Source organism: Pagrus pagrus (assembly GCF_965226575.1).
Source record: "Pagrus pagrus genome assembly, chromosome: 17".
NCBI classification, from domain to species: Eukaryota; Metazoa; Chordata; class Actinopteri; order Spariformes; family Sparidae; genus Pagrus; species Pagrus pagrus.
This window is the reverse complement of record NC_140201.1, coordinates 10,880,195-11,099,990: the sequence shown is the minus strand read 5'-3', so window position 1 is coordinate 11,099,990 and position 219,796 is coordinate 10,880,195. Positions and strand designations below refer to the sequence as shown.

The 219,796-nt window shown below is 40.2% G+C and overlaps 17 protein-coding genes across 31 annotated transcripts; 8 read left to right on the top strand and 9 right to left on the bottom strand.

Moving 5' to 3' along the window:
- Positions 1 to 389: 389 nt before the first annotated feature.
- Positions 390 to 9,934, top strand: slc39a4 (solute carrier family 39 member 4; the record flags this gene model as incomplete). Its single annotated transcript, XM_084378545.1, has 13 exons — positions 390 to 436; positions 595 to 802; positions 3,938 to 4,303; positions 5,146 to 5,359; positions 5,617 to 5,843; positions 6,013 to 6,190; positions 6,407 to 6,579; positions 6,756 to 6,941; positions 7,246 to 7,344; positions 7,686 to 7,740; positions 7,839 to 7,991; positions 8,108 to 8,295; positions 9,003 to 9,934. 13 exons carry the CDS (start codon positions 390 to 392, stop codon positions 9,129 to 9,131), a joined length of 2,223 nt encoding a protein of 740 aa, XP_084234671.1. The 3' UTR covers positions 9,132 to 9,934.
- Positions 9,935 to 14,718: 4,784 nt separating this feature from the next.
- Positions 14,719 to 26,143, bottom strand: recql4 (RecQ helicase-like 4). Its single transcript, XM_084379233.1, has 28 exons — positions 25,679 to 26,143; positions 25,444 to 25,477; positions 25,255 to 25,352; positions 24,973 to 25,119; positions 24,665 to 24,819; positions 23,311 to 24,454; positions 23,147 to 23,229; positions 22,950 to 23,049; positions 22,512 to 22,692; positions 22,064 to 22,174; positions 21,377 to 21,544; positions 21,188 to 21,280; positions 20,961 to 21,097; positions 20,541 to 20,624; positions 20,126 to 20,314; positions 19,841 to 20,023; positions 19,518 to 19,713; positions 19,174 to 19,367; positions 18,905 to 18,988; positions 18,281 to 18,418; positions 18,083 to 18,187; positions 17,639 to 17,888; positions 17,316 to 17,445; positions 16,973 to 17,133; positions 16,537 to 16,714; positions 16,208 to 16,361; positions 16,004 to 16,112; positions 14,719 to 15,017 (listed from the first exon to the last, which is right to left on the bottom strand). The coding sequence occupies exons 1-28, from the start codon at positions 25,760 to 25,762 to the stop codon at positions 14,896 to 14,898; spliced, it is 4,812 nt and encodes a 1,603-aa protein (XP_084235359.1). The 5' UTR covers positions 25,763 to 26,143; the 3' UTR covers positions 14,719 to 14,895.
- A 1,477-nt stretch (positions 26,144 to 27,620) lies between these two features.
- Positions 27,621 to 36,102, bottom strand: cndp2 (carnosine dipeptidase 2). Its single transcript, XM_084378656.1, has 12 exons — positions 35,891 to 36,102; positions 34,417 to 34,494; positions 33,689 to 33,832; positions 33,399 to 33,561; positions 31,856 to 31,944; positions 30,474 to 30,674; positions 30,269 to 30,353; positions 29,967 to 30,127; positions 29,695 to 29,859; positions 28,886 to 29,027; positions 28,198 to 28,345; positions 27,621 to 27,834 (listed from the first exon to the last, which is right to left on the bottom strand). Exons 2-12 carry the CDS (start codon positions 34,474 to 34,476, stop codon positions 27,768 to 27,770), a joined length of 1,425 nt encoding a protein of 474 aa, XP_084234782.1. The 5' UTR covers positions 34,477 to 34,494; positions 35,891 to 36,102; the 3' UTR covers positions 27,621 to 27,767.
- Positions 36,103 to 37,391: 1,289 nt separating this feature from the next.
- LOC311272558 (zona pellucida sperm-binding protein 4-like) lies at positions 37,392 to 41,425 on the bottom strand. The gene is made up of 12 exons (XM_084379069.1): positions 41,253 to 41,425; positions 40,197 to 40,508; positions 39,990 to 40,114; positions 39,723 to 39,879; positions 39,520 to 39,642; positions 39,254 to 39,426; positions 38,602 to 38,699; positions 38,316 to 38,464; positions 38,041 to 38,218; positions 37,828 to 37,963; positions 37,531 to 37,605; positions 37,392 to 37,459 (listed from the first exon to the last, which is right to left on the bottom strand). The coding sequence occupies exons 1-12, from the start codon at positions 41,389 to 41,391 to the stop codon at positions 37,451 to 37,453; spliced, it is 1,674 nt and encodes a 557-aa protein (XP_084235195.1). The 5' UTR covers positions 41,392 to 41,425; the 3' UTR covers positions 37,392 to 37,450.
- A 1,032-nt stretch (positions 41,426 to 42,457) lies between these two features.
- dus3l (dihydrouridine synthase 3-like) lies at positions 42,458 to 48,486 on the bottom strand. Of its 3 annotated transcripts, none has more exons than XM_084378937.1 (16): positions 48,402 to 48,486; positions 47,826 to 47,934; positions 46,452 to 46,722; positions 46,013 to 46,364; positions 45,666 to 45,745; positions 45,467 to 45,562; positions 45,197 to 45,238; positions 44,908 to 45,060; positions 44,646 to 44,762; positions 44,239 to 44,304; positions 43,939 to 44,049; positions 43,638 to 43,734; positions 43,425 to 43,500; positions 43,092 to 43,280; positions 42,857 to 42,985; positions 42,458 to 42,746 (listed from the first exon to the last, which is right to left on the bottom strand). In XM_084378937.1, the coding sequence occupies exons 1-16, from the start codon at positions 48,406 to 48,408 to the stop codon at positions 42,674 to 42,676; spliced, it is 1,968 nt and encodes a 655-aa protein (XP_084235063.1). In that variant the 5' UTR covers positions 48,409 to 48,486; the 3' UTR covers positions 42,458 to 42,673. The 3 variants fall into 3 exon arrangements, with proteins under 3 accessions (XP_084235063.1, XP_084235064.1, XP_084235065.1); XM_084378938.1 differs by having other exon boundaries at positions 48,347 to 48,472; XM_084378939.1 differs by lacking the exon at positions 48,402 to 48,486 and adding an exon at positions 48,164 to 48,331.
- A 750-nt stretch (positions 48,487 to 49,236) lies between these two features.
- On the bottom strand, positions 49,237 to 51,077 carry mterf1 (mitochondrial transcription termination factor 1). Its single transcript, XM_084378924.1, has 2 exons — positions 50,990 to 51,077; positions 49,237 to 50,664 (listed from the first exon to the last, which is right to left on the bottom strand). The coding sequence occupies exon 2, from the start codon at positions 50,611 to 50,613 to the stop codon at positions 49,450 to 49,452; it is 1,164 nt and encodes a 387-aa protein (XP_084235050.1). The 5' UTR covers positions 50,614 to 50,664; positions 50,990 to 51,077; the 3' UTR covers positions 49,237 to 49,449.
- A 4,649-nt stretch (positions 51,078 to 55,726) lies between these two features.
- Positions 55,727 to 122,198, top strand: akap9 (A kinase (PRKA) anchor protein 9). 5 transcript variants are annotated; one of them, XM_084378834.1, is made up of 55 exons: positions 55,727 to 55,935; positions 65,772 to 66,044; positions 70,068 to 70,112; positions 70,851 to 70,928; positions 72,204 to 72,353; positions 72,834 to 72,989; positions 73,085 to 73,282; positions 73,380 to 76,277; positions 77,536 to 77,616; positions 80,126 to 80,273; positions 80,468 to 80,538; positions 80,625 to 80,745; positions 80,897 to 80,994; positions 81,193 to 81,298; positions 81,982 to 82,216; positions 83,698 to 83,752; positions 84,681 to 85,010; positions 85,531 to 85,800; positions 88,751 to 88,884; positions 89,097 to 89,299; positions 91,300 to 91,532; positions 96,702 to 96,864; positions 99,812 to 99,906; positions 100,342 to 100,459; positions 101,390 to 101,428; positions 102,308 to 102,540; positions 103,641 to 103,760; positions 107,813 to 107,989; positions 108,493 to 108,597; positions 109,818 to 109,970; positions 110,521 to 110,607; positions 111,018 to 112,016; positions 112,408 to 112,545; positions 112,656 to 112,700; positions 112,788 to 112,928; positions 113,244 to 113,288; positions 113,519 to 114,355; positions 115,224 to 115,281; positions 115,709 to 115,830; positions 116,052 to 116,240; positions 116,343 to 116,498; positions 116,982 to 117,087; positions 117,210 to 117,405; positions 117,799 to 117,949; positions 118,070 to 118,408; positions 118,504 to 118,803; positions 118,895 to 119,103; positions 119,222 to 119,327; positions 119,513 to 119,707; positions 119,830 to 120,030; positions 120,123 to 120,355; positions 120,445 to 120,539; positions 120,621 to 120,768; positions 120,896 to 121,026; positions 121,663 to 122,198. In XM_084378834.1, exons 1-55 carry the CDS (start codon positions 55,888 to 55,890, stop codon positions 121,704 to 121,706), a joined length of 12,405 nt encoding a protein of 4,134 aa, XP_084234960.1. In that variant the 5' UTR covers positions 55,727 to 55,887; the 3' UTR covers positions 121,707 to 122,198. The 5 variants fall into 5 exon arrangements, with proteins under 5 accessions (XP_084234960.1, XP_084234959.1, XP_084234962.1 ...); XM_084378833.1 differs by having other exon boundaries at positions 118,892 to 119,103; XM_084378836.1 differs by lacking the exon at positions 70,851 to 70,928 and having other exon boundaries at positions 118,892 to 119,103.
- A 289-nt stretch (positions 122,199 to 122,487) lies between these two features.
- Positions 122,488 to 126,967, bottom strand: cyp51 (cytochrome P450, family 51). The gene is made up of 10 exons (XM_084378838.1): positions 126,649 to 126,967; positions 126,460 to 126,558; positions 125,806 to 125,982; positions 125,585 to 125,711; positions 125,296 to 125,470; positions 125,081 to 125,200; positions 124,464 to 124,659; positions 124,215 to 124,310; positions 123,934 to 124,102; positions 122,488 to 123,733 (listed from the first exon to the last, which is right to left on the bottom strand). The coding sequence occupies exons 1-10, from the start codon at positions 126,808 to 126,810 to the stop codon at positions 123,555 to 123,557; spliced, it is 1,500 nt and encodes a 499-aa protein (XP_084234964.1). The 5' UTR covers positions 126,811 to 126,967; the 3' UTR covers positions 122,488 to 123,554.
- Positions 126,968 to 127,119: 152 nt separating this feature from the next.
- Positions 127,120 to 133,883, top strand: LOC311273182 (uncharacterized protein). 3 transcript variants are annotated; one of them, XR_014624649.1, is made up of 2 exons: positions 127,120 to 127,449; positions 133,793 to 133,883. XR_014624649.1 is itself a non-coding variant. In XM_084380102.1 (2 exons), exons 1-2 carry the CDS (start codon positions 127,445 to 127,447, stop codon positions 132,099 to 132,101), a joined length of 1,431 nt encoding a protein of 476 aa, XP_084236228.1. In that variant the 5' UTR covers positions 127,120 to 127,444; the 3' UTR covers positions 132,102 to 132,141. The 3 variants fall into 3 exon arrangements, 1 of the variants encoding a protein (XP_084236228.1); XR_014624650.1 differs by having other exon boundaries at positions 127,120 to 127,442; positions 133,793 to 133,874; XM_084380102.1 differs by lacking the exon at positions 133,793 to 133,883 and adding an exon at positions 130,676 to 132,141.
- On the bottom strand, positions 132,508 to 139,490 carry krit1 (KRIT1 ankyrin repeat containing). The gene is made up of 17 exons (XM_084380099.1): positions 139,263 to 139,490; positions 137,666 to 137,846; positions 137,409 to 137,565; positions 137,205 to 137,297; positions 136,994 to 137,123; positions 136,673 to 136,916; positions 136,441 to 136,556; positions 135,870 to 136,013; positions 135,621 to 135,777; positions 135,214 to 135,321; positions 134,304 to 134,460; positions 134,036 to 134,187; positions 133,757 to 133,923; positions 133,531 to 133,618; positions 133,227 to 133,433; positions 133,007 to 133,123; positions 132,508 to 132,841 (listed from the first exon to the last, which is right to left on the bottom strand). Exons 2-17 carry the CDS (start codon positions 137,765 to 137,767, stop codon positions 132,752 to 132,754), a joined length of 2,229 nt encoding a protein of 742 aa, XP_084236225.1. The 5' UTR covers positions 137,768 to 137,846; positions 139,263 to 139,490; the 3' UTR covers positions 132,508 to 132,751.
- A 1,834-nt stretch (positions 139,491 to 141,324) lies between these two features.
- rpz2 (rapunzel 2) lies at positions 141,325 to 144,174 on the bottom strand. Its single transcript, XM_084380110.1, has 2 exons — positions 144,067 to 144,174; positions 141,325 to 142,368 (listed from the first exon to the last, which is right to left on the bottom strand). Exon 2 carries the CDS (start codon positions 142,313 to 142,315, stop codon positions 141,629 to 141,631), a length of 687 nt encoding a protein of 228 aa, XP_084236236.1. The 5' UTR covers positions 142,316 to 142,368; positions 144,067 to 144,174; the 3' UTR covers positions 141,325 to 141,628.
- Positions 141,753 to 151,319, top strand: LOC311273183 (1-phosphatidylinositol phosphodiesterase). 7 transcript variants are annotated; one of them, XM_084380104.1, is made up of 6 exons: positions 144,191 to 144,279; positions 145,551 to 145,574; positions 148,265 to 148,305; positions 149,210 to 149,281; positions 150,045 to 150,615; positions 150,749 to 151,319. In XM_084380104.1, exons 4-6 carry the CDS (start codon positions 149,235 to 149,237, stop codon positions 151,115 to 151,117), a joined length of 987 nt encoding a protein of 328 aa, XP_084236230.1. In that variant the 5' UTR covers positions 144,191 to 144,279; positions 145,551 to 145,574; positions 148,265 to 148,305; positions 149,210 to 149,234; the 3' UTR covers positions 151,118 to 151,319. The 7 variants fall into 7 exon arrangements, with proteins under 7 accessions (XP_084236234.1, XP_084236233.1, XP_084236230.1 ...); XM_084380106.1 differs by having other exon boundaries at positions 148,265 to 148,350; XM_084380108.1 differs by lacking the exons at positions 144,191 to 144,279; positions 145,551 to 145,574 and adding an exon at positions 141,753 to 141,781 and having other exon boundaries at positions 148,265 to 148,350.
- Positions 151,320 to 155,363: 4,044 nt separating this feature from the next.
- On the top strand, positions 155,364 to 158,385 carry mrpl9 (mitochondrial ribosomal protein L9). Its single transcript, XM_084379733.1, has 7 exons — positions 155,364 to 155,638; positions 156,590 to 156,749; positions 156,880 to 157,004; positions 157,098 to 157,151; positions 157,293 to 157,394; positions 157,512 to 157,595; positions 157,892 to 158,385. Exons 1-7 carry the CDS (start codon positions 155,558 to 155,560, stop codon positions 158,273 to 158,275), a joined length of 990 nt encoding a protein of 329 aa, XP_084235859.1. The 5' UTR covers positions 155,364 to 155,557; the 3' UTR covers positions 158,276 to 158,385.
- Positions 158,386 to 158,657: 272 nt separating this feature from the next.
- Positions 158,658 to 163,887, bottom strand: prcc (proline rich mitotic checkpoint control factor). Its single transcript, XM_084379732.1, has 7 exons — positions 163,093 to 163,887; positions 162,949 to 162,993; positions 162,088 to 162,576; positions 161,658 to 161,750; positions 161,359 to 161,505; positions 161,195 to 161,260; positions 158,658 to 160,321 (listed from the first exon to the last, which is right to left on the bottom strand). Exons 1-7 carry the CDS (start codon positions 163,402 to 163,404, stop codon positions 160,235 to 160,237), a joined length of 1,239 nt encoding a protein of 412 aa, XP_084235858.1. The 5' UTR covers positions 163,405 to 163,887; the 3' UTR covers positions 158,658 to 160,234.
- Positions 163,888 to 165,980: 2,093 nt separating this feature from the next.
- Positions 165,981 to 170,046, top strand: LOC311272880 (hepatoma-derived growth factor-like). The gene is made up of 6 exons (XM_084379616.1): positions 165,981 to 166,445; positions 168,619 to 168,695; positions 169,085 to 169,223; positions 169,358 to 169,516; positions 169,604 to 169,792; positions 169,921 to 170,046. Exons 1-6 carry the CDS (start codon positions 166,359 to 166,361, stop codon positions 169,939 to 169,941), a joined length of 672 nt encoding a protein of 223 aa, XP_084235742.1. The 5' UTR covers positions 165,981 to 166,358; the 3' UTR covers positions 169,942 to 170,046.
- A 2,894-nt stretch (positions 170,047 to 172,940) lies between these two features.
- Positions 172,941 to 177,226, top strand: mrpl24 (mitochondrial ribosomal protein L24). Its single transcript, XM_084379297.1, has 6 exons — positions 172,941 to 173,041; positions 173,298 to 173,484; positions 174,837 to 174,932; positions 175,332 to 175,435; positions 175,608 to 175,738; positions 176,770 to 177,226. The coding sequence occupies exons 2-6, from the start codon at positions 173,302 to 173,304 to the stop codon at positions 176,904 to 176,906; spliced, it is 651 nt and encodes a 216-aa protein (XP_084235423.1). The 5' UTR covers positions 172,941 to 173,041; positions 173,298 to 173,301; the 3' UTR covers positions 176,907 to 177,226.
- A 7,832-nt stretch (positions 177,227 to 185,058) lies between these two features.
- Positions 185,059 to 204,785, top strand: LOC311273381 (brevican core protein-like). Its single transcript, XM_084380407.1, has 14 exons — positions 185,059 to 185,238; positions 192,773 to 192,852; positions 193,022 to 193,399; positions 193,803 to 193,977; positions 194,166 to 194,293; positions 194,431 to 194,724; positions 194,969 to 195,817; positions 196,407 to 198,083; positions 202,123 to 202,230; positions 202,365 to 202,523; positions 202,609 to 202,691; positions 203,506 to 203,650; positions 203,785 to 203,967; positions 204,046 to 204,785. Exons 1-14 carry the CDS (start codon positions 185,219 to 185,221, stop codon positions 204,165 to 204,167), a joined length of 4,401 nt encoding a protein of 1,466 aa, XP_084236533.1. The 5' UTR covers positions 185,059 to 185,218; the 3' UTR covers positions 204,168 to 204,785.
- The last annotated feature ends 15,011 nt before the right edge of the window (positions 204,786 to 219,796 follow it).

Here is a 219,796-nt window from a genome sequence, read left to right as displayed (position 1 = left end):
CAATTTCGAAGGCTTTGAACTGCACTGTGACTTTTATTTTCTAGTTTTGTCTCTTTTAAACCTTTTCTATTTTAACTTCATATTTCTTAACTTGTTTTAATATTTTGTTTCTTGATGTCTTCGTTCTTGTTTTGTTGTCCGGTCTTGTTTTTAATTTTTATGCCCCTGTAAAGCACTTTGAGTTACCTTGTATCTCAATTGTGCTATAAACTTGCCTCGTTTTGCCTTGAGCTGAGCTGTTTTCCTGTTTTTATGGATTCTTGCAGAGCTGTCTTGCAAAACTTTGCAAAACAGGTTGATTTTAAAGTCTGGTCTTATTGCCAACATGAAGGTGTGTTTTACAGGCCTTCTCTGCTCTGCACAGGTGTGAACAGAGGACAGCACGAGTCATGTCTCAGCCAATCATAATCCAGAGTCCATATCCAGTAAAACTGCAGTGGGTTAAATAGATGACATCGGTGAGCTGAGCCCTGAACACCTCAATGTGTCTGTAGAAATACCTTCAGACTGCGTCTGCCTCTATCTGCTGCTTTACGCTGTCTAAGTCAGTTTAAATTAATCCATCCTGAGTGTTAAAACACTTTTTAAATAAAGTTTGAAGATGTTTTGCTCCGCGCTGCTGGTTCTCGCCAGTTTGGGTTCGCTCGGTCTTGTTTCGGGGTCTCCCGCCGTGGAGGAAGCGTACAGGGCGGTGATCAGCGTCGTGTCTCCGGGCCAGCAGCATCTGACCGGGGAGTCGCTTCACTCCCTCTTTAATATACTGGAGAACCGTGTGCAGTGCGGCGAAGTGCCGTGTGGAAAGGTGAGTTTTATTGGGCTTTAGCAGCCAGGTAGAGAGCCGGGTGGCTGACTGCAGGTGCGATGGAGAGGTCGAGGTCCAAAAGTTATCAGCCGGCTGCAGCCTCACTGATTAACTGGGATTTTTTTTTATTAATTAAAAAAAAAATGAAGGTTTAAATGTTTTCTCGGACTGGTTTAAAACCCAAATCTGGATTTATTTAATTACACATTTTTGTTATAAGTTGTTTCTGATTTTCTCGGCGCACCTCTCTGAGGTCACTGTCTCTGAAATGTTACAGGCTACAGTGGATTATAATCTTGTTACAGCCTGTTGAATTTAACCAAAAAGTCTAACCACTGAAGACAACAAACTAAAGTACAAGTCAAACTGTGGGATCACGTGATATACAGATTTTTTTCTTTTTCTTTTATATCTTTCAATAGATTAAAACACTAAGATACAGACACCAAATGTTGTGTTATTTACATGTGAAATAGTTTTGGCACCAAAAGAAGAATTATTAAATGATTGAGACTTTAATTTATTCGATGTCCCCATAGTCTCACATTAAAGGAGGAGAATACCATTTTCCACCAAATACTCTTTAAAGGTGCAAAAGATAATTCTGGAGAAAGATGTTTGATCATTGCGTCTCATTCCCAGTTGGCTTTGGGTCGATAGTTCGGGCCAGACACCATTCAAAGCATTTGACGACTGGGAGTGAGACTTAATAGTTAACTATTTTGAAATTTGCTCCTTTAAGTTTTAAATTATTGTAGATCTGTAACGGTGCAGTCAGGCTCTAAATATTTCTTTTAAATTTAAAATGTGTTGTTCTTTGTAGCCCTGCAGTCCACACAGTGATCATATTGAACAGGTTTAAACTGTGATCTGTCAGCTGATATTCCCGAACAAGGGTTCAATCTATATGTTTCTTATTAGAGGCGAGCACTGAAACAGGAACCTGTACCTGTTCAAATCTTCAGCTTCCTTTTTTCCCCCTCAATGACTCCCAATTTCTTTCGGCCTATTTTTATTTAACTTTTTCCACAACCTGTAAGCATGAAAGATCATTCATAAATAGAGAGTAGTCCTCTCAGCGTCAGTCCTCAGGATCGAGCTCTCCAGAACACAGACGCAATAATGGTAACTTATTCTGCAAAGATTTTTTGATAAGTCTCCATAGTTAAGTAAGTCTATGAAAGCATGAGGGACCTGCATACACTGTAAACTGTATTGTCAGGCTGTCAGTAACTTTATCAGGGAAGATGTTTAACAAAAGGAAACTTCGCAGCTTAAAGACATAAAAATAGAGTGCGACTGTGCACAAATGAATTGATCTGAATAGGAGAATTAGTCCTATTTAGTGTTTCTTTTTATAATTGGAGGTGTTTGTTGTTTCCCTTAATGACTGACCAAAGTGACTTCCAGGTAGATCCTCTTTATCAGTCTGAATGAGAGTGAAGTCCCTGAACCGCCCACATGTCAGCAGTAATCTGCACGAAAGGACGGTGTGGGGTGATAAGCATCGACAAAGGCAGTGAATATAACAGACAAAAAGTAAAATACAGCTTTCCTGCAGATAATAACACTTTTAATCTAACTAATAAAAGACTGATATCAAATGAAGCAGTGAAAGCGTAGAGACAGATACTCACTTAACGTGACTCACCTGTAGTTAGAGGAGTTATAAACAGGTAAAATAATAAACATCTGACCTGCAGTGAAAGTCTATGTCATGCCAAATGTCAGTGAGTTCGTACACTCTGTTCTTGAGAGTTCCCTGAGCTGGCAGTTTAAAGGGTCAGTTCACCATAAATGTATTCCCATTTCTGTAGACTGGCATTTAGCCGTGCAGTGGTTTGGTTTTATGTGCTCTTAATGTGAGATATCGGGCCACATCAGCATTATGGTTGCCCTTAAAACGCTGGTTATGAATTCACCTGCTTGTTATCATATTGGCCTACATTACAGCCTTGACTATCATCGGCTGTAGTAAAAACTTAGTAATCAATAACTAGCTCTTTAAGCAGATGTCTAGGAAAAATATTGGCAAGCGGACATTCAAGTGTGCATCGACTAGATAATTTATTGAACAAATGACATTTAGAATATTATCTAGCTATTGTTAAAAGCCTGTTCTGGTCAGGGCACACCTCACATACCTTCAGTGTGTTCAACAGTGCACCTTCTGTTGACGATTTCTAACCATTGCTATACAACAATCGAACTGACTTTTAACGCTGCATCTTTTTTATACTTTTACGCAGACTGCCTTTTAAGTTCTGGATTTTTTGTTGCTTTTGGTGGCTGCTGCTGCTGCCTCGTGACAAAAAGAGACATACTGGCTCGTCTCCATTGAGCACAAACATGTATTTGCTTTCCCATCTCATTCAATTCAGCGTCAACTTTTTCTGTCTTTGACATTTTGCTAGGCTGCTGCTAGTAACAGTACTAGCTACGATCGCTCAGGTGTGGAGCTCTTCTGCTGTAAAAAGCTATTTCGACCAACATAGATTTGAAATAAAACTGTATAGTGAACGCAAAGATGGCGCCCATTCAGTCCGATCAAAAAATATGAATCAAAAGAGGCAGAATAGACAGTTCGCTGCAATACTGTGAGTGGCCACTGGGGGAAAATTGTGCGCAAGGCTGAGCAGGTACATTATACATTCATGAACATCGCAGCTAGACACCTTCATTGGTAACAAAATCAGGACACATTCTGGGACACGTAGTCTCTGGACACTGTACTTTTGTAACACAAACCAGATTTATATTTCGTAAGTTATGCAACTTTGCAAGCCACAGAAATGAGGCGCTGACGCATGAGCTTTAAGGAAACCCAGCTCCTCTTTCCTCCTGTCAGAGTTTCTGGGTCAGGATCGATTGTTGACGACATTTTATGGTGCTCTCCTACGTCCCATTTGCATTGTAACCTGGTTTGCCTCCTTTTCGTTATCTGAATAAGGTGTATACAGTAAGAGGCAATAAAAGCAGCTGATAGCCTTGATTAATACTCTACAGGTTGCTTTGAATGCATGTGCATATTTCCTTTTTTTAAATAAATGTAACCTTGTGTTGGGGTGAATTGAAGTTAGAACCAAAACAAACACATGATTTTTCTGTATGTATGTTTGCCCTCTGTTTTTGTAGTGTGACCTAACACACGCCGTCCACCAGCTGTTCAGCAACCACTCCCCACACGGAGAGGATGAAACTGGAAGAGGGGAGATAAACGTAACCATCAGCGTGTCTCAGTTCCCTGCTCTCGCTGCCGGATCTGTCCTGTACCTCACATCTCCTGAACTGGTCTGCAACGCGTCAAAGCACGGGAGATGGGGAGAGGAGACCGAGCATTTCCTACATGACATCACACACGGGGAACACCATGAACACCACGAACACCGGCGTGAAAAGAGCGAGCCGCACCAGGACCACAATCACGACCACATAGATGTTCATGGATTAAAGGTGCTGCTTCGGGAGCTCCATGATCACTATGAGCCTTTAAACAGTGAGGTAAGCACAAGCCTAAAGTGGAGGCTCACAAGATGACCAACAAGAGAAAAACTTTTCACAAATCTTTGCTTTTCTCCTGTTTTATCTAAACTATCTGAGAAGGAAACACTTCTCTTTGTCCTTGTCATAGGTCTGTGATGAGGATTCGCCTGAAGCCGTTAAATTCGGATAAATTCATCCTTTCTCAGACAATGAAAATGTAAAATTAGGACTTTAAATGAGCCAGGCTAAAACTAAAGGTTCTCCTCAATCAAATGATGTATGGCATTTGATGCTGAATGCTTGACAGGAGAAACAAAATAAATACAGGAGAGTCAGGGGCCAAAAGGTTGAAAACAACAGCAGTAGATTATGAAACAGCGCTAAAAATCGACTTTTTAGTAACCAGGGCGCCAGTTTATGATCGTATTTGCTTCCTGACATAGATAACTCATTAATTGGGTTAATGGTGGTGTTTTTATCACTCAACATTTTCTTATCAAACTCGGGCGATGCCAGCAGTATACCTACTAGGCTTTGCCCTGAACTCAGCCACGCAACTGTAGCAACGATGATGAAAGGCTATCATGGCTATCACAAGCTATTATTTTCCTTATCGAACTTGCAAATGATGTCAGAAAATAGCGATAAAATGTCCATGATGGTTTGTACAAAGCCCCCAACAATCAAAGTATTTTAAATATATTCAATTTAAAATCATATGAAGACTTTAAAGTCCTCAAAATTTAGAAACTGGAACCGTGGACTGTTTGATGAATGGTCTTCTGTTGAATGGACTGATCATATCAGCTCCAAGTTGAATAAAACTCACCCATACCCTCTCTCTGTCCTTCCTCTATCAGCATGGTAACCAGAGCTGTCTAACAGCAATTGACATCATGACAGAGGTCAACGCATCGTCACCAGACCAGAGACTGGAAGTGGGTGCCGTTTTGGGTCGCGTCTTGTATCACGCCTTACTAGGTCGCTGCCTCATCAGCCGGTCTCTACCTGAGGAGAGCTTCTTCCTGGACTACATCATGGACCGTCTGGGGTCGGAGAACTTCACTGTCGCGGGTAAATGTCCTGCAGAAAAACATGGACACAGATAACACATGCATAACACGCATAGATAAAGCTGCAGAGAGAGTAAGCACTCACAAGAGTGTGTAAGCTTAGGTTTAAACCACTCCGAAGCTAAAACCTTTTTTTATATCTGTTATGTCGATTAACAAAGCTCATTTTCTCAAACCAGGTGAATTTTTCTCATTATATAATAAAGAACGTATAAAAACAAGTAAGCTCAAGCGTAGGTTGATTTTCATGTTCTGTAGATCTGGAGGCTTTCATGAGGAGTCTGAAACTCGGACCTAACCCAGAGGACGATCACGATCACGATCACGATCACGATCACGGACACGATCACGATCACGATCACGGACACGAACACGATCACCATGAAGATGAACACGCTGTACAAGATCACAGTGGTTTAAGACAGAGGAAGAGGAGTAGCCATGAACATCACGAGGTGCATGGAGGAAACACCACCTGGGATCAGGTATGATACACATGTTTAACTGTTTAAATTACAGTATAATACAGTATAATTACAGTAGTTGTTAAGATTAAAAAAAAACAGAAAATGTGACAGGTGTTAATAAGCACATTTCCTTGAGTGCTGGGTCGAATCCATATTCATGTTAAAATGTTTCACTTTCTTCTCCCAGTCCTGTTTCTCAGCTGAGGATCTGGTCCTGATCTACAACCTGCCAGACAACAGGTCCTCTGGTCTGGGTCGGTCCGACGTGGCTCGGCTCAGCCCTGCGCTCGTCCAGCAGATCCTGAGCGGAGCCTGTGCTGACGTCACTAAACCACCGACAACAGATCATCTCAGCACGGTGGAGAGTAAGTGTGTGTTCTGAAAGACTGACAGAGACCTCTCCTCCATCGGTTACTGGCAAAATTAAGAACAAACTTTACATCACATATTCCTTGTGTATATTTTGTCTCAACGGTAGAGCCCAAGTTTCTCTTCATACCTGGATGCAGCGGTTGTTTTTGAGTCTAATATTCAACATGTCGATGACTGATCACCACCAAACCTTTCCTGTTATCTCATAGGATACATCTATGCAACCGTTGCCAATGTGGTGATAACTCTGACGTCCATGTTCGGCATCGTGCTGCTGCTGTGCACTTCCTGTACCGGCGTGTTCCAGTTCTGTATCCAGTTCTGCATCAGCATGGCTGTCGGTTCACTGACTGGAGATGCATTACTGCACCTGCTGCCCATGGTGAGGGATTATGTTCAGCATAAGTCTGTTATTCACTTAAATTGTAGCTCTGGTTTGAGGAGATTGTGGCTATTCGGTGTTATTCATGACCACTCGGCCACCAGGACTGTGACAATCATCTTCATTTTCATGCTGCATGTACTCATTTTGTCTTTCTTCGTGCGGTCTGTGTCCAGTTTCTAGGTTTACATGTGCACGGGCCCGAAAGCGACCACAACCATTCACACGGGGAAGAAGTTCCAGACTACCTCTACAAGATGTTGGTGTTGCTTGCCGGGATCTACTACTTCTACCTGATGGAAACAATCTTCTCTCTGATCACGTATAAAGATAATCATCACCATCATCAACATCATCACGGGGTAAGGGAAACAATACAGTACCAATACAGATACAACTGAACACACCATTCTTGAGTTTTCATTAAAGAAATGAAAGACATGTAAAATAGACATGTAATGCAGAAGCTTCCATCTGATTTGTTTTCTTACACTGCATCTTGTATTTATCAAATTGTGCTGCAGTGTTCGACATGTTGTCTAATATCGCCAATATCTCGCCCTGTTCTTTACTTCCTCAGATCCTCCTTTGTTTTCTCTGAAGATCTTTCCTTTTGCCACAACCTTCAGGCTAAAAAGTAATTATTTTCTTTCTCTCTCTTTTCAGGAGGATTCAGAGCCTCACCACTGTGACCACGGGAGGGTTTTGGAGTTGTATCAACAAGAAATGAGACAAAAAGACAAGTCAGCATCAAAAGTGGACCTGGTGAGTGACATACTCACGATACTTCATACAGAGCAAATGCTGCGGCTTTACGTAAAGGGGATCTAATCCACGTGCACAGACCAGACATTTTGACTGTCGCTTGAGCACAAATAATCAAAATATTTTAGACCTGTCCAACCAAACGTGTTTGGAGTCAGGTTTCTACATCCTGGAATCCATTTAATCTCTTTGAACAAAGTGTCTACTGTTAAAACCACTTCCTCTAATGGTTTCATGGCCGCCTCAGTGTGTGTGAGAGAGTCTAAGATTAATTGTCAATAAGAGAAGTTGTTCGTGAATGTTTTGATCACAGTTCTGTTTTATGAACATGTACATTTCAGGTCGGTAATGGTGACAATGAGAAATCTGTCTCAGAGCCAAAAGAGCGCACCAGAGGTGAGTGTGTCCGACAGAAAAGCAACCATCCCATCATCAAATTGTGCTAATTATCGTAGCTCCTCCACCACTAACCACCACTGTGTCTGCCTCTACAGAACAGCGTCTGCTGCCTTACATGATAACTATCGGGGACGGGATCCACAACTTTGCAGACGGCTTAGCGATGGGCGCTGCGTTCTCCCTGTCGTGGAAGTCTGGTCTGGCCACATCGGTCGCTGTACTCTGCCATGAACTACCTCACGAACTGGGTAAAGAACACACACACACACACACACACACACACACACACACACAATGGCAGGCGGCGTCTGTTTGGATCATGTTTGACTCTTAATATCATCCTGTCGCTCTTGTTTCTCTCCAGGCGATTTTGCCATTTTGCTCCACAGCGGTGTGTCAATCCGCAAGGCGTTGCTTTTAAACGTCGGCAGCGCCATGACCTCGTTCGTCGGCCTGTACATCGCTCTGTCTGTAGCCACGGACGTCGCTACCAGACAGTGGATAGCTGCCATTACTGCAGGACTCTTCCTGTATGTAGGACTGGCTGATATGGTGAGTACTTACTGCTGTGTATTAGGAGAATATCGGATAAGTGGTTTTCTCGTAAATGTCCCTCTTTAATCTCAGAGTATATCTGAGGAGTTTTTTTTTCATACATTAACGACTTTAATCTCTTGATCTTCTTTCTGGGACTATTAGCCCACTCTGTTAACTAAAATGCCCCTAATATGCCGTCAACACAAGCTGCCATCAAAACAGGATCAAATATTAGCTGATCAGATGTGCATGTTTAACCTTTAGAGTGAAAATAGACAATTTTTCAACGTTATCCCCTCCTAGTGTTTCCCTGTGGTATTACTGTTGGCGCCACATGGCTACAGCTAGCAGCCGGATGACTATACAAAGCAAAAAACAACACTAAGAATCACAATTTGACCAAGAAACTCGATCTCAGTGCTATGAGAAGGCAGAGTAGAAAAGCCGGTTTTGAACCGTCTCAACTCACGGTGGTAAGAGGAAACATATATAAGCTGGGGATCAGACTGTGACACAACACCGGCGCTCTCCATTGTCCATTCACTCTTGTTTTACCTCGGTTTCTATCACTCTCCCTCCTGTACCTCCTCCATCAGCAGTTTTGGTCGGGACAACCCTCATTGTCACGTACACTGAATAGTTATTTTTCATGAGGCCATTTCACGGTGCAGTCAGTTGTCTATTGCCAGTTTAACCTCCATCTCTCCTCTTCCTCCCTCTAGCTCCCCACCATGATCCACATCAGCAACAAGAAACCCTGGCTGATGTTTGTGCTGCAGAATATCGGCCTTCTGACCGGCTGGGGCATCCTGCTGCTGCTGTCACTTTATGAAGAAAGAATCAGCTTTTAAAAGCGAAGACACCAGTCCAGTCATACATGATAATTTTTTCTCTGCCACTTAAATGCCCTAAACTCCAGAAGATGTGATTATTTGACCGTGTTTTAAATATGTCCCCCCTGTGAACACAGTAGTATGTAAAATATTAACACTAACAATACTAATATTATGCCACAAACTACAAGCTGGTGAGCAGAAGACGACACTTTTCTGGCAGTCTAAACAAAAACTGAGTATTGAGTAGTAGTTTATAAAAAGATAGGATTTTTTAAAGGTTGGATTGTGTGTAGATGGGAGAACCTAATAAAATGAAATCTCAGTCTGCATATCAGCGTTTTTAAGACAAAAAAATTAATCAATGATGTTCAGGTTAAAAAATAACGACTAATTTAACTTTTTACACACGCTGAGATTTGTCTCCACCCTTTTACGACCCATTATGTAGCCATTCACACACACACACACACGCACGAATCTGCACACATCATCCTCGCTCAGCACTTTGACCTGACGCACTATCAGTGACGGACTGTTCAAGTTCACCGTGACCGCTTCTACTGGTAGTAAAAGTGTCAAAGTGTAGAAGTGATTTTCTTCCTCTTGTTGTTTTTCAGCACTGTGTGTGTCTTTGTGTGTGAAAAGTGTGATTTTGTTCCCCTCGCGATCCGCTTTGATCTACATGTATGACATGTATTACATGTATGACAAAAACAGAGTTGTTTTTTGTGTCTGTCGATGAGTAGCAGACACACATATATTTGTTAAAGAAAAGGTGATACAGTTTGAGTTAACAGTATTTGCTGCACCAATTATGATAAAACTAAATGTATAAAAATGTCTGAATATATGTTAGTATATACACTATTGCATATTTGTTTTGTCTTTTGCCTTGTTTTGAAAATTAAAACTCTTTCAAAACTCTATCTACTCATTTCTGTTTTATTTCTTTCATAGCGACTACAAGGAACTTTCATTTTTCTTGATTCTGGCGATTCTGGCCTTATTGAGACTGTTTCACAACCAGTTTAAAGATCCATGTAGCAGCGAGGGTTGCTAAGTTATTCTAGAAAAACTTGTTATATTTGTGGAAAAAATCTCTTCAGCAATCAATAAATAAAATGCTCTGACAAATAAAGGAAACAATCCAGTAACTGGCTGCTTCAGGTCTCTAACAAGCCCATCTAATCAACTTATTCAGCCCATATGAAAAGATCGGACAGGGTTGCTGTCTGTGTAGCTACATACCTGCCTGCACACACACCACCCATGTAAGGCTAGGAAGATATATTGCTAAAGCTATTGGTGAGCTAGTGGCACAAGAGGCCAAAATTTCCCAGTACACACTAACAACCTAGCTTGACAGCGGTGAGTATTAACAAAACGTAGTCTTTTTGGACTGAGGTATGTTTGTAAAGGCTATTTTGCTTGTGTTTTAAGACATTTAACAGAGTTGCTTTTTTATATATCTAATAATAAAGCTAAGAGAGCTTGTTGAACATCTCCCAGCTGGCCAGCGACAGGGCAGTCTCCAGTCACACACTGCAAGTTGTTTTGGAGCAGTGGCTCTGGAGGGAGGAGGCGGGACACAGGGTCATCAGAAGTCTCGCCCAGGTCTAGATGATACGGAGCCCCTCTGGTGACATTGGTGAAAAAAATATTGATTAATAAAGCGTGGCCACGCGATATTAAGGTGTGGGAACGAGATAATTAAGTCGTGGCCACGTGATATTAAGGCGTGGGGACGAGATAATTAAATCGTGGCCACGCGATATTTAGGCGTGGGAGCGAGATTAACGTCAATACAAACTCCACATGTGGCGGCGGGATGGTTGTGAATTTCGGAGTGATGCTGTATATGAAGTGTATGCTACGGAGTTCGTCTCCTGTCTGCGTGTGAGCCTATTTTTCTTGAGCAGCCGAATTAAGTGTCTTTTGCTATGAATGACTCCATGCCTAACTGCAAGAGCCTGAAGTATATCATTGTAATTCATAACATAAAACGAAATGTATTCAAACCCGTCCATGTTTGCATGCAGCTAAAGGAACAATGGATATGATGATGAGTTAATGGTCACTCTTATTTATCTAATTCCCACGCATTAATAACGCATGGCCACTGTCTTGTTCATCTTTTAAAATGATGAGGCTTTTGTCTTTCATATGAGCTAACACTCAAAACCTTTATTTACATCCTCATACACGTTCTGAATCACCCCAACAGGAAGTGCCTCTGTATGTTGTTCGCAATCACCAGCCCCCTCTATTGGTCACCACTGGTAATGACACATTGATATCAACACAGCCACGACTTATTTATCTCGTTCCCACGCCTTAATAACGTGTGGCCACCACTTAATATTGCGTGACCACTACTTATTTATCTCGTTCACACGCCTTAATATCGCGTGGCCACGCTTTATTAAGCAATAATATTTTTTTCACCAATGTCACCAGAGGGGCTCTGTAATACGACCACTTTACCACTTTGTTTGCACAGATTGCATTTAAAGGGGCACTGTGTAGTTTTTGGAGAATAAATTCAAACTCAGAATATTGATATTTACAGTATTAATGAGGTAATAATACCATATTTCCATAAATGAATAAACAAACTGTTCTCAGAGGAAAATAAGGTCCCCAGAATGCTGTTTGAAGAAAGGTGGCAGGGTCCGCCAAATATAAACAAAGTAAAACAGCTTTAAATTGTGTTGACCTTTAAGGTCAGTTTGTTTATTCAGTTTATTCAATTATGAAAACAAAAAGAATTTGTTTATTTAGCTTGTTTAGGTCTTTCTCTTCTGATTAAAATTCCTTCCCCAAAACTACGTAGTGCACCTTTAATACAAACCAGAGAGCAATCACATCTGTTGTGTACTTTGTGACCTCTGCATGAATAAAGTGGAAACTCGACTTCCTCTTTATCTCTCTCGTCTAATCTCCTCATTTTACAGGTTATGTGAAGGTCTTCATTAGGGACAGGGTCCGCTGACAACTCATTGCACTTAGGGGAAGACATGACAAGTACATACTGTATACAGGATGCTGTCTGCGTGGCCACAAGCATGACCAGTGTCTTTCCCTCAGACAAAATGACCAATTTAATGACAGCGTTTAGGTTGTGTGCTGATCCTTTAAGCATATGTTGTTAAAAGAAAAATGCAGATTACAGCATGTACAGTAGATGCTGATGGAGGAAAAGTGGATTTCCCTGAAGTCAGCTTTCCCACACATGATAAGTAACTCTAAAACTGAACCTTGGAGCTTCTTGTACATTCTATAGCAAAATACTGTAAATTTTTTACAGAAGCATCAGTACGCAAGGACAGAAAGGGAAGACAGATAGACAAGAGAAAGACTTGGATGGGTAACTTAACAACTTTATAAAGGAGGTTTATCAGACAGTCGTGTGGTTCAGTGACTGGCCCGAAAGAAGTCCTCACTCTTAGATAAAGTCAGATTCACTGATGTAAGGTGTATTTGAATACCTGTTATCAAGGAGATGTTAGTCTGAAATGTAAAGTACCAGCGTGTAGGGAGGAGAACAACACATTGTGACTGTGGTTATATATGAGAGATCCTATATGAGGTTTAGATGTCTGCAACTGGAATGAGGGTGCTTCAATTAGACCTTGTTGTACTGCAGTTTAACGTCTGCAGTCAGTCCACAGCTTCGGTCCTGAAACATCTAGTTATTGGAAAAGGTGATATCGTACAGACATTCATGGTACCCGCAGGATGAACCCTACTGATGATCCTCTAACGCCACCGACAGCTCAAAGTTTAGTTTGTCCAAGGTCCTGAGGTCTGTAACAGTTTGTCCAACATAATGTAGGTGCTAACTACAACCAGAACACATTACATAATAACAATGTTATGTGTTGAAAACTTTCCCTCTCACTGAAGTTACATAGTGCAGAAACAGGTGATGGGGGGCAGAGTGGCTGAGACAGAAACACTATTCACCCTATTACAAGACACTGTACCATCAACATGATTCTGAAGCTGTCATTTTAAAGGTAAAAAAAGTTACATAATGTTGCTTTAAAGCACGCAAACATTTTCTAGTAGACACTAAGAGTAAAATGAATGAATGAGCAAAAAACAAGACCTTTAAAGAATTCTCAATACTTCTAAAGAAAATCTGCCGTTTCAGTCAGAAAAGCACAGAAGTAAATAATAAAATTAACAATGGCAGGATTTCATTGAGCTGCTTCAGTTTCAGGGTCTTGATACCGTACATGTTGACTCACTGTTACACTAAGATTAAACATCCCTCAGGAGTGGTTTTTGTTGACTTTTACCCAACCCCTTCCAGAAAAGGTCTACCAGACTATTCTAATGGAGCAGTTTGAAGTTAAATCTTGTTTGAGGTCAACTCGTCTGTAACATTCACAAGAGCACACTGCTATGAATATCACATCCACTGAGATTAATGGATGATGGAAAGATGACGACAGTTTGTTTTAAGAGAAAGACTGCTCAGGTTCATTAGGCGTTGGTCATTCTTCACTTTTTATGACATGTCGTCAGAGCCACAGCAGATATGTAAAAGCCAGAGTCCACTGTTAAAGGACACCTATTATGCTTTTTAGTTTTCCCCCCCTTTACTTCAGTGTTAAATGTCCTTTTTTGCATGTTAAAGGTCTTGAAAGTTAAAAAGGTTCAAATCTGTACCGACAGAAGCTACTCTCTCCCACAGAAAACACTGCTCCTCAAACGCCTCGTCAGTAGCCCCACTTTCAATTCCATGACTTTGTGACATCACACTACGTCACAGAGTCTAGCATTTGCATAATTTAATGGCGAGCGCTGAATTTGGCAATTAAGAATTCATTTAGCACAACTGCTCTGTTGTTAGTGGTGCTGGCTCAGACATGTGTGAGCCGACCAATCAGAGCAGACCGGGAGGGTCTTAAAGAGACAGGAGCTAAAACAGAGCATTTCAGACAGAGGGCGAATACAGAGCTGCAGCACTGGGCAGTCTGAGAAAACTGATTTTGAGCATTTAAGCATGTAAACCTATTCCAAAACTTTTTCTTAAACTCAGAACATTTACCTGAGCCTCATCTTCCCAGGATGCAAACCTGGAAAAACGGTGACTGTTCTGAAACTACATGCCACAGTCACATTAGCAGTAAGATATATGTGTGCAGTCGCAGAACTGAGCTTGAATTACCCGTAGTAAAAAGGATTAGCTTACTTATTTCACCGTAGCTTTGTACAGCACTGCAATACAAATAAAGCCTGTTTTATAAATGTTAATAATCCACACAGGTCACGTTAACCTGCTGAGGTTGAGTAAATACTAAGGTGAGAAATTGAGGAAAATCCCACGTGACTTCAGTGACTAATCATTACACAGATTTTCATGTCACAAGAGCTTCCCGTCAATATTTGCATTTTTCCCTTTTCTATTTCTACTTCCTCATACCAGCTCGTTTCTGGGTCACGACTTTTATATGCTTTTGAGTGCATGATCTAACAAAACCCACTGAAAACAAGATAAGATACTTGGGACAGAACAGAGATCAAAAGATAAGATACCTTCTGAGGGGATACTCTTGAGATGTTGGAAATAAATGTCACAGGACAACAAAGCTAGAAAAATAGATTTTATTAATTACAACTTCACTACGCACACGTATAAATCTTTACATTGTAGAAAACATACAACAGACTAAATAATTCAACATGATGGAATAAAAATTATACGAAAGCAAAAAAATCCATCAAAACTGTTCCACAGGAGTTTAAGAGCATGTGTACATTCGGACGGTCACTTGAAGCGAATGATTTCCTGGGTCGCCAGTCTGATGAGCTGGTTGAAGTCAAACTGGATGTACTTCCTCCAGTAGCGTCTGTCCCTGCCGTAGGTTTGAGCCGGATAACAAGGACTCCCTGAAACAGAGATTTGATTTCAACTTTGGAGGATGGAAGTCCTGAAATGAAGCACATATGTTGACCCACAGCTGATAACTGAACTTTACACCAGGCTTAGATTATTAAAAACTTGTCTGGGTAAAGTCCTGGACTTCTTGCCATTGTTGTCCCTCTTGTTTGGACTGTCAATTCTTCATCAAGACACAAACAGTTAAGGAAATGTTTTCTAGTCTGAGACATGTTAAGAGCAAGAATACAGAAGATTTTAGACTTTAGATTTACTGGACAGCTGTACTTGCTTGGGTCAAGGGCTTGTGAAGATGTGACCACACCTTAAGATAACATTACTTCCAAGAAAACAATGTCATAACCAAATGAAAAGAGGAGAGCTGGGACAGCTTGAACCAAATCTAAAAGAGAAGCTGATTTTTTTTGTGTTTGACAGAAAATAAAATAGCCTCTATGGGAGAGACTCTAAATGTTTTATGTATGTAAACAGAGAAAAAAATGATGATAAAAATGGTTAGTTTTTGTTAGTCCAGCTTCAGTATGTATTCATTGATCCTCTAACACCCTCTAGAGGTTGAAAGAGTCCTGTTGGTCTTTTCACTGGATAACCTGCTGTCTGGTTTTGTAGCCGAGGCACTGAATTGTTAAATCTGCATGTTTTCGTCATCTGTAAGGTCAAGTTAAACCTTCATGTTAAATGCAAAGTAAAAACTCATTTTGTGAGAGAAAATACAACTAAAAAATATTTACTAAGTTCATAAAATGATTGGGGAGTGCAATAGATTCAAAACTGATAATGACTTTAGGTACATTTAACTGATTTTAATTATGTACTTTTACTGACATTTCTGACGCAGGACTTTTACTTATAGTGAAGTATTCTAACAGCATGATATCAGTATTTTTACTCAAGTAAAGAATCTGAATACTTCCTTCAACACTGTTGTATATTTTTGTAGGAAAATCATCAGATTTATGTGTGTGTGTGCTCTCACCTATGCCGTGTAAAATCCGAGCGACAGCTCTCCCAGAGAATTTCTCATCACTCCGGTTGGAGAGAAAACTCCTGATATCGGCTCTGATCTGATTCTCCCAGTCCAACAACTACAAACATGAAAAAACAACAAATTAACAACAAAATTCACACCATTTAAAACACAAATCCAGCTGAAACTCCTGGTAACGGTCCTGTGTTTTACATTATATTTGTCGAGCTCCTCAACGTTCACTGGTGCGAGTGTGTGGCTTCGGTCCCGCCTCTTGTCGAAGTACTCAGAAAGAAGGCTTTTCAGGTGGAGGCTGCGACTCTCATCCAAATCGTCAACGCAGGATGACAAATGGAGAAATGCAACACTGCAACACAGGACACAAGGTGATGCAGACGTGCATACAGAAGAAACGAACACGAAAAGAGAGCAATTTACTTTTAAACATTATTAAAAAAAATCATTATTAAGGCTGTGAAAAACATGTTTCCAGGGTTTAATGATACATAGGGTAAAAAAATTCAGCTTTACTGTATCTGTACCTTTTGAAGGCCTTGAAGCAGGCGGTCAGCTGGTAGAGCTGCGTCCTCTCTTGGTTCTGCACTCGATTATGAAGGAACTGACACACTCTGTCCATCTCCACATCACTGAGGTCGCCATAGGAACGGAAGTAAAAGGATATGGAGGAGAATTCAACGTGGATGCCGCTACGTCCGCCAGCTGAAACACAAATATTTATGGTTGTCTTCATTCTTGTTAATGGGATTTGAATTCTGCAAAAAAAAATCTAACCCAGAAGACGACAAATGTTAAAGACTTCTGAAGCAACATCAAGTAAAAAAAGAGAAAACAGCTCAGAAAAAGTACAGTTATCTACAACTTATAAACTATGACAAACCAAAACCTTTATTAGCAAGAGATGCCAGCTAAAGAGTCAGAGCTGCTCCGAGTTTTGTGTATTTGTTAAACTTTTATTACCAGAGCTCCACTGCAGCTGTCTGAGTCCTCTCTTCACCATAGGGAGCTGCCATCCCATTGTGTCCGCAACCTCAACAACATCAAACTCCACTTGATCACATGACTCCACTCGCTCGCCTGCCATCCGCCGTCTGGCCAACACCACCGCAACCGGAGGGCAACTGTGCAAAGTAAAGTAAGATAAATCTGATGGGATTTAAACAGTTTCTTTGTCATTTCAAATATGTAACAAAAACATTGTTGTTCTAAATCTTTCTATAAACAAAGACATATTCGTGCACACATAGTGCAGTCTGGCACATTTACAAAGATCTATTCTAAAAGAATAAGAGACATTTCATACATTTTAGTGATTTTCTGGAGCTGTCTTGGTCCATCATAGCAGCTGATTTTACACACAGACAGCGTAGGGTGGATGAGTTCAACAAAGCGTTGAGGATGCAGCTCCAGATAGCAGAGCAGTGTTTCCACTCCTGAAACACACACAAAAGCAAAGAAAGCACATTTTCAACAGGTTTCAGACACATAAACATGTTGCGTTCTTAATTCCTGAGAAAGGTGCCTGTTATGTATCCCTGTTCTCCCACTTATATCATCTGTCAATACTTCTATTTTTAGTTTTACTGATTTATTCATGTACATGCCCTGGTGTGCGTATCCACTTACCTTCCTCTGTGATGTCCAGAGCCTCCACAGTTTCTTGGATGGGAATCGCTCTCTCATGCGTGTGACACACTCGCTCCCTGGGCCAATAACTACCCTCCTCTTCCTGATCCTTCAGCCAATCCATCTGCTTCTTGGAACCATCAGCTTCTTCGTCTTGAATTGTCTGCTCGCCTTTCACCCCCCTCTCCTTTTCTCCTTCATCTCTGTGTTCTTGGGGCGGTAGCTCGGCTGCATCGGGATGTGACGCCTCCTTGCAGTGAAAACAATATCAAATGACTTATTAATTCTGTCAAAAACCCTTTCGTTTACAGATAACTTCATAAAAATGTATCTTTGCTAAAATAAACTAAAACTAAGCAACAACATTTTATTGTATAAACTTCAATTTACTTGGTTCCTTCAGAAGATATTAAAGATATGAAGACTTTTTCCCCTTTTAAATACCTGTACAGTCGATGGCACCACTGTGTCCTGCTGACTGGGAGGGTTCAGGCTGCTCTCTTCTTCAAACACATCCATAATTTCCAGCAGCTCAGAGTCTTCAATGTCCTGCACACACAGACAGACGGTCTTTATTTAGTGGAAAGTTTTATGAGTGTCTTTAGTACCAGTTGACACATACAAACACACAGGTAGAGTTACCTTTACAAGTTCCTGTTGTTTCTGGTGTATCTGTTTACATTTGCACGGAGGGAAAACTTTTTGCACCAGTTTCTTCACTGTGTAGTAGTCCACTGTGTCCGCATAGATATGACGACGGAGCTCATGGAGGTCTCCACCCTACACACAGACACAGATGTGTTTATACTTTTATTTTATTTATTATATAATTTATATATAATTATTATTATACGGTGGTGAAGGTGAGAGCACAAAGAAAGGACCACCAGAGAGCCTCACAGAAAGAAAGAAAAAAATGATATAATGCACTGTAAAGAACATATTTTAAATTTAAAAAAAAGACATAATATAATATAATGATTAAAAAAAAAAAGCAATGGGTACATTCATATAGAGCCGTGCAAAAGCACGACTTCTAGAATAATGAAAAGTCTAAGTAAAAGGAAAAAATAAACCTACAAATTTAAACACCCTTATGGGCGGACCTTTCAATAAAAATAAGTCTTTAAAAGTGATTTAAAGAAGGTCCTCAGGCAGGTCATTCCACAGCCGAGGAGCCCTGACAACAAACGCTCGGTCTACAATCCATCACTGAAACTGCAACTAAATCTAGGCTTTAGTCTAGCCAGATAGTTAAAGTCTTACCTCAGGGTCCAGAAAGAGGTGACAGTGTGCAGGATCTCCATCTCTTCCTGCTCTCCCAATCTCCTGAACGTAGCTCTCAAAGCTCTGGAAGAACATTTACCAATAAAGGAATACGTAAAAGAAGAGACTTGGACCCTAGTTCTACACAGTAGTTTGGTTTTAGTTTTAATATCTGAGTTTAAGATCAAATGCAATCTATCTGACCAAGTATCTGTTGCGTTTTGAGTAGAAAACAATACCATATTCAGATTAACGATATCACCACCCACCTTGGGCATGTTGTAGTGGATGATACCACGGACATCGGATTTATCGAGGCCCATGCCAAAGGCCACAGTGGCCACCACGATTCTGAGCTCGCCGCACATGAAGTTGTTCTGAACCCGACGGCGCTCTGATGCAGACAAGCCTGCGTGGTACGACTCCGCCTGCCATTTCAGTGGTTTACGGATCTTCTTCCTTGCTAAATGGTAGAAGAGCAGACAGAGACATTGAGTCAGAGACATTGAGTCAGAGAGAGAGATGGTCGTAACACACACGTTTCATCTGTTCACTTGAATGAAAAATAAACAAGCTTTTAATCAATCAAAAATATGAATCATTTCACCCTTACCCAGATCTTTCTTCTTCTGTCCTACAGGGTTGATTTCTGTCCTGCTGCTGATTTGTTTGTTTTCTTTGACCAGCACCCCCTGTAGGCAGGTCCTGAGCAGCGCCGCCACGCGAACCGTCTCCTCTCTTCTGGTGCAGTAGACGATGACAGAGTCCAGACAACCGAAACGGTCACCTTTTAACAGCGATACTAAAGCCTGGTAAGAAAGCGAAAAGTAGGAAAATTGCAATTTTTTTCAAGACAGACACATACATACAACTTTTCTCCAGCAATTAGAAACATTTAGACTGAGCATGATTTAAATATAGTCTCATGCGGATCACCTGATCCTTTTCTCTATCCATGGACACAGACAGATACAGGTTAGGAGGCACTGCTGCAGATCGGACCGCGATGCCATCTTGATCAGTGATGTCCAGATGTCGTGCGATGTCCAGAGCAGTGGACAGTGTTGCTGTAGCCGTGAGTCCCAGCAAGCACTGCACTCCCAAACGCTCCCTTAGTACCTACAAACACATCACATATTTATCTATACTAGTCAAGAACAGTAAGGTCAACTAACAGTAAATGAAACCCTGCCCCCATACACACACACATCATTAACCCACCTTACAGAGTCTCAGGTAGCAGGGTCTAAAGTTGTGTGACCACTCTGAGACACAGTGAGCTTCGTCTATACAGGCGAAGGCCACAGGAGGGAGCTCCTGAGCAGATGGTAGACACCCAGTGCCTGAACCACCTCCACCAACCAGAGCCTCTGGAGAGAGGAGCAACACACACACCTCGCCTGATTTCACCTGGAGAAACAGAGGACCGAGAGTACTCAAAATAGTGTCAAACATATAATAGCTTCAGGTCAGGTTTCAAGATTTCTCCCCTGCATTATGGTATCAGAATACCTATATACAGTTTACAGTAAAAAGGGAATAATGCATGATTTTTTACATTAAATCTATAGATGAATGAGATGTCAAAAGGTTTGGTTTCTGAAGTCTTTCTGAAGACTCCTATTGCATCCGTTACCTTTTCTATCGCAGCTTCTCTCTGTTTCTTAGTCATGTTGGAGTGAATACAGGCTGCCTTCAGATTGGCTGGCAGGCCAGACAGCTACACAAACAAGAGGAATTCACAAGAAAATGTGTTAACTGGATCAGTGGTCAAAATGAAAGGGTTCATTTGCTCTTGACTTTTAAATACGCAAAGCAAAATGTTGGCTGGTTTCTTTATGTGCAGTCTTTTGTGTGTGTGTTCAGTTTACAGTGTTTACTGTTTACAGTGTCAACATATTACTCATATGTGGGTTAACAAAATAAAATGTGTTGAATGAGAAAAACAGGTCAGCTCAGCACGAGTTGCAATAACAGCTCTCATCTTATAAAAATTACTAAATAAAAGTGGAATGAGTTCGAAAACTCTATAAATATACTAAAATGAGGTGATTACCTGATCATCCATTAGTGAGACTAAAGGTGAAATGACCAATGTGATGCATTTTGATCTCTGTGCGTACAGGTAGGCCGGGAGCTGGTAGCACAAAGATTTACCCATTCCTGTGGACAACACTACGAGGGTAGAGAGACCTAGACAAAAAGTAAGGGACAAACATGAATACAGAGACTTTAAGTGTATAAATGTGTGTATGTTTGGTGTGTGTACTGTACTGCACATACCTGACAGGATCCTCATGATGGCCTCCTCCTGTCCTGGTCTAAATGACTGATAGCCGAGGTCTCTCAGAGCTGCATACACCCCAGCAGGTGTTTCTAAACAGACACACAAACAGAAGGCTTTAACAAATGCATGGATCTTACTTTTTTTTTTATTTGCCCTGTTTATTTATTTATACAATACGTGTTTACCCTGGACTTTCCCATCATCTGTGAGTTCATAAAGTGGTTCCACTGGAGGTGGAGCAGCAGGACGCTCATAGTCAGGACGAATCACATTCAGCAACGCCTCATCTGTAGGGTTCACGTCCGACCCCTTTTCTTGGCACTGCTGCTCCTCGTTGATACTGGGAGATGCCACTGGAACACACAAACATCAGGATTTACACATGACGGGTGTGTAATGAGTTATACATTCTCTACAACATTAGCGCTGACATAAACAGATAACTTGTGTTGATATAGTGTTTAAACTGGCCATTTTAAGACACTTAACAACCTTCTTTTAAAAAAAAACAGATGTAATTCTACAACATTGTTTGTGTAAATATTGGCTGGTTGGTTTTAAGGTGATCAGGATTGAGGGGGATCTATTGGCAGAAACAAAATATATTAATAAAATATATATATTACATTACATCACAATGAGCCTTTTATATCTACAGAGGGAGTGGGTCGTCTTCAACGCCGCCATGTTGCAGGCCATGTGTAGATAACACTAAATTCGACATACTGGAGTAAGTGGCATTAAATTTAAACACAAACGAATCTAAAAATCTACTGAAGAAACACATTCAGAACTGCCCAGTCACAAAAAAAACTTGTTTGTTGAGGTGGAAAGCAGCATCCTCTAAACAGACATTAAGTTCAAAAGTTTACCCAGAGGCTGAGGTCGCAGCGTCCCGGTTGCCCTGGCAACCTCCTCCAGCGTGGGCAGCTCAAACGGCTCCTCTTCCGCAGGTGGGTCGTCGGCAACGGGAGGGGGAGGGGCTGCAAAAACACAGAGTTCAGAGGTATTTGTTGTTCATCAATACAAACAATTCTAAGTTTATGTTTAGTATATATATCTTAAACACCCCCTCCTCAGCAGAATATAAGATAAAGTGTGATCCTGGTGTGTTCAGGCAAACAGGCTTTCACTTCAAAACAATCACAGGAATTTAGCATATGACACCATAAAAAAGATGACACACACTGAAAGGAAGAATAACTGGCGGGGAAACTTAAAAGTGAACAAGTTGTTTGATGTCTTACCGACACAGATTCATGTTTGTTTCATTAGTTTTTTATCAAAACAAATTTGTGAAGATGCATCGCTGTATATTACCTCGTCCCTTGCAGTCCATGGCCCAGTGTCCGGTCCCTCCGCACTTGTAGCAGGTGTCACCCTGACGACTGAGCCCTCCTCTGAATCCACCCCCTCTGAATCCACCCCTCCCTCCTCGACCAAAAAATCCGGCTCCTCCACCAAAACGTTCGCCTTTCAGCTGGAACTTCTGCATGTACAACTTAAAACACACACACACCGTAGATTTGTGACAACAGGGATACAGTTTGTATTATGATGGTCTAACAGTCATGTGAAATTGGGACAAAAGCAAACAAATACATACATTCATCACAAGGATGTTGTCAACAGGTTTTTCATGTTTAGTCTTATTTAATTTAGTAATAAACAAAGCTGATTAATGAGATATTTCACACAACAAAAAAGTCTAAGACTTGTGATTCTGAATGCTCAGATGCAAACTCACACAAAACTCACCTGTTTGCGTAGACCAGCACCTCTGAGTGCGTATCCTTTCACATGAGATTTCTTCTTCAGATTTATCTTCACAAAGTTACCCTCTGCGCCTTTCAGGTTTCTGTATGAAAAAAATAAGTTATTTTTGGACATAGACTACAGACAGAGATGGTTCAACATCATTTTACAGTCCAGGGACGTGTATGTTGTTACTTTACTTTGCTTTGACGGGCTGAGAGTAAAGCATCCTCTTTGCTGCAAATTCCTCTTCTAAATCTCCAAACAAGTTCTCCCGAGGAGCCTGAATGGGAAAAATACTGTATAAAACTCATTTGCACAAAAATAAAACACACTATGCCGAGATGAAAACAAATTCACTCACCTTGTTTGGTGCCTTGGTTTCTTTCTCCTCTCCTGCCTCTCCATCTTCATCTCCCTTTTTCTTGGCTCTCCTTTTCTTTCCTCCTTCTTGAGCTTGGCTGGAGTTTACATCCGAGCTCTCCTCTTTCTTTTTGGCGTTCCTACGCCTTTTCTTCGCTCCTCCCTCCTCTACTGTCTCTCCCTCCATGTTCTCTCCCTCTCTCTCCCTTTTCTTCCCTCTCTTCTTTGTACCTTTGGATTTGTGACTAGTTTCATTGTTGTCTTCTGGCGTTAGAGGTGGTGTCAGTCCTCTTTCCATCTCCTCACCACCCTTCTTGTTCACTTTTTCTTGCCCTCCTCCTCTGCTTTTTCCAGTGTGTTGCAGAGCAGGTTTTGGTGCACTATCGTTGACTATTTTGTGAGTAGAAATGCTCTTAAAGCCTTCATCACTTCCCAAGTCTAGTGGATTTTGTCTTTCTGCTTCTGCCTCCATTTCTTCTTTTCCTACTTTTTCATCTCCTTGTATTTTTCCTTGTATTCTTCCTTCTGTTTCTCTTCCACTTTCTCTCTCTCCACTTTTCTTCAGATCTATCTCCTGGTTGCCTGCTCCAGGCACCACCTCAGCCTCCATCTCTCCAAACACCTGACATCTCTCGAGCCACTTCTTGTCAATAGAACTCAGTCTGCCGGCAAGAGAGGGCCTTCCTCCGGTGCCTCTACCTCCCATCCCTCCTCTGAAACCTCCAGACACATGTGGGCTTCCTTTTAAGCAAATTGAAGTTCCAACATCTTCATAACCAAAATCCTTATGTGGAGTTTCTAAAGTGTCAGTAGTTTCTTTTTTGTCTCTTGAAGCTCCTATACTCTCATTTAATTTTTCTGTGGTTTCTATTTGTCCTCTTGAAGTTTGGACTCTATGTGGAGAAGATAATGACGACAACAGAAAAGAAGATCTGGCTGGAGAGGGAGCTAGATAAGAGGAATTTGGATTTTGTGAACTAATAACTTTACTACTCTTACTACTAATGTGACAAATACTATTACTGGCAGCATTTGCCAGTTCTTCACAAGACTCTTTGACAGGTTCAAATGGTTCAAACTGATCTTCAGGCTCCACTGGCTGGACTGTCGGTGAAGCCAGGGACCCCAGGCAAGGCCTTACTCTTCTGTGAACAGGAACACAGAAAACATTAAAAGGCCATTACTGAACAATCTGTGTTCAAATGCAAAGACAATGCAATATTTATATAAGCTTCTTCGTTTTCTAGTTTGTTTTATCACAGTGGAGGTTGCTCAAAATATTATATGTATATGTAAATATATTATCATATGTAAATATGCAGCCAATCCAAAAATAACTCTTTTTATCTACTTACCTTGGTGTAAAAGGGCTGGATTCAGGGTCAGCAGAAGTGGTTTTGGCAGCAGCAGCAGCAAAGGGGCTGTTTGTCTGACCGGTTTGTCCATCTTTCAGGGAGTTCAGAGGCACCCGACCAGGAAGGACTGATTTCTTCAGTGAGACAGGTCTCTCCTGGAATGACAAAAGGAAATCACAGCAACAGAACCAACACAAAACAAATCATCCCTAGTGAGAGCAGTGTGTCACCTTATCCGCGCTCAACAGGGAAGCATACGTTTTTCTCTCTTACTGTAATGTGGTGTGGTCGGTCCAAGTGTGCCTCACCTTAGAGAGTGTAGACAGGTTGTTTTTAAGCTTTAGGCCATAGTACTGAGCAGACGCCTTAAGACTGTCTCTGTCCTGAGGTGTCAGTTTGGGAGAGGATACAGGCAGCGCACTGCGGTTCAGATGGGCACCCCAACAGTCTGTCTCCTGAGTAGATCAAGGACAGGCAGAGAAAGACATACAGTAAACAAGGTACTGGATTATCATTCAGATATGCGGGAGAATAACTTTATGCACAGTCATAAACACAGTTATTTTGAGTAACTTCTGGGCTGTGTTGACCTCAGTTGTAGATCTGGACTGCTCAACATGTCTGCTGGCTGCATCACTGCTGCTATTCTCTTTGGCTTGTTTCAAACCTCTGTATTCCTTATACAGCTCTGGAATAAAGACACACAATGCAATATGTTTATGTCACTAAAACAGAAACACTTCTACTTATATCGTTTGCGAGTTAATTATTGTACTCACTCCTGGTGTCTTCTGGAGCTTCATCAATGTCCTCCTAGGAATTAAAGAGCATCGCACTAATCAGCTATTATGAATGAAGGAAACAAACTGACAACAACATTGTTTCTAACAGTTTGAAACAGAGCCACAACAACAAAAAGCCACCCAACGTGCATACAACATGTCTTGTTATTGTAAATCAAAGCACTGAGTTGTTATGTAGCTGCTGGCTAACTCTCGCTAGCCTTTAAATTACCTTGTTTGGTTTCCTCTGGTGCTCTTTGACGAAACCCTGCTCCCAGTTTTTCAGCAGCAGTTTCACCTCGTTGTAGCGATCCATGGTAATGTTAACTGCAGGCTCGACACTCCTTATCTCACCGATAATTAACTTTAATTTAACTTTACTGCATTCATATTGTAGCTAGAGCTTCACGTCTGACAGGCGACAGCTAGCTCACATTACAGCAACATGATAGATAGCTAGCTAGCTAACGTTGTAAACACACCGTTATTGCTAGCATTTTATCAGAATTTGGCAGCGGAAGTCGTATGATTTAAAGTCACCGTGAGTCCCCTTTTTCTTGCTTCTTCTTCTCTATTAAACGATATCAACTCAAGCAGACGAAAAAGCAAGAGAAGACTGTTTTAAAGGGCTTTCTTCCGCCGTGCGTTTGTGTTGTTTATGATTTTCCCGCGCCGGAAAATGACAGCTTGTGTTGCCAGGTTTCTTCCTGTATCCTCCAGGCAGTCTCCCACAACATACCTTTCTGTTTATACACGGACTTAATTCAAGAGGTGAGAAACTTTAAGAAGGATGAGAACATAAAGGCGATAGAGATTAAAACAATAGTTGTGAAACTCTCGGATTTATATCGATCCGTTGAGGTTTAAAGGAGGATTGAGCCATGAGAATATCAGGCACCCCTTCCTCTCGGCTACAGACTCTTCTTAAAGGGACAGTACCACTTACTCCCCACTCAGAGCTCCCGCTGCTTGAGTGTAATGAAACTGCTTGAGGGCTGAATGACAACATTGACAACATCAGGTCACAGTTTGACACCACATTAATGTCATGTGATATAAAAGACTTTTCACTACTAATCTAATGTATACTGGAAATCTTATACGTTCATATTTAAACATAGTACATATTTACACTGTGCAATATCCTTGTGCAATTCATTCTTGAATCCTTTGCAATCAGGCAATTTTTATTTATTCTATTTTAAGTTCACTGCCACAAACTATGTGTGTATTACAAATATGGGTGCAGTTATCATGTGTAATTGCCATCCTTGGTCATATCTAAGTAAAAGGCAAATAGTGTATCTTATATCATTTTATCATATATACTGATATACAGTGCAGTGGTGGAAAGTTACTTAGTACATTTACTAAAGTACTTTTTAGGTAGCTGTACTTTACTTGATTGTCTCCATTTGATGCCACTTCAGTGTCTACTCCACTACCTTTTAGAGGGAAATAGCTTTCTGACAGCTTGCAGTAACTCTACAGATCAAATTTTGACATAAAAACACATTTAATAAGCTTCTAAATTGTCTTGTTGATCATTAAACTAATGTTCAGTCAAAAAATACTATATACATGTATGAAGCATAACTTTATTATTATATTCTTTCTTCATTCCCATTTATTATATCTTAACCCCTCAGACTGATCTTGTGACCCATGGAGGGTCACAAGACCTTCTGTCCTTCTGGTTGGAAACCACTGGACTAAACTGCAGACTAGTAGTTAAAATGATCTCCACCTCAAGCAACTACCACAAGAAAATGCTGTTTTTACATTGATACATCGCTATAAACAATCTTATTATGTCATTTATAATAATAAATGAGTGAAAGGGGACGTTTTACTGCAGAAACAGGACTTTCAGTACTTTACGGACATTTTGCTAATGATAATTTTGTACTTGAGTCAGATTATGAATTTAAGATTTTTCATATAAAAGGATCTGAGTATTCCTGAGGTTATTGTTCTGCTACTTACGTGTCAAAATAATAAAAATCAACCATTAAATCTCAATCACCATATTCAGTTTTCACACCCTGCAGTTCAAATTAATTTTTCAGCCAACAATATTTTTATAAATCCAGTGATAATATTGTAAATAGATAACTGATGCAGTTTCCTGTAAACAACTTCAAAACATATTAATTAAACAAGAAAACACATGGTAACAAAGAAAAACACCTTTATTATTATGAGGCAGTGTGTATAAAACTGTTAACCGTGGAAAGTAAATCATACAGCTGTGGCTCAGAGAGTGAGAAGACATATCATGTTATTACATATTTTCCATTTTTTCATGATGAGGAATCACTTCATTCCAGCTGGGAAACCTCGTGGAAGTATGCACCGAGCATCTTGATCCCCTGAATGTAGTTGGACCTGCAAATAGAAAGATGAAACAGTGATGAGCTTCTTCAAATCGTAGAATAGTCAATGGTTCAATGTGTAGATTATTGATAAAGAACTCCAGTGGTTGCATCTCATTTTCAAAATGACAGTTGGGAAGAAAAACTTAATCTGTTCAACGTAATTTAAAACAAAATGTGGAGTTGACAGACAGCGATTAAAAGCCCTGAAACAATCTTTCCGTTGGCTTAAATAATATTATTTCACTCTCTCGGTATCACATCTGAACTTGTTTGTATTGATGCTAATTTAACTATAATAGTTCCTATAAGAAACTTCCCAAGCCCCCTCTTTTTTCAATCCCAGTGATTCAGATAGAAAAGTTAAAAAAAGTACCTGTTGAGCTTCTCATTCTGGGAGTGGGCTCCATCATCAGAGGATCCTACGGGGAGCAGCATGACGTTACGTCCTGTGGCCTCCTGGAAGGTCAGGGTGACGGGGATGCTTCCACCCTCACGAGTCAGGTCAGGCTCCACACCGAAGACTGAGGCACAGCAAGGAGGAGGAGAAAATGTGAAGAACAGTTGAAATGATAGAATAAAACTGCATTATTAAGAACTTCAACAACAAAAATAGTTTCATCCTTATCCATTAGATCGCTCTTAAACCAACAACCCTTTGTGGTATTTAGATCTAAGTTTTATTTGTGTTTTAAAGGTTGGAGACAGGCTTTTATTACAACTGTTCTTTCACTGCAACAGAAACAAATGGAAACTATTTTCTACCTTTGACGTCAGTAGCTTGTCTTTCCAGAAACACTGGATAGATACTTTTGTCTTTCAAACACATTATTTATGCTCTGAGCACCTCCTCAAAATTACTTCAGCCTCCAATGTAGAATTGTAGAAGCCTCTGCAGCAACTACATACAAAACTTTATGCATGTTTATAAAACTGAACTCTACAGGCTTGATCACAATTGTTTTGTTGTCCAACAAATGGTAATAGTAGTGAAAAAATATATATACATCATTGACTAATCATATACATTATACTATAAGTCTTGCATCACTCAGCCTCTGTACCTGTCTTCATGGCCTTCCGACCAGCCATGTAGTGCGGGTGGTTGAAGTCAGACACCCAGGCCTTGGCTCCGTGGCCCATGCTCACATTCAGTTTGTTGGGGCTTCCCAGTTCAGCAAACTTCTTCTGCAGGTAATCCAAAACCTTGACAAATGACAGAGAAAAATATGAGTAAAAACAAAGCACATTTGTAACAAGTTTGTGAGAATCTTTTGACGTCTAAAAGGAGACAATTTATCTGTTATTAAACAGGCTGAAAATGTTTGAATGTCATTCAAAACAAAACATTTCTTTTTCACTCCAATTCATTGTTAGTCATGAAACATTCTTCTGAAAACACCTGCACAAACTTGCACTTAAGCAACGCTTTTACCGGCCTTTTAATATTTCTATAACATACCTGCATTTAAATCTGTTAATGCACATTATTCAACGTGCATCCCAACTTTTTATACATGACCATTCATCGTTTTGTGCTGTGGTAAGCATTTGGCAAACTCACAAGGGCCATAAACAATTGTTCTGATTATTGACAGGATTATGACATCATTCAGTGATTTATCGTCAAGACAAATTGGTCAAACATTGAACAAATTCAGAATCTGTAACTTTGTCTTACTTGATACATTTTTGTTGTAGAAGCAAATATTCCTTCCAAAAAAGTGTGACTGAATGAGTCATCTTTGTGACATGCAACCACTCATGCAAAGTCATCAAGTTTCAAATTTCACTGGCATAGAATTAATTTTACACCCCAGATGACAGAAGTCGGTGTTAGATAAAATCAGTGTGAAGATATTTCACGGTCTACCTGCTTCTCCACAGCTTTGGGGTCCATGTCAGGGACGAGGCGGATGGAGAACTTGCCAATGACCTTGCGGGGGATCACAGTCTTGGCTCCAGTTTCTGCAAAAGCTCCCTCAATCCCATGAAGAGAAAGAGATGGGTATCTCCAGCGGTGCATTAGGATTTGTTCCTACAGGAAGACAAGAACAGTACAGTTTAAATAATGATGGATTGCTATGCAGTAATCCAGAGATTTCCATTTTAGAGTGACGGAAACAACAGAAATCAGTTCCCTGCCTTGGTGTCATGCAGCAGCTGTCCAACTCCGACATCTTTGCAGTATTCATCCAGGTCAAATTCAATATTCTCATACAGCTTGCTCTCCTCATCCGTCAGAGGGGCCACATCATCGTACATGCCAGGAACCAAAATCCTCCCCCTTTTGTCTACCAGGGAGCCTGTTTAGGAGGAGACAGTCCAGATAAAAACTCTCCTAAAATGTAAGCGCAGGTCAAAGAAATTCAACTTTTACCACCAGGGATTTCCTCTAAGACAAAGTAGTTTTATGAGATTATAGTTTAGTTTTCAGCTTCACTTGCCCATAAGTGCAATCAGGTCGGTCATGGCTTCATGGACAGAGCCGCCAAACACTCCTGAGTGTAGGTCTTTGCAGCCACACTCCACCTTTAAATTAAAAAATAAACCATGTTAATCAGACATCCATCAAGACATGCCGAGTACATCCATGTCATACTGAAACACTCAAAGTCTATAAATATAATCAGTACTACAACCAGTCCTCACCTCCATGAAGAAGTAGCAGATTCCTCTCAGTCCGTAGGTGATGCAGGGTTTGGTCTTGCCCAGCCAATAGTTGTCAGAGATGCAGACATAGTCCACGTCTTTTAAGAAAGTGTCTTTACGAGAAAACACCAGTTCATCCAGGCCCTCTGACCCAGACTCCTCCATGCCCTCGAAGCAGAATTTGATGTTGATGGGAAGCTCCTGCACCGTGGAGAGAGATAAGGAAAAAATACAACTTTGTTGAGACTTGTTGAGACCAAATTCATTATCACAAGGCCTCCCTGTGCACAAGTTTAAATATCAGTGAGATGAAAGGCCTACTGAGCATATTTTCAACCGTTTGTCAGCTACTGTTTTAGGGAATATAGTTAATTCAAAACAAGAAGCAGATGACGTGTCTTGGTTTAATCATTAAGTGCTGGATAAGACATGCAACATGATGACATGACCTTTGTCCACTGATCCTGCCGACTGCTCCAAAGTGATCAACAAGCCAGTACTAAATCAGCTCTGTACTTTAACACAGAGATAATTCATCTCTCAGAATGATGCAGAATCATCTTGGAAAATCACTCCTTGAAATCCACTGAACGATATCTACATATTCTATATTAGTTTTTGTTTATTATCTGTTTATTTATTATTGTGTGTTATGAATTCACACCACATATTGCAGGTATAAAAATATCCACATACTTTAAAGACATTTTTACCCAAAAAGTGTACTCTGGTCAGGGTGGAGGGAGCTACAGCAACAGTAATCATTGCCTCCAACACGTCACAATTAAGGCTACAGTCTTTGAAGAAGGCCGCTGGACACCAATTCAAGTTTTTCTTCATTCAATGCGAGACTGTAAACTAATCAGACTTCACATGTTTTTACACAGGGACTGAACTGCTGGTTCCCGACACACAATACCAAATACAATCCAAAGCAAAGAGTAATTTACTTATCACTACTGTTCTGACAGAAGAACAACCGTCCCTGCTTTGAACATAATATAGCTCAGTCATTGCACTTGCATGCTGTATAAAATAACCACCATCTCTAACTCCACAACCTGAACTCTGGTGCAGGTTTGAAAATGAAAGTATGTGAGCAACTACTAATGTTATCATTCCTTTCACCTCCTGAAATAAAACACCACACCGCTGTAGATTTCCACTTTGCCATTCAAACAACATTCCAGCCAGTAAATTTTAATCGGTGTTGATGTTTCCCATCACTGCTAAACCACACCCAACTTGCCAAGTCTATAAATAAGCAGCCTGGGCTCATTTTTTTTTTTTTTTTTTAGGTCTTCACACCTAAACCACACCATGTAGCTTCTAGTACTTTACTCTACTTTAAGTTAGAGACAAAACTTTGGTGGGAGCGCTACCTGCTGGATCTTCTGGTAGGCCTCAATGCAGTTGAACCAGGCCAACACGGGACCCTTGTCATCAGTGGAGCCTCTTCCAAAGAGTTTACCTGCAAAAAGGAAACAAGTGTTTTAGTTTAAAGCCCTCAGGTTTGATTTCATTGTAGCATCTTAAGGTTATTCCCAAAAAAATGAGACATATGTTTTTGTCAGTTGGAGACAATGGTGGCTTGAGGATTCGATTGTGAAAGATGCTTTAGTTTCTTTTTCTACTTTTGGACTTTTCTCTGTTGTTATGAAATATAGACACAGCACTTTGGTCTTGGTTTTTATGAATTCATGGTGCCTTTTAAATCCATGTGGGCTTGGCAGAGTTATATCCTTAATAATAAAACTCTTAATTTCATTCACTGACTTTGAGTGACTAGCTAGTTTTACATGTAAAATTAAGGAACCCTTCCAGTTAGACAGCTCTGTGGTGTCTGTCAGCACATCAAGTCAAACTCTGGATAATAAAACATGAAGTGAGCAAGAACAGAGCTGAGCAGACAGGAATGAGACAGGAGGAAGTGATTGTGGTACTTTTCTGTCAGCTGACCATCACCAGAATCTACACGAGACTATGTGGGTATCAGTATTAGTCACACAAATCAATTCAATAAGCACAAAAGTAAAAGGGGAAAGGGAAAAATCTTATATATGACAGTGAAAAACCGAAGTAATTAAGAATAAACCCCAGATAAATGTGCCTTACTAACACAGGATGTAGGATCCCAAATCTTATCTTCAATGCTTTATCTTTCAAGTACAACAGCAGATGGGGAAGCTGACCAGGGTAATTAGTGCTGGCACACAGCAGCACATTTAGGAAAGCTGTCAAAATAAGTCTATCCAAAAACACATTCATCATCAATTACTAAAAAAAGCACTTCACTGGAGCCCTCAGTAAAGCAGAACATATTACTGATTCTTGTTAAATACAACAGTGCATGTCCAAGTTGACCTGTGAGGTTTGCTGATAACGCATGATTAAGACTCGACCTTAAAACATGAGTTGATTGGGTTGGACTTTGAAATATGTAGCAAAGTGTGATATGATCACAAACTGATAAAAGCTCAAAGAGCATTTAAACAAGACGTCACATGTGAGTAATGATGATGAAATCAACTTCTCTGCTCACCAAAGTAGGAGTTTGAGACCTTTAAATAAATGATTCTGATACTAAATTTCTAGTTTCATTATAAAAATTAGCTACATGTTTCCTGAACTGTCCTCTTTGTTTCTGCATCAGGATTTATTGGTCATTTATTCCTGTAAATGACCTGTGATACTATTATTTTGCCAAGCCAAAAAGGGAATTTTTGTAATTATTACATCGGAGTCTGGGAACAGAAACCTTAAAGTAAATCCCATCAAATTTAATTTTACGTGCCAAAGCAGTATTCCCGTCTACTTCATTAACAGCCAGTAAAGCTGTTTTGTTTTGAGCTGGCAAATTTCCCACATCAAATCGCCTCAGGGTGACTTTGTATCAAACAGAAACCAAAGCAGTTCTGCTCTCACCATCTTTCTCCACCAGAGTGAAAGGCTCTGTGTCCCAGCCATCACCTATGGCCGCTGGCTGGACATCAAGATGGCCGTAGATGCACACGGTCTTCTTGCCTGGGTCTGACCCTAAACGACCCAGGATGATAGGTGGCAGGGGGATCTCTTCTCCAGAGGGAAGCTGCATGCACAAAAAAACAAACAAACAACCAAACGGGGCAAATATTGTTGAATAAGAAAGCAAGAATAGATTAACCAAAATAGTGGTTGAGTAGGGAAGGCAATGAAAAACCAATGACCGTTCTGACCTTCTGTTTGCCGATGTCCACCATCTCCACGGTTCCCCCCAGCCTCTCAATGTCCTTGGCTGCCATCTCCATCATCTTCTTGATCTCGCCACGCTTCTCTGGCCAAGCAGACACACTCTGGACCTCCACCCATTCTGCGAGGCGCTAAGAAACAAGAAAAATTCAGACAGATTTTAATTTCACCCAAGAAAACATGATAGGTGTTTTATCAACGTGTAATTTTTTGAAAAGTGGACAACTTTGTTAAAGCAATTAAAGCAACATTATGTAGACGTTGGCTCCCCCCCCAGTTTCTGAGTGCAACACCACTGTCATAAATACAAATCCAAGGTCGGTTACAATTTGTCAGACGTAATGTAGGTGTCAACTACAAACAAAACTCGTTACATCATAACAATGTTACGTGTTGAATGACTTTGAAGCTGATATTTGAAGGTAGAAAAGTTACATAATGTCGCTTCAAATCTTTTAACGTGGAGTCTGAGTGACTTTGTCTTAGCTCATTATATCTCTATGAAGTTTTACAACAACTACAGTTAATATGTCACTAAAACTTGGTCAACATTCATCACATTTGGCACACACTATTACTCAGAGTGAATGAGTTGCAAGATTAACACTGATGATTTGATCAAGTGAAGACAGACATTTCGACAATGATTAACTGACCACAATAGCAGGACACTTACAATGAATGTATGTCAAAACTTCACCCAGAATGAGCTCACCTTCACGTACAGATCCTGGTTTTCGTCCACATACTTAAAAAGCGATGTGAGATGAGCCATCTTTGCCAGCAACAGGAGCTGAGGGTTGAACAGGCAGAATGGAGTGAGAGCCTACCTCATGTCGTTTGCTATCTTATGGGAGGACAAAAGCCACGCCCTCCTCATTCCTGCTGACTGCTGCTGTATTTGCAGCTCTCCTCTGTCACGCATGCAGTGCCAGAAGAGCATATTTAAAACCAGGAAGTTGAATCTGTGATAGTTTTGTATAATCACAGCTGACTATGACAACATGAATTTGTCAGGAAAAAAAAGTAAAAGGTTACATCATAAAATGCTGAAGGAAAAAATATTGATGTCTCTAATTTACTTACAAAAAGCTTTCAAACTCATCAGTACAAATATCTTATTGCATTATGTTATCTATGAAACACTGAGTACCTGGTGCTCTTTTGCATGTAGCTCTTATCTTGTTCCTTTGTAATCGGCTCAACGTGCCCATTTTGAATATGATTGCGATTATTTCCTATTTGCATGCTATCTATCCAAAAGGTAGAAAATAAAGTGTTCTTTTTATTCTATTCTAAATTAAGTCTGACTGCCTGAAAAAGGTGAAGGGCTGTTGCACAAATCTCAGTCAGACATGAGCAACACTTAGATAATATAAGCTCCGGACTGAACTGTCCATACCATCAGAAAAGACACTATATTTACATGAATATATACAACTGAGACAAAAAAAAATGCAATTGTGCAGCAGTAAATTATCAACACTGTTTTGTGAACAAAAGATTGCAGCAATACAGTTCTCTTTAACTGAACATCTGTATTTTTCTACTTCATCTTAAGCCATTTTTGCAATCGTTTGTATACATACACAAACATCCCAAAGAACAAAAAACACACTTTTTATTTCACACTTATTTTGGCAATGCACACGTATTATTGTTTCTTTGTTGTTGTTGTTTCTTTCATTTGCTTTGGCAATGAAAAGATTTGTTTCCCATGCCAATATATTTCTGTGAAATTGAACATTTGATAAATCACTATCCTATATTGTACTGGAAACTGCACTAGAGCCTCGCAAATGACAAAGAGGACCAATCCCCAAATCGTGGACATAACCGAAAGTTTAATTTTAACTATGGCTGAGTCATACTTTCATTTTACAACATCACAGGTTAGCCACAACTCTGAACTTTCATCGTAATGCTAAACTGAAACCAGTTTTTCCTGTACATCATCAAATAATAGCTTTAAACAGGCCTGGAGTCAAACAGATATCTAGCTAGTTAGCTGTGATGGTAAAACAGTGCAATTAGCTTGCCTGCTAACTAACTAGCTTAAATATCTCCAAAAGTAGCTTACATCAACTTAATGCTATGCTAAAGGAGAGCTAGCATTTTCCTGACACATATATTGCTTTGCTCATAAAGAGACATTAAAACTAGCTACGTTTTCAGTTAAAAGTACTCACTTCGTGTTTATAGCCGCACAGCTGACGTCCACATGTGACTCCTCTCACCTGACAAACACTTCCTGTGTTTCCTAATGTCGCTGACAAGTGTTTTAAGGAGTTGTAGCCGTTCGTGTCAGGAAGCAACGCCAGCAGAGAGACTTCAGCACCGCCGGTGAGCACAAAGTAGCAGTTCTGACTGTGGTCACGGCGCAATGGATTGTGGGTAAGCGGCAGATGCTTCGTCATGTTCATCCATATGGTCCAGAGACAGTGTGCAGAGGAGAGCGACCCTCTCTGACAAAGACACCTATATTTACAAATAAGAAGTGCTCTGTTGTAAGCTAACAGATAATGTTACTGGAATATTTTTTGTTGTTGTTGATACTGCTTCTGTAAACAGCTTTATCGTTTAATTTATGATGTTTTATGTTTGTTTTTATATTGGCTGTGAACTGTATAACTTTGACCTTTAAAACACTTTGCAACCAAAAATTCTCAATAAACCTCACCATGATATCTTTTGAAGCAAATGATTGGTTGTTATTGTTTGGCAGTTTTTTTGCTACTTTAATCAAACTATATTATATATAAAGTACCTTTCTTACAGGTTAGTGCAAGTCTAAGTGCTTTAAAGATGGTTGTTAAACTAATAAGACAGCACAAATAACTATGAATAAATCACTTTTGTATCAAGTGTAAACAGTAAAACAATGAGACACAAGTAAACGCAAAGCCAAGAAAATAGATAAAAACAGATTAATGCTCTCATGCTACAGTGTAAAAAAATAAGATCAGAATATGGCAATCATGTGTACACATGATTTTTTAAAATATTCTTAAAGGGTACTGTTACTTAGAGTATCCTTGTTTCTCTATCCTTTCAGTTAAGTCTGGTTGAACCATTTTACAGAGTTTTGTTCTCCATCTGTAAAATGACTTGTATTGCAAACCCTTCACATAAAATGCCATTTGTAAAGAAGTGCTTCTACAAACAAAGCATGAAAGAACTATTCACAAATATGATGTAGTCCTCTTCACTGTCTGAATGTACCAAATCAAGCGTCTGTGGTAATGCCAAACATTTAAAACAGTGTAGAAAGATGCATTACATTTTAAACCATAAGGCAACAGATAGAGGTAAAAGCCTGTGAATGGTTTCTGCAGACACATTTCAGAGAAAGAAACCAGTTTAATCATATTACATCTCATCTTCCAAGCCCAAACAGCGTCACAGTCGACTTCCTTGAATTGCAAACTTTCCAGATCATATCAAAAAGCTTCAGTTTAGTATGTGGGGGCCTCTTTGCACCATTTCCTCATGAATGCCTTCTTGGTTGCCCAAAAGAGAACTGTCCTCATTTTGTACATTTGTGTCATGTTACATGAATATAATGCAACATGTCATGGTGCAACACATTTTCACTTTATAAATGCCTCAGACTGACTGGTTAATATCCCCTGCTGAATTTCCACCAGTCTTTATGCCTTGCATCTACATTTTCAGAAACCACAAGTATACTGTATTATAAAAATGTTTTATTTTTCCGTAAATCATCTTCTGAAGTCTTCAGCTGCAAGTCATGGTGCCTAGAAGCAAAGAAAAATGTGATTAGACTTTAAAAAAAGTAGGAAGACATTTGCAAGGTTTAGAGACTCACCTTTCCATCAAAGCAACGTTCTGCACATGTTTTTTCTTCTGGCTTACAAAATTCTGCAGAGCACATGAAGTAGATCTACAAGGGAAAGAAACAGTTACCATGTGAGGAATAAAAATTAAGTGAAGGATTTATGAGCAAAAGCTTCATACTTCTAGGCAAGCTGTAGTACAGAGTGCCTTATTTGTGTAAAAGGATCTCTTAACAAGTCACATCGTCGCTGGTCAATGTTCATTTTCATCTGCACCCATTTTATGCAGTCTAGCTTTGACCATTTAGTCCCATAATGCCAATACTCACTTCTTCATTAAGGTACTGGTTTGTCTTTTGATCCATAAACTGGAAGGCCTTGATCACAAAGCGCCTCTGGTGGCGATTTTTGGGTGAGCCAGTCACTTGAAGGATGGACACATTTGGATCATAAGGGTTGGCACACCTGCACAGACAAACATAAGTTGAGTGGACACAGAGTGTTTGAATGCACATGAATGAAGTCAAGATAGTCACGCTTACCCTTCATAAACAAGCACCAGAGCATTCTTTGCTGAACGAGGGTAAGCAATACAGTAGTTGACGAGAATTACAGCATTTGGTTTTGGAGACTTCAGGCGAAGCTCAAGATACACTGGGTTGCCAAGGAGCATTTTCAAGGGGAGAGAGGTAGTAGCGAAGTAGCTTGAATACGTCTTATCTGTTGGGATAAGACAGAAGAGAAGCAAACTGTAAAACTGATGGCATTTTACAATTTGAGAGCAACTGTTCATTGTACTTTTTGCATAAAAGCCAACCTTTAGCCAGTCTCAGTTGAATACTATATAAGCCATTAGATATGACTGATGATGGCAAGGTGGAAGCTGGTGTCTTGACCATGTATCCAACACTGGCCAGCGACTGCTGAGCACTGCCCGATTTGCTGTAGCGGCATTCAACCATGAACCTACAAAAGACATGGGTTAATGACGTTTTGCTCTTTTAGAGAGTTATCTGTACATAAACAGAAGCAGATTACCAATCCTCTACACAACTATAGCATTGTACCTACAGAGTTAAAGGTGTGCTGTATTACCCACTAACCTCAGTGGATTACTTCTTGTAATTATGCCATACTTTAGGTTGAGAGCTTGGACAACAGACTGCACTTCAGCCAGGTAGACTTTTGTGTCGTCAACATCCTGCCGAGAAAAGCCAAACCTCTCAGCCTTTTGCTTCATGTTTCCAAGTCACACAGCATGTAGGATGTACTCAGGTGCAGTTGGGACATGTTTAAAGTGTATTCTTAAAAATCTCGTTTTCCAAGAGCACTCTACAGAATTTAACATTGTATCAGAACAACAAGTTAGTTTTCTTGGTTTGTGATTTCTGATCAATACTCTAATGGGGATATAATGACTAAAGGCAAGTATTAGCACAGGTAGTTCATAAAATTACACCACTTTACTGTTACGCAGCCTTTAAAACCAGGGAACACTTGTCATATCACAATATCCAAAAAGACTTCTATTACACAAAAATATATAGTATATATTGACCAGCCCCAAGCAGTAGCAATCAATAGCAAGTCAATCAAGTCCAAAAGTGTCATGCTTAAGATTTGGACCTGAACAAGGTGCAGCAACTGAACTCTACAACCTGACATCACTTAAGTCCAAGTATCAGTTTTACTTCATGTACTGGAGTAAACAGTACATGAAGATAAAGTGCATTGTTAAAGTCAAGGACAACTTACATAAGAACGAGCTCCACATTCTGAAACTTTGAATTTGAAGATGGCAACCTTGTCATTAACAATGACTGGTTTACAGTTTGGACTTCCAGGAATAACGAGCTTGTTGGGGTCCACATTGAGGTTTGCGGTGTCGGAGCGAATGGCGAAAACAAAGTGTTGATCCCCAGTGCACTCTAAAGTGAGGAGGGTTACCAGAGATACGTTTTCCATTAGAGAAGTTCAAATGAAAGATGTAAATACCACATCTCACTTGACAGAAACCTTACCATCCAGTGGATAGTAGCAGACATATGTTGAAGGATCCACACAGCATCCCATCTTCTCACAGTCTGAGGAAGATATTCCTGACTGACCACAGGCCACCCGCTCCCCCGTGACTACAGCACAATCTGAAATTACAATTTTAGATTAGAAAAAGAAAAAAACCTGAAAGATTCCAACCAATTTGCTGCAGACAGTTTGCACTCACTTTGTGCCTTTGACGGCGTTTGTGTTGGGGAACATTTTGCTTTGTGTTGGCCACTGGAGCGAAGGGAGGGTCCAGTCCTGGCCTCACAGGATGTGGTAGCAACTTTTGTCTGACCCAACTCATCGACATACAACAACTGTAGGCTGTAGCGGTTAGCCTGTCGTGATTTACAAAGAAAACTTTTAAGACATGAATTGAACCAAAGTAAAACAAAAGTGTTGACAAATTGACGATTTCATCCTAAGTTTTAAGTTAAATTACACTTACTTTACAGTTTGCTTCATGTTTCACATTGCAGCCAGTGAAGGGTACAGTCAGTGTGTTCTCGAACGAGTTCACGTCATAGTCACAGAAGGCTGGAGCATCCATGACAGACACAACCTCCTTTGAGCCTGGAGAGGGAAAATGGTAAAATTGACTTTATGTATTCATAACAAAACAAAAACAAAAAAATAAAATGAGAACAATACATACCCAAAACTTTAACTTCATCTAAAGGACCTTTCGGCAGGGTAATCTGGAAGCTATCATCACTGCAAACCACATCCAGCTCAGTAGAACCTTTACTGGTGCTGCTGGTCCAGCTCCTTGGAGGGGCATCTACAAATTCCACCTGGTATCCACCGTCATTACTACTGGGCCAGTCCTCTGGATCAGAGTCTTCGAACTCCACTTGGAATCCATTGTCAGAAGAGGGGTCGTCATCAGTGGTAGCAGCACCTTCAACTTCAGGAAATGCATACGCAGGAATTATGTCTTCACTGGCGTCGAACTCACTGCGGTCATCTGAGGGCAGAGTGGTCATTGTCACAACAGCAGTCAGCAATTTTCTTAGACAAAATTATGTGAGCAGCATTCTCAATAATCATATTAGGAAAAAGCCTGAAAACCTTCCACATTACAACTAAAGATAGCTCAAACATGCACATGTCTGGTTATGAAGAAGTCATTTTAAAAACCAAGCTACAAATGTTGTAAACATCACTCATTTTAGAAGGTAAAAATGTGTACACTAAAAGCACACTATGTAGTTTTGGGGAATCATTTTTAATCAAGAGAAAGATTATTCTCATGCCTAAATTTCATACCGTGTCACTTTTTATATGGAGACCTTATTTTCCTTTAACAGCTTGGTTATTCAATTATGGAAAAATACATGTTCATCAGTTTGTATTACTACCTCATGATTAAAAAAATAAAAATTCTGAGTTTGAATTTCTTCTTCAAAACTAAGACTGCATCTGGTCTGTGAAGTGAAAATGACCAATTTTCCCAAGTTTAAACAATTCAAGTTCCAAAAAGGCAGTAAAAACTACATTGAAGAATAATGGCGAACATCAACTGTAAAAAGTAAATTACTTATAAAGTCAGCAAACCCATTAAATAAGTAAAACATTAGCCACCACTAGCTAGCTATACTGGTCATACCAGACCATGTGGCTAACATTAAAGGCTGTAGGCTAGCAGCTAAACCTCCTTTTACAACACACACTCAGCTTGTGACTGCTATGTCATTGCTACTAGCATTACCTGTGGCTGTAAGTGTTTGTGGTTCATTCCACTGCCCGTAGAAAAGTTCAGGGTTGTCGATTGTCTCCCATTCCTGCCCTGAAACCAGCAGCAGGGTCACAGTCAGAACCAGCAGCAACTCAACCCTGACCCCAGCCATGGATGCAAGAAACTCCCTCCTGTCACTGCTGAGGACTCAGACTATAAGTGGTGGTTTGAGTTAATTGATTGCACCTGGTAGAAGCTAATTGGCTAATTGGCTACTCAATTAAAGTCGCAGGTGTGTGCAAGAAAAAACGCCTGTCTGCTGTAAAGGAAAGGCCTGGAAAAGAAAAGAAACCTTATTGATCATTTAATTCACAAACATTTCATTATGTAAGGCTATGAGATTTACTGTCTTGGATACATTTTGTGGGATAAAATGCGACCACATAAAATCAGTGATTGTCCAATTTTGAGGTACTTTTACTTTACCTGAGTATTTCCATTTTCTCTACTTTATACTTCCACTCCATTACATTTTGGAGGAAATTATTGTACTTTATACTCCTCTACATTCATTTGATAACTTTAGTTACTTGCATTGCAGTCAAACACTGCATCAGAGCCAAAGCAGCACTTTTTAAAAGCATGTTTTCATCAGCAATCAGATAAGACACATTTAGTCCAATAATTAGGGAAAAAAATGCCGAATATCAGGTCAAACAATCAGTCGTCTGTAAATATTTGCATAATTTACTTGTATTTTTGATACTTAAGTACATTTAATATCCAACATTTTCCTAAAGGTGCTGTACTACATCTGTAGGTGTCTTTTAATAATCGGTCACCGTTATGTACTGTATGTAAATGTCCTTAAAACAAAACATTAAATAGATTTAATGCAATACCATCTACTCTCCATCTCCAAAAGTAGCATCAACAGTAATCAGTGTAAAAACATTACAACCTTCATACAGTCTGTACCACACAGATGTTGTATTACATTACATTTTATACTTGTGCCTAATACAGATGTCTGTGTGTATGCGTGGGGTGTTAACATTTCAATCATTTACACTGACTCAATTTCCACACAAACAAATTTAACTCAGCTTTCTTTTCCCACCCAATTCCTCAAAACAACTTTGTAATGTCAGTTTTTAAATTTATTCCATAATGATAAGTCACAAGTCAAACATTTCTCTTTAATCAGTAAACTGATGCAAAAGAAACAGACATTTGTTAGTGTGGCAAAAGAATTTATTGCATATATTTCAAGTACATAAACACCCATATTATACTGCTGCACCAACGGTCAAATAATCAGACTATTTAATAGTCTTTGTCACTTATAACGCAATAGATTTTCTTTTACATCTTATTCTCTAGAGTCGAGAAAAAACACAAACAAAAAAAAAATGTTTGTTTGGATGTTTGTTTTTTATTCATCAAAGAGACTGTCACTTGTAGGCATTGGCTTTATGTTTGGGCAAAAAGTTGAAATTCTTCGGTACAGGTCCAAGCAGCATTTCACTGAAGAGGGGACAAAGCAAGAGGTTATAAGAACTAAGTAAATCAATTTTAACAGTTCATTTTAGTGTTGCTTGATTTTGAATGAAAAGAAAAGGCAGTTGTCTCCTCACCTTATCCTGACCCAGTCCCCAACATTTTGACTGGCCATCAGTGACTCCAGGTAGTTTCTGCCCATGTAGTACGGAGGTCGCTCGTTGATCTTCTGAGGCACTCGCTCCAACAGGCCCACTGGAATATACCTTAGAGACAGAGATGGACGGAAAGTGAAATACTACCTTATTTTGGGCCTGATTCACTCATATGTACGTATACTTTCCAACCAAAAGAGCGCATGTAATTGCCTACCTGCACATGAAGGACAGCCACTCCAGCATGAAGGTGCGGGTCTTCTCCACACCTCGAGTGTCGGAGCCCCAGTGCTCCAGACCAAAGTTGGAGAAGTCCCTGAGAATGTCCAGTCGCTCACTGGACGAGATGTCCCAGTGTCTGCTCTCCTTTATTTCAGTGAACATCCAGGGCTTAATGAGAGCTCCTCTGAGGAGAGCCAACCACAACAGGCGTCAAACATGCAACACTGATTTAACTTTAATTTAAATTAAGTTCACTCCATAAATTATTGGACTAGATGGTGAATAATTCCTGTGGTTGGATTTCTATGTGGAATTCAGTGGCACTAACCTTGCAATCATAATACCAGAAACTCCAGTCTCTCTGGCTTTCATGGCATCTTCATAGGACAGGATGTCTCCATTACCTGGAACAATAAACACAGGTCACCTTAGTTCATCCAATCACAAGCTATACATTTTTTTTCTACAATGTGCACATGATTTTACAGAATATTTAGTATTTGCAGCTACTTGCAGCTGCAATCTTTAATAATTCATGTACCAAAAAGGGGGACAGGACTGGCCAGTTTGGAGCAGGTGGAGATGTAGTCCCAGTCAGCTGACTTAGTGTAGCGCTGCTCTCTGGAACGGCCATGCAGCTGCAAGAAAACAACAGCATCAGTGGTGTGTCATCACACTTTAATGCTGACACCCCACATCTCATTTATTTATCAATGACAGAGAAAAAACAGATCATGTGCCACAAATAAAATAAGGGCAGAAGCCTTTTCAAACTGCTCAACCCCATCTCTCTTTTTATCTCCTTCCACATGTATTAATGTTTCCTCTATGACGAGACTCACTGTGATCATTGAGACGCCCCAATTCTTCATCTCCGGGATGAGTTTGTGCGCTATGTTGCTCTTCTCCTGAACACCTGTGCGGATCTTGACTGTCAGCGGGACGTCAAGGACCTACAGGCAGAAAAAGTCATGTTGTCTTTCGGCCTTTAATAGTCACTGTACATGTAATCCAAGCCAAGAAAAATACTGTTCTCACAGTGCAGTTATATTTTCAATTTGTTTTAAATCAACACTTATCTCGTATTTCCAGATAAAAACAAGCAATAATATAAGAGTTCCTTCATTGTAAAAACAACTTACATAGTTCATTCCTTTGATTATCTGTTCGAACTTTCTGGTGCGTGTCATCAAGCCGCAGCCTCCACCCTGATGAGGGAAAGTAAACAAACACCATCTGTCAGAGAGTGTCATACTGTTTAATATTTCCTGCCAAATACCAGTGTCTGACCTTCACACACTCGAATATAAAACAAAAAGTCTGTCTGATTGTAAAGCTCTCCATGGTACCATTTTATTTTATCAACACTGGCCTCCAGTTATTTACCTGCTTGCTCATCCCTTTTGCTTTAAGAGCATAGAAAGGTTGGGAAACACTTATTCTGAGGAAAGATTGCAGGTGTTTAAAGGTGCTACAAAATTACATTGCAGGAAGAGAGGGATGTAAAGACGTGAAAACCACAGTGGAACTTTCCTTGGTGTCTGTTTACCTTCTGGTAGACGAGGTCAATGGGGCATCCAGAGTTGATGTCCACAAAGTCCACATCAGTGTTGTTGTTGATGAGCTCTGCAACCCTCGTCATGGTGTCGGGGAAGCAGCCCTCCACCTGGAGACACAATCTGGACTTTAGAACTGAGGCCTTCATCGAAAACTTCACAGAAGAATAAGCATTGTCCAAATCCACAACAACAGTAGCCATTCAACTGCTTCAAGAAGCTCTGAAGAGTCTCAATAATCTATGATGACATCACCTGGACGCCAAAGACATCTTCACTTTCGTGCCGCTTCAGGAGGGCCCACTCTGACTGCTGCCCCTGCAGCAGGTTTGTGCACATGGCCATCTCCCCACAGGTGATGTCTGCTCCAAAGCGCTTGCACACACGACGGAAAGGCAGATTTCCACACTGAGGAGAGGGAATTATTTAGTCAAGTCATGGCCTTATTTATGGGCTACATTTGATAAGACTAGGTATACTGGTACTGACTTTTTGAAATAAACTCCTGTCTAAAATGTAAACAAATCTGATGTGTATCACTCACAGTTGTTAGAGGAGCAAGGTAGAGCTTGTCTTGAAAGTCCACCTTGAAACAGAGACAAAGACAATTAACAAGTAGACATTAACCCACAAAACTAGTGCAGAGATTGAATTTGTGCAAATATCATCTCAAATATTCATCAGTATCAGTTGATGATAATTAATCTCATCTTATTTAGCAAGAAAATGGATGACAAGATATTCATTGTGTTTGGACACCAAACTACCTTAAGAAAATATAATTTTGGAGTAAAGCTGGTTGGCAGAGACGTACCTGTTTCTTTTCACATGGCCGCAACTTAATGACATCTTCATCAGTCAGAGGACCAATAGTCTTCACTGGAGGCTGTTTCTCTGGGCTGGCCTGTGGCTGGTCACAAACAGCAAACACGTAAGAATATTTTTAAACCACCAAGAAATTCACTACACTATGTATACATATAGGAAGTTGTGCACTAAGTAGAAGTTTGTACCTGTTTTTTTGCTTCAGTCGATGCATTCTGCTGCTCAGCTCCTGTTGGATCTGCACAGACTCCAGCTGCACAAGCATCACCTGATGAGTCAAAATACTGAATCAGAACACTGAATTCTAATGTACTCAAAAGTAGCATTTTTTTCAAAGATACTTTTATTGAATACATCTAAAAATACAAAATATAATTGGAAACTAAACATTAAGCTAACTGACTAACTAAGTAGCTCTTAATTCAAGGATGAAGGATTCACACAGGTTGTCATATCAACTCCACTGATAAAGAATAGCATGCAACTAAAACTATTTGGTGAGCTGATTAAATTAAAGCTCCAGTAAGTGCCTTACCATTCCTTTGCGGCTCTTTTTTGTCCTTGTTGTTTGAAAGTGTTTTGAGGTACTCTGCTGACTTCTTGAAGGGCACTGAACGCTTCCTCAGACTGTTCTGGAGGTCTTTACTCAGGCTGTTCTTCACCGTGCTCCTGCCCTCGTATGTCTTGATTAGTTCTGCGTTCTCCATGGTTTTCAAGTCAGGTGTAGTGTGCGCCTTGGCGTAGCGGCAGGTGACACCGAAAGCACATTTTCCAAAAGTGTCATAGAGGTAGCAGCTTTCCCCGATGTCAGCGGGCTTAGTGGCCAAGTACTCAGCGATATCATGGTGAAAGTGGCATTTATCTCCAAAGGTGCACTCCCTGTTTTCCTGCAAGAGGGGGGAAAAGCTATGACATAGCAAATATAAAGCCCTGTATGTAGCATTTGTTAAAGGTCAGTAAGTACATATTCATACCTTAACGACTGATAGACAAAGTCGTTTCTCATCATAGGTGGTAGGCTTGACGTGTGGCCTCGACTTATTCTGTCCCCGTAGTCGTTTGCCGTCTTGTTTTCCAGCTTTATTTCTCTCCTCAGGCTCCAATTTGAGCTTTTTAGCATCAGGTTCCTCAACGGACGCCTCCTTTGTCTCCTCAACTTTGTCATTTTTATTGGCATTTTCTCCCTTTAGGCTCTGCCACTCAGAGTCTACAAAGCCATGAAATTTTTCTTTGGTTGTTAGGAATCTGCAAATACAAGAAGAACAAGCATTGTAATCATTCTGTTAGTCTGGTGGAGTAACAAACTGACTTACAGAATAATACTTGTAGACAGTGTGTGATGGCCTTGTCATTAAATTGTGTGTTGTTTTTTGACTGAATTTATGTGGTATTCTTTATATGTATTTTTAAAGCATCATAGTCTGGGAAAAGTTATTTGTCACAACAGGGAAGAGGAAGTATTAATCCACATGACATATTTGTCACATTTGCTCACTCAGAGCATATTGGAGCCGATACTCAACATTTCTCCGATTATCAGTGTTTTTTGGGTCTGATTTCCGATAAAACAAATTAATTTTAAAATGCTCTGCTTGGCGCAGCATCCTTTTTCTTTCTTAATGTCCCACCCTCAACACTATCTGCTTGATCACACATCACAACTAATAACCTATCAACACTGAATAATCTGAATATGCAAAGTAACTAGTAACTAAAGTTATTAAATAAATGTAGTCAAGTGGAAGTAGAAAATAGCAGAAAATGGAAATACTTCAGTAAAATACCTCAAAATTGTACTTTTATTCTAACTTTTGATGCTAAGATTTTTATTTTTTACTGCAGACGTGTATCGGTTCCAAATATCATTCATTGCTCTCCTTGATTACAAATAAAATGTATTAAAAAACAACAACAAGAGGCCATAGGCAATAAGGCAGTCATTGCAAATCTGGAACAAGAGCTTAGTATGTAAGCCAAGAGCATTCAAAGCCTTTTCGCTGACCATGTACTTCTGTTGGAGGCATCAGACAACGCAGCATGCAGTGTGAAATGGTTATGGGGGAGGGCAGGCAGAAAAAAGGCATTACTCAGTGAAAGACGCAACTTAAGAACAAGAGGTAGTGATATGGAGAAGGTAAAAGGAAAATAGTCTGAAGATCCTAATCAGGATGAGCCTGGTGAAAAATAAACTATAAAGTTGCTCTATATACTACAAGTGTTGGTGGAGTTTTGACCTCTTCAGACAAGACAGTACATACAAGCACTTTGGACAACACTTGTCTATATTTGCACTGATGTTTTCCTCCAGTTTCAGCTCTCATGTCTTACACAGGAAGTTGAATACTTACTCTGGTTTGAGAGCAGCTTGACCCTTTACAGCAACATCTGTCCTCTTTGCCACAGTTTCCCCTGCTGCCTTCTCCATCACACCTTCACAGGCTCCCTCCACTCCTTTTTCTGAAACACGTCGATATATTAGCCATTGACTTTAAAGTTAGCTAGCAGGAGAGACTGATTATTTCCTGATCCTGAGGTAAGATTAAGAAATACTTTGTACGTTACTGTAAATTAAACTGTCGTGACCTCATTAGTTAACGTCAGCTGTGACCAAGTTAGCTACCAAATACAACTTCTGAATAAGTTGTCTGTCTGATTAAACTGTAATCAAATTAACCGACTTACTTACCTATTATTATTGATAATATATCAAGGTTGTATATAGGTTGCAAAGTAAAAACTAGCTTACTGTAGCATGCTCTGCTAACAGTGCAATTAAGTTAGTATATCTAACGTTAAACGTCCTGACTAGCTAACAGCTAAAGACTAGCTAACGCATTTAACGCTAAATTAAAGCAATTATAAATCTCACCAAAAGTTCAAACGAAACAGAATGAGTTGACTTTAATTACACTTCTGTCTCAGACCTGACATGCACAGCAACAAATCCTACAGCGTGAGGAAGTGGTTGTGCAGCAGTTTCATGAGGTCCGTGTTGTGTACGGGTCAACGAACAATGGTTCCGGTTCTCGTCTTCGCCATTGATGTAAAGATCTTCACATTTAACTATTAAATTCAGCCATTGAACCACCTCAGGTCGGTAATCAGATTACTCCTGATAATTGAATATGCATAATATGTTTCAGTTTTAAAATGGCACCAAAAATCTTTCTATTATATTTCTTAAAAAAGACAGAAAACATAGGTAATTACATGCTATTTGATTTGATTTTTGACAAGGAAAAAAAATATATAAATAACGTTCATGTCAATAAATAACATATTAGAGCTGAAATGGTAAGTCAATTAATTGATTAGTCAATCCACAAAAAAAAAAGCAACTATCTTGATAATTGATTAAATGAATCATTGTTGCAAAAATGCCCAAAAATGTCCTATACCCAGGTTCTCAATTGTAAGTATATGCTGCTGTTTCCTTACGTGAAAGCAGATTGAATATCTTTTGTATGGATCAACTTATATCATTTATTCAGGGTCAAAACCGATACTGGTTATTTGCGATCATAATTAAATATCAATAAAAGGTATTTGGAACAGATATATATTTACAGTAAAAAATAAAAATCTTGTAAAAATGTAAAATAACCAGTGATGGATTGTAACCAACTACAATTTACTGAAGTACTGTTGTATGTACAATTTTGAGCTACTTTACTTATTTAAACACATTGTTGTGGGCGGGACATTGAGTGAGACCACAGACTGGCGACTACAGACATAAAAATGATGCTGCAACAGAACCACAGCATAAATTCCTTTATTAGCAATTGGACAAAACGTGTCAGTTGTAGGGCAACCAGATGCTGTATATTGAAATGTTACAAAAGAGACATCAGATGTCAGACATCATAAGCCAGTTACTACACGAACAACATAAACATGATTATCCTGAAGCCAGGTTCAAGTACAAGGAGCATCTAACATTATGTGACATCATACTACAGACAGATACGTTCATTTATCTGTTGAGGCAGCAAGTCTTTCCAGCTTTGCATCGAACCGCTTCCGGCTCGTGTCCAGCACATTGATGCCATTCTTCTTAAAGTCGTATCCCACTTTCTTCAGCTCCTCTAGTCGACCTGTAATGTTCTGCGTGCTGTAGTCTAAAACCTTTGGCTTCTCCACTATCTGCTTCATTGTTATTCCTCCTTTCAAGAGACAGTCCAATTTCACGCTCAGGGTGTCCAGCCCAATGTACAAAACCATTGGATAGCACAGGATCAGTTTTTTTATGTCAGCTTGCTGACAGCCAAGTGAAACCATCTTCTGCTTGAGGCTGTTGAAATTCTTCTTCAGATATTCACTGGAAAGGTCCAGAATTTCTGCGCCAGGGCCTTGAAGAAGAGCAAGCAGCTCTGAATCACTTAATTTAAGAGAATCTCTCAGGATATCAATGTTTGTCTTGACTCTCTTAATGCTTTGGATAAGAATGTAAAGGTTTCTGGATATGACCATTTTAACAAACTCATCTGGATTCTTTCCACCAAGTTCAGCACAGGTGTCCTCCAGAAACTCCACCATCTGCCTGTTGAGCGCCACACTGTTGGAGAATGTCCGCGGTGCTGTCGTCAGCAGCCGATGGAGCTCTTTCGTGTTCATTCCCAGTGAGGTCAGAAAGGCTATGTTCTTCTCCAAGTTCCCATTATCACTGGAGCGGAAGAAAGACTCAGGTGAGCGGTCCAAGATAGTCACGATTTCTGCATCAGTCATGAAGATGTTTCTCCACAGCTCCCAGCGCTGCTCCAAGTGTCCAATAGAGCGGGTGATAGCGCGGGGATAACGAGATATGATGCCGGCGATTACCTTGCGGTTGGCACCTTTGCTTTGCAGAAACTGAGCAACAGCTTGCTCATTGGTGCAGGCTTTACGAAGCACTCCTGGCTGACGCTGGCGTGCCTTCATCACGTCAACTCCCATGAGATTCAGGTTCTCCAGCAGAGATTCATTCTCTGGGTTCACTGGTGGTGGTAGGGGCTCACTGCTTTTAGTATCAGAACTCAGAAGCCTCCTGGAAAGGCAGGTTGATGTTAACTGAACTGGAAAGGACCCAAAGCTGCGCTGCAAAATCACAGAGCGATGGAGGCTGAGGAGAGCCCTCAGTCCATGTACTGCTGCCATTTTTAATGAGGGGAGGGCCTCACTGCAACATCACTGCTGGTGTCAGTGGACCTAAAAGAGGAAAAATAAACATGGCATGTTAATTGTTATCCAATTGATGATTGGATTGGATGAGCTTGTTCATTCAGATAAGGAAAAAAGTTTGTATTATGAACTTATTAATACTGTAAATAGTTCAGAGTTTTAATTTCTTCTCCAAAAATACATAGTGCTCCTTTAATTACACACAGCACCACTGATGACGTGAACTCTCACGGTCGGTTGCAGAGAAGTTCTCCTGCCCTCACTTCTTCACCTCACAATATTAATTTGACCCAAATGAAAATGTTGTTTTCAGCTTGTACTACATCTCGTAAAGATTAATAACAACACATACCATATACGTTAGGTTTCTTTCAGTTGACAACTCATATGTCGGTGAGGTTCGCATTTTTGTCAACGGTCCGCCTGAATTAGAGCGGAAATGTCAGACTTGGTAAACTCTCGCGAGATTTGTCATACGAGAAAACGCTGATAATAACAATACTGCTAACTAGCGCCATCTAGCGTTTCGGAGTTGAAATGGAGTATCTGACTACTTTCAACCACTAGATGGAAGCAGAGGGCTTTGATTTAGGGAGTTCAGCTTTCAACTCATCATAGACATACTCTTTTAATAATGTTTGAAAGCCATACATTAATTACATTATCAGAAGCAATTACAAAAACGGGGGTCATTAGCTTTTTATCAACATTTGTTGTGGTTATTTTCTTCTCATTTTACTCACTTTACTCACTAGGCTATATTTTATCCCCTCAATTATAAATACACATGGTCAAGGCCTTTTCACACTGCCTGGATCTGATGGAGATATACTAAATTATTTTATTATATTCCAATTCAATTTTATAATATTTGCCAAAACAACACTACTAAAGATCCATCATCATGATAATCACCATTAATCGTTTATGTCTCTATATGGAGTTTGAACTTAGACCATTAATTCACAGAAACATAGGCTATAGATGTCCCTTACATAACCCTCAGAGTGCAATGGGATTTATCCATTTATGTCCATTTATGGTTGTATTATGATACCCGAAAAGCCTATAATCATAAATATACTAAACTATAGAGTGTATACACTGTATAGTTTAGTATATTTATGATTGGGCTGTCGGTTACAGGCATTAATACTTAATTCATGTCAGACATAGAGCTGACAGCACTTATGCCCATGCTGCACAAGAGAGCATTTGCCATGTGGCATGACTCACAGCTTAGCACTGAAAAACCTACTGACCCATTGTGCCTCTTTTCTGATGAGTCCCACCACTCATGAATATTTTAGTACAGGACAGTGATATCTTCATTATGCAAATGAGCTTTCACCCACGCTGCTCTAAGTGAGTGTGATGTTTTGGTAGAAACAGCTTCTTCCATGATACAGTCTCAGTTTTTTTTTTTGTCTCAGTCATCAACAGGACACAGTTTATTTTTCATCAGCATACACAGTTCCTCTCGTATCACACTTGTCCAGGGCACTTTTGCCTGATTTTGCATAATTATGTGATGGGGAGCGACTCTTATGTTCTTATGTTTCTGCCTTCTTCAATCACTTTTGGAGTCAGACCAATGATGAGAGAAGAAAAGAAGGAGACACAAGACAGATGCTGAAACTGCTCTTTGCCTAAAAAGGAATACAGAAATAAATAGATTTTAAAATGAACAAATTAAAAAAATAAAATGGTAAATTAAATGGGAAAGTGAATAAATAGTTGAATTGATAAAATGGTTAATAAATACGGATGTCACATTTTGTAAATTAATGAATGCTATACTAATTTTGATGCATTTCTTGGCATATTAATTTAATTATTGAGACATTTATTGATTAATTCATTCATTCATTTATGATTTTGGCAGATTCAGTCCTCAATGAGCCATATTTTACGATGGCTAGTTTATTATATATACTTAGCAAAAAATATAGTGGAGTTCGTTAGGTCATTAGTCGGCAGTATTGTATGGTTCCCAGAAATGTTTCATGAATTTATGTATTAGTTCATGAATATGTCTACTGTTGTGTTTTAATATTAAAGGGAATTCTTTCCTGACCCATTTGTTGTGGTCCACTTGGTAACGTCGCTTGGGTAACTGCTGACACAGTACTCCTTCAGTGAATCAATAATTTAGAAACTAGCGAAACTTTCAGACGCTCAGTGGTTCCTGTAGACGCTGTTGCACAGACAGCCAGTGCCCACAGGTGGGATCAAATTGGTAAGAATGTCCAAAAGAAGATGGGTGGAATTCAAAATCTGCCAGACGATAAGCTGCTCAGCTCCCGTCAGTCGAAGGCAAAGAGCTTCCTCTGCTGCTGCTGCTGCTGCTGCTGCTGGTATGTTTGACAGGTTTCTAAGAAGAAGGAGAAACTCTCACACTTTAATAACAAATGTGGTCCAGTTCATTTTTTTATGAATAGTAATGAAATTATAGGCGATGGTATGTGGCCTATAAGAGTACTTTAATTTAGAGGTGTTTTTAGATTATCCAATGTTTAGTTCCATCAAGGTTTGTATCTTTAGTTTAGGACAAGAATTGTGCTGTTTCTGTGAATTTGGAGGGGTTTTTTTTACTCGAGGCTGAGTTTACATTCAAGAAATACACATACATTTCACTCTGAGATCAGAGTATTTCATCTCTCCAGAACAATAATCCTGGCAATATAGGAAATGTATCGAAAGTATTCTTCTTTTTTGGTCAACATTAGAAAATGACAAAAGTTAAAGATGCCCTGTGGAGGGGATTTTGTTGTTGCTGTTGCTGTTGTTGCTGTTGTTGCTGTTGTTGTTGCTGTTGTTGTTGTTGTTGTTGTTGTTGTTGTTGTTGTTGTTGTTGCCATGCCTGAGTGTAGGCATTTTTTAATGCATGACACAAATAAAACAAGGATCCAATAAGATCATCGATCAGCAACACTACTAATGGTAAACTAACCTCCACAGCATGTAATCTAGAAATTTTTCTTTGGTGGTAAAACATGGCCTTCTTCTGCAGGGTGTTTTTACGTTGGGGGAATTCAGAATTAATAACTTATTAATGACTTAACCTTTATTTGTATAGTTATTAATGCATTTGTGTGATTTTGTGCTTTACACAAAACAAACACTGTAAACAAAAACACAGGAATCAAACAAAGGAGGCATAAAATGGTGAAAATCAGCTGCATTTCTTAAATCATGACTGTGGTCCAGATAGTTCCAGACCAATCTTCTATTTGTTCAGCGATTTATCTGGGAGAACGTATGAATGAATGAATGAAGTGAGCCAAAAGGACAATTTAGTCTGATTATTAGGATAGGCTGCTGTATTCTGTAAGCTATATCCTTAAAATGTCTGCAGGACAGATACAGATTTCAAGAAGTGACAACGCGCTGTTAGCGCTAGTGATACAAAAAACTATTTTTATTGGACTAAAGATCAACTCCACATGGAGTCTGTAAGTTAAATATTGGCCACCCTGTCCTTTATCATCTCCATCTGTCCTAGAAACTGATGCCAGTCTCTCATGTTACCTGCTGTCCCATTCAGACAAGAAAGCACAAATGCTTGTCTGAAATGTGCCCAGAATAGCCTCATCAAGTCCCATGCTGTAAAATGTTTGGTGATGGCTGAGGCCTTTATTAGAAAAGAAAAACACAGCTTTGAAATGAAAATATTTGGTGTTTAAAAAAGAAACCTCTCAACTGGGACGGCTCTGGCAACCTCTCCTCCTGTTACCATAGAAACTGAGCAGACGTTCTGAGCAGGATTCAGACTGCATAATGCAGCACAATTTATGACATTATGAGGACCCACAGATATGTTGGTTTTATTATTAATGATTGCAGTGCATTAAGACGTCAAAGGGTTTTGCCATGTCTGTACTGCTGCTTTAAATGTATTCAAAAGACGAAGCAAATACAACAAAATAAGAGAGCTATGTGGTTTATTTTGGCAGGTTTTAGCAGTAAACAACTTTTCATTTATCGGGCTCCTGTGGTGGAGTGCTTAGCTTCTAAAGTAATTTACTTAAAAAAAACATTTTTCAGTTACATGTATGCTACTTCCATTTGATGCTGCTATATTTCTCCAGTGAGGAATACTGTATTCCTTGCTATATTTATTTGCAGTAACCAATTTACTCAAATACCATTCTTAAGTGCAAATCTTGAGGTACTTGTACTTTACTTGAGTATTTCCATTTGCTGCTGTTTTATACTTCGACTCTACTTAATTTTGGAGGCAAATATTGTGCTTTTTACTCACTACATTTATGTGATTTACTTGAATTACTAGTATACTACAGATTACATTCTGCATAAGAGCCAAAATAGCGCATTTTGGATTAATTTATTTTATAAATAAGCCACACCTAATCCAGTGATCAGAAAAATGCTGAATATGGGATTGATAATTAGCCAGGCAGGTAATTAATTTACTTCTACTTAAGTACATTTATTATCAGATTTTAAGACTTTGACTCAAGTACTGTTTGTATAGGTGACTTTCCCTTTTACCAAACTAATATTTTAACATGAAATATTTACTTTTATTCAAATATGTCCTGAAAATGAATTGTACACAAGTTTATTTATGCTGCATTCACAAGTCACTTTACAAAATTAGATTTTTCATACAAAACATGATGATCTTAATTGAATATGCGGGATTGTTATAGATTAATCCACTTTATAGTATATAAAGTGATTAAAATTAGCTGCACCATAACTGTTATTATAATACAGCTTACACTATCACTGATGCCTTAATAGTATTCCAGTTATTTTGTAAATTTGAAAATATGGCATAATGCGTACTTTTACTTTTTACTTCAATGACATTTTGTTTCTAATACGCATATATTTCTGCTTACGTAAGAATTTTAATGTATCTTTTTTACATGTAATGAAGTAAAAATAACGTATTACCTCTTTTAGCACTCATCAAATAATTTGGAAATAGTGTAACGGCGACATTTCTGACGCTACGCGAAGGCAACACTAGTGGAATGTGAGTGGGCGTGGCTATGAAGGCACCTACACAACGTCATCACAGTTGGGTCTCATGTTTACGTGGAAAACATGGCGGCGGACTACCAACAAGGAGACAGCACCTAGTTACGCGAGTGGAAGTGTTTGGCAGCGAGCTGGAAGCCAGACGAGAAAGATTCAACCGTTAGTTTTTTGGATTTTCCTAGCTGATATTTCGCATGAAGCAGTTTCCATCTTGTTTCAGCCACAGGGACCGCGGTGATGGAAGACGAGGAGAGGCAAAAGAAGCTGGAGGCCGGCAAAGCAAAGGTAGGATTCTCAGTTTTTGCTGTTAGCATGACTCACTAACACTCCTGCCAATGCTGTAAAGTAGTAACTTAATGTTGTCGACAACTTGTTTTCTCACGGCTGGGTCTGTCAGCTGTTTTAAGGTCCCCCCCCTCCCCTTTGTATCCCCCTCTCAGCTGTCAATCCCAGCAAACATGCGCCCCGCTCTGACAGCCGGGGGTTGGCTCGCCGGGGTGTTAGCATAGCTCCTGCTAGCTGACAGACTCCTTTGTCATGCTGCATTACATCTCACGTTACTCCAGTGTTTCATTTTATTTCCAAGAAACTGGTGTGTAGGAGTGTGTACGCAATGCTAATTTAATGGCCCCCTAAGTCAAGCCGTCCTATAACGTTATCAAAGGCTTATAAACGCCACCTGAAGTAAGGCTGACAGGCTGGTGTAACAGGATTTACAGGACATATCCCCACTAGCTAGAGCAAGCACTGCCCCACATGCCATACTTTTGCTACATTAGGTTCATCAACAAACAGCATCAACATTTAGGTCAGGACAACCCCCCACCCACCCAGTTATTGATGTAAATGTTGCTACAAAGAGTCCCTGGACTTCATTTAAACGTGTAAGCCTGAATGATCCAAGTCGTTTTTATGAATTTTGTCTCAGATTCATGTGACAAATTAGAATGAAATGAATGGTGAACTTCTCTGTCTGAGCTATGCTTTCCTGTTTCTTTAAGCTCTGACGGGTGAGGTATTCTGTAACTTTGCAGCAGATCTGCTACTGATATGTGTTTACTCAAAACATGAGAGGTGGGAATTTCAGAGTAACTCACGATACATTGCCCACGATAATGATGATTTCCTTAAAAGGCAAAGTGGAGGAGTTGTGTATTTATTCGCTGCATTGTGGCATCAGTGTCAGAGTTTGACATGAACCAAGATTAAACCATGTCCATGTCCATGTTTGCCATCATTCCAATGAAAAATAGCCATGAACTGCCAGAAAGCAAAACAGTTCATGTTTAAAGGAAGGATACAACTGTGGCTGGCTAGATTCTTTTTAATCTGTGTAAATTAAGATTACAGAAGTTAACACCACATGGAGTAGTGACTCTGGTGAGGTATATTGTCAGGGGAATCTGACTGGAGCACCTGGATGTTTTAGTAAAATACTATTCGGTGCCATATCCATCTGTCCATCTTCTTCCACTTATTAGGGGTTGGGTTGTGGTGGCAGTAGGCTTAGCAGGGTGTTCTAGACGTCCCTCTCCCCAGCAACACTTTCCAGCTCCTCCTGGAGGATCCCAATGCGTTCCCAGGCCCGATGAGATATTCAAACCATCCAGCGAGTTCTGGGTCTGCTCCCAGTTGCTTGTGCTCGGAAAACCACTAAAGGGAGGTACTCAGGAGGCATCCTAATCAGACACCCAAACAACCTCAGCTGGCTTTTTTCCATGAGAAGGAGTAGCTTCTCTACTCCCAGCTCCCTCCGGATGCCAGAGCTCCTCACCTTATCTCTAAGGCTGAGCCCAGCCAACCTGTAGAGGAAAATAATTTTGGCAGCCTGCATCGGCAATGTCATTCTTTCAGTCACTACCTACAGCTCATGAACATAGGTGAGGGATGGAATGTGGATTGACTGGTATATTGCCCCATCGATTTTTTTGTCCTACCCCTGACAAACATCTTGGTTGTGAATTTTGTTAATAACATGCCTGCAAGGAGATCCTGCCATCATATTATCCATTGAAGAGAGCAACAGAGAGAGGTATAGATACAATGAAATGTTGGCCTTCAGTGCAACAATTCATTGGCTGTAGAGTTAATCTTGATAGCTCGTTCTCAGAAAAAGGTCTCTCACTATATAACTGTTAATCACTCTCAAAATTGCAGTTTTTGTCCAGCTGTGATTCTCCATAAAGAGTTGGTATTGAAAATATGAATGAATGAACACTTTCCATACTGACTTTGCGGAGAAACGTCTATCACAGTGTTTGGGTGTGTCCTTTGGTCGCTCCAGGTTTCCTACTAGAGGTGGTGCTCTGGCTTTTAGGTCAGCCTAGCGGGAGAGACCATGAGAAAGACCATCTCCAGGGTTTTGGCCTTGGCATTTTGGTTTATAAAAGGCCCCTCTGTACTGCAGGAGGATCTGACTCCTGTTTTTTACGCAGCACCATGTCACCATGCCCTCACATGCAAGGGAGAAACTTCACAAGATTTCACTGAATAGCACATTGATAATGGTTAGCAGGGATATCCAGGAGGACATTGTTATTTGTTCTAATAGCCTCACAGACTCAGACTGAATCATGTAAGCTCAGATTGAGTTCAAGCTGATATATGTCGGAGCCAATCAGGAAGCTATGGAGTGTTTAGATTAAGTCATTAACCCGCTGCCTCTTAAAATTTCAAAACCGTTGGACATTTTTCTTATAAACTAGTTGATTCATATATAAAATGAATAATGTGTCTGTGTGGTTTAACTCTCGCCTCAAAATTTTACCAGAAATCTTTTTAGTTTTGAAGAAATTGTCAGGAGAGCTGATGTGATTTTTTAAAAAGCAGGGTCCATGTTGATGTCTGAGTTAAGCGAGACCTGTCAGTCATCTATTGTGCAGCCTGCTTGAAATGATGTCTGTCCTGTGCAAGAGCCCATTGAGTCACACCAGACAATGAGCAAAGCGTAAATTGTGCGCTGGTGTTGCCGGCTATTGTTCCCAAGGCCATTTGCTGCACATGTATTGTTGCTGTCTGTGGCAAAATGGACCATATCGACAAGTGCATTAAAATTATTATGGAGTTACTCGTGCAAGAGTTTGGCTCAGTTCTCCAGTTACATGGTAGAAGAAGAGGAGTTCATGTTTTGAGGCTGTTGTTGAAAAGAAAAAAACACTGCTGGGATGAGATCAAGGTGGTGAAAAGAAACTCACAGACTCAGACATGGAGCCTTTTACAATCACTGGGGGAGAGTCTGTGACAAGAACATTGACTTTACTTTCTGTCTACCAGTCTCTTTTACCTCTGTCAGATCCATATGGTCTAAACTCAGACTCTGCAGATGCGTTAATGACGCCTCTGTAAGGTCACCTCATAGTGCCACAAACAGGATGAAACTGTAAATTGTCGGTGTAGTCCAGTGCAGTTACATTTTATCAACTGAATCATCGAGCTGAGATGTTTTATCTGAATTGTTGTCACCAATGAAGTTTGAGACGTTGGCTTCTTTTACTTTGTTTCTCCTGTCAAAGCGGTTTCCCTTTATTTTCTGCATGTTTATCTTTTTGTCTGAAGATCAGTCCTGCTCTGTCCGTTAATTACAGTGTGTTGAACAGCTCTGATCTTTCATGAAACTTTGAGGGAATGATATGTGCCAGCCCATTTCCTGTGTCAGCATACTGAGAATCATTCTGTGCAGTGGGAGGACACTGCAGTGTTTTTTAATATGACCCAAGGGATGTACACATCCTTCATGGAGGATGACATGCTTATCTGTCTCTCTGATGTGCCTACTGGTCACCGATTCAGTGTAACTTAGTAACTTTCCCAGCTTCTCCCACTGTCACGGGTTGATTAACAAGTAATGTGATTTCTCATACTCGTGCAAATCCTGGTCTCATTGTGCAAAATGAAGCTTCACGGCAATAAATATCTGATGCACAATGTCATAGATTTGTAATTCTGTACCTGTATTTCTGGTTTTAGCTGTATTTTGCTTTTGCCAACTAATTGTGATCCTACAAAGATGAAAATGAAGGCACTATTTTGGGTTATTTAGTTCATTATTCAAGTGACTTGGTGTTTACTCTACCTGTTCTTCCAACTTCTAATGTAGCCTAGTCTGATTTTACGTGAATCCCTAGTAGAGATATAGTCAGCCCAAATTGTAGAGATCATTTAGTCAAACTCTGTATAACGCAGGGAATCTTAAACGTGCATCCACAGAAAATTGAAAGTAGATTTTCAGGTTCAGATAGCCTAAAGGTCAGTGTCACTGTCAGGCAGCATTGGGGGTTTTGAGGGCAGCAAAGGTACAAGTTGATCTACTTAGCTTGAGCCTGAATGGTTAATCCTTTAGCTGACTAATCATGGATGGGTCCTGCACAGCTCTGTGTGATGAATAGAGGTTGACCACCATGGCTCATTCACTTTATTAATTGGCTTAGTTAACACAGGTGAGTTTTACTTTAATGCTGCAGTCTTTTTCATGTCTACATGTTTGAAAACATAACATTGAGTACGTTTGAAGCTCTTGAAATGTCTGTAGTGCGTGTAAAGGGATTGCTAGGTGATTAATTGAATGTGATGGTCTAACAGCTGTCCAGTTTAAATTAGCTACAACCTGGATGATGACTGAACCGAACTCTCCTAGAAGTTTCTAGCTCTTGTTTCGACAGAAGGCAGCCCTTCCCTCTACTTTTTATTACAAAATATTTACACATACTACATATGTTGACAAAAACTTGTTTTTTCCCTTGAGGCGACTGCCTAACAGGCTGTGTCTTGCAGAAAAGTGCCAGAGGCAGGAAAATATAAACTTAATGCAGAGCTTCTGTTGCACGCTACTACCGTTAACTCATATTTAGATACAGTACCATGCAAATGGCTGTTGTTTACTGGCTGGGTTTACTGTCAATATGAGACACAAGGTTTTTCAGACAGGATTCAGAATCCATACGCCCAAAATAGCTCATTCATCACAGCTTTCTTATCTGGGATTGTTTGTGTACTCTTTACTTAAGCTGTTTTTGTCATCCTCTTTCATTTTTATGTTAATCTTGTTGTACCAAATGACATCTTTAAATTGTTGCGTCACAATTGTCTCCCTTAACATGCTACTTTTGGTGTGTAAGGAATTTAGAGATGCCGACACATTAAAAATCAGAGAGGAATGGGGTGAGGATGCCATGCACTTCAGATGACCAAATTCCAGCAAGTAGTTAATGTTACCGAGTCTGAGATTGGATGAGTTACTATAAAAAAATGTAATGCCCATGCCATGTTGTTGTATTTAAAAAGACAAGTTTTCAGTCAGTCCACCAAATCGTCTAAAGACGCAGACGATACGAGTGTTTTCCTTTGTCCTGTAGCTTTGGTGTAATGTATTGGTTTTGTGTATTTAGCTTTTAAAGGTCAGGTGGGTTTTTTTCTCATTCGATTAGCAGCCATTTCCAAAAACATTTCTCTGCTGTTTGCTGTCCAGTGTGGGGAGGGAGGCTGTGGCAGCTGTCATTAGGAGGAGGATGCTGCACGAGCACCTAATTCTTCTTTGTTGAGCTTTTAATGACACTTGACTTGATCATGGCTTTGACGTGTGGAGGCAAATGCACTGTCATCGCTGGCGTTATGCACATACTGAGAATCAGAATAAATCACTTGGTGTTGTCAAAAATATCAAAATATAGATACATATTGATTCGGAATATTTGAAACTGATTAAATACAATTTTTTCGTGGTATTGAATTGCGTTGTTTTTGCTCTCTTCTCTGACAGCGAGACATAGAGAGGCAGAGGAAGCTTCAGTTGCTGTTGCTTTGTTTTCAGGTCTATTAGCTGTTGTTGATTGTGAACTTGAATGTGTGTGTAAAGCACAGGATTGTTGCCCTCTAGTAGCTGAGTGTTGACACAAACAACGTTGCTGGCAGTCTCATTGACACATGACATCTGAGGCTGTGAGCTTCCCCCTCTGCACTGCTATATTTCAGTACTGCTTCAGTATTTTTAGCAGCGTGTCTCACAGCATTAAACAAACTACAGAAAACTTTGCTACGTGTTCAATGACACATTTTGCACATAAATCGTGTATAATGGGCATCACAAGAAATGCACATTTTCAGTATTTTTATAAAGCACTTTGAACAGACTCGTGCACTCAGCGTGCTTTTTCCTGAGGCACAAAAGTGATCATCTGAGAAGATAAGTGACTTTGCAGACGTCATCAGTTCACAAATGCTGCAGATGAACTGGTCAGATATGTTCCACAAGGCTGTCATATGTTTCCTGTTGTTTCCTGATGTATTGATTTCTGAACTTATATGTGCAAACTTTGCTGTGATGAGAATTTACAGTGGTGACTTCTAGTTAAAGCCTAGTGTAAGAGTGGATACCATGGATAAAATATTATTCATGGTAATTTTGAATTATGAATGAGATACTGATATATTTCTGTTTGATAAAATTTCTGGAAAATCAATTGATAAGACTGGTCATGGATGAAATAACCAGAGGGTGAAGTATGTTTTTGGCTAAATCGTGAAATTAAATGCCTGTCTGACAAAACAAATGATTTCAACACTTGAAGTAAATCGTGCTAATTGATTCCAGCTTTGCGCACAATGGTAAATTGTTTGAGAAGGAAGACTGACACGGCCAAAATCAAAAATGAATAAATAAATGGCTCAATAAATAAATTAATATACCATTAAATGCACCAAGAATTACATTAAAAATAAATTTAGGCATGAATTAATTTATAAAATGTGTATAAGATTAGTATTTGTTTTAATTTGCTTCAGTATTTATTTACCTTTGTCTTACATTTCTCATTTATTCACTTGAATTTTTGTATTTATTTCTGTATTCTTTTCCCATTGCATTTAGCAAAAATACATAAATAATTACTAAAAACAACAAATGAATGCATACAATGGTAAAAAATAAAATTAAGTATAAATTAAAGAAATAGGGGGGATAATACAAAGTCCAAAATCCAGAAGCAAATTCAGACAGAAATAGCAGTTTGCATCACAGCTTATTAATTAATTACTACATTTATTTTTAGTATTATTTTGGCAGTTTCACTCCTCCATATGATACCCAGACCTATTGAAGGGTTAGCCACATCAGTTTAAACATTATTACAAAATCTTTTATTGAAGACAAATTTACATCATCTCATGAAATATATGGTGTTATCATCCAACCATACTACAACGTGTTTCCACAAGTTACATTAGTAAAAGACCTAAAACAAACACAAATATATCCATCATCTGGATTATCAGAAGCTTGTCTTTTTTTGTTGCTCTGTCTTTTCCAGTAACACTAGTTTATAATCTCACCAGCGGTAAAAAAAAAAAATCTGCAGTTTCCTTGATGTTGCTTGTGTTGATGCTGTTAGACATCCACTATGAGATATGGATAAAAAAAAAAAAAGCCTGTGTTTGAATGTGCCTGTGTAAATGTTTTCAGACAGCAGATGGTGATACACCTACGTAGTTGCTGTTTTCCCAGATGGTGATACAGCTACACAGGCTCCAGTGCTCCATATGTTCAGCCAATACTCTGCGCTGCCCAGCCAAATAGGGCAGCCTGTATGATAAGCAGCTCATCGAAAAGCGCGGGATTCCCGAGACTTGTCCAAAAGTCAGGGTGATTCCTGCTGGCAGGTTTGCTGCGTATCGCACACGACTGCTGGTGTGTTTTTCTGATTGAGTCTGAATTAAAGGATAGCCTTGCTGTTGTGTTTTCAGAGCCTCGCTGTCATTGTATCACCCGGTTCTCTGTCCTGTAAGGCTGGCATTCATTCATATCTCAGTCTATGTACTCTGGTATTCAATGGATAAAGCTCTTCTAGAAACACAGATAGAGCGGTATATATTTGGATGAGGGGTGTGTGTGGAGATGCAGAGGCACAGATCAGAAGCCCTTTGAGCTTTCAAGCTGGGTGTTGTAGGTGGAGAACGTGAGCACGACGCCCACTCTCAGCTCGGTCGTGTCGGCCTCTAACCTTTTGTACAGCATCACCAAACCAGACCCGTCAAAGTGCTTACTTTTATGTGGATGCTGCTGCTACAGGCGTGGATCATTTTTTGAGCAACGATGCCACATATTTGCTGGTTCTAGCTCCAGGATTTCATGCATTTCTTTGTGATGTATTAAAGTAAACTGAATGTCTTTTGGACCGTTGGTCAGATAAAATGATTGAAAGATGTCACCGTGGACTGTCTGAAATTTTAACAGGCACTTGAAACTGTTTTCTGACATCTTCTAGACAAACAAATATCTGATTAATGGTGAAAAATAATTGGTGCATTAAGCAAAATTAAAAATAATAATTTTGCATCTGTACAGCAAAGTATAAAACAGACATTTTTATATTTTATTCATAAAGAGCTCCTCAGTTGAAGCACAAAAGTTCAATTTTGGACCCTGGAAATAATAGTTTGACACAACTTTCTATATCATGATGTAGATCAATATGTCAATGTAAAAATAAAGGACATGTGTGTGATACACTGGAAATGATAGATAACCAGGTAACCTGATAATTTCTTAGCAAACATGAACTGTTTGACCTCCAAAGAAGCACAAAACAAAACCCATTACTAAACCAGTATCAACTGCTCCAAACCTGTATGTTAATCTGCATTTAGACTCATGATCTCTGTCATCGGGTACATGGGCATTTCCAGGACAGGTAAGCAGGCACTGGCACGGTATCCTTAGCAACAGTCTGTCTGTGTCTATGACGATCCATGTAACAGCTGTGTTGGGACACCTGTAGCCCTGCTGTCCGCCCTGGTCAGCTGCCTCTGTCGTCCTTTTGCTGTCACCTGTCTCTCTCATACATAATGAATACCAGTAGTGCCGACTGTCCAGGGTTTGTCATTACTATCATCGCTTCCCTGATGATGATTAATGTGCTTTTGTTTATGGTATAAAATTGGTTTGTGTGTTTTAAAAAGAGAGAGGTGAAATGATTACTCAGGAATTAGATCTGTTTAGCGTACATACGAGTGTGACTTCATCTCAGAATTAGAAATATGTGTGTCAGTTGGAGGTGTTTGTTTTATTGAATTAAAAAGAGGCCTGAGTCACAGCATTATAGAAATGATGGAAATTATGAACACAAGATAAAAATATACTTTTACGTTCAGGGCATAGAATTGGTTAATCAATGGCAGAAAAGTAGCTAGTTATTTTATAGTAATTGTTTTGATAGTTAATCTACTTCTATTTTCATTATTGATTGTGGTATTTTCACAGTTCATCTATAAAAGGTAAAAAAAATGCTCAATCACAATTTCAGATCGCTTATTTTGTCAATACCAACCATCTAAAAACCAAAGAATCTTTATTTACAATCATAAATGATAAAAGAGGAGCAGCAGATTCTCACAACAATGAAGCCAGATCCAGCAAACGTTGACATTTTTTTGCTTGAAAAATGAATAGTTGCCAACTAAGACTAAAAGACTTTCTTCATTACTAATTATTTAATCAACTAATCATTTCCCCTTTTATCCCAAATATACAACAGACATGAACACAAACACACTTCATATCATAATCAGATATGATGTGGATGTCGTTTTTTGTACGAACAAAAAGCTATTTCTGTCATGAATCCCAGCAAAGATACGGAAGATGACACAAATGTTATTGGGTGTTCAGACAGATCGTTGACATAGTTTGAAAATGTAATCCCTTTAGTTGGGATTAGCACCTGGCACAGCAAGAAGCATGTGTCAGGTCATATGGACACAGGGAGGGGAGGACTCACTCGGAGCGAGGAAGACATCTTTTTGGGGCACACAATGTTTCGCTTGAGTTTCACCAAACTGTGGGGACTCAGAGTAGGTTCAATTTTTCTTTTCTTTGTTGGAAATCTAGACTTTGTGATAGGCAGTCTAATACATTTGTGAATTAGGCCAAAGAAGGTGGTTCCTGCCCTTAAGTCTGAGCATTAGGGTCAGATAAACAAAGATCTAAATGGAAGCTACGAGCAGAAATGTGGACTAACACTTTAAAAGATGTTTGTCGAAGTGTATCTTAATGCTTTTTTTTAACTTCCAGAAAAGGCAGAAAGTGTAAATTGTTATTTTTAACACTTCCTGTTTTCCTCTTTCCCCTCCAGTTGGCTGAGTACCGCCAGAGAAAAGCTCACGCGGACTCCCAGAAGAAACAGAAGAAGAAGAAGAAAAAGAAGTCACCGGAAGAGTCGGAGGGGGATTCACAGGGAAGGGTGGAGGTCGAGCCGGATCAGTCTGTGGGAGGAGAGGAGGGCTCAGGTGGAGGACAAGATGGATCACAAGAAGGAAATAAAAACCCACCCACCACGGAGTTTACCTTTGCCAGGACTATGCGGAGCGGAGAGACTGTCAAGCATGACCAGACCTACACCATAGAGGTAGACACTTAAACTTACTCATGACTCTAACTGTATTTCCTCATGCAGCACACCATTTTTTAAATTCCCTTTATTACATAAGAAAGTGTGCAAACTCTATACTTGATTGATTTGCCTGTTATTTTCTGTGTAAATCATTCAATTTATAGCAGAAAGTGCTAATTTCATTAAGCCTAAATTGATGTATTCAAATAGCTTTTAGTCCAAAACTCAGAGATAGACATTTTACTTACAAAAACTAAATATTTGCTTACAAAACACAGCAATTACTTAACATGTAAGAAGTTGAAATCAATATATTTTTGGTGTTGTTGTTCAAAAAGTTACTTAAAATGAATAATCACTCATTGAAATATCAATTTATTTTCAGATGATGTTTTCAACTCTAAAATAATAACGTGTACACTTATAATAGAAATCTAATTTATTTTAATAATGAGGACCACTTTGCAGAAGTTTATCTACTTCATTTTAGAGCAGATTATAATTGATTTTATTTAGTTGATATGGACAAATTGTCTGAAATTGAACAAAACCATTAGCTTACTCCAACATATCAGAGCAATGATGATTTGCCTGAGATTTGTCGGTTTATGTGAAGACATCTGCTGCATCCTGTGGAGTTTTAAAATAAATAGGTGTCATTCAAGAAGGATTTCTGGGCGTTGCCTTGTTTAAACTGAGATTAGATTCAGTCTCCAATAAAATTTCAGAGGTGGTTTGAACATGCCCATTGGTTTTATTACACGCACTACAAGGAGATTTAACTGGTTATGAAACATTCTCAATTCAGTCCTGATGCCTCTACATTAGCAAACAAGGCCATCACTGAGAAGATTTGCTATTTCTAGATAATTATTCATAAAGTCTGTCACCAGGTGGGATTCCCCGTGAAATAATAACTTGCAGAACATTTTTTTGTGTTTGATTGCTGAGGATGAATTGAGGAATTGGACTGCCTGAAAGGAAAGAAGCTGCTCTGTAGTTTGGCAGTACATCAGCGGATACTTCTGTATTTCTAGACGGCAGCAGAACAACTGGCCTATAATGTAACAGGCCTTTATGCGAGCCTTGCTCACAAGTTATAGTTTCCTGTCTTTTAATAATTATGAAGGCATAACGTTACTAGACAATGTTGACAACTTAAGCTTCAGCTAAACAAAATTACTGTTACCGAGCAACAGCATCCGTTAGCTGTAAGCTACATGTAGGCTAACCTTGCTATATGAATGCAACTAAAACAAAGTTAGCTTTGTTTCACCATTGTCATATTACAGTTATTAATCTCATGTAACCACAGATAGATACATTATCTGATCACCATGTATCCTGTAAACAGCTGTGTTGAAAAAGAAAAATAGTACATTGTAAATACGCTACGTCTTACCATCACTCATCAAGATCTTTGATATTATAGGCAGCAGTGGTGCTGATGCCACTTTTGTCCACAGAGGCCACTAGGAAATTTAGTTTTTGTAGCTGCTTTATGTTTAAGTGAAGTTCAAGCAAAAACAAGTACGTGACATTAACTAGAATAAAAAACACAAATAATCACTGGTTTGAAAGACATTTTGTAACAATAAGAAAATGTCACATAGTACGTCACTTTATTTTATGGAATTAATTATTCACTTCTGACTTCACAAACTTCTAATGCAAATGTTTGACATTTTCATTTTGTTCAGGTTCACTGTCTTTAATGCTTTGAAGGGGCTTTCAGCACAAACATTTTTTCAGTGATTCAGAAGTCACACTTTTGCACTATGCATATAATGTCTATTCATGAATCTCTCAGTAATTATAGGCATTCAGGATTATTATTAACTGATGCCTTTTAAGACATCATCATTCCTCAGAAAAGCCTTACATCCAACTTCGATGCTGTTGTCTAGTGCTGCTGCATCTTCATTCATTCATCATTTATTTTTTGTATCATTGACATGTATGTATAAGAGCCTACAGTATAGGAGTTGTATTCTTAGTTTCTGAACTACAGAGCTTTTATCAGGAATCTTTCAGAAATGTACCAGGAAATTATCGACTATGAATATTAGACCAAAAAGGACATTACCAAAAATCAAATTACTCAGCCTCTTCCTTCTTGTAGAAAATAATGTGACTTTGACTTTGTATTCTATGAGTAAAATTTTGATTTTTCAAAATGCCTTTAATACCTGAATCTTAACACAGTTTGCTTCAGACTTTATACTGTGAAATTGGGAGATATCACTGGAAAACATGAATAGAAGATAAGAATAATGTTAAGTATTTGCTTTAAATGATAAGCCAGCACTGTCCTGCGTTACAAGACTCCAGCAGGGCTTACATAGGGTTTTATGTGCTGGTGCAGTGTGGCTTTGATAGTCATTTTAATGTAGCAGAGAATACACTCAGCTGTTTTAGCTGGGAATAAATTCGAAAAATGCAAATACTTCTGAAAGGTTTTGTTTTAGCTGGGGACTCTGTTGAACTTCCACCGCCTAGTCTTCCTTTGCATAATACATCACTGGCAGATACCTTCATCTAGAATGCCATTTGAAACGGCAGCAGCACAGGGATGATAAAATTCAATGTTGATGCATTCTGCAAATTCATTTCATATTCACAAATACTACTGCAGCACTTGCAAGTGCTGCCTCTTGCCATTAAAAAATGGCTGGTCAACATTGTTTTTGCTCATAAAAACCTTTGAAAGGATAACTGATGTTTGATCACTTTGAAAAGTTAGGGCCTCAGCATTCATTTGTCTCAGTAATGATTCTGATAAATAAATATTCAGCCAGTCGCACGATTCTGCAGAAAATCACCCAATCTAAATCAGTTTGAAAAACATGCAGAGACCTGAGGGCTCTTCGTTCCTCATTCAAGCCCTGACGTTCGCTTTTTTTTTCACCGCTGTGCAGCCAATCTCTCCCTGAACCCACTGTACATGCCCACAAAAACTACCAGTTGCCACGGAAACAGACAATTGCCTTTTAAACAGGTTGAGATGCGTCAGTCTGCGTGACCAATTCCTGTGGCCTTGCACTAGTTCTTTGAGCAGACCTTAAGGTTGATTGAATGTGCGAGTGTTTGGTTGCAAGGCGAGTATTTTTTTTTTTTCTATTTTACCTTGGGAGCGACCCACAGCCTCTCTGTTACAAAAGGCTGTGGGACAAGCTGTAATTTTCTGCTGCATGGATGAGAGCTGTTCTGTATCACTAATAAATTAAACTTGAGAATGTTGAGGGACTAAGCCATACAGCAGGGTATGTTTGAATTATCTATGTAGATCAATTATGTAACAGTTTAAAGATAAATAGTTTATTCTCCCCTATGGTTTTCACAACATTTTCTCTTCTTGGTCTTCTGGTCACAGGGTTTGTTTCTTTTCAGACGTGCTGCTTTAGTGATGCTGCTTTCTGCGCTGTGGAAACACAAGAGCGTCAACATTTTCCACTCTTCAGTCTTTCAAAGGCTTCTGATAGAGATTGTAATTGCGAATACAAGTCTGATGACTCATTGATGCCTCCTATAGAGTCAGCAGTCACAAGTAAACTTTTCATGAAGCGCTCTTATCAATGAGGTTGCAATAAAATGCTCACATATCACACATCACATGGTGAATTATTCGTCTTTTTACCTGTTGCTTTGAACAGTTTGAGGTGATGTTTGAGTTCTGCGGTCAATCAAAGCAGCAGGTTAGACCAATATTTGAATGCTGGGTCCCTGCTGAAATGGGACATAAGGCAGGCATTGTTTCAAATTGTTGTCACTGAACATTTTAGTATATCTTAAATTGGAGAGAAGATTGAAATACACTTCTGGGACTATAATGACGATAGTCTTTGCAACGTTGGGACACATTTACTGCAACTGCACTCATTTAACTATTTACACGACTTAGATTATGTTAAATTGTGATCTCATGTTTACTTTTGATAAATGTGATGATGTGACTTTTATCACACACTTAACTTACTTAATTTGTCCCGTTTTATGATCGCAGCATTGATGAATTTCTTTTAATCTTCTTTATTGCAGCCGGAGAGTGAAGTGTCCACTACTGCTGAAGATTGTTCCTCTGAGGTGAGATGAGCTTTCTCAAAATATGTGACATGAACTTCCTTTTCCTTTTAATTGTATTGTAACTCTTTTCCTTCTCCCACAAAGCCAAGATGCAACTTGCACATTGAAGCCTCTCTGAGGCTGCTGGTGTGGTTATTTCATTGGGGATTCATGGTCACACCTGTTTGTGATAATTGTTTTTAGAAAGATTTTGTTTGTGGCTAATTAAGTTACCTGTGCAAGTCTAATTTATGAAAGTTTTTCTTAATTTCCAGTAGCTTGTTAGCCAGGTTGAGTGCATACTGTTACCGTTTTAATTGGAAATAGTGGAGCAGAAGGAAGCACATCAATTTAGTCAGCCAGTAATAGCAATATCCCATGCTGGTAAAATCTGTCTTTAGTGGATTAATCAGGAAAAGTAAAAAATACCTTGCCAAAATTAGTAGTAGTAGTTGTAGTAGTAGTCGTAGTAGTAGGCGTAGTTGTAGTAATCGTGGTAGTATGAATGTTTTGCCTGTTACAAAGACAGTATCTATATTCTTACAGCTTTTCTTGCTGATTTTCTGCTGTTATGTTGCCTAATATTAAAATAAATTAATTATATCTTAATTTAATGGACAGAAATCAGTAAGGATCATTTAAATGTGATTTTTTTTCCAACTACAAATCTACCCGATGATGACTTAATGAAATTAACACAGGCTTTTCCATCACGATTCACAAATCTTAATGTTCACTGACAGCACTGTGAATTGACAGGTAAATGGGTGCCATGATGATGATGATGATGATGAGATGACAGAAAACCTAATGATGTCTTCGAAGGATTTTATTTGGGTACAGTAATCCGATCAAGCAGCTCTTTTAGCTCTGCTTCTGGCTGCTGGACGTAACTCTGTACTTGCTTATACTTTAGTCCTCTGCAAGATTTCCTGTAACCCACTAACCAAGCCTGTTTCATGCTGTACTTACTTGACTATATACCTACATACTTGTTAGTGATGTGGGGGAAAGACAAAAAACTTTTAACATTATCAATGACAATTTTGAAAGCACAAATGGCTGTGGAGTTTAGTAATGAACAGGGCTTTTTGACATTTTAGAGGTGTGAAGTTTCTTTGAAAGCTGCTGAGGGAGGATGAGGACGGGAGAGGACAGTGAAGAGCTTGGGGGAGAGAGGGGACAGGATGTGTTGCACAAAGAGCTGCTCACTTCAGACTCACTGAGATGAGATTCGAACAAAGGAGACAGAAACCAGGGAGGTGCTGATCAGTAAAGTTGTGATGAACATGGAGAACACAACCAGCAATGTTTAAAGGGACATGTCGACCGCAGTACGAATTAGAGTGAGAGGTTATGAAAGATGTTGGTATAATCTATCAGTGCTACCATAACTTAACATCTTTCAAAGTTTAACTTGAAAAGCTCATGAAACAATTTTTATCCTTTTGCGTGGGATGAAACCTAGTAATTATTTCCCAAATGATCAGCTTTCAACAGCATCGAAAATGTCAGCCTCTTTTTGAAAGAGAAGGTTTAATAACAGACATGATATGAAAGCGTTTCTGTCCCCTCTCTTATTTTCATGATTTTTGCAGATTGAGTTAGGTCAGACACTTTTTTTTTTAGGGTTCTAATAGTAGTAAAAGTGAATTGAAGTATATTTGAACAAAGTTTGACCTGTACTGAGGTTACGGCAATTATTCTGTTTTTACGACAAATGTTGGTATTATTTTTAGAACCGATATTATTTGCCGATATTGGCCTGTCCCAAAAATCGGTATCCATCGACCTGAATCGTGGCCAATGTGCGCCGATATGAAAACTTTTTTTTTAAAGATAATGCAATAAAAGATCCTTGGTTAACTCCCACTAGAACTAACACAGACAGACTTTGTCTTAAACTGCTTTGAGTTATTGGCTGCAGCGATCCAGCAAAGGAACAACGGAGTTTCCATTTGATAACATCAACGTATTTACTTTGCATTCCTACTTGTGGCTCTTGGCTCTTGTAACTAACCGCTGTCGCTCTTGAGTGCTAAACTCAACCTGGAAACCTCATCTTGATGGAAACCCTGTTAATGCTAAATAAGCGCTTATTTTCCTGCTCAGGAGGAGGTGGAGCCCCTGCAACAGATGACAAAGGGAGGTACGATACAGGACATGGAGGATGCACTAGCTGCTAAGACCCAGGCTGTGGAGGAGCTGAGTCGAGAGCTCGAAGACATCAGGGCTGCTTTCGGCACAGAGGGAGTACAGCAGGTAAATGTTTTATTACTTTATTATAGGTCGTACTGTTGAATTGAGAAAATACACAGGGTGGATTACCACAATATTTCCACCACTTTACAATATTTAAAAACTGATTTGATTAATTTTAGGTTTTATTTCCTTCTTCCTTGTTGTTAATGTGAATGAGCAAAAGCGATCAGATTTTCACTTGTAATTTTTGACATATTCACACATGATTGCATCTTCCATTTTATTTTAAATGACTCATGGGTACAATACCACCTGTGTTCAAGCGTTGCCATCCATTTCAAATAATTTTGTATCCTGTAAATGATGAGTAGAAATGACTGTTAACACTCATCTAACTACTTTGAGAAGAAGATTTCAGATTGGTGAGGCTGGGAACTTATTTATTCCCCCTCCTTCTTCATAACAAGCTCAGTTCTTACACTTATGTTACTTTCATTGCTTTTTTAAAGCTCTTTCATCCTCGCTTTTTTTTCTCTATAGCTGCAGGATTTTGAGGCTGCTCTGAAGCAGCGAGATGGCATCATCACCCAGCTCACAGCTAACCTTCAGCAGGCTCGCAAAGAAAAAGATGAAATCATGAAAGAATTCTTGGCACTGACAGAGCAAAGCCAAAAACTGCAAATTCAGTTCCAGCAGGTAGGAACTGAAAGTTTCTGAGTCTAAACTACTGTCATATTGGCTATCCTACTCTGCTCATTAGAAATTAATTTGTGTTGTGGAAAAATGTGCAGCTTCAGGCTGGCGAGACGCTGAGGAACACAAGCCACAGCAGCACTGCAGCTGATCTTCTGCAGGCCAGGCAGCAGCTCATGCAGTACCAACAGCAGCTGGAGGAGATAAACATCGAGGTGAAAAAGCACCAGGAGAGGAGCAGCGAGCAGCTTGAGCAAATCAGCCATCTCCAGCACAAGCTCAGTGAGACAGAGATGGTAAGAAGATGCCTTGTGCGATCCTGCAGATATCTATTCTGTTGAATTTATGTTGTCTGTGTTGCCTCTGCGTCTCTAATAATTTGTGTCTTTGTAGTCAGGGAGAAGGTCAGAAGAATCACTCACTCAAAGGATAAACGAAAAGGAACGGCTAATTGCTGAAAAAGAAAAAGTTATTTCTAGTCAGGAGCAATCGCTGACAAAGTTAAGAACGTCGGAGGAGTCTTTTGCACAAACACTGACAGAGAAAAATCTGTTCATTTCAGAGCAAACTGCAATAATCACAGAACATGAGCTGTCACTGAGCATGCTCAGAGAGGAACTTGTCCATGTGGGACGGACTAGAGATGAGAATATTATTCACCAGTCAGATGAGAAAGACCTGATCATAGCAGAGCAAGAGAGAGTCATTTCAGAAAAGGACGGCTCTCTTACGCAGCTCGAGGATGAGCTGGAGTCTGCTGAAAAACACCAGCGCGACCTCCAGCAGCAAATGGCTGACAAAGAATCAGAGCTTGAAAAATGCGTGGATGAGTTGGAAAGCAGCAAGTCTGACTTAGAAAGCTGTAAGAGCGAAATAGAGAGTTGTAAATTAGAACTTGAGAAAGGGCGCATGGAGTTAGAAAACTGTAAGGGAGAACTTGAAGCCTCCAGACAGAAGGAGCGAATGTCATCCAATGAAATCATGCAGCTCATGGGCACAGTGGAGGACCTGCAGAAGCGTTATCACCAGGGCAGCCTGTCTGAGAGTGACACCGTCCAAAAAATGCAGGATGAGTCTGTGAGAAAACTTGAGCTTCTCAGGGCAGAGCTGGATGAGATGTATGGCCAACAAATAGTTCAGATGAAGCAGGAGCTTAATTTGCAGCATGCAGCGAGAGTGGAACAAATGACCGAGCAACATCGCATTGAGCTCGAGCTTCTAAAAGCACAACAACTGTCTCAAAGCTCTGCTGTTAGTACTGAGGTGGACACTCTCAATGCAAAGGTTAGGGAGCTTCAAGGGACATTACAGCAATCCCAAACAATGCACGATAAAACCAGGCATGAGCTTAGCCAAGTCGCCCAAGAGAAGTTTAACCTGCAGGCCAAGGTTGATGATCTTCTCCAAGATCTTCGTTCTGCTAAAGAAAAGGTGGAGCAGGTCTCCCACAGCCTCATCTCTCAGGAAAGCCATAAAGGTGAACTGCAGCGCCTCCAGGAGACCATTGATAATCTGAAAAGCGAGCTGGCTGCTGCTCAGGAAGCGGCAGAAGAGGCAGAAGTGAAACACGATTCAGAAATCACCAACTACAAGATCAAGTTGGAGATGCTGGAGAGGGAGAAAGACGCTGTGCTTGACCGCATGGCGGAGTCGCAGGAAGCAGAGCTGGAACGACTGAGGACTCAGCTTCTGTTTAGCCACGAAGAAGAGCTCACCAATCTTCGGGAAGAGTTGCAAAGGGAGAGCTACCTGAACACAGAAAACCTTCTCAATGAAGCCGCCGTGAAGCACGAGAGAGCTTTGGATGAGCTGCGCATTGGTTATGAGGAAAAAATGCATTTGTTACAAAGAGAGAAATCAAGTTTTGCCGCAGAGCGAGACGAGCTTTTGCACCAAATTCTTGGACTAAAAGAGGACCTAAAGCTTGCCTTGCACAGCTCCAAAGCAGACAAGCTCGTCCAGCAGCTTCAAGAGCTTCAGGTAGAGATCGAGGAACTAAGAAAGGGAGGAGAAGAACGAGTCCGAATGGAAAACAAAATTCAGACATTAGTAAAAAAGACAGAGGTGCTTGAAAACCAGTCAAAGGAGAAGGATACATGTTGGGAGAACAAATGGAAAGAGCAGGAATTGGAAAAGGAGAATTTGATAGGGTCTAATAACACTTTGAAAGAAGAGTTGGACTCAAAATCTATACAAATTGAGACACTCACAGCAGAGAGCAATCAAAAAGAGCAGCAAGTAGTTGAGCTCAGAGAGGATATTGAAAAGCAGAGAAATATTTTTTCCTTTGCTGAAAAGAATTTTGAGGTAAATTATCAGGAGCTGAAGGCGGAGTATACGTGTCTGATTGAGGCAAAGACGCAGTTAGAAGAGAGGACACTGAAGGATACACTTGAGTTTGAGGCAAAAATTGCCAGCCTTCAGTCACAGATTCGGGAGCTGGAGGATGGCAGCAGAGATATCAGTATGGAGAACACGAATACAGACGGGGCGAAAAAAGCTGTGATAGAAAAAGATACTACTGAGCTAATGGAGAAACTAAATGTTACATTGAGTGAGAAAGAAAGCCTGGCTGGGAGGCTTTCTGAAGTTACAGAGCAACTGATGTTCACAGAGAGCAAAGTGGGACAGCTGGAAGAAGAGCTGGTGAAAGTGAGACAAGAAAACGCGAAGGTCATCGCCCGAAATGAAAGCCTTGGGAAAGAACTGGAAAAGAAGCAAGAGATTAGGAGAGAGCAGGCGAGGGGGCAGCATGCCCAGAGAAAGCTCCAGCAAGAGGAGCAAGCTGTAGAGCCAGTTTATTCTTCTGAGGATCATCACCTTCAGATTCAATCTTTGCAAGAGGAGATAAAGGCTCTTCAGTCCCTCTTACAGGCAGCTGAATCAGAGAGAGATAGCATCCGGGAGAGCCTGGAGCTCCAGAGGCTTTCACAGACTCCGTCTCCAGCAGCAGCAGCAGCAGCAACAGCAGCAGCACGGTCCTCAGGGGAGGGACCTGTTGAAGGACGATCCTCCCCGCAGAAGTCCACAGCCTCAGGGTCAAGCAGACGCAAGAGACGGCAGAGGTCGAAGCAGGAGCGCAAACTTGGCACCACTCTTTCAGACTGCAGAGAGGAACGACACAGGGAGGAGGAAGAGGTGGAGGAAGGTAGAGCTACAAGTGCTGCAGAGCCGGAGATGCAGCCTCAGACAGAGAGCCGGGTTATGTCATGTTCACAAGAGAGGGCCGGTAAGGAGGACTCCACAGACGGCTACCAGGGAGACGGAGGCAGAGACTACATCAACAAACCGGTAAGCATTCACATGCATCTGCTGCACCACTGTCCAGTAAAACGAACCTTGCTGCCTTTTTCTCTGCTGGCATCTTAAGTGTGTTTAAATGACATGTTTGATTGTGAGAATAAAGGGCTTATAAGAGAAGAGAAGTGAGTGCAGTCGATATTAAATGCTTCAAACATTTGTAATTAATTCTGTGATTATTGATGTTGTTACTAGCTTCATTAAATACCCGTGGATTCATTCACAGCCAGATGAAGCTCTAGCCATTAACAGAATATTTTTTCATCGTTATCATTTCAGCCCTGGCATGTTTTCTTTTTTGTGAGTGACGGTCTTGAGTTAGTGTCTGCATTGTTGCTCCCAAAGGTAGCATTGAGCAGCACAGTCTGTGCTTTCACAGTCTGTGAAAAGATATGTTTGTGCAGACCGTTCAGTGACATTACAGTAATTGGAGTTATTGTGGGAAGAATAATGCAAGATTGGAAATGCACACGCAGCAGTGAAAATTGTCAAGGCTCCATTAATATTCTGTTCTTTTCTACTTTTAAGGGAGCATTGTGCAGGATTAATAACCTGCTTTCACTTGATGCTGCTTGTCCTCAGACTGAATTTCACGTTAAACAACAGTCACCCACAGCCTTCTGACAGCTTTGAATCATTGCCGTTGTGTAGAAACGTGTACATTCTAGTTTCTTTCCATCCTGCAGGGAGTGAAGGGTTTGAGGTGAGAAGCCATTTTACCCCAGTCACTTCTGTGTCTGTGTCACTTCAAGCTGTGTCTCAATTACACCAGGCAAAAGACGATATACAGTGTCCGTCTGCCATTTCATATCTGTGTTTCATTTGGTTTTTGTCACCTCCTGGGCTGGAACGCTACATATGGTCCGGAATGACATCACCAAAATCCACAAATGTCTGAAAAGAAGCTGTTGCTCCTTTTAGTATTTGTGCAGTCAACAACAGAACTTAAAACAGGTGTTTTTCTAATGAGGTTCTGTGTGCAGTCAAACTAACTTCTCATAAAGCTGCTACAAGAGCTTAATAAACTCTACACTGGGGAAAGAAAATCAAAAGAAGATGATGTTCAGGGTTGTTTTCTTGTAAATTATACTGGATCATTTGAACGATAAGATGATTCTGTTCCCTCTCAGGAAGTGATGGTGCATCTTGTCTGTCTGTCCATCACTGTCATATGTGTCTGCATTTGTACTGGGGTAATATGTTAGACTTTTCTTTTAAAAAAGTATTTCTCTTCTGCTTGCTTATTCAGGTGAGCAGACATGGGACGGGCCAGAACACGAAGCCTGTCGTGTGTGAGGGAGCAGAGGAAGAAGGAGAGACCTCTGAGCATGTAAATGTCACTTAAGCTCACATTCTGCCTTATGCTTTTCAGTGTTGAGATGCTTCATACATCATACAGAGTGGTGTAGAGGTCCATCAGCAGGTGCTCATACAGCTGAAATAATATTAAATATCTCTTAATTGTCTGTGAGATTTGCTCACAAACAAACACACGAACATGCTGTGAAATGCTCATTTCAGCTTAATGAGCACCACCTGTTCATTATTAGATGTGTGCTCATCAGATGTGATCATTTGAATTTTAAAAGCCCTCAAATTGCCACACAGGGCTGCCTGTTCCGCTCTGTTTCACTGACAGAAATGTTACTCGAGGATAGGTGGAGCTGAAAGTCCTGCAGCAACAAATCAATAGACAAGAGCAAAACAAATTTAGCAGAGTCATTGCTGGTATTACAGGACTCAGAACAATTAGATAATATCACAGCTGCCAACTGAGAGCTATCAGAGCAGAGCCGCGCTGTGACAGAAGAGGGAATAGGAAAACAAAGTGGTCGATGATGTTAGACTGTCTGGTGCAGCGGGGGATGATCCTTGACAGTACCCTGAGGCAGCTGTCGGAGGGAGAGGAAAAAAACTAGTGAACTGTTTAAGTTGCCGTACCAAAATGTGCTAATTAATAACAACTCAGTAATTTTGTATTAAAGGCGCACTATGCAACTTTTTCAGAAACAATTTTGGTTATTAGTCCAGTATTATTGAACTGTAGGACTTCTGGACTGGCAATTTGTGTTTTTTTGTTCTCACCCCGCCATAACTTGAAATACAATCATATTTGGTCTATTGCTTTCAGATGTAGACATACGGCTTTGAAGTACATCTGAAATCCATAACCTCTTGCAAACTGCCATTCCTTGTATCAAGCTCCGTCTGTGTTTCTTTATAGGTCCATAAAAAATATGCATTGTACACCTTTTTAAGTTTATTTTATACATTGTAAAAGTTCTTTCAGATTAGGGCATTATCATTCATTACAAGTCAAACAAGCTTGCTAACAAACAAGCTAATTATTTGTTTCACAATCTTTTAAGTGCAATAACACCTTCATTAATTGTCATAGATGACTCAATATGCAGATGTACTTTTTCTATCAAATCAATTTTATTTTTCCAAATTAGTTGAGTGATCTTTCCACATACCCTCTCGGCAACTACAAAAATGGCACCATCTGGGGTACGAGTACCTCTGGTTTGGAGTCACTGGTTTGTGTGACTTCTATTGCAGGTTTAAGGGAAGTATATTTATATAGCACCATTCAGACACAAGGCAATTCAAAGAGCTTTATAGAGACTAAGAAATGCATGAAATCTAAGACACTAAGAAAATGTTGAAATTGCGGTCAAAAGATAATAAACAAAAAACAACAAAAATAAAGAGTTACAGATACAAAAGCATTTAAAAGACAATCAAAACAAAATCAAGCAAATAAAGAGTAAACAATTTTAATAAATTAAAGCAGGTAGTCTGGAAGCTTGTTCCCAAGGTGGGGAACATAAAAACTAAAAGTTGCTTCACTTCTCTGGGATATGATCCTGGGAACATTGAGCAAACCTGTCCCAAATGACCTGAAGGGTCTGGATGCCTCGTAACGTACAAGCAGATCAGAGATGTATTTATGCCGGAGAACATTCAGTTTAAAGAGGAAAGAAAGAAGTTCAGGTATATTAACATTTCTGAATGCCACAGATTCTCTTTAAACACGCGATGCCACTTAAAATCTATTCAGTTGGTCCTTGGAAGAAGTCCAATAAATGTAGCTGAGTTTTATAGTAATTTCCTCTGTAGAAGAGGTTATGTTACTGTAAACTTGTTTAATTGTCATAAAACAAGTAATTCTGTTTTTGTTGTTGATGCGTGAGTCAGTGGCACATCATTACACAGCTGCCATCTGTTTGTTCAGCGCTGGCCGTCTCTCCTCCGCATGTTTAAGCAGGAACATCTGAGTGGTCTAAGGTTTGAAAGGACTCTGCTCAGCACGTGGAGATTGTATCATAACAAAGCGTTTTAAATGCAGCCTAATTAAAATGTAGAGTGCACTTTAAAAACGTTTGACATCAAAGGTAACGGAATTGCAATTTCATAATTGTATAGCCTTAACAAATTTGGGCTAATGCATAATGCATTGTAAGAGAAAGGGGTCTCACTGTTTGCCTTTTGTTCTCCGTTACAGAAGTGATAATAGCAGACCTCTCATCCTGAACACAGATGGCTTGTGCTGCTGCTCTGTCGTTAAAATAGGATTGGTGGATTTATGTTATTTAATCATTTATCTCCTCTGATTAGCAGATGTGTGTAGCCTGCTGCATAATTTAATTTATGATAAATTACAAGTGATATGAATCCATGTCGTGTTTTATTTATCCAGCGCCATTTAGTGTCATCTTCTTGAAGACTTAGGGATATTAAGACAAACACTTGCTACATGAAATCTAATTATGCATGTGAAAAATGTGCTTTATTTCAGTCGTGTTAATAAAGAAGATATTTCTTCTTTTTTCCAGGGTGAGTGCAGGCTACAGATGGAGGCCCAGCGCATCAGCCTGTCTCAGATTCACGCTGCCCAGCTTGAGGTACTGCAGGAGGAGACGGACGCCCGCACACACTCTCTGGAGCTGAAGCTGAAGAGCCTGAAAGATCACGGTGACCAGGGTGAGCAGACCTTCAGTCAGTTGCACTTGCGTGCCCCCAGAGAGGCTTTTGATTTATCATTCATGATGGATCCACACTGAACAGGATATGGCCTTGTTGTGTCTAGCCTTGTTTTTGTACTTTTTGGTTGCTGTGTGTTTGTCAGAGGCTGTGTCAGTCATTAATTGAACGTTTCTTGCTTACTTTTTTTTCAGACGAGCCAAAAATCTTCAATTACCACAACATGTTACAGGCTGTGTCAAAAGAATGCAGTGAGATCATTCAGGTAATTCATGAAAACAAACAGTTTTCTGTATGAATTTGCCAAGTGTATAAAGGATTTAACCTTGTTTTTGTCTGTTCTGTGTTCAGTGTTTTCAAAAGATGTTTGGTGAAGAGTTTTTGGAAAGCGTTGACGCGGACAGCCGGCCGCCTTCTTTGGCAGACAGACATGAAACTAGGGAATCTACTGCCATTGTACTGGAAGCCAGAGGTAATTTGTCTGTTTAAGTAATGTAATTACAGTTTAAAACAAGCCTGTTGTAAATGTATTTTATACTGACAAAGTGCTTTAAAATATTCCATTATTCACACCTACAGTAGCACACATATACACATATTCAAATATGCTCTCTCTTATGTAGAGCTCTACAGAAATCTTCAGCAGGTGAGGGTGACGATTGAGCAGGAACATCATCGACTGTCACAGCTTCAGGCTCTGCTGAGAGCCGATGGGAACAAGGTAAAAACTTGGGACATGTGTCAACATGAGCTGTCTCTCAGATTCACACTAAAGGCAAATCATCAGGTTTGAGTGCATGTTGTTGTATAGAATGAAACACAAAATATACACGAACCATGACGTCCGTACTGTGAAAGTTTGGGACGAGTGCACCGTTAGACTCCTAGAAACACACTAACAAATCTGTTGGTCTTCTAGGTGATGGAACTGCAGAGGTCATATGATGAACTTAAGAGCAGCAGTGAGAAGGAGATCTCTGACCTGCGTGTGCAAGTTACCAGCTTGAGCACCTCTTCAAGCGAAGGTAAGTGTGGATTCTCCTCTCGAATGAAAAAAGAAAAACAAACAGGTCAAGCACTGATGCCAGGGCACTGAGCCAAAACACAGAGGTGTGTAATAAGATGACAGTTTTCTGTAGTATTCTTTTTCTTCTGTGTATTCTGCAGGTGCCACCCCACAGTGTTTTAGAGGTTTTGCTCACTATTGAGCTTGAATGATAACTGTCATGTCACATATGTGCCACTCACTTTGTACTTTGTACTAGCATCTTTACATCTGTTGTCTAGAACAAACAGAAATCCAACAGTAACACACTCTGCTTTGATTTTTTTTTGGATCAACTGAGCTAACAAGCTAATCATCATGGCTAAATGTAATATTGTGAACAGATGGTTGAAATTTTGCACATCCACATATGAATGTAGTGTCAAATGTATACCTGTTCACTGCAAACACATACTTAACTGTTGCACATATTTAAAAAAAGGTGCACAAATTATTTTTTTTGTTGTGTCCTCTGTTGTTTTGTGTTATTTGTTTCTTTCACCGCTCTCTGTTCACTTAGTTCTTACTTGATCCTGTTATTTGTTACTGCAGCGAATCATTTTTCCCAGAAGGAGCATTAAACTTTCATGTCATTGATTGTAATCTTAAATGCTATCCAGTCGAGCATATTCAATTTCACATTTCACCTCTCTCATCGGTTAGATGTGAAGGAGCGGGCTGGTGCACCATCTACCTGCCATACAGAGGAATTACAGAGGCTGAAGGCAGAAGAGCAGGAGAAGCAGCTCCGGCTGGAGGAGAGTCACAGACAGGAGGTGGAGCATCTCCGAGCTCACTACCAGCAGCAGGCAGCAGAGACTGAGGAGCGATACCTCACTGAGCTCCTCATGCTGCAGCAGCGACTGGAGGAGGTCACAGGAACTCAGACACACTTCAGGTGATGACCACAAATTCTTTAAGGATTATCTACTCAACCCCATGCAGATAGAAATGTAAATGAAGTTTTGGAGTACATCACAGCAAAACAGTGTTGCAGCATTCTCCAAAAAAAGAAATTAGGTGGATGGGGACCAAAAGGAAGCATACAATGGCTTCATTGAGGTTCTCCTGCGTAATCAAAGTCTGGGGAAGCCCCGAGATCACAAATCGATTTGAAAAGACATTATTTACATCCTCAACGGACAAGAGAATACATGCATTGACTTGAGATGCTTTGAGCTAAGCAGCTAAAGTAAAAATTGTAGCTTAAAAAACGCCTCCACTGTTCAGCTGACATATCTCCTTCAAATACAATACTATTGATTGGTTGATACAGTGCATACTGTGTAAGAAGAACCTACATGATCTTCCATCAGATAACTTTCCCGTAGAAGCTGGTCTGCACATCCTGTGTAGCACGTGAAGCTGCCTGACCCAGTTCAGTTGACTAATGAAATATTCACTAGGTTGTGTGAAGCGTTGTTCATGCCTTTTGTTAGCCCACTAACCTATAAAAGTACATTTCCAGCCATCCAGATGGCTTCCTGAGGGAAGTGATCGTCTGAGCAGTGAAGCGCAACATAGAAAACAAGATGAATGTGAACTTTTTACGCATGTTCCACTCATAAAGCTGTATTATATGATGTTTATGAAGAACTACAAGTTTGCACTGAAATGGAAAAAAGTTGAGAGAGTGTTCCTGTGTCATGTGTTTCACCCTTGGCTCAGCACACAAGCATATAGTGTCATAACAGAATTACACTGAATAAATGTGAGCCTGTATGGGAGTGTATCTATTCTGATCTATTTGGAGACCTCTATATCTATGACCTACTGCTGTTTGTATGATAATAATAAACGTACTTCCAAAAACAAACCATATTTCTCTGGGGGAAATCTTCCTCATGGCTAAAAAGAAGCTCAGTGGCTCTATTTTAAGAAAGCTGAGCAGCTGCTGCCCTCCACAGTTTCATATAGTAAATCTTTTTTAAAAGTATATTTTTTGGCCTTTATGGCTTTATTGATAGGACAGCAGAGGTGACGGGAAATGGGATGGGGGGGACGACATGCAGCAAAGAGTCACAGCTTGGACTCGAACCCTGGGCCGCTGCAGCGAGGACAAAGCCTCTCTACATGGGACGCCTACTTTACCAACTGAGCTAACAGAGTTTCAGCTTCTCTAATGGAGGCTTTTCTCTCTCATATATGATAGTAAACTCAATATCTTTGGGTTTTGGAGTGCTGGTTGAAAAAAAAAAAGGATTTTGAATATGATATCTTAGAAATTGGAGTGAGAAGGTAGATAATTTTAAATGTGTGTGTGTGTGTGTGTGTGTGTGTATATATATATATATATAAAAACTGCATCAAACTCTTAACTTGTTCGAGGTTGACGATCTATTCATTCTGACCTCACATTTTCTCTTTCTGCCCGTCCAGTGTTACACAGTCCAGCTCTGAGATGACGGAGGAGCACAGAGAGGAAATACTAAAGGTTTGGCTGCTACGTTTTTGCCCTCATCTAAATCTTCCATGTCACATGCATCACATCTTACTACGAGCTGAAACGTGTACATGCATTAAGATGCTATGACAGTGCGGGTGGGTGGGAGGGGGCAGTTGCAGCCTTTAGGCTAAAACGTGCCCTAAATCTTCATCCCCAGCTTTGCTCCAGAAGCAGCATCATGAACGGTCCTGTATCTGAACGATTAAAAGGCTTGGACGTTACATAAGCTGCAGTTTTGCTCATAAACCGAGCGGACGTACTCTAGTCATGGCGGCTGCATGAAAGGAGGATTCTGTCTTGCGTGAATGAGCTGCCCTCTATTTAAACCATCTCTCGCTCACATCACTCCAACTTCCACCGTGTCTTAGTTCGCCTCTCCCTTCCAATCTCAAAGTTGCCACAGCTCGTGTGTTTACCCTCCTCATTCAGAGATCTGAGAGGAAGATAGGAGAGTTGAAGATTGACAGGAGCACAGGAGGAGCGAGAACAGGAGAGAAACTGAAACGAATTTGGGCATGATACACTTCAAGACATTGTAGGTTTGGCTTGGAAATGTTAAGCTTGAGGCGAGTGTTGCCGAAGAAGCTGAACGACTGTGAAACAGACAGGGATTCATTACAAGACAAGAGTGGTAGTGTGTGAAACTGTAGCTGTAATGTAATGTACCCCTGTATCGTGTTATCATCCCGGGAGGGTGAATAGGACAAAACAGTGTATTTAATCGGGTTTAAAGGGCGGGTGGCGTGAAGCAAAGAGGACTTGTTCATTTCAGGAACAGTCTTGAGGAACTTTCAATTTCCATAACTTCATATTTTATTATGCTCTTCATTTTAACAACCTACAACTGCTGTTATCTTGTAGTTTTATATTTGTAACTTCCTTTCTTCCTCTATTTTGCTTTCTTCACTCTTCTCAGGACCTAGGTGAAGAGAACCTTGAGGGAGGTGTGGAGTTGAGCTTGCCTGCCAGGTCTGCAGGCTTGACGGCGCAGCTGCAGGCGCTGAGGAAAGCTCTCTACCACAAGTATGTCCAAGAAGTAGCAGCTCTCCAAGAGCAGCATAACAGGGAGCTGAGGAGACTAAGGGAAGAAAGGGAACCGGAGCGTAAGGAAGATAGAAGAGAGGAGGAGCAGGATCTGAACGGTATTAACGGGGCTGGAAGCTCAATCAGGAGCCTCAGGGGAGCTGGGCAGGTCGTGCCGGAAGAGAGACAAGACTGGGAGAGAGTGGAGGAGGAAGTTGCCAAGGTAGGTGATCATATATTTTCTGTTCTCATACAACCCGTCTGTCCAGTCAGATTCAAATAAATTTGCAACAGAAGGCAATTGCATTCAGTCTGATATTGGATGAATTAATAATCGGATGAATTAGTGATCAAATATGCTGGTTCAAGCTTAAAAATTATGAATATTTGCTTGTTATCTTAGTCTTGTGTGGTAGTAAACTAAAAATGTTTACATTAAAATGAGTTGCAGTCTGCATGTTGGACAAACCAAGACATTTAAAGATGTCATCTGAGCTCCGGGGAAGTGCAGTTTCACTTTAGTCTAAAGTTTTATGGCCTAAACGATTAGTCGTAAGGAGAAAGTAATCAGCAGAATAATTTATAATTAAAATGGATACAGTACATTGAAACCTGTTTGAATATGAGAACACAAATAGAAGAGAAGAACCACAGTCTTATTCTGTAAAATTGCTAAAAATATTGTAACAGCACTCTATCAAACACAGTATTAAGACGCATCATCTTTGGATATTTTCTGACAGGCCATAGTTCAGATGTCCGTGGAGTTTGCACAGCAGACTGAGCTGGCTAGAATCAACAAGCGAGCCTGCCAGAGGTGCACCTCCATGCAGACCCAGTCAGACGAAGAGGAGCTGGAGGAGAGGGAGAACAATGAGCAGACTAGAGCTTCACCCAGCTCGGGCGCCTGGCTGGAGGAGGTTGAGAAGGAGAGACTGGAGAGGGAGCTGGAGGAGAGGAACGCTGAGATCAGAAAGTTAAAAAAAGAGCTGCAGAAATCAGGACCTAAACAGGTTGGTATCATTATCTGTGTTGATTCACTCTCCACACTTCAATTCATCTGAGGGAGTTCATAACTGCTGCGTCATTAATTTTCAGATGCACTGTGTCGCAGTGCAGGTGTTGCATCGATTACTCCAGCCTTGATTATTCATCCTTGTGCTAATATTAATAGTGTTTGTAACTGCTAACAGTGATTTCGTTTCAATACTACAATTAATACTGTGGGTGAAGCAGATTTATCTTGTTGTGTTTGTGGAGGATCCAAATGTTAAACTTTGCAGCAACATGTTTGTGAAATTGGCAGCAACATTTATACACTATGTGTAGAGTGGGATGTTGTGATATTTTTTCTGTTGTGATGAATGTTTGGTATTCAGCACATTTCCCACTGAGATTTTGTGGATAGGCTTACAGCTCTTCTAGCCTCCTATCATATAATATTAATTAACCAATGTTTAACCAAAAAGCCAAACCATTAATTTGGTTTTTCAAGTACAGTACCTGCATGTCTTTTTATGCCCAAAGTAGCACAGAAACATGTGGAACGATATGTGCAGACACAAATCCTTACTCTCCTCTAAACTGAGGGATAGAGTGATTGATTGAAGTTAAGAACAACAAAATGAAAGGCAGAAAACCTAAACAGCTAATTCAACGACAAATACGACAATTCTCAAATAACAACAGTTTACATGTTCGTGAAGAAGTAGGAAGAAGTATACACTTGTGAAATCCTACTTGCCTAGGTTACAGCATCCTAATTATTTTTTTTTTTTACTCTTATACACAGTAAATTTGTGATTTTAGTCTAATATTACTCACGTAAGGGACTAACATTCATTGAAACAGCTCTTTTGATAATCACACACAACTGCTACAAATCTCAGAGGAAAAATCATTTGTCAGTATCTCTCACAACAGTTTCAAAGATTTCACAAGAAGCGTATTTGTTTATCCACTACTGACAAAATGTACTTTCTTGATTGTGCATACTCTCTTGTCTGTCTACTTTGCATACACTGACTGATGTTGATTTGAGATTATTTCTTTAAATCGCTCCTCCTCGCCTTGAAGAGCTAGTCCCAGTGCCTGCTAGGCTTTCACTTACCATTTATTGCATGATTAGGCTTTAACCGTGTGATCGCAGTGGCTGTCAGGTTCAGTTTTCTTTGTGAGATGAGTTGCGCCGACACAGTGATTCAAAGGATAAGCTAGTTTGAAAAAGTTATTTAGCTTTTGTAATTGGCTCTGATGAGGTTTAATGTTGAGAGCTCAGTTTTGATAATGAGAAAAATGTCTCTGTACCTTTTCTTACAATGCTTAATGCAGATGTTTAGATGCATTATGTTATTTTCTCTTAAATTCTCCTGAGTTATCTACAGTAATGTCTGCAAAAACTACTGTTGCTCCAACAGAAATCACCATGGTGAACATACTTTAGTCATGCACATCACACGCACTCAGTGTTCATCATGTGCACACGAAGTCCATGTGTCATGTGATGCTTGGTTGTATTTTATTGATCATGTGAGGCAGGAAAGGGTGAAAGTAAGTTGTAGGAGCGATGGTTTAAAATAATGAGACTGTGTAATAATGAGACTCAGCAACGCTAATTGTTATTTAATTTGAAGAACATTTAGGTTTCAAACAGAAATCTTTTGTGTTTCCATCACACATTAACACTAGGTCTTCAAATAAAAAAAACATTTACTACACAAAGCAGCACAATATTTTCATTTTCATTCAAGGAAATAAATGGGTTTGAACAACATCAAATATATAGTTATATTAATAACTTAAAATGAAAATATTTTGACAAATGTTAAGAATTATGCAGTCAGGCTAAGTTCATGTGACACCTTTATTTTGTGTCAGATGTGCTCATAATTTTTAGTTTTGTGTCTGTACCCTTTCATAGTGAGCTATTATTACTAATACTCCCAAACCCCCAAGGCCCAAAATAAGGATAAAGCTCTGGATTTTAACGTCCGACATTGAAGGTTTCAGTTCTTAAGTTTAAAAAACAAGCTAAGCGATGGGATAACAAACTATTATTAAAAGAAAATTAATGTTTGTAATCGCTATTTTAAGACAAGTTAGCGCTCTCTGTTTGTGTGCAGTTTAATGTTAAATTGTTTAACATTTTAACCAATATTATAGCGCTATAAAGAGTTGTTGTTTTTAAACATGTCACAGACTCAGACTTAATTTAAACTTTAATACCACATTCATTCATCTTAAAATCTGTTGAAATATGTAGAAAAATATATTATTATAGATGAGATTGTATATTTATATGTATTTATAACATGTATAATATGTTACGTACTATTATTATTATTATTATATATATTAAATACATGCAAATGTATGTACATTGTAATGGCAAAAAGATATTTCAGTGAAATGTAGTTATCGCAAAATAAAGTAGAACACAGTTACCAGAAGTGTGAACATTTCTGTCTCAAAACAGACATTTGATTAGTCTGATCTGTGTGTGTGAAGCACTTTATGTTGTCTGTTACTCAGGAAACTGTCTGAAGAAGTGATTGTTTGACTGAGATCAGTGTTAATCTCGCTCATCTGTATTCTCTGCACAGTGCAGTCTGTCTGAGAGTGAAGTGAAATGCTTGTATTTCTGCTGGTCACCCAGTAGGTGGGGCTATCACCCCAGGCAGTGTTGTGCCTCAGGTGCACCTGTTGCCATAGCAGCACAAAGATACTAGTGTTTCTCTCGGCTCCAAGAGAGTTAGAAGTGCGTCTTTGTGTTTGTGTGTGTGCTCGTACAAGGGCAGTGTGTGTATGTGCGCCTCGCTGCACTTATTTGAATACACTTTTACTGATGGTCGCAAACACAGCCACGCTGTCGCTTGCTGTCCAGAGTTTTTAGGAGTCTGTTTATCCGGCTGCAACTTTGCAATGACGGGGCTGCTGTCTGTCTTTTCTCTCCTGCCCGTACAGGCCTTAAAGAAGAGAGGAGACACTCAAGAAGAAGCTGAGGAAGAGGAAGATCCCGGGGGGACGAGAATAAAGCTCGCTGGTGGAGGCAAATCGTCATCGCAGGATGATGGAGAGTTCTCCGAGGACGCTGAAAGGTAGCGAGAGAAACTGTATTCATGGTCCCCAATAATAATGAAGTTTGTGCAAAGATGCTCCACAAAGTAGAACTTTCTTAAACTCTCTAGCTTTTTATTCAGTTGATTCTTCATGATTAGCTGTTGTGTTTGTTTGTGTTAGAGCTGAATCCAAAGTAGACTCAATTTTAGTAATCAGCTTGTTAATAACATAATCATTTTGCTGCTTTCAGGAACATTCTTCGTCAGGCCAACGAGAAACTCAGTCAGGTTCTGGTGGAGGTCCTGAAGACTACAGCAGCAGCAGAGGAAACGATGGGCCTCCACATGCAGAGTCTGTCTGCTTCCAGTGGAGAGCAGCAGGCTACAACACCCCACTCCACTACACAGAGAGCTACCTGGCAGAGTGTTAACACACAGCCCGCCAGACCTGAAGGCAAGTAACATCAGGTCTAAATAATAAGTAATGCAGTTGTCTGTGTTTGGGCAACATGTGGGCAACAGCACACCCACCCAAATATGTTGGTTCAGATGTTGATAGTTACCTGGAGGAGAAAATAAATCTCTGTTTCACCATTGTAGCTGCACTTCCCAAATACAGTTTGTTGCATTTATAGAGCTTAGAATCAGTTTGTATTTATTACGTCTTGATAACCAAAACATTTGGCGTAAATCTGTTTTAAAACACATTTGTTGGAGTTTTGATATCTGTTTTTAATTGACAACTTGAGCCACAACACAACAGAAAGTGTTGATGCCACATCCAGAGTGCAGCTGGCAGCCATGACTGCAAGTTAAGCTAACTCCCTCTGCTGCTAATACAGTGCACCATGACTACATGATGCTGTTGCATGAACAAAGAGTTCATCCTCCTTTTTTTCTTCATCCAGCATTGAGTTGTGTCTCTATGATTCGAAAAATGTGAACAGTTGTTGTAGACAAATTCAGCTTGATCACATGCAAATAGCAGCATTGTCAGTAAGTCCTGTTCTGTAATTCAGATGTCAGCAAACTGGATCAAAGTTACCTGCCCCTTGAATGGTTCATTATAACTTAAGGTGGTGACTCCATGGGAGCTAAAAACAACAAAGTCTCATCTTAACATGCTAATCCTAATACTTAGTACCTCATTACAAAACCGTAGCTGCTCATATCAACCACTAAACAACAGTGTAACTAACTGACAGATAATGGATCAATAGCCCAATCTGTCTTTAGGCTGTTTATATCTTTTTTTCTATTTCTTTTAAAAAGATGAATCCAAAAATGTGTGACCACAATGATATTTAGTATTTTGCTGGTTTCATTAGGGGTCTTAATGATGTCTGTTCTTAGTTTCAGCACCTTCCTCTACATACTTTAAAGTATTATCACAGTAATACATCTAGAAATAGAAAATTGACCGTCACCCTGTGGGGCAAATTACATAAATCGTACAGTAACTCAACAACGGATTTCATATTACACGTGACGTCTCTTTGTATGTCTGTTCTCGTGCCAAGCTGCAAGTAGATCATCATTGCTGGTATAATCACATTCTTGCATGCAAATGATGGTTTCTGTTAGTGAAATTGTGTGCGAGACAGTTTGTTTGTGCAGCCGTGGCAACTCTTCTCTAATCTAATCATGTGTCTTAATGTAAATAACTTTCAAATGACATTCAGCAGCGACATGTCATGAAAACACACTAATAGTGCCTAATACAAAGGTGCAAATGTAGCCCACTTTTAGTATCAACACTTTTTTTGCCTGTATAATATAATCTGATATGCCATTTTTGGTTTGATCAGTTTTTTCTGTCCTGACAAAATAGGACATCAGATTATGAATAAAATGGGTCCATATGATTTATTGTGTCTGACCATAAACAATGATGCTATAGTGAATTCAAATCCCTTAATATTCTGGTGAAAAGATTACTATCTTGACCTGGCTTTAACATTGTTCCTACATTAAAACATTTTCATGATAAGAAATCTACACAGTGTAAAGTTTGATCCATACTGCCACCTGCTGCCGTCATAAAATATTTCATTGGATGATGCAGTTTTCGTGATGTCATAAAACTAGCTTAAAGGCACAGTTGAGTCAGCGTTGTTTACTCATTTGACCTGGAAGATGTGTGCGCCTACCCCCTTATTATAGTTATATATTTAGCGCTGCTTTGCATCCTGTCATGAATATAAACAACACGACTAGCATTATTTAGCGGTTGTTCTTGTCCTACACTAACCCTCACAGCAATTTATTTTGTTGTGCAAGCTTCAAATGGTTTGTGAAGCTGATTATTTACTGTCCTTGCAATATTTTACATGATTATGCTGATTACTCTCTCACAGTATCTTGGTTTTGAGTGAACTTTAAATCTGTTGACAGTGTAATGTGCATCAGGTTTATGTGTGATGTTTCTAATCTCTGTTCTTCGTATCACACCAGGTCACTCTGCAGAGAGTTTCCAGGGCAGCGAGACCAGCGCAGACGATGTGAGTTTGTGGTCTGGAGAGGCGGAGGCTGACGAGGGTCTGGAAGTGTCCCAGGAGATGATGGAAAGCCTGCTGCTGGGAGCGGGGACACAGCTGGAGAACGAGGAATATCTGATGGGCATCAGCAAACGACTCCAAACTGCTCTGGAGAAGATGTTGATGGCCATCAGCGACACCACCAACCAGGTACAGACCAGTGGTACTAATGCACCATTGTCCACATGTGTCTTACTGAATGTGGCGCTTCTGCTCGCAAAGAAACTCTTCTTGTTTAATTGTATGAGGAAAACTATATTTTGTTTTCTCAAAACTAGTTGCAATTCTTTCTTTCTCTTTCTCTTAAGTACTCTGCCATATAAATGCAAACCGATAGTCATGCTGTACAATTTTATTTAAACCTGACATGAGTTAGCCTTGTACCAGACCTCCTAATCGACACCCACATCTGAGATGTGTACAGTGACTCAGACTGACAGTACAAATAAAGTTATGTTTAATACGATTGAAATAGAAAATGAAAATATGAAGTAAAAAAATGACTGAGCAATTATCAGGCTACACATAAAGTGCAAAAGTAGTTACTTTTATGTAACGTATATATATATGTATTCTTTAACTTTTGCTTAATGCTTAAAGTTACACTATGCAAGTTTTTTACAAGACCATAAACAAAAATGAGACAGAGGTCTTGGTACATGAAAAAGAAGTTTGCACAAGCTAACATGAGCTTTAGATGTTCTTTAAAGCCATATCGTTACGTTTGTATTTGTTAGCTCCAGAGCAAAACAGGCTTGTATTTTGAGCCATGGTGGGGTGAGAAGAAAAACACCATTGCCCACCTAGAAGTCCGACAGTAAGAGACTAAAAAACTATAAAGAAAAATTGTGCCAAACTACCTCTTGGCTGGGAGCAGTTGTCAGGTACCCAGCGGTATTAATCCCCTCATTAAACTCTCTGCAACAAAGCAAACTTGCATATTTCCCAATATGTTAAGCTCATTTTATTAAAGTCATCTTAAGTCAGAAAAGTTTCCTGATTTACGAAGATTAGGATAATATAATCAAAGACTAAATGACTGAACCAGCCAGAATCTGACCAAACATTTGTTGCCAACTTTCTATGCTTTTTTTTTTAATGTGGATCTCTAGTTTGTAGTCCTTGCCAAGGGGAACGTGCTCTTTCAGGTTGAAATATCAGAAGAATCCTTCATGAACAGTCCTGCATGTGTTCGTGCCTAAAAATCAACAGATGAACAGAAAGCTCTAGTGACACATTTAGGCTTTGTCAAAACATTTAAATACCCACACTCGACACTGTTAACCCCCTCTGTGGGTTTCTACGCCTGTTCATGGAAGCATAATGGGGATGAGACTGCAGAATGTGGCCAGCAACAAAGTTGGCCTGTCTAGAATTCACACACAAAAGAGCTGCCTCATTCCCAGTGGTTGCCCACAGATACGAGCTGTATTTACACTGAGCTTTTGTCTGGTCGATCAGCCAATCGTAGTCTCAGTTGGACACAACAACTCCACCCCTCCCTCGGGCTGTCCGTGTAGCTGTGTCCAGTGTCAGCCCACAGAGACGGGGCCAGTTTAACTAGGCCAGTGAATGTGTTACTGTAACTGACTGCACGGCACATCTTCCCGTTGGCTGAAATTCATGCGTTACTCACGCTGAGATGAGTTTTATCTTGGAGATCTAAAAATAGCTTGAAAGAAATTTCAGGCCGAGCATCACTGTTGTTTAGCATCCATCCACACCACAGAGTGCACGATGGCTGAATGTAAAGTGTTGAATCATTTATGTGTTTGTGGGTTTTAAAGCTTACGTTCGTCAAATTTAAGTGTCATTATGATGGTAAAGAAAAGAACTGAAATGATAATCAATCAGTGGTCTAAAAAATGATTGTGAGGGGCGAAAATGCCATAAAATTCACCAGTTTCATCTTGATAAACGAATTAAATATTTGTTGGTTTTCTTTGTCTTCTGTTATAGTAGGTTGTAGACTATTTGTTGGCCAAAACAAGTAACTACATCCTCCATTAAAACATTTTACACTTTTTTCTGGCATTTGATAGACCAAATAAATAATGAATTAGTCAATGAAATACTAAAAAATTGAATATATAAATAATAGTAAGCACTGTTGCAACAGTGGCAAGTTTACAGACATTAGTCAGTTAAAACTGATTTTAACTTATCGTTATTTTCAACAGCATTTTGAACTTTTATATTTTTAGCTTTTCCAAAAAATGAAAGGATGTTTTGCTGCCTTTTTATGTTTACCAGAAGTCTACCAACATCTTTAAGGCAAAACATTTGCATGCATGTTACTCAAAGCTCGAGTTGATGTTGACCATCAATCAAAATACAAGAAATAAACACTGAATCTGAGAAGAAAATGACCTAATGCTACTTAAACTATCTTGCTGCATGGACAGATAATCTAACTTGCAGCAAGATAATTAAACCTGACATGAAATAAGTCGATTCAGTCTTGTAATAAGAAGGCTCTGATTATTGTCCAAAGGTTCAAAATAAGTGGAAAATGCTGTTTTAGATTAAATTAAATGAGACCCACTCTATTTGTTTTACAAGCAGATTACTTGTTACACAGTTTACATCTCATCCAAGTACACACATTTAACAGCACAATAAACGTGTAATCAACAAACCCTCTAATGGTTTGTTCAATGATTTTCCTGCGCCTATTGATCTGATCTACATTAATCTTGTCTGTGCGCGGTGCTGGATCACCATGTCTTGCCTGTGAATCGGTCGTCGTGAACGGAGATTGATGTAACGAGCCGGTCAGGAATGTTAAGTGTCTTTGTTGTGCTGCTGCTGTAAATAATTTGCCCGTGGAAGGTGTTTGCTCACTCATTGCTCACTCCCATTATGAGCCGGTGAGACGTGGAAATTGTTCGTGTGCAGTCAGTATGACAGTAGGTGGGACCAAGAGGCGGCACGTCAGGATGCCTTAATTGTTTTTTTCTGCTGTTACATAGGGAGGGAAGCCAGTTTGACAACTTTTTGCTGGAAGGGCGGGTGTTGTCTGTGGGTTATTTGTGCGTGTGGTGATCTATTTGCAAGCCTACCTGTCCCAGTGGCTCTAAAGATCGGAGCCACACCTGCTCTCCTCCCACTTTTGCTGAACAGTATCCTGCTGTGAGCGATCAGTGTAGGAAGTGGAAGAAGATCCATGCCTCTGCCCTGGAAGTCTGGGATTTAATCTTATTTTTGCGTAGACAGAGCTAAAGTGAGCGTATCAGTGACAGTAGCCTGCGTAGGGTGAGTAGACCTCATCTGACAGGAGAGAGCACCGGCTACAGTGAGTAACATTGTGGTGCGATCATGGGAGCATGCGTGGAGAGGGAATGACAGCAGTCCAAGAAGGAAGTAAAAAGGAAAGAGCGAAACATCTAAGCGCTGTCATTTAACCCTCGCCTGTCTGCCGCTTGGACTAAACAATTAAAAGGGGCCCCTGGGAGGCTTCCCTGCGGGTCGGGGTTGCTACGGCCGCGTAGTATTGTTAATGAATCTCCAGAGAGAGAGAGGGAAAGAGAGAGAGCAGAGAGAGAGAGAGAGAGAGGAGAGCAAGCCCGAAGCTGACGTGGGGGTGTGAGCTTCACTGAGCGGCATGATATGGTTTTCCTGTGAGCAAAGCAGGTCAGAGAGAACAGAGAGAGACTGGGTTGATCTTCAGAGAGGACAAGAAGAGAAGAAATGCTTGCCTCTGTGTTTACATACCTCCTGTGGACATGTTCAGGAATGCTGGACCAAGCTGTGACTTCAACCTGCTGCCGAGGATGACACTTTTTTGGCGCGACTTTGACAGATGATTTTCTCTCACAATACTTACCTGGACTTGTTCTACCTCACTGGGCAGAATGTGATTGAGATGACGTGAATGTCACCCTCCTCAGATCTTGTTTACTCTTCTTCTGTGTGCGGCAAACGCATAGAAACTGTTGCTTGGAGCCATCCACAACACTGCTTCATCCCCCACTGGACTTGACTCTCATTTCCACGGCTCAGCCTGACGGATCATGGCAAATGGAGACCTGGTTTGATGCGTCAAGAAAAGCACCTCCTACATAACAAGTTCTCCCTTCATCATGGATTCCTACCGCTCGTACTGGAACTCCAGCATGCAGAGCACGGCCTGGGTGGAGGGGGCAGACCAGGATGTGTACGAGGTTGAATCTCGGGTACCCCTTCCCCGACCTTTCCCAATTTGCGGCACCTTGACCGAGAAAAACGCTGTGGTGGTGCAGACACAAATATCGCATATCAATCACAGGACTAATGGTCACCTTCTTAAGGTTATCTCCAAAATCTCCCTGCCCACTCCTCCATATACAGTAAGTTTACACCTGGTTGACTCACTGTGTCTGACAGTCTTTAAATTATACAGAATGATTGGGTCTGTACATTGCCTGGAGAGAACTGTGCTGATTAATATTGTATAAGGACATTTTCACAGCCTGTTTTTAAGTAGTTCAGGTCTGTACATGCAGATGTACTCCAAGTCAAACTTCATTCCATGTTCAACCACAGGCGGTCTACAGTATCTGCGCTTTTTTTTTTGAAACAGTAGGTGAAAGATTATACGATTGGCAGAGTCACGTTACCACTTCCTGACTCCCATCATTTTACAATAAGACCTTTGCTCAGGGAGATATGGAAATATGTGGGAAGTAACTGTGAGGTGATTGTGAGCGTGCTGAACGGTTAATGCATAATGATTATTTCATACTTGTTCCACAAAGATATAATGCCTTCTGTCACCTGACCAGGAATGCAGATGTGATATTATTAAAATTATCCGTCTGCACGTAACCTCATTTTATTATTGATTTGTGTACAAGTTTCCCTTTTAATATAATTCCAATGCACTTAGGTTGAAGTCTGTCTTTTGCATATTATGCACAGAGATTATGAACTGTGCTGTCAAACCGTCTTCAATAGGAGTACAGTCATAAAAGTGACAACTGAAGCCTTTTGTAAGTATGTAGAAAATATCTTAAAAGATCTGCAGCTGGAAAGCCAAGCGATAAATCAATTAGTGTTATTACATATTTTAAGTAAATCATGCAGGTATTAAACAAATAAACCTCCTATATTCACCAGACAAAATGGGCTGTAAGACTTGTTTGCAATCAATATTTAGTCATTAAAAAGGATATAATCAGATGGACATTGAAAGCAGTGAACTGTGGTCCACTGTGATGAATAACACAAGACTAAACTTTATATATGCAGAAAACAAGATCTTTGATTTTGTGAAATTGTCTCTTCCTTCTGAACTCTTCTGCCTGTCTGTTACGACCTCTTTCCTCTTTCCCCCCTCAGCTTGAACATGCCCGGATGACCCAGACTGAGCTGATGCGGGAGTCCTTCCGGCACAACCAGGAGATGAACGAGCTGCTGCAGAAGCAGGAGGAGCTGCAGGAGAGGTTGTCGGAGGAGGCCCGGGCACGCGAGCAGCTGGCTCTGGAGCTCCACCGGGCTGAGGGTGAGTTCTTCTGGATAGCCTGTTTTTTTAACACGAAAAAACTGTTTGTATTGATTGAATTTGAGGAATCAGGACACGTGCCTTGGTATGATTCAAATGTAGGTTAGTTTGTACTTTAATTATGGTGTGACAATGTGTGTCTGTATGTCAGAGTGATTACAGAAAACACAGAGCATACGGCACTGAAGTGAAAATACATGTGTGCATGTGTCTGGGGGGAGGGGGGTGTTACAGGGAGTGATGGGATCAGCTGTTAGAAAGGGAGAGTTAAGGAGAGTGAGGCCATCTGTGGTGAGAAATCGACAAATGGTAATTCCTGTTTGTCAGCCTGTCTCTGCTTTGTGTTGACAGCTAAATTATGAGTATTTGAGTATCTGGAGTTAAAGGTACTTGTAAGAGAACTAATTAAAATCTATTAAACTCAATTCATCAGTGAGCAGTTTTTGACAACAGTTTCAGTGCTGTGTCAGATCTTGTTGTGGATGCAGTTTACTCTTTGTCCCAGCCATGTCAGAGACAGCTGGTCCTCGAGGGTCAACTGTTGCAACCACATCCTCTCTCACACACCAAACTCAGTCGACTGAGCTGATTCTAGGTCACAAATTGGCAAATGTACAGTACAGTCTTGTCTTTGTGTCTGGCTTTGTGTACGCACTGAGCAATGGTGAGTTTATAGCTTTTTCTAATCTTTTATTATCTTTTACTTCGATAGTATCCTGTTATATTGTTTGTTTTTCGTATTCCTGTGCTGAGGAATAGCAAATATTTGCTGTCATAAAATGCTTTATAGTTTTAAAGGACAAATATCAAAGAGGGAGATCATGTGGCAAGCTGAAGAAAGTAAAAATAGCAATACTGTAGAGAACAGGGCTGCAATTAACAATTAATTTTATTATTGATTAATCTGCTGATTTGTTTCCTTGATTAATCATTCACTTTGTAAAAACATTGTGACAAAAAGGGCATGCACAGCTTCTCAGAGCCCACAATGAAGTTTTTAATTAGCTTGTTTTTGCCAAAACAGTCCGAATGAAAAATATATTTTTTTTGTAAAGGAAGGCAATTTAAATTTCAGCTTTCAGAGATTAGTACGTGAATTCCATCAACACAGTGTTTTCATGAAGACTACACAACTACTCCCCAGCGCATAACACATCCGAACTCTCAAAATTAGTTTTTGGACCCAGCCTTTTATTCTATCTGCACCGCAGGAGCTGTGAACAAGCGTAGATGTTAGAACTAATTTGGTTCTAACTTCAAAGAGCAGTCAACACAAACAACAACTTTTCATGAAAAGGATTGCAGAAAACACAGATTTAACGGTGGTTGGCAAGTAGATTCATGGTGCATTATCACCACATCCTAGACAGAAGAGTGGAGCAGTACAGCAGTGACCTTAGTTTGTTGTTGTATGTCGCCCAAAAGTTAAGTTGCCATCACTTCAGGGAGTTCCTATTGCAATGCAAATACCGTCAGGGAAAAAAAAGCCCTCAAAGGTGTTTAGTCCGAAAACGCCTTCACTACTGCCGGACCTTGTTTTTAATGTTCAATACCTATTTACTATTTTATCTTAGTTTTTGTTCTTTTCTAATCTATTTATTGTATTTTATAGCACTGAGTGCAGAAGCTGCATGCTTAAATTCATTGCACTTAAACAATGACAATAAAGATATTTTTTAATTCTAATCAAATCCTCACATTTTAGAAGGTAACACTAGAGGTTTTTAGTTTGAAAAGTGACCGAAACAATTAGTCACTTATTATAATACTTGCAAATTAGTTTTCTTTCGAACGACTTACTGGTTAATAGACTGATTGTTGCAGTCCTAAAAGCAAATACTCGTAGCTGTCAGCCCAGTCATTTGATGTAAATGAGTCACAGAACAGCTGTGTCTTTGTGGCATGCTTTCTTCATTAACTTTAAGGAGTGTTTAATTCCTGCTAATACAATGTCTCGTGTACATTTTCTTGTTCAAAAGCCACAGAAGTGACAGACAGATAATTCTCTTCCCATTGTGTAAATGATGCATGCAGGTAAAAGCTCAGGGTGCGGCCTTTTCAAACTGGTTTTGAATGAACACAGTAGACTGGCTGAACCTGGAGGACAGATCTTTTTCACTGATTGATGTATTACATGTCAATGAAAACATTAAACAGGATGAAAAGTCTGCCTTTGTTCCTTTCCAAGAGAGCTCTGTGTAGTTAGTGGGCAGTGTTTTTCTAGCCAGTGATCATGTGCAACTGATAACTGTGTGTCGTGTTGGATCCCTCCTTAGGCAAAGTGTACACACAGCTTAGGTTACTGCTTAGGCGTCTATAATAATAGTTATCTCCTGACAGGACAGGTGACATTTACCTTCTGCCTCTCTTATGTAACAAACATGAGCTACAAACAAGAACCAGGTCACAAGATGTATCAATTTAATAAAAATCAGCTACAATACCATCGAATTAATGGTTTCTCACCAGTCTGTTGGTGTTTGCATTCCTCCTCTCCTGTAACTACGAACTTAATACCCTCCGTGTGCTTCATGCTTGCTGACCTGTGATGGAGCTGTACAGTAATGATGGAGCATTTCATTGTGTTTACAGCTCAGTTCTTGTACTTCATGTCAAGCAAAATGGGTCAGACATGCTCACTGGTGTCCGCTTCTGCATTTGTATGCGTCTTTGTGTGCCCCTCCGTGTATCTATATATGTTGTGTTCGCTTTCGTGTTGTCGGTAACCTTGGATATTGTATCCCGCCGTTAAATGCTCGCTCATCTGTAAGGCTGCCGCGTGTTTGCATGTGACTGAAGCTCGAATCAAAGCTCAAATTAATTCAATTTTAATTCTTCTGTTGACTGATTGCAAGAACAGGAGGGTAAGAAAAACACAAACACTAAGAGAAAATGTGTATTTCGGTGCTCTTGATAATTGTCCTTGTTTTGCTTTGTCCACATTCAGGTTTGATTGACGGCTACACGGGTGAACGGGCTGCGCTGGAGGAGCAGTTGCGTCAGAAGGATGAGCTCCAGCTGAGCCTCGAGCAAGAGCTGCAGGTGAGGCATTCCAGCTGCAGAGAGGAGGGAAAATAATGACCTGCGACTTAATGACTTAATGTTTTAAGGCCGATTCCTGACTTTTGCCTCTGGTGCAGTTCAGTAGGGACTCATGTGTAAGTTACCTGAGGTAAAAACCTAAAAAATATGAGAAATTAGTCAGTTTTGATTCTCAAAAGTGTCATATTCATATATATATATATATATATATATATATATATATATATATATATATATACATCCAGCCTATAGCGCTTAACAGATAAGTCTGGTAATATTCTGTGTTTTTCTCATTGTCAACAAATCACATTTAAAGATCAAACCCAACAATAAGTATCGTCTATCAAAGTCAAAATAAGGAACATTTAGAAAATCACCTTTTCTTTTAAGTGACAATGTACTATATTTGTTACTGAGTGCCGTGTCTTCATGCAGGTGACAGGTAGCCGGCTGCACGAGTTGGAGCAGGAGAGGCTTCAGATGCAGGAGGAGCGGGAGCTGCTGTCACGGCAACAAGACGCCATGAAGGAAAACGCCGGGCCACGCGAACTTCGTACGTATCCCAGAATTCCCTCACCAGAGAAGGAAATGAATATACATAGGTTTTTAAAAGCCTCCTTACAGGAAGTTATCGTCCTTACTGTTAAAAGGAACATTTTAGGAAATTGATTTACTCTGCATTTACCGAGTATTAAGTCATCTTTTATCAAGTTTGTTTGGCATGGTTGTGTTTGAAGGCCACTCACCTAAACTAAAACATAAATTGCTCCTGGAATTACACAGCACAGGTAGATTTGGTGTGAATTATTAACCCAGAGTATGTCATACAGCAGTTGTTACATTGATATTATACAACATCTAGATCTGCCTTATACTGGTTTCTGCGAAAGGGTTACAGCTCTAATTCAAAGGTGCAGAGACCTCATATTGATTTCTTTTGTAGTTCTTGTGTTCCTGTGTTTGTGTCTGTGTTTTGAAAATGACATAAAAAAATGTATGAGCCATCATTCGGCTGCAGGAATTCAGACCAAGGGCTAAAAAAGTCAATAAAATTTTTATTTTTAGAATGTTTTTGAGTGGAACAACAATGGGGCAACTCTTTATCTACATTTCTTAAATATTTGTTACCAGTACTTGTGCCACAAGTGTTAGACTTAAAGGTATTTGCCAAGGAGTGCTCCAGAAACATTATTACTATATCTGCTAATGTTGCATTATAACCCCTGTATTATCAAAAAGGTATCCCATGAATACATTCTCTGATAAAATGGTGAGTATTTTCTATCGAAGGGTACAAACCAAACGGAAACCTTTTCCTTTCACAGCATCCTTTCTGCAGCCTTAACTTACTTCTGTGAAACCGTCAGAAAAGCACTGCAGTTCTATTTCTTCACCCTTTTCTCTTCTTTTTCCAAGAGTTTTCCTGTTCACAACAAAAAAACAAGAGCATGTTACATTCCTGTGCTTTCTTATTCTCCTGTAGGCCTAGTTGAAGCTGCAATGGTTGCAGCACCTGAAGCAGGTGTGTCCACTTTGAGCATGGCTCAGTCATATCTACTGTATGTTCTAATAATTGTTTACTGTAGCTGAGTGACAGTGTATCTCTCTAACCCCAGTCCAGCAACTCACCAACTAAGCTTGGAGCTTGCTTGCACAAACTCACTCAGTTCAATCACTAACCTTTTGCTTCAGCTTTTCATTTTTGACTGATTTTTCTGTCCTGGTTCGTCATTTTTTAATGTCTTGGAGTCAGTGTTTAGCATGGTGAAATGAAAGTTATCTTCAGACACTTACATGTTATCATTATTTCCTGATTGTCAATCATCTACACTCTGAATCGAAGCATCTTTTTTTTAATTATTCTTGCTACGTTGCTTGCAGCATTTTTTTGAGTGAGCGAGATGATTGGCTGTTCAGGAACTCCCTCTCTCCCTTGCCTGTAAATGCTTATTGGGCATGGATATTGCACTGTCTGGGCTGTCCACATGTTTGTTCTGTCATTTTGCACTCTCTCACCTTGTTACTTTTGCACTAATTCTGCGGGGATTGATCCTGGGTGAACCGGTGTGGGTTGTTCACTGGTGGCAGTGGAAGGGCAAAGAGGCATCATGATGGGGAATCGTGTTCGGTAACGGGGCTCTGTGTTGGGGAGTCGACTGAGATGTCGGAAGAGTCTGAAGTTAGTCAGTTGAAGCTGTGAACGTGTCCACAACATATAACATTTCAACGCAAAATTCGCATCCAATCCGATCACACGGCTCACAGACTTCAGACTCTTCAGCTTCATCTCTGCATCTTGTTTGTCCCTGAAATCAAACCTGAACCAATAATTAACTTAACCACTTTTAGTTGACAGGAAGTGATTCCTAACCTCTCCTCCTCCCTCCGCTGTATTCTTTAGACCTGCTGGAGGAGACGGAGAAGCTGATGAAAGAGAAGGTGGAGGTGCAGCGTCAGGCGGAGAAGGAGAACGCTGACCTACTGAAGCAGGTGAAGCTGCTGGAGGCCGAGCTGGAGGAGCAGGTCAACAGGGTGATCGAGCTGGAGCACGCTCAGAGGACGGAGAGCGGAGACCTCCAACAGCAGGTCCAAGCTCTGGAGAAACAGCTGGAGAAGAACAGGAGGTTCCTCGATGTAAGTGACGAAGAAAATGACTTCTAACGTTGTCTAGCATGTTGTATAGATTGTATAATCCAAACAGAAATATCAAAATATTGGGCAGCCTTAAATCCTTAATGAAATTGCTGATCTTCCATTCAGATGAAATGATGAGTTGATCTTTTCATCAAGTGGTCGGGTCATTTCTAGGCCAAAATGCCAAAAATGATGTGATCACAGCTCTTCAATACGAATATTCAAGTTAAGATTATCCTCCAGATAGAGAAAGTAATTAGAGACTTATAAATATAAGTAAAAGTAGAAAGTATAAAAGAGCGCATATGTAAATGTGAACAGAACAATATCATATGATTAAGTGAGAAACTTGCTGCTTTTTAATTGAATATCTTTGGGTTTCAGAATGTTCATCAAACATAGGAAACTTTATTTACGTTTTCAATATTTTACAGACCAAACTATTGATGCAGATAATGGATTATGAGTTAGTTGCAGGCCTGGTGTTCAATATTTTTGTCCTGTATAAAAGCTCATGTAATGATTTCATAATTTGTGGGCGCCGGTGGTTCTACGTCGTATTTGGCTCGTGTTCTAATGAGTTGTGTTCCCATCGCCATAATTGGGCCACTTGGCCGGGAGGTGGCATGCAACCAGATCTACTAGTTGCGGTTTGAGGGCAGATTCCCTCCACTCTGCTCTGTTGATGTGCTCATGTCATATCCACATCCTGATTAACATTTGTCAGCATGTAATTAAATTATTTTGCAGATGGTTTCTATTTTGACAGTCAATCATGCAACATGTCTGTTTAGTTTATGATTTTTTTACCAAGGCATTGAAAACTCCATAACTGAATTAATGTGATCCTGTAAATATTTTTTCAGATCATTTAGGTCTGACATTTTAATGGAAGAAAATAATTGTTCTTACATAAGTGGAGACTGTCAGCTTTTCTTGTAAACAAATGGACTCATTGTGCAGCATTCAAGGACAATTGAATTTAAGATGTCTTTTCCCTTAAGACAAGCCTGTCAGAAAATGAAATCTCATTTGATATTTTTATATTGCTGTATTCATGTGTCTGTCTCTCTTCGTCCTGTCTTTATCTTGGCCTCCAGGAACAAGCTGTGGACCGAGAACACGAGAGAGATTTCTTCCAGCAGGAGATCCAGAAACTGGAGCAACAGCTGAAGTTCCCACAGAAGCCGCAGACTGGCTCTGAGCAAAGAAACCAAGAGGTAACAGGAGAAAACTCAGCCCTCTGCCAGAAGACCTGGCGTTCATTGAGATGTTTATTTTCTGAACATAACACTGCTGTGGTTACAAACACTGAGCTGAGAGTCGCACAGCAGAACAATAGAGCTTGGTAGAGTTACTTGTGTTGCCTGGAAAATGATACCAAATAGTGGGAGTGTTACGCAGAAAGAGAGTGGGATTAATGTTTGTCCTTTTGACCCTCTGGAAGTTTTATTTGCATGATCACCAAACACACAATACAGTGGGAGTGAGGTCTCCACAAGATTGACTAATATTAAGCTCTTGTGCAGCATCATGATTGGTTTGAGTTGCTCAGAGAAAGGTGTCGATTGTAGTGACGAACCCGCAGAGAATTATCGCCCTCTGAGCTCTACAGCGTGTTTTAGTAATTCAGCTGATTGTTTTGCTTTCACAGCCCACAACTTTACAGTCCTGATTCACTCTAACTGCTCTCATCTGCTTTGCTTCTAGCCGAACAGCAAAATGAGAAAGTTAGCAACTAGCTGATGGATGTAGTGGAGCGTTTTAAGAACTAATGAGCTAAATATTCCCATTTGTTAATGTTATTTATGTAATTTATTATGTTATCACAGATCCAGGTTTTGTTTACACCTTGTCCTACTGCCCCCAACTGCTGCTATGATATTTGTGTTACAGACACGACACGTCTGAGAGAACATAATCTTTATTGTTTATTGTTGTTTAAAGCTCATAGGATCCTGATACGGTTGCTTGTCTTCCCTGTAGTTTTTGATTTCAGCAGCTATTGAAAGCCACTTTGATCCTCTCCTGAATTAATGACTGAATTTTGATGGTCACATTTGCCCAGTTTAATCTCATTATATGCAGAAAATATTCATCTTTCACGGTAATAGTGAAAAGTCTTAACCTGCCTTTTAAAGTGTCACCAAATAGCAGTATCAGTCTGTTCATTATTTCACCGTAAATGTTGTGGAAACACTTCATATTACATTATACTTATTAATCCACACAGGTTCTACTAGTGAATACGTTATGAACACTGAATGCTTGTAGTTTTGCGTTCTGTTACAAAAACGTACTTCCTATCAATGAGCAGTAATCAGGAGGTTGCTGAGGGAAACTCTTAGTTATTGGTGTTGTAGTTTTAGAATATGGTCATGCAGAATAAGACATTAGAAAGTGATTGATAATGACTAATAAATGCTGCTAATAAGCAGATAGTTATCGGTTCATATGTGTGCCCTCATATGATTTTGTTATTTGCTGTCTGTGGTGTTTTTACCATTTGCATTCTCAAGGATTTCATCAACAACTGTCATTTTTCATCTAATCACCATCCAGCCTCCAGTTCACTCCCGGCAAGGAGAAATGTAATTGTGATCAACACTGTTTTCTTCCTATGCAGCACATTTGAAACGCTAATTGTGTCCTCAAGCCAGTCGATTGAATCGATTGCAAAACAGAAAGTAATTTGCTTTGTAATAAAGTTTTTGTTTATAATAAAGACACCGAACAGTTAAAATAACTGGTTTATGGGCCCTCAGTGCATTTCACTTGCCCAAGCTGAAACCTCATTTGACAAGATAAGTCACTTATAGTCTGGGGAGATGAATTTAATGCTCAGTGGTATCATAATGTCCTCTTACTGTCTCTGTAACTGAAGTATCCTCAGTTGGCCTATGCTGACCAGAGCGGCATAGAGATCAGATTAACCAGTTTGTTGAATAACATAAATTTTGATCGATTGGATTCATGCTACATCCTTCCTGTTACATCATTATTTCCCCAGCCATATTACTTTCACTTTGATGCAGTACTGTTGAAAAACAAAAAGCTGAAGCATAATATTGATTACCTCATGATAGGGTAGCATAATAATCATTAAATATACTCTGTGTGCTTCTGCCTCCATCATCACTGCTCTGCCTGGTGGATAGATAAACCTTCACAACTGGTTTCCACACATGGCGCATAGGGGCGTTACGATTCGGCCGCGTGTTCACTACGTCGTTGCGGGGGATCTCATTCCAGTCACGGACTCTTCCAGGTCCAAGCATGGACCCAACACGGACTGATTAGGGCCCCGTCACGAAGGAACAGGAAGTTTTAAGAGGCTGTATACTGTAGTTTGCTTCAAGTTTATATCATGTAGTTTACACATCATTCTCCCTGAGCCTTACCCCCAAAGATAACCTACTATTTTCATGATTTCCAGAGACTCCTGACACATTTCTATCACTAAGTGCTTTTTCTTCCCCCCTCTTGCCCTTCAACTCTCCATCCTCTGGTCCTTTATGCCTCCGCCTTCTCTCTCCTGTGGCTATTACAGGTGGATGGAGTAACCTTTAAGGTATTGCTTCTAGCTACATGTAGAATCAAGTCTTCCCCAGAGAGCGTTTTAGTGCATTTTAGTAATCCCGCCCAACCCTGTAGCGATAAATGGCCTGTCAGTCTCTCTCATCCTATCTCCTGTTTGATCCCTCTCTGCTGTATGTCTTCGTATGGAAGCGACTCGACTTCAAACGTTGTCCCTTTTCACTCTGCTCCTTCCGCTTGTCTCCTCCTTTAATGTCCCAGTGGAAGATCAACAGCAAAATCTGTGAGAGGAAAACTTTATGACATTTTCCTCCCACACGAGGATCATCTTTCAATCCAATTACACCAAACGTACTTTTTGCATACTTTGAAAGGCTTTTGTTATTTTTCTTTGAGGCAGTGCAGAGTACAGTCCTACACCAGGATGAATCTGTGTAAGTAAAAAGTATGTTAACCTTATAGCATTGTTTATTTGCCACATAAGCAACATATGGGAGGCAAACAAAGCATGTGTCTAGAACTAAGAGATCTGATTTAAAAGAAAACTACAGTTGAGTATCTTAGTTCCCATAGAGATCTTCCTAAACACTAATTTCTGTCATTTAAGCAGAAGTTTTAACTTAACGCAACAGTTGACCAACAGATGGTTGGTTTTTTTTATATAATGCAACATTTTGATACTTCAGTGCAAATTATGTCAATATGTAATTTAAGTGTGTGCATTAACATAATAATAATAATAATAATAATAATAATAACTAGCATAGCACTCAGTGGAGCGCATACCTCCACCAAGGTCAAACAGTCCCCTTATATTCAATCAAGCCTAATCCAATATTAAATAAAACCAATTTAAATCTGCTAGATTTTGATTTTGCATCAAATTGTACTCAGTTACAGACATCAGCCACCTAAATGTTTTAGATTTAGGTGGCTAGATGCCTAGATTTTTTTTTCAGCAAGATCCATGTCGTATTCTCTGAGAAATTAATGAAAATGTTGAATATCTTGCAATGTTAAAGAAAGTGAGAAAAAAATGGGGTCTATCCTGGGACGAGACCCATCCCCTATACAAGTTTTGAGGAAATCCGTTCAGTAGTAAGAAGTAATAAATTAAACCGACTTCCTGACAACAAATATAAATAGACCATTCAGTGTTGAGGCACTCATGGAGTGAGTCCATCCTAGTCTCTAGTCACATAAATATTTAATGAAGGGCTGCTTGTGAGGGGGTGTATTTCATCTGCCTGACACTTTGTTATGAATATAAACTCAGTTTTCTGTGACATTAAAAGTCAGCCAGTCTTTCATGAATCAACATCATGTTCTTGTTTAATCAGGCAGAAGGAGCATTTGACCATCAAGATATAAAATGTATTGCCCGTTCTGAGATAATCCCAAACAAACCTCCCTCCTGTGACCTCCTCTTCCTCCCCTTCATTGATCTGCTGATGTTTTCCCGTCTCACAGATGGATCAGTCACCTGCCAGCGGTCCTCCTGGTTAATGTACTGCTCTGTGGTTTGTGTCGCCCTGAATGAAATCTCTCTCTCCCCTCTGTCCCTGCACCTCTTCTCACTCTCGGCCCCCTCCTTTCTCAGGTGGATCAGCTGACCTCCCAGCTAGCTGTACATGTACCAGCTATGCTGTAGCGAGTGGTGACTGGTAGCGAATCTCATTAAACGATCCCCCCTCTTTCTCTCTCCCGCTCTTCTCTCTCTCTCACTCACTACCAGGTGGAGCAGCTGACCTCCCAGCTGAAGGAGAAGGCGGATTGGTGCAGTGAGCTGCTGCTCAGCTCAGAGCAGCTGCGTCGTGAGTTGGGAGAGCGCGACGAAGAGATTGACAAGCTGGAGAGCCGCATCCGCGAGCTGGAGCAGGCCCTGCTGGCCAGCGCTGAGTCCCTGGAGAAGGTTAGGAAGGGGAGGAGGAGGAGGGGGGGTGAAGGATGTCAGAGACGGCGAGCGAGAAAAAGCAGTTTAGAACAATAGCTGTGGAGCATGGCTGAGGGTGTGTGTGAGGGGAAGCAGATGAGGTGACAGATAGAGGAGGAACTGGAGGAGGGTTGGGATGCACGGAGAGGGAGAACAATGTGTGGGTAGGTCTACTTCAGCAGCCTCAGCAATCTGCTGTTAGTGATGATACTGAGCTATGGTTAGCAACAGTCAAAATTGCCCCCCAGTGTTCGTGGAGGGCTGTGGTGAGTGAACAAAAAGAGCAGTGGAGGAAACGCTTACAGTTCCAGTTGCAGGCGATTCATCATGATTAATCCAGACAATGTTCTTTTGTAGCTTGCATGAAAAATCTGTTTGATCACAAGAGTTTACCCCGTCACGCCTTTCGTGCGCATGTTGTAAATAATTGCTGTGCGAAATAGTTTCTTTCATGTGTGTGTGTGTTGTTGTGTTTGTCGCAGGTTGAACAAAAGAAGCAGCATGCATCCATCACAGAGGCACGACACTCCACACTGGAGTCTCAGTTACAGACAGAGAGAGAAGCTCTGGAGAGGAAAGAGAAAGAGGTACCGTGCTGCTCGCTCTAAGTTGTCTTTTTTTTAATGTGACAAAGATCAACTGGGAATGAAATGTTGTCTGATGTGGTTTGGAGTCAGTGTGCAGGCGCTGTGTCAGTGTTTGTCACTGTGCCTCAGTCCTGCGAGGGAAAACAATGACAACCCTGATTCCAAAAAAAGTCGGGGTGCTGTGTAAAACGCAAATAAATACGGAATGCAATCATTTACTACCAAGCTTGTTTTTACCAAAGGTTTATGAAGTTATCATGTGTTTCACAAAGTGGTGAACCTCACTCCATCCTTGCCTGTTAACGACTACCAATAAGTCTATTAGGTCCACACATGGATAATTCTCAAAACAAAACTTTTCCTCTCTGTTCTGACCTTTCGTTTCAGTGTTTACATCTGGGCGGACAGAAACAGAGATTTTTGAAAACGATGACGCAGACACACACATTTATCGTTGTTTGGGGCATCATTGTCAAATGTGAACCTGGAGTATATGTTGTGATATTGTAGTATTTGAGTTTGTGCGGTGACGGAGTGGATGTTTTATCGTTTAACGCTATATTTAGAAAGATACAAATGGACGTTGATAATTCAGTGATGGAATAGAGACACAACAGCTGCTTACAATGTTTTGAGATGATCCTGTGGAGACCAGTCATGTTTCCCTGCCTCGTTCATAGTATTTTCAGTAACTAAGCAACAGACCAGAGTTTACAATCAGCTTCCTGCATGCGCGTGCCCAGTGTGCGTGAATGGCCATGAGATGATTGTTTTCAGGAGAAAATGGAGCTAAAACGCTCGTCTGGATGGAGAGTTGTTTTTTGTAAACCCAGTTTACAAAAGTACCCCGTGTGCCTTTAGAGCTAGGCCTAGGCCTTAGTCTGGTCTTGTTTGAAATGTGTTGCTGGCATCAAATGCTGAATAAGCATATATTTACAAAAATCCATGAAGAGGGTGATACAAATTGATAAATAAATTGTCTTCGTACTGTTTTTAATTGAGTATATGTCAAAAAGAAATTGGAGATCTGTTTTGTTTGGGTTGTAGTACTGTAGTATCATTTGATTTCACAAAAATTGCAGTGACAGAATTTAATTTTTTGCCTAAAGTAAAACAGTGTCAGAGGTGTTAGATTTCCAGTCGTATCAGTGTGGTGCATATTCTACACAGTCTTGTGGTGTCTCCTCTGAAGTTTCTGTCGTGTTTACTCGTCACATCAGATCTGTAACCTTGAAGAGCAGCTGGAGCAGTTCAGAGAGGAGCTGGAGAACAAGAGCGAGGAGGTGCAGCAGCTCCAAATGCAGCTGGAGATCCAGAAGAAGGAGATCAGCAGCCAGCAGGAATACCTAGACACAAGGGACAGCATGCTCGAGGTAAACTGCCATGCCATCGCTTTTTTTTTTTAGACAGAAGCTGGTATTTTTACACTTATATTCTCAGTAATTGTACGATAAATCTTTGTTTTCTACTTACAAACTGTTAAGAGTGCTGTAAAGAACTGTAAAGAGAAAAACAGAAATCGCTGGTTGCCGATGACTTTAAAACTGGTAATTGATGTGATACGTGTGTCTTTGCTAGATAAGTTTGTACTTTAACTGCTAAAATACAACAAAAGGAGTAGTCACAAAACCAAGAACTGCTCCCATCAGTTGCAAAAAGTGTTCATACACTCATATCACTATTATTTATATTTCTGCTAAAACACTGCTGCTGCTCTTTTTTTTGAAGATATTTTCTCTTTGTTGCTAATTTTAGTTTGCACATTTTTAGGTTTTTTTTACCATCATTCTGCCACTGCCGGCACATTTCCTCTTTGACTCAATCAGTGTACTTTCAGCGGTCCGCCACATGGCTGACTCTGAGTGGACTTCCGCGTTACCTGTTTATTAATAGCCATCACATTATAATCTCTGACTCTTGAAGGTGATGGAGAAGAAGGACAGGGAAATAGCACTTCTTAATGAACAGATCACTAAGCTCCAACACATGGAAACAGCCTCTGATAACAAGGTAACGCAATATGCGTATACGAAATAGAACAAAAGTCTATTTCGAATACGCATAGCTACGTGGTAGTGTATCACTGTGTGTGTTTTCTGGTTTCAATCACACTTTTATTTTCATTGGCTCCATATTTTTGTTTTTGTTGGGTTGTTTTTGCTTGTTTTGTCTCGGTAAGTAATTTCACAGCAACATCGTCTTTTGTGAGGTGATCATTTGCTCATTTGAGGTGGCTCGTTAAACCTCTGAGTCTCTAAAGAGTTTTTACAATCATCAAACATTTTAAACAGAAAAACTTGTCTTGAGTCCAAAGAATCTTTCTAAGCACAACAGGGACTCAGATGTTTATACGAATAGTAGGATAGCTTCTCAAATATGATAGGTGTATGGTTTAATAATGTCTTTATGTTTCTTTATAGGAAATTGACAACAGGGATGAGCTGATTAAAGACCTGGAGTCCCAGGTGGAGTGTCTACGGAGCGAGCAAGATCGCCTGAAGAGGAATAACGAGGAGGAGCTTGACCAACTGAATGCAGTCATAGACAAGCTTCAGCAGGAACTGAGCAATATCGAGCAGAAGCAGCTGACAGAGGAAGACGAGGACACCAAGGCTGAGCAGAGCCAAGAGGAATATGACGAAATGAAGCAGAGAATGGACCAGGCTACCAAAGAGATCGACATGCTCAAAACAGAGCACAGTAAGCTGCTGGAGACGTATCTCCGCTTGAAAGAGAGCGCAGAAGCTTTAGCTGAGACAGAAAACGTGGAGAGCTCGGAGGCAGTACTTGAAGAAGCTCTCAGAGAGAAAACTGCAGGCCTGGTGGTCATGCAAGCCCAGGTACAAGCTTTAGAGCAGAGTGCAACATCCAGAGTGGAAGAGCTGGACCTCCGCATCCGGGAGCTCGAGGATGTGGTCGATGAAAAGGACTCTGAGTTAAGACGCTGTCGCCTTCTTCTTGAGCAAACACAAAGCAATGCAGAGGGTCTCCAACAGAAGGTCTCTGATCTGGAGAAAAACCTGACAGAGAAAGTAGCTGCGGTGCTCGTCAGCCAGGCCACACTGGAGGCCTTCCAGCAACAGCAGTCACAAGGATCCAAAGAAAACCAGCGGGAGCAGCAAAGGCCTGCTGAGCCACACGTGTATGACTTTGGCGACTTTGGTATTCCCAAAATGGACTTCAGTGGGATTGGTCAAGCGAGACAAGCTCCCACAGGGAAGGTAGTCCATCTGACCCAGAGGCTTCGGGAGCTGGAGGTGGGACTCAGCGGGATGCAGAAAGACCAGGAGCTTCAGAAGCAGCTGCTGTCCAGTTCTGAGGAGGAGGTGATGGAGTACGAGCGGAGGCTGTCTGTGCTCATGGATCTGCTCAGTCAGATGAAGGCCAGGACACATCAGAAGACATTGCCAGCTGTGGGGGTAAGAGATTGGCCAATAAGTGAAGGAGTAGTCGAGAACAAAATTTGTCATATTTGATGTTGTTTGAATTTGATTATGGATAACACAAACAATAACACATTTTAATTAGTGAGCTTTAAAGATGCTGGTAGGTGGATTTTGTTACCTTCAGACAGAACCTCTGTTCCTTCATGTTCACTGTACAGACATGAGAATGGTATTGATCTTCTCATTTTACAAAAACATCAAACTATTCCTGTTAAGAGTGAAAAGAGACCTCCTATTCAGTTACATTAGTGTATTATTTAGCAGAATATATAATAATGACTCGATGCCTCGATAAAAGGTGGTGAACAATTGCTTAATACAAATGGTTGATAAAGTATTGCATCGTTTGACTGTTTTTTATCAGGTGTCCTCTGCTGACAACAAGCCGGCTGTGTCAGACGTTCTTCAGGAGTTGCAGGAGGTCAGAGAGGAGGCCTCGGCCACCAAAGAGCAGCTGGACAGCTACAAGGAGAGCTGCAGCAGACTCCAGGAGGAGCTCCAAGTATGTGGCTGCCTCTGTGTTACTTACTTTCTTACTTAGAAGTATGTTACACTCTTCTAATGAAAGTATTTCTAATGTCTGGTGAGACTGACACGTGCTCTTCTTTCTAGGAAAAAACGGTTTCAATACAGAAACTACAGGACCAACTTCAAAACGTAGGAACCAGAGTTTGATCATACACAGTTTACATTTTCTATACAATGCATTTTTTCTTGTCTAAAATTGTAACTTTGTCACATTAGATGTCATCTGGAGGCAGTGAGCAGACGAAGGTGTCCGAGCTTCAAGATGAATTAATGGAGGTTCGAAATGAAGCAGCTGCCACCAAAGAGGAGCTGAACAGCTGCAGGGAGAGCTTGGAGAAGCTACAAGAGCTACTGCAGGTACAGACATTAAAAAGCTTTACAAGCACATTCTGTCTTGTGTGCTGAGTCCAGTGAAATTCATCTGTAGAAACCTCAGTCCTCACTTCTTCATGTTTTCTACCTTTTTCTGTCATAAATTTGTCATTTAACAGTTCAGTTAGATTTGAGCTCATGTAATTGATATTTAAGGAATAGTTGAACATTTTGGGAAATACACTTATTAGATATTTGCCACAATTTGACGTTTTTACAATTCTTTCATCTAACTCTTTGCCAGAAAGTAAAAAAAAGTATATTTACAACATTTTTACACATGCAATTATGTTTTTGAAGGAGCGGGAGATGACAATTGCTCACCTTAAAGCTGAGCTTTTTGAGGTAAGTCATTTTTGCTTGAATTTAAATCTCATGTACCGTGTTATCAGTGTATTTGTATTACGATTTGGCTTGGGCCGGTGGTGATACCTGATCCATTTTAGGTAGAGTTTGAAGCATTTTGGGTACTAGTACTGGTCACGGAAAAACCCTAGTTTTTATAAAATGTCATATTCTTTTATGATACCCATCTGTACATACAGTATTTGACCACCTGCTCATTCATCCTCAAGGTGAAAAAAGAAGAAGAGAGAGCCAACATGGCGGAGCTTCTCCAGGAGGTCAGGAGCGAAGCGGCTTCCACCAAAGACGAACTCGACAGCTTCAGGCAGCATAATGAGAAACTTCAGGAGGACCTCCAAGTCCGTGAAGTCTCCATTTCTAAACTCAAAGGGGAGCTCCAGGAGGTGAGACAGTATGTGGACACCACCAAAGAAGAACTCAACAGCTACAGGCAGCACAATGAGAAGCTGCAGGAGGAACTTCGTGTCCGTGAGCTCTCCATTTCTAAGCTCAAAGAGGAGCTCCAGGAGGTTAGAACAGCCTTGATGAAGCCAGCTGATTCTAGTCCTCCCTCTCCGTCTCCCTCCCCGTCTCCCTCTCCGTCTCCTCAGCTTCTCTCCTCCGCTTCCTCCTCCTCCACCCAGCCTAAAAGGAAAGGAGGGAAACAGCCGCCTGGCAAGGGAAGCAGTGCCAAAGATAAAACATCTCTCTCTAGGAAAAACTCTGCTCCTTCTAGCCAGTCCTCCAACAAATCTCACAGTGCTCGACTGAACAGCAGCTCCGAGCAGCAACACACGGCTGTGACGCACTCGTTCACGCAGACCGAACCCCTCCAAATGTCTGACCTCGCCCCAGAGAGCAAGTCTCCTACGAAAGACGAGGTGGAGGAGGTGATCGGGGAGTTCCAGGATAAGATTGTACAGATGCAGGAGCTCCATGCAGCAGAGATCCTGGACATGGAGGCTCGGCATATTTCGGAGAGCGAGAGCCTTCGCAGGGACACGCAGGCTCTGGAGGACGAGTGTAAGGCTCTCAAGGCTGTCATTGACAAGCTGCGCTCTACAGAGGTGAGGCCAGGAAACAATAACTGTATCCCAAATCCATCCGACATACTAACTGTCTTAGTGTTCTGTTTTAGCAGTTAGTATCCAAAAATGTCAACATATGATTTTATACTAACAGGAACTGATAAAATAAACGGGATGCTCAATCAAACTGCGACCATGTAAAGCTTCTGCTAGTTAAACTCCGGAAAAGATACACCAAACAAATGTTTGCCAAAGATTTAATAGTTACTCATTTGTTTCTTCCAAGATGTTCTAGAGCTGTTTGACTAGCAACCTTAATTTTCCTTTCCTTTGTGCGTTGCATTGCGGGAGAATAGCGTGCATCCGCAGCACACTCGAACATCATTTAGTCGACATGCTTTCTACTTTGAAAATACTTTATTTTGTCTCTACATACAGAATATGTGATGAATATGTTTGTTCTGCATTACTTTAAGCTTGAGAGTAGAAGGAAGATGTTTTATTGTAAATGCCATGACTGTAGTTACATCCCACGTTTGTGATTCATCCAGTGAGTCAGTTTTGTTTTGAGAGACGTTGCAAAACATTACTCTCAATCTTCTGCTGTGATCTATATTTAATCTTAAAAATGTCATATTTACAAAAACAAGACGACAACAATGCAAAGATATTCAATAAGCAACGGTAGACAATTGAGGAAAGTATAAAATTCACACATTTGAGAAGCTAAAACCAGGAGATACCAATTTATTGTAATTAATTCTGTCAAACGACTAATCGTTTAGTTGTTTTAGCTCTCAGCATATGAATGAAATGTACAGTAGCTCAGTGATTTAAAGAGTTTCATACTGATTGATACAGTAAATCTCTGATCTGACCGATCTGAATCATGTTTAATCTTTCCTAGGCCCCTTCATCACGACAAGACCGTCCAACATCGCAGTTCAAAGATGGCTACACAAGTGGTAAGATACAGCACAATCACACAATACAGTGTGTTGTTTTCTCCAGCAGTATTCATGTGTTTTCAGGTTTTGCTAGAATAAACAATTTACAGAAATAACCCGAGTGCTATAAACAACACAGTCCTGAGAGAGGAGTCTGCTCAGCTATTCTTATTTCTCCCTGAGTGTGTCTCTGCCATTACTTTATACAACAGAGCTCAGGTTTTTGTTTTATTGCTCTACACATAATAACTCTTTACAACGCTTGAAATAGTTTTTGATGCCAGCTAGTGTAATTTAACACATTTCTATTCCGAATGGTAATAATTGTTACAGCAACCGAGACCCACATGCATACGGGCACTTCGGTTTTGTATCAAGACAAAGTTAAAAAATCAAACCTATCCTTGAGGTACACCTCAATACATTTGTATTTGTCCTCTTGCAGACAGCAGCTCAGACTACAGCCAGCGGACTGGATTTGACCTCCCTAGCCTGCAGCAGGAGTTCAGGACGACTCCAGAGGGCGCCAGGAGAGAGACTGATGATCCACTGCCTGACCGCATCAAGGTACAACCTCCACTTATTATAAACATTGTCCTACAACTCAACAGTATTGGATAACACAGAATTATTTGTAGTGAAGAAAAAGTTGAAATGCACAATAACACAGTATTTCCTGGTCTTAAAGGCTGCATTAAAACATGTTAAGACACAATGTTTTTAAGTTATTGACTGTTCGAGCTGAGTGAGGTGACCATAATCTTTCTGTGTGGTGTTTGCGTGTTCAGACGTTGCTGCGTGAGGTGCACCAGGAGGGCATGCAGGTGCTCTCTCTGTCCGAGCTCCCTATCTCTGAAGGCGAGCCAAGCAGCCAGTTCAACATCCCAGGGTGGGTGAAGGAAAGAGACGCCCTACTGGCAACTGTGGAGTCTCTCAAAGGCCTGATCACCCAGATGCAGACACACAGAGAAACACAGGTAGAGGGGAAGAGAAGTCTCCACAAAACACTTTTGTCCGATGGAGAAGTCTTTACCTGTAAGTGTGCTTGTGTCCTAATCTGTGTCTGTGATTTGCTGCAGACGGACTGGCGTGCCGAGCTGCTGGATGCAGTGCGGCAGGTGTTCATGAGGGAGCGTAGTGTGCTGAAGAGCGCCCTCTACAGCCAGTTGGATCTGCTGGACACCAGTGATGCCGTCATCCACCTCAATCAGCTGGAGCAAAGACTGTCTGAACAGGTCAGAAATAACAACTGATATTTTACATGTACAGTTGCTAATATATATTGTTTATTCTGAAAATATGATCATTATTTATTATGATTGTTACAATCCAGCACAGGCACAAACAGACACTACAGCATTTATTAGGGAGAAAAACAACAAAAAAAGTAAAAGTAAGCTTTAGGTAAAATATTCCAATGTCTCCCTTCACTTGAAGCTTTTTCTTCTTCATATATATTTTCACTGCAGCAGTTTGCACCACACATAAACATGAGCAGGTGAAAAGTGTGATCTACGTGATCTTTATTATTTCATGTTTTTAAGTCCTGTTACTAACACTATTCAGTAATTGATGACGACATAATTTCAATGTCTGGCTTTTGCAAAAAAAATGACAAAAAACTGTACATTGCTGGACAGAAACAACCTTCTCTTGTCTTTCCTCTCCTTTGATTATCATGTCAGTAACCAGATGTTGTGTTTGTGATCCTGATGCAGGACGCTCAGCACAGACAGGCGATGGGTTCGCTCTGCACTGCAGACAGGACCAGTCTCATCTCTGAGATTCATCAGCTCCGAGGTCAACTGGAGCAAATTCATCAAGGTGAACCAGTTAAAAAAAAAATCCCTTGAAACTTGCTCTCTCTCTGCTGGTGATGTTCTCCATCATTTCATATTTTCCTGTTAGTGTAATGTGTTCATTATTATTATTATGCTGTCTCTTAGGTCGCCAGCCTGCTGTTTTATTGGGCGCTGAATGTAGCATGAAGGAGCAAAGGGAAGGAGGAGGAACTGACGGAGCAGCAGAGGCTGACAGACTGCTGGTGGAGGAGCTGAAGGTTGAACTGTCTCAGACTAAACTGGAGCTGGAGACGACGCTCAAGGCTCAACACAAACACCTCAAAGAGCTGGACACACTCAGGTTAGACATGTCTCCAGCACACCTAGATACATTTAAGTGATGACTAGAGCAAAATTAAATGCTTAATTAAGACGTGTGTTCTATAACAGGTATTTCAGAGTTCAAAGAAAGTTTTAATTGCTTTAACTAATGTTAAGAATACTGTGTGCCTTTTAGGTTTCACAGAAACCTTTTTTCCACTTACGTTTACAGTTATAACTATACAGTAGATACAAAATAGGAGGAGATGAAAAGAAGGTCTGAATTAATCCTTCAAAACTTTGATTTTTATTGTGGTGTTCTGCTTGAAACTGTAACTTCATAAGAAATTGTTTTATATTGGCTCAGCCATGTTAAATACAATGCAAAGGTGACAAATGAAACTGTTTTGTGTTTTCCTTTAAAAATCAACAGGGTGGAGGTATCGCAGAAGGCTGCTGCGGTGGACACACTGAATGACCAGCTGACGGAGGAGAGAAAGAGAAGCAGAGATCTTCAGTGGGCCGTGGAGAAGGAGAGGTGTCGAACGGGGAGAAACGAGGAGAGTAAACGAGAAGAACTGGAGGTAAGAGCCTTTAGACGGGTGACTCCTCCTGGACTCACTTTTACCATCTCAACTTTCCCCTTCTTACATCATACTGTTTAAGTCATTCTGAAAACAAGCGTATTCCCATCTTCCTCCAAGGACCTGCACCTCAGTCTGGAGGAACATAAGAGCCGTGTGGCCAAGCTGACCCTGACCCTGGACCAGGAGCGCCAGGCCTCCTCTAAGCTCTCCCAGCAGGCCGAACAGGAGCACCTGAGCCTCCAGAGAAGCCTCCAGGAACTCCAGGTCCAGCTGGAGACAGAGCGAGCAAAGGCCCTGGAGATGAGCACCGCACTGGGGAGGGAGAGGGAGCTGCGGACCGCTGTCTCCTCAGACGGCGGTCCCTCCAATGAGATCGAGAAGGATGGTAGGAGGCCAGAGGAGGAAGGGAGTCTGCTGGAGAGACTGCAGAGGGAGCTGGATGAGAAACATGCACAGGTAGGGGCTTTCGTGCTAGGCTGCAACAGAGTGACCTTCAGGAAAACACTTGTCAATCAGTAAAAGTCTGTATTTGTCTTAATTTTCCTTTTCAGGTGGTGCATCTCCTCAGCCAGGTGGAGGCCCAGAAGCTCGAGGTGGTACGAAAAGAGGAGGAGCTGACTTTGGGGAGTCAGAGGTCAAGGCGGGACCAGGAGGCACTGCTGGAAGCTCGGGCCCAGCTGGAGAGGCTGGAAGCGCAAATGTCTGAGGCCCAGGAGGAGCTGGAGAGAGAGACTGAGAGGAGGAAGAGTTTAGAGGAAGAGAAGGAGAGACTAGAGGAGAGGTTGAACCAGTTTAGAGAGCAGAGAGGAGGGAGGGAGGGGAGCGGACCTCTGCAGGCTGATGGGGACACTGTGAGTATCAACTACCGTCACGCATGCTTAAGAAATCATGCTTTTATTTTGACAGTATAGTATTAAAGCTGTGTTGTTATATAAACAGCAGGCTGTCTGGCAGAACGAGTCCACCGACCGCACCAAAGACTGGGTGTTCCAGCAGAAGAGCTCCAGCATGTCTCCCCAACTGGAGGTCTCTCCAACGGGCCGCACAGGTGGACCACACCACGGTCCTTGGCGCACAGTCGACAAGATCCTGGGCAAACTCCATCTTGTTTCCTCAAAGGTTCGCAGTATGGCAAGCAAGACTACTGGCAGGTAATTACAACAGTTATAATCCATCTTTTATATTAACACGTGCATAAATGAATGCATAAATGTATCCTGATATGCAGGATTTAACTGACTGTTTGTCATTTGTACGTGTTGTGTACAGGCTGACAGCAGAGGTCGACAGCGAAGAGTTATCCTGGGTACAGTCCAATGTTGATGAGGTCATCACTATGCTGCAGCAGTCGCCAGGTCTACCCTCTGTCCCTGAGGTCAGAAACTGTCAGGTTTAACTTCTCTAAATATTACTAGATTTTGGATAACAGGAGCAAAATATGGAGGACCGAATGAATTGAGAAACTTGCTGATGAGCTCAAATAATCTGTGATCTGTAATCTGTGAGCTCCTAATATGAACCACACATGGTCGTGACTGCTGTTGACTATGTTTCCCGCAGAGTGTTTCCCTGCTGGCAGGAGGCTCCTCGAACTCCGCCAACACCCTGACTGAGCGGCTGTTGAGGCAGAACGCTGAGCTGACTGGTTTTGTCAGCCGTCTGACCGAGGAGAAGAATGATCTGAGGAACCACACGCTCCGCTTGGAGGACGAGTTGCGACGCTACCGGCAGGCTGGACTGGGGTCGGGCGACAGTGTGAGTACATGACAGGAAATCAGTCAGTCTTATTGTGTTACAGAGGTGTGGCTGCAAAATCTATATGATAAGATCCTAAAAATGCTGTTGACTAAATTCTGTTGTTTTATATCCTCCTGCAGTTGAGCAGGAGAGGAGTGTCGAAGGCAGATTCGTCAGGTATGCTGCTTTCCCAGGAGAGGGAGGCCTGGTCAAGAGAGAAAGTCCGCCTGGAGAAAGCTTTACATCTGGCCCAGGCTCAGGTGGCCCGACTCAGGGGGGAGATCAGGACCGACACTCTGCGGGAGATAACTGGACCTGAGGCTGACAATGCTGCACTGAAGGTCAGCTAAAAACAGCAAATAAGTCACCTTTAATTCACTTCGACAACAACTACTGTTAAGAAAAGCTCATCAATTTATTCTTCTTTCTCCAGAGGATATACGGGAAGTACTTGAGGTCAGAAAGCTTCCGCAAAGCGCTGATCTACCAGAAGAAGTATCTGCTGTTACTGCTGGGCGGCTTCCAGGAGTGTGAGGAGGCCACACTGATGCTCCTCTCCAGGATGGGCGGCCGACCATCGCCATCCAGCCTGGAGTCCCTCAGCCAGCGCCGACGGGGGCTTATGCGCTTCCGCTCTGCCGTCCGTGTCTCTATCGCCCTCTCCAGGTAAACGATGCTTACTTCCTGCAAATGTCATGTCAACAGAGAATATAACTTTTATTGGACAAACTAAAACCTATACATCCTCTGTTCAGAATGCGTTTCCTAGTCAAAAGATGGCACAAGGCGACGGGGATGAGCTCCACGACCTCCTCCAGCGTCCACAAGAACGGAGCAAGACAGACGTTAGGTAACCAAAACAATGTATTGTGTTTTTTTGGCCTCTACATTTAGAAGTTTTGCTCAATAAATCTTTATTCATCTTTCACAGGCACAGAAGCAAGAGACTCACCTTATCTTCACCCAGGCAGCGTGGAGATGTACAGAGAAAGAGGAGGTGGAGGAGGAGGAGTCTCCAGCAGCAGGGGGCGGAGTGGACGTGAATCGCCCAGATCGGCTGTCTCCTCCACACACCACAGGTGCAACATAAATTAGAGCTGCAACTTACAATTATTATAGTTATTATGAAAAGATAAAATGAAAGGATATTGATTGTGTCAGTTGTGTGACTGAAAGCTGGATGTCTGTTGTGTCTGTGTTGCGCAGGTTTCACATGGCTGGAGACCACGGAGCTCTCACCTGTTCCCACCTGCAGAACTACGACCCCGACCGAGCGCTCACTGACTACATCTCCAGACTGGAGGCGCTGCAGAGGAGGCTTGGGAGTGTGACATCAGGTAATGTGTTGGGTACCTGATGTAGAGTACTATATACAAGCCTTTACAGTAGATTTTTTTGGCAGTCAGTAGACAATAAATCCGCATGTGAATGTTTTATACTAACAGGGAGTTGATGCAATACTGCCATCTTACATCAGCTGTGACTTTTAAAAGTCTCCGACAAATAACATTTTTGTAAATAGTTGACTTTTATTTTGTGATTAGTTGACTAATCGTTGCGGCTCTAATCAGCTAAATAGTTTTAATTGGTATACATGAATATCACTTTCAACTATCAACTGTGCAACAGACCATTTTGAATATACATCACTTAGTTACTTTTCCACTTCGAACACACGACATACAAACTTTCAAGTGGTTCATGTAATCAAAACTGTGTTTGAAGACACCAAATGTTTTCCATAAATGTTGACTGTTCTTCAATAACATGCCATGGAAAGAAATAAAACCTTGAATATCAACACAAATTACCCTGAAATTTGAAAACTGATACATGTAAAATTTCAAAAACTTAAATCAGGATGTGGTTTGCTTCCTTATCAGTATCCATTTTTTCCCAGTTGTTATGTTTATTGAACACATATTTATGAGAACATTTTTAAATTGACCTAATCGTTTTATTTTTCTCCACAGGTGCTTCTTCATATGCTCAATTGCACTTTGGCTTGAGAAGGTAGATGCCGTCGAGTAAACTTTGGCTTGAAGAAACTGAGTTGCCTTTTCTCGTGCTGAGCGCTCTGCTGTTTTCTATCAGTCTGGTGTGGACTGTATCTTTCCATGTGGACCAAAACACATTTTTTTATTCGTGTACGACATGTTGTATTCAGGCTTTTTGTCGCCGGCACTTGAAAAACAGCTATGTTTGTAATTTGATCTGCCTCTTTGTTGTGGATGATCTACAATCATGTATATTTGTCTAATGCTAATTTAAGACCTTGTGATTAATTTATATGTTTGTGTTGTATGGGTGGAACGTTATGTAAAGAATGTTTGGGTTTATTGTTAAGGAGGCTGCTACTGGATATTCTACACTACACTGTGTTTTGTTTAGGCCAGACAGACTACAGAGGACATTTGTAGAGAACGTATTTTTGTAAAGGTAGGAGCTTTGAATTTTCTGGGTATTTTGTCAAAAACTGAAATAAAGAGGACTACATTATTTGAAAGAACTGTGCGTGTTTGTTGTGCTTGTTTTCCACTGACTACAAGAGAAAAATTAGGTGACGTTCCAACTAGCCTTCAGCTAGCCACATATCGGTGGCTGAGGAAGGAGAGAATAACTAATATCGACATATCAATATTTGTTTTATGTATCGCAAGTCATACTGGCATCGCAATATTGAACAAGTTTATCGCACATTGCAGATTTTTCCTAATATCATGCAGGCCTACCAAAAATATCCTTTTTCTACGAAGTAACACAAAAACTTTAAGGGCAAAACATTTTTGAAAGTTTGTTTTTTCAAAAAAAATGTCATCTTCACACTGTTTTTACAGGCAAGTGTGCAAATATGGGTTTACAGTATGTGGAGGCTGATTCTTGAAAGCCTCTTTAATGACAAAAGGAAATTAAAAATTAAAATGTTCAATAACAGTTTTGTCTGGAACACAAGAACCAGAAATCGCAAAGGACACACCAAAATATGCGGTGATGCAAAGTTCCTTATCAGTACAGATCATCTTTTAAAAGCACCTTTACTCATCTCCTCAAATGTGAAACGATACCATGACCTTATTTACTGGGTTTTAAGTTTATTTAGTTTTCGGTATCCCATCTGATTTAGTGTGAATGACTGTGACAGTGTGGAAACATCCCATAAGAGATGATTCAGACTCTTTGTGTACCAAAGGCTTACAGTTATTTACAGTGGGAGTTTTACTGTAATGTTTTTTAATGCAATAAAGGCTGCAACACAGAGTGACAACGAAACACACCAAAATAATCACATAAAACATTTGCACAGACAACCTGGATTCACCACCAAAATATGATGAGAACAAAGAGTGATTTCCATATTTCAGGTTGAAAATGTTTAATGTACAAAAGGCCTGTCTCATGATGCCAGAATAATAGTTTAGTGGGGGGTTTTTTTCTGATTATCACAACACCACAGTAATGCACTCTCAGGCCCTCTGCTTTGTTTTCCACTAAACATAATGTTCTAGCATCCCAAGGAATGATTTAATCAAGGAAGGAAGCACTAAATAATGTTTCGTGGTCATCAAGGCACTGTATTAGTGACCATTCCTATCTTGAAGAATTCACACTGAATATTAGCATCTATGTTTCATCCAGAGTCATACAGTCTATGTAATTATCTCTGCAAACACAAGTTCAAAAAATGAATGTAGTAGTGTGGACATTCAGAAAGAAAGGGCTGAAAGAAGCATAAACAGTCACAGGTTGGACATTTAGGCGGAGCAAAGTGCTTTCTGCTAAATTCTCCTCAATTCAAGTCCCAGGACGCTTCACGTCAGAATCTCAGGATGTCTGACCGCTCCCTCCAGTGTTTTCATTCAGTCTATCACTGTTTCCTCCTCTTGTATCTGATGACGGGGTTGTTGGGCGTGTGAATCATTGTGGTGTAGTTGATCGTGGGGAAATATCCGTCCACCAGTTCAAAGTCGTACATGCGCAGTAAAGTTGACCAGATGGTTTTGATCTGGACGTAGGCGAAGTTCTCCCCGATGCAGCGATGGCGGCCTGAGGAGCAGACGGTAAAGGAACATTTTTATTTGTTATAAAAGCTACGGCTGATATTAAAAAGATTCTTGTTGATTTTAATACATAATTGTCATTGCAGGGACAGACTCTATTGCACAGAAATGACTGAAGATTCAATAATTTGTTAACAGCCATAGCATTGAATTGACTTAAAAGTATACATTTTTTATGTCTCTTACCGGCTCCAAAAGGCACATAGGCAAACTTCTCCCCTGCAGCGGGGTTGTCGTTGAGGTAGCGCTCAGGATTGAACTCCATCCTCTCGTTCCAGGTGTCGTACAGACGGTGGTTGACAGTCGGGGAGACGCAGACCTGGTGGCCCACAGGGATGGTGTAACCTGCTGCAGTCTGAGAGAATACAGGAGAAAGAAAACTGCTATTAAACATGTCAGATACTATAAATAAACATCAAAACTTGTAGGTTGTGACTGAATATGATCAGCTGACCAGGTGTTCTTACCTGTGGAGAGCGAGCCATCCTCATCATGGTCATGATGGGCGGGCGGAGACGCAGGGTCTCCTTCAAACAGCGCTCCAACAAGCTGAGATCTTTCAGCTGAGGACAAACACAGGACAATATGAGAACCAACAGACAGATTGTGTTTCTATGTGTGGTGTTTATTCAGTTTGGGATCTAGGAAAGGATTAACAGCAGCTCAAGGCTGACTCACCACAGACTAAAAAAAACCTACATCGCACCCAGTATTACCTGATCAAAGTCGAGTGGAGGCAGGGCTTCTCCACACACTGCCTTCTGCTCGGCGTAGCAGCGATCCTGCAGAGATTTGTCTCTGGCCATGAAGAAACCCATCCAGGCGCTGGTGGTGGAGGACGTGTGCTGACCCGCCAGGAGAAGGCCAATCAGCATCCCTGCGATCTCGTCATCGTTCAGGGGTCGTCCGTTTCTGAAGGGGTAACAAAGTAATTGTATGTTTTCAGCAGCTGTCTGGTAATTTCAGTTAACTGGAGCTGCGATGAGCACCACCACTTCTGAAAATATAACTATTTTTACATTTCCATGCACTACATGCACAGTGGTCCTCAGCTCAGTATTCAATTAAGTCTGATTTGCTGTCATGATGTGAGGTAAATATACTTTTACTATTTTTTTATGAGAATCTTTTGATTTAGTGAGTTTCCAGTTCTTTTAAGGATCACAAGCTCCCCTAAAACATGACAAAATGTATCCTGTATCTTACAAAAGATCTATCTAATGATCCATTTAAACATAACAAGGCAGAATTGTGAACCAGCAGCGTGAGGTCAGATATCGAAACCACACAGTCATTTCCTGGATAATGTTCTTGATCATAGAAGCCATCTTACTTGTAGGTGGCATCGACGAGGGTCTGCAGGATGTCGTCCACTTTCTCTCCGGACTGTCTGCGCTTCTGAATCACTTTGAAGAAGATGTTCTTGATCTCTCTGTGAGCTCTGTCCCTTTTCCTAACAAAATAGGTGACATATGTGTTATTGTTTTTATTTATATACTATTACTAGAACAGTACACTGTGGGTCCTGAGGTCCCCCAGCAGACCTACCTGAAGCTGGGCAGCGGCAGCCAGCCGGGCAGAAGCCAGGCAGCGTGACTGAATCCTCCGTCCAGGTCGGCGTAGAGCTGGGCTACTCGCTCATTCAGCATGCTGCGGATCTCCTTCCCATGGAGGCAGCTGCTGGCTGTCAGGATGATCAGCTCAGACAAGGCCTCAAACAGGTCTGAAACAGGCAAAAAAATTAAGTTGTGGCGTTTTGGAGCTTTGGGTGTGGGTTAAAGTGATCAAAACAAACTGGAAACACAGTTTTAATCAAGCAATTGGTGAAGGATCTTACTTTTCTCCCCACTGTCACCCCATCTCTGAAAATACTCTATCGTCTCTGCCTCTATGACCCTCACGTGTTCCCTAAAACGAGCGATGTTCAATCCGGTCTTCAACATCTTCTTTTGCTCCAGAAAGATCTGCAACATATCAAAAGAAGCCTGTATCACAACGGGTTTCATATAACTGCAATGAGTCTTCTTCCCTCTAATTTAAATGTTACGATGGACTCACAGGGTTCGGGACATCATAGGCGACTCCTTTGCCAAACACTGGAGTGGTCAGTCTGGAGTAGACGTCCTCTGCATTCAGGTCCTCATTCTTGCTGTTGAACATCAGCGTGGCTGCTTCGCTGCCCAGCAGGTAGGTGAATGTACTCCCGACCATGGTGAAGCTGAACACAGGGCCGTACTGTGGGAGGAAGGGCAGAGGTGCAGGGGTTAACACAGCACATAGGGGTCAGGGCGTGAGAAATCTGATCTATCTTCTCTCCTATCTTGTGAATTACTGGGTTACGTCAGCCTTTCAGGTTTTTTCAAATCAGGAATATTTGAAACTAGTGGTTTTAAAAATCCTGAACATGAAAGAGGGGTTATATCAAGTGTGTGAGAGGTTAAATAACAGAGAAATCATTTTTATAATAGAAATTAATCGAAGTGATCCCTGTGTTTGCATGACAAAACGATTATTTAATTACCAATTAACCTGTCTAGTGTTTTCTTGAGAAGCTGTTTAAAAATATAGAATTTCTAAAATCCCATTTGTTCATTTTTAAATTGCATGTTTTTCTCAAACAAAAAGTCCAAAACTTAAACATATTTGAGAAAATTTTTGAATAAAAGATAACACAAAAATCGACTTTAAGTGCCCGTGCACTGCAATACTCACTTTTTCATAAGCATTTTCAAGAAATTCAATGGGACTCTTCCCAAATGCAATAGCATGACCCAGGAAAGGGATGCTGGAGGGAATGTAAGGTGGATGTTTCTGCAGAAAGAAGCGTGAGAACAGTGAATGACGTACACAAACTGATCATGTATTTCGACGATTGTTTTTTAGCAAGCTACGCTAGCTTACCTGGTCACTGTCAGAGGACTGTTTGAGCAGCGTTTTTGAAATATATCCGATAATGAGAGTGACGAGAGAGGCGGCCAGAACCACGGAGGTCAGGTTCTCGTGCACTTTCCCGACCGTGTCCCCGAGCAGCTTACTGCTCATTTCATAAAGATGAAGCGACATTTTTTTTACCTTCCTCCGCTGATTCTGTCCTTTAGAAACAATTCAATGATGATTTCACTGAATGAGGGACGATTATGAGTTTGACCGGCTGCAGTCCATCTGAAGCTCGTGCTCGCAGGACCGTTGGTAATATCACCCCAACATCTCTACCTGTCAATACCGTTGATGTGCTGGGCCTGCCCCCGCCTGACCAACAGAGCGTTCCTATTGGCTGCTGACCTCGTGTCTGTCAAGTAGCTGCCGCTGTGATTGGCTGTCGGTACCTGAACCGATGTCTGGCTATATGATGTCACTCCGGCAGGACGACTATGGCCTGCGCCATCGATTGCAAGGATTTTTGATGGATGCTTGTTATCAGCATCGTTTAATTTGGCTTTGAACCGTTTTCTTTTACTCTAAACACGTTAGTTTAAAAGTTACACATATCGTCAGTGTCATCAAGAGGTCCCGAAATAAAGCAAAACATTGATAATTTACTCGAGAAAGTTAGCTAGCAGTTACTTTAGCAGTGTGCAGTTAACAGTGTATTTCAGGCTAATCGATAAAGATGGAGCTGCATTCAACTCTCTCTGCACTGTGGCAAATTTGACACCTTCATCTCAACAAAAGCACAAGTAATGCTTCAAATACGCGTATGTTGTAAGTCTATAAAATAATATTTTCAAGTAAAAGTTGATATATTGTAATATGTGTTATGCAAACGACCCTGAAAAAGCTGATGTATTGACTGTGGAGAAAATATATCAACTTTATTTTCTAAAACTAAAACATAATCATTATGTTCCATATTAAATACTGTACAAAACATATGATCAATATTGTTGTATGGCATTTCTACAAGGTCATTCATGTATTTCTATATTACCTTGTTTAAAAGTCAAATGTTACCACATTACCTGACTTAAAAATTATTTTCTACTATCCTGAAATGTTTTTTTCTTTCAGCCATGCTGAGGATTTCAAGTGACTTCTTAATAAGTTCAACTCAAGTGATTCCTTATTTTATTTCTCTCAGTTTAACCCTGTAAGACCCAAATATAGAAAAAAAATGTTTTGACCTCTCAGATATTGTTTTACGAGGCCTCTTTTTTTTGTTTACACTTTAGTGTTAATGTAAATGTGCAACGTTGGGCATAGTTGGGAGCAGAATGTCTGTGTTTGTACTCACTTTGTTTCTTGTCAGAGCCTTAATCATGTCTTCTGTCACAAACTTTTGGAAGTACTCCAGTGGGGTGAGGAGGGAGGTGGCATCATTGGTGATTTCTGAACCAGAAAAAGAGCTCTAAGTATTTCCATTAGTATGTCCATAAGTATTATCATTTCAATACAAATGCTAATCAAAATTCCAGTACATTCAAACAATACTGTCTGGCTGGCCTATTATGCTCTCTACTTATCATACTAAAAGGAACACATGCATCCCCCCAGAGCACTTACAGGTTCACATTCAAGACCATTTACACCTGTCCCTGAACAATGCAACAGGCATCCCCCAACACATCCACAACATTCAGAACCTGTTTTTCTATCTCCTAATGCTACAAACTGCTACTTGGGCAACACTGAGAAAAATAGCTCAGGATCATTTAGAAGTTAAAAAACAAACAAGAAACTACAAAGATACAGGGAGTTTCAAATACTGCTATAGATGATTGAGTTTCAAATACCCCATACAATTTATTCATGTATTTAATTATGGTCTAAGCTAAACTAAGTAAACATTTAACAGAAAAGCCCATTTAGAGCTTAGCTAACAATGAATCATTTAACTCTTTACATTTCTACTACATTTTTTTTCAATTTGTGACCATGTGAGAAGTGCAGTGTCCTTATGTAATGTGTAAGGAGCACAGGCTATTTTGACTACCACTCTGACCCAACGTTGTAGAATTACAACATAGACATAACAAGCTCTTAATCAAATGTGATGAATGTTTTCCATAATAACTAAATATGTACATGTTCTAGACCTTGTAATAAACACCAAAAAAAATATTTAAGGAATTTTACTGACTTGAATCCTGACAAATCCAGTCGTGCAAAATAAGGAAATGAGGGAAGTTTGCAGGTAGAGTGAGTTCATGACCATTGGCCATAGCATTGTGGGACTGTGGCACTTGTTGTTAAAAGTGATGTTGTAAATTTGCAACAGTGGGTCTTACAGGGTTAAAGGCGCAATATTTAAGAATTGGCCACCTGTTGAATTCATACTCCAAACCATTAGGGGGCAGCATATCAACAAAGTAGCTGTTAGCTGCTGCTAACTGTAGCTGCCAACAAGGCTGTTATGTTGTGTATGAAAGCCGCTCAGTGGCACTTGAAGGCAAATAAGCTTGACATCCTGCTTATGAAAATACCGAGATCTTCCATGTTTAGGGGCCAACCGAATCGTCTCACTTCCTGTTTAGCAGACGGCTAACTTAAATAGAGATACAATGATTTAATCTTGTGGCTCTCCTGCAGTTTTCAAATTTTATTGGACAGAATGGCAAAGGAAAATGTCTGTTTCGGCCCACGTGCTTCCTTATTTTAGTTTTCAGGCCTGGTACCAGGGAGGGCCAGTAGTATGGAGTTAAAATCATGCCAAAACACAAAACATGTTTACTCACGCCCAACGATTCACAGACAAACTCAGTGTGGTTTGCAAATACAAAACATCATTCACAAACTAATGCATTTTGTTTTGCAAATAAGAAACAAATACATCATGCTTCAGAAACAAATACAGCATGTTTTACACATACAAAGAAACATATTTCTTCAATTACAAAAAAATATCCTTTAAGTACAAACTAAAATCTTTCAAGTACAAAAAAAAAAATCCTTCATCCAAATATTTTATCTTATTTTTTACCACATTTACATAGTCATTGGGTCCTATTGTTCAGTCTCACAATGCTATTGGATAGTACGTTGTTTATAAGTCCCACCTACTGGCCACAAACTCACACAACTTCCCAAGGTTTCCTTCGAGCAACATCTCTTTGTTTCATTGGACTGGATTCATCAGATTCAAGTAAGTAAAATGTCTTTAAATGTTTTTTTGTTGTTGTTATTACAATGTCTAGAACATGTACATATGTAGTTATTGTGGAATAGATTCATCAAATTTCATTTAGAGCTATTTATATATTTGTTGCAATTCTACAACACTGGGTGAGTGTGGTAGTCAAAATAGCAGGCTTGTTGTCTTCCCTCCACTACACCACTGCCTGAAACAGAGTGTTTTCTTTAGATGGACAGTATACATACTACTCTTGTGTTGTGTTCTGGTCAAATTTGACTGATTTTTAAAGTTAAAAGTTTTATCTCTAAAAAATTTATTTTGTCAATTTTTGGCTATTGTTATTGTTTTTCTTTGTAATATTCTGTCCTTTGCCTGCTGTGGCAAACAAATTTCCCCGTTGTGGGACAATAAAGGAATTCTGATATTAATTTGATCAGACTGACCTAAAACTCCATGACTTGTCCACAAAGAGATATCAATAGACAATTCTGTTCTGGGAGAGGTGAAATGTTCCTGAATGTTGGGCGTGGATGTAAGTGGGGGTATGCATGTTTTCCTTTTAGTATGATAATTAGAGAGCATAAGCAGTATTGTCATGTCAAGGTAGTACTGTGTGACTAAATGGCTGGTGATTGGGATGCACATTTCATTTAGCATGATAAGTAGAGAGCATAGGCTAAGCCATTTACATTTACATTTAGGGCAATTAGCAGACGCTTTTGTCCAAAGCAATTTACAATAAGCAGACAGTCTGAGTCTTGAGCACTTGGTCCACCACCCTATTTATTCCTTCAGGTTATGTACTGCAATATAAAAAGCACATTTGTAGATATTAATTAATTTATATTTTATTTCCAGAATGCCACCAGCAAGGAGAGAGCCGCGATGCCGTGTGCAGGATGTGATTGATATCATCCAAATTGGAGAGAGTGAAGCTGAGATAGAGTTCGATGACACTGATGAGAGTGATGAAGACTCAGATGAAGATGTCTGTCAACAAGTGGACAAAGAAAACCAACCACCCGTGGACTGTCCAGGTGTCAAGCCACAAACAAACAAACACACCATGCCCCGTGACAGGTATCCCTGGCTGAAAAAAGATTTCATCAGACGCAACACTGATTTTTCTGGTCTGAATATCACAGGAGACGACATTTCCCTCCGCACACCATTGGAATACTTCCAGAAGTTTGTGTCCAAAGACATGATTGAGGCTCTGACACAAAACACAAATGAGTACAGCTTACAGAAACATGGAACATCTGTAAACACCACTGCAAAGGAAATTGAAAAAATGTTAGGCATGTACCTGAAGATGGGCCTAGTACAAATGGCTGGAACCCGCATGTATTGGGAGACAGACACAAGGCACTCCCCTGTTGCTGATGTGATGCCACGCAACAGATTCCAATCCCTGTTGACGTCATTACATTTTGTAAACAACATGAAAGTATCTGAGACGGAAAAGAAAGACAAACTGTGGAAACTCAGACCATGGCTTGATTCATTCAGAGAGAAATGCCTGCAGGTGGTACCAGAAGAGCACAACTCTGTGGATGAGATGATGATTCCTTTCAAGGGGAAATTCAGCAGCATCAAGCAATATAGCCGAGGCAAGCCAAACCCATGGGGATTCAAAGTGCGGGTGAGAACTGGAGTCTCTGGCATGACGTCTGACTTCGATGTCTACCAAGGCAGTGTCAACAGAATACGAGCCAAATCTGAACTTGGACTGTCAGGTGGTGTTGGGATGAAGCTCGTTTCCACACCAGGAGGTCAGAACTGCAAAATTTATGCAGACAAATATAAGTTCCCCATCAAATCCCATCGCTGGTACATGTACATCTTCTGGCACACCATCACCCTCGCTGTGGTCAATGCCTGGCTCCTCTACAAGCGGGACTGCAAAGCTCTCAAGATGTCTAGCAAAGAGACAATGGACAGGAGACAGTTTCAGGCACAGCTAGCATCCTCTCTCATCCTGGTGAACACAACACTCCAAACATTGAAGAGAAAACGACCATCTTCAGACAAAGGGAGCCCGGCAACACAGACAGTGACATCAGGAACCCCTCTGAATCCTGAGAAGAGACCATCCAAGAGATGTGCACACCTCCCATCGGATGTACGTAAGGACCAAGTTGCACATTTCCCAGTGAAGACAGGGAGAGGACGCTGCAGACACTGCAGTAAAGGATACACCAGCACGCAATGCAGCAAGTGTAATGTTCGCCTTTGCTTTTCAGAGGACAAGAACTGTTTTTGGGACTTTCACCACCAATGAAAGTCAGTCATGTAGAGAAAAAAGGAATGAAGAAGTTGCTAGAAAAAGTTTTATCCTGTTTGTGTTTTTTAATAAATGACTTTATAAAAATATGACTAATGTGTGATTATTATGAATGTTATATGCCTTTATGGGGCTAAGCAATCAACCCTTAGTTGTTCTGAATTGTTGTTCAGACGTGAGTACTAATCTGCTCCCAACTAAGCCCAATTTTGCAATATTACAACATTTCTCTAAAAACAATAAAATATATAAAACTTTTTCATTTCTGCATCAGAGGCCTCCTACAACATCTGAAACTTTTTTTTTAATTTTCCAAAAATCACTCCAAAATAAAAAACATTTTTCACTTTGTTAATAAAAGATCAGGTTCTTCAAAGTTTTGAAGACAAACTACCAACACATCCTCAGTCATACATCATCATTTTATTAAAACAAAACATTAAATAAACATTATTTACATGCAATCAAAATATATGACTCATCAAAATACACAAGGTGAAGATGTAAAAGGTAACGGTAAGCCTAATGTACAAAATGAGGCGCTTGTGGAGAGCTTTGCTCTTCATCCAGAGTTATTGCAGTCAAATGAGCCAGTAAGAAGAGTCTGCACTGGGATCTTTGGCAGCTGTGGTTTCTGCGACAGTTTTTCAGCCGTAGGCGTATTTGTCTGTTGGGCCTTTATCGTTTGGAGTCATCTGTCCACTCAGCTTCATCAAAAGCTTCACAATAAGGCCAGCCTGCATGGAAAAAATGAATATAAGAGAACATTTCAAGCTGACATCCTTCAGAAGGGATTGTCTTTAAATGTTCAGCTTTGAGACTGGACTCTGGGCTGGTTGCGGTCATTATTTGTGATTGGATTTTTCTACTTTAGACGTCATTCCCAAAAACAAAGCAGTTACCTGTTTTGTGTGCACAATGAAGTTCATTTTGTTGTCGCCACTGTGTATCTGGAAGTACTGGTCTGCGTGTCCAAGCTGCCACATGAATGTGCCATACTCTAAACTGATGAGAAGGCCCTGGAAGTGCAGAAATTTAACACATTATCATACTGAGCGCGCACAAGAAGAGACATCACATTAAATATTACAGCTTAAAACATAGAGTAACTGATGCCGATACCTTGGTCTCCATATTCATGAGGTGCAGCCCCTTCGTGTTGACCCCGACGTAGACGCGGATGACTTTGTGGTTGCTGGCGCTGGCCTTGGTGTAGACCTGGCCCGTGAAGAAGGCGGCTCCGTAGGTCGGGATGTCCCAGCAGTTCTGCAGGAAGAGCCGCTGCAGGTGGTGCATCTCTTTACTCACCCCCTCACTGGTGCTCAGGGCCTGTCCGAGAGGGAGAGAAAAGCCTGTTAATTGAGCCGGCAGTGAGATTTCATTTAAAAACTGAGAGGAATGTTTGTAGTGAAAGATAGGAGTGTACTTTGTATTCATGCAGAATCCTGTTGGTCCAGTGGTACGCTTTGCTTTTCACCTTGGATATCGGTACAATTGATTTCAGGTTTTCCTCACTGTTGGAAATAAAAAAGAGAAAAGATGCTTTATACCTCATACAGCAGAATTAACGTTTTTATGCACTGCAGAAACAAAACTGAACAGAATTTAATGTTCATATTTTAATTTAATTATGATTAGAGACTGTGTTTTACTTGAGGAACCCTTGCTTGTGCTTCTTGCTCTCATAGTTGCCGTAGATGATCTGCAGGAGGAGGCTGGCCAGTGTGATCAGCTTGGTGTCTGGAGCGGGAAAGAAGCCTTTCAGGAGGCAGTGACGGGCCTCGTCGAACAAAATGAGGATAGCCAGAGGATCTTCCACCTGGAGCAAAACAGTAACCAGCAGAGTGAGAAATGACACCCAACATGTGATATGTCTAACAACTGTAAAGACTTTAAAGAAGTAGCTTCTTGCACGTGACAAACTGAGCCACCTTTTTCTCAATTTCGAGAGGCAGCCGGACGTCCCTGCGAAGAAAGAGCTGAGGTGTTTCCCTTTGAGGATCCAACACAGTTAAGTCTGTCACAATTTCCGTCCAGATCCGCAGATGCTGCAGGGGCTTGTGGTATGGCTTCAGCTGCAGGTCTGACACAAAGAAACGAAAACCAATGTTACTTTTTTTAACGAGTTGACTGACCAGGTCATGTGTGGTTCTTCAGCTACAGGATGTTTTTGACCATGTGTCTTATGGGTGAACTCACGGAGGTTCTCGGAGCAGATCCAGATGGTGAAGTACTGCTGGGTGTCCTGCGAAAGACGCATGCCTTCCATGATCTGCTGCACCGTCGTGTTGTTGCCGTGCTTCAGCTCCACAGAGCGATATGAGCCATCCATGCGGTAGATGCGCACCTTCTCATACTGAGGAACACACATACATACCGTGTACAAAACCAAGAGAGGCAGCTTAGTCCATTTGTTTTTAAATAATAAGATATATATCAAAATATTATCCTAATCACAAAGGATGCAATTTTATGATAAAGGTAAAATGTGTAACAAAACGACATTTAGATGAAGAACTGTAGTGCTGCAGACGCCCTGGCGTCCCAAATTAAACATAACTGTTCGGTACGGACCCTAACAAATGTCACATCACAATGATACTAATAGTTTTTTCAGTGAAAACGGAAATTGTGACGAAAAAATGATTCCCACTAATCTTATAATCTGTCAAAATAATCACAATACGATTTTTTTCACCATATATCAAAGCCCCATTTAAAAAGGAAGATCACTTTCAAAAATATCTGCAGACTCTATTTGGTGAGATAGCACCATCTAGTGACCGGCAGACTTAACTGCCACTGAATTATAATATATGTATATATATATAATTTTAAATAGCGTTTTTTACTCCTCCCGCACTTGTATTTTATTCATATACAAAAAAAAACACATTTTGTTTGTCATCATTTCCCAACCACTCAAAAATGGAGGTTTCAAAAATCTGCATTTGAGAAAATATCTGTTTTAGTGAGAGCCCGAAATGCAGAGGAAAATGTACGTGTTGCAAAACGTTTGCATACGTGTGAACAAGCTCTTACTAACGATCTGTTGTCATGTTTGTATTTTAAGCGCAGCAATTAGATGAGTGTCAGCTGTGTGACTCACAGGTTTGCTTGTGGCTTGCTGCAAAAGCTTCACTGTTTCCTCCCATTCGTTCTGTTTGTTCTCCTCACACACTTGCAGAGGGGATCTCTTCTGCTGGTCTTCTATGTGCTGTTGGTGGAAAAGTCAGTATCAATATTTAATAATGGCTATTGTCTAGCTCGGGCATTGTGAAATGTGATATGTCATACATACATAAATGCTTTGTCTAAAAATAAAGCACTTAGTCACTATGTAAGTCAAATTTACAATGTTACTTTTTCAGTCCAGAGTAATTTACATTAAATATTTAATTTTTCAAGCTGTAAACAGGTCATAAATGTACACTGTATGAATAGAAGAAGGCCTCCTGTTTATCATTTAAATGTTTTTTGGATGCGATATGCTCAAAAAAGGACATGTTTTCGTACCCGGTCGATCTCGGGGTGCTGCAGCAGGAGTTGCACTATCTCTGCGTGGCCTCCTCTGGCTGCAAAGTGCAGAGGGGAGCTGAGCTGGCCGTTGAGCAAGTTTGGATTACAGTTACCTTTCTCCAGTAACAGCTTGGTCGCCTCGACTTTACCGTGCCTGTATGGACCCAAACAAAACTTAACTTAAGAAAATGATAACTTTCGGATTCTTCAGACTCTCTCGGGCTGTGAGATGAGCGTCTGACTCACCAGCATGCGTAGTGAATGGGAGCCCAGTGGTCGCTGTCCAGCTGCTTAACTGAGAAGCCGCTGTCCAGAAGTTTAGAGAGCAGCTCCGTGTCTCCTTCACAGGCGCTGCGGTGGAGAGGGAAGTCATCCACCCACTGGCGCTCCCTGCAGAGAGTTTTGTTTATATAGTTTCTTATGATGTTGGGTGGAAAGTAATGAAGTACACAATTAGTCGACTAGTCAATTAAACTTTGCCAACATTGCTCCTAAATGTGACATGTTCCCAAATGTTGCTTTACTGAAGAATTTAACACGGTTTCCATGCCTCCTATAATATAAATAATTTTTTTCAGTCATCGTATAAATTAAATCGTGGTCAATTCTGTTTTATAACTGAGTGTTAATTTTAGGCTAGTCAACTAGTTTAAACTTCTGCTTAAATGTCAGAGCAATCAGTTGTTAGGAACATCTCTCGTGTAAAGAAAAAGGAGGAAACAGGAGGGAAGTCCTGTGTTGTAATGTTCCAACCAAAACTGAGAACTGAGAAAATAAAGATTAAGAACGATGTGGTTTGTTAAGAAGAACCACTCACTTATCTTCTGTCACACAGTTAGGACCGTGTTGCCACTTCTCCCTCTTGGGGATCTGGATCTTAGAGTAGTCGGGCGCTCCGAGCCCAAAGTACGGGTTGATGATAACTTTGTCCACCTGCAAACAAAAGGACAGGCAGGATTGGCAGAGTGAGAGTGAGAAAACCAACCCAAGGTAAATTACATCAAATATGTTCATTCCCAATTTGACCAATTTTCTAAAAGCAGACTCACCCGGTTGGTGTACTGCAGATCAGAACCGTAAAGCGGGTTGAGAATGCACATGTCTGCCTTCTCCAGGGACATCATCTTGCTCTTGATCTCCAGAGCAGTGTAGCCCATGTGCAGCCCCTCGTCACTCAGTTTGCCCTCGCTGCCGTAGGCCGGGTTGCTCACGTTGGTCTTCACCCGCTCCACGGGTGCTGGTCTGAACAGGGCAGGGATGGCGTGAGGCACAGTGTGCTGCTCTGCTAACCATCTGTGGAGGTCAAAGAGGCAAAGTTACAGCTCTGCATCCTCATCGAAAAAGACGAATGTTCTTAAGTGTATCCTCACTTGTCTAAGGCCAGAAGCATCTTGGAGGTGGTGGAGCAGAAGTGAGCGCTGGTCTCACTGCACACTCGCATGATGTCCTGGAAGCAGTAGAAGCTCGGGCTGCCGGCGCTGTAGACAGGCTTGCTGTTGTCTGTTCAGAAAGGTATATTAATATACAGCTTGAACAATATTTGAAGCATCAGTTAAGTAGGAGAGAGTTTTTTTTGCTCACCTTTAACGCTGACTGGCACAACGAAAAGCGAGGCCTCTTTTCCTTCATTGTCTCCATCGAGGGGGAATTTCTTCATATGCACCACACGCTTTCCTGCAACACAAAAAGTGTTTAGATCAGTAGTTTCCTGTCTAAATCTATGGGGAAAACAAAGAAGATTCACAGGATTAGAAATAATCATGAATGTGAATGTCTCAAGCTCACCTATGAAGCCTTGGTTATTGGATATGTGTCTGATTGTATCGTCAACATAATCCAATATGGATTTGGATTTGTCTCCTCCTGCTTGGATCTTCGTTGCAAGGAGGACTTTCTTTCTTTTCTTCTCCTTCCCTTCCAAAGGCACTTCAATCAGCAGGATCTTTATAGGAACGTGAAAAGTGAGTTAAAACTGTGCTTAAAAAGGTGGTTAACTGTTAACTGGCAGCAGACCCTGCTACTGCCTGATTGAGCACATTTACCTCATAGGCTTTGGCTCTGTACTCCTTTGAGCTCAGGCTGACTTGACTCTTTGGGCGAATGACAGCAACAAACACATCCTCGAGGCTGTCCTCGTTGCCCATGCTGCTGACTCTTTCTCAGTCCCGACAAATCATTCTACACGACGGCCAAATGCTGTGGAGAGGCATCCCTGAAACACACCTGAAGACCACATGGGGACAAGATGTTATCATCTATTTCAACACATTTCTAATAGAAATCTCAGCCTAGATTTGAAATTGCAGCATGTATTTGAAACTGTCCAGTAATACCTATCCCTGGCTGAATGTAGACAAGCACACCCCAGACACTGAGCTGTATCATAAAAACATGTTTGGTGAGAAAATATAAATACTGTAAGACCACATTCTCCCACTGATCCCTGATCTCTCTCACCGTGGGACCAATTTTAACAATTTTGTAAATATTTGGCCAGTAGTATTTTTTTGTCTTTCAATCTAAAGATGTTTATTGATAGAAAACTTCTATATTAATATATTTTTTAAAGTACAATACACATGATTAGGATGGATTTGTTTCAGTGTTGCAAAAAGGCAACAGCGGGCTTCAATATTCACAGAAAAGGCCCATTTAAAGAGTCGAGTAAATTCATCACTTGTGCCACCTATGGCAATGTGCAGTGGATATACATGTATGTATGAGTTAGTGTAAGTGTTATAAGTGTTATACTGCTTATATATATCAACAAAATGCATCAATATGCATAACCCTAACACCTTTCAGTTTTCACACATGCAGAGGCTCAGACGAGGATGGCTTGTCCTCAAGACACCCAAAAACATTAGTAAAGTTCAGTATGTTACTCCAACTAACAAGTCATTTTCTACAGTTTTTTATGGTGCAGAAATACATTTATATATTATTTCCATATTCATGATCCATATTGTATATTATTGTATCATCAATGCCCAATAATAATAATGTTGTTAAAAATTAAAGTGGTGAAATTTGTAGAAAACAGTATAACAAAGAAGAAATAGAAATGTACATCAATACAATCTATGTTTGGGTTTCAAAGTTTGTTCAACCAACTGCGACACTTAATATTGTGTGTCTTGTGTTGGATCACACCTGTGAAGCCTCATGTCTGTGGTTGTGAAGACATATTACAGAGGCTTACAGCAGCTTTAAAATGCCTTGTGAACGTATAATTATGCATTTCGCAGGAATCGACAATACTGTACAGGCTTCAGGTTTTACACACTCTTCACAGACGTGACTTGACTGCATGTGCTGTGCAGAAAACACACAAACTAGAGTGGAATAAAACACTGTCAAACACCAACAACCCTCAGCTCAGAAATCAACTTGTTGAGTTCAGAGGGGGGTCCCGCCCCGGAAACCAAACGCTCTCCTGTATTTAAACAGTTATTACACAAATTATATTATATATCATATTGTAGCGTACACCCCGTACTGCTGGATCCAAACAGTGCTGATAGATGTGACTGTCCACAACAAACACAACCAACTTTTTTGACCTGAACCAGCAGCTGTAGCCGGGATGCTACACTCAACATCACCGCTTTTCCGCTCGTCCACCAGCTAAAAACTTACCGAAAGCGACGTGACGGTTTCCTCAAACACACCATACGCTGCCTCTCTCCGCTCTCGTTGAGGTTCACTTTTGTGAGGCGTAGAGGCCCGCAGCCGGCAGACAGCTCCAGGTGAGCTTCCAGGCAGGTTATTTGTGTTGGAGTGGTAGCAGGCCTGTGAGTTTGGGCAGGTCCGCGGAGACAAACAGAGGAGTCGCGTTACGTTTCAGTGCAGCAGCTCCGGTTGGACAACAGAGAACTCTGGCGGTGAGGGGGACTCAGTGCGACACCATTCACAAGGATTCAGCATTTATAAACTGCATTCACTTCCCTTGAAATAAGAGCTGTTTTGTAAAAATCAATCTTAGAAACATGTCGTAGATAATTACAGGGACATTACGGGCCTATTTCCATATCTTCCTTTTTAAGTGTAGTCATACATTTTAAGTGTAAAGTAATCAGTTATCTGTTTTCCCGGAAGTTGTGTCCTGGGCCATTTTCTGGCTCTGAGCAGTTGCCAGGCAACCAGGGGAACTCCAGGAAGTTATTGGCCCATAAAACCTCACATTTTCACTTTTAAACCCCCATTTCAAATATCCTGTAAGTCATTATAATAAGAAAGTATCTCAAAATATTGACTTAGTATCTCAAAATAATGAGAAAGTACCTCAAAATATTGAGAAAGTATCTCAAAATAATGAGAAAGTACCTCAAAATATCGAGAAAGTATCTCAAAATAATGAGATAGTATCTCAAAATATCGAGAAAGTATCTCAAAATAATGAGATAGTATCTCAATATATCAACTTAGTATCTCGAAATATTGACTTAGTATCTCAATATATTGACTTAATATCTCAAAATATTGACTTAGTATCTCAATATATTGACTTAGTATCTCAAAATAATGAGAAAGTATCTCAAGATATTGACTTAGTATCTCGAAATGATGAAATAGTATCTCAATATATTGACTATATTTATTATTTATATTTATTTATTGACTGATTTTGACATACTAAGTCATTATTTTGAGATACTATCTCATTATTTTGACATACTAAGTCAATATATTGAGGTACTATCTCATTATTTTGACATACTAAGTCAATATTTTGAGATATTATCTCATTATAATGACTTACAGGATCTCTTTTTTTTATCACACTGGCGGAAATGGGCTTCCATAGTATTTAACCTTCAAGATATAACTTTTGAATTAGTTAGCCTTAAAGGTGCTGTTAGAGCCATCTCCCTCTGTTTGCAGGCTTTATGCTAAGCTAAGTTTCTGCTACCCACAAAAATACTTCTCCATAAGGGTGGATGAGTGCTATATAAATGCAGTCCTTTTAAGATCGGTTGTTTAATGCCTGTGTTTAATGCAATCTGAGTTGCAACAACCATCTGCTATCCACAGGCATGCTTTTACATTACAGTAGACGAGTGCTATATAAATGCAGTCCTTTTAACATTGATCAATAGCAAGTTGATGTCTTGAAATTAGCCTATTTGTTTAATCCAAAGCTTAAATTAGTTTACGATGTAAAGCAAAGAAAACAAGCAAATCCTCACACTTGAGAAGCTGGAACTCAAGAATATTTGGGATTTTTGCTGAAAAAGTAGTGGAAAGATTAATCATAGTACAAAATGTTTCCAATTATTATTTATTTATTTATTGATTGATTAAGTAATTGAATCTGGAGTGTGTTTGAGAGACCCATAGATGACGCAGGAGTCCAAGTTCAAATTGCAAAGAATTTTGTTTTTATTTTAATTTCTTTTTAGATTTCTTTATGTCTGTGTGGTTTAAGCTAGAACACATACAACATAGCAGCTGGAGTCAAAGATACAACAAAGGGAGGAAGGCAGCACATATAGCCTCTTATTACAGTGAAGTGACTGCACCTGAGGGGGGCACTTCCTTTATAATTCCTTGCTTGTATTGTTCTCCCTGCGCCGACTGTGACCCTGTGACGATTTGAATGGATTCATATAGTTTGCAATTTTTTCTAAGGGGGGTGTTTGCTCAATGTGATTGCTGGTTTTAGCGTAGATCAAACAGATTTCACAAACATACAACTTCATCAAATAATAATGTGCATATTTTAATTGAACAGATTGTATAAAACTTCAGCATATATTGACATGCACTGTAACACAAAGCAGCTGAAACAGATAGTGGTCTCTTTTGAAACAAAAAATACAATGTTGATACAATTACTAAAATGCTGCCATAAAAAATATTAGTTTCAGCTCAAGTGCACAAAACATGGCTTTGGTTTTGTTTCTTTATATTATAACATAGTTTGTATTTTTTTATTGGTCCACAGCTGAGAGTCCCCGGTGTTGCCACCAAACCCAGACAACATCCCCTCTGCTGGTCCCAGTTCAGGACGACTTGTCTTTGCACTGACTGAGCACCTCCTGCATTTTCTTCTGGACGTCCTCCACCCTCTTGGCCCACTTCTCCCGCACCTCATCTTCGTCATCCTCTGTAACAGCTGTGTAGCCCATGAGGGCGATGAGGCCAATGTGGAACAGGTGGGTGATGTGTGAACAGTGGCGCTCCATGATCTCACGGTCGCCATCGCAGTTGTCCAGGTACACCTTCAGAAGGGTTCTTCCAAACAGCAAATTGGTACCCATCACACCGCGGTAGTACACATCAAGGCTCAAGTCGCTCTTGTCTCTCTCATAGATCCTCTCAAAGGTCTCCATGAAGTGCTGGGTGTTGTCTGGATCTTTCTTCATCTGCGCCACCATGTTGTTGAAGGCAGCGTACTGGTGCTTGATATACTCTTCATACTTGCCGTAGGTTTCGTTCACCTCGTCGATGCAGATCTTTCTCAGGCATTGGTGGTTCTTTTCTGAAATGCTCTCCAGTTTAGTGTTGATCGCCTGGAAGTCCTTGTCTAGAGGGTGGCCCTCCTCATCAGTCAGGCCCTTGCGAGCCACTCCAACCAGGGAGGAGACTATACCAAAGATGGGGTCGATGGAGGAGGCGAAGGAGGACACCTTCTCAACACAGCACAGCACCTTATCTGCAGTTTTCTTGATCTTTGCTGCGTCAGCCATCACGACTGCTTTTCTTCTGCTGTTTTAAGGTTTGGGCGAAGTTAGTCTGGAGGCTGGAGAGAGAGAGAAAAGCACCATGTGTTTTTTAGCTTCAGCTTCTTGGTCACAGAGGGTCTCAAATGCTGCTTCTACTTGCATTAACCTAAGAATTCAGCTCATGGCCCACTCTCAGGTTGCTGGAACAACCCACATGTCACCAGCAGCTGCACACACGCCATATTGTAGAAGGTGTCATCTTACACTCTAATATTACTGGCAACAGGTCACAATGAGGGCTCCTGTTTTCTACAGTGACACACAGAACTTCAACATGTGAGCAGAGGAAGAAACTAGGGCTTCAAGTAATGAATATTATCATTACTGATCAATCTTATCATTGTTTTCACGATTAATCAGAAAAAATTGAAAAATGATCATAACAACTTCCCATAGCCCAAGTTTAAACAGTAAAATGTACTCATTTGTCCAACCGACTGTCTGAAATCCCCCAAACTTCAGTTAAAAGCTGCTATAAGCTGTATTTTCTTATCAAAATAAGTGTTAAATAGCTCTCTATTCTAACAGTAATCACTGTAATAGAGCGTAGAATTGTTTGGTCAGTAACCCATGTCTCTTCCCCCTGCTCATGCAGTAAAAAAGAGAAGAAATTTTCTGGCATCCCTGCGCACTTTATCCAATCAGGACAACAAACTTCATAAAGAGGCGGTCCCATCTGCTCGTAAACACACAGAGAGCTGGATCCTCCTGATGTAGAAAAGAGGGAGGGGATTGCTGACTTCAAAACGGACAGGAAGTTAGCTTAAACGACGACAACATTTACATTAGCCTTAATATCATAGAGGACTAAGAAAAGCAGCAAATATTCCCAAACGATATGCTGGACCCAGATCATTCATTGAGTTTTAGTTTTAAAAACTGACGATCATTAATTTTTTTGTCGTCATCAACAAACTGATTATTAATCGCCCAGTCATTGCAGCTGAAGAGGAAACTTGTTTTTGTTCCTCCACAATGTTTTCAGGAACTAAGCATTCAAAGTTATCAACAGTTACAAATTAAGCATATAATCTTATTTGCATTATTATCGTGAATATTATCTTTTGTTAATTTACCTGCCTTTTAATGCCGCAACATGCCTTTATAATATGTTATTGACAGAGGTTACCTGTCAATATTAGCTGCAAATCATGTAAAAAATTAAATAAAATATTAGTCACAAATGTAAAAATCAAAAATGAAGCTAGTATTGTGTTTTGGGAAATTATTTTATAATGTTTTTATGAAGCCCTGCAGTATTAAAGTAATAGTTTCAGAGACCACAGACCCTCATCCAACTGTAGTGCATCCTTGTCATAGTTGCGGCATTAATCATCTTAGTCAATGTTGTCCTTCTGGAAAAATAACTCTGGGACAACAGTGGGTGTGTCCTCCTAGTAACACAAGAAAGACTGGAAATAAACAAATGGTTACGGGTTGTGACCTTTCATATGTCACATTTAATAGTTAAGATAATTTCCAGCTGCTATTTGGCACCATTAACTTTAACTCAGAACCTGCTACTCTAGTCTACTCTACTCTATTTCACCCTGTTTCTCTCATTTCCTGATTCCAAGCCATACACACAGTACACACATGAATCAACCATCTTTTATGTTCCTGTCATGGGTCCTAGCTGACTCAGCCATCACACAGAGTTTAAACTTCCTTCAGATGTAGATTATGAAGCAGTGAGACGACAGATGTTTACTCACCAGAGACAAAACTGTTGGTATCCTTCTGTTTACAGCAGCCGTCTGACTCTCCTTTCCACCATTTTCCTCCCTAGTCAAATAAAGACCGCCCCTTCCTGCCAAATATGGAAATAAACACAAGGAAGTGACTCATGCATGCCCCGTGCTGATTGGATGAGGGGAGTTCTTCCAGATGCACTGCGGCTGCAAGCCCGACCCCAGGCTGCAACACAGGCAATGAATGACAGAGTATCCTTTTCATTGTGTTGTTTTAATTGTAGGTCCTCACACCTGCTAAACCTGGGTGACCAAATACCACAGAAGTAAAGACAATGTCATACTTAGTAATAACAAAAAGCAGAATCCCTTTGAGTGTTTAATCACTGCAGTTTCACCGATACTAAACTGGAAAAACAACAAAGCTGGCATTATTCCATTATTTGTGTCAACGTTTGATCATGTCTTGTAGCAGTGACACTCAGGATGTAAAGGGTCAGTGTACTCAAATTACAAAAGATGTGTTTTCTCATGTACAGTATGTCAGTTGGCATCAAGACAAGCAAATAGATTTGGTTTTATTTGCCAAGGTTTTGAAATACAATGGAGATAAATTGAATTTTAAACACACACATGGCTTTTGTATGGCGCAAATCCCTCAAAAAGACACGTATCGAGCAAGGTCTTTGTGACCGAAACATCAGCCTTTTTATTTAAATCAATCCAGAGGTTAAAAAAAAGTGAGCGGGAATTACTATTTTTCATTGGATGTAACATGAAGTAGCCTAAGATCACATAAATGGTAAATGAAGTGAAGGGCACTTTTCTGCCAAAAAGCTCTAATTTGCACTCATCCTTCCACAGAACACTCTTCCAATAGCCTTCTGGTTCATCTACCGGGCCTTTAGCAGGCTTCAGATGGGCAGTGATGTTCTTCTTGGAGAAAAGTGGCTTTCTCCTGTGTGTATCCTGCTTTATATTACATTCTTAACCAGTGTTTGTCTCATGATGGACTCAAGAGAGGTCTGTAGATCCTTAGATGTTACCCCGGGGTCCTTTGTGACATTCTGGCCACACCTGATTGCGATCCCTTTGATCGAAACACCTGATTCCAGTTACCTTTAAATGACATGATGATCCTAGAGGTTCACTTACATTATCCAACAAATACATTTAATGTTGGTTGTTGTTGATCATTTTACTGGATAAATACATGAATAATTATAAATTATTTGTTAAAGCAGGTCATCTTAATGTAGTTGTAGTACTTGAATGAAGATCTAATCACACTTTAGTTCAAAAATAATATTTTTATACAGTTTTATTAACCATTCTAAAGGGTTTGCAAACTTTCCAGTTGCCCTGTAAATGCTATCATTTGAAGATTGATTGATTTATTGGTTAATTTGGACATTTATTTTATTTTCTGTTTGTCATTTTTCTCATGTGACTTCCTGTGTGGCCCATTTCTTCCAAATTTCGTCCATCATGATCATCCTTGGGAACAGCTCTGTAAACTACCACTGTGGCAAGTAAGATAAGTTAATTTATAGAGTACATTTCATGCACAAAGGCACTTTTAGGGTTAGCAGTGCTTAAAACCGGGATTTAAAAAGGCTGGACTTTGGTGTCATCTGGTGGTAGTATAAGTAATTACACTGTCACACATAGCAGTACATGCTCCTGCTCCTCAACTCTGCCTCATTCATAGTTTCCTGCACACTAAGCCCCTCACATCAAAATACAACATTATGTCAGCTTCAGGAGAACAAACGCTAATCAAATGAATCTATTTTACATCAATAAACAGTATTGTTGATACAGGCACTGACAACAGGAAGTTTGATAATATAGCATTATCTTTACGTACATGTAGAAACACATCTTTGTTTCACTGTTTACTTAATATTTGCATTGTTTTGGTAAATGCAAGGAAAGCTCTATAAGTTCCCAGTGTTCACCTGGATTCACCTGGCCTGGTTACGTGTTAAAAACTGCAGGAATTTCTATTCTTTGCACTCTGGGTGTATGATCTGTATTAACAGCTAAACAAATATTATTTTAAGAGGACAAGGACAAGTCTGTTATGTAATATTTGACTTGCTTCCCGCGTAGTGATAGGAGACAAATCTTGAAAACATCTGCAGACTTTTCCATGTACCACACACACATACACACACTGCCCAGATACACTCTCCCTGACCCCTCGGAGAGCAGGACCTCACTCGCCCTTGGCCCCTCTCCTCTGAGTTGAATATCTGTGGGAGGGTTATCCAAAACTATTTATTTCAAGCATGTTTGTCATAATGATGTCACTCATACAGTACAGTAGAGTAGATGTTAACCTGAGAATGAAGAGAAACTAGAGCACACTGATCATCTTGCAGAGTTTAGTTTGTAAGAAGACGTGTGTGTGTGTGTGTGTGTGTGTGTGTGTGTGTGTGTGTGTGTGTGTGTGTGTGTGTGTGTGTGTGTGTGTGTGTGTGTGTGTGTGTGTCTTCTTCAGGGTCCAACTGAAGTGCAAGTTGATCACAGTGGTCTAGTTTCACACCTTTCTCAGTTTATTGTTCTTTTTCTGAAAAGGCAGCAGAGTCAGAATGCCCTGGTTGAAAACAAAAAGCCTCCATACAAACTACCAGATAACTATGTGATTGTGGCTTAAGTCAAATAACTTTATAGATACAGATATTAACGTTAAACATAATTGTATGCACCACTGCTTTTTTGTGAATATTTGGACTGGTTCTTTACGACCAAACCAACTGAATCTGGACATTATCCCGAGCTTTTCTGAAGACAAAATATAATAAACCCATTCTTCTTACTGGGTAAATGGTAATTTTTTTCAGTGTTGACCATTCCTGTTGTTTTTATATACCTCACATAATGTAGTTAAACTGTTGGATAACATTTGGGGCCCAGCAAGAACTCTGACGTATGCAAAAATTATTTCTGTAGACCGTACTTAATTTTTTATCTTTTATATCTTAAATACACAAATTCTATCTCCTTCTGTATTATCAATATCGGGTCTATTTTGGGCCTTTCACTTACTGATAAGAAACCCTGTGGGAAAACATTCATCTGTAGCTGATGCACATAACCTGTTGGGGCTGAAACAAATGATTTCTGAGTGATTATAAAATCATTCTACTGACCAGATAAATTTTTTTTTTGATCCTGAATCATTTTAGCTTGTTACACCTAACTGTCTGAATTGGATTTTTAATATAACATTAGGTGTAATAGCCATACCATATCAAAGCAAACATCCATAATGTGGGTTTAAAGGGGTCCCCCCACCCCCAATCAAAAGTACATATTTATCCTCTTACCTTTGGCTAAGATAAGCAACCTAAAGTTACAGCTCAGCTGAGGATTAATGTTTACATCCCACGTTGTCATGAGAACGAGCCTCTCGGCTATGTACACGTGATGCACTTGGGCCCAAAAAGAATTTTCCCCATAAGCTTACATTGTAAAGGAGGGGCTGTAAAACCGTGGAAACATTTTTGTAAAAGTCACAACCCCCAGCAAAATGACTTATGTCTTTATCATTATTTGAGCCATATCTGTGTGATAACATTTGGGAAGTCGAGAAAAGCCATACAGTTAAATCATTTCATCCCTATTCAAGCTAGCCAGGCGCAAAACTGGAAGTTAGCTGGCTCAGTCAGCGGAAGTCTCTGTGTGCACGCTCTTTGGGCCCCACAACACGAAAGACGCGGGTCATTTTATACCCGGGAAGTTGGGCTTTTTTGGCTTCATGTGCCACTGAGCAGCTTTCCTAGAGATCTCCAGGATTTTTTTGGAGATCTCCAAAACTCTGCAACTCAAACCAAAACAATCTAGATGGATAAACAGCACCACAGTTAAGAAGAAAAATACGTATGTTTTGATTTTGGGGTGAGCTGCCCCTTTAAAGAAACCTTTAACACTTGTCAGAAGCCCAACACATAATCCAGTCATTTTCCAATCCACTTCCTTGACAAGATTTTTTAATTTTGAGGGTTTCTGAACCACAATAAGTGAGAGTCACGATGAGATGAATACCCCTCACGCACAAACACACCCCTCTGCTCCCACCCCTGCTCTGTAACGTAGAGCTCAGCTGCTCCTCTATGGTATTTCCCACAATAACATCCCAGGTCGGCACTCTGACTCTGTCATTTTGCCTCTGACCCCTCCACTCTTCTCTCTCTCTCCCTCTTTCTATCCCCAGTCACCCGGACCCGACTTAGGACGAACACCTTCTGGTTTCAGGTATGAACTGGAGCGGCCGAGAGCAGCACATCAACACATCAGCAGGTTTGACACAGCAGCAGTGGACGGTTTGGTTCAGTTTTGGGATTAGAAAGGTTTAAGCCTGCCATTGAAATGGCCTGGTGGGGTGAGCTGAGGTCAACCTTAGCCTGGTCCAGGATCTAATTGTTTCCACTGTTTGTTTAGATTCTACATGTTTTCACGAAGGGAAAGTGCTTTTTCTTTTCTTTTTTTTTAAAGGAATATGCAGGTACATGCCAGCCTGGGAGAGAAGAGTGAGGTCATTTAGTTTTCTAATCTCAACGAACACTGATGTAGCTGAAGTCGTCTACCTAAAAGACATTGTTCTTGCCTCTCCGTGAGAAATGTATATTTCAGGCTTGTACTTAGCATCCAGTTATCAGGAGTGCAACCCTGACAGCATTAACTGAGGCTGAATAATAGTTATATATCAACAGAGGAAAGGGTTCAAGAGTTACATTTTTATTGGCTCTGCACCACCAGCAGGCGAAGTGAGGTTTTTAACAGTAATTTCTGAGGTCATCCTCAACATTTTATTTTGGATATTTAACTTAATATTATCAGAATGTTCAAAACTACCTGTAATATTTACACAATAAACCTGGACAGGTGTATTGTTAATTAAATAAAACTTAAAAAACAGTTTCTTAACGACCAACGTCATTGACAGGCGATGATGTATGTTTTCATTAAGGCTCTCATTATCCTGTTGACCAGTTTATTGATAGTTCAATAGCTAAATACAGTAGTTCTCGGTAATTAATTGATCATCTTATTGGCCAGTTTGTTATTCACTTTACATTAAAGGTACATTTAATTATATGCTGATCTCTGTTGTGTATTTTTTCTTTTCTTTTTTTGCCTTCACCTCTGCTGATCGTAGACCTGGTCACCACAACTGACCAGACATGATGAAAAAGCAGAGGATGTTCATTAAGCTGATGGTGCTTGTGGGGTGAGTAGATTGAAAACACGTAATCTTTACACAAAACACTTTGAAGAGACTAAATGGCATTGTATTTATTTGCATAACCCTTTAGGTTATAATGCAATTCAACTCAATATAACTTTATTTATCCCAAAGTTTTTGGAATTTGTGTCTGGGTGAATGTAAACAGCAGCAACAAGGTGGTGATGATAATACAGTTGGGATCTTTAACATTAAAATTTCAACATCAGATGAACACTGTACATCAACTTTAAGTGCGTTTGAAGTCCACCTCTCCTCGTCCCGCTGTGGTCCTGTGCTCTGTCAGCTGGGAACACAGTGCGCCTTCTTAATCCAAAACCAGCACTTTCATCCCCAATGCTGATGAATTTATTTCCACCATAGGCAATATGTGTCCCAGTAACAAAAGCCGAAAATATAACAGTTAAAAAAGTTAATGTGTAAAAATTCAAGGAGACATCAGCCGTACAGCTGCATTATTATTTTTAATAATTAATAATTATTTTATTTATTATTATTATTTTGTAATGATCAAGAAATCCAACAACTAATTCAATCTATGCGACTGCTTGAAGTCAAACACTCGGTCTTTACTTAAATGAACATATCAAAAAATATAAAAATACAGTGCAATAAAAATAAAATATAAAGTATTTTTATCACCATTATTGACAGTCTAAAAGGGCTTTAAAACAGCTACACCATGAAGTAAAAGACATTCTTTTAGTACTAGAAAAATATCTCTGCTGACAAACCTGTTATGTTTTAGACTCGTTGGTTTGAGTCAGGGTGCCATTCAGAGACCTGACTATGACGACACACCCGACCCAGAGTTCCTCAACCCAGCCTGGATGGCCAGCATCCCTGATGATCAGCCGCTGTCTGAAGTCACCATGCCTGGGACCCACAACACCATGGCCGTGTACGGTGGTGTGTATGCTGAGTGCCAGACCTGGAGCCTGGCCTCCCAGCTCCGAGCCGGCATCCGCTTCCTAGACATCCGTCTCCGTCACGTCAAGGGAAACCTCACCCTTCATCACGGGGTGTCTTATCAACGGGGGCACTTCGGCCATGTGCTGGAGGGAGTGGTTGACTTCCTCCGAGAGTATCCCAGTGAGACGGTGCTGATGCGCATAAAGGAGGAGTTCAGTGAGACGAATGACATCTACGGCGCTGTGGTTGACTACATCCATCGTTATGCTGACTGGGACCTGCTGTGGCACAGCCGGCTTGTGCCAACCATGGCAGAGGCCCGGGGGAAACTCATTGTCCTGCAACAGTTTTCTGGGCCAGACTTGGGGATGCGCTATGATTCAATGGACATAGCCGATGACTGGAAGGTATGTAAGATGTCAACACACACACACAACCCACAACAAAGGGGAAAAATCAGTAAAGGTTGATAGATTTTATGAATTGTTCCAGTCAAGCCAAGCGTGATGAATGATTTTGAGTTATTCGCTGTCCCTGTAGGTACCATCACTTATGTACGTGCAGGAGAAATGGCTGAGCGTCTATGAACATCTTGAGGTCGCACCGACAGGAAACAAGGGTCAGATCTTTCTCACCTTCACCAGTGGTGCCGGTGTGTTTGCTTTCCCCAGAGCCGTCGCGCAGCGCATCAATCCACAACTGTATGACTACCTGAGGGCCAAGACCGACCTGGACCAGCGCCTTGGAATCATTTGCATGGACTTCCCAGCTGCTCCTATTATTCAAATGATCATTGACTTCCAGCTAAAAGAGGTCAGAAAGAGAAATCAGGCCTTTAACCCAGAAGCTCGCAGGGCAAGTTTGAAATATGCAATTTCTTCAATGAGAAAGAAGATGATCAGACATTAGAGAGGGAATGGTAGACTGGTCAGTGACTGTACAATCAATGAGATCAACCCTGGAATTCAATAGTAAAGTGTAACTTACTGTAATGAACCTTGGATGAAACCTCTCATTGTGTCATTCACTGGGAACAATACTGGGAACAAAAGAAATAAATCAGAAATGGCAAGATGTGAAAATAAACTGCAGTGAAAACTGCTGAGACGTGTTTTGATTGCTATTTGTGAATATATACTGTGTATATATAACCAGTCTGGTCATTTGGAGACAAGAGACAAATAAATAATCACAATCTCCTGCTCCACCTGTATAAAAGAAAAGAAGTCTGATGAAAGATATTTCTTGAATTTGCAGAAATAACTGCCAGGTTGGTGTTTCTGTTTCTCTTTGGAGTTACATTTGAGGTAGCACAGATATAAGCACTCATGTTTCATTGTCACAGGGTGGCAGTGCTGCTGTAGAGGCTCTTGGCATCAGGTAGTCTTGGCACTGCCATCCTGTTCTGGCTCACTGGTGTGTGAGGTGGTGCCTAGTAGGGGAAAAAAATGTGTCAACATTTGCATCACAAGCCCACTTCAACTATCCAACTGCTGATTTGAGACATGCAGGGTTCAGATCAGATCCTAAATTCTGCTCCCAACAGTAGATAAAAACAGGCAAATTTGGTCATCACAGCCAACATACCTGTTTAAAACTCTTTGAAGAGATTTCTTTCTGATGATTTGATCAGTAATTCTTAATCTGTGGAAGTGGCTTCACGCTAGATTGCTTTTACTTCTTATATCTACACTCTTAATAGTGTCACACTGTCGCTAAAGACTCCAATATGGTCAGTGATGTAACTATTGTAAAACACCAGCACTCAGTCGAGTCAAAGTCAAAGACGCTTCTTAGAAATCATTTGAATATTGACAAGTGTTTTATGGCTGCTTCTTTAGTCCTGGTGCTAAAATGATGAAGGAAACCAATAATAAGAGTGCACTGCATAACGTGAGAAAATATGTGATAAACTATGTTGTCACGACCACACTGATAAGAGCTGATAATACAGTTTATACTGTCTGTGTAACTGTTGGTGTAACTCCAATCTTCCTGTGTTGGTTTACATGCATTGAGCCCTCAAACTGCACCATGCAATCCCATGAATATCTATTGATTATGTCCCATGAAATGCAACTTTTAAAATTTCATAAAAGTATGATTTGAATTTGCGGGCTAGTTTGTGGCTTAAAACACACTTGCTGATTGATTGTATCAGATTGTATGTTTCCTCCTGGGGAAACACAAAGTGTTGCGAAACAGTTGCAAATCCTTATATGTCTTAACATCCTGCCAAAACAGTGACGGCTGCTAACAAAGAAAAAGGAAATAACGCCGACTCACGCACGGTTCGACAACCGTAGAAGAAAAGGGCTTTAAAGCGTCTCCATTCAGAGCTGGACAGGTAGAGTATAACACAGCTGCTGCTCCTCCTCTTCCTGTTGATGTCTGTATATAATTGTGATGAGACTGTTTCTTTCTGTACTGCAGATATGGACCCGTCTCCACAGCTGGGATCAAGGCCTCAAAAGGCTGCGATGATTTCATCAGCTGGTTAGAAGTCTTTCCTCCGTCACGTTTATGTCTGCCTTCTGTTAAACCAATGCTTGACCCTCTTCTTCTTCCTTTCTTGTAGTTGTGCTGAATTTTATCTGGTGGATGGTTATGATTGCAGCCATTTTTTTGGGTGGGTTTACTTCTGTTAATATTTTGTGTATTACTTTGGGAAGTTTTAGTGTCTTTTTCATAATCCCTTGTTAATATTGACATTGTTTTGGGGTTTTGGACATCTGCATCATAGGGGCTACACATCTGGACAGATGTCCAGTTGAGCCCAGGATCCCCATTTACCTGATAGTGTTGGGAGGGGCCAGCATCCTCGCTCTGTCTGTGACCTACAGCACGAGAATCTGGGATGACGGATGTGCCGGCGTCATGAGCTATTGCTGCACGGCCTTCCTGCACTTCTTCACTTTCTGCTGGATCATTGCAGGTAAGAAAATGCCAGAGAGGTATTTATACCATGATATTTAAAAAGAAAAGAGAAAGAAAATGAAGTATATATATCTACCCAAGTGCTGTACATAAGTTGGCTACAAAATTTAGGAACTTTTCCTAAACAAGTATTTCCATTTAATGCTACTTAATGTTGATTACCGACTGGAGCTGGAGGGGGATGTGATTTAACTTTATGAACGTAACATTGTAGAGATGCGGGTAAAAAAAGAGAGAGAACTAGAGTCGCTGGTGAGTGCTGAGTTTAGTGAGAGTTGACCTGAATGCAAACACACAGATACTCACACCCTCTGTGTGTGCTGTTGCTTGCTAGTTTACAGCTAATGTAAAGTAAAGTAATCTGGCTGTTTGAAGTTATTAGACTCGCGCAATTAATGTTACTTTTAGTCACATTTGCGGACTTCCTTCTTTACTTTAACCAAAGAACCTATAAAAAGGTTATTGGTTCCTTGACTCTCTTCCAGAAGTCATAGCAAGAGGCTACGAAATGAAACAGTACGTTACCTTGAGTGAACTTGTGGATTTCACTTGGTTTGAGTATTATTAGAAACATTTGGAATAATGCACTTAATGCAACATAATATGTAACAACGGACATTTTAATCCAGAATTCTTGCATATTATATCTTTAAGTTCAACAACAACAACAAAGCACATCCTTCATGGCTAAGCACTCAAAAACTCAGGACTGTGTGGGTGTAGTTTCCTCAGATTTGGTTGACAGTGACCAAACAAACCACCAACTGTCATCAGATTCTGGTTCAAATGTTGCTGAATCCTGATTGGTTCACTGAAGTACGTGATATCATATTTTCCAACCCACTTCAAACAAATGAAAACAGCACATGACACAGTCAGAAACCTCTCATGTGATAAATGTGCTGCCTTTGACATAAAAATATGTGTTGATGTTGAACCCTATCAATCAGTAAACATATGACTGAGAAAATATGTTATGAGTTCAGCTTTTGAACGTAGTTTTAACTCTAAATTGAATTGTTCCCCTGTAGGCACCACCTGGGTTTATCCTGTGTATCCTCCCAAATACACCGGAGATCTGTACTGCCACAAGCCAACCTACCTTTTTGCCTTCATCATCACCACACTGGTGTGGGCCTCGATGACTCTCATCTTTGTCTGTGGGTGTTGCATCTCTTGTCTGGGCCTTTGTAAGGCTGTGAGAGCAGGACGCAGATTGATACCCAACCGCCATTCGTTCTATGGTGCATTAAGTGAAGAACCCCCAGCTGGTGATGTGTGATGGAAATCTTTGTTCGTGTCTCCAAATATCTTAGGATTTTACGTTCACAGTGAGTTTGACAGGAGGGAAGCTTTCCCCATTTTTGACAGTATCCTGCTCCTGCTACTGCTCCTGCTACTGCTCCTGTGGGCTGTTTTTATATATTTTTTGGCAGGTTTTAGAATATATATAAGTTATAAGCAGCTGCAAGTAAACTTAAGACTTCGTTCTGCAACCTTCCTATAAATGCTCAAATAAAAGTTGCATTTACTTCAGTTGAGACTTAAGTAAAAAAAATGTGATATCTTCTCTGTTACAACACACAAGGTGCTTCACTTTGGCGTTTCTGTCTGGCTTAATTCAACATTAGCTATTCTCAAGACTTCCTGAAACATCACACCACTCTCACACAACTGCACTGTCACGTCACATGCTTCCTGTTGACACCAAACAAGTTCATGTTTGAGCTGAAAGCCGATGATTGTAAGATAATCTAGCGGCAGCTAAAATTGAGTCATTATTGAGATGGAGGATACATTTGTAGTGATATTGTATTTTTTTCTGCAGTGGAACAACTTTTCCTGATTGAGATGGTGTAATAACAATGTTTAATGTTGTTTGCATGATTAGAATATGTGAAATATTACATAACTGATGTATTTTTATGAATTCTGAGTGTCTTGTCACAACCACCAGTTGTTAAATGGTCTGAGATGAAGATCACGATGGTCAGGATGATTATGGTGTAGAATAAAGAAATGCTGGCTGCAATTCTCGTCTCTATCTTGTGCTTTGACAGTGACCGCCTCAAATGTAAAATGATACAAATATAACATATTCAATGCAGAAATGAAAAAAAAATAAATAAGAAGCATAATTTAAAAAAGATTAAAGGCTGATTTAGTCAACTTAGAATTTTAATTCAGGCTTTTTTCGGGACTACTATGGCAACCGGTGGGGTCCTTTGACGGCACACAACACGAAAACGCTAGTTAGCTTTTAGCTTTTGGCTAGCAGGCATGCTGCAGTTATCTGAGCGGTGACAGAGGAATAATTAGGTGGTGGAGGGGTCTAAGCCAAGACTGGAGTGAAGTTTTTAAGTGTTTTGTCTGAATAAACTAGTTGAAGGTGTTTTCCGGTGTTGAGTGAAGATGTGGAGCTCCGGCCGCCGTGTCCTTCAGGATCTGCTCAGCCAGCCCGCTGTCAGGAGCTTCTCTCTGACTCCAGCTCAGGTCAGTGTCTCCACACTGTTTAACAGAATAACACAACTATCTGCTCACCTATGAAACTGCTGCAACTCAGGAGTGACAAGTACTAAACATCGCTCAATAATTTTTAGATAATTGTTTGTGAGTTAAAAAACTTGAGTACATTTTGTGTATTAACGTCATTCACTAAAACACCTTACTGGCTACAGGCTGTTTTAGGCTGTAGCATAAGTGCTTTTGAGAAATATGACCTCTGAACTTATATATTCCTGTTTACACAAATATTTTCGATAAAATAATAACATGTAACATGTGTATTGTAGTTATTCATGTAGTCTATCACGTCATACAGTATTTAAACATAACCCACCATTTCCACACATATTCCCAGAATTTAAGATTGTGTCTTTGAATTACGTTTGTGTTATAGTGTTATATTAAAATATCTGTTCTTCCTTTTTCATTTTCTGCTTATAAACTCATCCATTCATCCTTTGAGATACTTGTTTTTCTTTTCCTTTTTGCAGTATTGGTATTTAATTCCTTTGTGTTTAGAAAACCCTGGGGAACTTGTTTAACATCCTGTATTAGATCTAAAGACTCACTGATATGCCTTCTTATCAGCATATTGTAAGTGTTAAGATATTAGTTTTAAATGGGGATGATTTTCAAACTCAGAATATAATAAACGCATATAAATGCAATCTAAAGGTTGAAAGGTCAACTCGATTTTTCACCCTTCTTTGCAGTACGTCTTTTGAAAAAAGACATTTTTACTAACAAGGGGTGGTCAGTAAAATATGTATATATGTGAAAAAACCCACTCTTAAGAAATGCCCCAATACTGTTTTTTCTGTTTGTTTATTTGTTTACTGAATATTCATAACAACAAAGAGACACATATCCACATAAATAGCTAAGCTTTGTGAAGACTACTGTTCACTGACAGCAGACATAAACGTGATGTTTCCACAGAGCACAGTCGTGGTGGAGCGCTGGTATCAGGTGCCCTTATCTAAAATAGGCAGTACACCGAGGCTTCACCCTCGTAGACACAGAATCTACAAGTTGGTTGAAGACACCAAACATGCTCCCAAGGAGAAGATGGAGCTCATCCTGACGCAGACCGTAGCCAGTGAGTCACTACAACACTGCTCTCTTAACAGATCACATAAACCTCAGACATGTGTGTTGTCACAGGAAGTTAAAAAAAAAAAATGCATTTAAGTTTTCATTATAAAAGTTACTTTCTTTTGTTCTGACAGGGCTCGGTGGAAGGGGAGACACTGTGTTTGTGAAAAAGTCTGTTGGCAGAAACAAGCTGCTGCCTCAAGGCCTCGCTGTGTATCCATCACTGGAAAACAAACAGATGTTTGCTGAGGAGTTAAGAGTGTGTATCATAATTAAATATAGTCATTTATATCCCCCCCACATGTCAGATAAATATAGAGCTATTGATCACTGTCATCTTGTTTACTTACAGCTTTTACGTGAAGGTAAACTAGAGGAAAGAGTCCAAACGCGTACTGGAAAATTGGTAAGTTCATCAGCTGAAGATATTAAGAACCATTTAATTATTCTACTTGTGTAGGTCTTCTGTATAACTCAGTTATCAAGAGATAAAAGAAACAACAGACTATTCTGTGTTCAAACAAATGTTTCCTCGTGTTTTCTACAGACAGTGGAGTTCCTTAAAAACTCCAAATTGATGATAAACAAAATGCCCTCGGAAGAATTCCAGGTCACTAAAGAGGTCGTCCAGAGACAGTTTCTCAAGAGGGTATGTCCGGCCTTCTCCTCTCACATTATGGGTCAAAATACTGAAAAACATCCTGTTTGTGCCTCTGATGAATATAAGCATAGTAAAGTTATTGACTTGAATAAAATTTGTCCTCAGCTTGGAGTTGTTGTGCCGCCTCATGCATTGAGTCTCCCATTTGAGTCCATCAATGAGTTGGGTGACTACTGGTGTGACGTTACGGTAAGAAATATTCATTATCAGTGCATCACAACCATAATTATATCAAGTTTATTTGCATCCTTTTTTAGGAGTTTGTACAAATTGATTCAGAACCACAAGCGTTTAAAATGTTTTTTATATATAGTAAACACGTTTTTGCAAAATGCACCTGCCACATATAAGAAGTAGAGCACTTCTTCATGTCAGTGTCACACACCCAACAACAATTTGAAAAACAATAACTAAACAAAAAAGCTATTTAAGGCCGTTATTCTACCAAACCTCAGCTTATTCTTACTCTTATTTTCATTTCCCAGGTTAATGGAATAGACACTGTTCGCATCCCTGTGTCAGTGGTGCCATTTGAAGACCCGTCAGCAAGCTATCAGCAGCAGTTGAAAGTACAAAAGCAGCAGCAGGCAGCCGCAGGTGTTTCAGAACCGGCTGATGTGGAGGAAGCTGGAGTGGAGGCCGTTTCTGACGCCGCAGTGGAAGCAGTTTCTGATGCAGCAGTGTCTGACGCCGCAGTGGAAGCGGTTTCTGACGTTGCAGTGGAAGCTGAAGCTGGTAAAGACTCTGTGAGTCAAGTTAGTGAAGCTTCAGCCTCAGAAGGAGCCTCTGCTGCTAAAGAAACTGCAGCGAGTCCACATACAAGTGAAGACACAACAGCACCACCAAGTGACAACCCCAAGAAAGATTAAAGAATTAAGAAGGCCATAGAGCTGAAATAGATATTGTTTACCTGTAATACACATTATACATGCAAAAAAAACCAGAGCGTGATTATTAAAATGTTTCCGTTCAGTTCCTCCTCGTGTGTGGACGTGTCTTTAAAAAAAAGAATCAAGTTATGTGCATGAATATTACAACTGAGTTTTAATTCAACTGGACACTGAACTGTGTTGTTGAATGAATTATTGTGGGAATTCATACACTTTAAAAGATTTTTGTAGGAGAAGGTTTTCATCAGTAGACAATTCAGTGTTATACTGGGAAATGCTACACAGATAAAACAGATCTTTTGTTATCATATTTGCATCACTTTGATACCAAAAGCTAAGCAGTTGCACTGAACAGTATGGAGCCAGGATAGGAAAAGATTTATTCATTAATTTTAACTGTACAACACGCATAACAAAAGTATAGGGTAAACAAAATGTTTTTTCCCCAGCAATGCCATCAAACAAGTTCTTGAATGAATCTGGAGTGTCAGTGCCTGATACAGCTGTATGTTTGTTTATCGAAGGAGCTATATGAATATCTGATTTATTTTAAAGAAACTTTAATTTTCATTCACCCAGACATACTTTGCACTCTCCACATGACGAGGATAAAGAAAAAAGAAACACTCAGTTTAAGCTCTATAATTTATATTCCTGTCATTAAGACGTGAGTGAGGATATGCATTCATACTGTCGACTGCTTGTTTCAGTCTTTGGTATGTACCCTAACAATGAAATATGGAAGCAATCAATATCCCTGGACTGCTAGTGTGTTTCTGCCAAACATCAGATGAAGTTTTGAGGCAGATCAGGTTGTGCATGTGTTGGTGCAGTAATGATGGACGACTAGAGTCGCCACCACACCTTCAAATAGTTTATAATTGAAGTTCAATGCAAAATCCCATGTTAATGAAATGTAGAAGCAACCTGGCTCATGAGTTCACATTTATGCTTCCTTCTTTGAAAACTTAAAAGATTTCAGAGTGTGGACCACCCATTGCTTTGTTGCAGGATGGGAAAGACTGATGCAAGATCGATCTTGACAGTTGTTATAAAAGCGCACTAATCTGCAATATTCTCCAAAACTGGAGAGATTGGCAGCATTGCTTACTGGCAAGGATAGTCCTGGTTTAGTTTGATGGCAGAATTTCCTAAAGAATTATAGTTACACCCTCCTCTTAACCAACTAAAATAAAACAAACTTCACATGAATGCATTCACCAGTTATGGTATATTTAAGATACTAAATGTCTTTCCTTGTTGTTAATCAAGATATTAAAAAACAAACATCAATGGGACTTAGGAGAGAAGTGAATCTATAGCATGCTTGCTTGACGTGGCCAGGTAAAACCGAGGTAAAATTCTTGTTTCATGTTAAATTCAGAAGGCTCTCTGGCCTGATAGCAGCTAAAGATCCAGTTGAAACTGAATATACGTTTGGTTCTCCGATTCAATGTCACAGCTTTCTAATGACTCCATTCAACGTATGATTGCCAGAGAACCCATTCTGTAGTATCTAAGAACGAGTCATTTATGAATGTTCACTGGAACTGAACAGGAGGCAAACACGTTGAAAAGGAAAACATTTATGCTTATATTGCCACTTTAGGGTCACATTAGATTACATCATCTCTCCGACTGACTGGCTGCAGTCAAAAAAACACTGTTACACTGTAATGTATGTATAGCGCCTCTATTTACTGTGACTGGGTTTTCGGTACAGTGACACCTTATAAAACAGTCGACCAAAGGAACTACTGAAGAATAACAATTCAACACAAATACAGGAAGGAGGGCAGGAGGGAAAAATCTGTATAACGGTGCGTATAGTTTCTTCCCAAACACAGGTTTTCCGTTTGTGTAGGGAAATCTGGAGAGCTCTACTCTACTTGCTGCTGCAGGGTCTCCACATGCCTCCAAGAGTCCACAGTATGACATTTAGAAACCATATTTGGCCTGGGTCTGCCGGCGGGTTAGCTTGTTTTCTGCCCAGTTGTTCTTCAGTTCCAACTCGCGTTCCTTTGCCTGGGAAAGAAGAAAGTCGAGTAAGACTAAATCTCACACAAAAGATGCCTTTTGAAAAATTAAACACTGACTTGAAAAACAATTATTTATTATTATTTAAGTAATTTAAACCAATTTCAAATTAAAACCTCTTACATAAAATTTTAAGTGCTACAATTTTCAAATTAAAGCAGTGTGGAATTTGTATCCAGTACACATGTCTTATTATGGGGAACAGACAAAGTTCAACAAGACACTAGTACCAAAGTAAAGAGAGATTTTGCTACTTTTTAACCCTGTTTGAACCCATTGTTTCGGCTTGTCATTAACTTTTCTTGCAGCTTACTGTAAGGCTTGAGGTTTGCTCTCTACAAACAAACATGTCGGCCAACAACCTGGAGCTGAATGTGTGCCGACATGTCACACTCGGAGCGCAGATTCTTGATATGTTGGTAAGGAAAACCCTCCTGACTCCCATCCTGCTCTGTATCACCTTCAAATCCAACTGAACAATACAATTTAATCTGGATCCCTCCCCCTTAAGTTCTGTTTTGTTGTCAAAATAATTGAAGTGTTTAACGTAGTGCACTGACTTTTAGGGAGATATTCTCCATTGACCAAGAGAAATAGCAGAAGAAAACACAAACTGGGTTTTTAAATGATCTAATTCAATTTAAATAAAGTTACATGAAAACTGGTACTGGGTGACTTTGTGATGACACATTAATGTGTGCACAGTACAGACAAATAAAAGGGATTTTAGTTGTAAAATATGTATAACGCATGCTGCACGTCAGAAGAAAACATTAGGTATAGTCCTGTAAAGTGCCTCATATAAATCTACGCAAACACGTTGCAGTATGATTGTATAACTTGTGATTTAGCGGCACTCACCTGGTGAATGAGATATGTTATCTGATGCTTGCGTCGCTGCTGTCCTGTAGGCTGCTCTCCTTTTTTCTGCAGAAATGAAAAAGTAGACGGTACATTAAGTTAACCCCAACCCTGTCAATTGTGGCCCTCCAATGCAAGACAACACAGTGACGTAGTCGGGTCACCTTGCTGAAGGACTGACGCGTCTGCTTCTCTTCTGTCATGCTTTTGGTCATCCACTGCTGGTTGCCGCTCAGCTGGTCGTCCCCTTTGATCTCCAGAAACTTCACCTCCTCTTTGCCCCTGTTCCGTTTCCCTTGCAGTCGCATGAACTGAAGTACAAGAAGAAAATGACTATATCAGTTAAAGGAAGGAAACTATAACTGAACTTACATGGTGGTCATAGGATAGTAAAAAGAGCTGCAGAAATATCAAGAATTATACAGCACAACAATACAGATAGAAAAAGCAGTATTCATCTTACCGCTTCATCATCAAACATGGTTGATTGGCCAGGCTCTTCAGCTTCTGCCAGGCTGGAGTTAGGATCTTGGTAGTATGGCTCATTATAATATCCCTGTCCGAGGAGAAAATGTGCAGGATGTTACTTAAATCTGTCCTAATTTTCTTGCTGGTTTTTATCTCTTCAATGTCGACTGTATAGAGATAGTTTATAGGGATCTGGTTTTCTCTGCGCTAGAGACTAATGGATATTGCGACTGGTTAATGTTTATGTTGGGAAAAACAAAATGTCAATGCTATCATAGGCTATAAAGACTAGTATGTGGCTCTGTAGCTTCTAGCTATGTTTTTGGTTGTATTATCACTCATTGGAAGTCAGTTATAGTCTGTGATATGTGAATCTAAAGCCATTTGAATGACATGTATATTTAGTTTACATTAGTCTTGATTACCGGAGGGAAACCTTCTGGTCCTGCCATCGGCTGTTCATACTGAGGACATTGACCTCCCCATGCACCAGCTCCCTCGTGGTTCCCCCCAAAGTCGAGGGGGGCGTCGGACTGCCCGGGCTCATCTGCAGGTGAAAAAGGAAGAAGCTCTGCAGGGGCTCCTGGCTCAGGGTCTAAGCTAGGGATGACTTCGGGGAGAGGCTGGGAGCTCTCGCCCAGAGAAAAGTAGTTCTGGGGGGTTATGTCTTCTTCGTTATCCTGGTCGTCGGTGGCTATTTGTCGAGCCAGCTGCAGGGCAGCTGACTTTGCTGCAGCTTTGATGGCAGAGGGTGATGCACTTGATCCAAGCAGACCCTGAGCAGGCGTCCCAGGCTTGGGTCCTTTGGGTTCTTGGCGCTTGGTGAGTGTGTGAGGAATCAGGAGTCTATCGAGCTCCTTCACTGTCAGGTTTTTGGGTTTTGGGAGAAGGGAGGAGAGGCCCGAACCTGCACCCTGGAAGAGGACAAAGTATAGATAGAAGGGGAGGGAATGGATGACATAATATATTCTGTGTCAGTGGTTCCCTCCATTTTAAAGCATTTTTAGTCTTAATGAGGGAGCAGAAATGTTTAGAAAAACATCAGACGGGAGATAGCAGGAGCTAAAATCTCAGCTGGCATGAGTACCATAGGTGTTTACATGCCAAACAATCTTGATGCCAGTGTTTATTGTCACAAATAAGCTATATATCACTTGTACACAGCTCCATAATGTGATTACAAAAAGTAAGTCCTGTTTCAGTGTAATTTGAGTGTAATTAAACCATCTTGAATAAAACATACTCGGGCACTTCAGAGAATGTAGATGCACAATGAGACATTTTACCTGAGACTGTTTCTTCTGTGCTGGTTCATCATCATCAGAGTCTGACTATGGACAGAAATACATAATTATGAGTTACAGCCTGATTAAATACCACAGGAGCTACAATATAGTCTAAGCAAACAGCTGATCAGACTCAGTACTCACATCCCGTCTCTGGATCTGTGGTACAGAGATCCTGACAGGTTCTGATCGCTTCCTCGGCTTAGGCAGACTAGAAAATAAGCCTCCTTTAGATGGCGGAGGATCTAGGTCATCGTTTGACGTGCTGTCCCCTGCTGAAGGCTTCGCTTTTGTCTCCTTGCTTGGTCCATAGTTTCCTCCTGCCGATGCTGGCTTTTTGGGAGCAGGCAGGAGTGAGAAGAGCCCTCCTGCGCTGACTCTTCTCTGCGCTGCGGCAGAGGTCGAGGTTTCCTCTGAGTCACTATCATCACTGCTGCCATAGGCGACTAAAGACATGTTTGCTGATGTTTTGAAATATTATTAATCGACAGTAACTCGTGGACATGGATAAACACTTCCCCTTGACTAGGTCTCAAGAACCCGCGCTTTCCGAGGAGCTGACTTCAATTAAAGGTAGGGTAATCTTGGATCAATACACCCACACAGATAATAAAATAACTCCCTGTTATCTGTAGTGTCATGAAAAACCCCGCAGGTTAAAAGAGGGCCTCACAGTGAGCTCATTAAATGAAGGACTATCACAACTTCAAGCTGCTAGCTAATGTTAGCTAGGCCGCCGCAGCAAACGATGTTAGCTAACTGACCCTTACTGGCTTCGTCGGATGAAATTCGTCTCAGATCTGTTATCGCACATAATACAACATCGGCTGAAGCAGCAGCTGTGTTTCACGCCATAAAAGAGGAGCTTTTTTTAGTCCCTGGACTCCATCAAAACATTCACCTCCATCATTCGATTGAAAAAAACGGCAACTGCGCATCTTTCTGCGCAGCGCTTTCTTCTTCTTCTGTTTGTTTTCAGTCGGTAAACAACTTCAGGGCATCATCGCCCCCAGCGGTCAGAGTGTGTACAGACACCTGATAGAAAATACCTACTTCTGACATGTTTGGTGATTAGAGCCGCTGCTACATTAACTTTCTGGGTTTTAGCAAACACATTTACATTCTACAATTAAAAGTCTACTCATTAAAGGTATATTATAAACTGATACCATCATGTTTGGAGTCAATATATTTAAATGTGACTGCATTTACGCCAACAAAACCATAATAACATAAAATAAGATTAAACTTTATTAATCCCGAAGGAAATTCTTGTTCCAGAGAATGCTCAAAAATACAGTAGCATAAGAATAAAATAGAAAAACACATTAGACTTATAATAAAAGAAGTGTAAGAGGAGTAGGCTACATGCTGACATCAGTGGCTAGTAGAATAACAATAAAAATAAAATTTGATACAACAGGAAAAACAAGTTGACTACAGTAAAAACTGAATTAAAAAGTCTAGTATATACAATGATATTTAGAAGTTAAAAAAAGATTGTCTGGCACATGATATTGAAAATGTTGCACGCGATAGTGTAAAAAAACAATAAAATGATTAAAGACATTAGCATTTGTGACCTACTGCCAGTGTGAGGAAGGCTTTGAAACACCATTTAGACTAGACTTTAATGTCAGAAAATAAAATTCACAGAAATGATAATTAAACAGTTAAATCTGCAGTGTGGAACTTTTTGCTTCTCTCTTCTGGCAGTGAGAGTAATTACACAAACACTATAAACGCGCTCATGACACCTTATCTCCACCATACTCTTATTGTAGCCCACACCCATTGCTACTGGTTTGCCAAGTAGCAATGGGTACTGGTTGGGGGGGAATGCAATTTTGGAGAGTGCTTTTGGGGAACCCCTGAGCTATATATTCCTATAATTCTGGCTACAGCCCTGCGAGTGATCCACCCCAATCTCTGCAACTGGAATAGCAATTCAAAAGTATTAAGGATTAAACATTAAGGTTCAAAGCTTGATTATACCGTAATTTCTTCAGCAAACAAACAGAAAAATAATAAATACTAAATATCGTCTTACTCAGTGCCTTGGTTAATTAAATGACAGCCTCTTTTCACCCTATTCTCTTCATTGTCCACCCATGTTTGGCATACAAATTTGGGTACATCACCAAAAGCATATTGTTGTCATGCTTCTGTGTACTTTTTGTTCTTGGGCTGTCGTTTTATGGTTTGGGCCTCAGATTAAGGAAAAATCTTCCTGCTACAGCATTCTCTAATATTTTTAGACCAGGTGCAAACAGTTTGGGCAAGGCCTTTTCCTGTTTCAACATGACAATGCCCTTGTGCACAAATAATCCCTTGACAGGCCTGCACAGAGCCCTGATCTCAGCATCAAACACCTTTGGAATGAACTGGACCACAGACTGCGAGCCACACACCACATAAATCTTGTCTCAAAGTCAGAGGAGAGGAGGCTGTTCACTGTATGCAGCATATTAATGCCCACGGTTTTGCATTCAAATATCCAAAAATCACATATGGGTCTGACGTGTGGGTCCCCATGTATACTTTTGGACAATTTTGAGTGAATGAAAATACGGATAGGGATTAATATGAATGGTAATGATAACACTACCTGTTAATGGAGTGATCTGTAAGTGGCAGTAATAGATAACCTGTCAGATATAGGCTGTTTGTATTTAAATGCAACATATGTGCCAAGCGCTACACTATAATTACAGTGTAGATAATATTGACTAATTTTGCAGTATACTATGCAGTAGTTGACAGTCGTTAATCGTATAACCAAATGCCACAAACAACATTAGTATAATGCACGGAAATTGAAAGGCTACTGGTGATTGGTGCATTGAAAAACTAAGCAGTTGACAGTCTAAACAGTATAAGTGAATGCTATTTAATTTCTACAACAGTTATATCCTGAATTTCTGTCAGTCAAATTGTCCTGCAAATGTCCAAGTCATTGATTAACGTAGTGCTGTACACCTGCAGTGTGGCGTGTTGGCCACCAGAGGCGCCGCCGAGCAGCTTCATCAGGTACTGGGGGCGCGTCTGCAGAGTGGGAAGCGGGTTTCAATTTCAAACCCAAACCGTCCGAGGGACGAGCCAGCGGCTTGTCGGATAACGTCAAAACCTACTACTTACCGCGTTTTTGGAAATCTGTAACACCGTTCAAAGACAACCCGGAACAGTGTCGTTATCTTCGGCCGTGCTTACAGTTCACAGAATCCGCGGAAACAAAGTCGCCCGCCGCGTCTTCGCTCCAGTTTTCCGCGCCTGGTTCATGTGGATGACAAACCGACGCTTGGCTTGTTTGCTGCAGGTGTTGACCAATCCGACTACTGCATCACATTAAAACTACTTCTCTGTTGGAATTACACGTATATCTGACATAGCAAGCCATTTCTGCAAGAAGCATGCCGAGGTCCAACAGGCAAAAGGAATACAAACCTGGAGATCTCGTGTTTGCCAAAATGAAGGGGTATCCACACTGGCCTGCGAGGGTAAGCACCCGACGTTAAACCTCTTGTAGGTTAGGTGTTCATTGCAGTTCGTCTGACTGACTGTTACTTGTTTACCAGCGAGGCCTAACAGTAGTTAGCGCTAGCTACCATGAGTTAGCGTAGCTGGGTCAGCCTTTAGCTAACGTTGCCGAGCATCCGCACACAGCTAACTAGCCAACTGGAGGCAGTTGCAAATGTCTTTCTGGTGATTCATCGAGTAGACGGACACATCAGTGCCCAGCTCGGCTAGCTAAATATTGAATGTTGTTGCTAGCTGCTCTTTGCCACCAACGCTGCTTTTCATCGTCTCCCAAGGGGCCCGTTAGCCTAATGTTAACTTGGTAAAAGCTGTTAAAAATAGCATTTGGCTAACAGCACGTCGGCTAATTAAAAAGATAACGGATCTGTCACACACAACGCTGACGTTTGTTCAGTAGCAAACGTTAGCTAAACGTCAAGTTAGGTTATCTAAGGGTATAAACACGAAGCCACGCTGTAACTTAGTTAAGTTACGTGTTGAATAAGTTTTTAAGTTTTCTTTACTCGTATTAACTGTTGCATTACAGACTACACATGCCTGCTGTTGTAGCCACATGCTTCGGTGCTTTGTAAACATCCCTATCTAGCCACACTTGTTGCGACGAGCAGCTAACAGTGTTTCTGCTTGTAACGTTTAATTACTTCCATTACGTTAAAATCTGGCTTTTAAGACCATAACGTAATGTCTGCCCGGTCCATAAACACACAGTGGCCTCACATTGCCGTCAGTGTTTCCTAATCTTTCAGCAGGAGGGAGGATGTGAACTTATAGGTCAACACTGGGTTACGTTTCCCTCGTTAACTGAGCCTCCCTTGCAGCTTTATGAAGAGTATAAACCATGAGGGAAAATGGGTGTAAAAATAACTAAAACAGTTTGGCACTCTACTCTGCACTAAAGTAAACTAAACAACATGTAGCCACTGACCACAACTGGCCTGTACAGTTGAAAACGAAACTTGGTTTCTGTTTTGGATTTGGCAACCATTCATACAATTACATGATCAAACATATGGCCTTCACCCATAAAAGCACTCTTTTATTATTTCATTATTATGCGTGCCTCTAAATACAACCTAATGAATCTGCCAAAACAGTTATGTCAGTGTCAGTATTGATCTCTTCCCTCCTTTTCTCAGTCTTATCAGCCATGTCCCATGTCAGCAGGCCACAGGCCCTGCCCCACCTATCCTGACACAGTGGCCCTATCTGGGAATGCCAAAAGGCCTGTCTGCCAGAGGCAAACGGACACGGTGCTCGGCCATCATAATAGCACTTTCCTGTGCCTTGGTGTCTTGCTGTGCTCTTTTTTTTTTTTTTTTTTTCAAAACATAAATAAATATTGGCAGGGTGTTGGAGGCTGTCAGGATGAAAGATGAGAAGTGAAGCAAAAAGTGGAGTGACCGCCGTTCTCAATGGGTTCATTAGGAGTTCAAATTGGAGTGAATTTTATAGTAGCTTACATCAGGCTGAGCAATACATTCAGAATAGCTCTCATTTAGCAGTGATGTTTACTCGATGATGTCGTATGACTGCCCGGTCCTATAAGCTTAATTTAGTATAAAACCGCTACTGTTGAAACAGTTGATTCATTAGGTGGTAAACAGGAAACTGATGAATTGATAATAAAGTCATTGTTCTAAGTCATTTATCAAGGAAGGAAACCAATATTTTCTGATTCAAGCCTCTCAGACTTGAGATGATGCTGCTCTCCTGTCTTTTATCATTGTAAATTAAATGTTTTTTGTCTCTGACAGTGGTAACATGATCAATTTCTAGGGGATTTTAAGTTTTATTTATAGACTAAACAATTGATTGATCATTTTCAAATTAATCGATAATAATTATTACGGCTTTTTAAAAAAAAAATGCATAGTTGCCTGCTGATATTTGATGTGTTGAAAGTGCAACAAAAACATTGCTATAAATATATGTTCCTGCTCTGAATGTTTAGGTTTTTTAACTTCATTACAAATGACCTCAGTTAAATTGATCTTTTGCTCCTGTGTTTATCACTTGTTATCAGAATTGCTCTCCTACTTTAAAACTTTGGGTTTAGTTTAAATATTGAAAGAATAACATGAACGTTCAGATTCATCAGCATTCTTCCTGACACACTGTGGTCTTAATTCACAGATTGATGAATTACCTGAAGGAGCCGTGAAGTCCCCCTCAAACAAGTACCAGGTGTTCTTCTTCGGAACGCATGAGACGTGAGTAATATGTGTTGTCATTGTCAATATTTTTACTAAATAATGGCAGCAATTGGAGCAGCAAATCCTAAGTGAGCTGATTCCTGCTAATTTTGTACATTTGTGCTTTTATTGCAACTAGAGCCCAACCGATTCTTGTCCCATTTTTCGGCCCGATGCCAATACCAAAATACATCAAATGCCCCAAATGTGATTATCAGACACTTGTGACAAAGATATGTAACAGAGGCAGGTTATCTTAGAGATTAAACATGAAAAATGTTAAAACAGACACTGCTACCTGTGTGTCACAACACTATTTGAGCCAGTGACAAACTAAGGTGATGATATTTTACAACTTGGAAAACTCACTGAATTATGTTAATGTCTCTTATGTTTGACCACCACAGGGCGTTCCTGGGGCCCAAGGATTTGTTCCCGTACGATGAACATAAGGAAAAATTTGGAAAACCAAATAAGAGGAAAGGCTTTGCTGAAGGACTCTGGGAGATCGAGAACAACCCCACTGTCACGCATGAAGGCTATGAGGTGTGTTAATTTAGTAGTGGCCAAGAACAGATTTTGTAGGTATATGACGTGTTTTATTAATTCAGGACTACATTTAGACCTTGAGGAGTGCTCCTTGTGAGTCTAAGTCAAAATATTTGCATTTCTGCCTTCAGTCATCGAAGAAGGACAATGCGTCAGAAGGAGCAGGGGATACTGGTGGCTCGGAAAAGGCAGATGCCGAGGGCAGCAGTGACGAGGATGAAGGGGCCCTGGTCATCGACGAGAAGAACGAGAGGGGAGGGACTAAACGAAAAGCAGAGGAGTCCACAGAGGTGAGATTCACTTGTCCAGTCTGTGAGAAAAGAAAAAAGTAGAGAGCTTCAGTCACACTCTCTCACACATGTCAAACCTTTTATAAGGCGTCTCCCAAGCGGCCGAAGGATACAGAGGCGGAAGGTGACTCTAAAGTAGACGGTGACAAGTCGAACGCAGAAGCAAAGCTCAATGATGTGGCTGGACCCAAGCCAACTGCTCCCTCCTCACAGAGCGAGTCGAAAGCAGAGGCCCAGGAAAACGCTCCAGCAGGAGGCCAGCTAACAGCAGATAAGGTGAGACATGCAGGGACTGCAAAACCTGCGAAAACGCCATAACATGATGTGTAAAAATATAGATGCTTATGGATGTGTATTCGTTCTCTAATGATTTGTTTGATTGCTCTCTACTGTTCTCCCTGCAGCCTGTGACAGACAGCGCTTAACAGCAACTCACCGAAGAAAACCAAGAATTGTTGACGCTTTTCTCTGGAATTTAAGCGTCAACATGATTACCTGCAGGATGCCAGATTTCAGCTGTTTAATTAAAAGGAGAATTTTAAAAAAACATGTTTGTATTGAGAGACAAACAAATCCTCATTTGCCATTTTTGGGATATCATATATCCCAGAAACAAAAAACAAAAAAAAGTTTGCTAATCTGATTTCAAAACAATTGAAATGAGAACTTTAAGGCTCATTTATAAATGGGATTTTGGTGTGTATATATTTTTTATTTCTAAGTGCAATTACATAATTACAAAGACTGAATGCTAGGTGTCAAAAACATTTTTTCAGTTTGGAGGGAATAAACACTGAATATATAGTAAATAAAAAAAAAAAACATTTAAACCACAAAAAAGATAAATGCTCTCATTTGATGGTTTTAAATCTTAGATATTGTACAGGAATAAGAACAAATTTTTCACCCATGCTCTTAGATTTAGTTCACAAGTTAAACGTTTTACTTACATTTGTTTCACCTAGCTTCTCAGCTTCATCTTAAATCATATATTCGCTCATTGGATACATGATAAGTTGCACTTTCAGATTTATTTACGTGCCCCATTAATTATGTCTAGTTCACTGTATGACGTTTTCATGCAACACAGGTTTTGTTGCTTAGGTGTAGTGTTATGCTTCATAGCAAGTGACCAAATTATGTGATAAATGTCTCCAGGTTGAATATGTAATGCCCATTCAAGAAGAGCTATTTTAGGATCAAAACAACCCACTTTGTAAACCCCTCTGTAACTTTTTATGATGATTGTGCATTGTTGAAAGCAGAAAGACATTCCTGAATGTTGTTCAGTCACAACTCGGTCAGGTCGAGGTGGAGCTGTGGCGTTTGTTGAGGGAAATTATCTGGCAAACTCTTGATTGATTTCATCGACTCAACTCTCAATTTCATGTTATTAGTTCTTCTTTAGCTCACATTAATGCTGCCATTGCTTGATACTGGAGATGTCATTGTGAATTGCACTCAGTGATTGGTTGTACCAAATATGTTTCTTTTTTCAGCTCTTGATTTTGTTGAACGCCAACATAAGATCAACACAAAAATTAAATTAGAGGAGTGACTCATCTGTAACACTTTTCCAACCCTCTTAACTGGAATACGAGCCTGTTTCACTTCAGTTGTCTTATTATTATTATTTTGGCCGTGAAACGATATTTTGATGTTTTAAAGATGTGTTTAATTTCAATATTTGTTTAGACATGTTCAAAATGTGGTGTTATTTTTCCACTATTCAAGTTTATACAAATGTTAGACCTGCTCACCATGTTACTTGGATGTTATAGCTTCAGTGTTCTTCCTGTATTTGGCAACATCAAGTTCACAGTTAATCAAACGATGAACCGAAGGGAAATCTCAGCTTTTAACAATGACTGCTGTGTCTAAGAAGGTTCGCACCGACCTTCACCACTGATTTCAAACTTTAAAATGCTCAGTTGCCCACTCAAATCTGGAGTTAGTTCCAAGGGTATAATTTGGCGTTGAAGTGTAATTCTTGGTTTAGCTTTCTCTGTTACTTTTCAGAAGCTGTCATTCATCTTAATCTGCTGCTTAGTTTACTGTTGTAGTTGCCATTTAATAAACATGTCGATTGCAAAGAAAACCTTGTTTTTGTCATGTTCACATTCAGTAAAACCTTTTTGTTTATTGGTCATCCACTTCCTCAGTCTGGAAAGCAACTAAAAACAATCCAACGTTAGTTTTCTTTTTAACTAACAGGAGTGTCTACAATTACTGTTTTACGAGTACCTCCAAAACCAGATATTGTGCAGAATACCATACTCACAAGTGAAGTTTCAAGCAGGGGGAAGTCTACTTTTATTTTTCAGCCCAACCAGACCTAATTAATCATTTCACATCTCATTTTTCACTCTGTTGCAAATGTATGAAACTAACGGTGGCACCTTTTTGTGTGTGTGTGTGTGCACTTGTCACAAATAATTTGCTCCCCAGAGAGCCTGGCGGCACAGTTGGGGGCTTTAGGTCGCTATAGCTGAACTAGTTTTGCCGTTATGTAACAAGTCCTGACAGCTTTGAATTTGTCATGGGGTTTGGTTGAGTATGATTTTTTTGAATATGATGTTGGAGACTGTGAAGTGCTGGACCAAATGTTTTTTAAAGCATTGATTTGTAAATGTACTCTGTAGCAGCTGGTTCACAAGATTAATGACTGCTTACATGTACAATTGCAGGTTTTCTCCTGTCTTGTGGTGTATAGATGCTATAAATATCTCTCAGCCTTGTCACAGTAACACTACAGTGTTGCCTGTAATAACTCACTCTATCTGCCTCTATGGTTGCACCCAACATCAAATCAGGGCCTATTGCAACAACCAACCAAACCAGACTTTACAGATGGATGAACTGTAGTGGGAAATACATTTGAGTTTTGTAAATAGTTTCATTCAACATGTAGACAAAACATCCTAAATCCAAACAGGATATGGCAGTTAAATTGCACATGAGCATGAAAATCTGTCTTTGTGAGAAAACATTACATTTTATTTCAAATGAAAAACATTTAAATGAAAAAATATTTATCACTGTCAATACAATTTGCACTTCTGAAACAGACACTCAATATAATTGCAACATATTGACAGGATTAAAACAAAGAAAGTGCATTTGCAAAGTCAGTTTAGAGTTTCACATAATAAAGCTTTTGTAAAAACTGAGCCGAAACAATTGAAAATACTGATATATGCTAAAGGATTTTCCTTCCATTTTCCTTTTCAATTTTGTAGCACCTTTTTTTAAATTTGTATCTTCAAATATCCCTCTTTATCCCTAAATATATCTGGCTTTAAACACACTGAAGTGCACAGGGGGAAAACAGTGAAGGTCATCTTTGTGTTAGCTTGAATCCTGCCTACAAATCAACCCCTCATCTCTGCTGTCCAACTGATGCATTATTCGGCCACTGCGCATGCGTGCAGTCAGCTCTCACCCTCCTGTCCTGTAGGGGGCGCTGTCGGCTGGTGCTAGCGTCGGTATCAGAGCTGCTGCATGTGACTTTGACATCAACAGAGGGTAAGATATTCCTGCATGCTATGTTAATACATCGTTTATTGTTGAAAGAGCGCTTTTTATGTGACACAATATGTAGGAGTCCCTATTGTGTTTGGAAATATAGCTTACAGCCATCATTAACGTAGCTAACGCAACGTTAATGATGGCTGCCCTGAATGCTAACGCTAGCATAGCTTGTGTTGAGACAGCAGTGTTGTCAAGAGACGGAGCACCTTTTGAGCTAATTTACAAGCCTCGATTTGTTTTGTCCCTGCAGCACAATGAGGCTGACCACTCTCCTGTCGATGGCAGCCAGGGTTGTTGTGCCCAAAGATTACCGCTTCGGCACCAACAGACCGTGGACGCCGGCTGCTAAGAGGCTGAACCCTCCGGGGAGGAAGAGGAGAAAGGCTTTCGTGGAGCCTATAGCAGCAGAGGACTGGTCTGTTTTCAGAGGGGACACGGTGAGTAACTCATAAAACTCCCAGGTCCTGTAGATCTTTGAATACTTACCATTAAAGTGATATAGACAGACCAGACCAAATTTAATCACTGCATGGATTGGCCTTATTATATGTTCAAGGTGTGTGAAAATGCCAGTCTCATCCTTCTAGTTTAACCTAGCACTGTGTAGGTTTGGAGATGAAATTCAAACTCTTCTAACATTTACAATATTCATGTGGTAATAATGCAAAATCAGAAATGTTTATTTTTTCCATAACTGAAAAAACAAGCTCTTCTCAGTTGAAAATAAGGTGGCAGGGTCCACCACATATAAACAAAGTAAAACTTCAAATGAAATTGTGTTGTCCTTTTAAGGTTAGTTTGTTTTTGAGTTTATTCAGTCATGAAAACAAAGAGAGTTTGTTTATTTAGTTTGTTTAGGTGTAGAAAAAGTCAGTCAATGAAGATCTTTCTCTTCTGAGTAAAATTCCTTCCCTAAAACTAGTCAGATCTTGAAATGGTTAAATCACATCTAACTTAGGTTCAAGTCAAAGTCTCAACTCCTGACTTTTTTCACTTATTTTTGTGAAGACAGGACAGCAGCAGAGATCAGAATTGATAGATTATAAAGGTCTAAGTGTAAATTATCTAATTTTGTCAGACTTCTTTCACTTGGACCAGCCAAAACATTAAAGTACAGTTTACTTGAATATATGAGGCATTTATTTAGAAGGATGACCACATTCAGTAAATTTTTTAGCTCAGAAATAAAAAATGGGTACTATAGTGATTTTGGTGTAGACACAGCTGTGCTAATCAGTCATCAATAGATTCATTTTTCTTTCTGATACCAATTATTAATCATCAAGGAGACTGTACAAAATTACAATTTTGAGGTACTTAACTTGAGCATTTCCATGTTCTGCTGCTTTGTATTTCCACTCCACTAAATGTATTTGATAATTTGCAGTTTCAGATTATTTTGTGCTCTGAGGCTATTTCTTGTGATGTGTAACCAATCAGGTAGTGTTGTGGGCGGGCACTGAGTGAGACCATAGAGTAGTGACTACAGACAGAGAAAATATGCTGCATTAGAGCCAAATTCATTCATTTTATCGGCAACCAGACACTTAGAAAAATACAGATAATGATTATTTGAAAATGCTGAATATCAGTGCCAATAATAAATCTCTCCCTAATGCTAATGTCATATAAGGTGATAAATGTTTGCAATAAAGGCATGAAAATGACTCCATGAGTATCTAGTGGATAGGGCTGTAAAATGTCTTTGGCCAAATCTGGGTAAACAAAAGTGGTTTATGAAAAAAAGTGAATGTGTTTGTACATATGTCTGCTTTTTTGTGTTTCACAGGTTGAAATCCTTGCAGGGAAGGACAAAGGAAAGCAAGGGAAAATCGTCCAAGTCTTCAGACACCGAAACTGGGTCATGCTAGAGGGACTGAACGTAGTAAGGAAGCGATATTTTCCTCAGAGAAAACTGGATAGAAGTGTTAGATTTTGCTCATATGCTATTGAGTTCTTCTTCTAAGAACATTAGAGGCAGCTTCACATGTCATCAGTATATAACGTCTGTTTTCTTATATTACTGCAACATACACCTTAACAGACTCCTGACATGAAGAGATGACATTGCCAATATTCTCATTTGAACAAACGGTAAAGTTAACAGTTAGATTTTAATGGTCCTGATTTGTAAAACACCATGCATTTATTTTGTAGCTCCACCAGATGGAGCCAGTGTCTGGGGCCAGGGTGCTACTGCTGACAAAGCATACTATATAAAGCCATTTGGCCACCACCTGTTGGTTAAAGTTGGATGACTGTGAACAACTGTCTTTTGTCTTAGCATCACAGGTACATTGGAAAAACTCTGGATTACCGTGGGACCTACATCGCCAGTGAGGCTCCCATCCTGCTCCGCGACGTCACCCTGGTTGACCCCTCAGACAGGTACAGTAAACCTAGTTACACTGCAAGGTTACATTACATTATTGTTTCTGGAGCCCAAAGAAGCTTGTGCTGCTACTTCAGAATAGTTCCTGTGTTATTTTCAGTTGATAAATGAAAATGATCTCTGGATTCACAGCAGATTAAATATGATGTGTGTATATTGATCGTCCAGGAAGCCCACTGAAGTTGAGTGGAAATTCACAGAGGAGGGCGAGAGAGTCAGAGTGTCTCTCAGAACAGGTCGAATCATCCCGAAACCTGTCTTGGAGCGACGCGATGGCATCGTACCACAGCAGTGGAAAGGTGAGCGTCTGTGAGTGTTTTGATTGGAGGGGGATTCTTTTCAGTAACCAGTTTATTCCACATGTAGCTCAGAGTCAGCACATAAAACTGGCTGAAATTCATTTTTCCAGCCTGTGCAGGCTTGCGTACTAAAAATATGTCTCTGAATGATGCAGTTTGATTGTTTTAAACACATTTCTTTTTAAGCTAGAGGGAACAAGGGAAAACAAGGGAAGTCCAATGTTTAACAACCCTCTGACGTAATTGTACTCCTGCTGTATGCTTGAAACAAACTTGTTTGTACGACGTGTCGTCTGACCACATCTGAAGGCAAAGGTGTTTATGGGGTTCTCAAACATCACACTCACAGAGAGGGGCAAGATTAGACTGTTTCTCGGTGTGTCAGTTTTACATACAAAAAGTGAAGAATGAAGAGTAAATGCTTGAAGGAGAAATTAAAATCCTGCCTAATCTCCACACTTTGTCTAATCATTGCATGAAGTAGGCATATATATGGAGTAGCTAACTTTGGAAAGGTTAAAAATGTGTCTGGGCCTGGGGAAGTTTCAGACCAGCCACCTTTTGTTTTTTATTTTTCCGCCCTCTGCAGACTTGAAATTCAAAAATAGACTTCAGAGTTATTCGGTCTGATTGTTTTACAGTGGAAGAAACATCTCTTTGTGAAGTAGAAGCCACATGGAGAACAGCCTTCCAGTTTGCTTGTGCTCCCTGTTAATTCTTGTTTTTTGTTAAATATTTTTCTTTATTTTGACACTTTGATCATGTTTTTCCAAAGACTTTAGTCCAACAAAGCCTGTGGATCAATAATATTTTGATTAAAGGTGCAAAAAGCATTTCTGCAGAAAGATTTGATTGTTGAGCCTCATTCCAGGTCGACAAATACCCAAATACTGTAACAGTATCTAAAAATGAGATTCAACAATCAACTTTCAAACAAATTGTACCTTTAATTGTTCAACCCTTAAATTGTCTAATGAATAAATAAAATAAAATGAACAAAAAACTAAAAGATGTTATTTTTGCCCTCACAGATGGCCCCAAAGACACCAGTCCAGAGGACACTCTAGAGAAGACCTATGTACCGTCTCTGAAAACCCTAGAGGAGGAAGTCATGGAGAAAATGGGCATTCAGGAGAACAGGAGGAACCGAAGGTCCTACTGGTACTGACCACAGATAACAGAGACACTCAGGCCACGTTGTGTTACAAGCTTTCACATGGCCTTTGGAGACACCATGGAGGCGACATGTTAAAAAGAGAGCGTGTGAGGATGACATGAGTAAGGCTTATGGACTGTAAAATACTGGCGCAACATACTTGTTATCAAGGAAATGATGACTTTGTGAAGGTGAAGCAGATGTTCTGATGACAGACCTACAGATGTTTCCTGAATGTGTACAGTTTCAATCATTCTCTATTTGAAATGCTATCAGAGTTTGTTTTATGTTCTTTTCTTTGTAAGTGTGAATAAATGTCACACATAAACTGATATAATGACTTGTATTTTGCTTTTTACCTGAGTTAACTTCACGTTTCAGTGGAGGAACTTGATATTCTTATACGACAACATAACTATGATATGAAAGTGCAAGACTTTTTAGTCTTTAAGTGTCTCTGGGCCTCCAATAGTTTACAAAATAGTAACAGAGGCAGTTTAATTTACTAAACTTATACTTTAACACTGCTCTTATCAATGTTTTTATAATAACAATGGGTCAGATGACATGGGTTCCTTGTAGTGACAAACCCCCTGAGAATTATAACACGACTCTGAAGTTCACTTCAGCCCTCAACTGGGTGTTTTACCCTCTTTCAGCTCATTGTTTTGTTGTTAGTGCTAACAATAACAGTAACTTCTTACTGCACTTCAAAACACAAGTTGGCCAAACACGACTCCATATGAATGATAATGTTTCCCCTATTTTTTCTGTATGTCAATGCATTGTTTACAGCTTGTTGTGCCATAATGACAAAAAAAAACATTGCCGGTTTAGATTTACAAAACTTAAAGTTTTGGCTTAAGTTTAAACAAACATACAGTCATGATTTTCCCACGCCAGCAAATAGTTGAAAAATGTTCACTGAGCCGATATAAAACATTAGTAAGTAAAGTTAGATAAGAAACTTGTGAAAACAGAAGAAGTAAGCTTGTATTATGAGAACAGCAGTGGCTGCTAGTTCACAGAAAACAGAAGCTTCTGCCCCAGTGAGGATAAATCAGTAACATTTAATGTTAGTATAATACTGTACAGTCTGCATGATTGGAAAATTATTCTTGGTATTGGCAGAGTTAACAATGGTAATGGTTGCAGCCTGTTTGGATTATTCATAAGGCTGAAAATAGTCATATTATTTTACAGAAGCCCAGACATCAGACAAATGAGTCCCTCTTTCCTAAGAGTGGGAAACAGTGAGGAGAAGGAAACGGCTCGGGAGGAGACTACACAGACTGGATAGTTTCAACAAAGTTTGCACTCACCTCATTTGACTTTATATAAACTGGCTCTGCATGTTGTTCATGTGGTGTGTGACGGTTTTGGCATCAGGTTTCAAATATGACCTCACCCTTGAATTGATGACCAAGTAGGTATGTCTGCACGATATAAATGAGTTCACAGCAAAATCAAGTTAAAAGTTGTTAGTTATTAGTTGTTACACTTTTTAAAATCTGAGACGTACATGAACTTATTTTTTTGAATGTTTTAATACTTTCTTTATCAAAGAGTTATAGCTACAGGTTCATCTTGCTTAGTTTGGTTCCTACATCTCTAGTGTTTGATCTATAGAGCCAGTTAATTCTCCCAAAGTCAACCCCAGTAGTAACAAAATCAAAGAGTGTTGTATTCAAATCATTTAAAAAGAATACTTATGCCTTTCATACACATTCTTCAAAGTAAATAGTTTAGGTGAATTTAAGCTTAAAGGACAAGTTCACCAAAAATGTCGTTATCTAGTCATCGTCATGCTGACAGAACGGTCAAGTTTCGTAGGCAACAAAACACTTCTTGAGCTTCATAGCAAAACAGTGCTGCAGCATTCTCCTAAACAAGTGAACAGAAACATAAAATGGCCTCATAAGCTCGACTGGTGTAATTCAATTCAGTCTCCAGAAGCCCCAAGAGCCAAGACTGAATAAAAAGATGTCATTTTCACCTTTTTTAAGCCAAAATCTGAGTTACCTAATTTTTGGGTGCATTCATCCTTTAAATATAAGAATGTTTAAGGAGGCTTAAGGGACCTATTTGTAAGAAAAAAATACTTTTGGGTCTCACTCCCAACTCGTCAAAAACTGATGTTTTGGGATGGTGGCCGACCCGTCCATCCCAAGGCACCAGTTTTTTCTCACTGAGTCTTTATGTGACTGAAGTTTGTTCGAAGTTCGAGTTAGAAGTCATGGCCCCATCTAAGGAATATCTGAAGTATCTGTAGCCTAACATTGCCGTGTATTGATAAACCAGCGGTGCTGTCCGTGGTGCTGGAGTAACAGATGCATTTGTTTAGCATTTTTTGCACTTTTTTTGCAGTTTTGTCTTGATTCTATAATATTCTCTATACTATATACTTTATATATATAAATTCACTTTATACCACAAATACTAATTTCTGTCCTAAATTCTGTAACTACAGAATTTATTTGATAAATAATTACTTAAAGCTGCTCTGTGGAACATCTGTGCATAAAGTCCCATCCTTTGGACTGTCCCACAAAATCCAACCTGAGATCTTCACAAACAGCCTTGTAAAAGCAACTGAGAGAGACGGGGCAGGTCTAATTTTTCAATCCATTCACCTGTGGCCAATAAAAAAGTGATTAATACATGTAAATTGCTACAAATTGTTACATAGAGCCCCTTTAAAATAAAATAGAACAGATTAATGAATATCTTCCTACTGGAATTAGGTGGAGAAGTCATTAAAACATTTAGACCATCAAGAAGGGAAAGACAATGTACTGAAAATATAAGTGAACAGTTCAGTACTTGCAGAAAAAAAGTCAAAAGCAGCAACTAAAAGATTGATGATTAGTCATAAATTTGATCGTTGCACTGGGAGGATCTGGCTTCATGACTCAGTATTTCTGAGATCGTGGTTACAGCCTAATTTTAATTGTATTTCTCACTTTTAAGAGCTGCCACACATCCAGCAACACTTACCCTTAAAATAGCCCTTCGTAGCTATAAATACCCAGTTTTATCTGTATCAAAGGGAAGCCCAGTCTCCTGTACAGCACATTTATCTGTGATATACGAGCGCGGCTCTCTATGAAGTCTCTTTTTCCTCGCTGGTTAGCCAGCAGTATTGATTTACTTTAAGACTAACTTTACTTGTTGCCAGATCTCCAGCTGGAGAAGCAACTAACTTTGTTGCCAGGCTGTGACACAAAAAAAACGATGTGTCACAGATAATATAACTGAGTCAAAATCTCACAGAGGCTCTCTAAACCCTAATTTCTGGTCAGTAGCATCATGCAGAAAGCATGGCAAGTCGTCGGTTTGGCCAGTTAGTGGATGAGTGCAGCAGTTTTCCCAGACTCGTCCCTCCTGAACCAGTTTGCCTCTGCCACTCTGCATCCAAGAGGGAATAAAAGCAGCCAGTCAGCGGAAACTGGGTTTTGAGGTTTTGCTTTTTATGGGAGGAAAAATGATTCAAAGGCTGGTCGCCTTCTTTCCTGTCATTGCGTGAGTGTTGTATGGATTTCAGTCTGGGGATTACAGCAAGGTGAAGTGTAATACTGGTGAAGTGGAACCTTTGTATTACTTCATTTGTCTTTAGTTTTTCCATACGCACGCACAAAGATTTATGGCCTCCTTAGCTTGTGCAGAGCAGAATGAGTTTTAAGAATGGCCGTCTTGTAATTTCCATTTTGTGGTGAGTTGACAGCATTTCTGGTAACCCAGTTAAATGAAACCACTGAACATGACTCAAGCAGAATTAAGAAGACATAAAAATAAACTGCAGGCTCTGTATTTTAGCTGAGTCACAGCTTGCTTCTCAGCCACGTAAACTAATGAATACCACCTGGAGGTGTAGGTTGCACGTGTCAGAGTCGAATTCACTCACAATGGTGCTATTCTTTCATATAAAAAAATCAGATGACAGTGTTTACTGTTTAGAGTACGTGCTTGTTTTCACCTGGTGCTGTCTCCGTCTTCACATGATGGACTGGTTTCAAGATTTCAGAAACTCACTCCTGCTACATCAGCGACATCATAACCTCCTTTATAGAAACAGGAAGGTTTGTGATTGCTCAAACATCTCCAGAACATCTGAAGACACTTTAAAACTAAATTTGAGTGTTGCTCCTGACTCACTTGATGATCTAAGCTCAGCTACAATATAATGATAGTGTCTAATTATAGGCTGGTTGTTTGAAGGCTGCTGGAAAATGTAACGCTAGCCTGTATGCAGGTTTGAGGCATGGCTTGCATGCATGTTGAACTATGTTTGGACTAATTTAGTCGCTCTTGGTGGATTCTTATATCTGACCTCAATGTGTTACGGTAAGGAGCTGAAGACGAACATAGATCACTGCTCTTACTTCTCCTTTTGGATCTTAATTCCCTCACCAAGACTTGATTTATGGGCTTTGTTGTGAATTAATTAACTCACTTTATTTGCCGACCTGTACTTCACAGAACAAAGGCTAAAATGCTAGTATATAAGGTAGCATTAGACATTTCAAAAATGTCTTTTAAAGGACTACTAACCTTTTGAAAAGTGAGGAAAGAGTAAATATATCATGTAACCATACAATAATGTAACTAAGTATATTACCAAGTATATTAGCAATAAAAATGTAAAGTAGCAGTAGTATTATATTATTGGATTATTACAATTATCAGTATTGATGCGTAGAAGCATTTTATTCTTGTAGCTGGACTTGGCAGAGCTGATTTTAACTATGTTATATACTGTAGGGAAGTTTAATTTGCACCAGTACATCATGTTTGATAAAGTAATCATATGTTTTGTGTGTAAAATAAATGACTAATAAACATCATCTGCAATGTAACCAGTAACTAAAGCTGTCAAATAAATTCAGTGGAGTAGAAAATTACAATATTTCCCCCATAAATGAGGTTGAGTGTAAACAAAAAAGCAACATAAAAAGGAAATACTGAAATCACCTCACATGATCTTTATCATCGGTTATTGCAGATGTTCAAATTTATAATCTTTGTCTGAGACTTCTCGTCCATGTTGGCCCAAAGTGAAACTATGTATGTGGCTAAAGCAGCGGCCAGTGTGGCCACAAGAGGTAATTACAGGATAACTACACACTGAGTTTCCTTTCCTCAAAGCTGGGGTTGGTAAGATTGTAGAAACCAGCAAAAGCCAGTTAAATTTTGAAAGTATCCAGCTGAAAAAAAACAACTCCCTCCCTGACTACACAGACGCCTGTGGCCCTGTAACTCTTGCTGGCCAGTGGTGAAATATGTTAGCAGCTAATTCGCTACGTTCAACGAGCTTTTGTAGCTTTTTTAGTCTAATAAATACAGAAATCAATAAATCAATTAAATGCCACAGTCATATAAACACAAGCGAAAAAAGCCGTCATGAATGCGCCTCAGTCCAAAAGGGCTACCCAGCAGGACAGCTCCTCCTTACTGCTGTGTGTGTGCATTGTGCTAGTACTGTTAGCCTCTGAATGAGTCTGTTGCTGCGACAATGGCTCTGTTCTCTGGGTCAGGGGCAGTGTGCTTTGTGCTACTGATTTAGCTAGCTGCTGGACAACAGGCTAGGGGGATGTGTATTGTGAGTGCAATGCATTGGTGCACAGAAAACACCTAAAATGATCACGATGAGTGTAAAAACAAACCTGTTAGTACTTACCAGCAAATATAAAATAAAAATAATAAAAATAAATAGTGTTCAGTTTTGCCATTGTTCACAATACCACCTGATACAAACACATGCAAACACCAAAGCAACGTGTCCAGAGATAGAAGCTGTGAGTTTTTAGTTGTCAATCATCTGATGAACTCAATTTGTGAAAGGGAGATTGGGTTATAAGTTATTTAGTCTTCATTTGAAAGCTAAAATTGCACTTGAACACAGCAGTTGAGAAAACAATCCCACCACAAGGTCCATTTAGTAGCTGTTCTTGAGCTTTGCACTTTATCACAAGATCTCCATCAGCAAAACATCGACTTATTTGCCCCACCTGAGGAATCCCTCCCCTGGATCGACCCTTTCTATCACTGAGGTGTCTGTGTTAAGGACGACCTTTCGTTTCCTTTTCATTTTGCCACCCAGCTGCTGAAGACTGATGACAGCGGTGAGGATGACGTTTAACAGTGAGCATTACTGCTGACTAGACTCGGTCAATCTGGGTCACTGTGACAAACCGAATCACACCTCTGATCTGGTCTATGAGCTTTGACGTTTCCTTCCCAGACAGTCCTGCTGGTACCTGGGTGTCAGATTCCTCAGGTGTGAAGCACCGACCACTCCTGTGGCACCGCAGGTCGTCCACAAAGCACCATTCACTCTGTCTGAGTGGGTAAAGCGGGCACCTGCTCTACAGCACCGAGTGAAGAGGTGAAGCTGTCAATATGCTTTGAACAAACTGCATGACAGATTGTTCCCTGCTCATTCTCTGCGGCTGTTTTTCCAGGTGTGTGGAGAGAGTGAGACGGTAGGCTGATTTAAATTTTTATCGTTCTCTTTAATCATTCATCAAACCACTTCCATCACCCTCTGTTGTACAAACAGGTGCATCATCATTAACGGCCTCCAGGAGAGAGTGTCCTAAAGTTTACACCGTCTCCACCACATGAAAATATGAAATAAATAAATATGAAAACGTGTTCAGTTTGTTTACTTGAAGATGACAGGACGCATTAGCATTACTAATTGTGGAAACTTGAGATTGCCGGTAGGCATGGGGAATGTTACATCACAGCACGCCAGTCAAATGCCAGCGTGGACAACTTAGTGTAAGTGTCAAAGAAAAATGGAGATAATGGGTTTTACCCAGATGTCAAAGGTGAGCCTGAGGATATTACACAGCTTATCTACAAGCTATGTCAAGGATTTGTGCCAGTGAAGGACACGCAAACCACAAGATTATTGTAAGTCTGTGCTTTCTCCCACAAAATCACAGCATCTGTTCTTTTTAACCTTATTATCCTCTCTTTAAACTCACAATCCAAATCGTATCCATAACATTTAGCGCTATGGAGCACAGAGCAGAGTTTTGGTGAGCAGGTATGAGCAGAACTGAGATGCAGGGTGTCAGATCCATGAAGAGAGAGAGGCCACAAACTGGTTTGTTATTAAGGGATCAGTGGGCGGACACGTTGTCCCACAAGAAACATCTATAAATGCACATTGAAGTGTAGATTCTTTAGCCTCTAATGCAAAAAAGGCTGTTAGATTAGGGTCAGATTTTCACTACACAATTATCGTTCCCAAAAGAGTATGGATGGGGGATGGGGAGGTTTTCAGGCACCTTTAAATTGTGACACACTGGATTGACTTCACTGGTCTCGAATCAAATGCTGGTGTCAAACACACCCTTGTAGATTGAGGTTGCAAATGGTGAAGCAGCCTCTCTGCAGGATGCTGCTCAATACTCCAGTGATGAAGGTGATTTAAAGGGACGCTACGTAGTTTTGGAGAGGAAATAAACAAACACATAATTTGAACGTTTACAACATCGATGAGGAAACAATACAAACTCAGAAATATTTATTTTCTCCAACATGCTGTTCTCAGAGGAAAATGAGGTCCCCAGAACACTGTTTGAAGCTAGAAAGGTGGCAGGGTCCGCCAAATATAAACAAAGTAAAACAGTAAGAAATGATGTTGTCTTTTAGTTTGTTTAGGCATAAAAAAAAATCAGTCGGTGAAGATCTTTCTCTTCTGATTAAAATGTCCTCCCCTAAACTACATAGTGCACCTTTAAGAAACCCTTAAGTCCACTTAACTGATGCAGATGAGGAGTTGCTGTCATCTTCCTCTTGTATAGGTGACTGTGCTGCAATATCAGTACCTGCAGCAGCATCAGCAGCCTCTCTGTATCACTGCTGACTCAACTCACCCTGTTATACCCAAATGACGCTCAACGCATTTGTCGTTTCCCTGCAGGGGGAACAGAAAAAAAAACAACATATAGGTCATCTCATCTCCTGGTGCGAGTGCGGGCTTCACTTCGCAGCCTATAACATCGGTTATTCTAGATGTCATCCCTCCCAATCCCACTTGACAGGCGTGCGCCATCCCCATCCCGACCGTTGGGTGAAAAAGTGGGCAGTTCAGGATTTCATATGTGGCTTCACTTTCTCTCAACTCCCTCCTTTCTCTGCGAGCCTCGGAGTCGGTCGGACAAGCAGTGATACCTGCGCAGAGCAGAGCAGAGCATCCAGCACAGGCGCTTCAGCCCTCACACAGGACAGTCGCACTGCAGCAAGCTGAGAGCAGCTGACGGAAAATACTTTTTACAGCCAAGAAGTCGATCCAACCTGCATCAGCTGAAATGCTGCTGAGGAGAATCCGGTAGGTTTTTTTTTTTTTTTTGTATTTATATATTGTTGTTTGGGCTTTAATGTGTTAATTTGGACTGTGATGCTGCGGTTAAGTTCTTGTAAATTCATAATGTCATGTTAAATTATGGAGTCATTCAAGAAAATTACCAGCTTTATAAGTTAATTGCATCACAGGAGTTGCTGTCCTCAGAGGAGGTCCTGAAATTGTGGCCAGTGGTTCATTTTCTCCCCATAAAATGTAATTTTGAGGAACTGACGCACTTATCTAGCCTGAGTTTAACTTTTTTTTGTTGTTTTATTTATGGGTTTCCTCAACCCACCCACTGTGTTTTCAGCAGAGCTGATTCATATGTTTCCTTTGTGGAGCAATGTGATGATTTTTTTCCACACAGGTGAGCAGCTACTTAAAGCTGACTTACTGCCCTGCATTTATAGAAAACAACCCTTATGTGATCCAGACAACTCTTTTTTAAAAAAAAGATTTGATGCAATTGTTTCGGGGACTCAGACATGCATGCGCTGAGATGTTGTTTGTTTGCCCTGCAGGGAACACAAGAAGCTGCGTTCTGTCTTAAGTGCATTCATTTTTTTCACCTCAGGGCTCAGGTGGGCTTCATTAATGGACAGGTAGAGTGAGACAGATGGAGAGAGGGCCAGTCGAATGACTTTTAAGCATCCCTCTCTTTTTATTTGATGGTCCGCTGGCTCTTTGGCCGGTGGAGCAAGTACAACTCATAGCACTGATATGGTTGTCTGGTGATTTCTGACCAAACATTTGCAAAATCTGTTGCAAAATTTGAAACAACCAATCTTGAAGTGTATTTTGGTGATGTGTCTCTTGATGATTTGCCACATTTCTACAGATCAGACCCACAACTTCGTCATTAACTCCACCCTTATATTGACACTGGATGTCTCGGCTAAGAGCTTTTTAACACTTTGATGTTCAGTCAACAGTTTATTAATAGGTTGGGACGGTGAACTTGATGTTGCACAAGGAAGGCTGTTTAAATAGAGGTGCAGGTGGCAGGTGGACGATCAAAAGCTAATGATCAAGAGGCAGCAGGTGGAGTGACTGAAGCTGAAGTCCTTAGATGCAGTTGCACTATTTCCTAAAAATAGGTCGACTGCTTCTAGACTTCTGCATCACTCCCCACGTCATAGTTTCAGCCAATATCCTCTAAGTACTCTCTTAAGTAGTGTCAGATTTGTAATCAAAGTCAAAAGCAGTATTGTGTAGTTGAGTAAGAGTGAGAGGATCATCAGATATTCCTGTAATATATCTACGATCGTTGTTGATTATTTTCTTTCTGTTTTCTCGCCTTTGGAGCGACAGGAAGTCATAATCCAAAGTTTTTTAGACGTCTTTTCAACGTTCATTATTGATGTCCATATTTCATCCTTACAGGCTTCAAAATGAAAGTTTTTATAATGTAATTTCAGACCTCTTTTTAACTTCAGTCACAGACAACTAGACATCTTCTTATGGTTCAAAATTAAAGTTTTTACTCCATGCAGCAAAATGCTACAGGCGGGACTGGAACCCTGAGTCTAAACCTCAGTAGTTTGCATGAGGCATACACTTTACCAGGAGAGCTATTCATCAGCTTTAATGAGTACCATGTTTTTGTTTTAGGTCATCTGACCTTCATCATGTACAGAGGCTAATGTTCCAAGGTTGAATCACCAAAACATGGTTTTCATTAAAGCTGAGAAATAGCTCTCCTGGTAAAGTGCATGCCTCATTCAGGCTGCTGAGGTTTAGACTCAGGGTCCAAGTCCCACCTGTAGCTTTTGCTGCTTGGAGTAAAATTTGGCAGTCATAAAACCTTTAATTTTGAACCATAAGTAGTTCTCTAGATGTCTGTGACTGAAGTTGAAAAGATGTATAAAATCATACAGTAAATACTGTCATTTTGAACGCTGTAAGGATTTCACTTGGACATTACCAGTGAGCGTTTAAAAGACGTCTAAAAAAAGACATTAAAAAAACATTCATTCTGGCTCACCAGTGGATTTCTTTTCAGTGTTGGCAAAGATGTTTAATTGACGTCTTTTGGATATGTTTATGTGGATTTGAAAAGGTCCTTGGACTGTCTTGTGAATCTTCTTGTGGGTGGCTTTTCCAAAGTAGCCATTTAGCTTGGAGACAGACAGGGGGCTCATTGGAGATGTCTGCATACTTTAGCTTCAGGGGTGGTGGGGTCGGGGAGTAAGTGCAACTAATGAGATGTGTGAAGGTGTTATGTTTGATAGTGTGGGGACTGAGGAGTGGTGATGAGTGAAGAATCCCTGTTAGGTCAAACAGGGCCAACGTCCATTACTCTGGAGCATACAGTGGCCGGTGCTGAGATACCCGATGTGAAGATGACCAGTTGGCAGGGTAGGAGTGTGGGTTACTAATTTTAGCCGATGAAGAAAGCACTGCTAGTGGCCAGATAACGACGCGGTGTTCTTCTTTATTTGATGACGTGATCGATAGCGCGAAGTTGTGAACGATAGCGAGCGTCCACGCTCTTCTGTCTCCATGAGATAAATGGCAAATTGCATTGTGGTAATACTAAGATGCTAAGGTGCTGTCAGATGTTTGTAGTCCTAAAACCCAGACATCAGTTAGCATTTTTACACATCCGGTTCCCTCGTCTCAAAGTCAATGATTTTTTTTCATTGTTTTTTGGTTAAATGCCTGAAATAAGGTCTGTGGTTACTACAGGCTTAAGTTATTTACACGTTTTGTTCTACAACATAAAATACAGCATTAAATGCCTCACAATTTCATTATAAAGCTCGTATGTGTCTTTAAAAACAGCAGTTGCTAACAAGTGGCTAAATGAGACGTTGCTGGGGAGATTAAAACGTCATCACACCGAACACGGAGGCTCAGCTACTCACTAGTCCGTCTTTATAGGCTTAGGTGTAGCCTACAAAAATACGATATCACTACACCACTCTTGTTCTCTGCATTCTAACAAAGCCAACGTTATTTTAGTGAGCTGCAAAACCGCCACCCCAGTTTGAACTTAAGAACGGCGGTCACAACCAGCTTCCTTCCCCTGAGAGACAACTTTTATATCCATCAATTTAAACGTCTAAACTGCCACTTCCTCCTCCGATGAAGATGTAACGTTAGCTATGCTTTATGTTCAAACATTACCAGCTGATAGGATCTTACTGCAATTGTGTGCTATAGAGCGACACCCATGATCCTAGATGGACGCTTAATGGACGACCCAATCTACCTCTCTATCTCCTTTTTTTTCAGGTTGGCTGATACACAGAGGTACCTTTAAACATTAGAAAATCTTTGTTTCAGGTTAGAAAACATCAACTAAGTATTAGATGAATGTTTAACCGGCAGAATAGAAACTAGAGATGAAAGGAGTGGAACAAGCGGTCGTATGGTGGAAAGGAAGTTGGGATAATGTGAATTTCTTCCTTGTAGAAACAGTCAAACCTGTGTCTCTGCACGTCTGACCTGACTGAACTGGGATCAGCAGTCATTTTCCGGCTTGTTGGTGGTGACAGAGTTTGCCTGAATTGACCTTGATGCAGCACACTGCAGAGGGCCACCCACGACATGTAGTGAGCAAGCTTTGGTTGTCGAGTGCAGCATTGACAGCGGCCTCAGCATCTTACTTTATCTTCCTGGCTCACTCTTGTTTATTGCATTCACATTTATCTTCAAGCTGGTTTTTCAAGTTTATCCTCTACTGATGATGATGTCTGATTCAGCAGCAGCAGCAGCAGCAGGAGGAGGAGACTGGATTAGTTCTGCTTGTTGATAATGCACCGACTGCAGTTCGTAGACCTGTAAATGCAGTGTGTGGCATTGATTTTAGCTTGACTTGTCTTCGTCGTTACTCTCATTGAAAAGAGCAGAGCTGCAGAGCGCCCGGTGACAGCGAGGCCAAAGTAAAAACGTGACCTAAAAAAGCCACAAAATAATCAGCAGCAACCGACATTTTCTCCTCTGTCATCAATCTGAATGCACAAAGTCATATATAAGCACACTCTCACATCAGTTCTGCCCTTGCAAACAGTGTGCTGTGTCTCAATGCGGCCGGTCCTTCTATACAAAGCCTGCTCCAGAGCGATTCTTAGTGGTTTAAAACTTCCCTTTCCATCCCTGAAAAGAGCGAGAGAAATGAAAGAGGAAAAGCAAGCAAGTGTGCCAGTGGCCCGTCCTTTAATTTTCCCCCGAGGCCTTTTGTAAGGGAGTTGGTATGAAGTGAAAGCACAGTGTGCAGCTGTCCTCCTGGCCCACTGCTCGCTTTTTGTGAGACGTTTTCTTGTCAAGAATACTAATAGTGATACCAGTGCCGTGGAGTCCGCCCAGCTGGCGAGGAAACAGACAACAATTATTCAGCCATCAAAGAAGGCCATTTAATTTGACACAAGTTAGAGAGCTGTGTTTGGATGCGTGTCATATACTGACGCAGAAAAGTCGACTTAATCAATCCTTGTTATACTCACTGTTGCTCTGACCTCAGTGATATTTATTCATTTTACTTTATTCAGTAGATTCTGAACCATCTTGAGCACATGTCTGTTTAGACCACTGAATTTGTGTATACGAGGCTGAGTGACGCATACTGCCATCTTATGTCATTAAACTTAATCTTAGCAGAAATTAATGAGGCTGGCACATGCACACACACACACACACACACACACACACACACACACACACACAGAACAGTGTTGTCGTGTTGGTAGAATTGGCTGCAGTCAAATAATCTGGGACTTCTTTGTCAAGTTTCTCTTTTTGCCCTCGGCAGCGGCAGACAGTTCTGTACTTCAGTACAATTTTGAGGTACTTCAAATTTATCGCCTACTTCTACAACATTTCAGTGGGAATTATTGTACTTTTCACTCAGCTACATTTATTTCACATCCGTATCTACAAAAGACTTTTCAACGTGAGCTTTCAATTACCAAAAATATGCGTAACTGAGTAGTTATAAGTGGTTTTAATTGGCTCCACATTAACGAACTACAACACTGTAGTTGTACTTCTTACAGCTTAATGCATCAATAAAAGTGATCGTATGATATAATGATTGAACAACGACATCACTCTGCATAGTGAGCCTTGTTCAGTACATTTTGTTGTACTTTTACTTAAGTAAAATTTTTAATGCAGTAACTTGTAGTTGGAAATTTCTATTGCAATCCAATCAGCAGAATCAATGTAGGCAATGAAACTTTACATTTTATTATGTTACAACTTTGCTTTTCTTTAGGGAAATTTTTTATCTTATGTTGGGGGAACATTCTGCTTATCATCTTTAGGTTAGGTTTTGGCACAAAAAAAACCCAAGCCAGGGTAAGAAAAACATCATGTTCTTGCATTAAATGCCTGTTTTTCCCTGGAAACTGTTCCAAGTTCTCCTTAACTCAGTCTCAAACTGCGGTCACTGGCTTTACAGCCTTGTCGCCTTGCCTCCATCGCCCAAAATGAAAGTCAGATCATGAATGTGTAACATGAACATCGTATGACATGTTTTGAGGAAATGTCAGTATAGTGTGTTGCCTATAACACGTATAAATCTGAGCGTATCACTGGCTGTTCCAACAGTCCAAATCCAGAGATATTAATTTCTTCAATCATAAACAACCAAGATCTACTAACTGATAAATAATCTAATCAGTTCAGTGTTTTAAAATGTCTCCATGAAGAATTATTTTGGGATTTTATTGAAAGTTGTTAATCTTATTTTTTAAAGATTTCCTACTAGTGCAAAGTTAGGATGGATGAAAAATGGCATCAAATATTTTATATTTTTAAAAAATGCGTAATGCTGTTGGTACTATAAATACTTGTGTGGTACTAAGCAAAATCCAAATGCTGACGTAAACACCTGAGAAGGCTACACATCAGCGTAAAGATTGTACCACCTTTCTGAATTCAACAGGCACTTTTGACCCGATCAACCCTGAAAAGTAATTTGGAGCCGGAGCGCCGCTCTTTAATAATGAATGAACATTTGCAGCTTCATCATGGCTGCCTCAGGAGGTTGTGTGAGGTCACTGTGAGAGCTCTGCCATGCCTGCTGGGTTAATAACAGGGCCAGACTGGTGACGGAGGGCTGGCAGGATGCCGCTGGGCTGAGACGCCGTGTCATTAGCTCCCGGAGGTGATGAATGGCTTGTGGTCAGGAGCTTGTGCTCTCAGCTTCCTTTTGAAAACCAGAGAAGTCGCTCTTTATGCTTCAGAGTTGAGCTTTGAGATACGTTTCAGTGACTTTGTGTTAGTGTTTCGCTCAGAGATTCTGCTCCAGAGTTATGAAGTCTATAAAACAATGGACCTTCTGCCAAATTTAGCAGGTTACACAGATTTTCTCCCAATGCATAGCTCAGCCGCCAGTTTTTTTAAGTACACTTTGCTAAATCTAATGCAGTCAACTGCAATAGTCCTGGAATAAATTCTATGTTAATGAAGGTTATAATGTTCAGTTTGATTTACACTGACATTTTTATTGTAACTGTCATGTTGGGGGCTTTTTTCTCTGCTGCTGTTGCATTTTTATTGCATTATGCTGAGAGGACTTCGGCTCATTTACATAACTTTCTTTCTGTTGATCAATGAGCACTGTCCCTTTCAAATGTATATCAGTAAGAGTAGGCTAAATTTAAAACACCTCTCAGTGTAAATTTAATGTGATTGTCTATTTTTACCCATTATGTATATTATGATCTTTATTTTTAGTTTCTACTGCTTTGGTCCAGACTGAAATATCGCAACGACCGTGGGATGGATTTTCATGAAATTTGGCGTAAACATTCTCGGTCCCCTGAGGATGAGTTTAATTACTAAATATGGACGATGAAAAGATGCCTGTCTTCCTAAACATTTATGTGTGAGTTGTGTCTGTGAACATTATGAATGAACTGTTTGACGGCATTTGATTAAAGGAAAGAAGTAAAACAAATCAAGAAATTAAATAAAAGTGATCTTACATAAGTTTGGTGTTGAGGTAATCCAAAAGAAACGGGAAGTAATCATGTTCCATTACTTCAATATTGTGATATTTGGATTATGTTACTGACTACATTTTTGACAGGTACTTTACTTGTCAACTGTATGGGAGTATATTTCCAAAGCTACTCTCCCAACCATGATTAAACATACATAAAAGCAGCAAATTACACCAAGTACAAATCATACATTAATAAAAATCAGATCATTACAGTGCAATCTTCACCCAGCTGCATATTAATACATGTGCAAATCTAAAACCACAGTGGATGCTGTAGGAAAGGTTACACAAAGGTGTGAATGTTGTGACCTTTCACAGTACAGTAAATCAGTTTGGATAGATCAGTGGAGCAGATCTCCTGACAGGCTGAACCAACGCGACACATCGCTCCGCCTCAGTTTAAGGTTTAAAGGTTAAAAATGTGTGGAAATTTGAAATAATCTGTATCATTTGTGTGTCCCTTTCTTTTCTTGATTTTCCTTCAGGACTACTTTATTAATCTTTATCTGTGTCATGTTTGATCTAATCTTGATTTTTAAAGTGTTTTCCTCTTTATCTCCACAGACATGTCCAAATACTTCCACTTCTCGTTGCAGTCTGCCGCCTCACTCTGGCCTTCCCCACACAAACTCCATCTGCATTTGGTACGTCTACATTTTACCATTATCTCTCACTTTTTAGCGCTCATCCACCTACAGTTCTAAGAAAATAATACAAAGGTACATTTTAAAGTAACGACATGATTCACTGTTGTCAGCAAATTTACAGAGCCGCTCTACTCTTCACGCTCTGTATCCTTTTATTTTCCTGCAGATGATGTTCGGCAGCTCCAGGTGAACATCCCCCACTCAGGTCCAGTTTCTGCCCCACTGGGCAGCTCCATCTCCATCCCCTGCTTGGTATCGCTGTCCTCCATACCCACCTCCTCCTCTTCCTCCCCTGTTGCACCTCGGGTCAAGTGGACTGTGGTGTCCGGCGGGGTGGAAACGCAGATCTTGGTGGCGCGGGGTCAAAGGGTGAAGGTAAATGAGGCGTACCGAGACCGCGCTGCCTGGCTCAACTACACCTCCTCCCCCGATGATCTGTCGCTTTGGCTGGGAGATCTACGCTCCAGTGACTCGGGTCACTATCGCTGCGAGGTGCAGCAGGGCCTGGAGGACGCTAGCGACCTCGTAGAGCTCAAGGTCAAAGGTAACGAAATCACAACACATCCTCATATCAAAAGTACTAAATAGGTCGATTGCCAGTGACTCCCAAAACGTCACATATCACCAAATCAACATCACCCTTGCAGCTTTCTAAGGACAGACTTGTCTGACCTTTGTCATACAGTTGCTGTTCCAAATAACGCCATACTGTGGGCTGCTGCCACCTTCAACAACTGATCCAGACCTCTTTGTGTGATAAATCTCTCTAACAGGAATTAATGTAGTCTTCAGAATAGATGAGCTTAGATTCACCTCAATGTCAGATTCACCTGGAATTAAACATAAAGGGCTGTTTCACATACCAAACATAACTTTTATAACTGTTCCTGGAGTGTTTTTGTGTATAATCTAAAATTTAACATGTGCTTATGTGTGTGTGTGTTTAGGGGTTGTATTCCACTATAGAGATGCTCTGGGCCGCTATGCGTTTACCTTCCCTCAGGCCCAGAGGGCTTGCGAGGCCATCGGGGCACAGATCGCCACTCCTGACCAGCTGCTGGCGGCTTATTACGACGGCTACGAGCAGTGTGACGCAGGCTGGCTGGCAGACCAGTCTGTCAGGTATCTCATCACCCAACATTGCACTGAAGCTGCGTGGAGTCCACGTTCAGACGTGTTTTTCAACCTCTTATTCACATTCAGCCTAAAGTGTGTTTGGTATCTGTTGAAAGTACAGGATCTCCTCTGGGATTTAAAATCAAGTTTACAAAGTTCACTTTGAGAAATGCTGACTGTTTCCATTCTTGCAGGTACCCAATCCAAGTGCCCCGTGAAGGTTGCTATGGAGACATGGATGGCCTACCAGGAGTGAGAAACTATGGGACAATGGATCCAGATGATCTCTTTGACGTTTACTGTTACGTGGAGGAAACTGAAGGTTAGTGCCCTCAAGTGGACAATCTACAAATTACTACTAATAATATCAGTCATGCCAACATATCGCTCAGGCTATATCTACATATAATCATGTAAACTGAAGCAATGAATCCTTATGAACATGTTTTATATTTTTAGGGGAGGTGATTTATGACTCCGTCCCACAGCTGCTGTCGTTCGATGAAGCGCAGTCATACTGCAGAGCTACCGGAGCAGAGCTGGCTACAACAGCTCAGCTGTACTTGGCATGGAGTGAAGGTCTGGACCGCTGCAGCCCCGGCTGGCTGTCTGACGGCAGCGTCCGCTACCCCATCATAACCCCTAGAGAGCGCTGCGGAGGGCCTCAGCCAGGCGTCAAAACCCTCTACCGCTTCAGCAACCAAACCGGCTTCCCAGAGCCTTTCAGCCTTCATGATGTTTATTGCTTCAAAGGTGGGAAGTTTGTGTTTTTAAAAAAGTTCTTGTTTATAAAATGGAATTAAAATCACATGTCAAAACTTTTTAGTACCATTAATTTGCACAAAATATTAACCAGGATATATACAGCCATTGCTCTTTATTATCATGTTTTTTTTCAAAAGATGTTACAAAAACATGTATAAAGAAAAGAAAGCATAATAAACTTGCATTTATATTTATAAAATCTAATTTTTAATCACTTTTCTGTCCTCTACAGATAATAGAGACACTCATACTGACTCTCCCATGGACTATATGGCCACAGAGCCTGAGCACATTAAACAAGATGTTGTTATTCTTATGGAAACAGATCAAGAGCTGCAACTGAACCAACATGCAGAACAGGTGGAGCTCAAGGCTCAAAGGGTGGTTGAATCTTTCCCCCTTTTCTCCAGCCCTTCCACTGAGGAGAACCCAACAGTTATATCAGACACAACTGAGTCTTCCCTAAACACCACACCTACGTTGGACTTTCTCCAAGCACATAATGAAACTTCATCTCCTACAGAAATGAGCTCCCAGAATCCTACAGCACTGATGAACAACACTATCAGCACCACAGAGACGTACGATTCCCCACAAAACACGTCATTACTGCTCAGTGTTTACAATCAGACAGATTCCCACCACAATCTAAACTTCACCTTTCACGAGTCTGAGCCTGAAAGCACCACAGAGTTTCCCGAATCAACTTATGAGCCTCAAACACATAACCAGACAGTTACAGACACATATTCTGAGGAGAATACATCCGAGCGACCAAACGATTCTCAAGAAATACAAGAGATCAACTTGAATTTTAACAGATCACAAGCCAATTACACCGAGTCCGACAGCAATCGCACTCAAGAGGAGAGTTTCTGGGAGGTGACCCATGACCCCATGGTTCAGGTGAAGCTGGAGGAGGCAGTAGTAGAGGATCCTGTGCAGATGTCTCTCTCAACACAAGCTTCAAAAGAAGAAGAAGAAGAACTAGTTACACAACCAGCACAAACTACAAAATCTTCCATCAAGCAGCTGACCTCAGTGTGGGCTCCTCTGGATGGGTCTGGAGATATTTCTCAAGGTATGTCAAGCATATATTTTAATGTCAAAATCTTAAAAAGAAACCCTAAATAGTAATATCTTGAGTAATAATATCTGAGTTATTAAATATTTTGGGAAAGAAGGTTCTTGCTAAGAGGTAGATGAGAAGATTGATACCACTTTCAGGTCTGGATGGTAAATATGAAGCTACAATCAGCAGACGGCTCACAAAGTAGCATGTTTTATCATATTTCTTTTCAGTTTTTATATGAATTAAAGTCTAGATGAAATGGAAAATGCCTTTTTAATACTTTTAGATCACATCCCCTGTCAAATTGTGTAACATGTTTTGTCCTGTAAAACAAATAATGATGCTTACACAGGCTTGGATCAACCAGTTTCAATCAATAATATCATGACATGGCAGAGGCACAACTGTGAGCCGAAGGAGTTGGTGTGTTTAAAGGGGAAAGTACAGTTGGCAATTCGCCGCTTGTGTAGGTTATGGCCAATAAATCGGCCTTTAGGCTACAGGAGAGGTATCAATCTTCTCAGCAACACTCAGCAAGGAATATAGCACTTTAATAGATGAAGTCACACCACCAAAAATGCTTTGTGCTCTTTCCTAGAGAGTGACCTTGATGTTGAAGCAGTCAGCTTCATCTCCAGATCAGAGTCTTCTACTTCCGGGTCCACCACTCATCCGTCACCTTCTGCTTCTGCTAGTGGTGCTCCTGCTGAGTCTCAGACTGCAGTCCCCGATTTGACGCTTTCGCCAGTGTTACGCCATTCAGAAAAAACTGGCTTGGATATCTTCTCAACAGCACCACAGCTGTGGGAATCGCCCATTTCCAGACAGGAGGGAAGTACAAGCTTGGAGGTTGAAGACACAGTCACTATGGAAAATGAAGAAAAACAGCCGCACCCAACAAGATCTGGACCCAGCGTTGTTTCTGGAAGAAGTTCAACTACGACTGAGTCTCTCACTGAGTTGCCAACTGATCCCTCGACACCACGGTACCAAACATCAGGTTACAGATTGTATTTGGAGTCTGCAACTGGTGGGTATGAAGAGGCAAGTGGACAAGAACCCGGGACAGTTACTGCAAGCCTGGGAGAAGAAGTTAAAGTTACTCCAACCACTGAAGATGGTGTTAATATTAGCCAAATCATTGAATTGGAAAATAAAGTTAATCAAACTCTTGAAGAAGAAGCTACAGTAACCCCGACACTTGGAGACAAAATTAAAGTTTACCCAACTCTTGAAGAGGAAGTTTCCTTTTCACTGGAAGAAGAAGCTAATGCTGCCCCAACCCTTGAAGAAGAAGCTAGCGTTGCAGCATCCTATGAAGAAGAAGCTAACATTACTGCATCCCATGAAGAAGAAGCTAACATCCCAACAACCCTATCCCTTGATAAAGAATCTAGCATCGCCCCAACCCTTGCCCGTGAAGAAGAAGCTAACATTGCCCCAACTTTTGAAGAAGTTCATGTTGCCCCAACCCTTGCCATTGAAGAAGAAGATGACGTTAGCCTGACTCTTGACCTTGAAGAAGAGGCTAGTATTGCCCCAACCATTGAAGAGGAAGCTAGCATTATCCCAACTGTTGAAGAGGAAGCTAGCGTTACCCTAACTGTTGAAGAAGAAGCTAGCGTTACCCTAACTGATGAAGAAGAAGCTAGCGTTACCCCAACTGTTGACGACGAAGCTAGCGTTACCCCAACTGTTGAAGAAGAAGCTAGCGTTACCTCAACTGTTGAAGAAGCTAGCATTACCCCAACTGTTGAAGAAGAAGCTAGCGTTACCTCAACTGTTGAAGAAGAAGCTAGCGTTACCTCAACTGTTGAAGAAGAAGCTAACGTTACCCCAACCGTTGAAGAGGAAGCAAGTGTTACCCTTGAGGAGGATTTTACTGTCTTTCCTCTCGATTTAGAAACATCTAACTGGGCTCTGCTGTCCACCACCACCGGGCCCCAAGAGTCTGTGAATGATCTAGAGTACAACAGAAACACCTCCACGGCAGCTCCAGATTCCTCCTCGAGCACAAAACCTACTGCTGCCACCACAAAGATGACAACCACCACCGTCACGACCACCACGCACTGGTCCAGACGCACCTGGAGCCCGCCAACCACCTCAGCACCAAAGGTCTTCCACAAGACAGCTGAGCCCCGGCAGGTGACAGCCTTCATCCCTCCAGTGGATCAAGGTCTGGTGGATGTTGAGTTTAGTCTCACCCAGCCTCCCACCCTGCTTATCTTGCCCAATGAGCGGGCAGCTGTAGGCGGTACAGGGAAATCTTCAGGTAATGTTAAAGCCACTCTCATCAGCCTAACCGTCCTCCTCTTGCTACTCGACGCAATGATGCACTAAAATCCCTGGTCTGTCCTCTGCCCCAACCTGCCTTTGCTCCATTTTCTGTAAAACACCTCCCCTCCCACCTCCTTTTCAAATGACTTCCCAAGTTTGTTTCACTTTTTGTCTCAGAAAGCCCCACTACTCACCCTTCTGACTCCTCGCGCTTCACCTTAAAACACTCCTCACTTCTCCCCTCGTGACCCCACCTCCCCTTCGAGATACTCACACTGGGACAGCTCCCATTTGACATTTGTCAACAGCCCACTCTTGTTGTGCATGATGTTTTCTTCCTCATCCAAAGATTGACTTCTGTGAAGTACTGTAATATAATGGTGTGTTTACGAATGAGTGAGTCAGTGCTTCTTCTACCATGAGTGATGGCAATAGCATCGGTTAAACTTTTCTCAGTATCTCGATCAGTGGATTTTATTTGCATCTCTGCACCAAACGAGTGCAAATTATTCTCTTCACCATCACTTTCTTCCGTCTTCGCTAACAGTATCTTTTGCAGTAATCTGGAAAGAGACTTGATCTTTACCTGGAATGTAAACGCGATTATGTTTAATGCAACAGCACTGATCAGAGCAGCAGCAATAATGTTTTATATTTAATCCATAACTTTCAGGTCAGCAAACGTTAAAACTGTTCAATCACTTTTACTGCTATTGTAGACGGTCTAGTACCAGAAGCACAGAGTGTTATTATGTTTATAAGCACAAATGTTTGTTGTGAGTGGTAGTATTTAGCAATACATTTTTAAATATCCATTATTGGTCATCCTTTAATGTTTCATACTCAAGTCATGTTCAGTTGTTTAATCATGATCTTTTCCGAGATGTGTACAGTGTTGTGTTTTTAGGTGTAAGAATGATAAAATCACTAATATATGTTTGTTTCTTGTCTCACTGTCAGTTGATGAATCGGTTGTTTGTTTTCTTATCATGTTCCCTCAGTAGTTACTCCCCACTACTAGAAATGGGAGCTGTAGTGAGAGGTGCATTATATGGAAGCCAATTTCTGCCCAAAAAAAGCTGGATAAAAGAAAAGTTATGGCCTTTACACACCGTGGATGTGATGAATAAACGACACACATATGCGAAATTCTTGCATGCGATCCATTAAGATGTATGAATATGTTATAACATCAAAGTTACAAACAAACCAACCGATCGAGGCAGCATTAGACCAGCAACTCCCAAGTTCTGTGAAGTAAAATTACTGTTTTTATCAATGGAGTCTGGTGGATTTGAAGGGAACACAGATGGATATAACAGCTGGGTCAATGGTAAATCAAACATTTACAGCCCGTCTGTGCAGGGAGCAGTTGAGGTTTCTCATTCCAAGTCACCTTTGTAACATTGTCTTTAAATTTTTTAGGTCGTTACGAAATTGCAAATTATGTTTTTTTTAATTTGCTTACTATGTGAAAGTACTAATGAAATATACAACAGTTTAAAAAAATATTGACATGCAAATGAATTACCCCTGGTGTTTAAAGGCCTTTAGACTTGAGAAAAATCCAAACTTGCAGTTTTCCTTATATAATAGTTTTGACTTATTATCTTGTCTTTTTGCTTTAACAGTATTTTTAATTCTATTTTGTGAAAATGTTGTATTCCTTGCAGAAATTGGCTTCCATAGAATAGTCATGAATGTGAGTATCATTAAAAGAAAAACAAATCGAAAGAAATACCTTTCAACACAGTGGGCAGCTTCAAGTTTTGATCAGAAAACTTAAACTTGAACTTATTTATACAACAGACCAAAGTGGTGCACGACACAAAACACAACCCAGTGGCCAGATAATAAGATAAATGTTGGCAATGTATGTTTTTGCTAACCACAGGATATGTTGAATTTAACATTTTGATATGTTGCAACTTAGGGTTAAATTTTCAGTCTTATCTTTTGACAACACTGTGCTTATGAACAGGCTTGGTCAGAGTTCAGAAAAGGCAATTTTTTTGGCACAAACATGGCTCAAGATATCCAGACTTCCCGTCCAATATATCCGTTTTTTGTTGCCGCAAACAGGACCGGATATTGTCATGAAATTGACACCTTCAAAATGTGAACGTTTCTGTGGTTTGCAGAAACGTTAACTGCCAACATTTTATCCTGGTGACTGGGCTGCAAAACAGACTTGTCTTTACTTACAATCCCTTGACAGCCATGGTGATAATTGAAACTCCCTGTCCAACAGCTTTACTCGCCACATTTGCATTGACATTTAGGACAGAGTAGCTACAAAATATGACAAAGGTTCATGAAAATAAGTCTATTAACAAATAAACGACAGTAGAGGCAATTATTTTAAACGAGGCAATCAATTTTAAACAGGTTTTTACCATCAGAACTATCAGAAAAGCATCCTCCCATCTCTGAAATATTCATTTATTGTGAGACAAGACCTTTTTTAGATGTCTGAAAGCTGTTGTGTGGTGTTTGAAGAAAACTACACAAACACAAGAAACCATGCAGACTTTTTGCAGAAAAATCTAAAAATTCATCCGACTTTCCTTGTTGCAAACTTGAAAAATTGCCAACATGGGTCACAGCATACATGTGTGGTTTAATCCTTTTATGCTTCACCACTGAATGATGTTTTTACTTTCAGCACATATGACTCTCATTTGACTCGTGTAAAAGCCATTATTACCTTCCATACACACACTCTGACAAAAGACAGAGGTATGTGAGTGTGCAGCGTAATGACAGACACCGCAGACTTCTTGTTTATAGGGTGTCAAAGGAATCAAATAAACCGAATCCACTTGTAAAATGTTTAATTTCAGTTCGGCACACATGCCTCCATTTTGCCTTCTTTGACAAATTTAGAAAATTAGACTTGAACTACAACCACTCTTTTTCTTCAGGACTTTAAACAACGAGGCTACCTTTCCACGGGGACACTTGGCCTGATGTAAAGACATGTTTCTCTTGTACAGTGTATTCATCCATACGAGCGTTTCACAACATAAAGTCACAGTCACAGTATCATCATTTCTCATAAATGTCTCCTAAAGTAACTCCTTTAAAAAGTATTAACATAATCAATAACAAATAATCTGCTATTTGCAATTTAGTTTCTTTTGTTCAACAAAAAAAGGAGAGATTTAAGCGTTTTGTGTTTAAGTGTTAGTGTGAGGTAGTGATAAGAGGATTTTTGATGAGTGTTGTTGAGTTTCTCCAAGACTAATGTTTTGACACATTAAACCCAACAGACATTATATGATTTACTGTAATGTACTGGGGTTAATGTTACAAGGAAACTCTGGTTATAAGGGAAAGCATTACTGTGTTTGGTTGACCTGTTCCTTTAAAGGGTTAACCCAAAATTAAAAATTCAGTCATTATCTACTCACTCCCCTGTCCTTGATTGAAAGTCAGGTGAAGTTTCGTCGTCCACAAAACATTTCTGGAGCTTCACCGCAAAACAGTGTTGCAGCATTCACCTGAACAACTGAAGTAGATGGGGACTTGTTTGATGAAATGTTGTGTGGACGACAAAACTTCACCTGACTTCACCTGTTCCTTTCAGTCTTTTGAAAATAGCATGACAGCGATTCACACAATGATCATTATTAATAATGATAGTGTCAAAAGAAGAAGATGGAAAGAAAGAAAGTCCAGAAACAACTCCAAAGAAGACAGAAGAAGACGTCAAGATTTTGACCTCATGTGACACTCTGAAGTTTGTCCTCTGCTGCCATCTGTAGGCTCACATGGATCCTGATGCTTCAACGTGTCCCTTTACCTAAAGATGTGTCCTGTAATATGTCACCATTATTAGTTTATTTGCACATATTTATCTACCTTTGTAAATGTGTAACATTGTGTAACACTGTAATTGGTTCATCATCAATCTTTAATCTAAATCCACTTTTATCCTGGTATTTGTAGTTCATATATTTCACTAGCTGAGGCCTGTGCTCTCATGCAGTTTCAGCAGCAGAAAAATCGTAACTGGCACTGTTGTGTTTCAGATGCCTGTGTGGGCGAACCCTGTCTCAACGGAGGCACCTGCACCGACCGAGACGGGGAGATTAAATGTCTCTGTTTGCCAACATACGGAGGAGACTTCTGTCAGACCGGTGAGCACATTTGCTTCTGTAATTTATGTCAAACAAGTTGGAGAAGTTAATTAAAAAAGTTAAGCAGCATAAAACCTGTTGGGACATCTGAAAGACTCTTTGTTGTCCTGTCTCCTCCTCTGTGATGTTTCCAGATGTGGAGCGATGTGAACTGGGTTGGGATAAGTTCCAGGGTTTCTGCTACCGGCACTTCGGCCAGCGTCTGAGCTGGGAGGTGGCAGAGCAGCACTGTCGCATGCTGGGAGCTCATCTGGTGTCCATCATGACCCCTGAGGAGCAGAGTTACATCAACAGTAGGTTCAAACCACTATGGTTTACCCTCCTTGAGTAATGTATGTGTCCAGAGGAGTAAATATAATGCCTTACTGTATCCACCAGACAACTACAAAGAATACCAGTGGACCGGTTTGAATGATAAGACCATCGAGGATGATTTCCGCTGGTCTGATGGAAACCCACTGGTGAGAATTATGAGAAATCAGGAGGTGTTTGGGGGTTTTCAGATGACAGAATGCTCGATGATGTCCAAAACATTGTTTGGACATTTTCCAGCAGTGTTTATTATATTATTTTCTCAATAATAACATTGTGTTATTAAATATTGAGAATTTACAAAAGGTATTCCCCTGAACGTACACCTCCAGATCATCTCACCAAGTCATGAAGAGTACCGTAGCCAGTCTGTGAAAAACAGTGTCTGATTTCTTCTGAGGCTGCGGAGGAGCTTTCATCAGCGTTATCGAGTCTTTTGTAACTCCTGTTTAAGGAAAAGTCAAACATTTTGGGAAATACGCTCGCTGAGAGTTAGATTGGAAGATCAACACCACTCTAATATAATTCAAGTTAAATTGGGGGCACTGCCAGCAGCTGGTTACCTCAGCAAAGAGACTGGAAACAAGGGAGAACAGCTAGCCTGGCTCTGTCTAAAGCTAGTTGTAGTTTTTAAAGTTTGATTAAAAAATATATATTGTATGTAAATCTGTCAGCTTCAGAGGTGCAGGTAGATGGATTTTGTTACCAGGCTAGCTGTTTCCCCCTGTTTCCAGTCTTTATGCTAAGCTAAGCTAACCATCTGCTTGCTCTAACAAATACTAATTCTCAAAATACCCCTCTTGTTAACCTGCCACCCACCCTCTCCATCCTCTATCAGAGGGGTTGTTATATTTGAATATGTTAGTCTAGTCTTCCCACAAAAGGGAAGTAAGTATTAATGTGGACACAGTTTACATCTACATATTATTATTTCCTTACATGCAAATTGTTGTGTTGTTTCAGCTGTATGAGAACTGGTACAGAGGGCAGCCAGACAGCTATTTTCTATCTGGTGAAGACTGTGTGGTGATGGTGTGGCACGACGACGGACGCTGGAGTGACGTACCCTGCAACTACCACCTTGCATACACCTGCAAGAAAGGCACCTGTGAGTAACGACAGACATTTCGAGCTCCTCATTCATGTTTTCAGCTCCCTCGTGTGGCTGTTTTCTGCTGTTGCATCATCGCACATGAGTTATTCTCCCATTGAGGATCTAACTCTTCTTTGCTCTTTCATCAGCCTCATGTGGGCCACCACCAAAGGTCCGAAACGCCTCCATGTTTGGAAAGGCTCGACAGAGATATGAGACCAATGCGGTCGTGCGTTATCACTGCGCTCAGGGTTTCCAGCAGAGACTGAATCCTCTGATCAGGTGTCTGTCTGGAGGAAGGTGGGAGAGACCCCAGATCCTCTGTATCCCTGGTGAGAAAAGAGATAATCAAAACCATTTATTTATCTCAAAAAATGTGAAACACTTCTAAATTTTGAATAATCTTTCAGAGGCGGGAGGTCCAACCCAACACCCTGAAGTGACGTCACTGACAAACACCAACTTTGCCGCCATGGAAGACGAGTTTGAGGCCACTAAAGAGACGCCGCAGTACTGGGACATCAGGTTTTAAAAAGTCAGCCATGCTTTCCTTGTCTTCCTCTCTTAGATTCTGCTGACAAGGCGACAAGAATCAAATGCTTTTACCAATGAACGCTCAAACAGGACACAACGAACCACAGATGCATTAAGACACAAAGTTTTCCTCTCAGCCAAGAAGCCTGAGTGCACAACTCTTCCTACTTTTTGATGTCCTCTAGAATATTTTCCACTGTAGACTTTAAGATTTTAATGCAATGAAAAGAAGAGCGATAAAGACGTTGAAAGAAAGCTCCAAATCCCAGCCCTCGATCTACCTTGGTAGAAAATATGTAATAAGAACTGTTCTTTGTGGTTCTTTCTATAAAATGGTGCTAATATCTTCAAGACCTTTGTAACCAACAGAGATTTTTGTTTTCAGTGTGATGTAGGAACAGAGATCCTACTTTTCAAACTCCAAAGCACAAAGTTCAAACTTAACAGTCAATAAATACTGTACATACATGAGTTTCCACACCTGTGATTGCTGCCCACATTTTTCTGAGAGAAACCTTTTATTTCCAGCCGACACAGTTTTGTTCGTCAGCTTTATGTTGTAATAAAGTTTTGTAGAACAGAACAAAGAATAAATTCTTCTCCCTTTTTACCCTTAGCGCTGTGCGTGCCCTTTATTTCATGTTCAACTAGACACAGACTGACGTTTTTAACAGGTTGGTCAATGTGTTAGCAGGAAAAGTCGTGACATTGCTTTTATGGATCATGTGAGATTCAACATGTACGACTGAAGGAGGGGTATTTTTTTATACTTTATTTTTCTGTTTCATAACATATTCATAACATGAGGTCACATAATTATATCTGTAATATACACAGGAGTTGTGTGTCACTTCTGTTTCACATAGTTTTCAGTTGTCAGACTCTTCTTTAGCCAGGTACGTAACACTTTCATCCCAATACTCTCCTTCCTTTTCTTTCTGTAATCTTAAATTGAATGTCATAAGATCCATACTGAATATGTTGTTTACAGTATAAGTCAAAATGTTGCTTGAAGCATTGGTCAACATTTTGGGAAATACACTTATTCGCTTTCTTAATTCACTTATGAGAACATCAATACCTCTGTCATATTGTGTTAGTTTAGCTCAGCAAAGAGACTGGAAACAAGGGGGACAGCTACAGTATGCTGGCTCTGTCTAAAGGTAGTTGTAGTTTTTAAAGATTGGTTGTCGAACTGATTAAACAAAACTATATTACGCGTTAATCTGTCAGCTTCAGAGGGGCAGGTAGATGGATTTTGTTTCCAGGCTAGCTGTTTCCCCCTGTTTCCAGTCTTTATGCTAAGCTAAGCTAACCATCTGCTTGCTCTTTCAATAATACTAGTATTAAATTTACACTTTTGGCAGATAATTGGTATGTTCTTCTTGAAAAGGTAAGGGTGAAATACAATACCAATTTCTACATAATGTTGCTTGAAGTCAGAAAAAGGATTTTAAGTGTGATGACACTTAAATGTAGTACAAATCTATGCCATGGCCTGTCCTCATGCAGGAAACCCCGGGTGGCTTAATTTTCTCTCTTTTTTTCTGAGGCTTTTTTCTATCACATTAAAAACAAAAAGAAAAGAAAAGCGAATAAAAACCGACAATCTACCAGCAACTTTGTTCTTCCAAACAGTGGAGAAGAGATTACGAAACTAGTTTTAATGAGGTAATGAAACAAACTCAGAAATATTTATATTTTCCACAACTGAATAAACAAGCTGTTCTCGGGGAAAATTAGGTCCCTGAACACTGTTGTGGCAGGGTCCGCCACATATGAACTAAGTAAAACAGCATGACATCGTGTTGTCTTTTTTTTAGGTCAGTTTGTTTATTCAGTCATGAAAACAAAGACAGTTTGTTTGTTTGTTTAGTTTGTTTAGGTTTGTTTGTTCAAACTACATAATGTACCTTTAATTCTCACTATAATATAGAAGAAAGCAATAAAAGAGAAAGCGGAGGTTTCATTTCATGAACATTCTCAACCTGCATGATCAGTTTTCAGGCTGCAATCACAACTAAAATGCGATTAAAGGTGTGATTGGGCACAGGTGCGTCTACACCTATTAGAAGCAGCAGAACTGTTGCGTCACGGTTTCGTCACTCTGCCTGGGAAACTTGAGGAAAGCTTGATGGAAAACGAGGAAAACAAGAGGAAAACAGGAGGAAAAGAAGATGTAAGTAAGACGATTCGTGTTTTATAAATGTGTGTTTGCAGCTGGTAAAGTTCTCAAAGGTATCTGTGAAATCTTCAGTGATAAGGAAGAGAAGCAGGTGTGCATAACATGAGCTACCTGCTGCAGGTGACTGAGCTAGCTTGTTGCTAGCCTTGCCACCCTCTCACCTCGAATTATTCAGCCTATTGTATCCCACAAACAAGCTGTTCAGTCTTCAACAGAGGCCTGGTTGTCGCTGAACGTAATCAACATGTTTCTTTCTGCATGTTCTGTGTGATAACAGCAGCCACAGTCATTCCTCATCCTGCCACCAGGTGGCGTCATTGAGCCATGTTTGGTTGGCACTGTGGGACATGGCAAAATGTCAGGAACCAGTGAAGTGTTTGTTATGACAGCTGAGCCCAGACTAAATATTTTGATCACAGTCACACTAACAGAAGAAAGGCTGAAACAAACAAAGCTGCCATAATCTAAATGTTTGTGCGTCTGCTGCAGCCTTAACTCTTCAATTCTCACTGCTGTTTGCATGTAAAGTGCAATCTTCTATTAATGTGCTGTTTAATTAAGTCACAATATAATAATAGTGACAGACATCTTGCACATCCTTTCTGAATTATCTCCTCTGTTAGAGGCAGCAGCCTTTACCTTTTATCTACTGACTACACTGTAATAATTCAGACTAAATTTTACCTGTTGTCTGTGCTGTCATCTCGTCATCAACCATTTTAATTTCCTTTAATTCCTCTTCCTCTCCTCCAGCTCTTAAACAGTTGTGGTAACACTATCATGAAAGTTCAACTCAGCAGGTGACAAAATGTGCATTTAACGTGTGTCTCTAACCGTGTGCAGCTTTTCTTCGAAGATGAGTTTTAATGCAACTTGTGCTTAAACTATTATAATTCATCTTAGTTAATCAAAGAGTCAACCATAATTTTTATGATCGATGTGATATTTTAGCAAGAGGTTATGTATTAACCAAAAAAGCCCAACATTCATTGCTTTTAGCTGTTATGTGTAGTATAGTAAATTGAATATTTTGGGGGTTTTGGTTTCTAAATCAGACAAAACAAGTGATTAAAGACATGAAGACAAGAAAATTGTGATTAAACAGATTAACTCTCAAATGTACTATCAACCTTGAAAGTTCAGTTTGTTTACTGCAGTAGAGGAAGAAGTACACTGGATCTTTTAGAAGTAGATATACCATATTATAGAAATACTCTGTAAGTAAAAGTAGTAAAAGTAGTAAAAGTATTGGTATCAGAAAATATTTAGAAGTTCCAAAACTAAAAATACTCAATCATTTCAGAATTATGTGTGACTGATACTTGATTATTGGGGCCGATGTTGACACCAATAATAGGAGGTAAAACATTACCATATCTGATATATCAGTGATGTGAGGTGAGGCCAATAGCAACCAATAATTTGCGAACCTAAGTATCGGTCGGGCTGTAACAATCATTGCTGCATTACTGTGTATGCCACTTTAATGTGTTGGCCAATGTTAATGACTTTATATGTTAATATCCCCTCTGGACTCAATTAATCTTATCTTAACCTATAATAATAGATTATAATTTATTTTCAGATATTATACAGATAACACGTTATTAACCAGTAAAAGAAGTTATTAAGATAATGTGTTCTAAAGTCAAGTACCTCAAAATTGTGTTTAATTACGGTAGATTTGTAAAAAAAATTGTAGTTATAAGTTACATCCCACCACTGGTTTAGTTTGATATTGTAATCGCTCTAAAGTAAGTTAAGGAGGCCAAAAAAACTTCTTCATCATGAGTATTTTGTATGTGCGCGTGTCTTTATGCAGAACGTAAAACCATGAATGAGAGAAGTTTTATATGAAGGTAAGAGAGAAGCGCTTTTGAGCAAGGCATTTATCCAGAAACAGACCCACATTAGTGCTGCTCAGTGGCCAAACATACAGGCTTGAAGCAGCTCCAGGCAGCTCCCCCGGTGTGCAGCACATGTGTGCCACCTTTCTTCCTTCTGCTCCAGCTCAATTAAAAAACACAGATCCACATTATCGGACCTGATCAGAGGGCAGAGCTGAATTCATAGAGCTGGGCGGATGTTCAGAGAGGTGTCTCAGGCTTTCTCAGGCCTTCAATAGCGTCACGCAGCTCGACCTGAATGCAGAGGGGTTGCTGTCCGTCCCCTCCATCACAGAGCCGATAACACGGCTCCATATGGGAGTGTATTGTGGCCTGTGACCCCGGGGTCGTGGGGTCAGAGCAGAGTGAACAGAGGCCAGTCGTTAAGGACTCCTCACGGAGTTCCTCTTTCTTCCGGAGGACGCGTGGCTCGCTAATTGAGAGCCCACCTCCTGAAACCCCAAGTGCGAGGTCCTTGACACCAGAAAATGACCGCTGGTGAGAAGTGCAGGGGGAGGAGAGCGGCGTAGGGAATGAAAAGCAGTGAAAATATAATTATTTTTGGATGCATTTCTGGAGCCGCTGGATGGATTCTGTCATTTAGGATTATTTTAATGGCTACTCTTTTAGATGTGTTGATTATATTTTAGTTTATTAAATGTCAAATAATCATGCTGTTGAGTCTAGGAGAGGAACTATTGATCGTTTTTATTATCAGCTACTTTTTTATTATTCTTTTAGGCTGGATTGCACCAACAAGGATTAACATTTGAACCTGATTAAATCATGGTTTAAGTTTAAATTCTGTTGCACCAAACTTTAAAACTAGCTTAAAATTAAGAAAGATTAACTTTAAACTGCTTTTTAAACCTCAGTTTAGTTTTTTTTCTCTTTACCTATAATAAATTTAATTGTGTTGCACGAAAACTTTACAAAAATGTTAGAAAATAGTCAAAAATCTTGGGTTTTATGTCTAAAATAAAATTAGAAGCAATTGGAAATTACATTAACATCTTTTCTTATTTAAGAAACAGTAACCAAGACAATAATTGGCATTTTAGCTTGATATGTGATTTAAATTCTACTTTATTAAAATTGTATTAATTCTCTATAGATCGAACAATCAATTGACTGATTTTTGAGTTCTTCATTAATTTTTAAAAAACAAATGATTTGTTCCACATTTACAGCCCACATGAGATTATCTTTTTGTTCCAAAGAGACTGTAAATGTATCAAAAATGATGTTTTCCCACCAGAAACAAGGCACTGAAATTATTTTTATTCATCTCTCTTGAGTCGACTCCATCGGATTTTCGGGGGAAACAGAAAAAGGTTTTTCAACGAGCATATCGGTAATAATTAGAAAACAGTGCACAACTTCACAAAATCTGTTTTAGTCCGTGTGTTGAAAAGACAGAAGACTGAGGAGAAGTTGAAAAGGCGTGCCAAGTTGGCTGGGAACCTCAGCAGCGAGCTTTACCCACAACCCTTCACCCCTCCGTCACCGCTCACTGGGATACAAACAACCTTTGTGGCTTCCCTCGCTCTCCACTTCCAATTTGGACAAATGCAGTTTTTTTGTGTTTGTGGTCTGAGCGGTGGCATTTTCTTCCTCTGGTGTTACTCGGACAATATGCAGCCATTTACTCACGGAAAGTGTGTGTGTGTGTGTGTGTGTGTGTGTAGCCCAGTTTTATGAATACAAGCGGAAGTCATGTCTCTTATAAAAGCCAGCAGATACGAAAAGATTCTTCCCTTCACGAAGATCTGTACTTAAAATGACATTTTCACATTTTCAAAGATGTACCAGTCTATATATCGTAAAGTGATTTTCTATTAACGATGTTTTTTGGTCTTTGGAATCAAGTTTTATTCTTTTATTAAAGAGAAAAATTTGAATTTTACCACAAAGATTTGGGAATAGCAGGAGTTGTAGCAGCAGGTTTTACTTCAGTGCTGCTTATTAGGATATTTTTTTAGTTTTTAGAAGTTTATGAAGAACTTATCTGTCAAACCTTTGGTTGAAAAATGTCCAAATTTACATTTACACACGATATTTCCTTTCAAAACGTCTGCTCTTTTACTGCCGGTGTTGACTAATTATGAGAGATGAAGCTGCAGTAACAAGTCAAGACGACTAAACTTCATACTTTCTCATTTCTGATATCACACGTTGAGTTTTGATAAGACATATATTTCTCTATATCTGTCTTACCTTTTGTATTTTCTTGTTTTAAAGCTTATGAAAGCTTTTGTGTGTCTATTTTTTTTTAAACTTCTTTCTCCCTTCTTATTTTTCTTTTCTGTATCTTATCGGGCACATTCTTTAAAAACTTTATTTATTTATTTATTATTTGTTTATTTGACGGGGACAATACATGTAGTCATTGTTATATCTAATTAAAATGCGACCGATGGACTTCTATCCATGGCTAATTTGCAGTCCTTCTCCCTGGTTCGGCTCTTGAGGAATAAAAGACAAAAACTAACAATAAAACAGACATCGACGAGCAGCATCTACAGACAGTGAACGTAACATTGATTTAGACAAACAGTGAAGAACAATGACTGAAACTAACGACTAAGAACAGAAAAAAAGAGGAAAAACCGGGTCAAATATGTATGCTGTATAAGACATTAACATACAAGATTGATATTGTTATTTTTATACTCAGTAAAGTAGATTAATGATGTATATTTATTTTTCCACAAACATATAATGTAAACACATAAATAAATTGATTGAAATTAAATAAAACTATATTGTTGAACTGTGATGATGCTCTGAACTAAATGAGACAATCTGTCTTCGACACCAACACCACAAATCTGCGGTAGGTTAATAATAGCTGGTTGATTGGTTAAGCTTTATCTATATACTTTATTTTGTAAAAATGGGTCAAGAGCAAGTTAATTTATGCTTCATTATTACTTTTTATCATGTGTCAGACATGTGGATCCGTCAACAGCTTTCTCCACATTTCTTTTCTTTTTATTATTATTTATTCGTTATAAACAAATCCAACAACACAACATAGACAAAAACATATACAGACAATAACATTGAACAATTAGACAATAACACCAAACATTTACAATGGTCAACAACGATTTTTGATGATACGAAAAGAGTTCAGGGATTATCTAGATTAAGTAACGTATTTTGTGGTCTAAGTGTGTGTATGTTTGGATATTTGTATGAGAGGCAGTGTATCTGTGTTTAGTGATCCCTCGGTGTGATAGGAGTGTGACGTATCTATAAGATTATTCTTTATCATCTTCACACACATGTATGAGTTAAAGTTAAAGCAATAGGCAGCATGTGACCTGTCATTCTCCCCTCTTATTGGACCATTCTGCTAAATTAAAGCATCTCACAGAACCAAATATGTCTTCTGTTGTTGTAATGAAGTACACTAAACACAGATGATCATATCAGTGTCAAACACACACGCACTGTTTGTACCATCAGGACTGCTGCTGCGTGTAAAGAGTGTGTGTGGAAGCTGCGGCAGCTGTATCAGTTTCCCAGCGTGATAAAAAGTGTGGGCCGCCTTCAGTCGGCAGCTCAGCTCTCAGATCAGCTCCACTGATATAATGGCTTCTTTAATCCGAGCCAATTAGACCCACAGGGCACAGGGAGTGGCTGTTTTCACACTGCACCAATTTACGCTGGGGGTGGGACGACTGATTGACAGGCAGCCGTGTGAAAACAGAGAGACAAAATAGGTTATAATTTGAACCCATGGAGAGGCAATATGGGGGACGCAGCCTGCATGGGAAACAAAGTGTGGGAGTATCACTCACTGAGGAGTTTTCTTACTTCAGAAATGATCATTCAGGAGCATTCGATCAAACTAATTAGGGTTGTGGGTAAAGGGTATGATATGGTCGACAGATATTGCAACTGCGATGATTCTCGATAAGTAGGCTGATCATTTTTGCATCACATTTCTCATATTTACTGAAAAAAAATGTTAAAATCCTGATAATGTGATATTTATTTGAGATCTGTTGCAAACAAACGTGTTTTTCTACATCTGAAGAACAAGATTTGTAGGCTGGGACATCTCTGCAGCGCTACAGTACGTCCTTATAATGCTGGTTGTCACACATTTGACCTTTTTTATCAAAACAACTGCAGCTTTTTGTGATTTGGATATTGCCCTTAGCCATATTGCAATTCCGATCATATTTCGGTTAATTGTGCAGCCCAAAAACCAAATGGAGGAATTGAACTGGTTGGCTCATGTTGAGATAAACATCGACAGCTTCTTGGTAGTTATTTAAATGTTGTCAACAAATAATGGATCATATTAAGCAATGTTGATTTGCTCTAATACCTTAGCTCCCAATCTTTTTGTGTTGCAGTCCCTTGTGATGATTGTGATGTTTACAAGCTGTTAACCATGTGACAAAGAACATTTTTTGCTTTCTAGGTGATTTCATTTAAATATATATTTTACATGCATTAAGATGGAACAATGTTTGATTCCAAAAAAAAGACAATAAGTAACAAAAAAACAGAAAAAAAAATCTTTATTATGCCTTTTTAGCTCTTTAGTGACTTCTTTTACCCTCAGATTTAGCTCGACCACATGTTTGAATCACTGTTTTAATATATAATGAAAATGAGCAACAAAGTAAAGCAGAATTTCTTGTCATATACTGTTGTAGTTACTATTAGAAATACTATTAAATAAATTTTAACAGGTGCTATTTGCTATTAAAGCAGAACCAGGTCAGCTGTTTTCATTTCAAGTGAAAAAAATAAATTACTAATATTTTTAATTCTGTCAACTGCAGCATTTCCTTTTAATCTATAAAGCAAAGAATCATCATCAGAACCACTACTAATTCAAATTAGTAGTGACTCGTGTCGTTCTTTTGGTCGCTGTATTGATCTGATGCTGCTGTCAGACCTTCAGTCCCTGCAGGGCTGCACAGCTCCAGCGGGGGGCGCTCTGAGCTGGAGTTGTACCAACAGAATGACTGCATGGGAATCACCTCCTCTTCAGTATTCAGCCTCTGTTCTAGTCGGTGTGATCAGGGATCATGTTTCTTGTTCCCACAGCTGGTACCTCTACACTGGCCATTGATTATCAATCCAAGGTGTGTGTGTGTAATGTCACTACACACACAAGGATACCTCAAATCCAAACCCCATTTTATTGTTAAGATCATCATAAGTTATCCCTGATTTGATGATGATGGAAAAGAAATCAATCAGATTGGTCATTTGTGAGATATTTTTATAGTTTATGGTGAGGTGTTGTTGTTTGATTTTAAGCATTATTACGAAGTGGACAGTAAAAATGTGACAGGGAATGAAAGGAGACGGAGACTGGGTCCTTTTCAGACTTGAACCTGCGATGCTGCTGCTACATGGTCACCACACCAGGACACACTGTGACGTGTTGGTAATATACTCTCAAGACAAAACATCTAAAGTCTGTAGACACTAGACAGAAATACAACAAGTCTGGATGCTGTGTTGCATCATTCCTCACATGTTCACGTCTCTCTTTTTTACTGATGACTAATGCGTTTTGAACATTTTCAAATGGGATTAGGAAATAAATGTCTGTCGAGGAGATAACAACTGCTGTAAAACAATTATTGTGACACTTGGTGCGAGAGGGGTGGTGTAAAACTTTAATAATCCGTTCAATAGGTATAATTTAGAGATTTCTTGATCTGATTGTCTCTCAGGTTGGAATAAATATATTCTTTCTGCGCATGTTCGCCTCATGTGTGGGAAACATTAGGTGACGCTGCTTCAGGAGGGACAAACATGGCGGTCTGTGTTCAATACAACTGTTTTGTTGGAGATCTTAAAAGATTTAAGGATTGTTGAAAGCCTTTATGGTCAAAAGGCTCGAAACAACGAGTTGGTCAAACAAGTGTTTTAAAAAAAGGTATTAAATGAAAAATGTACTGAACTGACTATTATTGCAGTGGATTATTGAAAAGTACCAACTGTTCAAGGCCAAGACCCAACAGTCCCCTTTAATTCAATAAGATCTAGTCTAATATCAGATAAAACATATTTAAATCCTCCAGATCTTTCCGCTAGAAAAAATTCCTGGATCTGCACCAAAAGTTAATGGGGTCTATTCTGGGCTGAGACCCAACCTCCATTCAAGTTTTGCGGAAATTCGTTCAGTAGTATTTGTGTAATCCTGCTAACAAACCAACCAACAAACGCACAAGGGTGAAAACATAACCTCCTTCTGTTGTTTAACAAGGAAACGACAAAGATTTATTGGATGAAAAACATTGTTACGAAGCCAAATATCACTCCTCCGGTGCTCTGGTGGCTTCTGGTGTCATGTCAAGTTCAGTAAGTTCATCATCATTTCTCCTCCATGTAAATCACGTGTGCTCACGTCAATATTTTCATGTCATTTTTGAAGGACATCCCCAATTTTGGACATGTGGCATCCCAAAGTCCTTCACGTCCGCCAGTTAAGTAGACACGTCCATCAAATGTGCGATTGTGGCACATTTAAACAAACAGCGTCCTGACAACGTTATAATCACCTCTCTGTGTTTTTCTCGTGCTGCTCCGGAGCATTAACATGTGAAAGCCCCGAGTTCCTGTGAACTTATTTGACCTCTGACCTCTCCTCTATGTGTCGCAGACAACAAATAGCTGCAGCTGCGATGGAGGGCTCCCAGTCGGTTCTCACCCACAGACCCCAGTTCAGATTGACTGGGACATGTCTGCTCGGAGGCAACAATGAGTGAGTAAGAAGAAGTGATTATTATAAGTGGTTCTGACTTGTTTTGAACGTGAATGACTTATTGAGACACATTCTTCACCCTTTCTTACACACTAAACATAGTTTGAACATAGTGGAGGCTAGACCGGTGTGACCAGACACATGCATGCATACACGGAGCAGATTAATGTTCAGCCAGCAGATAAAAACCCATGTTAGGCTACTTAGAAGCAGTCATATGATACCTGATGACCTGCAGAGGATGCTGTGTTGAAATAAGAGAAAAAATACGACGACAAATGACACTGTGAGGACTCCTTTTGCACCAAGCATGTCGTGTCAGCTTAATGGGAGAGACTCTAAATACTGAGAGAACTGCACTCATTAGAGACATTTCTATTTCTCAGCTGACATATTGTCAGGGGTTATAGTCAGTTAATAATAATATGCTCTCCCTGGAACAACCTACAACCTACTTTCGCGGAAATCTTCACTGTAGCTGCTGAGCTAAAAGCGTCAGCGTGCTCCCCGTCCACATGTTGAGGGTGTTAATAACGTCTTTACACATCAATTTGTGATCTCAAGGCTTCTAAAGAAGCCGGATGAGCTGTACGAAGCCATTTTATGTCGTATGACTTAACTTTGATGTCAGGAGGCATCGGGAAAAATTTGCAGCCTGTTTTGTAGCAACAAAAACGTGATATTTTTTACGTGAAGACAGGGCCTCTCCAGCCGTGTTTGTGGCAACCAAACCAGGTATTTTAAGCCAAAAGATGATCTTTTCCTGAATAAACCAAGTGTTTTTCTACTTAAATGTAACCGGAGCATAAATACAGCATTGTCACAAGGTATTATTAAAAATTGAACCTAAAGAAACTTAAGACACAATGTAAATAAATGTTTCAGTCTATTATTTGCATAAATGTACATTGCTAACATTTATTCTTGCAACTGGGATGATAAAGTGATAAAATTACCACCTGACACATTAACTCATTAACGACGGCCCAACACCTTCACCATTTTCGCAGATTTCTACTGAGAGTTGAGCTTGTTACACTCGAACAGAGAATCACAAAACACTCCACACATGTTCACACGATCACACAAACACACACACATGTTCCAGACAGACACATTCCTACACGCAGTCAGACTCAGACCTGCACAGCCGAGACTCAGACATGCAAACAACATGGCACACACTTTCTCACAGCTCTATCCAGACACGCACACACCCACAGTGTGACGCAGACAGTTTGAAGGGCCTCATCTCGCCTGCCTTTCTTTGCCTGTCTGCTCCGTCTGACCCAGCCTTTTTATATGTCTAATTAAGAAGTCAGACCCTCCAGCGTGCCATGACATACTCATGGCTGATTTCTAGCCATGTTTTGTGCCTGTGTCTTCGTCTGGATGGATCGGTTTTGTATCGTAATCTATAAGATATTGTTTTCCCTTCGAGCGCGCTGTCCCCACTGTCAATGGTCTGAGGGATAATTCACAAAATGTTCAATAGCACCCACTCGGCTTTTTTTGTGGGAAAGCAGCAAGTGGATGACTTTCAAACACAGGAAGACATTTCAGACAATGTTCATGTGTGTAAAAAGCTTCAACTGAGCATTCCCATGCATGATCTTTGTCATGCATTTATGAGCTAAACAATGTGTGGTAATATGAGATTCAGTCAAGAGGTTATTTTAACCCTGTGTGGTCAGTCTGTGTTGTTTTTGCATATTTCTAAAAATGAGCCGTTGCGTTTGGATGTGTGTCCGTCTGCGCACACGTGTGCAGAAATAAATTTCCTCCGGTGACGGACGACACGCTTCGTCCTCCTTTCTGGCCGTCCGTGGAAGACTTCCTCCTCTACCCCTCCTGACTGAGTCACGACCTCTGAGCCCCTCATCAAAAAGGAGGCCAAGAGGTTAAACTCTGCAAACCAGCAGGTCAACGACCTCTTTATCCGGCCTTGACCCCCTCCCACCACCGCTCTGCAGTTTGGGAATGAATCAAGGAGCCTGTTTCTGGATTTAATATTTCCAAAAACTCAGATTTCTTTTGTTTTTAAGTGCTATCATACAGGCTAAATGAGCTCAGATGATTTTGAAACCACATGCTGAGATGTTAAAATTGTCAAGAATAAGAAGTTTCGGCATCTTTACCTCTGAGAAGCAAGTTTACAGTGTGTTGTGCTTCTTTCATCATGTGATCATTGTCATTCTTTCACAAACTGGTTTTTATTAACATATAACTGAAATAATGATTTTCCTCTATTATTTCATAACTGTTTCAAGAACTGAACATATCTTTATCCTAACTTCAACCAAATCACAGTCTGGATGCGATCCCTTGATTCTGGTGTGACTCTCCTGGACTTTCTGCGCTTTATCTCTTGGGTCTATTCTGAACTGAGACTCATTGTCCATCCAAGTTTCGTGGAAATCCATCCAGTAGCTTTTGCTTTTAATTATCCAAACCTATGTTAACATTTCTGGCTATAAAAGGTGCCACAATGTTCAGATTTCTTTCCTTAAAAGTCGAACTAGGTTAGTTAATTTCTCTGTAAATACTTGATATTAAGAAATGAAGGAAATGGCTTCAATCTTCAACAGTAAATAGATTCGAGTCACAGAAAACACACTTCTGATTCGGGTCTTTATCTATATAATGTACAGTCCATGCCGTCTATATGAAGGTCACATAATGTGAAAACAAACATCTCAACACTGAATAAATTTCGGTCCTCCTTGGTCTGTTAAAGGTCAGAAATGAAGTGTGACATGAAGAGATGTGACCTCGGGGCAGGCGGACAATGGTCACTTCCTCCCTAATTCACCACCTCGCTACACACAATCGACTGTTTGAGTGTGTGTGTGTGTGTGTGGAGGAGGCTGGTCTGTGTGACCCCCTTCGATGGCCTTTAAATCCACAAGCAGCTTGACCTCTGACCCCCTTTGATTGCCATTCTGTGTCCTCGCAGGCCTGTGGGATTTCTCATAAAGACACCTGTGACGTCCCGCTGGTTCGTTTTCACAGAGTCACACCCTCCTCATCTAATACCATTAATTCTTGCTGAGATGGAAAGTCAGAGGTGGAAGAAGTACTGAGATCTTTTACTTAAGTTAAGTACCAACGCCACAATGTAGAAAAACTCTATTACAAGTTAAAGTCCTGCATTTAAAGTCTAATTTAGGTAAATGTAGGTCAACAAAAGAATCAAAAGTAAAAATTCTCATTCTGCAGGAAATGTCCCGAGACTGATGTTGTTATTGTTATTATTACACATGGACAATGTTATTATGTTTTCGGACTTCCTTAATCTTTGACCTTTTGTTTAATATTACATCACTTAAACTCATTGTGCTAGTTATTTACATGATACCATCTGACGTTATGTTTTCACCCATGTCCATTTATTTGTTGGTTTGTCAGCAGGATTACACAAAAACTACCGAGCAGATTTTCACAAAACTTGGATGGAGCATGAGTTTCTGCCCAGAATAGACCCAATTAACTCTCCGTGTTGAGCCAGATGAAGAGACGGTTACAGGAATTATTTCTCACTTTCTTTAACATGCAGAGATCAGGCGTTTTTCAACATTTTCATGAATTTCTCAGGGAATAATGTATGGACCTTGATGAAAAAAATCAGGTGTATCTATCTTTTTTAAAAGGGGACTGTTGGGTCTTGGCGGAGGTATGCACTCTACTGAGTCCCATCTTAGTTACTGAGAGTGAAAGAGTAAAAAAACAGAGAAACATTTGATGCCAACTTTTAGCACTTGACAGAAATAAAGTGCAAAAATCATTTGTATTTGGATCACTCCGGCCCTAATGCCTTCACATTCAGTGACAGTGACTGTAACAGGTTACATCTCCACATATGCCCGATACATGTAATAAAGTTTAAGATCAGATTTAGGAAAACATTCTTCGTCTAGTGATGTCTTGCTCTTGTCAAAGTTTTTTCTTTCAAGCTGAAATGAGTAATTAATTAGTTGCTGTAGCTTATCGACAGTAGATTAACTCTTTTATATTTAAGTGTTTAATATTTTCTTGTCAAAAATACCAAACATTGCCAGTAACCTAGACTTGAGGAAACATTTTACAATTAATAACTGAGAAAATAACCTTAATAAAAATAGTTGCAGCCCTGTTTTTGCGTCACTAGTGTGAATCAAAATTTAAAACTTCACATTGAGAGATTAAGATGAGGGACATTTGACATTTTTGTGACCACTTTTACTTCATTTTTCATGGAGAAATCTACAGAAAACATTTGTTTTATCCAGTTTCATGTTGGGTTATTCGCCTGTGAGTTTCCATGTAACAGGTAGATTGAGACAGAGGCGGGGGGAGTTAGTCAGAACATAGACACAGTTGAAGTCAGACAGGATTCATTTTGTCTTCATCACCTCGTCATTCAGACGAGGGCTTTGCCGTTGAACTTGAACCCAGTTCCCTCACACCGCCTGATTTCACGGTGGCAGCCTCGAGCCCTCCAGCACCTCCCCCGTCCTCTCCCCCTCCTCCTCACCCTCAGCACCGTGCCCGTCTTTGTGAAGCTGTCTTCCTTGACTTTCCGCATCCCCCGTCTGGCCCTCTGCAACCTCTCTTCCATCTCTCCCCCCCTCCCTCCCCTCCCGCGCAGCCATTCTTCACTTCTGGGTTGGGGGGCTCCAGGAGACGGCCCACGGGGACTCGCAATACAGAATGCTAATCAGGCCCTCCGCGGCACTTCCCACGATTTTCCTCCCAGACATGAGCTTTTGTTTTGTTATTGATTCCATTATAATCAGACGGTTCTCGTAACTTTCCTGCTGTCTGGAGGC

What these genes read in the sequence shown, in the direction of transcription:
- rpz2 (XM_084380110.1), bottom strand. Translation starts at nt 142,315, where the DNA reads ATGGCTGACGCAGCAAAGATCAAGAAAACTGCAGATAAGGTGCTGTGC.
- LOC311272880 (XM_084379616.1), top strand. Translation starts at nt 166,359, where the DNA reads ATGCCGAGGTCCAACAGGCAAAAGGAATACAAACCTGGAGATCTCGTG. An exon ending in TCACGCATGAAGGCTATGAG is followed by an intron (nt 169,224 to 169,357) that starts GTGTGTTAATTT and finishes TTCTGCCTTCAG; the next exon opens with TCATCGAAGAAGGACAATGC. An exon ending in GCCAGCTAACAGCAGATAAG is followed by an intron (nt 169,793 to 169,920) that starts GTGAGACATGCA and finishes TTCTCCCTGCAG; the next exon opens with CCTGTGACAGACAGCGCTTA.
- LOC311273183 (XM_084380108.1), top strand. Translation starts at nt 149,235, where the DNA reads ATGATGAAAAAGCAGAGGATGTTCATTAAGCTGATGGTGCTTGTGGG. An exon ending in AAGCTGATGGTGCTTGTGGG is followed by an intron (nt 149,282 to 150,044) that starts GTGAGTAGATTG and finishes GTTATGTTTTAG; the next exon opens with ACTCGTTGGTTTGAGTCAGG. An exon ending in ACATAGCCGATGACTGGAAG is followed by an intron (nt 150,616 to 150,748) that starts GTATGTAAGATG and finishes CTGTCCCTGTAG; the next exon opens with GTACCATCACTTATGTACGT.
- mterf1 (XM_084378924.1), bottom strand. Translation starts at nt 50,613, where the DNA reads ATGGCAGCAGTACATGGACTGAGGGCTCTCCTCAGCCTCCATCGCTCT.
- dus3l (XM_084378937.1), bottom strand. An exon ending in GGCCATGTGAAAAGAAACAG is followed by an intron (nt 45,239 to 45,466) that starts GTACGTCTCTGC and finishes CTCTGTTTCAAG; the next exon opens with GTGGACTTTCAAGACAAGCT. An exon ending in ACCTTGCTCCTCTAACAACT is followed by an intron (nt 45,061 to 45,196) that starts GTGAGTGATACA and finishes CCCTCTCCTCAG; the next exon opens with TGTGGAAATCTGCCTTTCCG.
- prcc (XM_084379732.1), bottom strand. Translation starts at nt 163,404, where the DNA reads ATGTCTTTAGTCGCCTATGGCAGCAGTGATGATAGTGACTCAGAGGAA. An exon ending in GACCAGAAGGTTTCCCTCCG is followed by an intron (nt 161,751 to 162,087) that starts GTAATCAAGACT and finishes CTCCTCGGACAG; the next exon opens with GGATATTATAATGAGCCATA. An exon ending in CGCGTCAGTCCTTCAGCAAG is followed by an intron (nt 161,261 to 161,358) that starts GTGACCCGACTA and finishes TCATTTCTGCAG; the next exon opens with AAAAAAGGAGAGCAGCCTAC.
- mrpl9 (XM_084379733.1), top strand. Translation starts at nt 155,558, where the DNA reads ATGTGGAGCTCCGGCCGCCGTGTCCTTCAGGATCTGCTCAGCCAGCCC. An exon ending in TCTCTCTGACTCCAGCTCAG is followed by an intron (nt 155,639 to 156,589) that starts GTCAGTGTCTCC and finishes ATGTTTCCACAG; the next exon opens with AGCACAGTCGTGGTGGAGCG. An exon ending in AAACGCGTACTGGAAAATTG is followed by an intron (nt 157,152 to 157,292) that starts GTAAGTTCATCA and finishes TGTTTTCTACAG; the next exon opens with ACAGTGGAGTTCCTTAAAAA.
- krit1 (XM_084380099.1), bottom strand. Translation starts at nt 137,767, where the DNA reads ATGGGCAACGAGGACAGCCTCGAGGATGTGTTTGTTGCTGTCATTCGC. An exon ending in AACTGTGTGACAGAAGATAA is followed by an intron (nt 136,014 to 136,440) that starts GTGAGTGGTTCT and finishes AACTCTCTGCAG; the next exon opens with GGAGCGCCAGTGGGTGGATG. An exon ending in CACAAGCAAGGGTTCCTCAA is followed by an intron (nt 133,619 to 133,756) that starts GTAAAACACAGT and finishes TATTTCCAACAG; the next exon opens with TGAGGAAAACCTGAAATCAA.
- akap9 (XM_084378833.1), top strand. Translation starts at nt 55,888, where the DNA reads ATGGAAGACGAGGAGAGGCAAAAGAAGCTGGAGGCCGGCAAAGCAAAG. An exon ending in AATGCAGTGAGATCATTCAG is followed by an intron (nt 80,539 to 80,624) that starts GTAATTCATGAA and finishes TTCTGTGTTCAG; the next exon opens with TGTTTTCAAAAGATGTTTGG. An exon ending in GGAGCTCCACCGGGCTGAGG is followed by an intron (nt 96,865 to 99,811) that starts GTGAGTTCTTCT and finishes GTCCACATTCAG; the next exon opens with GTTTGATTGACGGCTACACG.
- mrpl24 (XM_084379297.1), top strand. Translation starts at nt 173,302, where the DNA reads ATGAGGCTGACCACTCTCCTGTCGATGGCAGCCAGGGTTGTTGTGCCC. An exon ending in CTGGTTGACCCCTCAGACAG is followed by an intron (nt 175,436 to 175,607) that starts GTACAGTAAACC and finishes TTGATCGTCCAG; the next exon opens with GAAGCCCACTGAAGTTGAGT. An exon ending in CGTACCACAGCAGTGGAAAG is followed by an intron (nt 175,739 to 176,769) that starts GTGAGCGTCTGT and finishes TTGCCCTCACAG; the next exon opens with ATGGCCCCAAAGACACCAGT.
- LOC311272558 (XM_084379069.1), bottom strand. Translation starts at nt 41,391, where the DNA reads ATGGCTGGGGTCAGGGTTGAGTTGCTGCTGGTTCTGACTGTGACCCTG. An exon ending in AGATGAAGTTAAAGTTTTGG is followed by an intron (nt 40,115 to 40,196) that starts GTATGTATTGTT and finishes TTCCCTCTCCAG; the next exon opens with GCTCAAAGGAGGTTGTGTCT. An exon ending in CTGCTACTATCCACTGGATG is followed by an intron (nt 39,427 to 39,519) that starts GTAAGGTTTCTG and finishes TCCTCACTTTAG; the next exon opens with AGTGCACTGGGGATCAACAC.
- LOC311273381 (XM_084380407.1), top strand. Translation starts at nt 185,219, where the DNA reads ATGCTGCTGAGGAGAATCCG. An exon ending in ACAAACTCCATCTGCATTTG is followed by an intron (nt 192,853 to 193,021) that starts GTACGTCTACAT and finishes ATTTTCCTGCAG; the next exon opens with ATGATGTTCGGCAGCTCCAG. An exon ending in AGGAGACTTCTGTCAGACCG is followed by an intron (nt 202,231 to 202,364) that starts GTGAGCACATTT and finishes TGATGTTTCCAG; the next exon opens with ATGTGGAGCGATGTGAACTG.
- recql4 (XM_084379233.1), bottom strand. Translation starts at nt 25,762, where the DNA reads ATGGATCGCTACAACGAGGTGAAACTGCTGCTGAAAAACTGGGAGCAG. An exon ending in TCCAGCCCTTTTACACCAAG is followed by an intron (nt 24,455 to 24,664) that starts GTAAGTAGATAA and finishes TCCTGTTCACAG; the next exon opens with AAGAGTAAGGCCTTGCCTGG. An exon ending in TGGTGCCATCGACTGTACAG is followed by an intron (nt 17,889 to 18,082) that starts GTATTTAAAAGG and finishes TTTCACTGCAAG; the next exon opens with GAGGCGTCACATCCCGATGC.
- cyp51 (XM_084378838.1), bottom strand. Translation starts at nt 126,810, where the DNA reads ATGTCGCTTCATCTTTATGAAATGAGCAGTAAGCTGCTCGGGGACACG. An exon ending in AGTCCTCTGACAGTGACCAG is followed by an intron (nt 126,559 to 126,648) that starts GTAAGCTAGCGT and finishes TTCTTTCTGCAG; the next exon opens with AAACATCCACCTTACATTCC. An exon ending in TTGAAAATGCTTATGAAAAA is followed by an intron (nt 125,983 to 126,459) that starts GTGAGTATTGCA and finishes TTCCTCCCACAG; the next exon opens with TACGGCCCTGTGTTCAGCTT.
- cndp2 (XM_084378656.1), bottom strand. Translation starts at nt 34,476, where the DNA reads ATGGCTCATCTCACATCGCTTTTTAAGTATGTGGACGAAAACCAGGAT. An exon ending in CACTCTGGTGGAGAAAGATG is followed by an intron (nt 31,945 to 33,398) that starts GTGAGAGCAGAA and finishes TCCTTTTTGCAG; the next exon opens with GTAAACTCTTTGGAAGAGGC. An exon ending in TCGGAAGGCCATGAAGACAG is followed by an intron (nt 28,346 to 28,885) that starts GTACAGAGGCTG and finishes GCTGTGCCTCAG; the next exon opens with TCTTCGGTGTGGAGCCTGAC.